Consider the following 279,967-nt stretch of genomic DNA (forward strand, 5'->3'; position numbering starts at 1 on the left):
CTCCCTCTCTCCCTCCCTCACTTGGCCTCAGCCACACTGCCTCTTCCCTGCTCTTTGGACAAGTTCTTGCCTCAGGGCCTTTGCACCTGCTGTTCCTCCTTCCTGGGACACTCTTCCCAGCGTATCCTCTCCCTCTCCTCCTTCAGCTCTCCACTAAGAGGTCACCTTCCCTGACCACACTGTTCGGAATGACACCCTCCCAACTTTGGGGAGTCCCCAGCCATCTCACAGATGAGCCGACCAAGGCTCAGATAGGCTTAGTAACTTGTCCAGTGACCCCCAGCAGCCATTCTGTGGCTCCCAGTGTCTCTCTCCAAGAGTGGTCCTGACTTCCAACTCCCCCGCCCCAAACTTGTGTTGCTGTGGTAACCCAGTAGCCTATAAAACAGGCCTCAGAAAGGAAGGGAGGGGTCCTCAGGGCCGCCTGCTCCCTGACCCCTCTCTTGGCCACCAGCCTCATTTCTCCCATAACATCCATTTCTGTCTGAGAAAGTTCTTCTCAGAGTCTAGCCCACAGCCTGCCCCCAACGCACACTGGTATCCTCACGACTGAGAGCCGGGGGAGGGAGGCAGAATGTTGGCAGAACTTCCCTGAGAAGGAGTGAGTGAGTGAGTGTCTGTGTGTGTGTGTGTGTGTGTGTGTGTGTGTGTAGGCGGGGTAGAGGGGTGATTCTTAAAGGGCCACCGCACAATTACCCCCTCAGCAAGGCCCCTAATGATACGTCTAATTAGCAGCCCCTTAATTAGCAACGACTTAGGCATAATTACAGACCCACCAGGATCCAAAGCAAAGACTCACTCTCTCTCCTCCCTCCCTCCTCATCAGCCCCTAGCTTTCAGGAGAACCCAGGGCCACCTGGGAGTCAAGAATTCATCCATAGCCTCTCACCCCCTCACTCAGGGAAGGGCCTCGGCCTGGGAAGTTCTGCCTCGCATCCAACCACCTGTCCTTTCCGCCTCGGTCCTCAGGGGAAACCAGGGTCAGCCAGTGGGTGTTCTGATACCCGCCCTCCTTGCCCCGAAGCTGGGCAAAGCAGCCTGGTTCAATGGCTTTTTCTCCTGCAACACCTGGTTTCCTCTCCCTGCAGCCTTAGGAGAAGAGCAGTCAGGGAGAGAAAGCACTGGATAAACACTTGTGTGATGAGCCACCAAGAGGTCGGAGCCCTGTCACTGGGGACAGCTGGGCTGCTTCTGCTTGAGACTCCTGCCTCTGCCTTTCTCGTTTCCCCAGCTGCCCTGAAACCTAAGCTGGGTATCCAGGGGCAAAAGGATCAGGTGGAGGCCAGGGTGGGACTCCGGAGGGCAGATGGCGGGCATCATCTGTCCCTGGGGCTGTCTCTCCCCACCCTCCTGGGCCGGTGGCCAGCTGGGTCAGTGGGGAGTGCCCTAGTTCTGCCTCGCCCCCATCTGGGGGCCTCAGACACCTCATCTGCAGGATGGGGACTGCAAGCTTGAGCAGGGTGGGGAGGTCAGGCTGGCAGGCCAGGTAGGACCCCCTCTTGTCGGTAAGCAGCGCTCAGGGCAGGGGCAGGGGGTGCCTGCTGCCTGCCCCTCGGTGGGGACACAGCCTTCTAAACACTCCCGATTCCTGCCCCTGAGCGAGCCAGGTCCCTCCGCCCCCCTAGCCCTGCACATGGTGTCACCCCCGGGGGGATCCCACACAGACACACGCAGTCTTGGTGTTCAGGCTGTGATATATCCATTGGTAAACTGACACCGGGAGGGGCAAAGAGCTTGGTCAAGTCGAGAAGCTTCAAGTCGTGGGCAGGACAGAGGCCCGGGGCTCCTAACCTGTGCTCGATTTAACCCACCCAGAGACCCTCATGGGCACTCACTAGAGGGCCTCACCCCATCAGTGTGGGCTACAGGCTCAGCCCCACACCTCTCATCTCTCCCACCTCCTCTGGGGCCCCCCTTCTCAACAGGAAAGAAGAGGGACCTCAAGACTCAGAAGGGCCCTTTCCAGAGCCCTCAAGGGGCAGTGGAGAAGCTTCTGAGCTCCACTCCCTCTGGAAGACAGGTCTGGGGCTGGCACACTAGGAGAGGGATGGAGGCAAGACTGCAGGAAGGACTGGCCTGGCCCGACCCAGGACCTATCATTGCTCTGCCTGGAGCAGTGAAAGGGGCTCAGTAATTGTCCAAAGAATGAATGAGTCACGAAATGGACAGACGGCAAAAGAGGTACAGGAGTGAGACGGCAAGAGGGACCGGGTCCCGTCAATAGGAAGAGGAATGGGAGGGCAGACTGAAGACAGGACCAGTTCGGTCTTCACTACAGAGGGCACGGTTAGACTGCGAGAATGCCTCGGGATGCCAGAAATCAGGCAGGGGCAAGCAGAGGAGCTCTGAGCTCAGGGGAGGGATGGGCGGGTGCCAACTGGGAGGATGGGGTGGGGGAGCTCGGCGGAGGAAGGGAGCGGAGTTTGGGGGACTCCGTGCCTCCCGGGCGAGCCCACTCTGAGGCGGTGGGGGGGGGGAGGTGGGGGATCTTCTTCCTCCAGGTCTCCTCTGGCCAGGGGCGGAGACAAAGGTGTGTAGGAGGCAGAGTTAACCAGGGAGAGGAAGAGGGGAGGAAAGAGAGAGGAACAGGGAGCAGGTGCCTGGAGACAGAGATGGAGATGAGAGAGGAAGGGGAGCGACAGGAAGACCCATGCGGAGATGGAGAGAGACAGAGAGGAAGGCTGAGAGCGTAGAGACCAGAGACCCAGGGAAACACACAGAGATGGCGAAAGAGGAAGGCAGGGAGAGAGACCCAGGACTGACACAGAAAGCTGGACCAGACCCAGGCATGGAGAGAGTGAGACGGAGGGAGTCAGGGACTCAGAGACAGGCAGACTCGGCAGGACCGAGAACCCTGAGAGGTGTGGAGGCACAGAAAGGCGAGACCCAGACACAGGAGGGCGGGGGCGGAGGCGGAGAACGCGAGGAGGGGGGCTGCCCCAGACGGGGCGGGGGTGTTCGCACCCCCTCAGTGCCCAGGAGGCACCCCCCCCCCGGCCCGCCACGCTCCCCGAAGCGCAGGAGGGGCTGAGGATGTTGGCTGCTGGTGGTGGCCCCTGACTCCGCGTTCGGGCCCTGGTACCCGCAATCCAGGATATGCAGCCCCCTACTCTCCATAACGGAGCCCAGGGAAAAGCGGCTCCTCGAACGCCCCCCTCCACCCACCTGGGGTAGCTCATCCTTCCCCCCAGCCCTCCCTCCTCTCACTGGGGGTCTCTTACCTGCGGCTACAGCCTAGAGCAGGTTCCCCCAGCACTGGATTGGCAGTGGTGGGCGACTCCGCCCGATAGAGAGAGACAGAGGGAGAGAGAGTGAGAGGAAGAGGGAGAAGAGCTGGAGACTGAGAGGGAGAGCTAGGGAGGAGGGGAGGGAGAGGGGATAGAAGGAGGAGAGGCGAGGAGGAGGGGGGAGGGACACGGGGGAGGGGGAGTCGGCTGAAGAGGGAGGAGGGGGGCCGGGGGAGAGCCGAGAGGGCGGAGGCGGAGCCGGGGAAAGAGGGGAGGAGGAGGAGGCGGGGAGAGGGAGGCCGGCGCGGGAGGCAGGGGAGGGGCCTACAGAGAGGAGGGGTGGGGAAGGGGGGGGATGAGGCAGCCCAAGCCTCCCACCCACCCTCTGCGTTCAGCACCACAGGCAATGGACAGCGGCGGAGGGCGTGTGTGTGTGTGTGTGTGTGTGTGTGTGTGTGTGTGTGTCTGGGGGGGCGGGGTTCTGGGGGTCATTCAGCAGCATCGTCCACGATGCCCCCGCCCCCCACCAACACAGTCTCTGATCCATACAAGGACCAAAGAGGCGAAAGAGCTACAAATAGTTCCAGGCTCCCAGAACTGGAGGGGGAGGGCAAAAATGTTTTTAGCCAGAGTCAAGATCCAAATTCACATGCCGGGCCTGCAGACAGAGCCTCACAGAGCCAGCCAGAAACAACCACAAAGGCAGCCATTAATAATAATAACAGTGCAGCCCTTATCGCGTGCCAGACGTTGTTACAACATGTTTAGTAAGTGCTTGACACGTGTTGACATAACGGACCCGCCTGAAGACCCTGTGAAGGAAATGCTACTCGTCCCATTCTACAGATAGGGAAACTGAGGCACAAAATGGTAAAGTGCTCCTTCAGTTTCTACCCTTCACTGCTACACCACACGCAGTCCCAGACTCAGGGGCTGGCAAGAAGTCAGGAAGTGAGTTGCAAAGGATCGGGAACACAGTTGCAGCACCGGGAACCCAAACTCACAAATCCTGAAATGGAGAACAGACACACACACATGCACACGTGCACACCCATGCACAGGCTTCACGAAGCCACAACATCACTAGTTAAAAGCCCCCAATCCCACCTTAGGGTCCACTCCCACCCAGGACAGGAGGTGATAGAGGATTTCTCCTCTGCAGACAGGCAGCAGAAGGAAGACCCTGCTCTGGCCAGTGGCCCATGCCCACCGCCACCCGTCCTGGCTGGACACCCTCAGGCTCACTGCCAGGAGGGAGAGAGACGACCCAGCTCCAGCTGCGTGCAATTTCCCACGCTTGGGCTTGGGCTCCGGGAGGTGTGGAGGTCTGGGGCAGCCAAGAATTGGTGGGCTCCAGCCTCCTGAAGACCCACTGCAGGGCACTGGTAGACAGCCTGGTCTTCACTGGTGGTGCAGATGGTCAGACTGACGTGTGGACTTCCACGGCAGGAGGTGGACAGATGGCCAGAATGACCGTAGTGCCTGCCCCTCCCCACCAGGAAGCAAGAGTCTCCCCTCCCCTCCCCAACTGCCAGGGAGGAAGCAGCGCCCCATCCCCAACCAACCTGGACCCCCCTCTCCCCTCCCCTGCTCGGGAATGGGTCCCCAACCCTCTGGACAGGGTTCTACTCCTGGCAGTATTTCTCCTGTCACCCCTGCCCTCCTCTGGTCCCTGTGATGGAGGCCTGGATTCCTTCTCTGGTGCCATGGAAGTGGCCACAGGAAGGACAATTCCTACAGCCATGGGGTCCCCTAATCCCCTGGGCTTTTCTTTGTTATATGTTTTTGGCTATGCTGAGTCTTCATTGCGGTGCACAAACTCTCGTTGCCAAGCATGGGCTCTGGAGTGCATAAGCTCAGTAGTCGTGGCTTGTGGCACGTGGGCATAGTTGTGGCATCTTAGTCCCTGGACCAAGGATCGAACCCATGTCCCCTGGCAGGCAGATTCTTAACCACTGGGCCACCAGGCGAGGTGCCCCCTCCTATTCTCGGGCTTTTCAATTAGGACTACCTTTAGTCCTTTCCAGCACAGTATAGCCCGAGTCCTGTCTTCCTGGGGCTCGTCTCAGCACTCCCCTGTGGGGACCTAAATTCAATCACTTTCTGTAGGGTGTTAACTTTGACCCCTGGTGTAAGGTACGAAAGTAGTGAAAGTGTTAGTCACTCAGTCGTGTCTAACTCTCGTGACCCTATGGACTGTAACCCACCAGGCTTCTCTGCCCATGGGATTCTCCAGGCAAGAATACTAGAGTGGGCAACCATTCCCTTCTCCAGGGGAATCTTCCTGACCCAGGGATCAAACCTGTATCTCCTGCATTGCAGGCAGATTCCTACTGTCTGAGCCACCAGGGAAGGTGTGAGGTCTAACCATAGTAAATTGCTAGTGTCCAACTCAGCATTATTCACAGGGTGTCTGACCGCAGGCCCTCTGTTACAACTTGTGGCTTCCCCATGAGTCTTTTCTTTTTTAAAATATTTATTCATTTGGCTGGGCTGTCTTAGGGGCAGCATACGAGATCTTTTTAGTTACAGAATGCCAGATCTAGTTCCCTGACCAGGGATTGAACATGGGTTCCCTGGTGGCTCAGACAGTAAAACGTCTGCCTACAATGCGGGAGACCCAGTTTCAATCCCTGGGTGGGGAAGATCCCCTGGAGAAGGAACTGGCATCCCACTCCAGTATTCTTGCCCGGGAAATCCCATGGACGGAGGAGCCTGGTAGGCTACAGTCCACGGGGTCGCAAAGAGTCGGACACGACTGAGCGACTTCACTTTCACTTTCCCCCTGCATCAGAAGCATGGAGTCTTAGCCACTGGACCACCAGGGAAGTCTCCCACGACAGTCCTTTCCAGCCACCTCCTTTCCTCTGAGGCTCAATTTCCTTATCATCCCACTGAGCCCTCACCCAAGATCCAGAGTTTCCCACTGGGGTCTACCCTGAGCTTACGTGCAAACATCTAACCCCGAAGTCTTCCTTTGGAGGATGAACTTCCATCTTCCTCGGAGGGCCTAACTTCCTTTCTTTTCTCTGAAATCTACACTGCGATTCCACTTCAGTCCCACTCCTGGGTCTGACTTTGGATCCCCAGTCCCCAGAGTCCCCTCCCTCAGTTCTTCCGGGGAAATCCGGCTCCCGACATTCAGCCTGGCACATCGTGAGCCCTTGCCAAACGCTTGCCGAACAAAACGATGGAGACGAGTGTGAGTTTGGTTCCTTTGGATATAGAAATCATCGCCACTGACCAATTCTCATGGAGGGTGAGATCATCCCATTTTCAGATGGGAACACTGAGGCACAGAGAGGGGAGTGCGGGTTACGGGCACGCGGGGGCAGGGTCAGAGCAGGATCCACGGCTCCATCACTCCGAGGGTGGGTCTCGGCGGACCAGCCCCTCCTTCAGGATGTTTCCCCCACCATGAAGGTGAGCGCCCCAAGGCACTACCGCAGACCTGGGGTGGGCAACGAGTGGGTGCTCAGGAAGCCAGGGTCTCAGCAGGCCCAGAACCCACCCTGTCCCCCAGCTTCTGTAGCTGACGTCTCCTCTGCTCCACTTGACGCCGAAGCCGGGTCAGCACTAGCTCCGAGGCCTGGATCAGGCTGTGCTGTGGGGAACAAGAGGAGGAGGAAGGAGGCGGGCAGAGCTGGGATGGAGCTGGAGGGGTGAGGGTTACACCGCGCCCCTCAAAGCTGGAAGCTTAGCCACAACCGGAGGTTGGAGAGAGGACCACCACGTGGGCGGAGGGAACGGGTCTCTGTGATGCGGTGAAGCACAGACTCAGGGCCATGGCCTTCTGTGAATTTCTAGCGGGAGGAACAAAGCCCAGCCCCAGATGTGCGGGTCTGAGGTTAGAACTTGGGACGGAGGGGAAGAATCAAGACGAAGGGGAGCTCGAGGTGCACGGGAGCAAGGACTGACCACTGAACAGAGGCTGAGGTTAGAGCACGGCAGACGGGGACAGAGGTGAGACCCTGGCAGAAAAGGTTAGGCCCACAGGCCCGAGAAGGAGCAGACCACAGTGGCCAAGAGAGGAATATGTCACCACACAAGGGACGGAGCCAGACCCGGGCTGGAGGGTCAGAGTGGGGAGGTCACTGCGCAACAGCTTGACAGAGCACGGCAAGAGATGCTAGTGCGTGAGAGCGAGGTGGAGGGGAAGCCCCTCCCACTCTGGCCCAGCCTCAGACCCCTCCTCATCCTGGTCTACCGGGGGCCCACCCTTCATCCCATGCACCTCACGCCTTTTCCCTGGGGCCCGGCCTCTATCTCTATGTGATCTAATCTGGACCATTCCCCTGATGGCTAGGCTGAAGGAAGAGGCCCCAGCAGAACCTTCAGAGGAGGCAGTTCAAGCACTCAGGTGAGACCACGTGGGGAAGGAGCCTGGAGTCAGGCCAGAGGCAGGGGGAAGGCAAACAGCAGATAAGGAGACAGAGATACCTCATAGCTGAAGGGTGGGTGTCAGGCCACAGGGAGAAGGTCAGAGGTTATACTACACTGTGCTTAGTAGCTCAGTTGTGTCCAACTCTTTGCAACCCCCTGGACTGTAGCCTGCCAGGCTCCTCTGTCGATGGGATTTTTAGGCAAGGATACTGGAGTGGGTAGCCATTTCCTCCTCCAGGGGATCTTCCCAGGCCAGGGATCAAGCCTGGGTCTCCTGAGCTGCAGACGAATTCTTTACCTGCTGAGCCACTGGGGAAATCTTGTCTACGTTTGTTGGAGGTTAAGTAGAAAGGGATGGTTGTAGGCTGGACCTTGGACCTCGGGAATGGGTTGGATGTTAAACCATAAGGGCAGTGAAGCTGATGTGGGAGGGTGAGAGGTCAAAGTTCAGGAGAAGGCTGGCCGTTTGGCAGCAGGTCAAGGGCATGACCCCAGTGGAAAGTTCAGAGGTTAGACCAGAGTGGAAGGGCTCGAGGTTAGACTGTGGCAGAAAGCCGGAGACAGGCTGGAAGTGAGATTCCCGGGCAGGGTGAAGCGGGTCACACATGAGGAGAAGGGTGTGGCTGCAGGGGGAGGGCCGAGGTCAGTCAAGGGGCAGTGGGAGGGTGCAAATAGCTCACAGACGGATCCAGGCTGGGGAAGGGGCAGAGTCAGACAGAGTGGGGGGACGGAAGGACAGAAGTGCGGGGGGCTGAGGGAGGCCAGGGGGACGGGGGTGACAGATGGCGCAGCCAAGCCCCCTTCGCCCCTCGCTATGAGGCCGCAGCCCCCTTCTCCTGGGCCAACAGGAGTCACATCCCGCCCTCCACACCCAGGAGGAGGCCTGCAGCCAAGACTGCCCCCCTTGCCTGAAGGTGGGCTCAGGCCCCAGAGCTCCCTCTCCCGAGGACACGCCCTCACTGAGGCGGGTGAGAAGTCCCGCCTCAGGGCCCCTGGCTACCTGCAGGATGTGCACGCCCTTCAGGGAGACCACGGCCAGCTCGCGCAGCCCGTCCCCGGTCAGGTCCACATGCGCCATGGCCAGCAGGGGGCTGGAGAAGCCCCGCCGCCACAGCAAGCGGAAGCCACACGGGGCCCCGGGGAGCCCACGCCCGGGGCCGCAGTACTTGTAACAGAGCAGCTCCTGCAGGGGTGGGGGGTCAGGGTCACACGGTGGGCGTGGGGTCATGGGGGTGGGAAAGGGTCACACAGGGGGACTGGAGTCACATGGGGGGATCAGAGTCACATGGGGGATCAGAGTCACAAGGGGGATCAGAGTCACACGGGGGATCAGAGTCACACGGGGTTGAGGTCACATGGGGTGGTCAGGGTCACACGGTGGGCATCGGGGTCACAAGGGGATCAGGGTCACACAGGGGGATGGGGTCACACGGGGTCAAGGTCACACAGGGGTCAGGGTCACATAGGGCTCAAGGTCACATGGAGGGGTTGGGGTCACATGGCAGGGTTGGGGTCCCACGGGAGAAGGCAAGCGGCACAGGGCACGGGCTGTGACAGTCCCACCTCTTGGCCCCACCTGTCCATAGGTGGCCACCAGTACTTCCGGCCGCCCGTCCAGATCGATGTCGGTGACCAGGCCACAGAGGACACTGTCAAACTGGTCACTGCCCGGCAGGAGAAGCTGGTCTTCGAGCCCCTGGCTCAGCAGGTCGCTGGGGGTCAGAACACGGCGGGAAGACTGGGGTCAGGTGCAGTGCCCACCACCCCGAGCACCAGATCCTCACGTGTCAGGTCTGGAGGCTCTGTTCCTGCTGAAGCCTGGACACCCTCGTCTCCAAGCCGGCCATCCTCCTATCCACCCAGAGGTGCTCAAGGCATCTCCGATCCGGACACTCACACGGTCCCCTGAAGGTGGGATCATCTCAGTCCCATGTAGAAACCCACACCATTCCTTCTGGGGACCCTGCCGCCTCCAGTCTGGACACATGCGTAGTCCTCTGGAGCCTGGACCCAATACTGGACACCTTCACGGCCCACCAGGTGTGCACAGCTGGCTTGTACTGGCTCACAGGAGCTGACTAGGACATTTTCAGAAACCCTGAGAGCGTGCTGGCATTGTGTCAGTGACTCGAAATCCCACCGTGGTGAGAGCACTGACGTGGGCAGACGTTACAAACCAGGGCTTTCTCCCACACAGAGCCAGTGGTTAAATACCTGCGACATGTTCTGCACCCCAAGGAGCTTTCCAGGTGGTGGCAGAGGCAAAAGAACCCACCTGCCGATGCAGGTTCGACCCCTGGGGTGGGAAGATCCCCTGAAGGAGGGCATGGCAACCCATTCCAATTCTGTTGCCTGGAGAATCCCATGGACAGAGGAGCCTGGCAGGCTGCAGTCCATGGGGATCACAAGGAGTCGGACCGAATAACCTAGCACACACCCATCCCAGTGGGGCTGGACATCTCAGTTCCCACCCCGAGGTCTCAGCACATCTCCTACAAGTTCTAGATTAAAACACTCAGTGCTTCTCTCCCTGGGACATGGACACCTTTACCCACCCAGCCCTGAACCACCACACCCAAAGCTTTACTTTCTGTGGAGAATGAACAGGTTAGGCCGTGGTGCAAAGGCACAGGGCCTGCCCGCCTCCACGTGCCCCTCACCGGTACACCACCGCCGGCTCCAACATGCTGGCCACTAGCACGCTGTACTCCTCCCGCTGTGGCCTGTCCTCCATCTCTGGAGAAGGAACAGAGGTGGGGGAGGTGTGAGCAGACAGGTCCCAGGTCCCTCCTCCCCACCCCTCCATACCTGAGAGGAACACAGGTTAGACTCCTAGAGTCGGACACGACTGAAGCGACTTAGCAGCAGCAGCAGAAAGGCTTGACGATGGGTTGGTTACAGGTGGAGGGTTAGAGGTTAGACCACAAGAGGAGGATGGAGGTCAGAGGTCAGGAGGAGGAATAGGTGTTGGATAACAGTTTAAAAAGCCCAAGGTTAGGGGACTTCCCTGGTGGCCCAGGAATTAAGACTGTGCTTCCAGTACAGCGGATGCAGGTTTGATCCCTGGTTGGGGAACTAAGAACTAAGATCCCACATGCCCTGAGGTGCAAAGTCAAGACAAAATTCAAGGTTAGACCACCAGGTTAGATGAGAACATGGTTAGATGAGAATATGAAAGTCCTCAGATCACTGTAGGGGTATCAGGGGTAAACCACAGGAGGAGGGATGGAAGACAGACCACAGAGGTCAGACCAAGAGAAACACCAAGGACTTCTCTGGTGGCCCTGTGGTTAAGGATCTGACTTGCAATAAAAGAGACGCAAGTTGGGGAACTGAGATCCCACACGCCACAGAGCAGTCAAGTCCGAGCGCCGCAACTAGAGGGTTTGTGCGTAGCAAGGAAAGATCCCGCATGCCACAACTAAGACCCAACGCAGCCAAATAAAGAAAGAAAAAGAAATACACGAGAGAAGGACAGACCAGAATAAGAGGAACAGATCAACACGTGGGGGGAAAGGAGAGACCTCGAATCCGGGGCCAGTGCTGAGTCCATGAGAAGAATTTGGGTCTGAATGGCAGCAAGACACAGAATGACAAGTCCTGAGGCCCGAGATGGGGGTCAGGGGAAGTGGCACAGTGAGGGGTGAAGGTTAGAGACACCAAGGGGAAGGCGGAAGTTCAACTCCAGGGTAAAAGGTCAGGTTAAAGGTTAGACCACCACCGGGCCAAGTAGCTGGGAGTGAAATTCAGGAGCGTGGGGGGAGAGATGGGGCAGGGTAAGTCCTGGGCCGGAGTGGGGCACCCAGGAGGACGGAAGGAACGATGGGAGCAGGACGTTTAGGGAGAGGGGTACAAACGCGGGTGGGGGGAGCCGAGCCCACGCCCGGAACTCACCCTCGGGGGCCGAAAGGCTGAACACGATCACTCGGGAAATGGGGCCGTCCTGAAGGATGGTCCACGTCTGCAGGACCTCTGTGTGGAGGGCGAGGACTCAGGGCCCCGCCTTCAGCACTGAGTGCGAGCCCCAGTCCCGGGACCCACCCCCAGCCCTGAGCGCCCCGGGCCCCGCCCAAGCCTCGCCCAAACCCCGCCCAAACCCGCCCCCAGCCTGCACTGCCAGCCCCGCCCCAAGCCCGGAGTGCCCGCCCCACCCCCAAGGCCCCGCCCCTAACCATGTCCGAGCCCCGCCCCGTCATCACCTCGACTCTGCTGGTCCACGTGGGCGACGCGAACGTAACCGCTCTGACAGCCCAGAGCTGAGAGTCGCCGGGATGTGCCGGGCAGGTTGTGCACGTCAAGCCACAGGACGCTGGGGGTGGACAGGTGGACAGAGGGGCCCCCGGGCCGTCACCAGGTCCCAGCCCCCACCCTCTATCTCCGCCTCCCTACAAGCATCCACCCCACCCCTCCCCCTAGAAGAGCCTTGGGCCTCCTCTGGGCTTGATTTCCCTAGGGCTCAATTCCCACCACCCAGATTTCTCGGAGCCCGCCTGCCCCGGTCCCCGCTGGCCTGTCGGGGGCTCGCCTACCTACTGGTCAGGTTTGTGAGCTCTGGGAAGAGGTTTTCCACAGGCTGTTCTTCAAACTGATGCAGTCCCTCGTTCTGGGGGAACCGAGACCCGCCACCCGCTTGGAGTCAGTGGCTGGTTTCACACACTGCCCTGCACCCCCGACCCCCCGACCCCAGTCCACGGTGGCCCCAGCAGGGCTCTGCTCACCACGCCTCCTCCGCCTCACCTCCTTGTACAGATGAATGGCTGGGTCATTCCCACTCAGGAGAAACACGGTCTCCAGTTGATCCCCGACCTGGACCCTGAAAGCAAAAAACTCTAGAACACCAGTATGGTGGACCTTGAGTGTAGTAGAGTTCGTCAGTTTTAAAACCCTCCTCTTGAAAAACTCTTGCTTGTGAGAACCCTGTCCTTCTAGGCTTCAGACACTGGATCCACAGTGAAGATGCAGGACTGTAGAAACTGACCCTTGAAGAATCACAGGATTGTACAGCTTTCCAATCTCAGAAACAGCATGTTAGAACCTTCTGTTTCTAGAGCCCTCGCCTGCTAGAATCTTCATTCTGGATGTGGGTTCAGGAATGAACATGGAGCTCTGAGAATGGGCTGCAGAACCTCAGAACACTAGTATCTCTTTACCCTAGAACCCCAGTGTTCTAGAAGTTCTGTTTTCTGTCTCCTTCAAGACACTAGAACTTTTGGAAATTGCCATCATGGTATTCAGACTGAGAATCGGTAGACTATCCAGATCATAGAACCCAGAATATTAGTGGGTTAGAAACTTCAGTTTCTCAAACTCTCATCTGATAGACCTGAGGTTGGCCAATTATGACCTGCAGGCTAAATCTCACTCACTGTTTTGTTTGGCCATGCCACATGGCTTGCACCGTCTTAGCTCCCTGACCAGGGATCGAACCCATGCCCCCGGCTGTGGGAGTGCAATCTTTTTTTTTTAATTTTAAAATCTTTAATTCTTACATGCGTTCCCAAACATGAACCACCCTCCCACCTCCCTCCCCATAACATCTCTCTGGGTCATTCCTATGCACCAGCCCCAAGCATGATGTATCCTGCGTCAGACATAGACTGGCGATTCAATTCTTACATGATAGTATACATGTTAGAATGCCATTCTCCCAAATCATCCCACCCTCTCCCTGGGAGTGCAATCTTAACCAAGGGACCACCAGGGGAGTCCCTCCCCTGTTTTTGTAAATAAAGTTTTATTGGAACACAGCCACACATATTCATTCATACAGTGTCCATGGCTGCCTTCTTGTTACAGTGGCCAACCTGAGCGGCTGTGAGACAGACTAAATAGAAAATGTTTGGCAACTCCTGTGCTAGAACACTGGTGTTCCAGAATGGAATTCTTATACTTTGGGATCCTAGCACATCAGTACTCTTCATGGTCTGTATTCTGTCTCCTTGAGATATGATAATGTTCAGTTCAGTTCAGTTGCTCAGTTGTGTCCGACTCTTTGGGACCCCATGAATCGCAGCACGCCAGGCCTCCCTGTCCATCACCATCTCCCGGAGTTCACTCAGACTCATGTCCATCGAGTCCGTGATGCCATCCAGCCATCTGATCCTCGGTCGTCCCCTTCTCCTCCTGCCCCCAATCCAGGACCTTATTATTACAGTATCTCAGAATCATCAAACTGTAGATCTTTCAGATCTTGGAATCTCAGAGCTAATAACTCAAAGAAAAAAAAAAGCATTTCTGGATCTTGGAATGCCCTAATCTAGAATATCAAAACTTGAGAGTTCTACAGGTCTGGAAATGAAGCACTCAATTAACTCTCAAATTATCTAGTTCAGGGGGTTCCCTGGTGGCTCAGATAGTAAAGAATCTGCTTGCAATGCAGGAGATGCAGGTTCGATCCCTGAGTCAGGAAGGTGCCCTGGAGAAGAGAATGGCTACCTACTCCAGTATTCTTGTCTGGAGAATTCCACGAACAGAGGAGCCCGGAGGGCTACAGTCCATGGGGTCGCAAAGAGTTGGACACGACTTAGTGACTAACACCATCTAGTTCAGGGATTGCAAAATGGTAGCCCATTAGCTGAGTATGGTCCATGGCTACCTTAAATGCACTATGCTCTAAAAAACAAAACGAGTCTGATTGTTTATAGGTGGGTCTGTGGTCTTCAGTATGCTACAGCCTCTGCTCTCTCAACATACACACACACACACACACACACATGTGCACACATACACTCCCTAATGTATCAAGCCTGTGATTTACTTACTCTGCGTGGCATAGTTGGAAAGGAGTGAACTGGAGCTCCAGGTTCAGGCAGCTCTCTGCAGGGGGAGCGGAGGCAGTTAGGTACCGGGGATGGGACTGCATCCCCCACCCTTTCCTCATCCCTCTTTCCCTCCAGGCCACACTTACGAGCAATGGAGTCGAGGTTGTACTCAGAGCCAGGCTCGTAGTCACAGTAAATGTTAAGGAAGGGGCTGCCCTTGTCCCCAGAATCCTGGGAGAGGAGACTGGCCTCAGGGGAAGGCAGAAGCAGCAAGAGGGATTTGGGGAAGACTCAGTAAGGAGGAGAAAATGGATAGATGGATGGGCTCTGGGTACCTTAATGAACGTGATCCCCACAACCAGACCCCGCTTTGGGGGTGACTTGTTGAAGGTGTCAATGGAGACAATCTCTGCATCCACTGGGAGAGGAGAGTTCAAAGTTCACATTTCAGGCAGGCCCGTGACCCCAATATTTCCAACCACGGTGACCCTTGACCTCTACAGCTCAGTCATCTCTCGCCACTACAAATTATGACTGTTGGGTCCCAGTGGGTCCTGTTCACCATCACCAGGGTAGGAGTAATCCTGGTTTCTGAGTCATCCTGAACCCGAACTACTTCAGGCCCCTATTTATCCCTGTCTTCTGACCCCAGTGCCTCCAGATTACCAGCTTTGACCCCCTTCAATCACCATCACCCTGATCCCGTTCGCCCATCATGGTGACCTGGCCCAAGACAGAGCCTCAGAAACCTTCTCAACACTACATTCCGAGCCCCCAGCCCGACGGCGCCACGCACCGGGAATGTAATTGAACTGCAGCTCCTTGGCCACGGGCCGGATTTTCTGTCGGAGGTCTTGGTAGCGGAAGCCTAGCACCTTGCCTTTAAGGGTGGCGGCCAGCAGCTCCCCGCGCCCGCCCGCGCCGCCTGCTAGCCCGTACACATTGCTCTGCGACGAGAAGCGTGTGAAGCTGTCCTCGCGCAGCGGACAAGGCCCTGCGGCCATGGCCGCCTCCCCCATCATGTCCCTCAACCACTCATTCCCAGAGCCCCCACAGCGGCCCGCTCTACCCGTGGATCGCCGGGCGTCCGCGGGGCGCGCAGACCGATTACGTGAAGAAGCTGCGGTCGCTGCCCTTTACAAAGATGGCCGCCAGCCGGGCTGCCCTCCAGACTTTGCTTCAACGCGCTTGCGCGCTCCTGCTTGGTCCTTTTCAGGGCCGAGGCGACTGCGATTTGCAAATTAGGCGGTCCATGGGGTCGCGAAGAGTCGGACACGACTGAGCGACTTCCCTTTCACTTTTCACTTTCATGCATTGGAGAAGGAAATGGCAACCCACTCCAGTGTTCTTGCCTGGAGAATCCCAGGGACGGGGGAGCCTGGTGGGCTGCCGTCTATGGGGTCACACAGAGTCGGACACGACTGAAGTGATTTAGCAGCAACAGCAGCAGACAGAGGTACATAGTATGTTTGACCAGTCAAGAAATTGAGGCACAAAGTAATTTGTCTAAGATCAGTTAGAAGCCGCAGTGTTGGAACCCAAACAAGATAGCGCCATAGTTTATTATTTTAATCACATCACTTAAAACTTTTTTTTTTTTTTTTTTGCCTCATAGTGCTGCTTATGGGATCTTAGTTCCCCCATCAGGCATTGAACCAGACCCTAGGCAGTGAAAGTGCTAGTCCTAACCACTGGACCACCAGGGGATTCTCTCCCATCACCTTTAAAGTGGTGAAATGCATTCTGCTTACCCCAAGGAAACAGTTCTAGCTATCTGTCCTGGCAAATAACCTTCACCTTATCTACTGAAAAAGGCTTGGTGGCTCAGATGGTAAAGAATTTGTCTACAATGCCAGAGACCCGGGTTTGACCTCTTGGTCAAGAAGATCCCCTGGAGAAAGGAATGGCTACCCACTCCAGTATTTTTGCCTGGAGAATTCCATGGACAGAGGAACCTGGCAGGCTACAGTCCATTGGGTCCCAGAGAATCAGACAGGACTGAGTGACTAACATTTCACTTTTTCTTTCTTTACTGAAAGCTGACTTTATGCCAGTCATGTTGGCTGATGATCTCATTGAATCCTCACAGCTACCCTATTCTTGTTTCCCTACCTTCATTTATTCAACATGTATTGAGCACTTACTCTGTGCCAAGATATCCTTTATGAATTTATCTCAATAAACTCTTGCAACAACCCTGGAAAGAAGTTTATTACCCCAATTTATAGAAAACGAAACGGAGGCTGGGGGAGAATAAATTCCTTGACTGATGTGATAGTAAGTGCTGGAGAAAGGATGATGTCTTCTGGGATTCATGTATATACATATTTGTCCTTAGAAGAGCATGAAGGGTGTGGGGGCTCTGTATGGTATTTCCAGAAGACATGAATTGGCCAGCTGTCCTGGCCACCTTGAATAATATTCTGTCACCTGCTTCCAGGCAGAAAGAGGACATACACACGTGCACGTGCAGACTGCAAAACTCATGAAGGCAGTGACTGGATCTCCTTTGTTCACAGTCAAATCGCCAATACCTGGACCACAAGGTTTTTCATCAAGTGAGCATTTAGTAAATATGTTGAGATCCCGAAACTATGTACCAGACCCTTTGCCAAGCACCTGGGACACTGCTGCCTAAGAAGCATGAGAAGAGTTCTCCAAGGCAGATTCGATCTGGAAGGTGATGAAAAGAAAGGAGTTTGTGCCAAACACAGCTCTAGCTATGTTGGTTGATGCTGTAACCCCGGGGACTGCACCAGGGCATGGCACACAGTAGGTGCTTAACAGATACCCGGGGATTAGACGGAAGGAGGGGTATCTTCTTCCACTTCTAAAGAATGTGTTCTTCAGGCTTTAAAAAATTAATTTATTTGGCTGTGCCAGGTCTTAATTGCAGCATGTGGGATCTAGTTCCCCCACCAGGGTTCTAAGCTGTGTCTCCTGCTTTGGAAGGCAGACTGTTAACCACTGCACCAAGGAAGTCCCTCGAGCACTTTTAATATGATTTTAAAGCACACCCAGGGTTGAAAATCACTCCACTACTTAGCCTTCTGCAAGTGCCATGGCAGACATTGGTAATCAATCTGAGGTCTCAGGAGTCTTAACTGAGCTTGAGGCAGCCATCATCAATTGATTAGAGCTGTGGGAGAAGCCGGAGAAGGCAATGGCACCCCACTCCAGTACTCTTGCCTGGAAAATCCCATGGACGGAGGAGCCTGCTAGGCTGCAGTCCATGGGGTTGCTAAGAGTTGGACACGACTGGGCGACTTCATTTTCACACTTCCCTTTCATGCATTGGAGAAGGAAATGGCAACACACTCCAGCGTTCTTGCCTGGAGAATCCCAGGGACGGGGGAGCCTGGTGGGCTGCCGTCTAGGGGGTCACACAGTCGGACACGACTGAAGTGACTTAGCAGCAGCAGCAGTGGGAGAAGCGGAGGGTACAGAGGAGCAGGGCAGAGTGTCACATAGAGGCCACTCTCGACACAGGGTGAGCCTGAACCTTTCCCGAGCTCCTTCCAGGCTCGAAGCTGGAGCAGCTCTCCAGGGAGCCTGCCCTGGTTTCCCAGGCAGCCCCGGTTCACATCCTGATGTCATGCCAGTGACACTGAGTCCGCCTTCTGGCACTGGCCCTCCTCCGGCTGTCCCCCCACCCCCAGTGGGGACTGGCCTGGCCCAGGGCCGGCTGGAAGCACACGCACACCAGACTGCCCACTGACAGAGGTCCACGTGCTGGATCAGGAGGAGGAGGAGGCTGGGCCCTGCCCTCCTTTCCTGGGCAAAGGGTTCCCACTGCTTGCGCTCCCCTCCCCACACCCCCCTGTCCTTGTGCTGCCAAGGCCACTCCCTCCCCTGCCTCTGACAGATGGAGCAGTGCCTCTGGGGCTTCTGGCCTTCCCTCCAGGGAAGCGTGGACGTGGGCCGTGAGGCTGGGAGACTTGGTGTGCCTCCTCCACCATTTATGTTTTGGCCTTGGCTTCCCTGGTTGCTCAGGTGGTAAAGAATCTGTCTGCAATACGGGAGACTGGGGTTCAATCCCTGGGTTGGGAAGATCCCCTGAAGAAGGAAATGGCAGCCCACTCCAGTATTTTTGCCTGGGAAATCCCACGGACAGAGGAGCCTGGGGGGCTACAGCCCATGGGGTCGCAGAGAGGCCCTGGTAGCGACTGAGTGACTCACATACACACCTACATGCCTCATAGACTACAGGATCTTAGTTCCCCAACCAGGGACTGAATCCATGTTCTCTGCAATGAAAGCATGAATTCTTAACCAATGGACCACCTGGGAAGACTCCTTGTTTTCACAGAACACATGGCTGCATCAGGTCTTAGTCATGCCACGCGTGATCTTTGTTACAGCTCCTGGGCTTAGCTGCCCCACAGCCTGTGTGATCTCTGTTCGCCGATCAGGGATTGAACCAGCGGCCCCTGCGTTGAAAAGTGGATTCTAACCACTGGATCACGATGGGTGGAAGTCCCTCCACCCCTCTGTATGTTGCACACATCCTCCTGCCAGCTCTGGGTTGGAGGGGGGCACTGCCATCCATCACCCCAGCTGAAGAAGCCAGGGTCCAGAGGGACCGGGCCTCAAGACCACAAGCCCGTGGCCCCTCCCCAGACCCACCATGCTGGGCCTCCCCTCTGGGAGGCTCTGACCCAGTGCATCCTGCCAGGCAAGCCTGCCCTCTTGTTGCCTGCAAAGGGTGCCCAGAGCCCAAGAGGGCTGACGAGGGGGTGGTCAGGAGGGCCAGGAAGACGGGACACAGGACTGAGGGCGAGGAGGAGAAAGGTGAGGAGGAGGAAACTTGAGCACAAGTGTTGTCTTTTATTTCCTTCCTCGGGCAGCTGCGGCTTCCCACCAACACCTGGAAGCGTGGGGAGGAAACGGAGGGGTGGGCGTGGGGACGACCCTCGCAGCTCCAGGGCTGGGTCCATCCTGAGAGGCCGGGGCTGCAGGAGGCAGGGGGCTCCCGGTGCAGGGCCGGGGAAAGGAGCCACCCCCTCCCCAGCGGTGAGAGCGAATCACGGTGGCTAAGTGGGCCCAGAGCTCAGCCAGGGAAGAAGGTGGAGACGAGACACGAGACACTGGCTCCACGATTCAGCTGGCTGGGAGAGGAGGGGCCGGATGCCGACTCCAACCCCTGGCAGCACCCACAGCGAACAGGCCTGCGCCAGAGAGCCTGTGTGTCGGGTGGAGAAGGGCAGCTCTGGGGGCTTAAATAAAGGGCAGGGGGCGAGGGATGCAGCGAGAACAGAGGGTGACCGTCTGGCCAGCGGGCCCCCGAAGCAGTGCTGCGCCCGCGGGGATGCTGCAGAGTCCTCGGTGGGAGGAGGGAAGGTCTCGCAGCCCGGGTCTCGGGACCCCCGGCTCTGGGCTCACACAGCGATCACGCTGGAGGGCCTGGCCGGGGGAGAGCGGGCGGGGCGGGGAGACGGGCGCCGGGGCCCGCGGGGCTTAGCGCAGGTCCTCCTCGTCACCCTGGATGGTCTTCTTGATGCGCAGCAGCATGGTGGTGAGCCACTGGTCCAGCCGGGAGATGGAGTCGTACTCCTTCACCTGCACGCCGGGCGACGGGCTGGGGGTGAGCGGCCGCCCTGAGCCCCGCCTCGCCTCCCACCCTGTCCCCGCTCCCAGCCCAACAGGCTCTGCTCAGGATCCTCTAGATGGCCCTGTCAGCACCCCCTCCCTGAACAGGGGCGAGGGGATGCGTAGCCCTGACCCTGGCCAGAGCCTCTCCCTTCCATCTTTACTGGCTCACACATGAGTGCTCCCGCGGTGGGGGGAAAAGATTTTACAGCTGGAAAAACAGAAGGTCCAGTTTTCTTGTTTTAAGGATGGGAAACTGAGGCCTGGAAACGTGGCACAGGCCTGTTCTGAGCGCTGCGGGCAGGTGGGAGCGGGGGTGGGCAGAGAGAACCCCCGCCTCTCCCATCTTCTGTGCTCTGCTGCGGAGCTTCCTGCCATCCGCCCCTGGCCAGCTGTCTGGGGAGAGATGGACCGGCCGAGCTTGGTCCCTGGCATCATTCAGGGGTCCATGATTCGTGAGGGGCGCCCAGGGAGAGTCACACTGGACAGATCCAGATCCACCCGGGCTGCATTACCAATTCCAGAATGCCTCACAACAAGGTAAGGACAGGGAGAGCATCTCTGTGGGGAGATTGTTATCAGAGAAGCCGCTGGAAGGGGGCCTCTCATGGCCCCCTCTCCCGCACCCCAGGGCCACCTGCCTCCAGCTTTCCGGGAGGCGAGGGAAGGGGCGTGACATGACTCCCTCCCTGCACTCCCAGGGTCACCCAGCGTGCCCGCTGTGAGACTCCCTGCAATGCTCATCCAGGGGACTCTGAGGGGTGCAGAGACCTTGGCCTTCAGGAGCAGACAGACACGGGTTTGAATCCCAGCTCATCTCTAAGATGGGGAGACCACTCCCTGCACCTCTTGGGGCTACTTGGGAGGATTCTGGGGTGACGGGAGGAAAGAATCCACAGCCAGGGGCTAGGGCCAGAGACAAAAAGGAGGAAATTCACAGGACCACGTCTGACGAGGGCTGCCAGCGCCACGGCCACTCACCGCCTCGGTGTAGCTGTCCACGTTCTGCTCCTCGTGGGCTTCTAACAGCTTCTGCGAAACAACAGGGGGTTGGGCTCAGGAGCCAGGCAGGCCTCGGCCTGACCCAGAGGAGCTCCATACACAGTATCTGCGTGGGTGAGAGGCAGGGGTACCCAGGCTGAGTGGGAGGAAGGGGCTGTGCTCCAACCTGCCCTCAGCTTGTAAAGTCACTGACATGGAGCGGCACCCACGCATGGGTGCCCGTGTGCACGTGAGAACCCACAGCCTTCCCACTCTGCCCTGGCTCCATCAACGCTTGAGTCTTGTCTCATCCAGAAAATGGGGACCCAGATGGCAGATGAGATTGGGGGGGATAAGCCCCCTGAGAAACACTGTACAGATCTATGACTGTGCTAACTGGAGCCAAAGGCCCCGACATGGGAGAGGAGTGGCTCAAGGCCACCGCAACACACACTCACTTTCATCAGCTTGCACTCCCGAGAGTCAGAGAACGCGGGGAACAGCTCCTCGTACTTCTGAACGGCGAGCTGAGGGTCAGCGAGGACGGAGGGAAGGGAAAAGGGAACAAGCTGATGAAGATCCCCCGGCAGCGGCAGGGACCTGGGGCTGCTCCAGCCCTACGTCAGCTGTCTGCATGCCCACCCCGCCTCCAGAGACACGGGGCTCTGTGCCTGGTGGAGAGGCTCCCCAGAGCTGAGATCAGCGCCAGGCTGGCTGCAGACAGCTGTGGTGGAGGGTGGCAGGCAGTGGACAGGGGCCCGGGGAGGGAGGCGGCTTCCCCAGGCCGGCGCTCAGGGCCTCCCCCTGCACCCAGCCCCCCCCGGGGCAGGTACACACACTTCGTGCCATGCCTGACGCCTCATGTCTAACCCTCATGAGGACCCAAGGAGGGTCAAACGATGGTGACTCCATTCTGCAAGTGGGAAACAGACCCAGAGATGGCAGTGACCTACACAGGGCTCAGGACACGTGTTGGGGATCTGAACCGGCCTGACCCCAAAGCCCAAGCTATCACCTGCCCCAGCAGGGGCCCGCAGAGTGAGTGAGGGTGGGGCTCAGGCACACCATGTAGGTGAGGGCAGGCAGCTGGAGACCCCAAGGAACCCTGACCTGGCTCGTGCTGAGAGGCCCTGAGGACGGGTGGGGCAGGGAGGCAGGCTCTGGTTCAAACATCAGCAGTCAGAAAGGTCTGGACTCTTGGGGCAATTTCCTAGCCACGTGGCCTTGAACGAGAGACTCCGTGTCTCAGCCTCAGTGTCTTCCTCTGTGAAGTGGGATGGCCATGGTACCAGCCTCGTGGGTCACAGTAAGGACTCCAAGAACGCGCCCACAAAAGAAAACGCCTGGCACCAAGCAAGCCGGGAGTTGGAAACGCAAAGGACAGAAACGCGGTGAGAACAAGCATTTCCTGCCCGAAGGCGCTGCCAGGGCCCGAGGGGAGCGAGGGACCTGCCCCGAGAGGCAGAGAGGTGACTTGGCGTAGTGACAGACACAATGCTCCAGGGGTGGTCATCCCGTGTGGGCAACTCTGGGGGGCCCGGGGCCTGCTGTTCACCCTGTGTGTATGTAACTCTGTGTGTATGTAACTCTGGGGGCCTGGGCTCACCTTGGCGTTCAGCATGTCGATGCAGAAGTGGCAGAGGGCAGCCTTGAAAAAGTAGTCCTTGGCGCTATACTTGAGGAGCGGGCTGTCCATGGCGTTGGTCCCCACCTGCAGGCACAAGGCAGTGGGCAGCCAGAGGGCTGGATCACTGCCAGGCACTTGGGGGACAGCTGGGAACTAGGTCCATGCCCAGTGACGCCCTGTGAACCCAGGACCTTGAGGGCAAGGAAGCCAGAGACCAGCCCCGGGAAAGTCTGCGTCTGGTCTGAGAGACCCAGGACCGGGGCGTGCCGGGAGTGGGCGTGTGGCCCCAGGGCCGAGGCCAGCTGTCCGTGGGCTCCCAGAGGCACCCAAGCGGGTGATGGGGGCGGTGGCCCGGCTGTCGGGCTGACAGGAGGCTGGCACGCCGGTGGGCAGAGGGGCGGCAGGCTGCGGAACATGAGAGGCGGCGCCCGCCCCGCACTCCTCCGAGGCCACCTGCCTGCCTGTCTCCCGGCCAGACTGAGCCCACCAGGGGGCCGGGCCCCGCCCAGGAGGGAGCATGCGTACCCAGGGGACGCCCCCTCCTGCCCTCTCTGCAGGCTCCTCAGCTGCTACCAGTCACCCCAGGCCTCGGGATTCTTTCCGCTCTCTCCCCATTTGGGAGTCGGCCTCGCTCTGCCCAGGAGGCCCTGGTGAGCAGTGTGGGAAGGACTCGTCTAGGGAGAGCGCGATGACACCACACGGGGTCATGCGTGGAGGGTGCTCAGCCAGGCCGAGTCCAAGCTGAGGGTGTGGGGATGACCGAGGGTGCTGCAGAGAAGTCGGGGGAGGGTGGGAGGTGGGGAGAACGGGCGCCGGCCAGCAGGGTGGGGTGCAGTGCCCGACCCAGAGAGTGGGGCTCAGGCCCTGCTGTCCCCACCTGCTCGTAGATGTCGATGGCCTTCTGGTACTGCTCCAGCTGCGCCGCATAGCCGGCTACCTTCAGCAGACACTTGTTGGCTGAGCTGAGAGGGGCAAAGAGGGTCGGGGGGTCAGTGGTGGCGGGGCCCGGGGCCCTCGCCAGGGACGGGAGCGGGCAGGGGGCACCCGGGTACCTGTTGGACTCCTCGCCTTTGTAGTAGTCTGCAGACTGCTCGTAGTGGGCGATGGCCTGGGGCACATGGGGTGGGGGAGAGGGCGAGGGGCTCAGGCGGCCTTCGTCGCCTGAGGGCCCGGCGGCTCTGCCACGCCCCAGGCCCCCAGACTGGTCCCAGAGACTGGCAGCAGCAGCCCTCCCCGCCACTGGCCAGGCTGGGCCCCCTGCCGCCCACCTTCTCAATGTCCACCAGCTCCGTCTCGTAGATCTCGGCGATGGAGATGTGGTGCTTAGCCGCGATGGTGAAGCGGCCCTGGGGGAGACATGAGGAGGGGCCGTCAGCGATGAGGGGGTCCCGAGTGCTCTGCCCAGCTCAACCACATGCCCCCCGCCTCGGCCCCCGACCCCCTGAAACTGCATTCTCAGCCCTCAGCTACTCATGGGAGGGGGGTCTGCCAAGGAGGGTCCCAAGAGGCACGAGGCTTGCGAGGGAGGCTCTTGCCTGACAGGCCTGGGTCTGAGTGCTGCCCTGACTGGGTGGCCGTGGGCATGCCCCCCCATACCCAGCCTCCATGGGGGCACAGCAGATGGGGCGACATGGGAAATACGGGCACCGGGACTGGCCAGAGGCCCTGGCCCGGCGGCACATGTGACTGGTCCAGAGAGGCGGGAGGAACAGCCCTGGACTCTGGACCGAACATCAAGAGTCCCCGCTGCCCCAGAGACAGCCTGCCTCCCGACCTCCCCTCCCGTGTGGTCAGATGGCCCTTCTCCCCACCCACACTACAGCTTCCCCCGCAGGCGCCCAGGGCCTTCCCCAAGGCGGCCGGCTCCCAGGGTGGCTGAGCACCTCCTGCCCGCCTCCACCCAGCGGCGGTCAGCGTGCCTGCCGCTCCGGAGACCGAACCGCCCAGCACAGTGTCTCCTGCAGCACTCGGCGGGGATGGCAACACGCTCACAGCATCGCAGGACCCGCCAGGGCAGGATGGGCGATCGGCCCTCCTGGACGTGACGTGGATGGGGCCTGGCTTGGCGCCTCAGGCTAGCTCTCCGGGCTCGGACCAGCAGCCAGGCCTCATCTGTCGAAGAGGACGCCCCCCGGGGCAGGCGGGGGCCGAGCTTACTCTAGGCCGGGGGAGGCTGGGGAAGGGGAAACTCCATGGACACGTGAGGGCCCCAAGAGCGGTAATGCCTTCAAGTGAGAACAATGATGGCCTATGGGAGGCTGGAGACAAGACCTCCGCCCCTCTCATGTGCTGGGAGCTGCCACTAGGAGCCAGGATGGCACGGAGCTGTGTGAGGACCCAGCCAGCCCAGCCCAGCAGGGCCCCTCTCATGTGCTGGGAGCTGCCACCAGGAGCCAGGCTGGCACGGAGCTGTGTGAGGACACAGCCAGCCCAGCCCGGCGCCAGTGACAGTCCCCTGCCCCCCTCTGCCTCCCCTCCCGTCTCTTGTCTCTCGCCTGCTCTGGGGCCAGGGGATGGGAGGGAAGTGGGGCAGGCAATAGGCAGGCTTCAAGTGGGGTAAGGGGAGGGAGCCAGGACACGCGGCGGCCCTTACCATGTCTGTATAGATCTCAATCGCTCGCATCAAGCAGTTGATGGCCTCTGGAGAGAGAACAAGGGCGGTGAGGAGGAGGAACGAGAAGGTGAAGTCGTTTCAGCAGAGGCCGAGGAGAGAAGCGAGGCGCGGGGCCGCCGTGGAGGGCTCAGTGCGCACGGCGGGCAGGGGGCCCCCGAGCCCTGGGAAACTTGGCCTGACTCATTCATGCTGCTGGTTGTGACCTGCTGGGCACGTGCTTTCAGGGGAGCCCTGTCCATACGGCTGCCCTCTGCCCCAGGGTCACCACAATGTCACCACCTTCCCAGTGACCGTGGGACAGAGGGTAGCCGCAGCCAAGCCTGACACTGGAGGGACAACCAGGTCCTTCCGTCACCCTTCCATGGTGGGACCCTGAAGCAGCCGTGTGCCCTGTCCCTGCCTGGCCTCCACCGTGGCAGGAGGCGGCGGGGTGCTGTGACCTGAGGGCCCCGCCGTGGGGTCTCCGCCGTATCCCCGGCACCGCTGCCTGCCAGCTCCTCAGACCACAGGTGTCGCCGACAACACACATAGTGGGTGGCGCTCGGGAGGAAGCGCCGGGGCGCCTCTGTCGTACCCTCTCAAGCGGTGTTAATTTGGAACTTTGAGAAAGGTGCTCTTTTTTTTGACAAGTTATTTGGAGGAGAGAGAAGCATGAGTGGGAGGCATCTTCTAGCAGAGTGAGATGAGCTCTCGGTGGATGTTTTTTAAACGTCATTTTAATGCATCTCGGGAGGACAGGGCGTTGGGGGAGGTGGGAGGAGGACAGAGAGCCTAGACAGACCATGGTGGGTGGGCTCTGAGCTGGGGCATGGCTGAGCGTTCATGCAGCCCGGGGCATCGAGAAAGCTCCTGGCCTGCCGCTAGGGCTTCAACGTCAGCAGGGCCCACCGGGCTGAGATGGCACCAGGAAGGCCCAGGCCCGGTGCCTGGTTTCAGGGGGGGGCTCAAGGTCTCACTGCCAGGGAGACGCATCAGCAGGGGCTCTTAGCCTCAGACCTGTGGCTGGTCTTTCAGGGAGTCCGCAAGTCCCACCCCCCAACCCACAGGCCAAAAGAGGGTGTCTGAGAGCTATGCTGGGGAACTATCTGGGGGATGGAGGCTTGGGAGGTTGGGTGCAAGGCCTCGGGGGACCCCCAAAAGATTCAGAGAATGTACACCACAGGGTGAAGGTCGTGAGGCTGACAGGTGGAAGCCTGGGGCAGTAGGGAAGAGGAAAAAGAGGCAGGAGAGAAGGAGAAAAAGGAGAGAACGCCGCAGACAAATACAGCCGGAGGAAGCAGTGTTACTGTCTCACACACACACACTCTCACACGCTCTGTGACAGAGCATTTCCCGAAACTACTGATGAGCTAACAGCGCAGTGGTGAGGATGCTAAAAGCCAGGCGGCAGGGCTGCAGCGCACCAGGTCTGCACACCGTGCCCTGCCCCGCCCCCCACCCCGGGGGGCTGGATGTGACTGGGGGCTCCCGCTCCCAGAATGCTGGGGTGCACAGCTTGGTCTCCGCAGGCCAAGGGGGCAAAGGCTGCCCCTGGCGAGGTCAGAGCCCTGGACGCAGAGAGGCTGGAAGCTCCCATGCAAGACAGGAACCCCCGCCCCACCGCTACCACCACAGCGGCCGCCCAGGGCCCGCTGGCGCTGGCCTGAGTGCTGTCGGCCAAAAGGCCCCTGCCGTGGGGGAGGATGGCTTAGGCACAGCCAACACCGTGGCTTCACACAGGGTTGAGGCCCCTTGCTCTAGGACAGCTGTCTCTGGAAGTGCAGGCAGCCAGCTGACACCCCAGCTGGCGTGCTAGCGGACAAGCTGCTGACACACGGCTACAACCAGCTTATCTCCAGTCTCTGGGACCCCAGCTGTGGACAGCCCCACACAGCCCTGGACAAGCAGGGCAAACCTCAGCAACCTGACCCCCACCATCCACCTGCGGAGACCCGGAGCCCGGGAGGCAGGTGGGGTGAGGGCGGTGCTCAGGCCCAGACGGGGGAAGGCACTGGCCTCAGGGAGATGGGACTTCTTAGTAAAAGAGGGGCAAATCGCAGAACCCCATGAAGCAGTGGAATGGGTGAAAGAAGATGCCACCTGCCTGCTATACAGCAGACACCAAGGAGCGGCAGAGAGCTGAGGGGAGCAGATAGGAGAGGGCGAGTGGCGTGCACACCCCTGCGCCTGGCCACCAGCGGGCGGCCAAGGGGCCTCCCCGGCCCGAGTCTACTCACAGCGGCCGCCGGAACCGGCTGGGCAACTCGGGGACCAGTGACAGCTACGGCGGCACCTCCCCACCCCAGCCACCACGGGGGTGGGAGGCCACCCCGGCCCACGCTCAGGGCGGACTCCAGAGGGAGAGCGAAGGCAGGCGCCGAATCCCGCTGTCGGGCCTGAGGCACAGGCTCAGCTGCCTGTCCGGGGGCGGGTGGGGGGCTTCCAGGACCCCTGCAGAAGCACTGACACAGGTGGAGGTGTCCGAGGCAGGTGAGGCCAGCGAGGCCCCAGCGAGCCGGCTGCCTGAGTGAGGAAGCCCGGCAGGGATCCACATGGGCCCTCTGGCTCTGATTCCCAAGGCAAGCGGCCAGGCCAGACCCCCACCTGGCCAGGGCCAGGGCCACCCCTTCCAGACATTTATCTCACGCTGGTGTAGGGCTCGGCCCATCTGTGCTTTAGCTCACACGTGGTCTCTACTTTCCCTGACCAGGGAGTGGAGACCCAAAAGACGTTGCTGATGGCCCCAGGTCACAGGGGAACAGGCTCCCATGGGCCTCGGAGACCAGTGAGTCCCACCCTCCTTGAGTGGGGGGGGTGGTCAGTTATGACGCAGAGGTGCTGGGAGCCCCTTCAACATCGCCCCCTGCTCAGCGAAAAGAACCTCCGACCCCGGCCCTGCCCATGAGGCTCTCCCCTGAGCCATGGAGAGAACTGCCATGGCGGTTCCCTGAGAGCCGCCCCTAGTGCCAAACCTGGCCCCTCCCGGCCTCAGCAGCCAGGGCAGAGAAGCAGGCTGGCTGACGCTGAGACAAACCAAGTCGCCCTCTGTGCCCCACGACAGGCATGTCACACGCAACCACTGCCGCCTGCCTACTAGACACCTCAGGCATCCTCCGTGCTTCTGGAGGCCAGGCACGAGTCACACCCCAACCTGGGCCCTAGGGCCCCCCACACACGCTGCAGAGCCTGCTGTTAGCTGAAAAGCCTCAGCTCAAAAGCTGGGAAAGGATGCCACATGCTAGTACCTGCTGGGGCCTGTCCACCAGAAGCACTGGGGCTTGTTTAAACAGCAAATCTGCCCTATGCACTTGCTGAAAGCCCGGGCTCAGCTTCCACCCCAGGAACCGGTCCTTCCAGTCACTCGGGTGCGGTGGCCCAACGTCTGTCACGGGTGCCTGGGCAGCATTTCCAGGTCGACCAGTTCCCCAGAAAGGCGGCAGACTGGGGCAAGGGCGGGACCCTCTGAGAGGGATGCACAGACTTTCTGGGGTGATTCAAGCTGAAAACCAACCTACGGTCATCACCGTGTGACCTGAACCCTGGCTCATCGCCACATCACCACGTGGCCTGCTGCAGCTCAACCCTAACCAGCCAGGTGCGCTGAGCTTTGGGCAGAGAAAGCAGGACACACCTGGTCATGAGGTTTCCCCTCGGTTCAAGCCGGGCTGAGCGCACCATGTGACCACCGAGGCCAACATCTGAGAGACACCCGGCTACCGAGGAGTGGCCCAGCAAGACTGGGGACAGAGAACAGGTACTTGGCCCTCACAGACACCAAACCCTCGACTGGGAACCAAAACGTCGCGGTGGCGATGACGAATTCGCCACCAATGTCCCCCGAGCTGGCATGCGAACTGGGGCTCACAGATCCTTGGAGAGACCCCGGGCACTGGTGCAAACTGCCCTCTCTTGGGAAGGACAAGCCTTTATTCCAAGATGATGCATCTCCCTATTTTTTTTTTTTAATATAACATTCGCCTAGTTCCCATTCTCTTGTGAGTGGACAGTGACAATAGATGGTCATTTTAAAAAAAAAAAGCCTTTTGCTTGTTAAAATTAAAAGTTGGCAACCCATGTCTGGCCCCAAAATTAAAAACAAAAAACTAAAATTCCAGCCCCCCAGATCCAACAGTCTGGTACCCGCTGGGCCGTGCATCTACTTTAAATGAGCCCAGCGGGGGCAAACATGGTTTCCTCACAGTGAGTCAGCCCCAAACTGGGCTTCGGTCCCCAACACGCTCTCATCTGAAGGAACTTACTCTCTGGCAACCGCATCTCCGCTTGGTTCTCTCCGATCCCCCCACCATGGGGGTAAAGGAAGCCAGGTCAGAATAATTTCCGCTCCTTTTTTGGCAGAGACTCCTACCTGGCTGGTCTCAGAACCCCCTCCCGCCCCCTCCGCGTGTTAATTCTGACAGCAGAACAGATTTTCCTCTCTCCTGGGCAAGCGGTGGGCCTGAGATCTAACTCCCACTCCCACATGCTCCCGGGCTCCGGGAGGGGCGCCACCAGCTGCAGGCAGAGAGCGGGAGGGGGAGGCGGAGGCTGGGAGCCAGAGAGAGGCCGACGGACGCCAGGCGGGAGGCAGCCAGCGATCGAGTTACAGTGCGAGTGCCGCCCGGCGTGGTGCAGCGGAAACCTGAGGCCTTCTCTGGAGGGGCTCAGCTGGTGCTCGGGGTCCACAGGGGCCCTCACCTTGGGGGTCGGCCTTCTTGAACGCGTTGCCGGCGTCCACGAAGCAGGTGGCCGCATCGTGCTTGCTCTGCAGTTGCAGGTGCAGCTGGGCCGCCTGGCAGAAGGCGCTTCCGGCAGCTGGAACAGAAGAGGGTGGGCCCTGCCTCAGAGCGGGGCTCCAGGCTCTGGAAGCCACTCAGATGACGTCTGTGGAGGGGGCTGAGCTCTCGTGAGCCCGAGAGAGGAGACTGACCTGGGGGAACCGAGGCGCAGGCCTGGACCTCAGGCCACCTGATCCCAGCGGTGCCCCCCACCTCCACCCGGAAGCTGTCCCCCAGCCCCGGGAGCTTGGAACCAGCATTCCAGACTGCATCATGGGCTGGGGCCAGGTGGGGGTGCTGGGGAAGCGAGCAGCAATCAAGACCCAGCTGCACCACACCCCCACCACCTCCCCTTTCCAAGTCTGACTTCACCTCCCATCACGGCTCCCAGCCCTTCTGGTCTAACTCCCTAGCTCCTCTGTCCACATTCCAGTCTTCCCTGGGGAGAACTCACAGAGTCCCAGCCCCCAGGAGGTTCACATCTAGAAAGGGAAAGGAAATGTGGACGCCGTGAGCTTGAGTGTGTACATGGGTTCTCAGCTCCTCAGTCTGACTCTTTGCCACCCCATGGACGGTCGCCCACTGGGTTTCTCTGTCCATGGGATTCTCCAGGCAAGAATGCTGGAGTGGGTTGCCACGTCCTTCTCCAGGAGGATCTTCCCGACCTAGAGATCGAACCCATGTGTCCTGCGTCTCCTGCACTGGCAGGTGGATTCTTAACCCCTGAGCCGGCTGGGAAGCCCCTGTGAACTTGAGTGCGTGGGGACAATGCCCACGGGTGGAGGGCAGCTGCGGCAACCACACCTGAAGCCCGGGCTGTCCTGTACTCAGCCACCCTGTCACCTTCCACAGGTCTGTTCCCGCGTCTCCATCTCCTAATGTGACTCGAGGGAGGCAGAGGGAGCCCTCCTCTTCCAGGGGTGGGACCTGTGCTAACTGGGAGCTCCAATGGCCACGTCCAGCTCCGTCCTGAAGCCCCTGCCCTTCCTCTTCCTCCAGCTGAGCCCGAATCATGGAATTCCTGACTTGGAGGAGGACAAGAGGGCCCGGCCCTATACTCTACCTTTAGAGCAGGAAACTAAACTCAGCCACCCAGGTTTTCACTCTCTGATTTCTTTCCTATTTTTAAGTGCTCCAAACTTGAGTGCAGAATTTCCAGGAAGGTAGTATCATTAGGGGGAAGAAATGGCTTAAGATTTTTGTTCGACTATTTGGGGGAGGGAGAGAGGTGACAAATTTTAGAAGTAAAGCAACATCCACGTGATTGAAAAAGAAATCTTTTAACGGTATTTTGTTTTTGGGGTGAGCATAAAAATACACACAGAATCTGGCTCCAGGCGCAGTGTATGCTCTGAAAGCTCAGGAGAAACTCTTCTGATTTTCAGAAAACCAAAAATACTCTCAGAGGAGGAGAGCCCATTTTGCCCACTGCCTCCACACCCGCCTCTGTAGCCCCGTCCCAGGTTTCCTTTGTAGTCTGAAGTCAGAAGTTCCTCCCTGGGTTTCAGCACTGTCTTTGCTTGATTTTCTTGATCCAATCTTGCAGTTTCTTTTTAAATTGGAGTATAGTTGATTAACGATGCTGTGATGTTATGTTTGTTTCAGGTATACAACAAAGTGGATCAGTGATACATATTATTTTTTCAGGCGCTCAGTTGCGTCCGACTCTTTGCCACCCCGTGGACTTCAGCACGCAAAGCTTCCCTGTCCTTCACTATCTCCCGAAGTCTGTTCAAATTCACATCCATTGAATTGATGATGCTACCTAACCATCTCATTCTCTGTCGCCCCCTTCTCCTCCTGCCCACAATCTTTCCCAGCATCAGGGTCTTTTCCAATGAGTTGGCTCCTCACATCAGGTGGCCAAAGTATCGGAGCTTCAGTGCGCACACACACCACACACACGCACACACGCTTTTCTTGGATCCTTTTCCCATACAGACCATTAGAGTGCTGTGTAGAGTTCCCTGTGCTGCACGGCAGGTCCTTACCGGTTACGATCTTGCCGACGTCTGAAGCCTTGTTATGACACTAGCCCGGAAGGGCTCAAGTACTGGCTTTCCGAACCTCTCCTCCAGACCCTCAGGTAGTTCCCAAACAGATCTCTGGCCCCTTAGACCTCAAGGAGCCCCTCCCCGCCTCTCCTCGGGGGACACGGCTCATGCTGCAGCCTTGCCAGGGTCTGACCACAATCTTCCTGGCCGAATCAGAAGGGCTACTCCGCCCACCAACGGGCCTGAGAGTCTCTGGAGCCGTGGGGGCCTGGGATGCCCTCTTCCGGGCAGAGGCCCTTATGACGCTGTCCGAGTGTGCGGGCGTCCTGCTCCAGCTGGAGTGAGCGCACAGATGGCCGGGGACCGGTCAGCGCTCCTGCAGTTTGCCAATCTGCTGACCGGAGTCCTCAAAGGGCTTTCCCTCCCCCTCCAGAGGGAGGGGTGCTGCTGCCACGAGTGAGGAGTGGAGCTGCCGCCGTGCTGGGCTGGCCGCCCTGCGTGGGGACTGAGCCCACACCACGGCCCCGTGGGGTCAGGACTGTTACCTTCCCTGCTGCCCTCTGAGGAGAGTCCAGTAACTTCCCCAGGGTCACATGGCCCCAGTCTGAGTTGGGACACAAATGCCAGTCACTCGGGACTCCAAAGGTCAGGAAGCCACAGGGAGCTGTTCAGGCTCTAGAGCCAGAGTTCTGGCTTCTGAATTACTTCGGCCACTCACTCGTATTGGTGTGCTGGGCAAAGGGCTGGGCCAAGCCTCAGTTTTCAAGTCTGTGAAATGGGGATGGTACTGACCCTCATGGTGCTCCTGTGACGGTTGAATTAACGCCTGCTTGGTGCTCAGGGGAGTGCTCAGTAAATGAAGCCGTGGTTAATGTTATTGCTGGACCACCTGAATGTCCCTCAGCCCAGAATTCAGACTCTGATGGAAGAATTAGAGAACTGCTTCTGGGGAAACCTGGAATTCTTTTCTATTTTTTAAGTAGATGTGTGTGTGATTTGTAGTACTGTCTTAGTTTCAGATGTACAGCAAAGTGGCTCACTTATATATGTATGCCTTTTCTGATTCTTTTCCATTATATGCTATTATGAAATCGTGAGTATAGATCCCTGTGCTGCCCAGTCAATCCTTGTTGGAAAACTGACATTCTGAATTTAAGGAGAAACCTCTTAAAGAGTTCACCAATCCACATAGGTCTATCTGAATTCAATAATCTATTATTGATCCTTATCATCTAAGTCCGCTCTCCCGGGCCCTGGGACCCAAGCTATAAAATAACCCAGCTCAGAACAACCAGACGGCAGGCCAGCGGGTCTGTAGAGCCAGTGATGGTGTTAGAAAACAGGACCTGCAAGGCTGACCCCTCAGACAGGCCTTTGGGATGGGGAGCCGAGAGAAAGGAGGAGACAGAGCCACGCAGGGGTTGTAGCAGGGATCACGTACCACTCCAGTTTTTGGCCATTTTGAACATGTTTGCTGCTCTGGCGTAGATTTCGCATGCTTCCTCTATTTTGGATGAGCCTCTGGGAGAAAGGAAAGGAAAAAAAGATAAGAAAAAGATCTTATCTGGAAGGTGGCCCCCACGTCCCTGTGAAGCCAGCTTTGCGAGTCCAGCTGCAGGTCGGGCCTCTGCGTGGGCTCAAGGGAGACAGAGCTGACAGCCCCCACCCCATCTCAGTTTGTCCAGGCCCTCCATGGGCCAGGCCGGGCTGCACCCTCATGGCGGGGACCCTTCCTGACCGCCTCCCGAAGCCCCTCCTCCGACAGTCTCCTCCACTTTCTGCTCAGAGGCTCGGGGGCTCCCGCGCTTTCTGCAAATCCCTTTCCCCATGAGACTGCAAAGCATTCTGGGAGAGGAGTCCAGCCGTGGATGCTGGGTCCCTTCCTCAGTCTTAACCCTGTGCCTTGCACCCTGCAGCTTTTCAGTGAAGGCCTCTCAACCTTAAAAGCACGTCACCGCCCATTCATTACTTGGCAGGTATGTAATAATACACACACAGAAAGAAACATTGTTTTTAAGTAAGTACACTGAAAATTCCCACTTGTGTTAAAACAAAAAAGTGAGACCAGAAATATACATGTAAACAGCATGTTACTGGAAAAACACACATAGAACACATTAACCATATTTTTCCCTAAGGTCGGGTCTGTAGAACTGGGTACCAGGTGTAGGGGACAAACATATTCCTTTTTAGTATTGTCTGAATTTTGAAACCATCTACATATTTTACCTATTTGAGAAAAAAAAGTGCATGTATTTAAATATTAAGGTTTGCACTGGGTCCCGTGGTCCGGGAGTGAATTACACTCCTAGCAATTTATCCCAAGAAACTAAGGTACAAGGATGCTCAAAACAAGACTGTTGAAAGTGGCAAAACCATGGGGATTCCCTGGCAGCCCAGTGGCCAGGACTCGGTGCTCCGCTGCCGTGGCTGGGATTCAGTTTCTGGTTGGGGAGCTAAGATCCTGCATGCCGTGTGGCGAGGTCGTAAGTAAATAAATAAAATGGGAAAGTAATAACCTTCAAACAACTTACTGTGAAACAGTAGTAACCTGGAAGGTTCAGGGGAGGTACATTTTTGAAAAAAAATAAAGCTCCCTGTATGGGCAGCTCTTACCCAGCTTTCCGACCTCCAAGCAGCACAGACGAACCTCTTCCTGAACTGGGAGGCCCTTTGTTAGCACCTCACCCGCAAGGCCCCGCCCTGCCCTTCTGTTGTTTCAGCTTCCATAATCCAGCCAGGCTGAGCCCACGAGCTGTGAGTGTCCGTGTCCCAACGCCCACCGCCCATGTAACTCAGGAGTCCCAACAAATGGATTTTACATTCCCTCCTCCTTGACATCAAGCAGTGTTGCGTTTTGAAGAGAACAGGTGGGTATTTTCTGATGAGACGACACAAAATCGTCTTCACTCTCCCACCCCTCATCTGCTGTCAGCTGGCCCTGGAACCTTGCTGACTCCAGCCACAGACGGCGAGGGTGTCTGGGGTGATCTGGGGTGATCCTGGGTGCTGTGCGGGGAGCATCTTTGCGAGTGCAGGGGGGCCAGCCCGCCCATACTCTGGACTCATGTCAGATGTCTGCTGCAGTAATCAAGCCGGAGCCACCCTACCTGGAGGCTCCACTCAGGAGGCCTGGGCTGGGGCCTGGACTCAGGATTTGCAGGGATGACCCCAGATGACTCAGCCGATCAGGCGAGTGTGGGAAGAAAGAAGCTGACCCAGACTGACCACTTGGGAAGCAGTCACCAGTGACCTGTCCCGTCAGGTGATGTCAGAAGGCGACAGCTCCAGGGCAGGCTGGCTGGGACCGGTATCCTGGCCTCCTGGATCCAAGTCGCACCAGCTAAGGGTCTTCTTTAGCTGAAATGTCTCCCCTCTGCCCTCTGGGGCTGGACAGACACTACATCCACCCTATGCGGTCCCCAGGACGTGCTCCCCAACAGTCGCCCTGCTGGGTCCCACTGTCTTCCCCCCTCAGCTGCACAACACACTGGGGGCCTGGGGCCTGTGTGGAGTGACTTCCTCAGAACCCACTTCTGGCCTTGGAAAGGCGATGAACTTTGACCAGCTTCGGGCAGAAGAGATTTGAGAAAGGTCTCCTGGGGGACCGTCCCTGGAAGGTTCTCTTGGAAGAACCAGGTGCATTCCCTGACCGTGCTCTCAGGCCTGCCCCCTCCCACGGATCCCTGAGGGCATCCTTCCTTTCTCAGTGGGTGCAGTGAAGTCCCGTCCAGACCCCACCGTCCTCGGAGAAACCTCAGGCTCCCGGATGAGTAAGAATGGCCCGTCCTACCCCAGCGAGGCTCGAAGCCGGATGATCAGCCACGAGCAGAGTCAGCCCCGGGCAGCTCCCCGCGGCGCAGCGGGACGGAGCAGACTCAGACAGAGAGTCTGTTGGCTGCTGGGCTGAAATTCTATGATCCCAGGATGAGCTGGGCCGACTCCATGCTGGGTCAGTCATTCTAACCGTGGGGTGGGAGAGCCAGAGGGATTAACATCTGCTCAGGCCTCCGGGCCGGCCTCCTCTGGGCTTGGGCCCTGGCCAGGTCCCTGGCTAGGCAATGACAGGAGGCTCTCTGGAGCGCCAGCCTCGTGGAAGTGGAGACACAGAAGGCGAAGGTCGTTTTGCCTCGGGTCCCTGGCAGACTCCGGAGGAGAGGCCGTTCGTTCACCGGGGGGACACACATCTCTGCACTGAGGATGTGCCAGGCACTGTGGGGACAGCAGCACACGAAGGGGAAGGCCCTGACCTTGGTATACAGAACAGCAGCAAGACCCTGCCAGAGGGGACGGGGTGAGGGCTTCTTGAATGGGCAGGTCAGAGAAAGGCTCTGTGACCGTTGAGATTTTCAGCTTAGTCCTCAAAGATGACTCAGGAGCACCCATGTGAAGAGGGAAGGGCATGGCAGGCAGAAGTCACGGCATGTGCAAAGGCCCTGAGACACGAACCACCCCAGCCAGGTCAAGGAAGAGAAGGGGGCCGGGATGCCTAGGCTGCAGGCAGTGGCGGGCCACAAGGCTGAAGAGGCAGGCGGGGGACCCCAGGCTGGCAGCCAGGAGAAGGGTCCGGGCCCTGTAACAAGGAGGGTTCTGGAAAGGAAAGGAGGGGCAGAAGACCCCAGCTCCTCTGCTTTTCCAAGCTGCCTTCCCTCGTGACAAATCTGTGTGGCTCACTATAGGACTCCTCTCCTGAGGAGCCAGGCTGTCAAGAGTCAGGTCAGGCCACTTCATGTCACTTATCCAAGGGCGGCCTCCCCGACAAAACCCGCCAATTCCCTGAGGGAAGGAAAGCAGGCCTCCTTCGGACCCCTGCCCACCTGCCAGAGCAGCTGGCCGGTCCTGCGTCACTGACAAGCCAGGGGGCGGGGCCTGTGGCAGCTGGCTCGCTTTCCCCCTACAAACCCCCAAGCTGCCTGTGCTCCGTGCCTCCCATCCCACGGCTCCTCTGAGCCACTCCGGGAATAGACAGAACCGGTTTGGGCTGGCTGGAGCAGGGCGGTCTATAATTACCCCCACTCAGCTTTGCCTTCTCCCCCCTCCCAAGGCGGAGGAAGCGGTCTCAGGTCTCCCAGGCACGGCCACCAGCCTCCGCGACCGCCATATGGAGGGAGGGAACCATGCCAGGAATGCACAGACGGCCCGGTGGGACCCGGGCCAGGGGGTCCGCAGGGCAACATCTCAGCCTCCCTCCTTCCTTCCTCGGTCCCCTGGGCACTTCCTGGAGCCCAGAAACATGTCACACGTCACAACCCACCCACCCGCAGTCTCGGGGGGTCCTCAGAAGGCAATGCAGATGGAGTCACTCCCACTTGAAGTCCTCGCTCAGTCATGTCCGACTCTGTGATTCCATGGACTGATTATACAGTCCGTGGAATTCTCCAGGGCAGAATACTGCAGTGGGTAGCCGTTCCCTTCTCCAGGGGATCTTCCTAACCTAGGGATCAAACCCAGGTCTCCCGCATTGCAGAAGGACTCTTTACCAGCTGAGCCACCAAGGAAGACCTGTCCTTTTGTGGTGCCCAAGCCACCTTCCCTGGGTCCTTTCCTCAGCCTGGAGGTCCCCACCTTGATTCTCAGCCGCTGCCCGGGGGGTCAGGCCAGCCCTCCCCTCCTTCTCCACTGTCCATCCTCATAACTCCGTACAGCGGCCAGCTGGGCACTGCCTGAAACAGCACAGTGACCCCCACAGTCACCCCCCCCCCAGGTCTGGGCCTGGAGATAGAGGCGGCGGGGGCTCACAGAAGCTCGGGGGCTGGCCCAAGGCCCGAGCCTCTCGCTCACTCGGCGATCCAGGGGCCTCCTTTCCATGACTGAGAGTCTTTCGAAAGAGCAGGGGGCAAGGCCCCTACCTGCTCTGGCCTCGCCTCTTGATTAAACAGCCAGCACTGCTCAGGTCCCCCTCACCTGAGTGGATGCTGCTGTTGGCTGGGGTTGCTCAGTCATATTCAACTCTTTGCAACCCCACAGACGGCAGCACGCCAGGCTTTCCTGTCTACCACCAACTCCTAGAGCTTGCTCAAACTCATGTCCATTGAATCGGTGATGCCATCCAGCCAGCTCATCCTGCTGCCCCCTTCTCCTCCCACCTTCAGTCTTTCCCAGCATCAGGGGCTTTTCCAGGGAGCCAGCTCTTCACATCAGGTGGCCAAAGTATTGGGGCTTCAGCATCAGTTCTTCCAATGAATATTCAGGGTTAATTTCCTTTATGATTGACTGGTTTGATCTCTCTGCTGTCCAAGGGACTCTCAAGAGTCTTCTCCAACACCACAGTTCAAAAGCATCAATTCTTCGGCCTTCTTGTGGTCCAACTCTCACATCCATACATGACTACTAGGAAAACAGTTTTGACTATATGGACCTTTGTCAGCAAAGTGGTATCTCTGCTTTTTAATGGGAAGAGATTCACTAAGTCAATCCCCTCCCCACGCCCCAGAGCCCGAGCCCTCCTTGCAGTGCAGCAGGTGAAGAAACATCAGACAACAGAGAAGGCACCCCCCGGCCAAGGAGCAGCAGGCGGTCCCAGCCTTGCCCCACTGCTGACTGCACAGGGCTGTCCAGAGCCTGAGCCACGGAGTCTCCGGTCATCCCTCAGCATCTCCGCCCATGCGCCCTAAGCCCCTCGCTGGCTCTGCAGTGTGCCAAGATCCCGCAGAGCAGGGTCTGGCCCCACCGTGACTACACAGGCCCCAGGGGGAGGGAAAAAGCCAGTGTCTCCCGCTAACTACCCAGCTCTGAAATGCCTGGCTGGGCAAGGGGGAGAGAGAGAATGGACTTGGGGGCCCAGGGACCTGGGCTGAAATCAGCCCCGGGCACTCTGCAAGCTGCGTGACTTGGGCGAGCGAGCCCTGTGCCTCAGTTTCTTTATCTGTAAAATGAAGACAATGAGCCCGACCTGGGAGGTGTCTCTGTGAGGCTCAGAGACGACAGAGACGCAATACCTGGTGCACAGCACAGAGCGGGGCTCGGAGCATGTGCACGACTGGACGCTGTTATAGGAAGGAGAGAGACGCTCCAAGGGCTGCCGGCGGCAGCAGGAAGTCTAGAGTAGCTTGGGGTTGGTAGAAAATCTGGGGAGCGCAGTCAGGCAGGCCTGGATTCCAGGGCCAGCTTGTGGTGCCCCAGCCCCTGCTTCCTTCTGCTTCCTCATCGGGAAGCGGGGAGAAGACTCCACCCCTGCAGGCCTGCTGGAGGCACGAGGAACCCCACAGGAGGCACCCAGGAGAGTGCCCACGACACAGCAGGTGCTGAGCCAACGAGAGCGCCACCCTCACCAGGCTGGGGGAGAGAGCAGATTCCTACTGTTCACTTCCTACTGCATCTTGGCATGGGTTTCATCTCCCCACCCCCAGCTTAGCCAAGGGGCACCCCTCCCCCACTTTCCAGAGAGCCCGGGGCCTCCCACCTACCCTACCCCCAGCACATCCCAGCGCCCTCCTGACCATGAGCTCAAAGGCAGGGGCCAGGTGCCTTCCTGCGGTTCTTACGCTGATCCCCTCTGTACCCCAACAGGTTTCCTTCATCCCAGCCAGAGAGCCCAATGGTTCTCGTTCTTAAAAGATGTTTCTGGGGCTTCCCTGGGGCCTCAGTGGTAAAGAGTCCACCTGCCAATGCAGGAGATTCGGATTTGACCCCGGTCCAGGAAGATCCCACATGCCGCAGAGCAACTCGGCCATGGGTCAGGCCAAGACAATTAAGCCTGTGCTCTAGAGCCCAGGAGCCACACCCACTGAGAGCTCGCACCCTACAACAGGCGAGTAGTCCCTGCTCGCTGCAACTAGAGAAAACCCCACACAGCAAGGAAGAAACCAGAACTAATATTTACTTAAAAAAAACAACAAACTGTTTATGAAAGAGCCTTGCCGCTTAGTGAAGTGAAAGTCACTCAGTCATGTCCAGCTCTTCGCGACCCCATGGACTATACAGTCCATGGAATTCTCCAGGCAAGACTACTGGAGTGGGTAGCCTTTGCCTTCTCCAGGGGATCTTCCCAACCGAGGGATCGAACCCAGGTCTCCTGCACTGCAGGTGGATTCTTTACCAGCTGAGCCACAAGGGAAGCCCTTGCCTCTTAGTAGCCCCAGCCTAAACAAGAGCATCCATACCTCTGTGTGACCACCTCCAACAAGAGAGACAGAACCCCCAGACTGCAAAGACATAAGGGCCGGGTTCCTCGGAAACCTTGGGTCCCTTCAGGAAAGCCTCCACTCTGAACCTGGGCAAGAGCCGCCGAATGCTGAGTCGGGGATCCTGGCAGTTGGCAGGGATCGGTGAGTCAGTGCCCAATTCACCAGCATCAGAGGTTCTGTGTGCTCTACAGGTGGGGAACGGTCTGGAAGCCATCATTCCCAACCCAGGCGCACCAAGGGCCTGGGGGACACCCACCCAGACCTTGGCCCGTCTCTGGTCAGGCAGGTCTCAGGGAAGCCAGCCTCCAGGGCTCCTGAGGGTTGCTGGTGCCCAAGGACAGTTCAAGCAGGAGCCGTGCCACCATGATCTCCTGGCCGCTGTCCGGACACACAACATGGCACCCTGTTATCTCTCGCTCTCCAAGACTTCAGGCTAAACTTCTAAACACAATACCTAATGTTAATATTAATAACAGCAGCAAGCACTTAATAAGCACCCATCAGGATCGCAGCACTTTACATGCATAACCTCAGTCTCTCCTTACAACAACCCGAGAGAATATGTATCTCTCCGACTTTCATTTCACACATGAAGAAACTTGCTAAACACACGGGTATCTGAGTGGAAGGAAGTTTTTATTTTGGATGTGGGAGCGGGAGTCAGGGGGAGATGTCAGGGAGGGGAAAGCCCCGGGGAACAGAAGCACTGTCTGAAATCTCCAAGGGGCAGAGCAAGGAAGTCTGGGTGCACCGGGAGCTGGAAGGAAGGAAAAGCGCGTCTTGCTTTTTCCCCTGTCCTCTCTCCTTTTCCACACTTACACTGTGTTTGGGAAATCACCACCTTTCTGCTTCCAGGGCAGAAGTTGGGGCTGCTCTCCCATCTCCTGAGCCCTGTCTGGGAGCTAAGGGCGGGGAAGGCAGCAGGAAGGAAGGAACAGAAGCAGCTTGGATCTGAGAGCCGGCTGGTACCGCCTCCCCTCCAGGCTGCTGGTGCGCCAAAGCCCGCTAGTGTCTGGCAGCCCTGAAACAACAAAGGGCAAAGGGCTTAACATCCCAGGCAACCAGGCTGCCCTGGATCCCAGGCAGACGCGACCCTGCCTGGCCCTTTTGATCTGAGCAGAGACCTTTCAAACTGGAATGCTGCCATCACTGAGGTTCCTGAAAGGGGAAGTGGGTGCTGGAGGGATGAGCTGAGCCCTGACACTCCCTCCTGCATTCCCGGAAAGGGGGCTTGTCAAACATGGAAGCCAAGCAACCCCAGCTCCAGAGGCCAAGTGTCAGAAGCGGTTTCTGCCCGCAAGGCACGTCCTCCTGGGCTGGCCTTTCGGGCAGACAGGCTCCGGCATGCTGGTCTCAGTCTCCGTCTGCAACCCTGCACCACTGTAAGTGCTCTTGGAGCTGAAGGCTCTGGGGTGAACACTCCTGCTCTTCTTTCTTTCAGACATTTGGGGAAAACTGCCATGTGGGTGGGAAGACGGGGAAATCAGGGGAAAGAAACTCCCTGAGACGCCTAGTTTGCCAGCATCCTCCTAAACGGAGTGCCCAAAAATGGGCCTGAGCCTCAAAGAAAAACTCTGGATGGCAGCAAGAGGGCTTTGGGATGAGACAGGCCTGGGTATGAACACCAATGCCCACTCAGTGGAAGACTGGGCACAAGGATCCACAACTCTGACCCCTACACATCCACCTCCAGAAGGGCGTTGTGAGGACCACACGAGAGGATGCACAGCAAGTGCCGGGCCCAGGCCTGAGTCAGAGTTAGAGTGAGCCCTTAATAAATGTTGTCAGATACTATTTCCGTCACTGCCTTCACTCTCCCCCACTCTAGCTGCTGGAGTCCTTTCTACACAGGAGGTCTTCAGCACTGGCCCTCCAGTGAACTGAATTCTTGTGTCCCCTGCCAAAACTTGTGTGTGGAAATCCTAAGCTCCAGGGTGATGATATGAGGAGGTGGCTGGGGCCTTTGGGAGGTGACTAGGTCATGAGGGTGGGGCCCTCGTGACTGGGATTAGTGCCCTTACAAAAGACACCAGGACACAGTGAAACAACAGCCGTCTGGGAGGCAGTAGGCCCTCGCCAGGAACCAGACCTGTCAGCACCACAACCTTGAACTTCTTGCATCCAAAAATGTGAGAAATACGTTTCTGATGGTTATAAGGTGCCGAGCTGATGGTATTTTGTTACAGCAGTCTGAACAGCCTAAAAAGGCCACGAAAATCCTCAGTGCTCTCCAGCACCTCCGCAAATCCAAGCCTTTTCTCAAAAAGCCCTCCGGGATGGGGCCTGGTTCTTTAGTCTCATCCCCTTCTGCCTGTTCTACCTTTACGGGCTGACGCAGAACCCCCTGCAGTAAACCTTCAGACGCTGGCCTTCACACATCTGGGCCTTGCTCAAGCTGCCTCCTCTGTTGGGAGCTGTGCTCTCCCACCAGAGAGCACCCCCAGAACTCCTGCTCATCCTCCCAGGTGGAGGCTTCTCCCCACAGGGAGCCAGCCCTGGTCTCTCTGGATCTCAGTTCCCCATCATTTCTGGACAAACCTCCCCTCACCCTAGACCTCTGTTCAGACAATTCCCACTGCCTGGAACACCCTCTCCAGTCCCCACTCCTGTGGCATGTCCCAGGGTTCCCAGGGGCCCAGCTCATTCCTCACCAAGGAGTTCCTTAAGCTCATGCAGCTTCCTCTCAGGTCAGGAACCTCCCACCAATGATAAAATGCAGCCCTTAATCACATGTGACAATTCTGCTTTACTAGTGTGTTAGCAAGTCTTCATCTTGCCTTCCCAGCCAGGTGACAAAGTGTTTCAGGCCCTGACTTGGCTGCTCCTTCCAAGCATGGCCCAACAGTACACTAATCCCCAGGGACCAGACACCAAAAGCCACCCAGTAAAACCATGACCTGACTGAAAACTAAGCTCTTGGCCCCACCACAAAGCACTGCACTTGAGTTTCTCCCCTTGTGAAGGAAGCAGAAACACAGACACGCTCTCCCTACTCTCAGCCTCTGAAAGAAAACATTCCTCACCTAATCAATACAGTCCATCAGCCCCGGATGTTTTTCCACACTAGCGAGGTCTCAGCCAGGTTACTCAAGTTCTTGCGGTGGATAAGTAAACATTATCCACCACTTGTAACAATGAGCGGTTCCCATCTCCTCTCCGGGGAAGAACCCTCCTCCTCATTTCTTACCAACCTCCTAACACCGTCTCTCCTAAAGCCCCAGTCTTCCCCCGCAAACCCCGTCCCCAGCCTTGGCCTCTCTGCTGCCAGGTTCCATGGCCCCTCCTCACAGTTCCTCCTAACTCTCTACACACCCGCCTGTTCCCCTGCAGCTCTCCTCCCAGTTTCAAGAGCAACACAACGTTCCTCAGTCCTCCCTGGCTCTCTCTCCACCGGAGGTCTCAAGCCCCTTCCCCTAACCCTATCAAGTCCCCATGGCCCGAATTCCTTCCCCAACCCCTTTCAACTCCTTACTCATCACACTGCCTCTCCCTGCTCTGACAGCCCCCCCCCCTACTTCTCCCATCAAACCCCCACCTTGATCCCCATCAGTCCCGCCCATCACACCCCCACCTTGATCCCCATCAGTCCCGAACAGGCTCCATACCTGTTTCTTTCCCGGAAATGACACTGATGGTAGCTAACACTTTCAGAGTGATAACCACGTCCCAGGCTCAATTCTACACCCTTTACGCGTGCCCTACTTCAATACTAGTGGCAAATGCCCGAGACAGGTTTCTCTGAGACACCACTTCCCCATAATAAGGGAAGTTAAACAGCTTGCCCAAGGTCAAGAAATGGCAGAGCCTAGGCTTCTGACCTGAGCTTTTGATCCTCCTCAGCCACTAAAATTCCTCAAACGACAGTCATCAGAACAACTCTTATGAGCCAACATGAACTCATGTGAAATGTCTGCCACAAGCATTAGGTGTTGATTCTGTTTCCCAGCCCCCTTCAGCCCTAACCTGGGCATGCCAGTCTCATTCTGCTCACACTGCATGCCCCATCTTTACTCAAAGATCACACAGCAGGCCTCCGGCCCCTTAGGTTTTCTTATCTCCCTCATCTCTCATTTTTATCCCACCAGTTCCTAAACCAAGCTTCACTCCCACTTAGTCTCCAGCCTCCCAGCCCTCTTCGGCCTTCACCGAAGGCCGAACTCCATCACCCCAGAGCTTCCTCTGTTCAGATCTCACTTGGCAGTCAAGTCTCTTTACACTAGTCACCTGTGACCTGGGCCATATTCACCTGAGACACTTCACGCAATTCAGACTGGGTTCATCAATCGTAGGATCATCTTAGCCCTGACGCCCGGGCCAGAGTTCACGTAAGTCCATCACCCCAGGTCTCGGAAAAGGGACGCCCTCAGGCATAAGTCCTCAGTCTCAGGCCCCAAGACTCCCGTCTGGGATCTTTCAAACAGGCTCTCCTTGAGCTCCAAAAGGCTTCCTAGCCTGGCTTCCCTCCGGGCTCCCTCGGTCCCCGCAGGCCACATTCCCTTCAAGGCCTGAGGCCGTATTCCCCTGGCCCTTTGACCCGTCTCCAGCCTGGGGCCCCTTCCTGCCTCCAGATGGTTTCGCCTCGGCCCGGGTGTCCTCAGCCCACGGCCCTGCCACAGTCTCGGACAGTCTTTCCTCGAATCACGCTGTCAGTGCCACAGTCCGGCGTCCCGGCCATGGCTTGTACCCTCTGCTGCCTCAGACCATGCCCGTAAGCCCGCAAACCCCCGCGTCCTCTAGGCTCGAGCCCTTCGCCTCTACCGCCGCCCCAGAGCATGACTCCTCCGTCCTCTCAGCCGAGGTCCCGGCCGACCCCTGCGCGCGGTTCTTACCCAAAGAGGCCCGAGAAGAAAGACTGCGAGTTCTTCACTTTGCGCTCCGCCTCGGCCAGCAGCGCCATCGCCTCCGCCTCCTTCCCGGAGTTGTCCATAGCGGCCGCAAAAGTACTCAGCAAACCGCCGGAGCCCTGCCCTCGGAGAACTCAGATACGACCGGGTCGCAGGAGACAGGTCGGGGGAGCTTAGTGGGCTGCGTTGACGTCGCACCGGCGCGCGCCTCCTGCGGCCAGGAACCACGTGATTCGAGCTGGCCAACCAACGGCCTCGTAGCGCGGCGTGCGCACCGCAGACCACGCCCTCTCCAGCCGAGGCAGGCCGCCCCGTGATTCACGGCCTCCAATCAGCGATCCAATTTTTAACGCATGCGCATGTATCTGTCTTAGGGTACCTGGTGCACTGGTTGATAACCCACGTGATTCCGCACAAGCCAATCGTAGCCCTCAGCTCCAAGGACCCGCCTCCTGGGCTTGTTCCTGCTCCACCAATCAACTTCAGCCTTTGGCTCCGTCTGACTTCCCTGCGGAATTTAGACCCTAGTCAGCTGATCCCTAATCGTCACGTGATAGCTCCATGCCGGAAGACTGGGTTTGACAGCTCTTTTGCGCAGAGCTTAGTCCCCGCCTCCTCTCATTACCTCCTGAAGGTCTCTTTCACTTGGAAAGGCGTCCGTGGGTAAGAAGGAAAGCGGTCTCCGTTTTGTTGCGCCCTCTGTCGACCTATGCTGAAATTGGTTTGGGAAGACCAGAGAAGGCTGCATATCTCATTTTATTGTGCTTTGCTTTCTTGCTCTTCCAAGATACACTTTAAAAAAAAACAAATTGAAGGTTTGTGGCAATCCTGCATTAAGCAGTTCTCTAAGAGCTGTGCGGTTTCCCAAACAGCATTGGCTCATTTAGTGTCTCAATGCCACGTTTAATAATTCCCACAATTTTTAAAGTTTTTTGTTACTCTTGTTAGGATGACCTGTGATTGGTGACCTTTGATGTTATTATTAAGACTGGCTCAGATAATGATTAGCATTTTTTTGCAATAAAATATTTTTAACTTATACATTTCTAAAATAATGCTGCTGCACCCTTAATAGAGGTAGTCTTTCCTGGCGAGTTACATGGACAGAGGAGCCTGGCCGGCTAAAGTTCATGGGGGTTTCAAAGAGTCGGATGCAACTGAGCGACTGACACACATACACACATAGTGTAAACATAACTTACATGCACTGGGAAACAAAGGGAAAGTCATGTGTCTGGCTTTATTTATGAACTGAACCTGCAATGTCTTAGAGGTATGCAGAGGGGAGCAGAGGTTGTCTAATGCTGGTTTCATTAAAAAAAAAAAAAGCTAGTGAAACTGTTAAAAATTTAGGTTCAATTATATCTAGCGCCCAGATCTTAGTTTTTAATACTCTTTGTTCTCCAACAAAAGGAACGAGAGCTCCTTGGATAAAAGGCTGGTTCTAGGACACTGCACAGGATGAGCCTGGAAGGTCTTGTAGTTCCAGAAGGGAAGTCTCCTGGCCTCCATCTCTTTGTTTCTCTGCCTCCACCCTCCCACACACACCCCCACACCCCCACACACACCATGAATCTCCTTCTCCCTCCCTCCCTCCCTCCCTCTCTCTCTTTCTCTCTCTCTCTCTCTCTCTCTCACACACACGATGAGGTATATCAAAGAGACAAGAGCCAACCGAAAGAGCTCCCAATGTCAAAGATGGAACAATCTGAGCAACAAGCAGCCCTGGATTATAACCCAGTCTATAAAATCTCCATGAGCTCATGCTGATATAAATGACTGAAAAATAAATGGTGGAGAATAAACAAATATTCTGTGCATAATTCCAAATAATTTATGTGGATATTCCATTCTCAAGATGGAACATGACTCCACTCCTTCATGTAGACTGTGCACAGACTTTCATCTGCAGAGGACGGTGTTGGGGGCGGAGGCGCTACATTTACAGTGTAGAAGCCTGACAAACGTTGTCAACCAGGTGACGGAGGTTAACAGTGACAACTCACACTGATGCTATGTACTCTTAATAACGTGTGATGACAGTGGCGCTTCACCTCTGCTGTCTCCCTCACTCTCTGATCAGGAGAAAAGCATCAGACTAACTCTAGTTGAGGCACACTCTCCAAAATACCTGACTACAACTCCTCATAACTGTCATCAAAAACAAAGCAAGTCTGAGAAGCTGTCACAACCGAGAGGAACCTAAATGTGGTGTCCTGTCTAGGGAGCATCCTTGCACAGAAGAGGGACCTTGGGTAAAAACTAATGAAATCTGAATAAAGAATAGACTTTAGTTAATAAAAATATAGCAATACTGGCTCATTAACTGTAACAAACATGCCATACACTAATGTCAGATAAATGTAAGGGAGGACTCCTCTGCTGGTCCAGTGGTTAAGAACCTGCCTGCCAGTGAAGGGACCCGAGTTCAATCCCTGGTCTGGGAAAATTCCACATGCTGAGAGGCAACAAAGCCCTTGTACTGCAACTAAAGAAAGCCGTTGCAGCAATGAAGACCCAGCACAGCCAAAGGTAAATTAATAAATAAAAAATTTAAATAAGAGGGGAAATTGGGTGTGGGGTATATGATAATTCTCTGCAGCATTTTCCCAATGTTCATGTAAATCTAAAAACTGCTCTACTAAGAAAGCATCTTTAAAAAATTTTTGAGTCCCAGGGCCCTACTGCCAATGATTCAGATTATGAAAGTCTGTTGAAGGGCATTTTTTCCAGGACCCCCAAATGATCAGGATGGAGATAATTCAGGGTTGAGAAGACCCTCTTTTCTGAGGGTGGAGTTTGGCTGAGGGGAGGTAACACACAGGAAACCTTGCCCAGCTCTCTCCTGAAGTTCAGAGTCTCTTTGGGACCACCACTTGCAGTTGCCACTGCATTCTGACCACAGATAAGATTTCGGGGGGCGGGGGGGTGCCGAATCTGGATAACCACAAGCAGTTTGGGTTACCTGCCCCTCTAAGCAGCGAAACTATAAAAGTTTCCATTTGTTTTAAGCCATTAAGTTTCAGCTTAATTTGTTACGCAGCAATAGATACCTAACATACCACCAGACCACAAAGCCAGCCACTTTCATTTCCAGTCAGTGGGCCGCACTTGAGAAGGTGGGACCCACACAAGGACAGTGACAGCACCTGCGCTCGATGGGTGGCAGCTGCTCAGGTCACACCAGGCACCTGCCAATACCTGCTTTCCAATTTCTCATCCGCAGATACTTGTGGGTGGGCATTTCCCAGTTACGGAAGGAGATGACAGACCCAAACAGGGGAGGTGAAATTTGCCCAAGGTGGCAAAGAGGCACAGAGAGCCAGGCTGTCAATCCCAGATCACCTGATGCCGGGGTCCTTTCCCTTTAACTGCAGTATCCACGCTGCTTCAAACTCAGCTTCCTCCTCTGCTCTCCCTCCCCTCCTTTGCAGATTTACTGAGCTGTGAAGTCTCCTTGTGTGTGTGTTCGTCAGTCATGTCCGACTCTTTGTGATCCCACGGACTGTAGCCCGCCAGACTCTGTCCGTGAAACTCTCCAGGCAAGAATACTGGAATGGGTTGTCATTTCCTACTCCAGAGGATCTTCCCTATCCAGGGACTGAACCTGGGTGTCCTGAACTGGGGGCAGATTCTTTACCATCTGAGCCACCATCTGACACTACCCTTTACCCTGTTCCCCCAGCTAGTCCCTCAGAAGGCAGCAGACACAGTCATGCCTGAAGCCGTCAATCCTCTGAAGGGTCCCTCTTCCCCATCTCAGTTGACAGCGTCTACTCAGCTGCTCAACCCCCAAACCTGTCGTGCAAGCCTTGGTCCGTCCTTTTCCTTACCAGCTGTCCATGTGATGTGTCACCCGTCACCAAGTCTGAGTCTGCTTCTAACCCGATCCTTAATGCCTGTGTTCCTGGCTCTCTTCACTGCTACCCCAGCCCAGGCCATCATCTCACCCTAGAGCCTTCTGGCTTCCCGACTTGCCCACCACAACCTCCACATGGCAGCTGGAGCTCTGAACCACGTCCCCCGCTTCCTGGGGCAGTCTGTGCTTCACGCTCTGGCCCAGAAGCCAGGTCTCAGCCTCCATGGTGTCCTCTGCGCACCCCACCTCCCCATCCACTCACCAGCGCCCGCCACACCCTGCCACTCCCTCGGACTCGGCCCCTTTCTTTGTGTCACTTTGGGGTGGACACAAGGTCTGACTCCACAGGAGCCATTCCTGCTTCCTCTTCTTTTCTTGGCAAACAGGATTCCAGTTTTGATTGGGTGACAACGAACTTGAGGCAAACTGTTTTTTCTGCAGGCCTGGAGACAGATCCCGTGTCCAGGATAACTGGCCATTTCCTTTCCTGCTGCCAGGGATCAGTTTAGAAAGAACATGGGCTACAGTCCTGGCCAAGGGGGAATGAGGCGAGTTCTGCTGGGCGCTGCTACAAGGGGTTTCTGTGTGTGTGTGTGTTTTCAGTCATGTCTGACTCTTTGTGACCCCATGGACTGTACCCCATGGACCCGCCAGGCTCCTCTGTCCATGGGATTTTCCAGGTAAGAATACTGGAATGGGTTGCCATTTCCTTCTCCAGGGATCTTCCCAACTCAAGGATCAAAGTCGCCTCTCCTGCGTCTTCTGCACTGGCAGGTGGGTTCTTTACCACTAGCGCCACCTGAGAATGTCCTAATGTCCCTGGGAAGCCCCACCACAAGCTTTCCTCCCTCTAAAGAAGGGAAGCAAGGCAGGGAGGTCCTCTGAAGGTTGGGGTGCTGGTGGAGGAGGAGGGGGTCCTTGCTCTTGCCAACGCTGGTCACTGCTGGCAGGCCTGAACTTCACAAGAGAGCTGCTCACACCACTACCACGTGTCCTGAGAGCTTAAACCTAGGCCGACTCTGTTACTATGGCCAAAGCCACATCCGCGATCGATATCTAAACTGGCCTCTTTGCTGACTTATCACTGCTACCTTCCGCTCCTAAACTGTGAGCTCTGTGAGGAGAGGGGCCCTGTCCCTCCGTGTCATCATGTCCCCATTGTATGGCCTGGGCACTGTCTGGCCTAACAACAGCAGGTGCTTAATAAATGCTGGCAGGGACTCAGCTTACTCATCCCTGTGGTTCCTGGAGGGGCAGGGACTCAAGCCTTCACGGGATCAATAGGCGAGGAAGCCAGAAGAGAGCTGCTTAAGAACCCAATTTAATAAGACTTACAAGTCGACACGTACAAAAAAAGAAAAACCAAACCTAACAATGTACAAGTCACGTCAAGACTAGGGGCAGAATCTAGAATGCAGAGAGACCCTCCGCGAGGGGCCTTGGTGCGGTGGAGATCTGATGGTAATTCCCACTGATTCTCTACCTCTTGGCCTGCTGAATAAACGTAACCAAAGCCTGAAATGGAGGCTAAGACTGAAGAGTTACCCAGACCTAACCTGTTCCCTCCCCAAGCCTCACTGCTCCAGGAAGAGGCGAACTGACAGAAGGGGAGAGACTATGAACCTAAGAGAATGGAGCCTCCGATACAGCGGCAGGGCCTTCACGGTGTTCAGATGACCGTGTGTCCCCAGCTCGTGACCCAGTGCCCGCCATGTCTGCAAGCTGGGCTGGCTCCTGGCAACAGGGACGGGTTGGGGAGGCAGAGGGGCACCTTGGGGAGACTTGCTGCTTTGCCCCCGCTGCCACCCCGCCCTGAATCACCACTGCAGGGGCCCGATGTCAGCCCCCAGCTCCTCCTCCTCCTCCTCTTCCTCCTTCAGCTGGAAGGGCTTCACCGGCCACTTGACCCTGACGATGGGCTCCACGTGGTCCTGCAGCCGGTGCCGCTTCATGTGGGCATTTCGACTCTTGATCTTATCGAACACCCTGCAGAGGCACCAGAGAACATGGGGATCAGAGCAGGGGGAGGCGGGCGGGGGGACCCTGAGAGGATGGAGAGGGGCTGAGGGCAGGCGGTGCAGGCGCCTCCAGGGAGCCCAGTACCTCTCACACTCCCGGCAGGGAAAGGCGCCCTGGCCCTCCACGCTCCCGGGTGCCTCGGGGCTCCGCTTGGTGCCAGAGCTCGGGCTGGAGTTGAGGATGGACTCCCTCCTGTAACTCTTGGTCTTTATCTTTAGTTCGGGGGTTGGACGGTGGCTGGGTCTCTCCCGAGGACTGCAAGTGACCTGCAGGGGTGGGCAGAGATGACAAAAGGGTGCTGAGCCACCCCTTCACCCTGCTAAGGGACCAGCACGGACCCAGAGCCCATGGGAACATCGCCCATGGAAAGCCCCTCCTGCTGGGAGTACCCCCACCCCTGCCCAGCATGGATAGGCACCAGGCCTCCGGATCGGGCTGAACTCCAGACCCCCTTCCCCGAGACCCCCTACCTTGGCTTCCACCCTGTCTACTTCATCTGGCTCCCTCCTGACTCTCTTTTCTGGCCCTGGGGCTCGGCCACAGTCAAACTTGATCATTTTTTTCCAGATGTAGTAATACTCGACACACTGGGCTACGGTCTTTGTCTGGATCTGATCGGGGAAGACAGAAGGTGACTGTGGACAGCGCCTCAGGAGCAGTAGTGAGTGGGGCCTCGATGCCCTAGAGCCCCTCCCCCTCAGGGGGCCAGCTGCCACTTTTTGAAAGCCCTCCTGAACTCTCTCCTGCTATGGCCTGGCGGGCCCCTTTGCTAAAGGGGCAGAGAATCACAGACTCCTTCCAAGGGGTGAGGGGCTCAGAGAGGAAACCACCAGAGCCCCCACCAGCTAAGCTCTGCACACTCTGAGCAACACGGCTGGCCCAGGAACCCTTCCCTCCAGGGATATGCACACGGAGGTATGCATTCGCTGTGACACCATGTGGAGCCGTGTGTCTATGTATCAGGACTAATTAAAGCAGAGCACCCTCATGCAGTGGGTACCTCATGGCCTCTGCGACAGCTGGGGGGCCCTACAGTAAGTACTGAGGGAAGAGGCCCACAAGAGGACACACGATGGGACCTCCTTAGTGATCCAGTAGTTAAGAATCTGCCTGCCAATGCAGGGGATACAGGTTTGATCCCTGGTCTGGGAAGATTTCACATGCTGGGGAGCAGCTAAGCCCTCGCACCCTAGAGCCCTAGCTCTACAACGAGAGAAACCCCTCTGAGAAGCCCACAGACTGCACCTGGAGAAAGCCCCCACACAAGGAAGACCCCGTGCAGCCCGGAATGAAGGTTTTGAAAAAGAGAAGGGGACACGCAATGGAATACTCCTCAGCAAACTGATGAATTACTGGCACACACGACAGCGTGGATGAAGCGCAAAACTGTCATGCAGACTGGAAGGAGCCAAAGCAGAGCACATGCTGCGTGATTACTCCATTTCTATAAAGCTCTAGAAAATGCAAACTAACTCACAGTGGCAGGAAGCAGACAGGAGTTGATGACAGGAAGGAGAGGTTACAAAGGCGCAGGAGGGAGCTTTTGACCCCATGGACTGTAGCCCGCCAGGCTTCTCTGTCCATGGGATTTTTCAGGTGAGTATACTGGAGTGGCTGCCATTCCCTTCTCCACGGGATTTTCCCGACCCAGGAATCGAACCTGCATTTCCTGTGTCTCCTGCACTGGCAGACAGGTTCTTTACCTGCTGAGCCACCGGGGATAGGTACGTCAAAACATCGAATCTTACACTTCGATTATGTGCAGTTTTGTGGACCAGTTTTTTAAAAAAGCAAGATAATCAGCAGGATATCACATATACACTCTCATCATTTTTTGAGAAAGTGTACATATGTATGTAAACTGTACGGACAGTAAATGCCTGTCAGGTTACAGTCAGTGGACAGTGGGCTGGGGCCTGGAGGGCTCTGTTTTGAACACAGGCTTCTTCTCTGTACTGTTTGGGGCTGTTCTCAGCGATGGCTTTTTAAAGTTGTCAGTCGTTCACAGCAGGAGCGGAGAGTCACTCCCGACAGGCCCTGCGGCTCTAGCCCCTCGGCTCGGTGAGGGAACCTCCTCTATGCCAGCCTGCCGCGTGCACTTACCGTCTTGTGTATCAAGTTAAAGTCCTTCTTGTGGGCACAGAATGCCTTCTTAAAGAGCCTCTTCTCCATGGGGGTCCAGATGTCTGAACCTAGTAAGAAACAGCCGGGGCGCATTTCTTCCCCTGGGACCACAGTCACGGCCCCTCCTCCTTCAGGCTGCCGTGACCCGGTACCTATCAGATGCCAGGGTCTCTGCTAAGCCCCTTTCTTGCTTGGTCTCCTACAATCCTCATGAAACCTTAGCAGGTAGGGGCTACTACCATCCCCACTTGACAGATGCCACAACTGAGGCATCCACTGGTTAAGTGACTCGCCCAAGGGCAGACGGACTCCGGGGCTGAAGTGCCTGCCCCCAGCCCTCCCTGGCACCCCCTTCCCGGCCAGGCAGAGCCCAGGAGGAAATGAGTGGACAGCAGGTAGGAACCAGCTAGAGAACGGCGCCCATGGAGTCCCCCGGAGAGAGGACAGGCCCTCCTGGGAAGGCAGGTGAGACCCTGAGACAACGCCGCTCTGCCGTGGACACTGACTGGCCCTCGGGGGCTCAGCCAGGCCCCACCACGCCAGCAGTCGTGCTCCACTCACCTGTGTAGCGGTAGCTGGCGAGAGGGTGAGTTCGTGGCTTCTGGGGTCCTCTGAGTAAGAGGGTCTCCAGGGCAACCTGGAACAGGGGGCACGGGAGGTGGAGGCCCGCCTTCATCCCTTCATTCATTTGGAAACCCCGGGCAGCCTGCCCTAAAGCCACGCCCATCCCAGGGCCACGCCGAGCCAGCCCACCTGCGCACCGCCCCGCGCCTGCGCCTCACCTGGACATCGCCCTGGGCTTCGTGCAGGCAGTGCAGCGCCAGCTCCAGGTTAGTGCCCCCGCCGGGCATAACGCTGGAGCAGGCCACGTTGCAAAGCTCTGTTACTGTTTCCAGGAGGGGAGGGGGCGGAGACATAGAGGGTCAGGGCGAGCCAGGGAAGAGGCCTCCCTGAGGGCACCATTAGGGTGGGAGAGGCTCCTTGACATCCCCTCCCTCTAGTAAAGGCAGGCTGAGGGAAGGGAGGGACCTGGAGGAAGGGCTCAACTCTGCTCCTGGCACCTGCTCTGTGCAGCCTGCCGGCTACCAGGAGAGAGGGGACGTGGGCCAGGGACCGCAGGCGGGAGCAGTACTGTGCTGAAGGCCGCCTCTGTCCACCCTCCATCCCCCCACCCCCGCACACTGCTTCTTGGTCAGGGTGTGAACTGGGAGGAGAAATCTTTGGAGATAGAGGAGGGCCCTCGGGACCCTGGCCCCAAGGTCTCGGCCACCTCTGTCCTGCGTTTCCGGGTTGCTCATCACATCTCCCCATGGCTTCCAGACCAGAGAAGCAACATGCTCATCAATCCCAGCCAAAGAGCTGTCCTGGAGCTCTGGAATTTCAGCCTGAAACCGGCTTCCTATGTTGATGTGTCTGAAACGAGGACACGCCCACAGGTGTACAAAACTTACACACAAGACGTACGTACAGTGCGTGACCAAGGTGGGAAGTCAGGCAGAGACGCTCCGTGAGCCCTGCTCTCGGGCCACGGCCCTGCTCTGTGGATGCCCTCTGCCGTCTTTCAGACACACAGTGTCCATTACCCCGACAGACACACACAGGCGTTCCAGAAGCCTCCTGAGGGAGGCTCAATTCCTTCCTCCGATTTCATCGCCAGGTTTCCAGCCTCAGCCGTCTGGGGTCTAGGACAGGGGAGGTGTGTGCTGATACCTGGCCTGCTCCTACACCCAAGGCCCCCTTCATCTAGCCGCAGTCCACGGCCCTGCACACGCGTCTCACTGTGCCACTGGCAGTTCTACCCAGAACCCCGTGCTCTGGGCCTTCTGTCCTCAGGGAGCCGACTATGGTATGTCTGGACAGACAGAATGCTGCGGGGACAGCCGGAGAAGCCCAGCACTTCTCTCCTAGTCCTGGTTTCCCCGGGATGAAGGTGCTGACAGAGCCACACAGGAATGCGCAGAGGGTAAGAGCGTCCCCATTTTGGAAGGACCCTCAGGTTCTAAGTCTGTCCCAACTCACGGTTCAATGCTGATCCTGGTGTCGTCCTTTACCACACAGATGCCGAAAGAGCCATCCAGGGGATCTGGAAAACACGTAAAGAAGAGCCTCAAAAAGGCTGGCTACAACTGACCCGTGAGGCCCTTTCTGACTGCCTTTCTGGAGCAGCTAAAAGCAGGTTCTTTAAGATTTCATGGTATAGACGCACTACTGTATAAAAAATAGACAATCAACAAGGACCTACTGGACTTCCCTGGTGGCCCAGTGGTTAAGAATCCACCTTGCAATGCAGCAGACACGGGTTCAACCCCTGATCTGGGAAGATCCCACGTGCCACGTGTGCCACAGCTACTGAGCCAGCGTGTTGCAACTTCTGAAGTGCATGCGCCCCAGGGCCGCGCTCCGCAATGAGAGAAGCCACCGCAGTGAGAAGCCTGCACACCACCACGACAGAGCAGACCCCGCGCGCCTCTAGAGAAAGCCCGCACGCGGCAAGGAAGGCCCAGGGCAGCCCAACAAACAGAACAGAACCAGAGAAAGCCAAGGACCAACTGGACAGCACAGAGAACCATACTCAATGAGCTTCTCTATGGGAGAAGAATCTGAAAAAGAATAGATAAGTGGATAACCAAACCACTTTTGCTGAACACCTGAAACTAAAACAACATGGTAAATAATTATGCTCCAATATATCAATCACCTCAGATATGAAGATGACACCACCCTGATGGCAGAAAGTGAAGAGGAGCTCAAAAGCCTCTTGATGAAAGTGAAAGAGGAGAGTGAAAAAGTTGGCTTAAAGCTCAACATTCAGAAAACGAAGATCATGGCATCCGGTCCCATCACTTCATGGGAAATAGATGGGGAAACAGTGGAAACAGTGTCAGACTTTATTTTTTTAGGCACCAAAATCACTGCAGATGGTGATTGCAGCCATGAAATTAAAAGACACTTACTCCTTGGAAGGAAAGTTATGACCAACCTAGATGGCATATTCAAAAGCAGAGACATTATTTTGCCAACAAAGGTCCGTCTAGTCAAGGCTATGGTTTTTCCAGTAGTCATGTGTGGATGTGAGAGTTGGGCTATAAAGAACACTGAGTGCCAAAGAATTGATGCTTTTGAACTGTGGTGTTGGAGAAGACTCTTGAGAGTCCCTTGGACTGCAAGGAGATCCAACCAGTCCATTCTAAAGGAGATCAGCCCTGGGATTTCTTTGGAAGGAATGATGCTGAAGCTGAAACTCTAATACTTTGGCCACCTCATGCGAAGAGTTGACTCATTGGAAAAGACTCTGATGCTGGGAGGGATTGGGGGCAGGAGAAGAAGGGGACGACAGAGGATGAGATGGCTGGATGGCATCACTGCCTCGATGGACGTGAGTCTGAGTGAACTCCAGGAGTTGGTGATGGACAGGGAAGGCTGGCGTGCTGCAATTCATGGGGTGGCAAAGAGTCGGACATGACTGAGCGACTGAATTGAACTGAACTGAATATATACTCCAATTAAAAAAAACAATACTCCAATATAAAATAAAAAATTAGAAAAAAAAAAACTACACAGTATGGAATTATCTCAAAAAGCAGAACTACCATGTGGCCCAGCAATCCCACTTCTGGGTATTCATCCCAAAGAATTGCAGTCAAGATCTCAAAAAGACACCTGAACTCCCATGTCCACTCCAGCCCTATGCACAGTAGCCACAGACAACCACAGTGCCCGACGGGCACCTACACGCATGCAGGAAGCGGGTGTGTGCCTGCAATGGGCCACTGTTCAGCCTTCACGAAGGAAATTCTGCGGTACGCAACAGCACAAGAAACTCTCATATAGAGCTCGTGGAAGTGTCAAATGAGTTTGGGAAACAGTCTGGCGGTTCCTTAAACAGTTACCCTATGGACCAGCAACTCCACTCTGAGGCATACACCCAAGAGAAATCAGAACTTAGGTACAACAAAAACTGATGCCTAAGGGTTCTTAACCAGCGCTCTTTGCAAAAGCCAAGGGACAAAAACAGCCCAAATGCTCATCAACTGACGAGTGGATAAATAAAAGGTCACCTGTCCAAACAATGGAGTATCATTCATCCACAAAAAGAATGGAGCCCTGATGCATACTACAACAGGGGTGAACCCTGCAGACATTACTCCAAGTGAATAAACCAGACACAGACGGTCACGCGTCACACGACACCAATTCTACGAAACGTCTAGAGAAGGCAGACCCACAGAGAGAGAAAGTAGCCCGGTAGGTGAGCCGTGCCCAGGGCTGAGGAGCTGGGGGGCGGTGGGGCCTGTGTGTAACTGCTCATGGATATAGCCCATCTCCTGGGGAGATGAACGTGCTTAGGATCAGACTGTGTGATGGGTGCACAACCCGACGCGTATTCTCACAAACACTGTGCACTTTAAACGGGTGGCTCCTGTGATCTGGGAATTACATCTCAGTAAAGAGGCGGACATGACTGAGCAGCTTCCCTTTCACTTTTCACTTCCATGCCTTGGAGAAGGAAATGGCAACCCACTCCAGTGTTCTTGCCTGGAGAATCCCAGGGACTGGGGAGCCTGGTGGGCTTGCATCTATGGGGTCACACAGAGTTGGACACGACTGGTGACTTAGCAGCAGCAGCAAAGCTGTTTAAAAATTACTCAAAAGACCAGGCAGAAGAAGGGTGGCTAGGTTAAATGGCCTCTGTTTTCTTTCTGCCTACAAAATTATAAGCACCTAGAAGGCTGCTGGACCCAGATGGTCCTGGGATAGTTCTGAACAGCAACGGGACCACCAGACCGATGCGGCCATAGGCCTGGACCGCATGCTACCGGAGGGGTGGGTCTGGCCTGCCGCGACCGCTGGAGGGGGTGGGGATCAGCCTCACTCACTGAGCGCGGTGCTGATGAGCCTGTCCGGGCTGGCCTGAGCGGATGTGGAACAGAGCGTGTTGAAATAGAGCCCCGAGTCCTCCCGGATGGGGCTGAGCATGGGCGGCGGCGTGTAGGGTGAGCACTGGAACAGCCCCTTCAGGAGGCGGTCCACCAGGAACACGGGGGAGCGCAGGCGGCTCTGGTGACACCCCCCCGGGCCTGGCTGCCCGAACGTGGGGGGCGGAGGATGGACAAACAGCGCCTTGGGCTGGGGGCGCTTCTTCCGCTTTCGGTGCTGGCTGTTCTCCTTGCTGTTTCTCTCGTCCCCGCCCTTCTCCTGTCCCTGGACAAGAAGAGGCTTCAGAACCCCGAGGGGTCACCTGAGGCCACCTGCCCCAAGCTCAGTCCTCAAGAGCGCCAGGAGAGCGGGACAGGTAGTGACCACAGAGACGCATGCCCGGCCTGACCATGCCCCCAGCCCTCAGCAGAGGAGGCTGGGCAGGGCCACCACACCTGCGCCAGACCCCAGACCCTGAGCTGGGCAGTGTGCGAAGCTGGAGCCTTCTCATGCATCCACACCCCCAAGGAAAGGCCCTCCCTCAGACCATTTTGGAAACTCACTGATCGCGCAACTCAGTATGCTCTCTCACCTCCATGTAATCTGCCCCTCCACCCCTATCTTACTCCTTCTCGTCTTCCAGATCTCAGCTCTAACAACCCCTCCTCCAGGAAGTCCTCCCTGGCCTGCTCAAGCTGGTCTCTGGTGCCCTCTTGGAGCTCCCACAGCTCCCTCGGCTGCCCTCCCAGCCCAGCCCAGCCCAGCCCAGCCCACTCTGGGTGTCACTGTCTGGGGATGGGGGCTCTCCACTCCACTGGGCCGGGAGCCCCAGGAGACAGGCTGCTGTGGTTGCTGCAGTGTCCCCAGCGCAGGGTCAGACACAGAGACAGTCCAGCGGAGGGTGAGTGAATGAATGGATTTGAAACTAAGCTCTTCCAGAGTCAGGAGTTTGGGGCTTTTCCCACAGCTCCCACTGGCAGGTGGAAAGTGGCGGGATGGAGGTGGACTGATCAGCACCCACCTTGCTCCCTGGGGGACGGTTTGATGGGGCCACAGGCACCGACACAGGGACCCCCAAAGAGGCTGTGGTTGGGTTGTCCAGGCACTTTCTGGCTCCCAGGGGACTCTGCCCATCCCCTTCTGGCCTCAGCACCTGTCTTGAGGGCTTGCAAAACTCCATGCCAAACACCTGCACACAGAAAAGAGACAGCCCTTTAAGGGAAAGAGCAGGGTGGGAGCAAGGGCCCCTCCAAAGGAGCACCGCCCTGGCTCCCAGCCCCCAGCCAGGCCCCCACCTCCGCCCAACTCCGGCGAGCTGAAGGCAGCCTCACGCCCCTTCACCTGTGGATCCTGCTTCCCTCGAGGTGACGGCCACTGGTCGCTGTGAAAACACATGTGGCTGTTCAGCCCCTTCTCTGTATAGAACATCTGGCTGCAGTTCTTGCAAACGTACGTGCTCCTTGGCTCTGCCCAGTCTGTGGGGCCCCTGTTGTGCTGGTGACTGTGGGGAGATGTGTCAGGAGGCAGGAGAGGGAGAACGGGGCTCCATCCCCAAGCCCGGATACCCTGACAGCTCCAGGCGAACTGAAGGAATGGAAATGATGCCCCGATCCCCCACGGCCTGGTGCTCGCCCCTTCAGGAGGGCAGCACCCACAGCTCACCCCCTGGGCGGTAGGTCAAAGCCAGCAGGGGACTCCCGGGGGTGCTGAGCTCCCCAGGCCGGGCAGGGAGGGGCTCCAGCACTTACCAGCCAGCGGCCACGTTCTCCTCCTTCACCCGGTGGGGGAGCCGGTAGATATTTCCACCCTGGAGATGAAAGCGCGCCTGAGCCAGCAGCTCAGAAATGAGGTGCAGGAGTGAAAGCTGTGAGGCGCTTGGTGGAAACACAGGTGTGGTTCTTAGCGACACTGAAGCAGGCCGCAGTCTCTTGGTGACTCAAAACCAAAGACAGAACAAATCAGCAAAATGTAAACCTTCTTTAAAAAAAAACACTTAAACCTTCTGTGCTTCACAGGATAGCATCAAGAAGTGAAAAGTCACAGGCTTCAAGAACAAACTTATGGTTACCAAAGGGGAAAGGTGGGGAGAGGGCGTTTGGGAATAACAGAAACACACGACTATATACAAGACAGGTAACCAACAAGGACCTGCTGTACAGCACAGAGAACTCTACTCAGCATCCTGCAATAACCTACACGGGAAAGAATCTGAAAAGTAATGGATATATGTACATGTGTGACTGAATCACTTTGCTCTACACTTGAAACCAACACTGTGTTGTATATCAACCATAATATAAACTAAAAAAATTTTTTTAAGTGAAAAGACAGAACGGGAGAAAAAGAGTTGCAAATCATGTATCTGGTAAGGGTCTTGTATCTGTAATACATAAGGAATTCTCACAGCTCAAGAGTCATAACACAAACCAACTTAAAAATGGGCAAAGTAGACACTTAACCAAAGAGGATGTATCAATAGCCAATAAGCACATAAAAAGGTGCTCAAGACTGTTAGCCATCAGGGAAATGCAAATCACACCATCATCAGGTTATCGCTTCCCACCCACTACGTTGGCTGCATTAGAAGGAAACAGCTGGACAATAACAAGTGTTGGTGAGAAGCTGGGGGCCTCAGACTCTGAGTGGGAAGGTAAGACGGCTTTTGGAAAAGTCTGGCAGTTTCTGAAACAGAGAGGATTACCCTATAATCCAGCAATTCTGGTGTTACCTCCCAAGAGAAATGAAAACATGTCTAAACAATAACAAATGTTAACGGCAGCACTATCACAATGGCCAAGAAGTGAACACAACCCAGATGCCCATCAGCTGATAAACGGACAAACACCACATGGTGTATGCGTACAACGGACGAGCAATACAAAGGAAAAGCTCTGATCCACGCTACAATACGGATGGACTCTGAAAACATCGTACTAAGTGGAAGAAGCAAACGACACAAAAGGCCACACAGTGTATGATTCCAACCACAGGAAGTGTCCAAGACAGGCAAATCCATGGCAACAGAAGGTGGACTCCTGGTCGCCAGGGGCTGGGAGGGACGGAGAGACTGCAGCAGACAGCTAAGGGTATGGGGTGTCTTTCGGGGGTGAGCAAAGTATTTAGGCAAAGAGCAGTGAAATACAGGGTGCACAGCCTTGTAAACATGCTCAAAAGCCAATAGATGGCACATTTTTAAATGGTGAGTCAGGGACTTGCTAGTGGTCCAGAGGTTAACACTGCATACTTCCAATGCAGGGGGCATGGATGCAACCCCTGGTCGGGAGCTAACATCCCACATGCCTCGTGGCCAAAATAAAATAACCAAATATACAACTGAAAACTTAATCTCAAAAAATAAACAAAATGGTGAGACAGCATGTAAATATTAAAGCTGTCAAGAATAATAAAAAAAGAAGAGGATGAGATAGCTGTGGCCTGACAGGAAGGATGCTGGACCTCAGAACGCCGCCAGGAGGTGAGGCCGAGCCCTCTCCTCTGGGACCTCGTGGGCGCCACGCGGGAGGACCTGAGCGCTCCACGAGGGCGGACCGGCACACCGCCAGCAGCGGGGGGCCAAGTCAGACCCGTGACCCGTGACCCACGACCAGACAGGGCATTCCACACAGCAACATCAAGGGCTGAAGAGCTCTACCTTTACATCCTCTGAAGACGCGAAGGAGGCAAATCCAAAAGGAAGCGAGAGGGAGGGAGAAAGCAAACAGAAAACGGACAGTGAAGCAACGAAGCACCGAGCGTCTCTCCCAGCTCGAAAGCCCTGCTTCACGCGTGTCAGGTGGGGTCGGGTGGGGGATGACGGGAGGGGCCACCTCTTCTCGGAACCCTCCCTCCCCCTCTCTGCACAACTGCATCTGAGGAATCGCTGAGGTTAAACAAGGTGCCTGGACAAGCCAGAAATCCAGAAATGGGGAAGGACCAGACTCTGCCTCCGGTATGGTTAGGTCCGTGAGGTGGCCCTGGTACCTGGATCCTGTTGAATGTCGTCAGTTTGGACTTGGAGTCCCTGGCGGGGTCTGCTGGAGGCCCGGCCGACGAGAAGGAGGCCATGGCCACCTGGCTCGGGGAAGCCGCACAGCACATATCCATTTTCACCTTCTCCTTCCGGAAGCCTGAAAAGCGCTGCGCTCTGGAGTTGCCGGAGAAGAGCCTGTAGCCTCCACCCCGGGAGCAGGCCGGGCCCTTTTCGGCTTTCGTGGCCCCGGAGGCCATGCCATTCTCGGCCTGGGCCTGCTTCCCTGGGAGGTGGGTTCCGGATGGCTCGTCCCCTCCTAACTGGGTCTGACGCAGGCCCCCGGGAGAGAAGATATCATCCAGGTCCAAGGTCCCTTTTGAGGATCTCAACTGCTTGGCCAGAGATGAGATGTCTGGGTTCCCGGGAGGGTCCAGGGACGATGCTGTGAGGGCTGGTGGAGCGGCAGCCACTTTTGGCCCGCCCTTTGCATCCCGGCTTATGCTGCCAGGTGAGGCCTCCCTAGGGAAAGTGGATGTGGATTTTCTCCAGCGGGCTGGGGAGCCCTCTGGCTCAGGGTTCACGGGGCCAGCGTGGAGAGAGTCAACAGCGGGCGTCAGAGACGGGGGCTGCTGTGGCCACGGCCCCTGCAGCGGCTTCAGGGGGCCCTGCTTGCCATCGGGAGTGGGGAGCTGGGAGGAAGCGGAGGCCACCTGGGCATGGGAGAAGATCCGCTGGGACTTGGTGATCATCTGGAACACCTGCATCTGCTCGTGGCTCACCAGGGACTCCTGTGACTTCAGAAAGAGCTGCCGGAAAAGCGGCGTGGTGTCCGACGAGAGGCTGCTGGGCTTCGAGCCAGGGTCCTGCGAGCCCGGGTCCCCGGGCCACCGGAAGGAGTCGCAGTCAAACTTGCCCTTCTTGGGAGCCCAGCAGTCATCATCCCCGCTGGCACTGGCAAATCTGGGGTCCCCTGAGGCCTCCCCAGGAGCCTTCAGGAGCACGGGAGGGAAGGGCGGCACGTCCTCTGGGCCAGGCCCCAGGCCAGCCGAGGGCTCCCCGACTGGGGAGGCGCTGCTGAGCCCAGGGCCAGGCTCAGAGCCCTCCCGGGATGGCGGCTTATGGACGACAAACATACTGTTCCCTTTGCTCTTGGGGCAGCCTGACAGGTTCTGGAGCCACTGAAAACTGTGGCCTGATGGCTGGGAACCAGTGGTGGGGACTGTCTGGCCACAGAACAGAGGCAGGCAGGAGGGCAGAGGGGCGCCCTCGGGCCAGCCCTCCAGGGAGGACGAGAGCTGGAGTGGCTCGAGCTCAGCCGGGTCGGGGCTGCTGCTCTCCGCCGCCCTTGAGTGGATGGCCGTGAACACGTCAGCGGCGGGCTCCTTCCGTGGGGGCCTCGGCTCCTCGAGAACATCAGGGCCCAGGGTCCCTAGGGCACCAGCTGGGCCGCAGCAGGAGGACCCGGACGAGGACGGGCAGGAGCAGGCCACGTTCCTCCCCTCGCCGCTGTCCGCAGGCCCAGCCGGCCCCGGGGAAGGGATCTTGTGGTGGACGATGCTGTTCACGAGGCAGCGCAGAAGGTCTCGGTTGGGCAGGAGGGGACCAGGGGACCTCAGGCCGGATGGCGCGGGCTGGCCTGCCACCTCGTGCATGTGGGGCGAGTCCCCACAGGCCTCCTCCTCCGGGGGCACCTCCTTGAGGATGCACAGGCCGTGCTGGACCTCGTAGTGCCGGCGCAGCGAGCGGTAGTCGCAGTAGCTCTTGCTGCAGCCCTGCTCGATGCACACGAAGGGCTTGGTCTTCTGGTGGGTGAGCATGTGTCCGGTCCTGGAAGCACACGAGGACAGGGTCATGGGGGGTCTTGGTGCAGGTTGCCCGTCACAGGAACCCAAGCACGTCCCCAGGGGCCAGCAGGGCAGAAAATGGGCTCAGACCCCACGAGGAAAGACTCCCCCTGACTCAAAGTCATCTGGAACGGGGGCTCTTTCCCTCACCCTTAAGCAAACCCCTAATCAGAGAAAAAATCGTGGGAGCCAAGTCAGAGTTCCCCAAAGCAACACCAGTCTCCAGGGTTGCTCCCTGAGGACTTGGGCTCAGCTGGCAAGTGAGTTTTGAAAAATCACTGTTTACTTCTTGGATGTTCATAGTAGCAAAGTGAAAAGCCATAGAGTAGATAAAGCGAACCTGTTTAACTTTCCATGTCTCTCCAAGTTATTTGCCCACAGAATCACTTTTTTTCAAAGAGCCCCTTTTAGCATCCCTGAGAACTAGAGTTCGGAGAATGCACGCGAGGAAGTGTTAACTTGGGCGTGCTCCTTCTTTGAACAAAGGAATTTCTGCCTTCCCATAGGATGCCTCTAGAGAGCCACCTGTGACCCCCATTGCAAAACAGAAAGAAAAAAATTACAGATGCCCAGTCAGCAAAGACTCTCTAGAAAACAGCCAAATTTGCCTATAATTTCTGCAAATATGAATGAATACAAATGTCTTATGTCACACTTGTATCTACATTAATTTATTATAGAAATCAGCAAATGGGTAAATCAACCTCTGGGTTCCCAGCAGCCCTACTCTGGATGGTTCTAATAAATGTGGCACAATAAATAAAAAAATTCTCCCAAAGGTGGACCCTTAGCTTTCATCTGACGGAAGCAGCAGAGAAGGGGTCAAGAGGCCCACTTCCTAGCCCTAACTGTTACCTTCCTGTGACATGAGCAAATTGCTTCCCATCCCTGGCGGGGCGCAGGGGGTTAGGCAGTGAGGACAGAATGAAAGTGGGATTCACTGATACTCTGTGCAGGCTGTGCTCCTCAGCCACTCAGTCGCGTCCGACCATTTGTGACCCCATGGACTGCAGCCCGCCAGGCTCCTCTGTCCATAGGCTCTTCCCAGCAAGAATGCTGGAGTGGGTAGCCATTCCCTCCTCCAGGGGATCTTCCTGACCCAGGGACTGAACCTATGTCTCTTGCATTGGCAGGTGGATTCTTTACCACTGTCTCTCCTGGTAAGCCTGGGCGTGCTACCAAAGGTGACGGATCATCCTTCTCACTTACAAGTCTTTCTGTTTCAAAGTCTGTCTTTCCTTCCTCAGTAGCAAGAAAACCTTATCATTTCAAAGGTATGAAGAACAAAGGTAATTCTGCTCTTACACTGGGCTTGCTTTTTAAAATCAAGAATTTTTTTTTAAAAAAGGGGGAGAGTGAACATTCCAAGCATTTCATAGCCTCTCACAGCCTCTTATCCCGATGCATATCCCTCACAGAGCACAGATCTGTTCTCTTCAGGCACCTGCTCCAAATCTTTCTGCACAGAGTTAGCCCAATTCCCTCCAGGACAAAACTGCCCCTGGGGTGTGTCTTTAAACCACAAGGGTCCTGTCTGCCAAGCGCAGCAGCACTCTCCTCTCTGGAGTGGATTTGGGGGCTGGGGCCGTGTGGGTCTGGCCCCAGGAACCCTGGCAGCTCAAGACCAGTCTGCGTCTGAGCACAGGCTGCACACCCCTGGGGGCCTCGACAGGGCGGGGTGTGGGCTGACAGGAGGGGCGCTGAGGCCCAGGCGCGCCCCCAGCCCCCAGCAGACGCCCCGGCCCGGCCCCCACGCACAGGTGGTCCTGCCGCTTGAAGGCCTTGCTGCAGATCTTGCACACGTGCTTCCTCTCCTGGCTGTGCGTCAGGTAGTGCTTGCTCAGGGAGCTGGCGCTGCTGAACACCTTCCCGCAGAGGCTGCAGTCCAGGAGCGTGTTCTGCGGGGAGCTGTGCTGCCGCTTGCCTTTCCGCGCGCTCCCCGACGTGGCCCGGCCTCCTTCCTCCGCCTCTTTGGGCACCTTGAGGGCGCCCAGCCCCAGGTCTAGATGGAGGGAGAAGGCACCGGCTCTAGACCTCCAGGGACCTCCACAGCCCACCAGGCCCGGGCCCCGGGGGCACGACCTCACCTTGTAAGGAAGTCTGAGACTCGGGATCTACATACTCCTCCAGCAGCTTCGTGGAGTCACTGTCCTTCCCTGAGTACAGGGACAGGGTGTCCAGGTTGTCCTCCAGCGGCTCGCTGGACGCATCGGGTGCCGGGAAGCTGGGGTCCAGCTCCAGACCTCTCAGGCCACCGTAGAGCAGGTCCCGTGTGCCAGGCCCCAGGTCCCGGTTGACAGCGTCGCTGCAGGTGAGCGCCTGGTTCTCAGGATACGAAGAGAGGTGCCTCTCGGAGGGAAGGGCACCCTCGTCCTCCAGGCTGTACTGGTCCATGGCTCTCCACCACCAGGGCTCAGCCAAGAGCTACTCTCCAGACAAGCAGGGCTGTGTGCAGAGTCAGGGAGGAGACAGCAGGCCTTGATGGTATCTAATTCCTGAGAACGAACGAGGAAGAATCACAGTTACGAGGAGCCAACGTGCATGGTGGACAGAGTGTGGACTTGGAATTCACACAGATGCGTACTGGAGTCTGTTCTCTGCCACTCAGCAGCCATGTGACCTTGGGCAGTCACTCAAGCACCATGAGCCCTAGCCGCCTCATCTCTAAATTCAGCATAAGCATATCTCCATCATGAGACCGTTGTAAGGAATAAATTAAAAAGGTTTTGGCGACATGGTGGACTGAACTGATCTCTTTCTCCAACCATTAACTCATGAGATACAAGACAATTTTTAGTAGGGAGCCAGGCTCAAGAGACAGGTAAGACCCCAGGTGCCAGCAACAATGAAGAAACCCAAAGCCACGAGTGGGTCCAAGGTCCACGAGTGGGTCAGTCTCCTATATGGGGCCTGGAGCTATCCTCCAATATGACGTCCACCAGTGAGTGACAGGTGGTGATGAAGCACTTGAAAATGTGGCCGCAAACTGAGACCTGTGGTGAGTGTAATTTACATACTGGATTTGGAAGACTCAGTACCAAAAATAACTCATTTTCATATTGATTACACATTGAGATGAAAGCATTTTGGATCTACTGGCTTAAATATGATATTAAAACTAATTTCACCTACCTATTTTTATTTCCTAACATGGTTATGAGATTGCTTTGAATTACATTATCTGGCTCATATTATATTTCTATTAGAGAGCACTGTCCTGGAGGCTGTAACAGACAGATGGAAGGGGAAACAGGTCCTTGAGTTCACAGGGAAGAGCTGAGGCCCTGGAAGAGTCAAGCCACTCGCGGGAAAAATAAATAAATTAAAAGAAAAAAACCCGACGCACAAGTCTAGAGAGGCATTCCAAGAACTAGTTAACAACAGGATGAGAGACAACAAAACCCAGTAGAGAAAAGAAAAAGACACAAGGGGCAGGGGTGCTTTTAAAAAGGAAGAAATGAAACTTCTAGAAATGCAAGGTTCTAACTCAGAACTCGCTCAGAGAAGAGTGGAAACGGAGAAGGCGTCTGTCAACAACGCTCAAGGCAAGGAACCAGACACTGCAGCCGGGGGCACAGGATATTCAACCGAGACTGACCGCAGACACTACTGAGACCGGGAGGAAAGGAGAGTAAGATGCTTTGGGGGAAAAGGGCTTCGAAAGACTCCTGCACTGGCGTGTGTGCTAAGTTACCGCAGTCACGTCTGACTCTTTGTGACCCCATGGACTGTAGCCCACCAGGCTCCTCTGTCCATGGGATTCTCCAGGCAAGAACACCGGAGAGGGTTGCCATGCTCTTCTCCAGGGGATCCTCCCGAGCCCGGGATCGAGCCCATGGCTCCTGCGGCTCCTGTGCTGCAGGCGGACTCTACCGCTGAGCCACAGGAAAGCCCTTCTGCACCGGCAGTTTCTTAGAAAGCTAAACATACAACATGGTCTCACCATACGATCCAGCCATCCCACTCCTAGATACCCATTCCAATGGGCCAAAAACTTAGAGCATCTTTATTCATGACTGCCCCAAACAGGAAGTAACCAAGGTGTCTCTCAACAGGGGAGTGGATACACTGTGGTTAGTCATATAATGGGATGTCATCCACCAATAACAAGCCAGGAGCGAGTAAGCTACAAAAAGCCATGGAAGAAAGCAGCTTAAATGCGTATCGCTAAGTGAAGGAAGCCAGTCTGAAAAGACAGTACATTCTATGATTCCAACAACATGATATTCTGGAAAAGGCAAAACTATAAAGAGACGTTACAATGATCTGTGGTGGCCAGGGTTCGGGGGCAGAAGAGAGGGAAGAAGAGATGAGGCAGGGGAGGGATTTTCAGAGTGAAAATGACAGTGAAGTTGCTCAGTCAAGTCTGACTCTTTGGGACCCGTGGGCTGTAGCCCACCAGGCTCCTCCGTCCATGGGATTCTCCAGGCAAGAACACTGGAGTGGGGTGCCATTTCCTTCTCCGGGGGACTGTAACAGGAGATACACGACATCACATGTCAGTCAGAACCTACAGAGCCACACAACACAAGGAGTGGGCAAACCGGGCACCTCTGCTGATTTAAGAAAACAAAACAAAACCATTCACACATTCCACGTTCCAGGGAATCTCGAAGGCTGCATGCCCAGGGCGGGCCAGCGCTCAGCAAAGGCCTGAGAAGGCTCTAGCTGTCACTGCCGGCTGACCCGGGTTCTGTGCAAGCAGGAAGTTAACGTGGGGAGCAGAGTTGTGAACTGCCTGCGGAACGTCAAAGGCCCGTCTCAACTCTCACCCAGAGCCCAGCTGCAAAGGCTACGAGCTGCCTGAGGTGGGGTTTGTTTGGTTGTATTCCCTTTGGACAACTGAAGGGAATCTCTGTCAAATCTCTCAACTAACAGAAGAGAGACTTCACTGACCACACACAAGCAAAAGTACAGTCCTTATAAAAATAGCCCAGAAAAGCCATGAAACAATTATAACACACAGTGGGCATCAGCAAAGCCTGGAATGGGGGGATCTGATTACCAGAGTCACCACATACATTATAATGATCAAAATGTCCAGTTTTCAACAAAAAAATTAGGACACATGCCAACAAAGCATGGAGAAGGGCATCTATTGCCTATAAATGGCATCAAATAATATGCAGCCTTTTCTTCCTGGCTTCTTTCACTAAGCAGAGCATTTTTTAATTTGATCCCCCCTGGGGCATGAATCATCACTTTATTCCCATTTATGGATGAACACTATTCCACTGTCTGGATTTTCTCCATCCGTTCATCTGTGGGTGGGTATTTGGGTTTTTCTGAGCTATCAAGAGTAATTCTGTCCATAGTGAGACATTTAATAAACACTTGATGACTCACTGATGACAAATGGACCGGATCCTAGAAAAGCTGGAGTTTGGGTCTAGTTTCCTAGGCCGTGTCTGTTTTTAAACTTTTCATGATGCAATGTAACAGAACGGTTGCACCCTCAGCGTCTGAGTGTCACACTACGTGTCCACCTGTGTGTCTGTGTAAGTAGCCTACTGAGGGCCCTCGAATTAAGGCTCAGTGCAGGTCAGAAATCCTGCACCAGAACTCAGGGGCCCAAGCGAGTCTCAGAATTCAGAATCTGGGGTGGGGGAGGTTAGAAAGGTAAAGCAATGCATACGCCACAGGGTGAGCAACCCCCGGGGGCCCCGGGGAGCACCTGGTGACCACGTCACTCTTTCCTCATCGATGCCTTGACCATCGGGCTTCCCTTGTAGCTCAGTTGGTAAAGAAACTGCCTGCAATGCAGGAGACCCGGGTTCAATCCCTGGGTCGGGAAGATCCCCTGGAGAAGGAAATGACAACGCACTCCAGTATTCTTGCCTGGAGAATCCCAGGGACAGAGGAGCCTGGCGGGCTACAGTCCAGGGGGTCGCAAGAGTCAGATCTGACTTAGTGACTAAACTACCACCCCTACTCCCTGACCACTCAGAGTAAATGAAATAAAGACAGCGAAGAGCAACGTGTGAGCTCAGGTACGGCCACCAAATGAGGCTGCAGCCACCTCAGCGTTCTCAGAGCTTTTGGGGATTCTAAATTGCAGACAAGAGAATGTGGATTACAGAGGTTTATATTCCAGGACAAAGGGGATTTCTCTGCCAGTTCCAAAGTTGCTTCTGCAGGGCTGCTATAAAGTATTCTCAGCACAACAAGGAGGAAAAAAAACCATTGCTTTCACCTCCCATTAATAAAAAATGAGCAAATAATACAAAACATAAACCAGTATTTCAAAGAAACAGAAAGCAATATCTTACAAAGTCAAATCGTAAGTGTTTTCTCCTTGTTAGACATCACACTAAGTGTTCTACGTTTACGAATTCACTCTCCACAACATCCCGGAGGTTGGTTCTATTATTACTCCCCCGACTCCTTTTTTTTCCACCTCCATTTAACAGAGGGGAAAAGGGACTCTGAGCAAGTAACTCATTTGTCAAAAGTCACACACCTAACTGGGAGTTGAACCAGATCTTAAACCCAGATGTTTGGACTTTAGAGCTTGTGTTCTTACCTGCTACACAATACTGATTTCCTGTAAGCTAAACTCTAGATGGCACTGCACCAATTATACTAGAAAACACGAAAGGCGCTGGGTGTGGGCGGGGCGGGAGACAGGCTGCATCTGACTTCCCCAGTGCCCAGTCACCTGCCTTCTAACATACTGGTACACTCCATGCAACAAACTGGTCTAGCTGCAACCTTGGGCAGGCATGCCAGAAGTCCAAAGGCCATGCTTTGATATCTATATCCTTTTCCAGAGAGTGAAGCAAACCCCCACTCAACCAATATTGAACTTGCTCTTGTTCTGTCAACAGATAATTCAATTCAACAAGTTTTAGCACCTGCTAGGCAGAGAGCTCCCTCCTAGGCCCTGTAGGGCAGTGTGTCTTGTCCCTTGGAGACATTCCCAAATGTCCAACTACTCTTTCCAAGAGTTCTGATATTTTGTGCTTTCGTTTTGAGAACAACCTAAAAGAAGAGTATCTTTATACATGGATTACTGGATTACTACTTTATCACCTAGGGTGTGTGTAAGAGTGTGCTCAGTCATGTCCAACTCTTTGCAACCCCATGGACTGAAGCCTGCCAGGCTCCTCTGTCCATGGGATTTTCCAGGCAAGAATACTGGAGTGGGTTGCCATTTCTTCCTCCAGGGGATCTTCCCAACCCAGGGATGGAACCTGCATCTCCTGCACTGACAGATGGCTTCTTTATCACTGTGCCACTGCGGAAGCCCCTCATCACCTGTACTACTACCATTTGGTTTCAATGCCCCAGGGTAGGTTTATAATTGCACCAACACCAGCAATGCCCAATGGGACAACTTTAATTGCTGCAGGCTAATGAGAAGAGGACAGAGGTGGATTTGGCTCATGATAACGCTTGTGGGCTCCACTAAAGCCAATAGACATCATGGTACAAGTGGAGGTTTTGCTGCTGTTGAAACTGAGAAAAGGGATAGGGGATCTGAGACACCACAGGGTGTGCTAAACCCCAAAGGGCCCAGTGTGGTAGTCTGCAAAAGTCTTTGTCTCAAGGAAGCAGTTAAGTTTTGGCAAAATAGCATCCCTCTCATTAAATTAACATTTGTAATACGAGTTACCCTAGTTTGGTTGCTTTGTTTGTATTTAATTTGCAAGCTGACTTTGGCTCTACAGGGGCATTAAGAGCTGCAAGCGTCAGGAACTTGTACACTTTATCATCACTTAAGCTTTGCTCATTAGTTAAAAAAAAAAAACAACAACAATTTAAAACAACACTGGGGATCCAAGGCAATTTTAAGTTTTGCCTTTTAAAAAGACCCATCATTCCACGACTGGTGGGGGTAAAAAGACAAAGGGAGTCTCCTGTGAAATACGACCACCTCTGGGGAAAGTAACCCACTATCAGACTGCAGACAGCAGCCATAAACCCACAGCTAACTAGGTAAATAAAATCCACAGCAGCTCTGTTTGGCAGGGAGGCAGGGAACAATCTGAATATCTACTTGTCTACAAAGATGTTTTATTTAGTCCACAGTCAATTTCATTATTTTCCAATTAGTTATCAGGTTGAAAAATCTGTCGGCGTTCTTTCAGACAGAGTGGAAATGAAACGTGAAATGTGCTGGTGCTCAGTCCTGTCTGACTCCGCGACCCCGTGGACTGTAGCCTGACCAGGCTCCTCTGTGCATGGGATTCTCCAGGCAAGAATACTGGAGTGGGGTGCCATTGCCTTCTCCAGGGGATCTTCCTGACCCAGGGATCGAACCTGTGTCACTTGCGTCTCCTGCATTGACAGGCGGGTTCTTTACCTCTGCGTCACCTAGGTTTCTCTTTGGGGCAGATAATCATGGTCTGAAAGAACTGTCTGCGCTGGTAGCGACGTTCTAAATCTGCACTGTCCAGTGACAAGCCCTGGGTACATGTAGCTCACAAGCAGCTAGAAATGTAGCTGGTGCAACTGACAGATTTACCTAATTTTAATTAAGTTAGCTGCAAGTGACTGGAGAAGGCGATGGCACCCCACTCCAGTACTCTTGCCTGGAAAATCCCATGGACAGAGGAGCCTGGTGGGCTGCAGTCCATGGGGTCACGAAGAGTTGGACACGACTGAGCGACTTCCCTTTCACTTTTCACTTTCATGCATTGGAGAAGGAAATGGCAACCCACTCCAGTGTTCTTGCCTAGAGAATCCCAGGGACGGGGGAACCTGGTGGGCTGCCGTCTAGGGGGTCACACAGAGTCGGACACAACTGAAGCGACTTAGCAGCAGCAGCAGCAAGTGGCTAGTGGCTGTCACATGGGACACTGCATTAAGAGAATGTTTCCAACTTCTACCTAAAAACCTGGGGGAAAAAACCTGATGCTCTGTCAACGCTGAGTCTACAAAGCAACAACTGGCTGGAGCTGCGTTTCTTTATCTATTTATTTTCTATTTTTTTTCGCTGTGCCGTGCAGCATATGAGATTTTAGTTTCCCCGACCAGGGGTCGAACCCACGCCCCCTGCAGGGGGAGTGTGGTCTTAACCACTGCACCACCAGGGAAGTCCTCACAGCTGCCTTTAGACACAGTACACTCACCAGTCTGCCAGTCCCCTCCACTCCCTGGTCGCTCACAGCCTCCCACCCCACTCATTTACCTGCCTGCCAGGCTCCTCTAAAGAGGGCCTGGCAAGACATCTGCATTTTAAAAAATATTTATGTTTGGCTGTGCTGAGTATTAGTTGCAGCAGGCAGGATCTTTTGAACTCCTAGTTACGGCATGTGGAATCTAGTTCCCTGACCAGGGGCTGAACCTGGGCCCCCTGCACTGGGAACACAGAGTCTTAGCCACTGGACCACCAGGCAGCGGACCAGTCAGGTGTCCCAAGACACTTGAGTTTATAATGGTTGACTTGTGCAGTTTCCCTTGACCACTTTCTCTCCACTCGGCTTTACCAAATGAAACCCTTCAAAATCAGACTGAAACGGCCCCTCCACTTTGAAGAATACTCCCAACATAAGTCAGTCAGAGATTACTTCTCCCTCATCAGAACTCTGATAAGCAATTGTCTGACAATCCAGTTAACATTTAACTCAAAAGACCTTAGAGTTTAATTCTCTCTCAGTTTCTCCAGCATGACTTCCAACTCTGCCTCATGTATCAATACTTCTCACAGCATCTTGCCGGGCACAGAACGCTGATCAAAGGAGCTCTCAGCATCCCTTTCCTTGATGAGTGACAGGATTCCATTGTGCCACCTCTTGCCTCCTTTGAAAAGTCCTAACCTGCTAGTGTGTCGGCTTTCCCTCTCTCCCCCTGCCCCACCCAAGCGGCACTTCCTCTTTCTCTCTGCGTCAGGGTCACCAGGGAGAGAGTGAGCATGTCTGGGTAACATCAGGTTGTTGGGAGCTGGAAGACAGGAGAAACTTCCAGCTTTTACCCTACCTATACCAATTCTTTTTTATTTTTCCACACCAAACACTGCTGTAAACTCTAGGCCTATTCTATTCGACCTACACAGTGTTTTTAAAAATTAGATTAGCAACATTTTTTTTGATGTTTCATCTGGAATATCTCAACTAGATATGTGAATTTCTGGCTTCTCTTAAAGATGGTTAGATTTGATATTCCCTGCTAGTTAACAATAGGATAGAGTGAGGGACAAGAGGCTTCCCAGGTGACTGAGTGGTAAAGAATCCACCTGCCCATGCAGGAGACACAAGAGACATGGGTTAGATCCCTGGGTCAGGAAGATCCCCTGGACTAGGAAATGGCAACCCACTCCACTATTCTTGCCTGGAGAATCCCATGCACAGAGGAGCCTGGCGGGCTACAGTCCATGGGGTGGCAAGAGCTGGACACGACTGAATGACTCTGCGTGCACACACGAGGGGCAATGGCCATCTCTGGACTGGGTGATGGCCTCCAGTTCCCGTGGTCCTCACTTATCTTCCTGCCTGGCCCCCATAATCATCTGCGTTATAATAATAATAACAGTAGCACACATTTACTGAAGATTTATCATGTTCCAGGCTCTACTGCAATCACGTATATATCACTTAATTCCCACAGTGACCCTAGAGGCATAAACTATATTATTAGCCCTATTTTATGGATGAGGTAAATAAAAGTGCGGAGAAGTTAAGTAACTTGTACCAAATCAAAGTTAGGATTCAACCCCGGGATGTCTGACTCCAAAGCCCTTCAAAGCCCACTTCACCATTCCACTGTGCTGTGATTCCACACTCAATGCTGGGACTCCTGCCCTATATTTTGCACTTACATTCTTAAGGTGAACAATCAAGGAAAAATCTTCCTCTAGCCATGTAACCAATATAATTTTAACTATAAAGTTAACTCATTTTCACTGATCACTTGTTGGAAAAGAGAAAGACACTGAGGAATCAGAAGGCTATGACTGCACTTGCCAGAGTGAATTCTCACACAGAATTAACTAAATGAAGAAAAGAGATGTCAAAGTTTCTCACTCCACAAGCTGATCCTAGCAGAAAATGCAGATAATCATTAAAATCTAGAACATTTTCACAGTGAGGACAATGAGAGGACCCCTGGGGTCCTCAAGCGTCTTTCAGGGAGTCTGTGAGGTCAAAACTATTTTCATAATAATATTTACATGTTATCTGCTTTTCTTACACTCAGTGAAACTTTAGAGGATTTATCTCAAGAGGCTGCATGCAGAAGCAGATATAAGACACCAGATGACTCTAAAAATGGAAAACAATGCCACTTTTCTCACTAAATGTTGTTTTTTGAAATAAAAGTGCCAATTAGGTTAACATATACTGGGTTTACTATTGCTATTTTTAAATGAATTCATATTTTAAAAATTTATTAAACTCCTAATACAGCAAATATCAGCAGATATAAATTCTTCAGCCACCTGCCGCAAAGAGCCGACTCATTGGAAAAGACTGTGATGCTGGAAAAATTGAAGGCAAAGAAAGGGGTGGCAGAGATGAGATGGTTGGATGGCATCAATGACTCAATGGACATGCATTTGAGCAAACTCCGGGAGATAGTGTAGGACACAAAAGCCCGGTGTGCTGCAGTCCATAGGGTCAAAAAACGCTGGACACAATTTAGCAATAAACCAACCACAGTGCACATGTACAAAAACACCCTGGGTGGGGTCTTCAATAATTTTTAAGTCTAAAGGGCTCTGAAGACAAAAAATTTTGAGAACTGCTGCTCTGAAGGGAAAAAGTCCAGCATATATGCATGACCCAAACAGATATATATCTGTGTATCTAACCTAAACCCCAAATTCCAAACTGGTGGCCAGCAAACACGTTTCGCAAGGGCCCCACACTGAATTTAAAAACTTGTTAAATTGGTTCTCAACATTTATCGATCAAAAGATTTCACATAAAGACAGCGTTATGGTTTCTTCTCAAAAACAAAAACTTCTGGCAACACTGTTGTGACATTTCTACTTGGCCATTTCCACCGGCTGGCATCACTAGACGGGGAACACAATCTTTATTTCACCACACTCTGGACCTTTACCTGCCCATCCCTGGTAGGCATCTACATTGCTGAGCTAAAGAAGAAAAAGATTCCTTTGCAGTAAATAATGAAACCTACATCAATCTAATAAATGTCTGCAATCCTCCAGATCAGTCAAAATGTACAGTAAGTGATCCCTTTCCTTATCTGATCTCCTAAAGCAGCAACTTCCTTAATGATTTCACCAGTGATACAGAGACCCTTGGACCGATCAGAAACCCTTCTGAGAAAAAGGAGTCCATCTGAAAACGGAGACATTCTCCAACAAGTGCAAAGGAACGAAACTCACCTGGAGAAGAAGGAGTGAGTGAATCAATCCCCAGGGAACAGGGGGCCCAGTTTAGGCCCCACAGAGAAAGGGGTTCCGGTGACAGTCAGATCATTGGCTATTTCTTCCTGGAACGCTGGATAGTAAATTCAGGACCCTTATTCAACTTCTTCTGCCCTGAAAGCAGGTTGTGGAAAGGAAGGGGCTGTCAGAAGCTGGGTCCCCAATGAAGCAAGGGCACAGGTGTGAAACTGGGGGCAACTGGTAATTTTTGGAAAAAAGAAGAAAGCAATACTAAACTGGGGAGATCTAGGTAAGACAACGGATTTTGATGTTCAAGGAGTTATTTTTTCTTTCTTTCCTTATTTTCCTCCCCTGGGAAAGGAACCTGGAGAGCTTTGCTGGGAGAAGCCTAACTGAGGTGGGACAGGTGATGAAAAGGGGTTTGTGTTGGGATGGCTGGGGAAGAGTTGGGAAGAAAAATATTAGACGAGAGAAAACGGAAGGACTGAGTTGGTTTATCAGTGGAAAGATATTCCAAACAGGGGGACTCATGGAGGGAAGAAAGAATTTTTGCTGGAAAGTGATCCTCAATGGAGAAAAAAAAATTTTTTTTTTGCTAGAGGAAGTTCCTAAGAGGAGGGGGAGGGGCGAATTCAAGGCGTCTAGGCGGGCTTCTTGGTTTTGCTGGAAGATCCTAAATAGAAACAAATCTGGGTCCTCTAAAGTGGGGATTTTGGGGAGGAAAGTGGATTTTTAGCACCAGGGCCTGGAAAAGCGGAGGGCAAATGCAAGGCCGAGATGCAGAAAGTGCGGAGGTCGGGTAGGGCCCGCGGCGCGAGCTGGGGAGCTGCGAGGGGGCAGTTGGGGCCTGGGGGGCGGGGTAGGAAAGAAAAGGGGGTGCAGCGAGCCAGGGGCCTCTGAGGAGAGTCTTCTCCAAGGGGGAAGGGGCTGCGGGGATGCAGCGGGGCCCGGAGCTGTTGGGGTGCAGAAGGTGCGTGCGTGACGCGGGGTAGGGGGCGCTCGCCGCGCCTGCTGCGCCTCTCGAAAGGGAGCTGGGCCCCCCTAAAAAAGAAACATAAAAACGAATTAGATTTTAAAAGGGGGAGGGGTTGATGAATGAGGAAGGGGCGGGAAAGGGCGGGGTAGGAAGGAAGGGGAGGGGGCAGGGGCAGCAGCAACCGGGTTTTACCCGCCCCCGGGGGCTCGCGCGCCGGGCCTCGCGCCTCTCGGGCATCCCAGCGGCCCCCTGTCTGCCCCCGCGCCGCCCGCAAGCCGGGCGCGCACGCGCAGCCGGGCCCGCCCCTGGAGAGCCCCGTGTACGTGGCCGCGGGCCGCCTCGCGCCGCCCAGAGCGGCCTCGCGCGCGCCTCGCGCCGCCCGGGCTCCCAGCGCGTGCCGCCGGCCGCGCAGTCTCGGCGGCTATTCGGCCGTCGCCAAGGGGGCGGGGCCACGCGGGGGCGTGGCCAGCGCGGTCAGGTGACCTGCGGCAGGCGGGAAAGGAGGCAGTTGGTCGCCATTTTGGGGGGAGGGCGGTTGAAGGCGGGAGAGTGTGAAGGCGCTCAGGGAAGGAGACCGCGGGGGGAGGGGCCGGCACCCCAAGACCCACACACAGAGGCGGAGAGTCGGGCGTCGCCTGCCATTGTTCCTGGAGAGCGGCGTTAGAACGCAGTATGGGGAACTCTGGCTCCCCGCGGGCCGCTCTAAGCTGCAGCCTCAGAGGGTGTGTGTTTGAGGGGCGTCGGTGTGAGAGTAAGGGCCCCTCGCAGCGTCGTGGGGTCCTCGAGGCAGCCCCTGTGCTCCCTTGGGGCCACCGAGCTCTTCCTGCCAGGGGGTTGGGAAGACGTGGGGCTGGAGAAGCAAGAAGCGGGACACGATCTCTTCTGCCTTTTTAAAGCCAAGTCCTGAGCCGTCTGTAGCTCAGGCTCTGAGCTGAGCTGTGTTTCCGGACCGGTAAAGAGGAGGAAACCGGCAGCAGCAGTGGCTTGGGAGTTGGGGTGGTTGATGATCGGTCAAGAATTTTGAACCCTGGAACGACTTAGACAGGGATTTAATTCCTTAGAAATTGTGCTCTGAAAACCTAGAGAGACATCAGATTCGTGGTTGCCGGGGGTGGGGTGGGGTGGGGTGGGGTGGGGTGGGGTGGGATGGGGATGGGGATGGAGACTTAAGTTTCGAAACTCTAAGAGGATCTGCTTGGGATGATGGAAGTATTTTGAAAGTAGGTTGTAGGGGGTGACTGCACAACGTGATGACTTTATTAAAAATCCTTGTGTTGTACACTTTACATGGGTGACTTTCATGTAAATTATAGTAAAGTTTTGATGTTTTAAAAATTCCCTGGGGTAGGTAGAACAGAGAGGAGAGGAAAAGGACTAACATTCCACCTTTGGATTCCTTCATTCAGCAAATATTTATTGAGCTTCTGTTCTGATATACTGCAGTGTATGAGTCAAACAGCCCTGCTCTGGCTTATGTTCCTGAGAAGCACCGTCTGATGGAAATATAATACAAGCACTAAGTGCCAGCCACATAACTTTCTGTTTTCTAGTGGCCATAGTTTTCAAAGTTAGAAAAAAGTGGGAAATTAATAATACAATTTAACCCTAAATGTTATTTCAACATGTAATTAGTACAAAAAGTTTTAAAAGATAATTTACCTTGGGGGTGACTTTAAAATCTGGCGTATATTTTACATTGACGGGACATCTCAATTAAGACTAGCCACGTTTCAAGGGTTCCATATAGCCAAACGTGTGGCTTAGGTACCGAACAGCAGGCGTATCTTTAGTGGGGGCAGGCAGAGACATTTAGAATACAATGTAGTTAAAGGTTTTTTTTTTTTTTTTTAATGTAAGGAAGGACACTACAGTGTGTCAGAAGATGCTATTTTATACAGGTCAGTAAAAGCCTCTCTGGCAAAGTTACGCTGAGCAGAAACTGGAAGGCTCTAAGGAAGGGAGCTATAAAAATATGGACAAGAGCGGGCGGGGGGAGGGGGGGGAGGGGGGGGAGGGCGGGGGAAGCGGGGGCGGGGTGGGCGTGGCGCGGGCTGGAGTACACACCTTCCCTGGTGGTCCAGCGGTTAAGATTCTGAGCTTCCCTGGCAGGGGGCCCAGGTTCAATCACTGGTCGGGAACCAAAATCCAGGATGCTGCGTGGTGCAGACAAACTAGCTGTGGGGGAGGAGCAAGTGCAAAGGCCCTGAGGTAGGAAGATGTGGGATCCATCTTCAGAGACCACTGTGGTTTGAACCATGTACGCAAAGAGTAAACTCGGGGCAGGTCATGTAGAACCGTGTAGGTTATGCAAAGACAGGCATTAAGCATCTGCCTTTAATTTAGGAGGGTTTCTTTGTTTACTTAGCAAACATTAAAAGATACTGAGTTTCAGCAGTATGATCTCTCCTCCTGATGGAAGAAAACGAGTACCCTGGTCGATGAGTAGATGAGAGTTTTAAGAACAAGCCTTAAGGTCCTGAATGAAAGTGATATTTTTTCTGTCCTTTGACAAATACCAAGCAATTTATGGCCAGAGAAGATCCTTGCAACACACAACACCAAAAAGAGCATTCAGAAATTATATTAAAAGACTGCAAATTAATGTGACAACCCAATAAATAAAGGTATGTGGAGGCATTTCATACAAGAGAAAAAAAAGGAAAAATGACCTAACAATAGCAAGATTTTAATGCAAATTAAAGCCACAGATATTAGGTCACACCCACCAGTTCGGCAAAATTAAACATTTTTTTCTGTCAGGCAGAGCAAGGGGAACTTGCACAGTACTGGTCATGGGTAAAATTGGTAGTCACATTGGATAACAAGTTGGAGATACTGAATAAAATTTAAAACATAGGGCTTCCCTTGTGCTCCAGTGGTTAAGAATCTCTCCTTGCAATGCAGAGGACACAGGTGTGATTCTTGGTCCAGGAAGCTCCCATGTGCTGCAGGGCAACTGAGCCTATGCATTGCAACTACTGAAGCCCTTCTACCGGGAGCTGGTGCTCCGCAATGAGATGTCCACTCACTGCAGCTAGAGAGTAGCCCCCACTCACCCCAACTACAGAAAACCCGCATGCAGTAACGGAGACCCAACACAGCCAAAAAAATGTTAAAGATGTGCTGTGTCCCATGCCCCAGCAACTCAGGGATTGACGGTAGAGAAACTCTTGTTCATACGCATTCAAGATGGACATAAGAATAGTCATAAGCAATAATGTCTGTAATAACCAAAAAACAAAAAATCAAGTTGGATTGGATGATTTCTGGAACAGAAAAAGGACATTAATAGAAAAGCTAGTGAAATCTCAGAAACTGAAATTCAGTTAATAGTAGTGGATTAGGGTTGATTTCATGTTTCTGACAAATGTACTCTGGTAACGTCAGAGCTGACAGAGAAATCTGGGTGAGGGGTCTATGGAGGTGTATGTCTTTCCAACATTTTGTAAATCTAAAAATCTTTTCAATCTAAAATTACTCCAAAATCAAAAGTTTGGGAAAAAGAAAAAATGTTCTTCTGAATAACTTGTGGTATAGAATAGTGATTCAATGGAATATTTTATAGCAGTGACCGTTTCAATTACTACAATACAGATGTGCTTCCATTTACTTATGAAGTTTCAAAACAGAGGCCAAAATACACAATATACAGTTTAGGGACACAAATTAAGTGAATTGGGCTTTTTAAAAGCAAAGGAAAGAGAAACACCAAATTTAACAAAGTAGTTACTCTTGAGAGGTGAGGGAAATGAATTGAGATGGAGAAGGGCCCGTGAGGGAAGCGCAGAGGAAATGGATTTTTTTCCCTTATGGTGGGCCCACTCATTTTATTCTTTATAATATAGATGTATTTGATTTTTAAACTATATTAAAATGTTTAAGCATTTGTAGCTCAACATTTTTTTTAGATTTGGGGGTGCAGCTGTGGAAGCAAGATTTTGGGCTCTGGAACAATTCAAGTAATTCCTTTTATTTCCTCTCAATCCTTGACAGTCTTTTGGGTGCTGTGCTTTGAAAGAGGTACCAAAATAAGGGAAGAGATGGATTAAGAAATAAATAACAAGTGAATTCCAAAGGGAGATGAGAGCTGTGAAAGAAATGAACACAATGATGTGATGGAGAGAATCTGGATGCTTGAGAAGCTGGATTTTCAAAGCACGGTCCCCAGACCAGCAGCACCACCAGTTTGTTAGAAATGCAGAAGACGAGGCCCTATCCCAGTCCTCCTAAGGCAGGAGGTCTTGAATTTAATAGCAAAGTTCCCATGGGATTCATGTACACCTTGAATTTTGAGAAGCACTGCCTTAGCATGATCCAGGAAGACTTCTAGGAGGAGGTGGCATTTGAATTGAGACATCAAAGTTAAGAGTCAGATGGTCAAGGAGAGGTCTAGAGCAAAACTTCCAGGCAAAGGGAGTGTCAGGTACAAAGGTCATGATACCAAGTAGAGGTCTGAGGAGCTCAAAAAGGACTAGAGGACTTCCCTGGCAGTCCAGTGGTTACAACTTGGTGCTTCCACTGCAGAGGGCACTGGTTCCATCCCCAGTCTGGGAACCAAGATCCCATATGCTGAAAAATGCAGTCAAAAAAGAAACTGTCAGAGAGGACTAGTGTGGCCATAGTAAGCAACTCAGGGGTACTGATGAGGTTAAAGAAGCAGATGAGGTCCACCCAGAGCCTGATGGACTCTGGGAAGAAGTTTGGGTATTCTGTGAAATCATTAGAATCCACTGCAGTGTTATTTGCAGGGAGAGGCACAGTCGGATGGACATTTACAAAAATGTCACTCTGGACCTGCAGTGGCTCCATATTGTGACACTTTAGCTAACCTGGAGCCACATTTCTCAGAATTCCCTTGCATATATGGTTCTGGGTTAGGCTTGGCTAGAAGAGAAATCCACAAAACATTGATTTGTTTAGCAATTTTAATCTAATATATAGTCCATATTCAGATTTCCCAATCATCCTTCAAATTCTCACCTTAGCAATATTATTATGAATAATATTCCAAGTAACAATTAGAGCTGTCCTAAGGTTGTCCTAAGGGCTTCCCTGGTGGCTCAGATGATAAAGAACCTTCCTGAAATGCAGCAGACCCAGGTTCAATCCCTGGGTCAGGAAGATTCCCTGGAGAGGGAATGGCTACCCACTCTAGTATTCTTGCCTGGAAAATTCCATGGACAGAGGAGCCTGGTGGGCTCCAGTCCATGAGTTGCAAAGAGTCAGACAACTGAGTGACTAACAAGGTTGATCACACATAATTGCAAAGAATAAACCTTTTAGGGGTGGCAAACAGCGTCTTCCAATAATTTCTCCCCTTGGTGTGACCCAATTTTACACAGCCAGTTCCAAACATGATGGTAAGTGCAGTATCTCATGCCTGGAGATTATGAATTAATTGACAAGCCCATTATCCAGTCTTTGTTCGGTTTTAAAACTTCCCTAGGTGATCACAGTATGCAGCCAAGTGTGGGAATCACTACTGTGACTGTAGGAAAACCTGCTCATCTCAGAAGTCAAATCCTGGGACGTCCCTGGTGGTCCAGTGGCTGAGACTCTGTGTTCCCAATGCAGGGGGCCCAGGTTTGGTCGCCGGTCAGGGAGCTAGATCCCACATGCAGAAGCTAAAAGTTGACATGCCATAACTACAGATTCTGCGTGCTACAACTAAGACCCAGGGCAGCCAAATATATTCAGTAAATAAATATGTTTTTAAAAAGTCAAGTCCTCATCACGTTCTTCCTTGGCCATTGATAGATAAAGCTGCCTCCATGGTCCTCTCCACCTCCCACCACTGCCTGACTTACATGAAGACCACCGACCTGATCCTTTCAACAGTTCTCAACAGTGCTTCTGATACTGGGATCAGAAATGTTAGCTGGTCACTGAACCTCTGGAAGGTGTGAAGATGCTTAGGAAGCCTGGGCAGAAAAGGAGGGTCAAGGTGGGGAAGGGGTGCCTAGATTTGCACTCAGAAAAGTACAGGCATTTGAGGAGAAGTTGATCAGTGAAGTTGCTGAAAAAAAGAGGAAGCAGAGAAGTGGAAGGAAAACCATGAAAAATCAAGCCCCAGTGAAGTGAAGGGAAAAGACGCTTTCCGAGGACTGCCCTGGTGGTCCAGTGACTAAGATTCCTTGCTCCCAATACGGGGTGGGTGGAGGGGGGCGGCGGGCTTGATCCCTAGTCAGGGAACTGGATACTGCAACTAAAGATCCCACATGTTGCAAGGAAGATGGAAGATCCCACATGCCGAAACGAAGACCTGGCACACCCAAACAAATAAATATTAAAAAACAAAAACAAGATGCTCTGCAGAAGGTGTGAGAGGTCCACCCTGGCCTCACATCTCTCCTTCCTGCCTTCCTCACTTTCCTGTCCTCACATTCATCCCTTGAATTCACTTCCTTTGAGCATTCTCGAAGCCCTTGCCCCTCTCATCCTCTGAAGTACGCACCTGGCCAAACTCCAGGCATCTGCCTTCTCCAAGCCAGCTGAACAACGTAGCAGGAGGAAAATGCCCAGCCAGCCCAGCAGGGTTAACCTGAACCAGAGAAATCACAGACCTCAAGGGGGCGCAGGATGTTCTCTCTGTGTCTCTGGCAAGCTGGCTTTCTGTCCCATTGCAATTCGACCTGTTCCCTTTCAGGCCTCCCACCCACCTAGCCCTCTCATCCAGCTGGTGGCCGCGTCCCTCACTTCCCTGTGCAGACTGAAGCCATCATTTGGGAACCTCTTCATTGCCCAGTACCAGAGCACAAGCCCCTGCAACTTCCCATTCATTACCAGTCCCCCAACCCCTGGGTTCCATCCTGTTCTTTTTTCTTTTTTATCTTCTTTTCTTCCTTCATCATTCCGCTTCTGTTACTTCTACTGCTCCTCCTTCTAATTCTTCTCCCCCTCCTTCTCCCTCTTCCTGCACAATCTCATCCCACACCAGCTGCTGCAATCCTTTCTAAAAGGAAAATGGGACCCCTCCACTCTTCGTGGGAAGAAGGGTGCGGACAGATTTAGCTACTACTCTCTTGCCTGAGGGTGTTTAGCTGGTGACTGTTAGTAAACTGAAGAATCTGTAGTAAAGGCAACTTCTTTGCAGCCAGCGGCCTGAGAGGTGATGCTTTGAGACCCTGTGAGCATCCTGCTTCCTACCAGCCTTCCCCCAGGGATGCTGGTGTCTGATTCTGCCCTTCTCCTGGAAAAATGTTTCCCAGCAGCTGACCATGTCACAGATGACCGCAGCCTGGACTCAAGTGGTCGGTATGGAGACGGTGAAAAATGACAACTCTGACTTTAATTGTAGTAAAATCCCTCACTGTGTAACTAATGACTAAGTATGTGTCTCCTCTGCTCATTCTGTGAGGATGGGGGCCATGCTGATTTTGGTCGCTGGGTCTTCAGTACCTAACAGAACCTTCTAGTAATAATGTAAAGGCACCCGGGCTTCCCTGGTGGCTCAGTGGTAAAGCATCCACCTGCCAAGCAGGAGACACCAGTTCTATCCCTGAGTCGGGAAGATTCTGGAGAAGGAAATAGCAACCCACTCCAGTATTCTGGCCTGGCAAATTCCATCGACAGAGGAGCCTGGCGGGCTACAGTCCATGGGGTAGCAAACAGTCGGATACGACTTAAACAGACTTTCATTTTCCTTTTTTTCCACCAGTGTACTGGGCCCTTCACATTTACTCCCCAGGTGAGCGAGGGTTTGCTGCTGTGCCCACGGTACCCACGAGGAGCCTGAGGGACAGAGAGGAGACTAACTAACTTGCTCAAGACGCAGAGCCAGTAGGTGGCAGAGCTGGGGTATGAACCTGGAGGCCTCATTCCAGAGCCTGCTCTCCTCAATGTCATGTTCTCTGACTTCAGAAAGAAGCTGCAGTGCCACTATGGTGGAAGACAGTATGGAGGGTCCTCAAAACACTGAAGCTAGAATTGCCGTATGACCTCTCCTGGGCATATATTTGGAGAAAGCCACAATTTAAAAAAGGGCACCCTAATGCTCATAGCAGCACTACTTACAATAGCTGAGATGAGTAAGCAATCTAAATATCCACTGACGAATGAATGGATAAAGGAGATGGGGTAAATACACACAAAGAGCTCGGCCATAAAAAAAAAGAACAAAATAATGCCATTTGCAGCACCATGGATGGATCTAGAGAGCATCATATAAAAAAGCGAAGTAAGTCAAACAAAGACGAATACCACGTGATATCACTTTCATGTGGAATCTAAAATAGGGCACAATGAACTTGTGAACCTGTCCATGAAACAGAAAAAGACTCGTGGACATGGAGAAAGACTTGTGGTTGCCAAGGGGAGGGAAGTGGGAAAGGGAAGGCTTGGGAGTTTGGGGTTAGCAGATGCAAACTATGGTATATAGACTGGATAAACAGCAGGTCCTACGGGATAGCATAGGGAACGGTATTCAATATCTTGAGATAACTCATAATGAAAAAGCAGTATAAAAAGAATGTATGAATGATGGAACCATTTTGCTGTATAGCAGAAACTAACATTGTGAATCAACTTACTCTTCAGTAAAAAAGAAGAAATCCTTTAAGACTGTAATGACATTCTCCTTAAAAAAAAGAAGCTGCCGTTAAAATCTACTGAATGAGTTAAGACTGTGGGGTGGGGAGTTGAGGTGAGCAGGAAAGAGGGTGGGGGATCCCTCTACTTAAACTTCTTTAGGGGTGGATTTTTGTCTTTTTTTTTTTTTCTTTCAAACAGAAGTGTCCAGCCTTCACAAGATGGGTTTTCTGAGCACAAGTAGCGCCAGCCCAGCCTGGCAGATGGGTCCATGCTCTGTCTCCCCACATCCGTTTGAGACACAAGGCTCCAGGATTCCAGAGTGTAGCTTTTTCCATGAAGGAACTAAAATCCAAATGTGTTCTATGTCTGAAGCCACCCAGGCACCCATTTTTCCTAACAGGAAAATCCAGGCTCACAAATACCATCCCTTCCTTACCTAAGTCCTTGCAGTTTCTCTGAGTGGAGTCCAGAAAGGAAGAAACGATGTAAAAAAAAATAATTTGCCATCTTTGCACAGGTGATATGGGTGGCTTCTTCTCTCATTTCCACTAGAACTTCTCACCTCATTTCTCGAGATTCAACCAGATCATAGTCCCTCTGAAATCCACGCCATTGTTCTTAACTTCAGTGATAAAAGTAGTTCTCAGCTAATACACGGCCTCAGTTCCAAAGCTGTTACTCTTTAGCCATGTCATTCTTTCCTTCTTAAAATGTTGACATCGTATCCCTGGAAAAGGCATGTTTTGTTATTATTAGTAGCAAGCTGTGAGCTGGATTTGGAATAAGTTTCAAGGGGAATTGTTGAAGGAAAGATAAGAGAGAATTTTGGATTTCCTTTGTCTTTCGATGAATACTAGAATATTCATTGAGAATGCCCACGTGTTTGTCCTAGTGTTCAGCCTCTCCTCTGTATCAGCTAGCTACAGCTGTGTAAGAAATCATCTTGAAATTCAGTGGCTTAAAAGAACAACTTTTTTTGTTTTCTTATATGTTATCTGGGTCATCTGGACCCAGTTCTGCTAATCTGGGCCAGGCTCCACTGACCTTGGCTGAGCTCATTCATGAATCCACCATCATCCTCTGGCAGGTTAACCGGAGGCTGGCTGGTTTCAAATGACTTCAGCTAGGATGACTCACTTCTTCTTTACCTTTCCCTCACATCCCTCCAGCTAGCTAGCCTAGGCATGTTCTCACAGCAAGGAGAGAGAAGAGAAATACTCAGAGCTTCTTAAGGCTTAATCTGCAATCTACTGATGAAAACAAGTTGTATGTTTCAGTTCAGGGGATAGGGAAAAAAACTCTGTCTCTTGATGGGAGGAGCTGCAAAAGCACACGACAAAGGGCCTGGATACAGGAGGGATGAAGAAGGGTAGCCTCAAAGTAGAGAAGAGTTAGCTGTTTTTGTTCAATTACTCAGTCATATCTGACTGTTTGTGACCCCATGGACTGCAGCATGCCAGGCTTTCCCATCCTTCACTATACTTTGCTCAAACTCATGTCCGTTGAGTCAGTGAGGCCATCCAATCATCTCATCCTCTGTCACCTTCTCCTGCCCTCAATCTTTCCCAGCATCGTGGTCTTTTCCAGTGAGTCAGTTCTATGCATCAAGTGGCCAAAGTATCGGAGTTTCAGCATCAGTCCTTCCAGTGAATATTCAGGGTTGATTTCCTTGAGGATTGACTAGTTTGATCCCCTTGCTGTCCAAGGGTCTCTCAAGAGTCTTCTCCAGCACCACAGTTCGAAAGCACCAATTCTTCGGTGCTCAGCCTTCTTTATGGTTCAACTCTCACATCTCCTTGTGACCCCATGGATGGCAGCACACCAGGCTTCCCTGTCTTTCACTATCTCCTGGAATTTGCTCAAATTCATGTTCATTGAGTCAGTGATGCCACCTCATCATCTCATCTCAGGATGCCATCTCATCCTCTGCCATCCACTTCTTTTGCCTTCAGTCTTTCCCAGCATCAGAGAAGAGTGGTCCCTTCCTATTTTTGCTTCTTTTCCCATTGGTCAGGGAAAGTTTGATTCCCGTTGTCCAGTTGCTTCATATGCCCCACGCTCCTGTTTGCTGATTTCAATCTTCACTTCTTTCTGTGGGTCCCTTTGATTTCTTTCAGGGCTGCTTTATCTCAAGTCCCCAACCCCACCTCCACCCATTATCACTGATGACGCCCCTCTTATTTTAGGATCAAGCTGATTCCTGCTTCCCTGCTTCTTGTTTATTTCTTCCATCTCCTGTGAGGAAGTGTTTCTTCTCCAGCAGTCCACCCCTCCCACTTTGTAGCCCACCCCCCCAGGCGGTCACCCTTCTGCCTCCCTATGGGTCAGTCCTCCTGTCTCTAGAAGCCTCCACCCTGGTCCAGGTGTCACCATTATCTCTTGTCTTAGACTCACAGCAACCATATGTATGGGGGTGGTGAGTGGTTGGGTGTCCCCCGTGGCTCAGTGGTAAAGAATCCACCTGCAAAGTAAGGGTCACGGCAGATGCAGGTTCGATCCCTGGGTTGGGAAGATCCCCTGGAGGAGGGCATGGCAAACCACTGTAGTCTTCTTGCCTAGAGAATCCCATGGACAGAGGAGCTTGGTGGACTATAGTCCACGGGGTCACAAAGGGTCGGACATGACTAAAGAGACTTAGCAGGCAGCACGGTGAGCAGCAGTGTCTGGGTATTCATCTTGGTTCTGCTGTGAACTAGCTGGGTGACTGGAGGGGACTGACTTTACCTCTCTGTGCCTCAGTTTCCTTCTGCTGTAGACTGAATGTTTATGTTCCCCCTTCGTCCCACAGATCTATATCTTGAAACCTAATCTTCAGTGTGATGATGTACAGAGACAGGGCCTTTGGGAAGTGATTAAGTCATGACAGTGGGGGTTCTCATGAATAAAATAAATTCCCTTAGAAAAGAGACCCCAGAGGCTGCTCTTACTCCTTTTGCCCCGTGGGCATGAGGCAGGAAGGTGGCTGTTTGTGAGCCAGGGAGCAGGACTTCACCAGCCACTGAGTCAGCCAGAACCTTGATCTTGGATTTCCCAGCCTCCAAAACTATAAGAAAAAAAAAACAAAATCTGTTGTTATGAGCTACCTGGTCTATGGTCTTCTGTTACATCAACCTAGACAGACCTAAGACACGTCTTCTATGACACCTTGCTCACTTCTGTGACTTTCCTGGTGGTCCAGTGGTTAAAAAACTCCTTGCTGCCACTGCAGGGGGCGCAGGTTTGATCCCTGATCTGGGAAATAAGATCTTGCATACAGCGTGACCACAAAAAAAAAAAAGAATGACTCACTTCTATAGATTAGTGATAAAGTTATCTGCTTAGATGGGTGTTTGTTGTGAGGATCTGAAAAGCAACCTCGTCTGAAGAGCTGCAGCATTTGCGCTGCCCTGGTCCTGGAGATGACAGGGCTGAATGGCCGCGACAGGAGGGGGGTGGGGGACTGACTCCACCTGATGTGCTGGGTCTGTGCGTGGTACATCACCGGTCCTCCCAGGGAGCCTAGGGCTTAGTTCCATTTTCCCCACGAGACAACTGAGGCTCAGACTGCCTCAGGGTCACAGTTGCCCAAGGTCACAGTTACCGAATGACTGACAAAGATTTGAACTGAGATCCATCTGTTGCCTGAATTTCTGTCTCTGACTGTGAGCGCCAGCTTCTCCCTGGTCTTCAAGATTCCCTGCTGACCCCTCCATCTCTGCTCCCCAGTCAGCCAACGGGAGGCAAAGAAGGGGTAAAGCAGATCAGATGCCTTCCTTCCTAAGATTTTTCGGTGACATGACTCAGTCCATTGCACAATCCAGGATGGGACCCTGAACTGGGGGAAAAGATGGCTCTAAAGGGCGTTATTGAAGTGAGGAGAGAGATCTGAATTTGTGGATTAAACAATCGTACTGTTGTATCAGTGTTACATTTCCTGATGTTGATGACTGTCCTGGGGCTTCTGAAGAGAATGTCTTTGTTCTGTAGCTCCATGCTGAAGTATTTATAGGGACCAAGGGACAGGATGTTTGCCACTCGAATACTCAAAAAAGAGATTAAACACATGTGGCAAAATATTATTGACAGACCTAGGAAAGAGGAGTTCTTTTCACTCTTCTTGCTTGTCTTCCGTTGTTTGATCTTATATCTGGTGAAAAACTATCAGCAAAACAAACCATTCATCGCGCTCCCAGTAGATACCCAAGAGACAGGAAAATCTATGTCCACACAAACCCTTATACACCAAGGTTCAAAGCAGAACTATTCACAGCAGCCGAAAAGCAGAAACAACCTAAATATCTGTCCATTGATGAATGGATAAGCCAAAGGTGAAGTGAAAGTTGCTCAGTCGTGTCCGACTCTTTCTGACTCCATGGACTATACAGTCCATGGAATTCTCCAGGCCAGAATACTGGAGTAAATAGTCTTTCCCTTCTCCAGCAGATCTTCCCGACCCAGGGATCAAACCCAAGTCCTCCCACATTGCAGGCGGCTTCTTTACCGGCTGAGCCACCAGGGAAGCCCAAGAATACTGGAGTGGGTAGCCTATCCCTTCTCCAGCGGATCTTTCTGACCCAGAAATCAAACCGGGGTCTTCTGTATTACAGGTGGATTCTTTACTGGCTGAGCTACCAGGGAAGTCCTAAACCAAAGGTGGTATATGCCAATAGTGGAATTTTTTTTTTGATTGAAATAAAGTTGATTTACAATGTTGTGTTAGTTTCATATATACAGCAGGGATTTAGTTATATATGTGTGTGTGTGTATATATATATATATATGTATATATATATATATAGGCTTCCCAAGTGATGCTAGTGGTAAAGAACTTGCCTGCCAATGCAGGAGACATAAGAGACACAGATTCGATCCCTGGGTCAGGAAGATCCCCTGGAAGAGGGCATGGCAACCCACTCTAGTACTCTCGCAGGGAGAATCACATGGACAGAGGAGCCTGGTGGGCTACAGTCCATAGGGTGGCAAAGAGTCACCCTATGACTGAAGCGACTTAGCACGCATGCACATATATATATGTGTGTATATATATATATATGTATTGTTTCCATTATAGTTTATTATACGATATTTAATATAGTTCTCTGGGCCACACAGTAGGCCCTTGTTGTTTATCTATTTTATATATAGTAGTTTGTATCTGCTAATCCCAAACTCTTAATTTATCCCTCCCTGTCTTTTCCCTTTTGGGAAGGATGAGTTTGTTTTCTATGTCTGTGAATCTGTTTTGTAAATAAGGTCCTTTGTATCATATACTTTACACTCCACATATAAGTGATGTCATTTACCGTTTGTCTCTGACTTACTCCACTTAGTATAATAATCTGTAAGTCCAACTATCTTGCTGCAAATGTCATTATTTAATTCTTTTTATAGCTAAGTACTATTCCACTGTGGGTTTCCCAGGTGGCTCAGCAGTAAAGATTCCGCCTGCTGATGCAGGAGAGGCAGAAGACATGGGTTCAATTCCTGGGTCAGGAAGATCCTCTGGAGGAGGAAATGGCAACCCACTCCAGTATTCTTGCCTGGGAAATCCCATGGACAGAGGAGCCTGGCGGGCTACAGTCCATGGGGTTGCAGAGTCGGACACAACTGAGCAACCGAGGATGCACACACTATTTCACTGTATATATGTACCACACCTTCTTTATCCATTCATCTCTGGATGGACACTTAGGTTGCTTGTCAATAGTGATGCTATGAACATGGAGGTACACGTATCTTTTCAAAGTAGAGTTTTTTCCAGATATAGGCCCAGGAGTAGGATTGCTGGATCATAAGGGAACTCTATTTTTAGTTTCTCTGTGTGTGTGGGTTTTTTTTTAGTTTTTTGAAGAACCTCCATGCTGTTCTCCATAGTGGCTGCACCAGTTTATATTCCCACCAACAGTGTGTATGTGAGGGGGTTTCTTTTTCTCCACACCCTTTCGAGCATTTATTATTTGTAGACTTTTAATGATGGCCATTCTAACCGGCGTGAGATGATACCTCAATGTAGGTTTGATTTGCATTTCTCTGATAATTTTTAGCGATGTTGAACATCTTTTCATGTGCTTATTGGCCATCCGTATCTTCTTTGAAGAAATGCTATGTAGGTCTTCTGTCTATTTTTTGATAGGTTTGATTTTTTTTGTTTTCAAGTTGTATGAGCTGTTCGTATATTTTGGAAATTAAGCCCTTGTCAGTTGCATCATTTACAAATATTTTCTCCCAATCCATGTTGTTGTTGTTTAGTTGCTAAGTCATGTCCAGCTCTTTTTCGACCCCATGGACCGTAATAGCGCACCAGGCTTCTCTGTCCATGGGATTTTCCAGGCAAGAATACTGAAGTAGGTTGCAGTTTCCTTCTCCACCCAGTCCATAGGTTGTCTTTTTATTTTGCTTATGGTTTCCCTTGTTGTGCAAAAGCTTGTGAGTTTGATTAGGTCCCATTTGTTTATTTTGCTTTTATTTCTATTACCTTGGGAGACCCTGCAGTGGAATATTATTCAGCCATAGAAAGGAATGAAATTCTGACTCACGCTATAGCACACATGAACTTTGAAAACGTTATGCTGGGAATCCCCTGGTGGTCCAGTGGTTAGGAGTCTGCACTCTGACTGCCAGGGTTCCAGGTTCAATCCCTGGTCAGGGAACTAAGTTCCCATAAACCATGAGGCGGAGCTAAAAAATAAAAAGAGACATTATGCAAAGTGAAAGAAGCCAGACACAGAGGCCACATGTGGCAGGATTTCATTTATACGAGAGGTCCAGAATGGACAAATTGGTAGAGACAGAAAACAGATTAGTGGTTGCTTAGGGTTGGTGGGGAGGGTAGGGGATAGGAAGGAACTGCTAATGATACAGGGTTTCTTGTTGGAATGATGGAAATGTTCTGGAACTAGATAGTGGTGATGGGCAAGCCTGTGAATGAATATACAATAAGCCATGGAGCGGCTTCCCTGGTGGTCCAGTGGTTAAGAATCTGCCTTGCAAAGCAGGAGACATTGGTTCCATCCCTTGTCGGGGAAGATCCCACATACCTCGGGGCAGCAAAACCCTTGGGCCACAGTTACTAAGCCTGCACCCCGGAGCCCATGTGCTTCGACTACTGAAGCCCGGTGCCCTAGAGTCGGTGCTCGGGAAATAAAGAAGCTACTGCAGTGATAAGCCTGAGCACTGCAACCAGAGGGTAACCCCTGCTGGCTGCAACAGAACAACCCTTGAAGTAGCGAAGACCTGGTGCAGCCAAACACAAATAAATAATTTTTTAAAGTTCTTATAAAAAAAAAAAACACCTTGGAATGGATCACTTTAAACAAGTGAGTTTTATGGTATGTGAATTGCCTGGCAATTACAAGTAATAATGACAGTGACAACAAACCCATCAATGACTGTGTATGACCTTTGAGATCAAACTCGAAACCTCCGGTGTAAGGTCACTCAGTCCCTCAGCCTCATGCAGCTGAGCTCTCAAGACGCCAGCAGCCTGACCAGCCTTCTTTCCCTGTTTCTGCCACCTCTGGGCCTTTGCACCTGTTGCTCCCCTCCACCTTTGTCTAACTCCATTTATCTTACAAGTCTTAGCTTACAATGGGCTCCCTTCAGGAAGGTGTCCCTTAATCTTCAGAGTGCAGGTCACCAGGTTCCCAGAGTAGCATTAAGGATGATTTCCAGGTGATTTATTGTAATGCATGTTGGGGAAAAAGTAACTGGACTTCATGAATTTTGTAGCTTGGTGTCAGCCTAAGGTAGCCCCAGGGAAACCCATCAAAGGAAGAAAAAAGACTTGAATGAAAGGACAAATTTTTAACAATTTATTTTACTGAAGTAGAGTTGGTTTAGCAATACTGATTTCTACTGTACAGCAAAGTGATTCAGTGATACGTATATAGACATTCTTTTTGTAAGAGTTTTAAAAAATAATTTTATTTCTTAATTTTTGGCTGTGCTGGGTCGTGGTTGCTGCCGGGGCTTCTCTCTGGTTATGGGCTTCAGTAATTGTGGTTCCCTGGCTCTGGAACACAGGCTCAACAGTCGTGGCACATGCGCCCAGCCGCCCGAGGTAGGCGGAATCCTCCCAGATCAGGGATGAAACCCGCGTCTTCTGGATCGGCAGGTGGACTCTTCACACCCCCAGGGACGCTCCTAGACATTCGTTTTCAAGTTCTTTTCCACATTCATTTCCATTATGCTTTGTCATAGGATATTGCACATACTTTCCCGTGCTATACAGGAGAACCTTGTTTATAAGAGAACAGATCTTTAAGATACAAACAACAGAGGCAATACTCTGTAAAAACTGTGAAATAGCCCCTCGGGAATAATAGAAGTGGGGAACCCCCTGGGGGCTGGGTTCACTCCCACGGCAGCCATCAGACTAACACCTGTCAGGCTGGGAAATGGTTTGTTTCACACCTGTCTCCCCCGCGGCGGTTTGAGTCCCATGAAGGCAGGCAGGGCCTGTCTCTTCCCCACTGTATCCCCGCATTACTGCTGCAGGGCGGGGCTCACAGTAGCTGCTCAGAGAGGGTGTGCTGAATGAACGCAGGCCAGGTAATTCTGGAGTGTGGACTTTCACCCAAGGGCCCTGAGGATCCCTGGGAGGGTTTCCATCAGGGGAGTGTCAAGGTTGATCTGTGCTTTAGGAATTCCAGGCTCCTGGGACTTCCCTGGTGGTCCAGTGGCTAAGACTCCCAGCTCCCAATGCAGGGACCTGGGTTTGATCCCTGGTTAGGGAACTAGATCCCATGTGTCCCAACTAAGACCTGGTGCAACCAAATAAATAAATATTAAAAAAAAAGAAGAAGAAATTCTAGGCTCCTTTTCTACTCTAGACCCACACTCCTCCCCATCCAGTCTCTTCTGTCAGACCCCTCTTTATCCTTCTCCTCCTCCAGGAAGCCTTCCTGAACTGTAGGCTGCGTGGTGGAGTGCCTGCTCTGGGCTTCCCCCATACCAGCCCTGTCTACCCTGGGGGTGGGTCTGTATCCTCCAGAGACCTGTGAGATCTCCACGAGGTCCACCCTAGGCTCTCAGGAACCTTAGAGCAGGGACCTTGACTGGGTCTCACTCCACTGCCATCTCCCCAGATCTCCCTCCAGCCTTTCTCTCCACCAGTCCCTCCCTAACTGTTTTTGGACATTGCCATGTGTATTTTTTAATTTAGTTTTTACTTTATATTGGGATGTAGCTGATTTACAATGTTGCGTTCATTTCAGGTGTACAGCAAAGTGGTTCAGTTATACATATACATATATCCCTCCATTTTTCAGATTCTTTAGGTTGGGTTTCCCAGGTGGTGCAAGTGGTAAACAAGCTGCCTGCCCATCAGGAGACATAAGAGATGGGGGTCCAGATCCCTGGGTTGGGAAGATGCCCTGGAGAAGGAAATGGTATCCCACCCCAGTACTCTTGCCTGGGAAATCCAATGGACAGAGGAGCCTGGTGGGGTCCACGGGGTCACAAAGAGCTGGACACGACTGGAGCCACTGAGCATGCATATGTTATTACAGAATATTTTTATGTTTTTTTAAAAAATTATTTATCTTTGGCTGTGCTGAGTCTTCATTGCTGCGAGAGTTCTCTCTAGTTGAGGAGAGCAGACGTTACTCTCTAGTTGTGCACGGGTTTCTCATTGGGGTGGCTTCTCTTGCTGCTGAGCATGGGCTCTAGGCTCGAGAGCTCAGTGGTTGTGGCTCCCGGGTTCCAGAGCACAGGCTCAATAGTTTCGGCTCAGGGGCTTAGCTGCTCCAGGGCATGCAGGATCTTCCCGGATCAGGGATCGAACCCATGTCTCCTGCGTTGGCAGGTAGATTTCTTACCACTGAGCAACTAGGGAACCCCTCATGTGTATTATTTTTTAAATCACGTGTGCTTAACACCTCTGCTTTCTCATCATCTAAAGAAAATTTTAAATTTGTGTATTATGAAATTGATTGCTGTCACCATTTAAAATGTATAATTCTGTGGCATTACGTACATTCACAATGTTGTACCATCACCACTATCTTTTTTTTTTGACTCTGTTGGGTCTTAAGTTGCCACACGTGGGATCTAGTTCCTGGATCAAACCCAGATCCCCTGCATTGGAAGCATGGAGTCTTAACAATTGGACTACCGGGGAAGTCCCCCCTCACCCCAAAAGGAAACTCTGTGCCCATGTAGCCGTCACTCACCATTCCCCCCTCCCCACATCCCCTGACCTCTGCTCATCTGTTTTCTGTCTCTGTGGATTTGCCTCTTCTGGACAGTTCATAAAACTGGGCTCATCCAATATGTGATCTTTCAGATCTAGCTTCTTCCACTCAGCCTTGTTTCCAAGGTTCCATGTTGCAGCATGGACCCATTCTCTTTTATGGGGCTGAATAATTTCCCATCGGGTTGATTCCTTCATCCGTTGATGGACATTTGGGTTGTTTTCACCTCTGTGAAAACAGCAGTGACTACAGCTGCTGGGAACATTCATGTACAAATAATGGTTTGAACGCCAGTTTTCAACTATTCTGGGTATATGCATAGGCATGACCCTGTAGTAATTCCAGGTGCGGCTGATGGAGGAAACAGCAAACTGTCATCCATACTGGTGGCCCCATTTTAGCCACTTCTCATTCCCCTACATCCTTCCTATCATTTGGTATTATCCATTTTTTTGATTATAGCCCTTCTGATGACAGTGAAGGGGCACCTCATTGTGGTTTTGACTTACATTTCTCTAATGACTAATACCTTCCCAGATGACACAGCGGTAAAGAACCCGCCTGCCAATGCAGGAGATATGGGTTCCATTCCTAAGTTGGAAAGATCCCCTGGAGTAGGAAATGGCAACCCATTCCAGTATTCTTGCCTAGAAAATTCCACGGACAGAGGAGCCTGTCGGGCTACAGCCCGTGGGGCCACAAAGAGTCGGACATGACTGAGCATATACACAATGACTAATAACTTTGAGTATCTTTTCGTGTGCTTCTTGGTCATTATCTTTTGCAAACTGACCTTAGCTCCTGCTGCTACTGCTAAGTCACTTCAGTCGTGTCCGACTCTGTGCGATCCCATAGATGGCAGCCTACCAGGCTCCCCCGTCCCTGGGATTCTCCAGGCAAGAACACTGGAGTGGGTTGCCATTTCCTTCTCCAATGCATGAAAGTGAAAAGTGAAAGTGAAGTTGCTCAGTCGCGTCTGACCCTCAGCGACCCCATGGACTGCAGCCTTCCAGGCTCCTCCATCCACGGGATTTTCCAGGCAAGAGTACTGGAGTGGAGAGGCATTGCCTTCTCTGGACCTTAGCTCCTACCACCTCTCTAAAGCTATTCACTGGCTTATCTCTCTCTCTCTCTCTGTTAAAGGGCCCCACCTCCCCCCGCCCCTTTATTTCTTCATTTTTTGGCTGCACCACCCATGGCATATGGGATCTTAGTTCCCCAACCAGGGAATCGAACCTGTGCCTCCCGCATTGAGAATGTAGAGTTTTAACCACTGGACTGCCAGGGAAGTCCCTTGGTTTTAACTTTTTAAAAAATTTTTTTATGGTTTATTACATGATATTGAACATAACTAGGCTTCCCTTGTGGCTGGGCTGGTAAAGAATCCGCCTGCAATGCGGGAGATCTGGGTTCGATCCCTGGATTGGGAAGATCCCCTGGAGAAGGGAAAGACTACCCACTCCAGCATTCTGGCCTGGAGAATTCCTTGGACTATATAGTCCATGGGGTCACAAAGAGTCGGACACGACTGAAAGACTTTCACTTCACTTCACTTCATTGAAAATAATTTCCTCTGCTATACAGTGGGAACTTGCTGCTTAGCCACAGGCTTAATTCCCATTTTTTCTGTCTCTTAGCAACTTTGCATACCTTCTTCTGTCTCCTGCCATGATCTACCCATTCCTGGTCTTCCTCTTCTTTTTCTGGAGATAGAGGTGTGACCTCAGGCGAGTTATGTAACTTCTCTGTGCCTCGGTTCCTTCGTCTGTGAAGTGAGGCCGCTAACCATTTTGACCTCAGGGTTGTTGTAACAATTCAGTGAGTTAGAAGTGTGCCTTGCACACGGTAATCATTAGGGAAGCATTTAATGGTGAGAGAGGAGTAGGGCAGCCGAGGGCAAAATGTTTCCTCGTGAAAGGTACTTTAAAAAATAAAAAAGATTGAGGAAGAAAACATTAGATTAAATTAAAAAGCTTGCCCTGATATAGAATTTTAGGGGGAAAAAAAACATCAGAAATTATTTTATTTCAAAAAAATCCGCAATATTACTCAACCATAAAAAATAATAAAATAACGCTATTTGCAGCAATATGGATGGACCTAGAGAGGATCATACTAAGTGAAGTAAGCCAAAGACAACGTCATATGATATCACTTATACTCGGAATAAAAAAGGAAACAAACAAATGAACGTATTGACAAAACAGAAAGAGACAAAACAAACTTGTGGTTACCAAAGGGAAGGGGGGGGTGAGGATAAACTAGGAGTTTGGGATTAACATATACACAATACAATATATAAAATAGATAATCAACAGGGACCTACTGCATTGTACAGGGAACTATACTCAGTATTTTATAACAATCTTTAAGGGGACAGAATCTGAAAAAGAAGAAAAATATATATCAAGTCACTTTGCTGTACACAGGAAACTTACATGCATTGTAAATCAGCTATACTTCAATAATAAAAAAAAAATCACAAAACTCCTTTACAACAGAAAGCATAGAAAATGGTTCACCGTCATTAAGAATCTGCATTAAGCTTTTTATGGCTTTTAAAACAATGCATCAAAAGACAAAGCAGTTTTTAGGGTCAAGTGTAAAATATTCGTTCAAAGTATGAACTGTGGAGCAGAGCTGCCAGGGTCCAAATAGCTGTGAGGCCAGACGTGGGCAGTTATATAACCTCTCTGTGACTCAGTTTCCACACTCGTAAAACGGGTTGCTGTTAGAAGGTGCGATGATCTTTGGGGCATTCACCGAGTTTATCTGTGTATCTGGGCCGGCAGTGCCAGCTCCGATAGGCGCGTTCCTTAGAACTACAAGCTCGGCATGTTTTCACTACGGGCCTGGGTGACTTTCCCAGACATGTAAACAATGTTTTACAAATCCTTTAGCGAACTTATACAGAGGAAGTCTTTACAAGTAAGATCCATAACAGGTCAAAACTCAGCTGCAGGAAATCGTTCTCATCCTCGCCTCCAGATCGCCAAGAACAGAGAGTAATAACAAACGTCAAAATCCGGACAACTCTCCCTTCTGCGGGTCAGTTCCGTCAGCCTCGCGTCGTTTACCAGAGGAGGCTGGCTTTCTTTCTTAAAGGGGCCTCTCCTAGTTTTGACTTCTCTTTCCTAAGAGGGCCTCCCCCACATCCTCCACTTAGCGTCTCTCAGGAAGGTGTCCCTCTCTCCCAGTCGGGATGTTAAATCCTGCAGTGATTACTAATAAATTTAAAAAAACCCCTTCATTGGATCCGGGTATCTCTTGGTCATTGAGTAGGTGAAGCAGCTCTTTCCTAATGCGTTCCCACTCCCCAATACCATTGTGGGATGCAAGGAGCGCAGATTGGGGGTCCATGGCCTCTGTAGTCTAGTCAAGAGTTTTCCTAGGGGCAGTTGCTTCGAGATATGAGATACGTGGGGAGAGTTCTCAGAATTTAATATTTTTGTTTACCCTGTATGTCTTTGAATAGGTGCTACAAGTTGCTAATTTTACAAAGGTCCAAAGTGATCTGCCTTCCACGCACCTCCTTCTCTCCACAGACATCTGCAGTTAGGAGTTTGTTTTTGCTTCCGAAGATATTCTGCGTGTTTAACAAACAGGTTATATTTTCTCACGCACCTTAAATTATACACTCGGCTTCCGTTATTGCCTTTTTCCCTTAACTGAATTCATAGCTCAGTTCGTGTCAGTTCATGTATTACTTCCTCATTTTATGTTTATGTCCCACTATGGGCCACTCCGTGAGTGCTAAGTCGCTTCGGTAGTGTCCGACTCTTTGCAACCCCATGGACTGTAGCCCACCAGGCTCCTCTGTCCATGGGATTCTCCAGCCGACAACACTTGGGTGGGTTGCCATTTCCTTCTCCAGGGGATCTTCCCCACCTAGGGATCGAACCCGAGCCTCTTAGGTGTCTGGCATTGGGGGGCGGGTTCTTCACCACTAGCGCCACCTGGGAAGCCCACTACGGGCCAGATCACAACTTATTTGAGTCCCCTAGCTTATTTGAGTCCCCTATCCATGGGCAGCTAGGTTGTTTCCGGGTTTGTTTTTCCTTATGCATTTTTATGGAAACAAAAACAATGCTCCCTACGCCCTTGGTTAGCATTTATCAAGAAGCCAGCGGAAGGCTCAAACTTGCCGGCCCCCGCTGCCCGCACCCGCCCAGGGCACTCCCATCTCCAGTGTCCCGAAGCTTCAGCGGCGCGTCCGGCGCAGCTTCTGCCTGGCTGAAGCTGTCAGGCACCCGCAGGGGCCCTCTGGAGCCCCGCCCCGCAGCCGGCAGTCTGGCCGATTCAAATCCAGCCAATAGCAGTGTGTAAACAAACCCCGACCCCGCCCCACGGTGAATAACTCCCTCGGCCGGCGCGAAACCTATTTAGCTTGGCGGAGAATAGGGGCGGGACGAATACGTGACCCCACCCCCAGCGCGAGCCAATGGGCGGCTGGGCCCCGCCCCTCGCACTTGCCGCTCTGAGGACCCGAAGTCGGGCTGGGCTTGTATCTGCCTGATTCGCGGCCCCGCGAGGTCTTGGCGCTGCCGGCTAGGCAGCGTCTCTGGGAGCTAGGGCAGCGCTTTCCCGCTGTACGCGGCACGCTTAAAGGGCGCGGTCAGAGGGCGAAGGTCGCTCCGGAGTCAGTGCCCTCCGAGCCCTCCTATTTTTCCCCACCTGGCGGCTAGTATTCGGATCCCTGACGTTGGATTGACCGAGACGTGAAGGGTCCGCAGGGGTGTTCGGGGCAAGGTTTTTTGTTTTGTTTCTTCTTGTTATGGAATCGTTTATACGCCTCCAGAAAAGTGCACAAATCTTAAGCGTGCTGCTCAGCTGAGAACGAAAAACACCAGTGGAAACATCCTCCCAGATCAAAAAGCTACTTAAGTTGACCAAGTTTTAAACTTCGCAGCTGCGGGTGCGAGGGAGGAGCCGCGATGGGCGTTGTTTTGGTTTTCAGAGGCACAAACCGCTTGTTTTTAAAAAAAAAAAAAGAAAGAAAGAAAGAAAAAGGAAAACCACGCCTCTCTGCAGAGAGATGGTAATCAGGCCAGACTCCGGTCAAGCTCCCGCTGAGTAGGAGCTGGGCTGTGGGACGGGTAGGAGGTATAGGCAGTTAGAGATAAAGGGGATTAGGGTCTGGTTGAGAGGGTGGGGTGGAGAACTTGAAACGTGAGGGGGTGGGACAGAAATTCGCTGGTACTGAGGGTGGGAGAGGGGAGCCTTCTGGGCTGGAGTGTTGGGAGAGCCTGCGGGACTTGAAGCCGGTGGACTAAAAGTGGACCTAGGCATCCTGGCCACTTGGAGAGGGCAAATTAGTTCTCCAATGTCCTGGACTTTCCGTGCAAATGAGCGTGTGTGGGGTGGAATGGGCGAGGCGGTTTCCAGCTGTTGTTTTCTGCTACCAGAGTATAATTAAAACAGCCCTTAAACGAGATGAGGGGCCCGGAAACCCAAGCTCACGTTGGCTACAGGGATGTAGCATATTTGCTCACTGAGAAAAGTTGGGTGCATCTTCTCCAGTACGAATTTCTTACATCTGAATGCTGTTTTGTCCCTGTCCCTAAGAGCTTCTGCATGCCTTGTATCCATTTCATCCTCCCGGTGGTCTTCATAGTCTGGACTCTGGGAACAGACAGAGCTAGGTATGAATCCCCAGCTGTGTGACCTTGGTCCGGTGTCTTACCTCTCTGGTTTCTCATTCACACACAAAAAATGAGAACTGAGGTTTAATTATCTGGCTCAGGGGCTTGTCATTACAGTTGTGTTAACCGTGTGTTTGGGAGAGATACACAGATGTGTGTAATGCATCAAAAAACTGAGATGGATTTGAGGAATGGATAGAGGCACAGATGTGAGACACAGCAAGGAGAGGAACGTGCTGATTGTTGAATGTGCTCATGGGGGGTATTTTGGTGTTGCTGTTCTATTTCCTCAGCTTTTCCATGTTTGAAAATGTTCATTAGAAAATGTTGGGGGAGGTGAATTCTGGTGTCTGACTCTACAGTCCCATTGTACAGATGAGAACATGGAGGAGCTGCAAAAGTAGCCTGCCCCAGGTCCATCTGGTGACTCGGAGACAAACAGAACACCCAGGTGCACTGAATAAGTCCTTCCCCTGGATGGGCATCCCTGGGCCAAGTTGCTGAACCTCTCTGGGTCTCATCGCCAACTCCATTCTGAATCTGGAACTCCCAACTTGCACCTGAGCTGCAAAGTGAAGGTATGTGTCACTCCCCCCCAAAGGATAGCAGGTCTCTTTCCATTGGGGCCCATGTTGACCCCTCCTCTGGCCTTGGATGTTTGACCTCCTAGGGCTTTGCCAGCCATGGCTAGACTGGGGGCTTCTTTCATACTCATGCCTATTCCTGGGGACCTGGTCCAAAGAGAATGTCTGTAAAAGGGTGGGCATTATCTCATGGTTTCGTAGATCTTTCTGGAGCACTTACTAAGTGCCAGGTACTGTACAGGGGTGTGTGTGTTGGGGGTGGGGAGTGGTTACCACAGTGCACCAAATCAGCCTGCAACTGAGGGCAGGGGAAACTGAGGGTAAGCAACTTATTTGTTCAACAGACTGCGTACTGGGGCAGGAACCAGGGTGCTATTGGTCACAACTATATTCTTGGCAGACTGGATACTCATAAACAATACTTCCTGTATGAATGAATAAACTTGGATAGTCACCCCTGCAATGCCTCCTGTCTGCTAACTTTGAACCCCAGTCAATTCCCAAGTTCCGAGTCCCCCAGGATTGGCATCTCTGAGACATCAGTGCCACCCAGCTCAGATCAGGTCCTGCTTGCTGGCTGTGTGACCCTGGGCAAAACACTTCCCCTCTCTGAGCCAATTTAGTTTTCTACACTGCAAGGGGGGAGGCCTGGTGTGCTGCACTTCATGGGGTCACAGAGAGTCAGACACAGCTTCCAGACTGAACACCAAGGTGGGAATCACTAAAGACCTCCAGGTGGGGGTCCCTGGAGGTCTCTTCTGGTGAAGACTGGAAAAACAGCACATACATGAATACTCAAGGCATAGCCCCCTAGGCTCAATCTTGGCAGATGAAAGGCAAACTGCACAAAAATAATGTCTGTGTATACTGCTGTTCCTGGAAGGGTCACATACCTCCAAGGACTGTGGATGACCACTGTATAACTTATAGATTGACTACTGTCTTATGTTTGGGGCAATACATGTGCTCACATCTGGAACGGATAAAATTTCATTTTTGCTATAATAACAGCACTTATCTGCACTTCCTGTCAGGTGCTGCTCTCCATGAGAACATTCTCTCCCAATGACCCTATGAAATGAGGCCTGTTATTGATTTCCCCTTAGAAATGGAGGCACGGAGAGGTGAAGTAGTTTGCCCAAGGTCACACAGCAAAGGAAGTGGGAGGATGTGAACCAAGGGCTCACTGGTTGGCGTCAGGGCCCTGGACCTCCGTGGTCTCTTCAATAATATGCATAGTACCACCAAGATCCCAGGATCAATTCTAAAGCTTAAAACACAAAGCTTAAAACAATCACTCGTTTATTCAACACACATTATTATTGAGTCGCTTCGGTATGCACGTGGCTTTTCCAGGGCACCGGGGAAGCGGAAGATAACAGACCAGAGTGTAGGTGCCGTTGGCCTGTGCGCCCCGGAAGGGTAGCTCCGAGCTGTCTGGGTGCTCAATGGGCCCTGGGCACGGCGCAGGCCACACTGCAGGCGCTCTGCAAGCGTTCCCTGAAGGAATGCGCGAATCGAACTGTCACGCCCGCAAGGCGTACACAGCCCGGCGAGGCGGAAACAGACCCAACACCACCGAGGCGTCCCGGGGCTTCTGGGAATCCCATCTGCGAGGCCCGAGGTGGTAAGACAGGTCGGACCCGCGTCCCCGGCGCCCTCCCCGGGCCGTAGCAGCTCAAAAGGCCGACTGAGGTGAGTGAGCAAGCAGCGTTCGGGGTCCCGGCGAGGAGCCCCAGAACAGCCTCCGCCCGCCCCCCGCGCCTTCCACGCTTTTAACTCCGACTCCCGGCTCCTTCGCGATTCCACCTACGGGGCCTCCCGTATCCTCCATCCTCAACTCCCGCTACCTTTTCGAACCATCGGCGTTGCCCCTGCTCGCGTCCTCCCGCCTGGCGATCGTCCCCCGAGTCGGGGCGCCCAGGGTGAACGGCGCCCCCTCCCCAGCCGGCCCAGTCGAGCCCGAGGTCCGGGAGCGCCAATCCCTTTAGCCTCTCTCTCTAATCCGGAGCACCGCTCGAAGCTGTCGGTCGACTCCACCGGAGCCTGGGAAAGCGCGCCCCCGAACCCCCGGGACTCCGGCTGGGGAGGGGGCGGTGCCGGCGCGGAGGTCACCCTCCCGGGGCGTCCGCAGCTTCCCATTCGCTTGCGGGCCCGCCGCTCCGCGCCCAGAGCCGGAGCTGGTTCGCCGAGTCGCGGGGCGGGGCCTCTTCCAAGCCCGTCCCCCGGTGAGGGCGGAGGGAGGAGGAGGAAAGGGGGGGGCGGAACACAAAACCTGCAAGGTTTTTTTTTTCCTTTTGCATTTAATTAAAAAAAAATTTTTTTTTTTTTTTTTTGGTAAACCCGAGGGGTCCCGCCCGGAGCGGGCGCGAGTCCAGGGCGCCCGGGCCGCGGCGCGCGGCGGCGGCAGGGGCCTGGCGGAGGCCGCCGGGCGGCCGCCATGCAATCAGGCAGTGCGCTGACCGGCCCGGCCGGTCGGCCCCTTCTGGGTCCTCCCTTTGCAGCCCGTGCGGGGCCGTCTCGGAGACCCCGCGCCGACGGCTGCTCAAACATCAGGGTGAGTTTCTCACAATGTAGCAATTTCTCTTTAAATCTCTTAACTCTCTCTACCTGCGAGTCGGGGCTGTGACAGGGCGCAAAAGCGAGGGGGGGAGTGGGGGTTGGCGGCGAGGGTGTGTGTTGGGGGAGCCGAAGCCGGGGCCGAGCCCACCCCCCCGACACTCAACACTCAGCCCCCCAACCGGGGCGCAGCGCCCGCTGCCTCTTTTTCTGCTCCGCGCCCACCACCCCCGGCAGCTTCCCCCCACCCCCCGCTTCTCTCCCACCATCGCCGCCGCCCTTATCCTGCGGGGACCCCCCCGCCCACCCACCCCGGGCTCGCCTGCCCGCGCCCGGTGCCTCCCCGGCCCTCCCGCCGGCTGCCGGGGATACAATGGAGCGGCGGAAAAACGAGAGCTAACGTTCCACGGGGGGAGGGGCGGGGAGACCCCCTCCCCCGGCCCGGGGGCCCCCTCCCCTCGCTCCGCTCCCCGCCTTTCGGAGAAGAAGAGGGCCATGGGGGAGCGGATGGTGGTTTCCCGGCCGGAGCCGGCGAGCCTTCATCTTCCCCCTCTTCGCCCCGTGCCCTGCGCCCCCTCCTCAAATCACTCCTGGGGGTCCGGGGAGAAACAGGGCCTCTGGCAAGCTGGGGGGGGGGAATGGATGCGGAAGGCGGCCACTGGGTCTCCCCCTCCCCACCGCCCCTAAACAATGAAAGGAGTTGACTTGGTCCCCCCACCCCCCAGCAGTGAAAGGAGTTGACCCCCTCCCCCGCTAGCTGGCGGGTCCCGGAGGGGGCCGTTACGGGGAGGGGGGTGGGGGGGAGGAGGGAAGTGAGCCTTACCCCTGTCACCTCCCGAGATTTGGGGCGGCCCCCCATCTCCACCCCCTCGGCCGGGGAATGGGAGGCACCAGGCCCAGCCCGGGCACCGCGCTCGGGTGGTGACCTTTAGACAAAGGCAACCTTTTCCCTGGGGTGAGCCCGGCCGAGCCGGGCCCGAGGCCTCCCCGGGCCCCTGCGGAGGGCGGCCAGGCCGCGGGCACCCGGAGGGAGGGATGGAGGAGGCGGGAGGAGGGCCGGAGCCATCTGGTTTTCCCATCCCTGGTTGCCCCTCGGCGGCTTCTCCGGCTCCTGTCACGGGCGGCCCGCGGGGAGACAAGGGACCGGGGAGCTGCCCAGGCCTTGGTCCGCGGCCAGCGGCGAGCGGGGCGAGGAGCCGCGGGCGGGCTGGGGAGGCAGCGGTGATTGGAGCCTCGGCGGCTCCTTCCTCTCCGCACCCCTTTGTTTTGCTTTGTGGTTCTGAGCAGCTGAACTTCCCGGGAGGTGGGGTCAGAGGCCGCTGTGTCAGCGCTCCCCGGGAGGCCGGGGTGACAGGTCCCAGGGCTCCGGTGTGCCCGGGCCGGGGCTGCTGCTGCCCGTGCCCGGACTGATGCCGGCCAGGCGGCCCCTTTTGTCACAGCCCGCCTATAGTGTAACCGTCTAGGGGGATGTGTCTGCTTTCCCCTCACACCTCCTTTCGCCGGCTGCTCCTCAAGGAAACAGTTTTTCGGAACACCCCAGACTTCACGGCCTGAGATTTCGGATAAGCGCTCTGTGCTTTCAACCTCAACCCCCACTTGGGATGGGAGTTGGGCGGGGGGGCTCTGTCATCTCTGACCTGCTGGGGTGATGGGAGAACCAGGGAGGTGGGCAGATGAGGACCCCCGTGCCAGTGTCTAGCGGGCCTTAAGGGGTATGCTTACCTACACCCTCTGCCCCTCCCTCGGAGCTCCCCCACTCCTAGAAGCCGGAAATAACATCTCCCTACCCAGAGAGCACTTAGGGATTAGCCGCTGTTAGGTGAGCTACACACTGGCCACAACCCAAGGAGGAAGTTGGGGGGGGGCAGTTATGTGAGTCCCATTTTGCAGACAGGCTAATGGAGGCTCACCGCAGTTGAGTGACTCGCCCAGGGTCACACGGCCCCAGTCTGTAACCATCTCAAGTTTTCCCAGCTCAGCTCAAAACTGTTAGGTCTGCCTGTACCTGCTTTTGTCATTTTCATCCCTTTGACTTCAGCTGGGTCTCAAATGTAGAGGAGACGGGGAAGGAGTTGCCAAATTTTTTCTTTCCCCCCACAGAGTACGCGTAAGGGGTCAGCTGGGCTGAGGGCAGGGTGCTTTCACCTGCGGCCCAAGCAAAGCGTTCACCTGCAGGAGCAGAGGGTTGAAGACGTGGGGGTCGGGAGAAGGGGGGCCCCAGGCCTTGCTGCGTGGGGCTTGAGGGGGGTGGGCACTTGGTGGTTGGCCCCTCTGTCATCCTCTTCCTGCACCTGAGCTGGCTCTTGGCCCAGCTTGCTGCTCCTCAGCTTTGCTGGTAGGGACGCTGAACTACTTGGGAACTTCGCTGTGGCTCTGCCTGGCGACCCTGTGTGGTGCCGTGACACAGCTGGCAGAGAAGTCCCTGCCTATCCTCCCCGTGGCCCGGGTGGCAGGCTCCTTGTCCCACCCTGCGACCTCAGGCACCAGATTCAACTCACTTGTCCTCAGTTTCCTCATCGGCAGGGGGTGGGGGGACCATTAGAGCCTCTTTAACTGATCTCCCCGTGGCTGAAAGTTTTATCCACGCGTGTTATTTTTGTTTTCCCCTCACTCTGCGGGAATATGGCTGGCCTGTAGGGATGGGGAGGAATGTTGGGGGGCTGGGTTTTTGAGGGTGACCAGCAAAAGACCCTGGAGGAATTCCCTGTGGTGGATGAGCACCACAAAATAGTTTCACTTTGGTGACCCCCTTCCTCCAGCTTTCTGGGACCCTTTCCCTTCAGCACTTACTGGTGCCAAATAAACCCTTGGGTGGGTGGGTGGGTGTCTGGCATGAGGGAGAAGGGCTGTGGAGGGCCCAGCCTACCCTGGGAGGGAGGCTGTAGGGGTGACCTCCCCATTTTCAGATAAGGAAACTGCGGTCTGTGGCTGAGAGGGGATTCCAACCCAGACTGCAGGGATGAAGGGCTGGGGGTACCGTTGGAGAAGGGCGAACACTTTCAGGGACCCCTTGCGGATACTTTCCTGAGGTGACAGGCGTAAGAAGTCATAATAATCCCTGTGGGGTGGGGGCAGGAGGGGCGGGGCTGTGGGCCTCTCTGGAGTGAGTGCTTCCTGATTTTGGGGGGGTTGGGAGGGAAGTGGGGGAAGCATGAGTAAGGCCCAGGAGTGACAGGCCTATGCCCCGCCCCCTTATTTGCCAACTTCCTTCCCAGAGGCCTCCGGGGCCTTCCCCAACTTTCCCTGGGGATGTGGGGGGGGGGTCTCCCTCCTCTCCCCTTTGAAAGGGCCCAGGGGTCAGCGCCAAGCCCTGAGAGCCTGGCTGGAGAGGTCCTGGGGTGTGTGTGAGGGTCCTGGGGTAGGGGGTCACCTTTCCACCCCAGGCCCAGCCACAACCAGAGTCACCCTCCCCAGCTCTCCCCGTGGCTGTCTTGACTCCTGGTCTCAAGAATGCAGAGGGCTGCTGGTGGGGGGAAGTTAATTGGAAACAGGAAAACATGGCATTCCTTTCTAGACGGCCTGGGCTTGGAAAGCAGTGAAGGGTTGCCTTTCTGCCTCTCCTGCCCTGCAGGGGAGAGGGGTGGGGGGCATGGTTATCTTGCCTTGATCTCTTTGGGGTCTCTCCCTCACCGGGCTCCCTGACTTTTACTGGAAACAGCAAGTTGCCTGTTTTACATCCGTGGTATGAAACACTTTTCCCCGCCAAGCACAATCACTTGGGCGGCGCCCCCCCCCGCCCCCCCTCACTGGTTCATACCCATGTTTGTCCCGGGCACTCTGAGGGCGGAGGGCCTGAGTTGGCTCTCCAGTTAGGATGTGTCACTCTCGAGACACGTGGGAAATGTTTGGTTAACTGGTCCCCGAGGATTCCCTCCTCCTTCCTTCCCTAGACATCTCCCCTGCCCGGGGTCCCACCATTAGAGTTCTGTCCCCATCCACTGAAGCCTTTGTGTCTCAGCGGCACGCAGGATCCCCCCAGCGGGAAAGAGAGAGGGTTTTCTAAGACATCTCTGGCTTGGCAACAATGAGTATTGTGTCCTGAGTTTATGGATATTCGCTGATGCTGGGGATCTGCTGGCAGGAGAAGCTGGAGAGAAGGCCTTTGTGTCTCTAATTGTTCCTAATCAAACTTCCTGAGGTCTTCTGTATGCCTGGGCTCCAGGGCCCAGTTATGATATGGGGACCCAGTTCAGGAGGAGGGCAGAGAGAAGAGTTGTCTTCAAGGCTGCTGGAGGACTTGATCCATTCTGTCTGGGTGGTTTGCAAAGGCTCCAGGGACGAAACACCTTCTTTCTCCCTCTCTCTCTTTTTTTCCTCCTGAGTGATACCCAGGACAAATTCAAAATGCCAAACATAGCTCCCCTTTCCTCCTCTGGGACCTCCCTGGTCTCCCAGCTCCCCAGAGGCGACTCCTCAATCCTGATGTTCTGTGCACATACATTTGTGTACATGTGTATGTCTTTAAAAATATGTATTTTACACACGCTAGAACCCTCTGCCCATTGTCCTGCATGTTGCTTGTTTTGCTTCGTCTCCCTGGGAGACCTACACAGTACCCAGAGGGTTTCTCTGGATTTTTCTTGACTGTCTTGTATTCCTTGGTGTGGGCACGTCCTCCATGACTCAGCATGGACATGGAGGTGTTTCCTGATGTTTCTACCTGCCGAACAGGAGGACAGACAGCTGCTTGGTGTTTTAGGAAACGGGTATGCCGCCAGGATATACTGGAGGCAGGGATTGATGGGTCAAGAGCCTGCTATTTGTCATTGGGTCACACGAAGGAGGCACCTGTGCAGCTGAATCTTGAAGGAAGTCATTCCCCCTCCTGTTCAAGTCATCCCGCCAGTCCGCCCCATTGTCTTTGCTTCTCATGACCTCCTTGCCCCCTCCTTCCTGCCCGTAACTTGCACCCACCCCAGGTGGAGATCAAGGGCGTGGGTGCTGTTGGTTCAAATCCAGGTTCTGCCACTTGCTGGTTGAATGGCTGCAGGCTGAGGGCCTGCTGACTCTGGGACTCAGTTTTCCCTTCTGTTAAATGGGCCAGTCTCAGTACTTATCTTTGGAAACTTTGTTACGAGGATTAAATAGTATCTAACAAACTCATAGGTAGCCTAGTCTAGGCTGTTCGTGGCAGTGTCATCTGTCATTCAGTGGCAGCCCTATCACCTTAATCCTGGGCTGTGAACTCCCTTACTGACAGGCAGGGGAGGTGACTTTTGCACTTACTTGCAGTGTGACCTTGGGCGAGTGATCCTTCCTCAGGTCTTGGTTTCCTTGTCTGTGAAATGGGCCCGTGGCGTCTCCCTGGCAGGGCTGTAAGGGCAGGAGGAGGCAGTGGGCCGGCGGGCAGTTGGTGTTTGGGAATCAGCATCTGATGTTGCCGTTGTTTTCTCTATGATTACTTTTCTCCCATGGGCCCCATGCTGATTTCCCTGCTCTGAAAGCTTTCCATTGTCTTCCCAAAAGGCACCTAGGGAACGTTGGCATTCTGTACTGCTTGGCTGCGGAGGGCACAGGGCAGGCTGCTCTGGCATGCGGCAAGGCCGTGCGGCCCTGGGGTTGGACGGGGCCGCCCCGCTCTGGGCCTCACTCTCCTTACCTGGAGGAGTGGCTGTGACGGGAGACGCACCTTTGTGCTCACGGTTGTTGAGCGCTTCACATGGTGCCTGGCACATCGCCAGTGCTCAGCAAACGTTCCTGGTTGTTATGGTGATGATGATGGTAACGGTGCTGATCATGGTGGTGATGGCGGTGATGATGCTGACAGTGATGGAGAGGAGTACCAAAGTCTCCCGTGGAATTAGATACCAAGTCTTTGCCTCCTTCCCCTAAAACCCTGGGCAGACAATGTTGGTTATTTTAATTGAAAAGAAGAATCCAAGGGAATCAAGTGCCCCTTTGGGCCTCAGTTTCCTCATCTCTGACAAAACTCATGGGGTCACTGTGAGGCTTAAATGAGTGAAGATGTAGGAGAGCTTTTAAGACAGACCCTGGCTTGCAGGAGTGCACAGGGAAGGTTTGCTTTGCTTGTTGTTATTTTAACTTTTTATCATGGAAATTTTAAAGCACCCACCAAGAGTTGAGAGAATAGAATAATCAACCCCTGTGTATCCATCTCCAGCTTTGCCAGTTTTTCCTGATCCCCCTTCCTCATTTCTGCCCTTCCTTTCCCTTTTGTGCTAAAGTATGTTTAAGCAAATTCCAAACACTGTATCAGTTCAACTGTAACATTAACGTTTTTAATGGTATTATTATTTTTGGCATCCATAATCTACCATCATGTCTGGGATCTGCCCATTTCACAGGTGGGGGCAATCAAGGCTGCAGGCGGTAAGCTGTGGTCAGATTGTTCCATCCTGTCTTGGCCACCCCAGGCTTTGCACGCTGGTAGCTGTTTCACATCACGCATGCTTGGGGATTTATGCCTGGATGTGTATTGTGTGGGTTGGGGGTTCTGATATTCCGTGCAGAAATCACAGAGAAGGTGGGCTGTTGACAGAGGGATGGATAGATGACAGTGAGGGCTTCGGGTCCTCTCTCTGCCTCTCCTGACTTTGTGACTTGGAGGCAAGTTACTATCCTCCTCTCATTCCAGATTAGAGAAGCAGAAGTACAGGGATAATAACTGATGCTTCTTTTGAGAGCTTTTGCATTTGTTAAATAAGGTCCCGCGTGGAAAAGTGTTTTGCAAGTGCCTGGTTCTGAGTAAGCGCTTGGCAGGTCACCGCTGTCACTGTCGTGATTACTTCCAGGTGTGCCCCAAGGGGACTGTAACCAAAGGCTCCTTCCAGGGTTCAGAGGTCAGAGAAAGGGTCCATGTCTCTGGAGTCCCCCTGCCAGGCCCAGTTGCCTTTCTCCCCTCCTCTTGCTCACTCCGTCTCTCTGTAATTCTCCTTCGAAGTGTTTCTTGTCCTTGCCGGGGCGAAAGGGTTGCTGACTTCTCGATGACCCCCCCACCCCACCCCTTGTGTCCCGTAGATCCCAGCCTGGCAGCCTTGGGAGCGGAGTGAAGGAGTAATGTCTGGCTATGGCTGTGGGACCCTCGTTAATGACCCCTGGGGCCCTGGAGGGAGCCCCAGTGGCCTCCGCAACCTGTTCCCCCAGGACACCTGCAGATTGAGGGTCCCTGGGTCCCCTTTTTCCAGAGGAGGCATGCTGTCCTGCCTCTCCTTCACCGCATGGTGCTGGGCAGGCTGATGCCCACAGTACTGACCTCCTGGGACACTTGTGACAGTTGGCTGGGCTGTATAACCTCCCTCCTGTCCTTCAAGGAGGCACCTCATCCATCCTCAGACACTCAGCCCCCCAGGCGAGGTGGGGGGACCCCTGGAAGAATTCTCAGCTCTTTACCCAGTCAGGCCGGGTTCCCCTCGTCCTGGCAAGCTCTTGCCACACTGGCTTCATTCCTCTCCCCAGAACCTGCACAGTCACCTCCGAGTTCTGTGGATGTGTGTATTCTTTCACAGAGGTATATTTCCCTCTTATCCTTTCACCGGATGTAATTGACATACACAACAGAACGCACTGAGATGATCGATGCTTCTCCCTGAGTCTTGCCAAATGGTAGCCGCCTGTGTAATCCACACCCCGTCAAGACCCAGAGCGTTTGCATCGCAGCCAGAAAGTTCCCTTGTGCCCCCTCCTAGTCAACAGCCCCTCGCAGAGCATCAGAGCCCCTGGCCTGCTGCTCCCTCATGTCGGGGCTTGCAGGTCTGCCTTGCCTCTTCTCGAATCCCTTAGACTCTCGCAGACCTGCCTGGTCCTTTGGGTTGAACATCTCAGCATCACTGTCTTGAGACTTGGCCGTGTAGTCGTGGTCTCAGGATGGCCTGCCTGGTTTTCACCGAGCAGGAGTCCTTGGGAAGGTTTTCCCTCCTTTCTCTCCAGAGAGAGAGATCTTCCCGCTCCCCACCCCCCTGGAATCTCATCATTCAGGAGCCCCTCGCCTGGGTGCCTTCCTCAGCCCCTAGTCTGGGGATGCTGTCTCTGCTCACTACACCACCCCTCGTAGCTCTGTAGGGATGTAGATGTCCTGTGAGCGTCCCTCCAGGCCTGGCTTTCTCACTCGATTCTAAACTATGGAAGGAAAGAAACAGCGTGCCCGTGTTCCCAGCTCCTGGCGTGCAGTAGGAATTTTGGAGATGTTTGTTGACTGACCAACTGACTGACTGAAGGATGGAATATGTCACAGGGGTGAAGAAAGCCGAGCAGAGAGCTTGTGTTTGGAGTCACCATTCTATTTCTTAAAAAGTGTGACCCATTTGCTTCCAAAGCACCAGTGGTGTTTGCTAACAGTGCCAATCCCAGGCTCCCACTTGGAACGTATCTCCTGAGAGTCCTGGTGGGTGCGGCCCGGGCCAACTCAGCCACCTTCATCACTGCCCTGGACCTATCCCCTTAGCACTTTTATCACGCCCTACCCCTGAGTGCCCCTTCCTTGGCTCCGGATGCCCAGCCCTCAAAGCTGCAGGGCTCCGGACAGGAAGGCACTGGTGTCCCAGCTGCTCATGACCCTTGCTCCATAGGTGCTGTTACGTCCTGCCCTGGCTGCCTTCCCGGTGCCCAGTAGGCGCTCCCTAACTATCTACAGAGAGGGAGTGAATCAGGGCCCGTGGGGCAGGTCAGGACGGGAGCCTGGCCCTTGCTCAATGGAAAGACCGAGATGCGGGGCGGTGGGGGGGGTGCTCAAGTGCTGTCCCTCTGAGTTTAGTCACAGACTGGAAACCAGCCATTCTGTGTTCTGTCAAATCTTAGCTGTCGCTTGTAAGCTGCATCTCCTTTCATAGACGGATACAGACTCAGGTCTCGGTTGGTAACAGTTTTGGGAAAATCTCTCCATTCTGGCCTTCAGGTTTGTGCAACCCTTCGGGCTGCCCTGGTGGCTCAGATGGTCTCCTGCCTGCAATGCAGGAGACCCCGGTGCCGTCTCTGGGTCAGCAGGATGCCCTGGAGAAGGGAGTGTCTCCTCACTCCAGGGTTCTTCCCTGGAGAATTCCGCAGACAGAGGAGCCTGGTGGGCTGCAGTCCATGGGGTGGCAGAGGGTCAGACACGTCTGAGTGACTCACACTTTCGCTTTTCTGAATGCCTACGGTTTGCCCCCTACCTCTCAAAACTGCTTCATGAAGTGTTGCTTCTCTTTGTCAGATTTCTGTCTAGCTGGACAAGCAGAATTCCTGACGCCCACCCAGCTCTTCTCCCCCTCCCACAGTCCTGCTTTTTTTTGAGATCATTAAGGGGCAGGGCACCGCGCCTCCATTTGTCACGGGGACACCGAGCCCATTTCTGGGCCAAACTCTGTAGCAGGAGTTGTTGTTTATGAAATCGTGCCCGACTCTTTGCAACCCCATGGACTGTAGCCCACCAGGCTGCTCTGTCCATGGGATTTCCCCAGCAAGAATAATGGAGTGGGTTACCATTTTCTTCTCCAGGGGATCTTCCCAACCCAGGGATCAAACCTGAGTCTCCTGCATTAGCAGGTGAGTTCTTTACCACTGAGCCACCTGGGAAGGCCCTGTAGAAGAAGAGGGAGTTTTATCTAAGGGAGTTCCTAACATAAGCCTGCTTTAAGCAAACAGACAGTAAAAAAAAAAAAAAAAAAAAGGAAAAAAAAATGTATACACGTACATTTCCACATGTTCCATATCATTGTAGTTTGTATAATAGTTTAATAGTAAATGTAAATTTAGCACTATGATGAGCATGTAATAAATGTATATGTCATATACAAATATCTGCAAGTATAGATTTATAAGTGTATACAATCCCCTTTTATTCCGATCCCCTTCCCTGGCCCTCTGCCCTGGCAGATCGTTCAGTGCCCTGGCAAACTGTTCGCTCTGTTTGGTGGATTGTTGCTTTCTCCAGAGGCTCCTGCTGTATTTCTTCCTCTGTGTCTTTTTTGCCCAGCACCCCCACTCTCAGGCCCCGCCCCGTGTTGCCCCGTGTTGCCACTAGTCCATCTCGCCTGCTGCTTCTTCCTGCTGTGGGACTCCTTCGGTTGTGGTTATCAGCGGTGAAGTGTCTCTTCCAAGGTCAACACTGCTAGCTGCTAGTGGAGCAAGGATTTGAATCCAGGTGCTTCCTGCTAGTTAATTCAGACCCGCACAGCAGGCCTCTCCTGTCCCTGGTCTCAGAGCTCTACCCTCAGGGACTGGGAGGGGAGTAAGCCCCAAACACACCCATCCTCCCAGCTAGGTGAGATCTGTATCTCGGGAGTGTCTCCTGGGCTGGCCTGGAGGAGGCATGGCTGCTGGGCTATATTGATGCATCAGGGCAGGCTTCCTGGAGGAGGGGGGCTTCAGGGATGGAGGGTTGGGAGGGGGCTTTGGGCTGCAGCCCATTTCTAGCAGAGGATCCTGGGACGCTTTGCATAAAACTTCCAGGGAAAGAGGGACTAGGACACTCGGGTGCCCAGATTTTGTTGATGGGCCATAAGAGAAAGAGGGTTTCCAGGATGATCCAAGGTCACTGGCTTGAGCGACTGAGTGGATGCAGGTACCCTTTCATGGGACGCTGTAGTGGTGTCTGTGGTTTGGGGAGCACAAATCCCAGAGAAGAAAACTCCAGCACCCTCTTCACTGGTGGAAAGATGCAGACGGGAGGAATGAATGAACTGGAGGCGTCGCGAGTGAGAGACGCCAACCCAGAGTGATTACTCGAGCCCCAGGGATGGGGACAGGAGAGGTGGGAGCTTCTTTGGCCAAAACAGAGAGGGAGGAGCCTGGGTTTGATGGCCGGGGAGGGGCCCGAGGCAGACTGGAATATGGTGAGGAGGCAAGAAAGATGGATTGCTTCAGGGATAGAGGGGTGGATGAATGGAAGATGGCTGAATGGATAGTGGATAAATGGAAGGAAGGCAGGCAGATGGAGCTCTTGGCAGCCTGAGATTGAAAATCTGTATCTATTATCTGCTATCCTCTATGGCTCCCTAGTGTTCTCAGGTGAAAATCTAGCCCTCCCCTCCTCTCACGAAGCCCAGTAGTCTGGCCTGGGCTTATCTCCTTGACCTCATCTCCTGCCTTTTCACCTTGCTTTCTTCGGGCACCCAGCTGGTTCCTGCCCCCTCCCACCTTTGCTCTTGCCCCTCCTTGCCCTCATCTTTACCCACTCCTTCCTGTCTCTGGGCTCCTCGTCCCTTCCTGCAGGCCTCAGTTTAAATACCCTCTCCTCCAGGAAACCTTCCTTGATGACCCTGTCCAACTTCATCTACGTCACTTGGTTTATTTCCTTGTCAGGATTCGTCCCTCGGACCTGACTGGGAAGAAGTCCAGACTCAGTATTCACTGCATGAAAGAGGGGACAGGCTTAGAGACAAAGATTCCTAGGATTGGCACAGGCTTAGAGAAAAAGAGAGAAGGAAGATTCTAGAAGAGGCAGGAGGGGGTGGTGCTGGTTGGGCTCAAGAGTGAGGTTTCATAGGTCAGGAGATGAGGAGGAGAGGGGAGTGAAGGCAGAAGAAGGGTGTTTGTGTAGTTGGGAAGGAGTTCAGGAGGCCAGTGCAGACCTGCTTGGAGACGGGAGGAGAAGGTTGAGGGGAAGCTGGTGGTATTGCCAGCTGCTAGGAGGGAGGGAGCTTTGGCAGTCCTGCCGCGGCTGGGAGAAGGCAGCTGCCTCTTATCTTTAGAGGTCTTAAGAGCACGTGCTGAAGCTAAGTCACTTCAGTTGTGTCTTACTGTGATCCCATGGACTGTAGCGCGACAGGCTTCTCTGTCTGTGGGATTCTCCAGGCAAGAAGATTGGAGTGGGTTGCCATGCCCTCCTCCAGGGGATCTTCCCGACCTAGGGAGCGAAGCTGTGTCTATTAGTCTCCTGCATTGGCAGGCGGTTCTTTTCAATAGCGCCACCTGGGAAGCCCTAAAGTGAAGCTGTTTCTGCCCGATTAAGAGCAGGCGGTGGTCCTTAGTTTGAGGATTCTTTGGCGAACCTGTTTGGAGGCCACTGACCTTACCCCCAGAGAAATGCATGCTTGACTCTACATCCCAACCTTTGGTGGAGGATTTCGGGGCCGGGAGGGTGGATCCAGTTACCATAGCAACACTAATAATAACAGCTCACTTGATGCTGCGCACTGCTGTAGCGCCTTCCCAAGACCTGACTCCGTTACACACGTGGAAACTTAGGAGGTAGGTGCAGTGGGCAACCCCCATTGTACAGAAAGGCTGAGGGTGGGCGAAGATGGGGGCAACTGGATGAAATGGTTGGATGGCATCGCTGGCAATGGACATGAGTTTGAGCAAGCTTCAGGAGATAGTGATGGATGGGGAAACCTGGTGTGCTGCAGTCCATGGGGTCCCAAAGAGCAACTGAACAACAGTTACAAGTTGTACAGATGAGGAGACTGAGGCCCAGGGAGGTTAAGTGACTTACCCGGAGTCACACAGCTGCTGAAGGCTAGAGGGGATTCCCGCCCATCCCTCCCCTCAACTGCCTCCCAGACTGCCCAGTTTAGCCTCAGAGCCCAGGCTTTTAGCCATAAAGCCTCACTGCCTGCTTGTTGCAGGGGCCAGGACCAAAGCCCATAGTGCAGAAGCTGCCCTTCCCCCTTCCTACTATTGCCCTGGGATCTGGCCTGGTTTGTGGGGGGGGGGGGGGGGCGGGGGTGGGTGGGTGGGGGTGGGGATGGGGTGGTCTCGGCTCAGCAGGAGGCCTCCCTCCCTCCTCTTTCTCTCCACTCCTTGGTGTCGTTATTAACATAACCTTGTGCTTCCTCTAGGCAACAGATATGTTTGTGAGTTTGTGGGATGTGTTTGTGAGTTTGTGATGGAGCCGGGTGGGTGACTGAGTGTAAGTCAGTGAGGCCTGCCCGAAGGGGTCAGGACTCCAGAAGGCAGATTTGGCTGGGCGCAGGACCTTCTCCACCCCGCTCAGCCTCAGTTTCCCCATCAGCAAGAAGGGCCTGATGCCTGCCTCGCAGAGGTTTCATAGATGACGTCACATGTCAGCAGAAGTGTTGTAAATTTATGGCAGTAACTGGCTTCAGTGGTGTTTCAACATTCAGAATATTTCAGAGCCGAGAGCAGGCTAGATGAGGTAGAACAGCTCCCATCCGGGCAGGGCAGCTCTCCTTCCCCAAAGAGGCTAAAGATTTTTGCAGCAAATACTATTTCTGCTGCTAATATTGGGTGGGCCAAAAGAGTTCGTTTGGGTTTTTCCAGAACAGCTTACGGAAAAACCTAAAGGAACTTCACCCAGTGTATCTGTGACCGTTTATACTAAGCGGGATATGGAAGGATGGTCACGGCAGGTCAACTTTTGCCTTCCCCCCACCCCTCAATTCGAGTAAAGTGGGGGGTGGGGGAAAGGAGTTGGTTTTTAGAGATTTTTGAGGTCGGAATTGCAGAAATAGGGTTGTAGACAGAAACGATCTACCTCTTGGGGTGTCTGTGGAGTTTCATTGAGATAAGGTACCATCCAGGGCCTGACACTCAGTAAGCCCGTTGTAGAGGTTGGTTGCTGTTATTATCACTAACCAGCCTTTAGTCTGTACCTGCTGGTGCGGACAGGTTGGGCTGTGTTGCAGATCAACATCCACCTTGAGCATGAATCCCTTGGGGAGCCTGTTCAAGTGCAGGGTCTGTGGCAGCCCTCAGACTCTGCATTTCCGGCTGGCTCCCAGAGGACACGGAGGCTGCCCTTGGTCTGGGGCCATACATTTGAGTAGCAAGGGATAGAGTGGTTTCTGGATGATTTCTGAGTTGCTCCAAGGGTTCTGCCCTGGATGCTAAAGTGAAAGTGTGAATTAGTCGCTCAGTCGTGTTCAGCTCTTTGTGACCCCACAGACTGTAGCCCACCAGGCTCCTGTGTCCATGGGATTCTCCAGGCAGGAATACTGGAGTGGGTAGCCATTCCCTTCTCCAGGGGATCTTCTCCATCCAGGGATGGAACTGGTCTCCTGCCCTGCAGGCAGATTCTTTACTGTCTGAGCCGCCAGGGAAGCTAAGGTAAGGTGAAGTCGCTCAGTCGTGTCCGACTGTTTGCGACCCCGTGGACTGTAGCCCACCAGGCTCCTGTGTCCTTGGGATTCTCCAGGCAGGAATACTGTAGTGGGTAGCCATTCCCTTCTCCAGGGGATCTTCCCCATCCAGTTATCAACCCGGTCTCCTGCCCTGCAGGCAGATTCTTTACCGCCTGAGCCACCAGGGAAGCTAAAGTCAGATTTAACTCTTTGGTGGTGGTTCAGCCTTTGCGACCCCCGGAACTGCAGCGCACCAGGCCTCCCTGTTCCTCACCACCTCCCGGAGTTTACTCAAACTCATATCCATTGAGTTGGTGATGCCATCCAACCATCTCATCCTCTATCGACCCCTTCTCCTCCTGCCTTCAGTCTTTCCCTGCATCATGATCTTTTCCGGTAAGTCGACTTCGCATCAGGTGGCCAAAGTATTGGAGCTTCAGCTTCAGCATCAGTCCTTCCAATGAGTAGTCAGGGTTGGTTTCCTTTAGGATTGACTGGTTTGATTTCCTTTAGGATTTAACTCTTTGAAATTAAAAGTGAAGATGTCAGTCACCCAGTCATGTCCGACTCTCTGCGACCCTGTGGACTGTATAGCCTGCCAGGCTCCCCCGCCCATGGGATTTTTCCAGGCAAGAATACTGGAGTGGGTTGCCATTTTCTTCTCCAGGGCATCTTCCAGACCCAGGGATTGAACCTGGATCTCCGGCATACATGCGGATTCTTTACCATTTGAGCCGCCACTCTAGGGCTTACCAACTTGAAGGCAGATCCGTATGAATTATTATATAGGGGGAAGAAAGTCATATATAGCACCGTGAAAGTCTTTTCACCGTCCCCTCATCCTGCCCCCTCCAGCGGGCCTTCTGTGAGGAGTTTGGGGTGCATTCATTCTGCCCCTCTATTCTATGAGCACATTTTTCTCCCCTCTTGATCGCATGTTTCATATGAATTATTTTACACCAGGCTCTTTTAGCTCGAATAAACGTCTTAGAATTATTTCCGTGACAGCAATCTCGGACTCCGTTCTTTTTTTGTTTTTTTTTTTTCTATTTATTTATTCATTTTAATATTTATGTTCTTGGCTGCACCTGGTCTTAGTTGCACCATGTGGGATCTAGTTCCCTAACTAGGGGTCAAATGAGGGCCCCCTGCACTGGGAACTCAGAGTCTTAGTCACTGGACCACCAGGAAAGTCCCTCTTTTTTTTTTTCTTTTTTAATTGAAGTATAGTTGATTTATAATGTGTTAGCTTCTGGTGTATAATAAAGTGATTGAGTTTATATATATATTTATTCGTGCACACATTCTTTTTCATATTCTTTCCCATTATGGTTTATACAGACTGTTTAGTACAGTTCCCTGTTCTATACGGTAAGACCTTGGCATTTGTCCACTCTGAATATAATAGTTTGTATCTCTAATCCCAACCTCTCAATCCTTCCCTCTCCCCTGCCCCCCTAGAACTCTTTCTTTTAGCAAACTAAAAGAGTATTCCATAATTTATTTAACCTCTACTTAGTGGACTCTTGGTTTTGTTTTCTTTTGGCTACCAGGTTTTACTGTGAGCCTGTATGTATCTTTGAGCTTCCTGGTGGTTCAGTGGTACAGAGTCTGCCTGCCGAGGCAGGAGACAACGGGTTCCATCCCTGGGTCAGGAAGATCCCCTAGAGGAGGAAATAGCAACCCACTCCAGTAATCTTGCCTGGGGAATCCCACGGACTGGCAGCTACAGCCCATGGGGTTGCAAAGAGTCAGACACGACTGAGTGACTGAACAGAAAGGGTGTGAGGTGGCACGGTCTCCTAACCCTGTTGCGCCTCCTCACCAGTATCTGAGTGTCGCCTTTAGTGTTTTCGGATATATTCCTGGGCACGGAATCGCTGGGTCATCTGGTAATTCTCTCTCTAGCTTTCAGAGGAACCACTGTTGCCCACGGTGGCTGCGCCCTTTCACATTCCCACCGACAGCACACAAGCGTCCCAGCTTCTTCACATCCTTGCCCACAGGGGTTGTATGGTCTTTCCCCCACCCCGCCCCGCACTTGAGTGTTTGAAGTCCAGTGTGTATTTTCCACTCAGAACATCTTGTTGGACCAGCTCTGTTTCCGGGGCTAGGAAGTCATGTGAGACTGCTGCGAGTGGATGGTGCAGGCTTAGACCGTTTGTGTTTGCCCTCGTTACTGATGCGGCTGTGTTGAGATCTCCCATCTTGCTGTTAGTTTTCAGTTTATCTCCAGTGTCCCGTGTTCCTTTTTCCCTTGTTTGCAGACTCCTTTAGTTTGAGCAGTTTGGCATTCCATCTTATCTCCACTAGGAGCTGATTCACGCTGTCTCTCTGCTACGCTAGCGTTTCCATTCTGCATCTTTGACCAGGACTTGGGCTGCCATTCGGAGGGAGATGGGAGCCACAGCAGGCTTTTCAGCTGGGGAGTGACCCGACCTGACATTTTTGTATCTGCACCTGCAGTGGCTTGTGCAAGAGGGTTTCTACCGGCCAGATTCCTGGAAGGGGACTTGCCAAGGCAAAGGGAAGTGTCCACTGAGGATTAGGGAGGCAGTGCCAAGTGGCATTCCAGAAAGGCCTCACCGTTCTCAGCCTGGCAGATAGCAGCCAGAATTTACTGAGTGACTGCTCAGTGCCAGGCATGTGCCAGACCCTGGAGTTGCTGCTGAGAATCAAGCCAGGTCCCGCTGCTTAGATAACTCTCGTCCTGGAGATTTGGGGCAGCCTCTGGAGCGGCCTCTGAGCTCAGAGGAAGGCAGAGCTTTCAGAGGAACCAAAAAAGGAGAGGCCAGAGGCCGTTCTAGGTGCTGGAAGGAGGCTTGGCCCAGCCTGGGTGGTGTGAGTGTTGGCTGGATCCGGAGGCCGACTCTGTTCGTCTGGAGACTGTGTGTGGGGGTTCCCCCTCCATGTGGGCCATGTCGGGGTACAGCTGAGAAGTAAAATAATAGTACCTCACTCTCGGGGCTTGTTTGGGAGGGTTCAGTGGGAGGCAGACAGCACATGGGTGGGTGGTTGACTAATTAATCCCCACTGGGAGGGGATCAGCATCAGGAACCGGGCGGCCTGACCTAGGGTCTGGTATGACTGTGTTCTGGACGTGCTTAGGGCCTATTGCAGATACACTTGGACTTGGAGCCCCAAGCTGTCTCCTTCCTTGGGCCAACTGCACCAGGCCTCTGTTCAAAGAGGATAAAAAAAACAGAGGCTGCTTCCCTGGAGGGTGATAAGGATCCAGTCAATGAGGTGATAGCTACGTGGCACTCGGGGCCCCCTGTACCAGTCAGGCTCCATAAAGGTTGTTGCTGTCTAGGCACTCGGTCATGTCTGACTCTTTGCGACCCCACGGACTGTAGTCCGCCAGGCTCTTCTGTCCATGGGGATCCTCCAGGCAAGAATACTGGAGTGGGTTGTCATTTCCTCCTCCAGGGGATCTTCTCGACCCAGGGATCGAACCTGCAACTCTTTCATTAGCAGGCGGATTCTTTACCACTGAGCCACCAGGGAAGCCCTTCCGTAAAGGTTAGCTATCATCATTATTAATTTAAGGCTTATAGGCAACAGCCAGCTCCTTCCAGACCCCTCAGGACTGAGACCCCAGAGATACAAGGTCAGTGGCTTGGGGTCAGAAAAACTGTGGAGCAGGGATCTGAAGCCAGGTTTGTCGGACCTGGGCTCAGGGGCTCCCCACTTCCGGACTTTGGGAAAGCCTCATGCTTAACATAGAGACCCTTCCCTTCTCACAGCAGCACGCAGAGCAAGACACACTCAGGGTAACAGCACCTCCATCAGTGGTGGTAACAGGAGCTCACCTGCGGTGCCTCGTCAGGCACCTGACCTGAAGCGAGGCTATTTATAGTCTGTCTTTGTGCTCTGTGTGAATATTCATATATTTGGCTGCAGAAATATTAGCGTCTGATTCCCGGTGGTGTCCCACAGCCGGTTGTGGGTGGTCCATCATAGACACGTGCTCATCGCAGCACCTGGCCAAGTCTGTAGAAGAATCTGCTGCTCAAGAAGCATCTCCCCTCCAGGGTTTTGAACAAAGCCTCGGGGACCTCTCAGCACGTGGATTCTGTCGCCCGCTGGCCCACCCTGCAGGGTGCAAGTTGTCCATGCAGTGATACTGGGTGGTGCTTACTATTCAGGTTCTGCGCTTCTTGGTAGACTGTGCAGAATGAGCAGCCGCGTCAAGCCTTGGTGGGTTCCAAGGGCAAGGACGCTGGGTGGGCAGCAGGAGTGGGTAGAGAGGCTTCTGGAAGCCTGTACCCTGCACCTGGGAGTCTGGAGTCTGTGTTGGGCCTTGACTGGTGGTGAGGAGGAAGGGGGAGCGTGAAGGGCCAGCCCTTGTGATGCAGTGCTCCTTGTGCCGACAGACGTGGTGTCCAGGGAGGCCACGCGGTGGAAATGGGCGTGAGAGGACTTAAGGGCGAGTGGGCAAGGGAGCAGGTTTTTCACTTTTGCCTCCAGCCCTTCCCCCTCTTGGGCTTCCCAGGCGGCACTAGTGGTAAAGAACCGGCTTGCCAATGCAGGAGATGCCAGAAACCTGGGTTGGATCCCTGGGTCGGGAAGATCCCGTGGAGAAAGGACTGGCAGCCCGCTCCAGTACTCTCGCCTGGAGAATCCTCATGGACAGAGGAGCCTGGCGGGTTACAGTCTATGGGGTCGCAAAGAGTTGGGCGTGACTGAGCGATTTAGCACACGTACACATCCTGCTCTGCTGAACACTGCCCTGGATTGTTTCACAGGCACCTCAACCCAAACCCATCTGACACCTAGCTCCCCTGCCTCCCCCCAGCGACGCACAGATAAACAGCGGCCAAGAAAGCAAAGCCTGCCTCTCTCTAGTTTGTCACCGTCTCGGTCCATCCATCCTCCCACTGGCCTGGGTCAGGTACTTTGGCGTCATCCTTGACTCTTTCTCTCTAATTTTTCTTTCTTTTTTTTTTTTTGGCCATGCTGCGCAGCTTGTGGGGGTCTCAGTTCCCTGACTGGGAATTTGGACTTGGCCCTGGCAGTGAAGGCGCCGAGTCCTAACCACTGGACTGCCAGGGAACTCCCAGTTTGAATTTTTCTTATTGTGGTATAAGCAACACACGACGTGAAACTGGCCGCCTCACGCCTCTGTTATTCACACGTTGTGTCGATGCCTGTCTTCTCTCCCCTGTTGGTCTACCAGCGTAGCCTGGGAGCTCAGCTTGCAGGAGACCTCCACGATCTGGCCCCTCTCCCCACCTCCTCCGCAGCCCCCAGCCCCATCCAGCCACCCAAAGGAACCCTGTTACAACCTGAGTCTGCTCAGAGCCCTCGTGGCTCCTGCCAATCAGTAAATACCCAAGAACTCTGCTCACCGGTGCACTACCCACTGGACGAGCCGTGCGTGTTCCAGAAGAGAAACACGCTAGATTTCAAAGCCTTGAGAGGAGGAAAGAGTCAATCTCCCATTAACACCGTTTTTTATATTGATGACACGTTGAAATGATCATATTTGTTTATATCACATGGTGGTGGTTCAGTCCCTAAGTCATGCCTGACTCTTGTGACCCCATGGGCAGGTAGCCTGGCAGGCTCCTCTTCCCTGGGATTTAGCTGGCAAGAATACTGCAGTGGGTTGCCATTTCCTTCTCCAGGGATCAAACCCATGTCTCTGAAATCTCCTGCTTTGGCAGGCAGATTCTCTATTGATAAGTAACTCTATGTATAACATAAATTAAAATATCTATTAATGTTTATTCAATAAATAAGAACTAAATATATATAAATTAAATATTTATAAATACTTAGTTGAATATGTTATATTGTTCTTTTTTTGTCTCCATCCTACCCTCCTCCAGAACGTAAGCCCCAAGTGAACAGGGATCTTTGTCTTGTTCACAGCCGTCCCTCCAGCTTCTAGAACAGAGCCTGGCACGCAGCACATGTCCCAAGCTTTAATTGCTGAATGGGTGAATATTTAGTGAATGAGGAACTCGGGAGGATGTGAATTAGCCATAAGAAAGTGTGTTGAGCAGGGAGAGAAGAGGAAGTTGGGAAGAGCAGAAAAAAGGCCCCGAGTGGGTGTCAGGGACGCTAGGGAACAGGCTGGCAGAGGAGACAGGGAGAATGCCGGGGAGGGGGTATCTGAACTTTTATCTGAACTGTGGTTCCCTCATTTACTGGGTAACCGTGAGTCAGTGACTTGCCTCTCTGGGCCTTGTGGCCTCATCTGTAAACAGGGGGAAGAGTAGCTGTTTGTTCACGTATTCAACAGATATTTCCTGCTCTGCTGCCACGTGCCAGGCACTGTAGTAGATAAAGTAGGCGGCGTCTGTTGTTGCTGCTTGGTCACTAAGCCGCGTCTGACTCTTGAGAACCCACGAACTGTAGCCCACCAGGCTCCTCTGTCCATGGGATTTCCCAGGCAGGAGTACCGGAGTGGGCTGCCATTTTCTTCTCCAGGGGATCTTCCCGACCCCGGGGTCGAACCCGCGTCTCTTGTGTCTCTGGCATTGACAGGGGGGTTCTGTGCCACTGAGCCACGAGGAAAGCCTCGCAGGCAGCGTCTTCCCCCTCGTTTGCCCTAGCCTGGGCTCCCACTTCCGGGGTCACGTGGAGTTAAGTCGAGCACTGTAGTGGCCTGTGGTAAACCTCAGCTCCTGTTACGGGGTGGGCTGTTGGCTTCAGCTCTCCTCACTGGTAAAGTAGGGATGCAGGGCTGTCATGGAAGCCTGAGTCACGGTGCTGTATACCTGAGGTGACGGGAGGTTGTACATCAGCTCTAGATCATTTCCGGTGATGGTGGCTTCTGAGTGGGCGCGCTCAGTTTTGATGTGGTTTCGGGCTGGAGGTGCAACTTGTGTCTTCATCATGGAGTTTGTGTTTCTTTTTAAACTAAGAACCTGTTGTGGCTTAGAACGCATTTTGTGGATGTGACATCTCTGTCCTTGAACGAGACCCTGATCGTGACCCTGATGCTTCGCAATAGGCTCCTCTGAGCCGGACACACCTGGTTTACTCTGGGACGTGCAGAGACTCAGTTTCCTTTCATTCCCTCTCTGGAACTTCAGCAAAAATGTTCTTCATCTGGCAGGCTGCTGAGTCAACCAGCCTTCATTTGGGGGTGGGGGGGCGGTGTTTATAAGTTAGCACAAGTCGTGCTAGCCTCTGTTAACAAATAAGCCCTTTATTCTCCAGTGGCTTAAGTATATTAAGCAGCTTAAAAGTATTTTTCTCCCACATGTTATAGACCAAGGAGGGTGTTTCTGTTGGGGCGGCTTCACATGCCTCCATCCAGAGAACCGGGCTCCTTTCCTCGTGTGGCTCTGCCCTCCCCTTAGTCTGTGGGGTCCACTGTAGATGAAGAAGCGTGGAGGGATGTCTTTTGTGCCAGGCCTGGAAAACACGAGTGTCACTTCTGCCCACATGCTGATGGCCAGAATCCAGTCACGTGACCACACCCAGCTACAAGGGGTGCTGGGAGATGTAGTCCAGGAAAAGAAAATGGCTGGGGGGGGGGCGCCGACACAGTCCTCGCCACATTGGGTGTGTGTTTGTAGTTGCCCGCATGGCCAGTCGAGTGAGTGGGAAGGCCTCAGATCTGTGGGAGGGGATATCTGGATTAGCTGTTCTCCTCACTTTTGAACCTGTAGTCTCTGATGAGACGTATTTCACACTGTGACCCACAGAGGTACACACTTGTGCCTCTGAAACAAAGTTCTGTGGAGCACTTTGCCTAACCACTTTCGAGTCCTTCAGCAATCCGTTTTTCTGAGTTTAATTCAGTTATTTTCCCTTCGTTGTTTCAGTGATGGTTGAGACCCACTACACTGATTGCATCACTGCTCAAATTTTGCAACCCACAATTTGAAAAAACAGTGAAAAAAATGAAAGTAGAAATGTGAGAAAATTTGGACTGTTGGCAACCTCTAGACTCCTGAGAGTAACGCCTCGGTCCCCTTATATAGCCCAGGCTCAGACCCAGAAGCAGACCCAGAGGCATTGAGGCGCTTCTGGAAGGTTAGAACACTTAGAACCAAATCCCCTCACTTCCCCTGCTTCCCCATCCACCCCCCTCCCCCATCCTTTCTAATACCTCCACCCGCTTCACGATGATCTAATCGTTCTTGGTGCCAGTCAGGCTCATTCCTCCCCCAGGGCCTTTGCACTCTCTGTTCCCTCTGTCTGGGATGCTCCCCCCCCCCCCACCTATTTGCCAGGATCCCGCCTCACTTCAGGCTTCCCAGGTGGCTCAGTGAGTGGTTAAGAATCCACCAGCAATGCAGGTGACCTGGGTTTGATCCCTGGGTCAGGAAGATCCCCTGGAGGAGGAAATGGCAACCCACTCCAGTGTTCTTGCCTGGGAAATCTCATGGACAGAGGAGCCTGGTGGGCTACAGTCCATGGAGTTGTAAAGAGTTGGACAAATTGAACAATGACTATTGGCCAGTATCGCCTTGTAGGTGACTTTGTTTACCAACTTAGGATTTGTTTCTTCCCTGAGGGGTCTGCCAGCACCTGGGGCATAGTTGGTGCTCACTCCTTGAGTGAGTGAATGTAATGTTTTTGGTTTTGTTTTTTTCTCTGCCTGGTGGGAAAGCAGCTTCTCTGATCAGCATTTTGGAAAGGTAGATTGTCCTCTATGGAAAGGGATTCCCAGGAATGCTGTGGAATCAATAGCTTGAAGCAAGAACTTAGTCTGTAGATGATTATTTCATCAAAGGATCATTGAAGGAACCGTGCAGGTTTTCCTGTCTTCTGCGGAAGTAACAGTTCTAAATCTCACCTCTTAACCAGCTTCACCTTCCGAGGCACCGCAAAGCCGGGGTGGAGGGTGGGAGCCAGGGGTTGGGGAGGGGTGGAGTGAGGTGGGGATTCCCTCAGGTCCTTTCCCTCCCGCCCCCTGGGCCTGAGTTGCTCTGTGTGGATGTGTTTTTAGTTTTTGTTGAAGCAGGAAGGTTCCTCTGTGTGCTGGGTTTTGTGTTTTTGAAGTCTAAAGGCATCTATGCCTCTGAGATCAACGCTTTACACACTTAAGAAATTCTACAAACCCAGCACATTTCACAGGCCTTTGTGGTTTCTGTGTTTTCTTGCCCGTTTTTGGCTTTGGTGGGGTTGGGGCAGGGTGGGTAGAATGAGAGGTTAAAGCTTCGTATTCAGCCCTTGTAGGGGCCCTCCGGCGTCAACCAGAGGGAGGCGACCCAGGGATTCGCCTTGGTGATGAGGTTCCCACCCGGATCCTATAGAGAACCCAGGAAGTACAGCCAGGACTGGAAGCCTGGGGTCCAGGTGCTCCCTGTGTATTTGATGGGGTGGAGGGTGTCACATTGAGGGGATATGCCCTGGGAGGATGTGTGGCCTGGGAAGTGTGGGTTGGGAGTCAGGGTCCGAGTGGGGGTGGCGGTGGGCTGCGTGACCAGTTTCTTCTTTTTTTTTAAAACTTGCTTAAAATTTCTGTTTTTTTCTTTTTGCCTTTCTTCTTTCCCTTGCTTATTTATTTCTGAATTATTTCTCCCGTATCTCGCAGCATGTGGGATCTTGGTTTCCCTGCCCCCTGCATTGGAAGGCAGAGTCTTAACCACTGGACTGCCAGGGAAGTTCCCCCACCTTGCTTCAAATTGTGAACAGCTGAATCGAGATAGAGTTCACACACCACAGAGTTCATGTACTCCATTTAAGGAGTACAATTCATTGGTGTTTCGTACGTTCCCAGAGTTGTACAGCCATCCCCGATCTAGTTCCAGGACGTTTTCATCCTCCCTGATAGAAACCCCAGTTCCCTTAGTTGCTCCCCATTTCCCCTGCCCTCCAGCCCCTGGGAACCCGTAGTCTGCTCTCTGCCTCTTACGGGCTTGCCTCTTCTGGACATTTTATATAAACAGAACCCGCCACTATGTGGCCTTTTGGTCTGACTTCCACAGAGTGTGTTTCCAAGGATCACCCCTGTTGAAGCATGTCTCAGAGCTTCGCTCCTTCTTTTTCAACACTGAGATGCTTGCATGCCATTCATTTCTCCCCTTTAGAGCATGTCATTCAGTGGGTTTTAGCACATTCACAGAATTGTGCAACCGTCACCACACTCGAGTTCTAGAACAATTTCATCACCCAAAAAGAAAGCCTGTACCTATCGTCCCCTGGCCCCTGGCACGAAGCCCCACTTTCTGCCTGTGGGGCTTTGCCTTTTCTAAACATTCGAACAAACAGAAGCCTGCAAGATGTGGTCGTTTGTGCCTGGCTGCTCCCTCTTTGTCTGCTGTTCTCAAGGCTCATCCACACCGTGGCGTGGCTCAGTGCTCCCCCCCTTTTCCTGGCTGAGTAGTATTCCATTGTGCGCGCGTACTGCATCTGCTTTACCCATCCGTCCACTGAGGGACATTTGTGTTGTTTCTGCTTTTTGTCAGCTGTGAATGAAGCTACTTGGGGGCTGTTTTCTTCAGCCAAGGTGGGAGATGGCGTTTCCAGCCACCCCCTGCCCAGGCGCCTGCTCTTCCTGTGTGTTCTTATAGGTACACAGGCCTCCCCCTCCTCCCCTTCCTCCTCCAGTGCTTACTGAGTTGTACTTCCCCCTCCCCCAGCCTCAGCCAGTTCAGTTCAGTTCAGTCGCTCACTTGTGTCTGACTCTTTGCGACCCCATGAATCGCAGCATGCCAGGCCTCCCTGTCCGTCACCAACTCCTGGAGTTCACCCAAACCCACGTCCATCGAGTCGGTGATGCCATCCAACCATCTCATCCGCTGTCTTCCCCTTCTCCTGCCCTCAATCTTTCCCAGCATCGGGGTCTTTTCAAATGAGTCAGCTCTTCGCGTCAGGTGGCCAAAGTATTGGAGTTTCAGCTTCAACATCAGTCCTTCCAATGAACACCCAGGACTGATCTCCTTTAGGATGGGCTGGTTAGATCTTGCAGTCCAAGGGACTCACAAGAGTCTTCTCCAACACCACAGTTCAAAAGCATCAATTCTTCGGTGCTCAGCCTTCTTCACAGTCCAACTCTCACATCCATACATGACCACTGGAAAAACCACAGCCTTGACTAGACGGACCTTTGTTGGCAAAGTAATGTCTCTGCTTTTTAATATGCTGTCTAGGTTGGTCATAACTTTCCTTCCAAGGAGTAAGCGTCTTTTAGTTTCATGGCTAGAATCACCATCTGCAGTGATTTTGGAGCCCAGAAAAATAAAGTCAGCCACTGTTTCCACTGTTTCCCCATCTATTTCCCATGAAGTGATGGGACCGGATGTTATGATCTTAGTTTTCCGAATGTTGAGCTTTAAGCCAACTTTTTCACTCTCCTCTCTCACTTTCATCAAGCGGCTCTTTAGGAAATCATTTCCAGGGAGCCCCGGGCAGCCCTACAGGGCGGCTCTGCTCTCCTTGCTAAGTCTCAGCCATGCCTGCCCCATCCCCAGAGGGGACAACCTGATCCTTCTATTCCAGCCTCAGAGCAGATGTGTGGGGACAGGGCCACGCTTGGGAAACCGATTTTCTTTGGGGCTTAAAAACATTTTAAAAAATAAATAAAAAATAGGAAACAACGTGTCCAAGTGTAAAACTCAAATAACATCAAAGATTTTTAGTGAAAAGCCTTTCTCCCCCCCCACCCCTCACTGTCTCCCAGCCACCTGTACCTACGTAAATGGTTATGGTTTGGGAGCCTCTTTCTAAACAGACATTCTGCTTGTGTTAACATCTCTCTCTCTCCACACCCCCGACTTTCTCTTCACACCCCCCTATTTTTTAAGGTACTAATGGCAAGTTATTCTAACACTGTTCTGCCCTTTGCTTTTAACTTTTAATAATATATCCTGGAGTTAATATATTATTAATTTTTAATAATATATTCTATATATAGGATATATAATAATATAGCCTAACTTGTCAAATTCTGTGTTTCTCGTAGTTCCATAGTATTTATTCCACTGGAGGACCCTAACTTACTGGAACTAGTCCCCCTCTGCTGGACACTTTGATTAGTTCCAGGCTATGGTAAACAAGACTCCGGAGAGGCAGTGTGTGTGCAACTGTTGGTTTGCGTCAATGTGAATGTGTGTGTGTGTGTGCACTTAGTCACTCAGTTGTGTCCAACTCTGCAACCCCATGGACTGCTGTGTCCGTGGATTCTCCAAGCAAAAGACCGGAATGGGTTTCCCTGCCTCCTCCAGGGGATCTTCCCAACCCAGGGATCGAAGCCAGGTCTCCAGCATTGCAGGCGGATTCTTCACCAGCTGAGCCATGAATGTGAGTAGAGTGTAAGTTAAAATCCCGTAGGTGGAATTGCTGGACAAAGGATGTGTGCAGTAAAAAGAAAAAAGAATGTTATTAATGAAAATTTCCAAATGTACACAGAATTAGAAAGAACAGCATAACACTAATCCTCTGTTACTTATTCCCAGGTTCCATAGATAAGATCTGTCCACACTTTTCTTTGGGGGGTGGGGGGGCATTCCATGCAGCATATGAGATCTTAGTTCCCTGACCAGGGATCAAACCCATATTCCCTGCGTTGGAAGTGCAGTCTTAACCACTGGGGAAGTCCGAACCTGTTCTCTTGGCCAGTTGGATTTCTTCCTTCAGAGGAGCTCTCTGCTGGACTGGTCGTCTTGTTCTGCTTCCAGCGGCTGGCGTGTTCATTTTTTGACAATCCATTACGGTTCCAGTATGAGCATCTGGGGAGATGTGTGATGTCAATAAAAAGTTAAAGGAAAACACAGTCTCTTAACATGCAGCAAGTAATGAAAGATCATTAGAAGAACTAAAAGAGGGAGGCCAGGGAGGGGGAAGAAATTGGAATATACAGAGTTCCAGAAACGCTGAGAACATGAAATGGACTTGTTCTGTCTCCCGGGGCAGAAAAGCCTTATTAACGTTTTGGCACCTTTCCTCTCCATCAGTCTGCTTTTCCTCTTGCCCTTGGGACAGTCATTCTTGCCCAGTTGACAGGAGTGACATACTTTGAGAGCTGAGGCCAAGAGCAAATTTCAGGAGGTCACTCAGTGCAGGGGTGTTCGGGGAGCTGGCCAAGTGGGTGTCTCACGAGTGGGGTGTGCGCACTGGGAGTTAGTGCCCCCTGAGGTGTTCCCAGGGGAGAGGCCCAGAGGCTGTGTCCTTGAGGTGAGCAGGCAGCGCTGTGTCCCTGCTGGAACTGCCCTTAGCTCTCCAGTGCTCCTCAAGAATGCTCTAAACCCAAAGCGGAACATGTATGAGGCTGGTAGCATCACACTTAACAGTTTTTAAGTTTTTTCATTTTTTTAATCTTATGACTCTAAGAACAACCTGGGAAGACATTATCATTCCCATTTTTTTTTTTTAAATGCATTTTGTGTTTGGCTGTGCTGGGCCTTCCTTGCTGTGTGCAGGCTTTCTCTAGTTGTGGGGGGTGTGGGGGGGCTAATCTCTAGTTGCGATATCATTGCAGTGGCTTCTCTTGGTGTGGAGCATGGGCTCTGGAGCACGCAGGCTTCAGTATTCGCTGCTCACAGGCTTAGTTGCTGCTCAGTATGAAGAACCTTGGTTCCTAGACCAGGGATCGAACCTGCGCCCTCTGCAGTGGAAGCAGGGATTCTCAACCACTGGCCTGCCGGGGAAGCCCCTGTGTTTTATTTTTTGAAACCTGAGCCTGGGGGTTTGGGAATAGTAGTTACTCCTGATGATAATGCATGTTCCTCTAGGACAGCCTCGGCGCCCCAGGCTTGTACTCTACACTTGTTCATTCATTTAATCCTCATACAACACCGTGGAGGTGTTACGGTTCCCTTCAGAAGTGGAAACGCGGGCGCAGAAAGAAATGACTTGGCCAGGGTCACACCGGTGCTTAGAATCAGAGTGGGATCTGAACCTGGGCAGTCTGGGCGCGTCTGAAGAAACAGCTCACCTGTGTCTTTAACTGTGGCCGCCACAAGCCTGTGTGTGTGCTTAGTCACTCAGCCCTGTCTGACTCTTTGCAACCCCAAGGACTGTAGCCCGCCAGCCTATGTGGAACTAAAAACAGACACCCTTTCTTATGACTCTTTACTGCCATCTCTCAGAAAATTGTCCTTATGTATATATACATGAATCTACAGTGTCCTAGAATAGGAATGCCCCACCCTCCCTGGGCAGGGTTGTGCAGTGTATGACCTACACCGCTGTACATGGTTAGCCAAGGTTTAGCCAGTATTTCCCAAGTGTTTACTTCAGAGACAGACGACAAACAAGTAAGTCAGTAAAAGATTTACTATGTCAGGTGTCAGTAAGTTTCCTAACAAAGATAAAGCAGGAGAAGGAGGGATCAGGGTGCAGAAGGCTGGGGCTGCACTTCCAAGGCAGGGGTCAGAGCTGGTGAGGTCACCGCAGAGACGACATTTGAATGGAGAGACCTGAGGTTGAGGAGGCCCGTGTTGCCGGAGCTGAGTGGACACAGGAGAGAGGGCAGGGGATGTGGGCAGAGGGAGCAGGGGAAGGTCCTGAGGGGCTTGGTGGGTCACAGAGAGGACTTTACTTTGCATGAGACCAGAACTCTGCTTGGATTCTGAGGAGAGCGGGTACGGGAGGTGATTTGGGTTCAAACCAGGTCCCTGAACTGGGGTTGAGGGCAGGGAGACTGATGAGGAGGCTACTGAAGAAATTCAGGCATAATGTGGGTTTGGGGAATATTCACTGACTTTGAATTGAATGAAGGAATGCTTTTGGCAAAGAAGCAGGCGGTCTTTGCTGGCGCAGAGGCGCAGGGGAGAGGGCTGGAGGTCTGTCCCAGCCATCCCTCCCCCACTAGTCTGGTCTCACCTCTTTTCTGCCTCCCCGAACAAGCAGGGACTCCTGAGGACCCAGCCCTCGAACAACCCAAAGCCCGGCTTCCAGGCAGACCTGCTCTGTGACCTGGGGCATGTTCTGGGGGAGGCGTTGCCTCAGTGTTCATTCTGTAAAATGGGGAAAATCAAGTGACTGGGTGTGGTCACCTGTGGGATCTTACTTGGTTCCCGACCTGGGACAGAACCCGCGGCCGCTGCAGTGGAAGTGCCGAGTCTTAACCGCTGGACTCCCAGGGAAGTCCCTACTTTTCTCTTTAAATTGCGAAATAGAGGGTTCATACATAAAAGTGGAAAACGTGTTCCATCCAGCAATGAGACGACAGCAAGCTCTATAAAGTTATATATTTTTTAAAAATAACTTTACAGAGCTTCAATTCACACACCATACAGTTTACCCATTTAAAATGTCCAACTCTTTGGTTTATAGCTCATTCGCAGAGATGTGTAACCCTCACCATAATCCACTTGGAGCATTTTCATCACCCCCAAAATAAACCCTGTGCCCCTGGGCCATCACCCTTCCCCCCACTGCCATCCACCCCCACCCTGCTCTACTTTCTGCCTCTATGGATTTGTTTGCTCTGGACATCTCATGTAAGGAGAATCGTGCGGTATATGGCCTTTTGTGCCTGGCTGCTTTCGCTTGGCATGATGGCTCCTTGGCTCGTCCATGTCATAACACATGTCAGTGCCTCGTTCCTTTTCGTGACTGAGTCATGTTCCGTCGCTTGGCTGGACCACATTGTGCTTCTCGATCCACCGGGCGACGGGTATTTGGATTGTTTTCACTGTTTGGCTGTTACGAATAATGCTCCTGTGAACATCTGTACACCTGTTCGTATGTGGCCTTGTTTTCAGGTTTTCTGGGTAATGTACTCAGGAGTGGAATTGCTGGCTTATAAAGTAACTGTTCAACCCTTTGAGGAGTTGCCAGACTGTTTCCCATACCACCACAGCGTTGTTACATCATACCAGGAGTAGATGAGGGGGACAGTTATTCTTTTGTATCGTTTTCTTCCCCTTTACCGGAACTTTTTGTTGCATTACAACATGTGGAAAAGTGCACACATTTTAAATGCGCATTTGGGTGAGTTTTTGCACACTGGACACACCCATATAACCAGCTCCCAGATAAAAAACAAACAGCAGAACGTGGTGGTGTGGTGGTGGTGTAGTCACTAAATCGTGTCCGACTCTGCAGCCCCACAGACTCTAGCCCGCAGGCTCCTCTGTCCATGGATTTCCTAGAGTGGGTTGCCAGTTCTTTCTCCAGGGGATCTTCCTGACTCAGGTATCGAACCCCCTTCTCCCGCATTGGCAGGCAGATTCTTTACCACTGAGCCACCTGGGAAGCCTCCCCAAAGATGCCCCAGCCCTTTCTGGTCCCTCCATTCACCACCACCCCCCCCCCCCAGCCCCCGGGGAACCACCATCCTGATTCCAACTCCATAGTTAGAATGGGTGTGTACTTTGTATACGAAGCCATACAGTGGTGTTTTCTTTCCACATAATGTTTGTGAGATGCTTCTATGGTCTCTGTACCAGTAGTTTGATCCTCTTTTCTTGCTGTGTAGTATTCCATTGTGTGGACGAACCACAGCATATTCATGCATTCTTCCATTGATGGGCATCTGCGTTGTTTCCAGTTAGAGGGTGGTGTGAAGATTCTAGAATGTTCTATATCTGCCCCATTATTCACAAGGGTGGAATTAAGACTAGCCCCTGGCTTCATATGATGATAGGTAGAAAATTGTCTGTAGGCTCTCCTCCCTTGACAGAGTATACTCCACATCATATGTTCTAGCATCCTCCTTGGAGAAGGCAATGGCACCCCACTCCAGTACTCTCGCCTGGAAAATCCCATGGATGGAGGAGCCTGGTGGGCTGCAGTCCATGGGGTCGCTAAGAGTCGGACACGACTGAGCAACTTCACTTTCACTTTTCACTTTCATGCATTGGAGAAGGAAATGGCAATCCACTCCAGTATTCTTGCCTGGAGAATCCCAGGGACTGGGGAGCCTGGTGGGCTGCCGTCTATGGGGTCGCACAGAGTCGGACACTGAAGCGACTTAGCAGCAGCAGCAGCAGCATCCTCCTTCCTAGGTGAGGACTGAAACCCATCATGGCAGACCTCCCTGCTGCTGTGGCTCTTCAGCCTTTGCTCTGCGGACTGGAGGAATGTCCTCTTCCACAGTGCCCGTGAGCAAGCCGTCCACGACGTCCGTGGAGATGCCTGAGGGTCTGGCCCTAGGGGACGGCATCCTGGCCAGCTTGACGGGGTTCGTCCTGAACAGAGGCAATGCGTGACCAGGTTTGGGGGAGGGCGTGGTGGCGGAGGCAGCATACAGCCACAGGCAGGCCAGGGACCCGTGGGGCTGGGCTCGGAGTGAGGGACTGGCCACGGGGATGAGAGCAGGGACCCAGAGGGAACCTATCAGTGGCAGATGGGAGGGGTGAAAGGTCACGGGTCAGGGAGGGTGTCTGCACACATTCTGCACACTTGTCTGGAGTTTTTTGTTGTCTTCTGTGTTGGGTTGGCTCCTGGCGTTTGGGGCAGAAGCCGCTGGTGTAGACTGACTGGATTATTTTGCCTCCTGGGTTGCTGTGCTGGGCAGGGGCAGGTGGAGAAGTCCTGTGGAGCATTCCCCCCCGCCCCCGCGATCCTGTCCTGGAGAGAGGCGCCCAGCTCCCCTCTCTCTCCCTCTCATTTTCTTTCTCTCTGAGCTGCTCTCTGTAGCTCTGGCCCCATCATACCCTCTGCTCAATTCCCCCTTCTCAGATCAGCTTTCTGTGCTGAGGCTCAATTTCCCCTCTCCCTGACCTGCGACCTTTCACCCCTCCCATCTGCCACTGACAGGTTCCCCCGGGTCCCTGCTCTCATCCCCGTGGCCAGTCCCCCATTCCGAGCCCAGCCCCATGGGTCCCTGGTCTGCCTGTGGCTGTATGCTGCCCCCGCCACCACGCCCTCCCCCAAACCCGGTCACGCATCACCTCTGTTCAGCATCAGCTGTGACCCCCGAGAACGTCCCCCTCTGTCCTTCAGCCCCTGTTTACACGGAAGGAACAAAACAGCTGGCGCTCATCCCTCCCAGCCGAGTCAGGCCGTAGATAAGGTCAATCACAGTCACACGTGAGATGGTGATCAGAGCTTTGAAGACCGAGCACAGCGGGGCAGAGGGAGGTGGAAGTGCTGGGTGAGGGGGTGGGGCCCACAGCTGTCCACAGACTGCGGAGCATCTCTGATCTGGTACAGAGGTCCAGAGGCAGGCGTGTGCCTGATGCCTTGGAGGGATGTGGGGCAGACTGATGTGGCTGGAGGGGACTGAAGGTGGGAGAGAGAGGGTGCGCGGCGAGGCCAGAGGCAGGATGGAGGCAGAAGGTCACAGGAAGAACTTAGACTTTGAGTGAGGCAGCCGTCACAGGAGGGCTCTAGGCAGAGGACGGCGTGAGTGGACAGGGTCCCTTTGGCCGCCATGTGGGGGTGAGATTGTAGGAGAACCAGGGCACAGTCGGGGGTCAGAGGGCACGGGACCTGGTCAGAGTTTGTCACGGCCAAGAGAGCAGCATTCCTATCAACCCAGCTTCAGAACTGGTTCCAGTTTCCTCAGTTTTCCCCTGATGCCCTTCTTCCGTCCCAGGCCTCCACCCAGGACACCCCGTTACACTGATGACATTACGTGCCCTTCATGTCTCCTTAGGCCTCCCTCTCCTGGCTGTGCCGGTTTCACACTTTCCTTCCTTTTGGTGACCTTGACATTTGGGGGGACTGCTGGTCAGGAGTTTTGGAGAATGTGCCTCTCTAGGGATTTGTCTGACGTTTTTTTCCTCGAGATTGAGCTTCCCTGTTGGCTCAGCTGGTAAAGAATCTGCCTGCAATGCAGGAAGACCCAGGTTTGATCCCTCGGTTGGGAACAGCAGCCTACTCCAGTATTCTTGCCTGGAGCCTGACTGGCTGCAGTCCATGGGGTCACAAAGAGTCAGACACACCTGAGCAACATTCTTGTGATTACACAAGGGCCTAGGGGTTTAGGAAGAAGCCTGCAGAGAGGAAGTGCCCTTGCCCTTCCCATCTTATCTCATCAAAGGTACACACAATCAACTTGACTTACTAGGTTGATGCTGACCTTGATTGCCTGGCCAGGCCACAACAACTTTTGAGTCTACACTCTTGGCAGTGAAAATGGTAAGCGTGTGCCTTATGCATATCTATTTACATGTGTCCATTCGTTTTAGGGCTCACAACTCTCTGATGTGGGCACTACTTTTAATCTCATTTTACAGGGAAAGAAACTGTAGGGAAAGAAAACAGGGAGGCTGAAGTAACTTGCCTGAGGTCACAGGTCAGTTAAGTGGCAGAGGTGGCATTTGAACCCAGAGGGTCTGGTTCCAAAGTCCAGGCTCTTAAGCGTCGCCTGCTTATCATAAGACAGGTAAGGAAGATTTTTAAAAAAATCAAACATGTTAAATAATGTTATATTTATCAGTTCAGTTCAGTTCATTCGCTCAGTCGTGTCCGACTCTTTGCGACCCCATGAATTGAAGCACGCCAGGCCTCCCTGTCCATCACCAGCTCCCAAATTTCACTCAGACTCACGTCCATCGAGTCGGTGATGCCATCCAGCCATCTCATCCTCTGTCGTCCCCTTCTCCTCCTGCCCCCAATCCCTCCCAGCATCAGAGTCTTTTCCAATGAGTCAACTCTTCTTCGCATGAGGTGGCCAAAGTAGTGGAGTTCCAGCTTTAGCATCATTCCTTCCAAAGAAATCCCAGGGCTGATCTCCTTCAGAATGGACGGGTTGAATCTCCTTGCAGTCCAAGGGACTCGCAAGAGTCTTCAACACCACAGTTCAAAAGCATCAATTCTTCGGCGCTCAGCCTTCTTCACAGTCCAACTCTCACATCCATACATGACCACAGGAAAAACCACAGCCTTGACTAGACGGACCTTTGTTGGCAAAGTAATGTCTCTGCTTTTCAATATGCTCTCTAGGTTGGTCATAACTTTCCTTCCAAGGAGTAAGCGTCTTTTAATTTCATGGCTGCAGTCACCATCTGCAGTGATTTTGGAGCCCCCAAAAATAAAGTCTGACACTGTTTCCACTGTTTCCCCATCTATTTCCCATGAAGTGATGGGACTGGATGCCATGATCTTTGTTTTCTGAATGTTGAGCTTTAAGCTAACTTTTTACTCTCCTCTTTCACTTTCAAGAGGCTTTTGAGTTCCTCTTCACTTTCTGCCATAAGGGTGGTGTCATCTGCGTATCTGAGGTGATTGATATTTCTCCCGGCAATCTTGATTCCAGCTATTATTTATCAGTAGTCATCACTAATGATAAAAACTAATGATAAAAACTGAAGTCTGAAAACAAAATAACCTAAAGTCTGTATTTTGAATAATGTTCTTGATAACTAAAGTTTCGGTCAACTTTTTGTTAGTTCTGCTTAAGACATCACTGATTTTATTATTAATGTGGTTTAGAAAAAGCTTACAGGGCTTCCCTGGTGGCTCAGACATTGAAGAATCTGCCTGCAATGCAGGAGATTTGGGTTTAATCCCTGGGTTGGGAAGATTTCTCTGGAGAAGGGAATGGCAACCTGGAGAACGTCCTGGAGAATTCCATGGACAGAGGAGCCTGGCGGGCTACATACAGTTCATATGGTCGCAGAGTCAGATACAACTGAGACACACACACACACATGCACACACAAACAGGCAGAAAGAGCTTATAGTAGGAACAGAACTGTCCACTTACTGCTTACATTAACTTTGTTTGCCTTTTTTGAGTTAATATTCACGTGTCATGAAGTTAGCAATTTGGGGACAAAGAGATAAATTAGGAGTGTGGGATTAACATATACACACTACTATATATAAAAGAGTAACAAGGACCTCCTGTACAGCACAGGGAACGATAGTCAGTATTTTGAAATAACCTATAAGGGAAGAAAAATAATCTATGAAAATATAAAAACCTGAATCACTTTGCTGTATACCTGAAACTAACAAGATTGTAAATCAGCTATATGTCAATTACAAAAGAATTTTTTAAACTGTAAAGTCAGTGGCTTTTAGTTACACTAGTAATGTTAAACAGTCTTTGTCACTGTCTAGTTTCTGCCTACCCATCTACCTAGGATAATTTCCCTTGCCCAAAAGGAAGCCCTACGCCCATTAAGCAGTTTATCCTCATTTCTCAGTTCAGTTCAGTTGCTCAGTCGTGTCTGACTCTTTGCGACCCCATGGACTGCAGCACGCCGGGCTTCCCTGTCCATCACCAACTCCTGGAGTTTACTCAAACTCATGTCCATTGCATCGGCGATACCATGCAACCATCTCATCCTCTGTTGTCCCCGTCTCCTCCCGCCTTCAATCTTTCCCAGCATCAGGGTCTTTTTCAGTGAGTCGATTCTTCACATCAGGTGTCCAAAGTATTGGAGTTTCAGCTTCAGCCTCAGTCCTTCCAGTGAATATTCAGGACTGATTTCCTTTAGGATGGACTGGTTGGAATTTGCTTTCTGTCTTTATGGGTTTACCTGGACATTTAATATCAGTGGAATCATACGATATGTGACCTGTGTCCACAGATTATTATTTTCAATCTCCTGGTTTCTTTGTGAGTACTTTTTCATGCCTTCTGTCTCTTTGTGAGGATAGTTTTGTTAAAGGTTGGCAGTGTGGTATACGTCAGCTTACTGAAGGATGTGTCGTCCAGCAGAGGGACATCACAATCTCTGCTTTGGGCACCTTGTGCTCTTCCGAGGCGTCTTGCTATCTGGACTGTCCCTTACATCCTACACAGTGTCAATCCGTGTATTGATTACCTGTCCAGCTGAATACGTTTTATCTCGGAGATTAGGAAATAAATTGAAATTGACATTCTACTGATGAAATAGAACGGAGCCCAGGTCAAGAGCCAGACCACGTATGGACCTCTGGTGTGAGGCCAGAGTAGCCACTGGTCTCATCGATGGGAAAGGAGAGACTTAATAAGCCAAGCTGGGGACCAAAAGCTCATTTGGAAAGAGACGAAATGGGGTGGGTCCATTTGGAGAAAGAAATGGCAACCCACTCCGGTATTCTTGCCTGGAGAATCCTACGGACAGAGGAGCCTGGTGGGCTACTGTCCAAGGGGTCGCAAAGAGTTGGATACGAGCAACTGAGCACCCTAACTCACACCATATACCCCCAGGTGGTTTAAGGATTCAGAGTTGGATCTAAACTGTGAATCTCAGTTTAGACTTTGGGGAAAGGCCAGACTCTGAAACAAGATACACAGAGAGCTGTTGGGTGAGGAAGATTTGGAGGTCTTGCTTGTCTCAGCTATTCCTCTCTGTCTAGACACTGAGCAGCCCCGCCTGCTCTTGCCCCAGGTGGGAGGTCAATCCCTCTGCTAATAAGATAATTAATAGCTTTGGGACCATCAGAATCCCTTAAGGAGAAATGGCCTTAACTGGAAGGTGCTAGGTCAACCAAGAGAGCTGATACAAGAGGGTGTATGAGGGCTTCTCGTCCTGGCTGGCTGCCCACTTTCAGCTGCTCTACCCTCCCATCCATCTCAGATAACAGTGGGCCCTCGACTCTGCTCGCCCCTTATACCTCCTGGCCAGTCCATCTGCAGACCCTGTTGCCTTGCCTTCATTCCAGAATTCAACCACTTTTTACCTCCTCCCCTGTCACCATTCTCTTCCCTGGTGTCTCAGTGGTAAAGAAACTGCTGCAATGCAGGAGGCCCCGGGTTCAATCCCTGGGTCGGGAAGATCCCCTGGAGAAGGGCATGGCAGTGCACCCCAGTATTCTTGCCTGGAGAATTCCATGGACAGAGGAGCCTGGCGGGCTACAGTCCATGGGGTTGCAGAGAGTCAGACATGTCTGAGTGACTGACACTTCCACCTGTCACCATTCTCTCCTCTCTGGGCTCCCTGCTCCCATCCTCCCCTCTTGCAATCTGCTCTCCACTCAGCAGCCAGAAGGATCCTGTGAAAGCCCAAGTCCAGTCCCCTCCCTGGACCTACTCAGAATAAAAACCCAAGGGCCTCCATGGCTTGTCCTCATCACCTGTCTGACCCTACCTCCTTGACCTCGCTTCAGCTCCTTGCGGTTGCTTGAGCGTCCCCAGCACATTTCTGCCAGAGGACCTTTGCATCTGCTCTGCCTTCTGCCCAGAACGCCCTTCCCCATTTGCCTCACTCGATCCTTATCTTCTGCGCATCAGCTCAGACTCGCTCCCTCGTGTGGACCCCCTGACCACTAAAAATGCACCCCCACCCCCACCCCCTCCCCAGTCACCTTCTCCTGCGCCCTTGCTTTTCTCCATTCAGCGCAGTATCGCTGTTTCGTGGTCTGGCTCCTGCCCTGGACCACGCCGGGAGAGCAGGGATGTCTGTTGTCCCTGCTGCTGTCTCCCCAGCACCGCTTTGTTAGGGGTGGCAGAGCGTCCTGAGAGGGGGAAACCACGTGACCTCTCAGGGCATGCATCTTGTTGGCCCTGGAGTGGGGAGCTGAGTTGAGAGGGGACTCTAGAAGCAGCAGGAGACTGAGTTCAGCTGGTTCAGCCTTCCAGCCGGTGAGCACAGACAGGGCCAGAGGGACCATGCTGCCTGAGTGGGCTTCCCAGGCGGCGCTGGTGGTAAGGAACCCGCCTGCCAATGCAGGAGACAGAAGAGATGGGAGTTTGATCCCTGGGTCGGGAAGATCTCCTGGAAGAGGGCGTGGCGCCCCACTCCAGTGTTCTTGCCTGGAGGGACGCTACTTTTGAGTAAGCCCTGGAGGAGGGTGGGATCTTCCCTGGTGACTCAGCTGTAAGGAATCAGCCTACCAGTAAAGGAGACACAGGAGACTCATGTTTGATGCCTGGGTTGGGACGATCCCTTGGGGGAGGAAATGGCAACCCACTCCAGAATTCTTGTCTAGGAAATCCCATGGGCAGAGGAGCCTGCTGGGCTACAGTCCATAGGGTCGGAAGAGAGTCGGACACAACTTAGCAACTAAACAACAACAACAGAGGAAGGTGCAGACATTTGTTAAGAAACAGGATGAAGTGTGGCTTCTTGAAGCCAGGACTGTAAACTCGTGGCTGGCTCAGGATCTGCCCACCCGGCTCCCCACCCCTTCCTGGCGTGGGCCTCTGGCTCGCCCTTCTCAGGACTCTCCTGAATTTCTGCCTCAGTCATCATGTGGGAGAAATCAGGCCATGATTTGGAAGGCTCCCTCCAAGTTCGGGGAGAAAAGAGTTTCTGCTGGGGAAAGGAAGGGAGGTCATGCCAGCAGATGGCCAGATTCCCAGCATTTTCATGGGCACCGGAAATGGGGCAGGGCCATGTCCTGGAAGGCAGTCCAAGGCTTCCACAGAATCTGGGTTCAAACCCCAGCGCTTGCTGTTACCACTGGATAGCTTTTAGTTTGTGTGCATTCGGCTGCAAGTAACAGTTGATCTGATGAGCGATGGTGGGAATATTCCTCTCGTTTTCTTTTACCCATTTTTAATTTATTTTTGTAACATTCTTTTTGTTTATTTACTGTCGCCGGGTCTCAGTTGAGGCACGTGGGATCTTGGTTGCATCATGCAGGACTTTTTATCCGGGCTCTCTAGCAGTGGCTCTCGAGCTTCTGTAGTTGTGTGCGGGCTTAGCTGCTCTGCAGCGTTTGGGATCTTAGTTCCCTGACCAGGGATTGAATCCACGTCCCAATGCAAGGCAGATTTTTAACCACTGGACCATCAGGGAAGTCCCTAACCCAGTTTTTAATATTTGCCTTTTTGAAATGATTAGGACATTGGCTGAAAAACCAAATATTATTTCTGAAAAACTTGCAGCGGAATGTCTCCTCCCATTTGTCCCCATCTGCAGGTCCCCCATCCTAGTTTTTTGCTAGAGGATCAGGTTTTACTAGAGGATCAGGCCCATGAGGGACATCTCCGGGTAAAGAGTAAATGTGTTATAACCTTGATAATTATTTCCCTATATGGTCGATTCTTGTTCCCTCGTGCTGTTTTTGCAAATTCATCTACCTGCTGACATTTCTCTGTAAGCCCCAAATCAGCACTCATAATGCTTTCCTGATCGCTTGCAGACATGTGCAGAGCAGATGAAAGTCTTGAGTTGTCCCGTATGCCTGTTCCTAGCTGAGATAGACCGTGGCGACACTGTCTTCTTGTTTCAGCTCTTCCGTCGCAGACAAGTGGCTTTTTCTTGATCTGTTTAGGGCCACATTTTTCACATTTGGGGGGCTCTTCGTTGGTGATTCATTTCATTGAAATGCCCCAAGCATCGTGCTGAAGTGTTGGCTCGTGGCCCTAAGCTCCAGAAGTCTGTGGTGTGTCTCAGATGAGCTTCATTCCGGTGCGAGTTACAGTGCTGCTGGTTATGAGTTCAATGTGAATGAATCAGCAGTATATATTAAATCAGGTGTCTTTAAACAGAAGCACTCGTAAAAACAAGGTTATGTATTGATCGGTCGATGAAAATGTTCGGACCAGAGGCTCTTAAAAACCTGTATTTCTCTCCGGAGCAATAGTTCCTTGTTCTCCAATTCAGTACTTGTGGCAACTCTGTAGAACGTAACTACCACAAATAACAAGAATTGATTGTGTGGGCTTTATTATTTTAACACACTAGTTGTGCTTTACTGGGATACAAATTAGATATAATAAAATGTACAAATCTTACGTGCACTGCTTGATGAATTTTGGCAAACATTACCTAGGAAACCATAACCCAGATCTAGCTGTAGACCATTTGCGTCATCCCAGAATATTTCCTTGCGGATCTTCCTGGTCAGTACTTAGCCCGCTCCCCTTCACCCCGCCCCCTTGAGGCAACTGCACCCCGATCTTTTTCCTGACAGTTTCACTAGAACTAGACTTAAAGAGGATCACACAGTGCCTTTTGTGCTTGGTTTCCTCTGCTTAGCATGGTGGATTTGAGATTCATCTATGACCTTGCCTGTATCAGTAGTTTATTCTCTTTCGTTAATAAGCTATATTCCGTTGCAGGGTTATAACACAGTTTGTTTATCCAGCTACCAGTCAACAGGCATCTGTGCTGTTTCCAATTTGGGGCTTTTGTTAATAAGGCAGCTAGGAAAATTTTTGTACAAATGTTTTTGTAGACATACTTTTTACATCCGCTTAGTCAATGCCTTGGACTGGAATTGCTGGGTTATAGAATAAGTGTTTAACCTTAGTTAATCAATGCTTTTAATTCTTTTCTGGAGCAAGACATGTAGTGGAAGGCCTTTCTAGGGATATTTGGCAGCTCAGTACTGCCTGGCCACTGGATCTGTCTCCGATTTGCTTGACCTTTCCCCCTCAGGAGTGCAAAATGGCTGCGCTAGCACCGGCCATTATCACCATGCTTCACATCAGCCTTTCAAGCAGGAAGGAGTAGGGGCAAATAATCTTCCCAATATAAGACTTTTTAAAAATCCAAATGTAAAACTCTTTCCCATGTCCATACTTAGCTGCAAACGAGGCTGTGAAAGGACGTTTCTGGCAAAGGGACAAAAGACCTGCACTCATTGTGAGCCATTCTCTTGGGCAGGTACATTGCTGAATGGAACCAAGTTCAAGTTCTGTTCACCAAGCTGTCAGACTGAGACTGGCTGTTGCATCCTCCTGAGCCTCGGAGAGGACCCTGTGAGGCCACTTTGTCAGGGGCCTGGACACTGGCCCAAAACTGGTGGCCTGTGTTCTGTATGAGAGCAAGAGCCCCAGAAGGAGAACTAAAGACACCCAAGCTTCTAGAGCAGTGATTACCCTGGGACCAGCAGCATCAGCATCACGAGGGAGCTTGTTAGAAATGCAAATTTTCAGTCCTCCGCCCCTAACCTTCAGGTTCTGAAATCCATTAAAAAAATAATAGTTCTGTTCATTTGTTTGGCCATGCTGGGTCCTCACTGCTGCGTGGGTTTTCCTCTGGCTGCGGAGAGCAGGGGCTCCTCGCTAGTTGTGCACAAGCTTCTCACTGTGGTGGCTTCTCTTGTTGCAGAGCTCAGGCTTAATTGCTCCGAGACACCTGGGGCCTTCCTGGGCCTTTCTGGGCCTTCCTGGATCAGGGATCGAACCTGTGTCTCCTGCATTGTCAGGCGGATTCTTTACCACTGAGCCACCAGGGAAGCCCCTCTGAAATGCATTCTTTATTTTAAAAGCCTTCCAGGTGGTTCTGGTGCCTGCCCACACGTTTAGGACCAAGTGGTCTAAAGCATGTGTGGATGCTGCAGGGGCTCTTGTTTCCCCTTCACTTCTCTTAGCTCCATTTTGGCCTGAGCTTGAAGCCTTCTCTCGTTGCCTGATGCCCTGGGTGACCCTGGTCCTGTCAAGGTAATCGCTGCTGGTGTTGCCTTCACACCCCACCCTGCCCCATTGCCCGTTCCATTCCTTCTCAGAGTTTCCTCTTGTTTTTTTATACACTAGTATTAAGAAGAAAAAAAAGCAAAAACCTTTTCGGATGCCTGATTTTCTTGGCAGGCCTGCAGCTGTATAGCTGCATTTAGAACAGCGGTGAATAGCAAAATGAAAAAGGAAGAACGTACAAAACATTTCTAGTGTGTAACTACCTGTGTAAACGAGGCTTTTAGGAGCTAGACACCAGTCGCTTTATGAGCAATCCAAGTTTTATAGGGCGCGCTTTTATGTTGTTAAACTCATTCAGTGATTTGAGAACTCTAAAGGTCACTGAAAATAAAGCTGGTGTCGACTTTAATTGCTCTCCAAATAGCTTTCTTTCTCTCCCCCCAAAAGGGTGGGAGTAGGTGAGGAATCAACATTTCCCCTCCCTGTTTTTCTTTTCTGGCTTTGAAATTGACACAGCATGCCGGTGGCTACATATCTGGGGCCCAGTTTTCTCTTACTAGGTCTTTGCAGGGAATTGCAAAAGGTCTCTTCTGGGAGGGCACAGTCCCAAGAGTCTCCCTTGAGTGAATTAGGAAAAGTGAGTCCAAGTGTGGATGTAGCTCTTCTCTGAGTCTCACTGCTGTGAGCAGAGCCTCTGCTGGATTTCAGGCCCAACTTGTACCCTACTGGACTCCTTTGTGCAGTGAACAGCCTGCGCAACTGTACGTGGTGGTTGGTGCATACATATCCTGTGCCTACAGATGACAAGCATCTATCTTATAACAAGTTAGAATAACAGAAATTTATTCTCACAGTTCTGGAGGGCAGATGTTCAAAATCAAGGTATTGGCATGCTCTCTCTGAAGGCCCTGGGGAAGAATCCTTTGTCTTTTCCTGTTTCTGGTGGCTCTGGGTGGTCTGGGGCTTGAGGCGGCATCACTCTGTTCTCTACGTCCACATTCATGGGAAATTCTCTTTCTGTATCTTCCGTCTGTTAAAAGGTCACTGGTCGGGAAGTCCCTGATGCGTCAGTGCTTAGGACTCTGTGCTCCCACAGCAGGGGCACAGGTTCAGTCCCTGGTCGGGGACCTAAGATCCCGAGTGCCGCGTGACGCGGCCAAAAACAGTCTTCGGTTGGTGGATTCGGGGCTCACAGATAATTTAGGATGATCTCGTCTTGAGATCCTTCACCTAATCACAGAGCCTTTTCTTCCCAAATCAGGAAGGCCAGCTTCACAGATTTGGGGTCATGGATATCTTTTTAGGGGGACTACCATTCAGTGCACTACAGATGCCTTAGAAATGCATCCTGAGGGAATTCTCTGGTGGTTCAGTGGTTAGGACTCTTGCACTCTTGCTGCTGAGGGCCTGGGTTCCATCCCTGGTTGGGGAGCTAAAACATTTTACGAGCTGTGTGGCATGGTCAAAAAAAAAAAAAAAATGCATCCTAGGAGCATGACCTCTCGGCATTGTGGTATGTTGAGTCCAGCGTGGAATGCCCGTCGGGGAATCACCCAGTCTGTGTGTGACCCAGGTGTGGGGAAAGTGCTATGACTTCTGTGTGGCGTTTCAGGAAAGTGTCGGGGAAGAGCACCCCAGTGGGTGCCTGGAGGAAGGTGGGGGACCTATGAAGACATTGCAGGAAGTACACCCATGGCAGGGTGGACAGGGGATAGCCAGCCAGGCAGCCACCGCTCTGTAGTTCCCACGATCTCGGGAGCCTGCCATCCTGGTACCTGGGCGTTCTTGGGCAAGTCACCTAGTCCTTTGTGCAGCCTCAGTTTCCTCAGCTGTGGAATGGGTACAAGGACACTGGCACCTGCCGTGTAGGATTGTTGTTTAGGCTGCAGTGAGGTGAGATGAAGCACTGAGAACAGCACCTGGCCCGTGGTGAACCCTGGGCAAACCTTGGTCATGGTGACGAAGAGGACGACAAAGCAGGAAGTGGTGGTGACCAAGGGCAGAGGGCACAGACCTGCACCACCTCAAACGCCTGAACTTCCAGACTCCAGCCAGCTGAGCAAGTTTCCTTAGCAGGGGGTTGGTCTTGTGGTTGGGCAGGTTGGGGCTGGTGGCTGGTGAGATGGGGGCTGGCACGCGTGAGCAGAGGCCAGTGAGACCCTAGCTAGTGGAGGAGGCGGCACTATATGGTCGTCTGTGTGTAGTTTCATTGGCATCTTTACCTGTGGCCTTGCCTCTGTGAAGGTGTATCTCTGTCTGTCCACAGCTGTATCTCAGCACCCAGCCTGGACCAGGAATACAGGACACTTGCCCATCAGTGGGTGAATGGCTGGATGCGGCAGGCAGTGGTGATATTTAGAGTTCACAACAAGCAGCATGGATGCCAGGCAGGCAGTGTCCAGGATGGTGCCAGGGGAGGGGCCTGCAGGCTCCCTGCTGTGCTGGGCCATGGGGGTATCTCAGGTGGTTCTGAGCAGGCAGGTGAGGTTCTGGGGGTCGGGGCAGCATTTAGTTACCAACCAGTAAGGAAGTGCTTGAATATTTTAGAAACAGAGCAGCCAGCTGTTACCCTGCATGTCAAAGCAGGCTGGTGGGATGGACAGATGGAAAGAGAGACAATGAGACTTAGATCTGGGCAGGAATAGTGGCCTTGGAAAGGAGGAGATAGAGTGGAGAGATTCGGGAGGCAGAATGGATAAGACTTGGGTGAGTCGGAGGTGTGAGGTCATGGCTGTTCCTTTGTCCCTAGAGAGGGCTGTATCAGTTAGCTGCTGCCATGTAACAAACAACCCCCAACCTTTAGAGGTTGTTAGTGCTGTTTAACAAATTATCCCAAAGCTTAAGGGGAAAAATTGTACTGTGCTCATGAGTTTTATGGGCCAGGAATAGTGAGTCTCTGCTCCAAGACGTCTAAGTTCTTAGCTGAGAAGACCTAAAGGCTAGGGGCTGAAGGCTCCTTCACACACATGCTTAGCGCCTGGGCTGGGATGACTGGAAAATACGACTGTCAACCAGAGCACCTACTTGTGGTCTCTCCGTGCGCCTAGCTTAGGCCTCCCCATAGCGTGGCCTCCCCAGAGCAGCCAGAATTCCATTAAAGTAGCTTAGGGCTTCTAGGGTAAATGTCCTGATGGACACAGCAGAAACTGTGAATTGGCTTTAAGAAGTCACACAGTGGCACTTCTGTTTCACTGTCCTGGTTGAAGTAGTCACAAACTTTGCTTAATTCAGGGGGACTAACAAGGTGGAATATCATGAGGGATTGGAGACATTACTGCAGCCATCTTTGAAAAACACGATGTGCCACAGTAGGTCAAAACAAAACCGTGATCCCAATGGTTGGAACTTGGCCTGGGCACCTCTAGTTATTTCTCTCTTATTTCTCTGTGGTCAGCTGTAGGTCAGCTATGTGGTTCTGCTTCGACAGCTTGGCTGCCTGTGAACTGGAATCATGGTGGTGAAGGCATTTGTCTCTTGTCCTCCAGAAGGCTAACCTGGATTTCTTTACATGTCAGCTGGGCAAAGAATAGGCTCAGAAATACACACCGTCACTTCCGCTACATCCTGTTGGCCAAGGCAAGCCAAAAGGCCAGCCCAAGGTCAAGGGTTGGTTAATAGACTCCATCTCTTGATAGGAGGCCCTGATAAGACCAGGGGGAGAAAAGTTTCTGGCTGCTTTTGCAGTCAACCACAGTAGTCTTTATTTTTTTCAGATCCCCTTACCATCAGCCCTCTCCCATTTTGCTGGGCCTCTCTTCTCAGTGGATTCAGAGTACAGTCCTTGACTCATGGAAGGCTGCGAGAGTCCTTGTGATGGGTTGCAAAGATACCTAGAAGTACTAACTCATTTGTGTTAGGTTGTGTTTGACTGCAAACAATGGAAACTTAATAGTGGCTTAAACTGTTAGGATTAAGCAGTCTAGAGGCAGGCAAGCCATGAGGAGTTTTTAAAAACCTAGTCTTTTTCTCTCCTCTCATCCGTTATTCTCTACAGGTAGGCTTATTAGCCTCAGGTTTATTGCCTCGTGGCAGCAAAATGGCTGCCACAGCGCCAGTCTTCTCAACTATATTCAAAATGAGAAATGACTTTCTCCCTAGAGAAGCTCTATCTTGATATTCTGGAAGAAAAACTTTCTCAAATTCTGTCTTCGCCGAAAGACTCATTGAGCAGAACCCAATTCTATACACTTTGCTTTTTACTTATTTGCAAAACTGTGACTACTCTGGCTGCAAGGAAGCCTTGGAAAGTGAATGTCTCATAAAGGGATAGCAGCTGTTTTGGCCACAACCTACAGTAGGGAATATGTACACACACACACACACACACACACACAGACACACATAATTGAAACCAGTGTCCACTGAAACCCTGTGTGATGCCTCTTAATATTTTCTATTCTATCCCAAGCCATTTGATTCTATACTCTAACTTAAAAGCGATCCCTGGTCACAACCTGCTAATTGGATTTCACAACCCTCAAAGGCGTGACCCATAGTTTGAAAAAGACTGACTCAGAACAGCCTTTGTTTACATCTTGGAGCTGGCAAGTGTTACCCCGAGATTGGGCTTCCGTGAGCAGGACAAGGAGGGCTAGGGAAATGGTGTTTGGAAAACCAACAGCTAGACTTTGCCATATCCTCTTCTCTGCCTATCACTTCCCATCAGCAAATGATAGGGTTCCATTGACTTTCTTTTTTATGACTTGCAAATAACCCGAGGGTTAGTAGCATTCCTATCGGGAAATTAAAATAAGCCTGTTTATGGAGCTTCACGGGGACTTTGAATTCTGTGTCCTGCTCAGCACCCTGGCTTCAGCACAGCTCCTGATGACAACGCAAAACTCCGAAGGCATTCCAAGTGCCGGAGGAATTCACGCGATTTTCTGGAAGGACACTTTGTCATTGTTGCGTCATGGCTGTTCTCTTGAGCTGGTTGTGGTTTTGCAGGCCTGGCTTCTCATGCTTTTTATAGCCCGATGCTGGAGAATGAGGTTCTTCGGAATCACAGGGCCTGGGTTCAGAGTCTGGTCCCACGGTGTGATTTGGGGCAAATGTCCTGACCCCTGTGAGCCTCAGTTTCCTGCGCTGTGAAATGGGAAACATTCCTCCTGTCTCCCTGGAGACTGGGAGGAGTCTATATGGAGTTAGCACAAGGCCTGATACCGAGGAAGCACTGGGGTTGGGGAGGTGCTCTTCCAAGATGTATCAGTCAGCTTTGACTGAGTGATGTGCAGTAACAAGTGAGCCCCGGATTTCAGTGGCTGACAGCAGCGAATGCTCCTCTCTTGCTCATGTGTCCAAGCTTTGAGGGTTGGCTGTGGCCCTATCCATGTGTCCACATCGTGCTGGGACTCAAGTGGAACCATACAGTGGCTTTTCAAGCTTCTGCTCTGCAGGAGTGGAAGACGTCCTCTTGCTGTGGATATTTTGGGTTTGCAGCTTTGCATGCTAATTGTGTGTCCCCTGCCCCAGTCTCCCGATCTTTTTTTTTAAAAAGCTTTTTGAGTATCTGTGTGACATTGGGCATCCATTGTCATCCCTGGTTAAGAACCACTAAGCATCATCTTCCCCAAGGTCAAGGGCTGGAGGATCTCATTGCTCATTACAGGATCCTCAGTTCTCCCCGACACAGAACGGACAACGAATAAATGCCCTTTTCACCAGGCTGCTCTTTAAACGAATGAATGGGTTTGTTTTAACTGTCCCTGCAAATTCATTCATTCATCCCACAAATATTTAGAGAGTTCCTTCCATGTGCCGTGTCCTGTGTGGACTCTGAGCATTCCACAAGGAACAAAAGAGACAAAAATCCCTGTAGTCAGAGGGTTGACGTTTTTGTAGGGGAGACAGACAGTAAACAGTCAGAGAGTCACATGATTTTTGATGCTCAAGTATTTTCAAAGTAAAAAATTTTCGTTGCGGACAATTGCAAATGTGCACAAAGCAGAGAGAATAGTAAAACTTGAACTGCATCAACCAGCGCTTTACCGATCTTCCACCACTCTGACAGACCAGCCCTGTCCAAGGGGGCTTCCTGCCACCACAGGAATGTTCTAGATCTGTGCTGTTTCACGTGGTAGCCACCAGCCACGTGTGGCAGATGAGCCCATGAAATGTGGTGGGGGTGACCGTGGACTCAGTGTTTTCATTTCCTTTGCGCTTTTAATGTGAATCTGTTTTATTGGAAACTTGCATATTCCTGATTGTCCTCTCTTTTTTCCATCCTTTTATTGTGGTTAAAACACATGTAACAAAAGTGACCGTGGCAGCCATATCTAAGTGTACAAGTCAGCGGCATCAAGTGTGTGTGCACGGTGGTGCCACCATCACCCCCGTCCTTCTCTCACACTCGCTGCATCTTCCAGAACTGAGATGATACCCACTAAGCAACCAGTCCTCGCTTCTCTCCACCCCACCCCCCAGTCCCTGGCAGACTGCACTCTCCTTCCTGTCTCTCCATCATGAGTGGAATAAGATGGTATCCTTGACTTTTTGTCACTGGCTGACTTCACTTGGCACAAAGTCATCTATGCCGTCCCTTCAGCCTTTCCTCCCTGAATGATAATTCTGTTTTAAACAGATGCCACGATTGGCTTATCCATTCATCTGTTGACGGATACCTGGGTGGTTGTACCTCTCGGCTCTTGGGAATCATGAACAGGGCTGCATAAATATGTCCTTCCAGACCCCACTTTCAATTCTTTTCTGTTATATATATCCAGAAGTGGGCTTGCTGGGTCATATGCTAATTCTATTTTTGATCTTTTGAGGAACCACCAAAGTGTTTTCCACAGCAGCTGCATCATTTTACGTTCCCACCAGCAGGGCGCAAGGGTTCCAGTTTCTCCAGGTCCTCAGCGACACTTGTTAATTTTTGAATTTTTGCTCGTCACCTTTTAATAGGAGTGAGGCAGCATCTGTGATTTCGATAGCATTGCCCTAATGTTTGGTGGTGGTGATCATCTTTTTGTGTGCTTATGACCGTTTGTATGTCGTCTTGGGACAAATACCTACCCCAGTCCTTTGCCATAATTTCATTTCAGCAGCTTGAACTTAAATGTATGTAGTCACGCGTGGCTAATTGGGTACTGTTTTGAACCGCATAGGGACAATATGCCTCTGAATTCACACAACTGGGTTATTCTGAACTTAAGTCACAGTCGTTTTTTCATGTCACCTCTACGTATTTTAGGATGTATTTCTGAAAGGTAAAGACTCTCAGTGAAAAGAAAGAGAATACGACGCCATTGTTACACACCTAGAATCCACCCCTTCTTTCTTTTCCTTCCTTCCTTCGCTGGTCTTTGTTGCTGCCAAGGGCCTACTCCAGTTGGGGTGTGTGGGTTTCTCATTGCAGAGCACGGGCTCTAGCAAAGGCTGCAGTGCTGAGTTGCAGCTTGCGGTCTCTAGAGCCCAGGCTCAGTGGTTGCAGGGGTATGCTGGGTTTTCCTGGATCGGGGATCGAACCCGCGTCTCCTGCACTGGCCGGCGGGTTCTTTACCACTGAGCCACCAGGGAAGCCCTGAGCTATAGATTTTTAACCCCCGTATAACTGATGCCCCATCGCAGTGCAGGATCTGTCCTCTCCCCGGAAAGCCCCCCTCACCCATTGCGCAGCTGTCACCATCAAAATGAAAACGCGGAGATGACAGATTCTCACAGCCTGGCGCCTCCTGCTGGACATTCACCCGCAGGTCCCACTTGGAGAGCTCCGTTCAGGAAATACCCGCCTCCTGGCTCTCCTTCTGGTCCGAGGTTTGCAGAACTTGGGCCACACCCGAAGCTCGGGGCAGGGAGGAGGGGTGGGGGGGGACCCACGTGGAGCAGGCGGCTCTCACGAAGCCGCTGCGGGCGCTTGGGATCACTTCCGGGCCAGGGCAGTGCCCCTGCAGCCTAGATGGGCCAGAACTCCATGTTCCAGGGTCCTGTGACAGAGGCTTTCTAGACCTTTCCGGGGGTCTGGGACTCTCCATCAAAAGGAGCAGCAGTTCCCATCCCTCCTGTCTGTTCCATCCACTCGCCCTTATCGCGTCTTTGGATCTGAACTATCCCAGGCATTCACAAAATGCTAACAAAGGCTTGTCACCCAGCTTTGTCTTATCTTGACACTGTGGCCATGTTTGCTTCACATTTTGAAGAGAAACAGCATGATGAGAGGGCTGTCTGTGGGATTGTGGTTAAGGGCGGGGACTCTGCAGTCAGCCTGCCTTGGCTCAGATCCCAGCCTGGCCGCTGACCACTGCAGGCATCTGGGGGTGGCGTATGGCTCACCATTCGGAGCCTCGCTGTCCTCATCTGCAGAATGGGGCTAAGCAGAGCACCCGCCTCGTAGGGAGTCCAAGATGGTGACACGGAGGAAACACGCAGAGTACTTAAAATCAGCAGCTGTCATCACCATCATCATGTCAGGTCAACCCTCAGTGTTCGTGGATTCCATATTTTGCTAATCCACCCACCCGCTGACGTCAATAAGCCCCAAATCAGTATGGGGCTTTCCCAGTCACGTGCAGAGTCGTGAAGTGTTTGAGTCTCTCGGTGCACATCCCCCCAGCGGAGGTGGAACATGGTGACCCTCTGCCTCCTCAGTTCAGCTGTCAAGAAGCATCCTCCTTAGGGCCCTGCTGTTTTGCGCTTCTGTGCTTTTTGTAAGTGGTTTTGCTGTTACACATGGCCCCTCCTGCACAGAGGTGAAAAGCCACCCAGTGCTCGTAAGCGCAGGAAGGCTGCAGTGAGCTCTATGGAGAAAGCACGTGGGAGATGAACAGTTATACCTGAGTTACAGCGCTGTTGGCCACAAGCCCAGTGTGAGCAATTCACCGATTTATATTCAACAAGGTGTCTTTAAACAGAAACACACATAGCCAAGGTGGTGTGTTGTTGGGTTGATGAGAATGGGGCCAGAGGCTGGCAGGAAGCTAACCCTGTATTTCCTCAGGGCCGATGGCTCAGAAGTGCCGGTGGATTAAGCCGTACGGTGTTGCGTGCTGTTGCGTGAGTGTGTATATGTACATATGCAGTGCGGGTAGATACAGGGCGGTCTTGTCTGCACTTACCACGCGTGTGATCATGTGCGGCGTTGTTTCCTGTGGTTTGTACACTTGGGTTTGACCTCTCCTCTCTCTGGCTGCATCTTTCTCCTTTTCACTGACGGTCCCACTCACAGCCTCTCTCTCCCTCTCTCTCCACAGCTGGCCCCCGAAAGGACACTCCCCAAGTCCCCAGCTGGGGGCCCCGCGTAGACCTGGAGTGGACACCCCCTCCTTCCCTTCATGATTCGTTTGTAGCGCAGGTAACCAGCCAAGCGTGAGCTCATTCCCAGAGGGGCTGTGGTCCCCCACCTCCTCCACGGAAGGGACGGTCCTCCTTGACTTAGCCGCAACCTTCAGCTCCACCCTTCCCAACCTGGGGCCCCGGGGTCATTCGGGCCAGCCCCCTGCCTCCTCGCCATCTACAGGAGAAGCAGGATCTCCCTCCCACATCCCCCTCTTCTCCAGGTGCTCTGCAGGTCTTGCCAGCTTGCTCCCTGGCCAGGCCTTGCCCACTGTGGGCTGGTTAGGAAGGGCAGGGGCTCGTTGGCAGCAGAGCTGGTGGCGTGGGAAGAAGGAAGCGTGGGTGGGGGCGGGGATGTGAAGCCAGAGAGAGTATGTTGTACCAACGCCTGGTGCAGCCAGAGCCTTGGAAGGGAAAGGCCCCTCTGCGGTCCGTGCCCAGGGCCAGCTCTAGAGGGGAGGGTGATTGGCATGTGAGGCCCTGAAGATGGATGTTTCTGTTCTAGACTGGCCTTGTAACCCGGGGCCCGTGAAATGTGTACGTGTGTGCATATGTGTGTGCATGTCCCATGCAGAAGTACGCGTAACGTATCTGGCCCACATGCGTGTTTCTGGCCAGAGGGTCTTTTTGCTTTCATCAGACCCTCCAAGGCACAGTTCAGAGAAGACCCTAAACTGGTGATGCGGGCTTCCTCCCGAGGCTGTCACAGAGCCGTTGAGGTTACTGGGGGTTGGAGTGGCGATTGCGAAGTTCAGAGGATCTGTCAAGAGTGAGGAATCATGACCCAGCTGAGGGCACAAGTGAGATTTTGTGTGTTTTGAGGTGTAGGGAGGGGTAGATCCTCCTCAGTGAGTTCAGGACCACTCCTGCTCTCCCTACCAAAACAAAAAAAAGAGAGGGTGAGAAGTCCACGGCTCTGGGCTGGGGTTGTGTGTGATTTCTCGGGTCCTGTCTGCATCGTTGGGAGGGAAGGATGTGTGGGCAGATGGATGGATCAGTTGGATGTGTTTGGAAGACAGGAGAGATGGACCGTGAGGCGGAAGTTTGGCAAGATGGGTACTTGGAAGCCTGGTGGGATGTTTGGAGCAATGGGAGGTTAGGTGAGGGTTGGGGGGATGGCAAACACAGAGAACTTCAGTTTTTTCGCTATAAAATGGGACACACAGTACCCTTCCCCATGGGGATTGAACAAGCTAACATTAGTGAAATGCTTGGGACAGTGCCTGGCGGGCACGTGATAAGCCCGGGCCAAATGTTAGCCGTCCTCATCCTCATCGCTCTGACGGGCTCAGCCGGGCTCCGGCGGCTGCTCTGACGCCAAGCGCCCACCCTCTGGGTCCCTGTCCCTCTCTTTCCCTCCGTGAGAACTGCACTGCATGTGTCTTCCACGGGGACCCAGAACCTGAGCCCCTTCATGCCTTCCCCCCGACCCAGTCGCGTGTAGGACAAGCCCCCCAACGCCCGCACTGGGCCAGCCCTGCCCTCAGGAGGCAGACACAAGCTCGGGGGCCAGATCTCTGTGAGCCAGGAGACGGAGAACCACAGCCTCTGCTCTTGCATTAACTCCTCTGCGAAGCTGGGGGGCGGCAAGACCCACTTCGAGGGGTTCCCTGGGGATTAACTGCGTTAGCGTGTGTGAAGCACTTGGCACGGGGCCCACACGTGATCAGGGCTCACTTAGTCAGGACTGACGTCATCGTTGTCATCACCGGATGCTGGGGGGACAGAGGGAGGAGGAAAAGGCAGCCGTGTCTCTCTGGTCAGAGCTGCTGGTGGGGAGGGTCCTGCCTCGCCCCCCCACCGTCCATGCCCACAGACTCCAGGGGTCTGGGCCCCCAAGAAATGGTCCTTGTGGGGAGGGTCCTGGCCCGCTGCCACCATCTAACCTGTCGCCCTCTTCCTGCCCTGCCCCATCCAGTGGCGATGGATGATGAGGATGGGAGATGCTTACTAGACGTGATTTGGTGAGTAGTGGGATTCCCGTCCCCCCTTCCCCCCCTCACTCTCCCTCCTCTCCCCTGTCCCTCATCTCCTCAAGTGTCTCTCCCCTTCTCTCTTTCAGTGACCCTCAGGCCCTCAATGACTTCTTACATGGATCCGAGAAGGTGAGTGCTGGGCAGGGCGAGGCATCCCCCAGGGCAGCAGGGTGCTGTGAGTCAAGCCCCCCACCACCACACTGAGTAGACATCTGCCTTCCAGGAGCCAGGCCCCAAGCTCACGGCGAAGAGGGAAAGAGACGGCAAATCCCTGCCCTCACGCCATACACATTTCCTGGGTAAACAAGCAACCAGTGACTAATAAAGGCAGTGGTGGAAAGCACCACGCCGGGCAGCAGAAGAAATAGCAACATCACTTTTGCACCACAAAGGAGGATCCGAAGAAAATGAATGGGAGGTGGGGGGCAAGGGCAGGGGCTTCGTTAGCTGCAGTGGGCAGAGAGGTGACATTGAGGGTGAAGCTGAAGGACCAAAGGGAGGCACCCACTGTGCTCTGACCAGGGGGAGAGCAGGTGGGAAGGCGGGAAAGTCCGACCCGTTCCAGGAACAGAAAGAAGGCCAGTGGGGCCAGGATGAAAGGTAAACTAGTAGGTGGGGAGACTGGAGTGGACAAAAATCCCCAGGTCATGCAGAGCCTAGAGGAGCTTGACTGGGGAGTTTGGACTTTATTCTGAATGTGACAGGCAGCTCCGACAGTTTATTAAGCAGCCACATGGCATATTCTATTTGCACTCCGGAGAATGGAACACAGCGGGGACGAGGGGACATCTGTTGAGCCACAAGGGGTTGTATCCGTTACCTAGGGCTGCATAACAAGTTATCCCAATGCGTTGTGGCTTCTACTGACTTCTAATAACATTTGTTAGAGCTCTCAGTTTCTGGGGATTGGGAATGGAGGAGCAGCCGGGGTGTCTATCTTGCAGTCTCCCCTGAGTAGCATTCAGGATGTTGGTTGGAGTCATTGTCATCTGGGGGCTTGCCTGGGGCTGGGGGGCCTGCTTCCGCTCCTGTGCCTGTTAGATGGAGGCCTCAGCTTCTCGCCACGTGGGCCTCTCCAGAGGATTGCTTGAGCATCCTCATGACGTGGCAGCTGGTTTGCCCAAGCAAGTGACCCAGGGGAGAGAGCCAGGAGGAAGCTGAGCGCCTCTTATGACCTAGTCTCCGAAGTCACACTGCATTCACTGGAAGCGAGTCACCATGCCCACCCACACTCTCAGAGAGGGAAAAGAGCTCCACTCCTCAAGGGGATGTATCGAATAATTTGTGGAGCAAAGGCAAGTGCAATGGGAGGATGGCGGCCTGGGCCCCAAGGCAGGCGGTGGAGGAGGTGCCTGGAAGGCAGCGTCACTCAACTTGACAGTGGATTAGATGGTGAAGAAGTGTCCAGACTGCCTCCTGGACTTGACCTGAGCAACCAAAAGGGTTGTACCATTCCCTGAGACTGGGAGTTTGGAGCAGACCCCAGAAGTCCGAGGGCAGCAGTTAGATATGTTGAATTGGCCAAAAAAATAGTTGGTTTGGATGTTTCTGTAAGATGTAATGAGAAAACCCAAATGAAGTTTTTGGCCAACCCCATACCAGTCTAGGGTTCTAGAAGGGGATCAGCTAGAAACTGGGGAGCTCGACTGTGGACAGTGGGCGCTTAAGGCCTGTTCTCGGCATTGAGGATAACTCCTGGAATGAGACCGGTCCCTGCCCTCCCAGACATGGGAGCAGCTCACACATCCGGCGCCCAGGGAACGCGGCTGTGCAGAGGAAGGACTGATTTCATAGGAAGGGACAGACGGGCACGTGTCGGGAGGAGGAGGCACGTGTGACAGGCCCTGCAGGATGTGTTACCAAAGAGGCAGAGGGTGAAGGCCCGGGGTGCTGCTTGGGTGAAGGTGCGGAGGCAGGATTCTAGAGTTCCAGGCAGGCATGTCGGGGAGCCTCGGACGTGGTGCTGGGGGCTCCTTAGGATTTAAACTTGCAGCCAAGCCCCTTCCTTTGGGGCCTCTTTTCTGGAGGTGGGGTTTCCCGTACCCCTCGAACCTCCCCCACCCCCTGCATCCCCCCCACCCCCACCTCGTCTTTGTCTTTGTGTCCGTGTAACACGAAATTGGTTTTTGTTCTAGCGTGTGGGCCGGCCCACTGCCCAGCTGACCTTTGACCTTGGGTGGGGGCGGGTCTTGTTGCAGCTCGACAGTGATGACCTCCTGGATAATCCCGGGGAGGCCCAAAGTGCCTTCTATGAAGGTCCTGGGGTAAGTGGCCACGGGGGCTCGAGGAGGGTGGTGGGCAGGACGCCCGTGGTAGCAGCCAGTGGGAGAGGGTTGGAGGGCGTCTCACTTATTCCCTGAGGCACTTTTTGCCCCTCCAGTGAGGGGCTGGGGCGTAGTCACTGAGAGCAGAGTGGGGTGCAGGTGAGGCTGAGGCTGCCAGATACCTTCCCTACCTCCAGGCTGTGCCTCAGAGAAGGAGGTGCGGTTCCTGGGTCCCTGGCCTTAGGGATCAGCTGCTATAGCGCTGGCATGGAGGCTGAGGCTGGCCCCTGAGGATGGGGACAGGGGCATCTTGGGGGTCTTGTCCTGGCTCAGCCGGGGAAGAGGATCCACTGATACAGACCTCCGTCTCTGCCTGAAAGTGAGAGCAGGGATGATGAGCAAAGCCCAAAGCGGGGCACGCAGTGGGCATCTACATTATTGAGCACCTCCTGCGTGCCAGGCCGCTCCGTCCTCTTCCCCTTCTGTGGCCTCTCCCTTCCCCTCTTCTCTCCCTACCCCGCCCCCTCCTTCGTCATCATAACTGTCATTTACAGAACACTTATCATATGCTAGACCCTTTACGGTAATTTTCATTTAATCCTTACAACCACCGTAATAACACATTCCAAACAATTGATCTGGCGTAACATACCTGCCTAAATCCAGAGCCCAGCAAATAATAGTACTCTCATGTTATTACACTTACAGGTCGGTTAGGGTATGCGTTATTCTTATCCACACCGCCCTGTCTTAATTTAACCTATAAGGACCCTGGTCAGGTTCTTAGCACCTCACGTGCATGATGTCAGTAAATGTCACAACCGTCCCAGGAGGCACGTTTGGTTATAGCCATTTAGCAGTTAGGAGCTCAGAACCCCCTGGTCTTTGGTTGGGGGCTGAGCTGGAGCCTGTCTCGCCAGGCAGTGCCCCCTGCTTGGCAGCGGGGTGACCCCCTCCCAGTCTAGGGGGCAAGGAGGGAGCATTGCCCACCTCCCTGGGCTGTTACTAACAGCAGCGACCTAGACAGTAATAGTGATGCCAGCAGCAGTGATGGACGGTGTTTCTCGGGTGCCAGGTACTGCTCTGAGCCGTCCACGTGGCGTGAACTCGGAATCTTTTTAACAGTTTTGACCCATTATCAGTGGGTATTCCATGCTGCTAGCGTACTCATTACTTATGGAATATTTGCTCAAAAACGCATACATGTATTGATCGTACATTCGTGACCTGGATCACCATCCAGAAAGCACTTAAGAAACCTCAGACTCACAGTGCTTGGCACCAGGCAAGGCTGCTGCTGCTCCTGCGTTTAACAGAACCATGATCCTGGATCCAAAACTTTTGGGGCAGGCTTGTGGGATTCGGGGTTTTTCAGATGCTGGAAAGGCAGTGCTGACTACGTGTGTGCTGCGTGTAATGTAACACGCTCACTTTTCTGTGGTCACACCGAGGGCGAGTCCTGTTGCGTGACTGAATGACGCCTTTCCCTCTGAGCATCAGTTGCATTCTGGTCAGGGCTTTCCAGCCTGAAGTTCTCAAAACATTCACGGTTTTCAGAGCCTTTGGGGTTTTGGAATTGCAGAAGAGCATCATGGGCCTGTATGGCTGTTTAGAAAATGGTTTTTGTTACCTTCTGCTGATGTGCACAGATGGGGGAAAAAACAGGCCGGATTAAGCCAGCCCTGGGGTGCCCAGCTCAGCCCTGGCGAAGCTGGGATTTGAACCCAGGTCCAGCCACTTCTTGTAGAAGGTTCTTTCTTTCCCTGCTGCCCTGACATCAGGTACCCTTGGCTTCAGCTGTGTCCTGGGCCTGGCCCCTTGCTAACCTGGGCTCTCTTCTCCCTCACCTTCCCCGTCTCCAGCTCCACGTGCAAGAAGCCTCTGGCAACCATTTGAACCCAGAGCCCAGCCAGCCGGCCCCCAGTGTGGACCTCGACTTCCTGGAAGATGACATCCTGGACTCGCCCGCGGCCGGGGGCGGCGGCGGGGGCGCGGGGGGTGCCGACCAGCCCTGCGACATTCTCCAGCAGAGCCTCCAGGAGGCCAACATCACCGAGCAGACACTTGAGGCGGAGGCCGAGCTGGACCTGGGCCCCTTCCAGCTGCCCACCCTGCAGCCCGCGGACGGTGGGGCCGGTCCGGCGGGGGCCGGAGGGGCTGCTGCCGTGGCCACGGGACCCCAGGCACTCTTCTCGGGGGGTGCCGACCTGCTGGGGCTGCAGGCCCCGCCCACCGTGCTGACCCACCAGGCCCTGGTGCCACCGCAGGACGTGGTCAGCAAAGCCTTGAGCGTCCAGCCCTTCCTGCAGCCTGTGGGCCTGGGCAACGTGACCCTGCAGCCGATCCCGGGCCTCCAGGGCCTGCCCAACGGCAGCCCTGGGGGTGCCGCAGCAGCCACGCTCGGCCTGGCCCCCATCCAGGTGGTCGGCCAACCCGTCATGGCTCTCAACCCACCCACCTCCCAGCTCCTGGCCAAGCAGGTGCCCGTCAGCGGCTACCTGGCCTCAGCGGCTGGCCCTTCGGAGCCAGTGACCCTGGCATCAGCCGGCGTCTCACCCCAGGGGGCCGGCCTGGTCCTCCAGAAGAACCTCCCTGCCGCTGTGGCCACCACGCTCAATGGGAACTCGGTGTTCGGAGGGGCGGGAGCTGCCCCGGCGGCGGCCAGTGGGGCGCCCTCAGGACAGCCGCTGGCAGTGGCCCCCGGCCTGGGCACATCGCCACTGGTTCAAGCGCCCAATGTCATTCTGCACCGCACGCCCACGCCCATCCAGCCCAAGCCTGCTGGCGTGCTGCCCCCCAAGCTCTACCAGCTGACCCCCAAGCCGTTCGCCCCCGCGGGCGCCACGCTCACCATCCAGGGCGAGGCTGGGGCCCTCCCGCAGCCACCCAAGGCTCCCCAGAACCTGACTTTCATGGCGGCGGGCAAGGCTGGCCAGAACGTGGTGCTGTCGGGCTTCCCGGCACCTGCCCTGCAGGCCAACGTCTTCAAGCCGCCTCCGGCCACCACCACGGGGGCGGCCCCCCCGCAGCCCCCCGGGACGCTGAGCAAGCCCATGAGCGTGCACCTCCTGAACCAAGGCAGCAGCATCGTCATCCCCGCCCAGCACATGCTTCCAGGCCAGAACCAGTTCCTGCTGCCCGGCACGTCGGCGGTCCAGCTCCCCCAGCCGCTCTCAGCCCTGCCGGCCAACGTGGGTGGGCAGATCCTGGCAGCCGCGGCCCCCCATGCGGGCGGACAGCTCATCGCCAACCCCATCCTCACCAACCAGAACCTGGCGGGCCCGCTGAGCCTGGGCCCCGTGCTGGCCCCCCACTCGGGGGCCCACAGCGCCGCCCACATTCTCTCGGCCGCCCCCATCCAGGTGGGCCAGCCGGCGCTCTTCCAGATGCCCGTGTCTCTGGCCGCGGGCAGCCTGCCCACGCAGAGTCAGCCGGCCGCCGCCGGGCCGGCCGCCACCACCGTCCTCCAGGGGGTCACCCTGCCCCCCAGCGCCGTGGCCATGCTCAACACCTCCGATGGTCTGGTGCAGCCCGCCACCCCAGCCGCCGGGGAGGCCACACCTGTCCTCACGGTGCAGACAGCGCCCCAGGCGCCCCCCACGGTCAGCACCCCACTGCCTCTGGGCCTCCAGCAGCCGCAGCAACAACAGCAGCCGCCGCCACCACAGGCCCCGACCCCACAGGCCGCCGCCCCAGCTCAGGCCACCACCCCGCAGCCCAGCCCAGGCCTGGCGTCCAGCCCAGAGAAGATTGTCCTGGGGCAGCCTCCCTCTGCTGCCCCCACGGCTGTCCTCACTCAGGACTCCCTGCAGATGTTTCTGCCCCAGGTAACCAGGGCCGCCGGGGCAGGGGAAGGGGCCCGCGTGGAGGGGGGCCTGGAGCTGGAACCGGATGTGGTTGAAGCAGCAAGTGGGGAGGGGCCTGGGGGTCAGGAAGGGTGCCCAGAGCTGCCACCCCTGCCCCAGGTCGCTCAGAGGAGGTCCCAGGGGGACAGGGCCCAGCTGACTGACCAGGACAGAGAGAAAGGCTGCCCTCTTGCTGGAGGGTTGGAGAAGGGTCCAAGAGAGAAAGTGGGCGATACACGGATGGACAGACAGACAGACGGGGCGGGAGAGATGGATGCTGGGGTGGAGCCGGAAGATGACTCACAGAACTGAGGGGACTGAGCTACCCCAGGTCACGCCCTCTGGACCCTGGGGCTCCCAATCCCCTGACTTCGGCGTTTAGCCTCTGGGTGCCCCCCAACTGATTCCCACCACCCTCTTCTCCGGAGCACCTGCGGGGGCTGGGAGTCGGGGTGTGGAGGCCTCGGGTCTGTGGGGGTGGCCTCTGACCCACTGTGGGCTGCCCGTTGCAGGAGAGGAGCCAGCAGCCCCTCTCCACAGAGGGCCCCCACCTCTCCGTGCCCGCCTCGGTCATAGTCAGCGCCCCGCCTCCCGCCCAAGACCCAGCCCCGACCACCCCTGTCGCCAAAGGAACTGGCCTTGGCCCTCAGGCCCCCGACAGCCAGGCCTCCCCGGTGCCGGCCCCCCAGGTAGACGAACCCCAGCAGCCTCTGTCCCAGCGCAGACCAGCCCTGCCCCTCGCCCCGCCTCCCGCCCCCCCTCCACGCGCTCTCTGGCTGTCCTGCCTGCCTCTCTGTTTCGCTGGCTTGGGAAGCGGTGCTCCCCTTGGCTCCCCAGATGTTTCCCAAGGGCCGTGGATGCTTGAGACCACACTCTAGTCAGGGACGCATAGTTAGGTCCTAGAATGATCATTTTTCTGTCTGGATAAGTAGCTCACATTTCGAGGAAGACACTAAGAGGTCTAGATCCAAGCCTGGCTTTCCCTCCCCAAGAGTGTTTTTTTTCACTCCTTTCCCACGAAGAGACAAATAAAAAGACAATGGGGTTCTTTTCCTTACATTTTTACGAAAATGAAAGCAATACTCTACATGCATTCTGCACCTTATATCATTTAGAAGTTCATCTTGGGGACTGTACTTCACTCTTCTACATGATTGCATAGTATTCCATTGTGTGTGGGTGCTCCTTACGTAACCAGATATTGTTGTTGGGAATTTAGGTCACTTTTGGTCTTTAGCTCTCAGATGAGCAAGGCTGCAAAGTACAACTCTGTGCATATGTCTCTTTGTAGGATAGATTCTAAAAGGACATCACTAGGTCTGAGAGCATATGCATTTATAATTGTGACAAATATTGCCAAATTGCTCCCTGTAGAGTATAAGTTGGTTTAATGGATTATCTGTGGTTGATCAGTATATGATCTCTGGTTGTTTGCCCCCACCCTCAAGTGATATTGAACTTGGCCACTTGGGTAAGTAAAAAACAGTATCTTGTTCTAATTTGTATTTCTTTTACTGTAAATGAGGCTGGGCAGGTTTTTATAGATTTAGAGTTTTAGAGTTATTTGTGTTTTCTGTTCATACACGTGGCCATTTTCAAATTTGAGTTGCTGGTCATTTTCTTGTTGGTTTGTAGAAACTCTTTACATATTAGAGAAATAGACTTTGTCTCCTATGAGTCATCAGCACATCAGCATATGAGAGGTTAGGATGGGCCCCTTTTATTCTGGAGGTATAGATGTTGCACTTGTTCAGAAAGGATCCATGGGTAGGTAGATTAGGACAGGCAGAAGAGGAGGAAATAAGATGAACGAGGGCCAGGCAGCAGAAATCCGCTGCGCTTTGGCCGTCAATAGCCGTGATTTCACTCTCAGACTCTGCTACTCACCACGTGACTGGAAGCAGCCAGCTTCTTCATTACGTCAACTGTTGTTTAGGGAAAAGAGAATGCTAAGTATGTGCCAGGCCTTGTGCTAACCCTGGGCAAGTCCCTGTAACTGCTGAACCTCAGTTTCCTCATCTGGAAAATGGGGATAGTAGTTTCTTTATACATCTACTAGGACGAGTAACCGAGTTGCTATGTGCTTTGCACAGAATAAGCAGTCCAAAAATATTTGCTATTGTTATTATTACCTGGGGACTTCCTGGGTGGCTCGGTGGTAAAGAACCTGCCTGCCAGTGCAGGAGAGGCGAGTTCGATCCCTAGGTCAGGAAGAGCCTCTGAAGAAGGAAATGACAACCAACTCCAATATTCTTGTCTGGGAAATCCCGTGGACAGAGAGGAACCTGGCGGGCTTCAGTCCATGGGGATCACAAAAGAGTTGGACGTGGCTCAGCAACTCAACAACAAATGCTTGTTTTAGCTGTTGTATTTGTGGCATCAGGAGCGGGTCAGTCCAGAGGGACAGGGGGCCAAGATTTCCTCAGGTCATCTCTACACAGGGAGGAAAGGCAGGGGCCAGGGGCCGCCTGGACTGTGAGAGACTCAGGTTGAAAGTACTGTTTCTAGGGTGGTCAGACGTGGGCCTGGGTCCCTGGGGCAAGGGCAGTCCCCTCTCCCAGCCTTCCATCCTCAGCTGGAGCTCGGGGCTGGTAGGAGCCCTTCTTCTGAGTGCTGTGGTTGAGAGCCGGGGCAAGGCCCATATGTGATCTACACACACCCTGCAGGTGCTTGTCTGGACTTGCTCCTTGGGTGACCAACAGTACCAAGATGGTACCTCCCCCAAGCCCCTTAACCTCCCTGGGCCTCAACTTCCTGACCTGACAAATGGGTTTGAGGACAGTGGCTGTTGTGAGGAGTAAATGAATCAGTGTATGTAAAGTGCTTCAACAGGACCAACATGTCGGAAGTCCCGGAGCATGAGAGAGAAGCCCGGCGAACTTTCCATGAAGGGCTAGTAGTAAAGGTTTTAGGCTTTGCAGAACTGTCACTATAGCCTAGAAATGGCTCTAGATGAATGAATGAGCGTGGGTGGGCTCCCATAAAGCCTGAAATTTGAATCTCCTATCAGTGTCCCGAGTCAAAGAATATTCTTCTTCTCTGATTTCTTTTCAACCATTTAAAAGCGTAAAACTATTCTTAGCTTGCGGGCCGTCCAAAATGGTTGGGCCAAGCGGGCAGCAGGCCACATTTGGCTTCTGGGCCTTAGTCTGCCAGACCTTTTGAGATCTTTATTTTATTATTATGTAGATGTGCAAGACTTCACTTATTCAGTCCCCTATTGGTGAACACTTAAGGTATCCAGTCCCACAGAATCGCTAACGGACATTCCCGTCCATATTCTCATACCGGGCTTTGCACGTGCGTGAGAATGCTCATAGGGTGAATGTCTAAAAATAGAATTGCTGCATCGGAGGGTATCCAGTTGCCCCTCTGAATCTGCAGATTCTGCTCCGCTGGATTCAACCACCAGTGGATGGAAAATATTCGGGGGAAAATATTCCAGAAAGTTCCAAAAAGCACCATTTGAATATGCAGACAACTACTTCCATAGCATTGGCATTGTGCACGCGTCCGACTCTGTGCGACCCCATAGACTGTAGCTCGCCAGGCTCCTCTGTCCATGGTATTCTTCAGGCAAGAATACTGGAGTGGGTAGCCATGCCCTCCTCCAGGGGATCTTCCCAACCCAGGGACTGAATGCACGTCACTTATGTTTCTGGCATGGGCAGGTCGGTTCTTTACCACTAGCGCCATTTATTAGGTATCGTAGGTAATCTAGAGGTGATTTAAAATATACGAAAGGTTGTGCGTAGGTTATATGCAAATACTGCACCATTGGTATAAAAGACTTGAGCATCCTTGGATTTTAGTATCTGATGGGGTGAGCCCCTGTGGATATGGAGGGTTGACAGTACGCACTGCCCAAGCATGTTATGGACCAATCCAGCTGCTCCTTCATGAGGTTCCTGCTGGTAAAGGCCTCTGTCAGCCTCCTCAACCCTTGATCAGCCACCCACTCATTGCCTGCCACAGGGGAAAATGCATGCCCCCCCATTCCTGTGCTTTCAAATTCTGCTTGATTCGAATGTCTTCCCATCTCCCCACGGGCAGTTGGAATCTCTCAGTAAACAGTCCACTCATGTGGGAGCTTAAAAAAAATGTAATTATAAAAATAATTTCATGCTTCTCTAGAGGATTTAAAAAATACAGAAAAGAACTAAGAAGAAAAACAAATCACCCGAAATACCAGCGTGCAGAAGCTGCTGGCAACATTTTTGGTATGAAGTCTTCTTTTAGCCTTGCTTTTCTTCTTCTCATCCATTTCAAACATTTGTCCCTTTTGACATTAGGTAGTATATTCACATGGTTCAATCATGAAAAAGCTTTTTTTTTTTTTTTATTCTTTTTTTATCTGTGGTGTGTGGGATCTTAGTTCCCTGACCAGGGATTGAACCTGCTGCAGTGGAAGCCCAGCGTCTTAACCACTGGACAGCCAGGGAAGTTCCAAAAAGGATTTTTGAAGTATGAGGGGAAGTACCCCACCCCATCCTTTATTCCCAACCCCTCCCCATAGCCTCAGCACTTACTTTTTTGTATTTTCTTCCAGCTCTGTGCATATACAACCTTGTGCAAGTATAGGTTAGTATTTCTCTCTACCAGCAGGTAGCACATTATCCATGTACTTGGGTAGCATTTCCTTGGTCCTTTGTTACAGTGGAGAAGTATTCCTTTGTGTAGATGGGGCTGGACAGGCTTTCATCCTCGGACATGCTGTCCTGATGCCCTTAGACCACGTCGAGGCTTTGGTCCTTCACACAGAGCTGCAGTAAACATCCGTCATCTCGTGTACATGTATCTCTCTGGTCACTTCCCAGAAGCCTGTTTGCTGGATCAAAGCACAGGAACACTTAGAATTTGCACAGCAGCTGCTGAACTGCATTCCTCTGAGGCTGTAGTAAATGGTGCCAGTTTAGACTTGCATGGGCAACGTGTGAGTGCCTTTATGAGACATATGACTTGTTTGTAATGTGTGCCTGAACTTGGCTCCATGGGGCACCTTCGATCTGCATCTCTCTTATTACAAGGGAGGTTGAGCATCTCTTGACGTATTTAAGCCTTTTGTGTTGTTTTTTCTACACTGTGTCTGATCATATCCTCTGCCCCCATTTTTCTCACTGCTTGTTATTCTTAGTGATTTCCAGAGCCTCTTTTTATATGAGAGAGATGAGCTTTGTCTAGGCTATGTTGTTGTTCAGTCACTAACTCGTGTCTGACTCTTTGCGACCCCATGGACTGCAGCACACCAGACTTCCCTGTCCTTCCCCGTCTCCTAGAGCTTGCTCAAACACATGTCTGTCGAGTCAGTGATCCCATCCACCATCTCATCCTCTGTCGTCCCCTTCTCCTGCCTTTAATCTTTCCCAGCGTCAGGGTCTTTTCTAGTGAATGGGTTCTTCACATCAGGTGTCCTAAGTATTGGAGTTTCAGCTACAGGATCAGTCCTTCCAATGAATATTCAGGGTTGATTTCCTTTAGGATTGACCAGTTTGATCTCCTTGCTGTCCAAGGGACTCTCACTATTTCCCCCAGTATGTCATTTGCTTCTTGACTTGGTTTGGGGGGAGTGTGTGAGTATTTGTCCCTGTATTTTTGTTGAGGATGAGAATTTTTAAAAATAGTTTTCAATTTTGGGGTTATTTTTAAGCTTTTCATTTTTAGGTCGTTTCAAATATATAGCAAAGTTGTAAGACTAGAATGTGGGTATCATGCCCATGTGAATTCTTTACTATAACCAGATGTTTTAGTTACCTGTTGTTAAACTGAGCGGCTTGAAACAACAAACATTAACTTACCTCACATGATTTCTAAGTATCAGGAATCTGGAAGCAGATTAACTGGGAGTTCTGGTTTGTGATCTTTTAGGAGATTATAGTCAAGGTATCGGCCAGGGCTGTCTGTCATCTGAAGGCTTGACCAGGCTGGACAGTCTGCTTCCAAGATGCTGCACTCGTGGGACTTCCCTGGTTGCCCAGTGGTTAAGGCTTTGTGTTTCTGCTGCAGGGGGTGAGGGTTCGATCCCTGGTCAAGGAACTAGGATTCCGCATACCGCACTGCACAGCCAGAATAACAACTACAAAGATGGTGCACTGGTAGGGCTGCTGGTGGGAGAGAGGGCCTACGTAGAGAGAAATTGAGGCCTCCCCGAAGGGCAGCTCACAACATGATCCACAGTCGGCTTCCCCTGAGCGCATAATCGACTAGAAAAAGAGCAAGGGAGCTGCCCAGGAGAGAAGCCAGTCTTTTTTATAACTTAATCTTGGAAGTGGCACGTGATCACTTCTGCTGAGTTCCTATGGCTGCGGAGACCAACCCTGGTACAGTGTGGGAGGAGCCTGAAAACAGGGAGGCGGGGATTGCTGAGGGCCACCCCTGATTGGAGCCTGAGAACAGGGAGGCGGGGATTGCTGGGGGCCACCCCTGATTGGAGCCTGAAAACAGGGGGGCGGGGATTGCTGGGGGCCACCCCTGATTGGAGCCTGAAAACAGGGAGGCAGGGATCGCTGGGGGCCACCCCAGATTTAACCACTGTAAGTATTTGGCCACATTAGCTTTAGCCATGGTCCTCTCAACATGTATCCTTTTTTCTTTTCCTGAATCATTTGAGAGTCAATTGCAGACATCATGCTTCTGCACCCCCTTCATATTTTGATCTGATTATTTCTGTCTTTGAGAATAAGAGCATCCTCTCACTCAACCACCGCAGTCATCAGATCCAGTGCATCTAGCGTTGCGACAATACTGTTATCAAATTCACCGTCCATAATGCGGTGCAGCCAGCTGTCTAGCAATCATGTCGTGGATCGCTGTCCTCTCACTCAGCATCTGGTCTGTGTTGCCACTTCACCGTGCCCTCTGAAGTCTGTGATTAGGAGGGGAGAGTGCCAAGCGGGACAGTTCCCTTGGTCCTCACTGTCAGCTCTTCGCCTGCGGCTCCCACCAGCTTGCTTCTCTGGTTTTCTCTGTTGTAAATAGTCCCACGGTGGCCAGCCCTGTGAGCAAGAGCCTGAATGTTCCTGATCACGAATTCCTGCAGGCGAGATTACCAGGTCCACTCAAGGCTCTTCTGTTTTGTTTGTTTCACTTAATATTTATTTACTTATTTCCAAACTTTAAACTTTTTATTTTGTATTGGAGTATAGCCGATTAACAACTCAGTGAGAGTTTCAGGTGAGCAGCCATACATGTACATGCATCTGTTCTCCCCCAAACTCCCCTCTCATCCAGGCTGCCACATATCACTGAGCAGAGTTCCCTGTGCTCTACAGTAGGTCCTTGTTGATTATCTATTTTGAATATAGCAGTGTGTACATGACTTTCCCAAACTCCTCCCAATCCCCTTCCCCCTGCTCCCCCCCCCCCCCCGCCGAAACAGTAGATTAGGTTTTTAAGTCTATGGGTCTCTTTCTGTGTTGTAAGTTCATTTGTATCATTTGGACTGGTCATTTTGGTTCCCTGGCCTCAATGTCTCATCTGTGAAGTGGGTCGGATATGATCACAGTTCTCAGGACCATGGAGAGAGCCCATGAGTGGGTACACGTTCCCAGCTGCAAGCACTGGGTCAGTGGGTGCTGTCGGTGGGGGGGTAGATTCTGTGACCCAGAGCAGAGAGGTGCCAGTTCAGTATTGGGTGCCCAGCTGTTGCCCATGGTTCAATAGCAGCTGCTGAGGTTTGAGGTTCTTGGAGAGGTCACCTTTAGGTGACCTTCATGGGGAGAAGGACGCCCTGACTGAGGTGTGTTTTAGGTGAGGTCACTGTGTACGTGTTACAGACTAGTGCTTAGATTGCATATGCAAGCCTGATACACACACACACACACGCACAGACGCACACACACGCATGCACGCACGCACACCCGTACCTGTAGGTTCCCACGACCCCCAGGTAGGCATGCAGCCATGACCCCACAGGTACAGGGCATGGACACTTAGAAGGGGACTCGTAACTCATGTGCTGGCATCCAGGGGGACCAGACCCTGACCTTGACCCTTGGTTTCCATCCCCATCCCTGGCTCCCCCGTCCCCAGCGGCTCCCCCATCCCCAGCGTGCCCTCCTCAGCCGTCGGTCCCCACCCCCACCCCCAGTTCGCAGCAGCCTGGTCTCCCTGCTGATGTCTGTTCTCCTGGGTCAGCTGGCCCGTCGGCCCGGCGCCCTCCCCACCCCCCCGCACTTGCTGCTGTGCTCTGCTCCCTGGCCCCCTCTGCCTACCTGCCGCTGGCAGCTGGTGTAGTGCTCCCGCCGCCGCTGCTTCCTCCGCTGCTGCCCCCAAAGCCTGCAGAGCTCGCCTTCCTCTGGGGTGGGGAGGGGGGTCTGGGGGGCAGAGGGGAGATCAGAAGGCAGAGGTACGGAGTTGGGGGGGGCAGATGGGTGGGTCGAGAAGGGATAGGTTGAGGGAACGAGGTAGGTGGACAGGTAGGGGGTGGGGGGCAGGTGCAAGGTTGGGGACGGAGGTGGGGTGATGAGAAGGATGGTGGCGGCGGGGATCAGGACAAGGGGTGGCCAAGGGGGCGGGGCTTCTGGGTGGGAGCGGCAGGGGTCCCCAGCGTCTTGGGGCCAGGAGAGCCAAGGTTGGTTCTGACCCCCGCCCCCTCCCCTCTCCCTCCCTCCCCTGCCCAGATCCCCGCGGCAGCTCCGCTGAAGGGCCCTGGCCCTTCCTCCTCCCCGTCACTACCTCACCAGGCCCCCCTGGGGGACAGCCCCCACCTGCCGTCCCCTCACCCGGCCCGGCCCCCCTCCCGCCCCCCGTCCCGCCCCCACTCCCGCCCTCCCTCCCAGCCGCAGAGCTTGTCCCGCCCCCCCTCAGAGCCCGCCCTGCACCCTTGCCCTCCTCCCCAGGCCCCCCCTACCCTGCCTGGCATCTTTGTCATCCAGAACCAGCTGGGCGGCGCCCCCACTGCAAGCACCCCGGCCCCCACCGCCCCAGGCCCGCCCCAGCCTCCGCTGCGACCCCCATCCCAGCCCCTGGAGGGGCCACTGGCCCCTGCCCCCCACCTCCCTCCAGCCTCCACCTCCACTGTCGGGGCCGCCTCCGCCTCCTCCGAGACGTCTTCCCGGCTGTCAGCCCCCACGCCGCCTGACTTCCAGCTGCAGTACCCGCCCAGCCAGGGGCCCCACAAGTCCCCCACGCCCCCTCCGACCCTCCACCTGGTCCCTGAGCCCGCAGCGCCCCCCCCACCGCCTCCTCGGACCTTCCAGATGGTGACCACCCCATTCCCGGCGCTGCCCCAGCCGAAGGCTCTTCTCGAGAGATTTCACCAGGTAATTGGAGGCAGGGGCCGGCCCACCGCCCACGTCGCAGCCCCGCCCTCCCCGCCGATCCGATTCCCTCCCGCTGCTTTCTGGCTTTCTCTTCACCCCCGGTCCTGGTTCCTGGCTGCCCCTGCTCCTAGCGTGTGTCTCCCCCCAAACCACCTGTCCCCCTCCTCAGGTGCCGTCCGGGATCATTCTCCAGAGCAAGGCCGTGGGGGCCCCCACCGCCCCACAGTCCTCTGCCAGCCTGGGACCCCTCGCCAGCCCCACTGCTTCCGTGCTGGTCAGCGGGCAGGCTCCATCCGGGACCCCTACCACCCCCAGCCATCCCCCCGCCCCAGCGCCCATGGCCACCGCAGGTAAGGGAGAGGGAGCCCGCAACGGAGCCATGGGGGGCCCGAAGCGGGTGGGTGGGAGTGACGAGGAGGACGGGTGGGCCAGAACTGTGGGCACCAGTGCCCAAGGGTCGCCTAGATCTCCAGGGACAGGGACAGTGGAGGGGGGCAGGCTGTACACCCCAGGTCCCCTCCAGGGGCACTCACTCCGGGGCCGCCACGGCCACCGAGGCCCAAGAATCAGAGCAGTATGGGGTGCAGGGTCTCTGGGGGGCCTTTGTGCCCGTGACCCCTGATCCCTGTCTGCCCACACCCCCACCCCAGGCCTGCCTCCTCTGCTTCCTGCCGAGAGCAAAGCCTTTGCCAGCAACCTCCCAACTCTGACCGTGGCGAAGGCCGCCCCTTCCGGGCCAGCGAAGTCCTCCGGGCTGCAGGTAAGGGGCACCCAGAATGGCGGGCTAGGGCCCAGGCCAGGTCGTTGGGGAACTGGGATGGGGCTGGAGGGGTAGGGGAGGCCGGCACGCAGTCAGGAAGGTAGAGATGGGCAGAGACACAGCCAGGTGGAGGCAGGCCACCAGGCCAGTCCAGGCCGGGGCATGTGGGAAACCAAGACGGTTGGACAGAGATCCACCCCCAAACACCAAAACGACAGAATGAGGATGGGAGAGACGGCCTGAGAGAGATCCCAGGCAGTCACTGGGGGCGTGAGCAGATGAGAGATGGAGGCTGTGGGAGGAGGGACTGTGTTGGCTCAGGACAGGCAGTGGGGAGACCCTAAAAGGAAGGACAGGGCAGGGTGGCCAGTGAGACACTGAGTCAGAGATGGCAGAGGGACTGCCTTGGCGGTTAAGACTCCGTACTTCCAGTGCAGGGTCACGGGTTCAATCCCTGGTCGGGGAACTGAGATCCCACATGCCTTGCAGTGCAGCCAGAGAAAAAAGAGAGAAAGTGGCGATTGGGGTGGGGGGGGGGGGTGGTCAGGAGGAGAGCTAGGATGGTGGCACCCAGGCCAGAGGGGTATAGGCCGGGAGGGTGGAGGAGACTGAGGCAGAGACAGGATTCGAGAGAGCCTGGAAGGGAAGAATAGGCAGGACAAGGGAAGTCAAGGTAGAGATTTAGGCAGGCTCGGAGGAAAGAGGCCGTGCCCATCAGGTGCTAGACAACGAGGGGGTGGTTTATGGGCCTTTCGATGGGCAGGGAGGGAGGCACCAGGCGGAAGCTGAGAGACCCAGGCCTGAGAAGGGGCTAGAGGAGGCGGCCCACGCGGATGCCTGGGGCTTGAGCCTGCATATCACCCTCTCCTCGCCATGTCCCCCGCCGGATCCAGCCCCAGTCTCCCCGCAGGTTGAGTGTGCTGGGTGGGGAATCCTGCAGCTAGGACCGGGACCCCATCTCGGGTGACATCAGCCCCTCCCATCTTTATCCCAGGCTGTGGGTAGAGAGGCTCATGTGCCAAGGGAAGCCTCCTCTGTCACGAAATCCCCCTCACTGGCTTCTCTTTCCCCTGCAGTATGAGAGCAAGCTGGGCAGCCTGAAGAAACCGCCTGTGCTTCAGCCCAGCAAAGAAGCCTGGTGAGCTCCGTGGGTGCCTCCCCTCCCGGCGCCGTCCCCGCTGTGGGTGCCGTCCCCCGCTGTGGGTTCGAGAAGTGCCATGGATCTCTCTGCCTCCCCCTCTAGGGAGGGGGGTGTGAATAGTAGTGATTATAGGGTGAATGACGAGAATTCCGTGTGGCTGTGTTAGCAGCATTCATGGGGCAGCTAGGCTGGTGGCTTCAAGTGAGCAGGGGTGGATATTTGGTGTGGCTTGGTCACCGCAGCACCCTGAGCGCCTCAGACCAGGCTGGCAGGCAGTGGCTCCTGTCTGGGGGTGGGGGGTGCGTGTTCAGGTGGACGCAGGGATGCCTGGGGGCCAGGGTGAATGGATGGATGGATGGATGCTACTCAGGCAGGTGCGTGGCTGGACGGATGGCTGTTTGGGCGGGTGGGCGGGTAAGTGTTGGATGCTCGCGTTCTGTCCCTCTCTCCTGCCCTCCGTCCACTGAGAGTGTTGGTCAGATCCTCATCGGGTGCCCAGTCCTGTGCTGGACTCTGGAAACACTGGACAGACCAGGTCCCGCATCCACTGCGTGTGAGGGCTGCTGGCCTTCAGCACTGGGTACAGACAAGCAAGCATGTCTGATAGGAGAGACAGCCATACATAGTAGGCGATAGTCTACTGCCCAGTGAGAAAGCAGATCTTATCAAACCAACCACCCAAGGGCCCAACCTCCCTGCCCACCTCCCCAAGCCTGCTGCTGGGTTCCAGGTAGAGCGGGGACATGCTGACCCCAAGTGGCAGGAGATGGTATTGCATGGAAGGTGAGTTGCTCGGTCTGGCATCTAACTCCCAGTGCTGCCTCTAGCTGCTTTGGATCAGTGACTTCATCTTTGCAGGCCTCAGTTTCCTCATCTGTAAAATGGGCATAAGGACAGCACTTCCTGCCGTTGGTTGTCCCCAGAGAACAGAGAGGCAGGCCAGGCACACGTTCACACATACTTCTGCAGCGTTCCTTCCCTCCCCGTTGTCTGCCTTGTGGCTTGGGGGCTCAGGGTCTGGTTCTGCTGTCTCCTGGCCTCACCATGAGTTATCTGTGTGTGTGGTCCTTCCCCCGACCCCCAGCTTCCTGGAGCATTTGCACAAACATCAGGGCTCTGTCCTGCACCCTGACTGCAAGACGGCCTTCCCCTCCTTCGAGGATGCCCTGCACCGCCTCCTGCCCTATCATGTCTACCAGGGTGCCCTCCCCTCCCCCAACGACTACCACAAAGGTGAGGCCTCCCCTGGGTGTGGAGGCGGGTGGTGAAGACCAGCAAGGTGCAGGCGCCCTTGACTGCGGGTCCTCCCCAACATCTGGGTCTCTGGACCTCTTCCTCCGCAGTGGACGAGGAGTTCGAGACGGTCTCCACGCAGCTGCTGAAACGCACCCAGGCCATGCTCAATAAATACCGCCTCCTGCTGCTGGAGGAGTCCCGGGTAGGGTGGCCTGTCACCTTTCTCCCTGGGGGACCCTGCCCTTCCCCCATCCCCACCCCCACCCCGCCGCCGCAAGGAGGGAGGGTGGGAGGATGGATCAGATCACAAGAAGGACAGTTGGGAATCTGTGCCCATCCATCCCTGGCAATCGCGTCCCTTCCTCCACCTCGCTTCTTCACTGGCTCATCTAATCACGTCTCCCCCTCCCTGCCCCCAGAGGGTGAGCCCCTCCGCGGAGATGGTAATGATCGACCGAATGTTCATTCAAGAGGAGAAGACCACGCTGGCCTTGGACAAGCAGCTGGCCAAGGAGAAGCCAGGTAGATGAGAGCAGAGGGAGCCGGGTCCCCGCCGCCTCCGCCGGCTGCGGCGCTTTCCCTCACTCCGCCACTAGGCGGCGCCCGAGCCCAGCCTGAAAGCCCTAAGAGTGGACCTCTGCGTCCTGCTCGTCCCACCATCCTGTGTCCATTTCGCCCCCTTCAATCCTAGCCCTGGAGGGAGGGAACGTTCTGCCACCCCCGGCGGCACAGAAAAGCGGGAGAGCAGAGCCAGGACTGGGGTGAAGCCAGCAGAAGTTGGTGGGTTGCAGAAGTTAGGTGGTATCCTCTGTCCGGTGCCGAGGGCTGCTGGCATATTATGGGGACTTGGGACTTGGAAAAGGGGTCTTGCCTCGCAGTGTCCTCGTGAGTGAAGGGTTTAGCCCCCGGTCCGGCAGGTGGTCAGTACTCAGTGGACACCGGCTCCTCAGCTCTGCAGGGGCCTCCTGCCTTGGCTAACCCCCAGGGTTTTCTTGGCCCCCTTCTCCTACAGATGAGTACGTGTCTTCCTCCCGCACTCTCGGCCTCCCCGTCGCCACTTCTTCCGAGGGACACCGGCTGCCCGGCCACGGCCCGTCCCCGTCCTCGGCGTCTGGGGCCCCAGCCCAGCCCCCTCTGCACCTACCCACCAAGCTGGTGATCCGACATGGCGGCGTGGGTGGCTCCCCCTCCGTGACCTGGGCACGGGCCTCCTCATCGTCCCTGTCTTCGTCCTCCTCATCTTCCGCCGCCTCCTCCCTGGACGCCGACGAGGACGGTCCCATGCCCTCCCGAAACCGGCCGCCCATCAAGACCTACGAGGCCCGGAGCCGCATCGGGCTCAAGCTCAAGATCAAACAGGAAGCCGGGCTCAGCAAGGTCGTCCACAACACGGCCTTGGACCCGGTGCACCAAACGCCGCCGCCGCCCCCCACCTCCCTCAAGGCGGCCGAGCCCCCGCCCCGGCCCCCACCGCCACCCCCTGCCCCCGGCCAGATGAACGGTACGGTGGACCACCCGCCGCCGCCGCCGGCCGCCGCTGACCGCAAGCCGCCACCGCCGGCCCCGCACTGCCCCCGCCTACCCCTCCGCAAGACCTACCGCGAGAATGTGGAGGCCCCGGGTGTCGGGGCGACCGAGGGGGCGGTGGCGGCGGCCGTGGGCAGAGCCCGGGGCGGCAGCCCGGCCCCGCTGCCCACCAAAGTGGACGAGGCCACCAGCGGGCTCATCCGCGAGCTGGCGGCAGTGGAGGACGAGCTGTACCAGCGGATGCTGAAGGCCGGCCCGGCCGAGCCTGCGGCGGGCACCGGGCAGGGCAGCGGCAGCCGGGAGCCCGGCTGGGAGGCACCCTCGCTGCCCCCCACCAAGCGGCGCAAGTCCGAGTCGCCCGACGTGGACCAGGCCAGCTTTTCCAGCGACAGTCCACAGGACGACACGCTCACGGAACACCTGCAGAGCGCCATCGACAGCATCTTGAACCTCCAACAAGCCCCCGGCCGGACGCCCGCACCCCCGTACCCCCACGCTGCCCCGGCGGCCGTCACGCCCACCTCCCCGACGCCCCTGCACAGGCCGGAGGCTTACCCGCCCTCCAGTCACAACGGTGGCCTCGGTACCAGGACGTTGAACAGATAACACCGGGCTGGACTTCCCTTCCCTGTCCCCTCGCTCCGCAGGGACGCAGCAGGGAGCGGGGAGGGGGACAGCTGGGCGTCTGACCTCAGCCTCCTGGGGGACACGAGCCGGGGACCCCTTGAGTTTTTCTTGCCTAAGTTATTTGAGTCACAAAGGCCTCGTCCCACCCACCTCCTGCTTCAGCCGGGTGGTTGGGTGGGGGTCGTGGATTTCGGGGAGGGGAGGCTCTAATGTACAAGGTCCCCCCTGCCAAAGGAGGGGGTAATCCTGGTGTGTCATTTCCTATTTCTTCCCATTTCCAGCCACGCTCCGCCCCTCCGCCCCGGGGGACACGTGCGCACTGGCCAGGGAGGAGGGCTCCCTGGCACTCCCCAACGCTCACACGCATCCAGGTACCCGGTTTGCCCGCGTGGCTTCAATCTGTCCCTGCGCCCATCGCTGGCAGGGTCCGCGTCTCTCCAATGACCCCCACCGGCCGAGACAGGAAACGCAGGGAAAGGGCGGCGTGAGCCTGCCTCCCGGGACCCCCACCTGGCAGTGCGTGCCTGCGGGCACCCGTGTCGCATCCGTGCGCGCGCGTGCGTGTGTGTGTGTGTGTGTGTATGTGTGTGTGTGTGTGTCCTATGTCCCTCTGTATGTGCTCGAGTGAGAAAGATTTCAAAGCCTCCAGTCCCTCGACTGAAATCCGAGCACCTCCCAAATAAAACCGGGATCTTCCTTCCACCCCCTTCCCCAGCCAGTCTTCCCCTCTGTTCTTCCTGCCGCCAGCCACCCGCGCCAGATTTTGAAATCTTGGAGACAAAACTAGTACTGTAAGATAAATTTTTTTGTACTGTATTTATTGTGTATAACGATTTTTTTAAAAGGAGAATTCTGTACATTTAGAACTCTTGTAAATTAAAAAGCGATCCTTTTTTTAAAACTGTACTGACGCCCCCTCCCCCGGCCCGCATTGCTTTGGGATTTTTCGGGAACTTGTTTGGAGTCTGCGGGTTGGGGCAACAGGTGGGTGGAGAGGGGGATTGTGGGGACTTACTACACATTCATTTGTGAGCCCCTGCTGGGGGCCAGGTCCTATTCTAGGCACAAGGGTGCAGCTGAGTATGATGGAAGTGCCTGCTCTGGGAGGGCTGACTTCTTAGTGGAGGGGGCAGACAGTGAAAAACTCAATCAGCCAGGTGTTTTTGTATCCTTCCTGGTGGGGTTCTGTGGTCTCCCGGAGCTCGGAATTCGTCAGTATGTAACCATCCCTCCTGGGAAAAATACACGGCTAGCTTCCGGCCAGCCTCTGATCACATTTTTGTCAAACCCTCAACTCATCACTTCACATGTGTTTTCTATTTAAAGACCCTTCACTTAATATATAGTGTTGATTCATTAACACTGATCACACAGTCAGCAGCATTAACTCGTGCCTGAATGAAGCTTCTGTAACACGGTGTTTTCTCTGTAAGGCACATCCTAGCCTCCTTGGGCTTAAGAACTCAAGAACCCCGGGGGCCATTCACAACAGTGAAATCTACAAAAGCACCAAAATGTGAATACACTGGCAAAAGGATGCTTCATTTCAAGTAGGAGAGTGTCCTCACCTATTCAGCACTCAGTCGGAAACATGCCTGCTGGGTGGCTCAACGTTTTCGCCACTCTGCGCATGTCCGTGGAAGTAGCACGGGGTTTTGGCAACAGGCAAAAGTTCCAACAAGTAGATGACTTCACAAGCAGGGTACCTGCTGATAGGATTGACTAAATGTGTAGAGTGTCAGAGATGTGGGGGCAATCAAGCAGGATATGTTAGCTTCCCGTGGATAGGAAAAAAAGGTACCTCCGGGAACTTCCCTCATGGTCCAGTGGTTAAAACACGCTGCCAATGTAGGGGGTATGGGTTCCATCCCTGATGGCTGAACTAAGATCCCACATGCCACGTGGTGCAGCCAATAAACAAAATCACTTTATATGAAAAAAAAAAAAAAACCCAATTGGGTGGGTGGCTTAAAAGAAATTTATTCTCTCAGTTCCAGAGGCTCAAAGTTCCAAATCAAAAGTGTGGTCAGGACCACAGTTCCCCTAGAGACAAGGGGAGGGTCCTTCCTTCCATTTTCCAATCTCGTCATCCCGGGTCTCCTCTGGCTTGTAGCCACATCCCTCCCTTCTCTCCTTCTGAGCCATTTTCCCTCTGCATGGGTGTGTCTTCTCTTATGAGGACACCAGCCATATTGGATTTGAGCCTACCCTACTCCAGTATGTGCTGGTCTTAACTAGATGACATCTGCAAAGACCCCATTTCCAAAGAAGATCACAAATTCACAGGTAATTCACTCGGGGTTAGGATACTGGCATATCTCTTGGGGAGACGCAGCTCAATAGGACACAGCAGCTGGGCTCGTTCCTAGAACCCTTTTGTGTGAACTAGAAAACAGCACCCCCCTTCCTCTGGGGATTTGGAGAGCAGCACATGACCCGGATTCCAGCCCCTTTCAGTCAAGCCAGTGCTTTGTGCAGTGAACAACCTGCCCAACCGCACATGAAGGCCCTCAGGATCAAGTGGGAAGGGACGACTTCTTTGAGGAGGTGACATCTGAACAGAGAACTGCATGAAAGAAGGGAGGGGACCACAGGAAGAGAGCACCCAAGGCAGCGAGAACAGCCCATGCAAAGGCCCTGAGGCAGGAGCATGGACAGAATGTAAAACCGCCAAATGGGTCTATGACTGGAACCTGGGGAAGAACGGGGTGCAGACAAGAGGTGAGATCAGTGGGAACAAAGGGGGCCGAGCCTGTAGGATCCTATAGCTCCACGCTGAAAACTTCCCTTTTACTCTAAGAATGAGGCAGGAGCCACCGGCAGGTTCTGCGCAGAGGGCTGTGAGCTGACTTCGTTTTCCTAGGCGCCCTCTGGCGGCCATGTCTGCAAGCTACAGGGCAAGGAGGCAACGGCCACAGTCAGGTGGGTGTGACGGCGGCTGGACTAGGGTGATCCACCCCGTTCCTCGGCAGGCTCCTGGGGGTGTATGGGAGGGGAGAAGCAGATACATGGGATCTCCAAGAGAGAGACCGCCCCCTCCTTCCTAGCTCTAGACCTATTTCCCCCGCGTATGTAATAAATATCTAAAGGAGAACAGCAGTGCTCAACATCCTTGAATCCCCGCGCGCTCCTGGAAGACCTCACGTGGCTGTGGAAAGAAATTTGCCGGTCATTTCCACCGGCTAACATTGGAAGTCCATTCTGAAGGAGATCAACCCTGGGATTTCTTTGGAAGGAGTGATGCTAAAGCTGAAGCTCCAGTACTTTGGCCACCTCATGCGAAGAGTTGACTCACTGGAAAAGACTCTGATGCTGGGAGGGATTGGGGGCAGGAGGAGAAGGGGACGACTGAGGATGAGATGGCTGGATGGCATCATGGACTCGGTGGACATGAGTCTGAGTGAACTCCGGGAGATGGTGATGGACAGGGAGGCCTGGCGTGCTGCGATTCATGGGGTCGCAAAGAGTCGGACACGACTGAGCGGCTGAACTGAACTGAACGTTGGAAGGCTAGCTGAACGCAGCCCGACAGAGGGACATGATGACTAACGTTTCCAGAACACTTATCTTGGGTATTGCTCCCAGCTCTTCACCCGGAATATCTAATTTGATGCTCACAGAAGCTGCCGTGTGGGAATTAATAACCCCATCGTGCAGATGAGGAAACTGAGGCCCCAAGGGATGTAGTAAGTAGCAGACTGGGCTGCAAGCCAGGAGGTCTGGCTAGGAGCTTCCCCTGTGCACACCCAGCCTGGGGGGAGGGGTGTATACAGCAACAAGTGAAGTGAAGTCATTTAGTCGTGTCGGACTCTTTGCGACCCCATGGACTGTAGCCTACCAGGCTCCTCTGTCCATGGGATTTTCCAGGCAGTAGTACTGGAGTGGATTGCCATTTCCTTCTCCAGCGGATCTTCCCAACCCAGGGATCGAACCCGGGTCTCCCTCATTGTAGACAGACGCTTTACCGTCTGAGCCACCAGGGAAGTCCTGTATACAAGGCCTTGGTAAATCTGCTGTGCAAAGGCAGAGACAGCCTCCTCCCCAAGCCCCAGGGTATGAGACCAAAACTGACCTCAGCTTCTACAGTTAGCCTTTGGCATACTCGCTCTTAGATGCTAGGCACAGCAGAGTGGGCATCTGGAGCGTGTTCAGTCGCTCAGTCGTGTCCAGCCCTTTGCGACCCCATGGACTGTAACCTGCCAAGCTCCTTTGTCCTTGGGATTTCCCAGGCAAGAACACTGGAGTGGGTTGCCTTTTCCTCCTCCAGGGGATCTTCTTGACCCAGGGATCGAAACTGAGTCCCTTGCATCTCCTGTATTGGCAGGTGGATTCTTTACCACTGTGCCACCTGGGAAGCCCCTTTCTACAGCTGAGCCATCCAGAAAAAGAAGCCAGAAACGACTACCTCTGGACCCAAATCACCTGGACATGGAGCACGACTGGAATCCAAGACTGACCAGTGTCCCAAGTGAACAAGCTCACTGGCCGCTTTCTCCATTTTTTTTTTTTAATTGTGAAAAAATACCCTTAACGTAAAATTTACCTTCGTAATCACATCAGCATTAAGATATTTACATTGTGCAACCATCAATCTTCAGAACTCATCTCATCATTTCTTTTTAACTTGGCTGGCTCTTAGTTGCAACGTGAAGGATTTTTTTGTTTGTCTGTTTAATTGCAGCATGTGGCTTCATAGTTTCCTGACCAGGGATCCAACCTGGGCTGCCTGCAATGGGATCTCAGAGTCTTAGCTATTGGACCAACGAGCTGGCGGTCAGCCTGGAAGTCAGGAACATTTCATCTTGCAGAATTGAAGCTCTGTGCTCATGAAACCATGATCCTGTCCCCCCTCCCCCTCCACCCAGCTCCCCCACGACCACCATTCTGCTTTCTGTCTCTGAATCAGACTACCCTTGTGGGAGTGGAATCACAATATTTGTTCTTTTGTGAGTGGCTTGTTTCATTCAACCGAACATCTTCATTCGTGTCGTAGAATATGTCAGTTTCTCTTTTCAGTTTTGACAGATGGGGTGGGGGCAGAGAAAAGAACATCCGAGCTTGTGCTTTGCAGTGGGGACTCCAGAGGCTGCAAAGGCATCAGGGAAATTGGATGACACTGGGGACAGATGTCAGAGACTCCCTGATTGGGAGGTCAGCAGGTAGCAAGATGCGATAGCCACCGTGGTTATTAAGGGCTCAAAGGGTATTTAATGGAGCTGAATACGTCAACGTGGAGCTTTTTCACTCCACTGATTCCTTCCTAGAATATTATCTTTAATGCACAAAATGTAACCCTCAGGATCACAAGGGAACCAATTATACTGAAATGCAGTTGTCAGTATTTTTTGAAATCGACAAGGCTGTGACATGGTAATAGGGTCTGGTGTACCAGTGCACGATTAGAAAGCTAGCTCGAAGTGGGTCTAATCAGTGATGAGTAAGCAATCACTGGAAATTCCAAACACAGTGTGAGGACATCGAAGATTCCTCTTGATGACGGTCTGAAATCCTTGCTCTCACAGGACTCATGTTCTCGTGAGGGAGACCCTCCTTGAAACAGAAAAATGTAAAATATGGTGATAAAGGCTGCGGAGAAGAATAAAGCCGCGAGAATGGATGGATGGTGGGTACTGCATTAAACAGGGAGATCAGGGCGGGCTTCTCGGAAGAGGTGACATTTGGGTGGAGACTGGAGGGAGGGAAGGGTGGGAGCCAGGATAGAAGTGGCCGGGTGGGAGGAAGGGCAAGTGCAAAGGGCCCTGAAAAGAGGGTTGTCTGAGGAACAGTGGAGAGGCCAGTGCGGCTGGAGCTGAGTGATCAAGGGGGAGAGAGGGAGGAGACGGCAGAGGGAGCCTGCGGATCTTTCAGGGCCTTGAGGTCCACTGAGGGCTTTGGCTTCTGCTTTGAGTGAAAGAAGAACCATGGAGGACTGTGAACAGAGTTTTCATGCACTCGTTTCCGTTGAAAAAATTACTATGATTACTTATAATTAAAATTAATATTGTTGGTGGTGTTACTGTTTTATTATTGCTGTTCCCATGTCAGGAAGGGAGACAGGGGTGGAGTTTGAAGGCAGGACTGGGAACCCGCGCACGCACCCATTTCGCAAAGGCACTGTGCCTGTCCCCACCAGAGGGCGCCAGAGGCCGGGCGCCCAGTTTGGGGATGGGGGGGCGCCTCGTCCCGCCCCTCCTTCTCTGCCCCTCCGGTCCCTCCTCCCCGTTCTGGGCCCCACCCGGCTCAGACGGCTCCGGACGGGACCGCAAGCACAGGCCGCTCCGCGGGCGCCTCCGATCCCCGCGGGACCCCCGCCCAGTTCTCCCTGCCCGGTCCTGCAGTCTGCGCGCCCCCTTGGTGAGTGACCCCCCAACTGAGGCTGTGGCCTCCCAGCCTCCGCCCGCGGAGCCCTCGAGCCTGTCCTGGCTCTGGATCATTCCCCTGCTCGCCAAAGACCCTCAGTTCCCACCCCAGGCAGTGTGTAGGGGGCCTCTCAGTTCTCCGCAGCCCCTCCGGAAACCTCTCTATCTCCCTCACTGCCCCGACCCCCCAGCGGCCCCTTCACTCTGCAGCAGTGTTCCCCACTCTCCTCCTCCCTTCCCGCGGCCTTCCTTGGAGTCTCCCTCCATCGCATTCATCCACCTCTGCTCCATTCCTCCTCCCACCCTCAAAGCTCCTCTCCTGCCTCACCAACCCCGCTGCCTGTCCAACCACCCAAAGCGTCCTCGCTAAGATGTCCCCCAGGTCCCTTCCCGGGTAGGACACCGCCCAGGGCCCCCTCCCTCTGCCAACTTCCCAGGTCTGGCTCCAGCCTCTCCTTCACCTTTCTGGCACACCCTCCCTGAATTCTCCCCCTCCCACACACGCACACTTTTTTTTTTTTTAAGCGTGGCAATGATTTTATGGATTTTAACGTATTGGATGTGCAGTTAGTTTGGGTGCTCAAAGTGTCCCATCTTTGGCCAGTGGGAGTCCTGTCGAGCCAGGACTCTGTGCCTGTGACATGCCCCATCCCAGTTTGAGCACTTACCCACTATCTGACCCAGACTCACTTGTTCTTTCCCTGCCTCAGCCCCGGAATTAGCCATTTCTCCCAGAAGCCTCAGTTTCTCTTTTAGTGGAAAATGGCATTTAGAGACCCCAATCTGACCAAAAGTCGGTTCTGTGCAGAGATCAGTAAAATTATAAGCATCCACTTAGACTGATCAAGGCGGGGCAGGGGGAGAAAGCAAGCAAAGACATAAATGAGTGATAATTGAGAATGAAAGGGGGAGGGGGGACATCACTACGGATCCTACAGTGAATGAAAGGCTAGTAAGAGGATGTAGTGAAAAAAAAAAAAAAAAAAAAAAAAAAAAAAAAAAAAAAAAAGAGGATGTAGTGAACACAGTCTAGGTGCTGGGGGTGCTGGTTGCTGCTGGGCTGGCAATTCATTCTCTCCCTAACTCCTTAGATCTGGGATAGGAGTGTTGGCTCTGAGGTCAGGTTATCTGGAGTCCCAGCTTGAGCACTTACTAGCAAAGTGATCTCAGGGAAGTTATACTATCTTCCTGAACCTCAATTTCCTTATCAGAAAAGTGGGGGTAATAATAGCCTTACCTTACAAGGTTGTTGTGAAGATTAAATGAATTAGAGCAGTTTCTGGCATGCAGTGATCACAAATGTTATTATTCTTGTGAATGATAACATCATGATCTTGGGGAGGGGGGGAACCCAGGCAGTATTGAGACTCATTTCTCATCTTTGTGCCCACATGTTCAGCCACTCTGTCCATCCATTTTACAGTTCCAGGTCATGAAACCCACCATCCTCTCTGCCTAAATGCCCTTGTCACTCTTCAGGGAGCAGCTCAGAAGTCAGCCCAGGGGGCTTCCCCTGTGGCTCAGCTGGTAAAGAATCTGCCTACAATGCAGGAGACCTGAGTTCGATCCCTGGGATGGGAAGATCTCCTGGAGAAGGGAACAGCTACCCACTCCAGTATTCTGGCCTGGAGAGTATGTGTGGGAAAAGATTCTACAGGACACAACTAAGATCTGGTACAGCCAAATAAATAATAAACGTGAAAAGAAAAGTCAGCCCAGCCAGAGCTTTCCTAATCCTGTGATTGGTTCACCCTGTCCCCCTCTGGTGCCTACAAGTCCACCACCCAACTTTGCCCAGGCCTTGCTGACTGCTCCGTGCCCCGGTTCTCTCCACACTGGAGGCTCTGGGAGTGTGGGGACTGGTCTCTGGTCTATTTTTGGATCCATACCTCTTGACACAGTGAAAATTGCCGAATAATGGAAGGGGTGGGCACAGAGAAAGAAAAAGACGGAGGAATCCTTTTCTTCGGATCAGTTTCTGCCTCTTTCCCCTTGTTTATCTCTTGGGCTTCCACCACCAATCTCGCTTCTTCCAGCATGCCATTGTTTCTCTCTCTCTCTTCCTCCAGCTGGAATAATCACCTTCTTCCTCCTTCAGCTGTCAGCTCCTGCCATCCACCCTCAGTGCTCTCAGAAGCTCTCCCCACCAACCCATCCCACCAGCCTTCTCCATCGATTCTACCTTCTGGCTCCCTTTCTTCTCCACCTCCTCCTCCAGGCAGTCCCCCATCAACATCCTCTCCTCCCACAGGTAGCCCTCGCGCTGTGCATCTCCGTCAGAGCTCAGTGGGCAGTGTGGAGCCACCATGTTCAGCTGGCTGAAGCGGGGCGGGGCTCGGGGCCAGCAGCCGGAGGCCATCCGCACGGTGACCTCGGCCCTCAAGGAGCTGTACCGCGAAAAGCTGCTGCCTTTGGAGGAGCACTACCGCTTCGGGACCTTCCATTCTCCAGCCCTGGAGGATGCTGACTTCGACGGCAAGCCCATGGTGCTGGTGGCCGGCCAGTACAGCACGGGCAAGACCAGCTTCATTCAGTACCTGCTGGAGCAGGAGGTGCCCGGCTCCCGGGTGGGGCCTGAGCCCACCACCGACTGCTTCGTGGCTGTCATGCACGGTGACACCGAGGGCACCGTGCCTGGCAATGCCCTCGTCGTTGACCCGGACAAGCCCTTCCGTAAACTCAACCCCTTCGGGAATACCTTCCTCAACAGGTGCGCAGCCAGCAGCCCGGAGGGTCCTCCTGTTCCTGGCCCCCGTCTTTGTCCCATCCCCTCCTGTGTCTCTCTCCTTTTCAGTCCTAATCCCCTTCTCTCTACTAGAGCCTTCCTCTTCTTGCCTTCTCTCGGGGAGCAGTTAAGCCAGTGACACCTGAGTTCTACTCCTGTCTAGCTGGGTGACTTTGGGCAAGCAACGTAACCTCTCTGTTTCTTATCCTCATCTGGAAAATGGGGATAACCACAGTCCTTCCTCCATAGGGCTGTTGTGGGCACTAAATGAATGAAAACATACAAAGTGCTTAGAACAGCACCCCCCACAAAGTAAGTGCTCAGTTAACATCAGCTCTGATTTTTTTTAATAGTTCTTATGCTTTGTCCTAATCTTCCTTTTCTCTTCCAAGATTCTTTCCCTCTCCGAACCTGATTCTCCTCCATGCAAGTCCTGGGTTCCCTTCTCATGTGTCCCCTCGCCTACTTGTCCCTGCATTGACCCCTGACCTTCCCTCTGCCCCAGGTTCATGTGCGCCCAGCTCCCCAATCAGGTCCTGGAGAGCATTAGCATCATCGACACCCCGGGCATCCTGTCGGGGGCCAAGCAGAGAGTGAGCCGTGGTGAGTGAGGCTGGGCTCCTGGGCCTGAGGGAGGAAGGCCCAGGGTCGCTGCTGGGGCTGTGTGAGGCCGGCCCTGAGCTGGCTGCTAGCTGAGGGGAGCTGGTGGAAGGCTGTGACTCCTCCGAGCTGGCGCGCGCTGAAGGGTGGGGGAGGCGTGTGGATGAACACGTGTGAACCCGCTGCGGCTGCATGTCTGGGCGGGTCCAAAGGATGGAGGGTGAGAGACCAGGAGAGAGGGAGACTCCAAGGTGGACAGAGATTCAGAGGGCGAGGCCGGGATCCAGAGAGAGGATCCGGAGAGGCGGAGACCCAGCGAGAAGGCAGAGCCGGGCGGGGAGGCCCTGCGCCGCTGTCAGCGCCTGGCTGCAGCTCTGGGCCACGGATGCGGCTGAGGAGGGCCCGGGACGGGGAGTCTGGGCAGGGGCCAAGGGCGGCCAGGAATTTATAAACAGCTGTGCAGGGAGAGCGGCGGGGGGAGGGGGTGAATTCCAGCGGGGCCTCTGGGTGAGCCCGGCCCCCACCCCTGCCCTGCCTGGCTGTCTCCGCGCCGCCCCCCCCCATCCCCACCTCCCCGCATTTCTGTCCCTTCCACCCCTGCCCCGTGAGGCCTCGGAGGCCAGAAACTGGGGCAAAGGGGGTTGCAGTGTGGGTCAGAGGGGACCCGGAGGCGATGGCGAGGAGGCAGGGAGGCTGGGCCTCGTTCGGGCGAGGGCGCGGAGGGTTACCGGTGTCCCTGGCCACTGCCCAGCTGGAACCCGTCCCCTGGGAGAGAGGCAGGAGACAGCTGCAGAGGAGATCGGGGAGGGGGGAGGTGAGCTGCCAGCCCCATGGGGGAGGCAGGGGGCTGGGGGGGGGTCCCTCGGGAGAGAGGGAGGGGGGCGACTCCAAGCCATGGCGGGGGTGCCATGGGGGAGAGAACGGGGGTCTCTTTCTGTGGCCTCGGGAGTGGAGGAAGAGGAGAGTTGTGTCTGTCTGTCTGTCTTGAGGGTGAGTGTGTGTATGAGCGTCTATGCCCATGTGGGTGGCTAGGTGTGACTTTGGGCAGCTCCAAGAGCCTGGGGGCGGGGCGCTTGTGTGATTGTGTGTGACTGTGACTCACCGTGTCTTTGTAGGTAGTTGTATTGTGAAAGGTGTGGTTGGTGTGTTGTGCAGGGGAACTTTTATGTGACTGTGTGGATCATTTAGTGTGTGTCTCAGAAGGTGTGTGGGATTCCCAGGCGGCTCAGTGGTACAGAGCCTGCCTGCCAATGCAGGAGATGCGGGTTCGACCCTGGGTCGGGAAGGTCCCCTGGAGGAGGAATCGGCAGCCCACTCCAGTATCCTTGCCTGGAGGATCCCATGGACAGAGGAGCCTGGCGGATCGCATCCGTGTAACTGTGGGTGTGACTCTGAGGTGTCAGCGCTGTGCTCATGGTTGTACCTGTGTGTGGCCCTGTAGGACTGAGGTGATTTTGTTAGATAGGGTATAACCGCATGTCTGTATACAACTGTGCTCTTGGGCTGTACAAGTGAGGGGGTGTGTATGTGCGCATGGGTGTATCTTTTGTGTAACTATATGATTGCATCTCTTGTGTGGTGGGTGTGCTGGTGCGCACAGGCTCCTTGTGTGCCTGCTGTTTGTTACTTTGTGTGGCTCTCAAACATCTTTGCCATTGTGTGACCCTGGTTGTCTGTGTAGGTTCCAGATTGCTGGCGAGGGTGTGTGCGAGGGTCTGCACCTTGTAGTGTGACTCAGTTGGTGTCCAGGCGTCTGCTTGCTCTAGGCTGCACAAGTTTGTATGAGCACGTGTGTGTGCATTGATGAAGCATGTGGCCTCTGTGTAGAATATCTGAATGTGCACGCATGTGATTGTGGCAGAGTGGAGCCTTCTGGCGGGGTTCCAATCTGGCCTCTGCTCCTTCTACACTGAGACGTTGCCCGAACCACTTAACTTCTCCGTGCCTTAGTTTTCTCACCTGTAAAATGGGAACATGATAGTCTCACACCATACCTTGCTGATTTCCCCGGTGGTCCAGTGGTTAGGACTCCATGCTTCCATCGCAGGGGTGCGGGTTCAACCCCAACGGGGGGCCAAGATCCTGTAGCCTGCATGCCACGTGGCGAGGCCAAAAAAAAAAGGAGTCAAAGTGTATGAGGCACTTAGGGCAGTGTGCGGCCCCCAGGAGGAGCTAGGGAAGGTCCCGTGATGACTGCTTTTCCTCTGTGAGGCTGTCATTCTGCACCTGGGGTGTCTGCCTGCCACGTCTCCCATTCCCATGCTGACTCAACCTCCCTCCCTCTCTCCCTGCGTGAGACACACTTTCCAAATCTGGACGTGCGTGTGTGTGTGTGTGTGCATGTGTGTGTAAACATTGGGGACAGGAGGGGCCCTAGCTTTGGTCCCTCTGTTGACCTGGCCCTCCCTCCCCCCAAAACAGCGTCCGCCACCCCATCCCGTCCCGTCCAGTTCCCTGTGGCTACAGGAACCTACTTCTGCTCAGGCAGGATGGGCCCAGCACCAGCTCCCCAGCAGAGCGTGGAGACCCCCAGGGCCGCGGCTCTGTGCTTCTGTGTCTGGAGCAAATGAACCAGTGGATTCCTTAGCCACTCTGTTCCTCAGTTTCCCCTTTTGGAAAATAGGGGTCCTAAGAGTGCCTGTCTCCTGGAGTCATTTTGAAGATTCGATGAGTTGAATCGGGGAGGGCATGAGGTGACTTCTGGTGAATCAGCGATGGCTCTCTGTCCCTCCAGTTAACTCCTCACCCCCCAGATCACCCCTCAGAGTTTCCTCCTCCGGGAAGCCCTCCCTGACCACCCAGCCTGGGTGGTCAGGCGCCCCCCGCCCCCGAGCTCCTGCGGCTCCCCGCGTTTTCCCATCCCAGCCTGACCACTCTGAATGGTAAGCCCAGTAAGGACAGAACTGGGGCTGTCTGAGCCACCCTGTGTGCCCAGCACAGAGCAGGCTGTTCTGAGGGCGGCTCCTGGACGCTCCACCGCAGTGTCTCGCGGGCGTCATGAGGAACTCTTGTGGATTGCTCGCCGTGTGCCTAGCTTCGTGGGTTTTTTTGGTTTAATGTTTCTTTGTTCGTTTGGTGGCATCGGGTCTTCGCTGCAGCAGGTGGGCTCCAGAGCATGCAGCTCAGTGGCTGCAGTGCGTGGGCATTTAGTTCCACAGCGTGTGGGATCTTAGTTCCCCCACTAGGGATCGAACCTGGGTCCCCTGCTTTGCATGGTAAATTCTTAACCCCTGGACCACCAGGGAAGTCCTTGTTTTTTTTTTTTTTTTAAAGTTTTATTGTATAATTTACATGCCTAAAGCGCACGCCTTTTAAGTGTGTAGTTCAGAGCCAGGCACTGTTTAAGCTCTTCATACAGCTTAGCTCATGTGTATTCTTTCCATCTTCACATAGTCCCAGGAGGTAGGTTCTATGACTTTACCAAAGAGGAAACAGGTTCAGAGAGATTACTTGCTTCCTTAAGGTCACCTAGCTGATGGAAGCAGAGTCGGCATTCAAACCCAGGCCGTCCCGACTGCCGAGTCAGGGGGTCTCAACGGCTCCTCTCTGCTCCCCCAGGCATTGCTTGCTGCTGAATGAATGAGTGAGCGAAGAAATGCACAGTGAAAGGAATGAATGAATGGGGCCCAGAAGCCAGCTGTTGGTGGGATAGGTGCCCTACGAAGGCAAGGACTTTGTATGTTCTGTGTGGGATCCCCAGTGTCCAGGACAGGGCCCAGCACACAGGAGACTCTCGGTAATTTATTGTTAATAAATTTAGAATATTTAACATCTGCTATGGCAAGACTCTAACAAAGGCCCAAGTAAAATTTTCAGTTGCTGGATCGTAGGGTGATCAAACACTTCTGGGGAGGAGTTGGGGTTGATGGTGGCATCTGGGGGACTCGGAGGTCCATAGAAGCATAAGGAGTCTATTAGTAAACATTTCAGTGTTTTAATAAGGGGACCGATGCAAGCTGCTAATATTTGCCCAAAGAATGAATGGAAAGGTGAGGGGAGTGATTGTCCTCCGTAGTCGGATGGCTAGAGGGCCAGAGTGATGGGGAAACTCTGGAGGCTGGGGGCCTGGACCTATTTCCCACAGATAAAATTTTCAGTGGTTAACAACCTGAACATCTGTACAGTCCAGTTTGAGCCCAAAGCAATGAATGTGTCCCAGTGGCTGAAGGCTGGGGGCTGACCTCTTCTTTGGGGGACTGGAGCTCCTGTGACTCAGCGGTAAAGAATCCGCCAGCAGTGCAGGAGACGCAAGGGACGGTTGGATCCCTGGGTGGGGAAGATCCCCTGGAGGAGGAGGGCATGGCAACCCACTCTAGTATTCTTGCCTGGAGAATCCCATAGACAGAGGAGCCTAGGGGGCTACAGAGTCTGGGTCGCAGAGTCGGACATGACTGAAGTGAGCACGCAGGCACACGCCCCTGTACCACCCTTCCCCTGCAGGCTACGACTTCCCGGCTGTGCTGCGCTGGTTCGCGGAGCGCGTGGACCTCATCATACTGCTCTTTGATGCTCACAAGCTGGAGATCTCTGACGAGTTCTCGGAGGCCATCGGCGCCCTGCGAGGCCATGAAGACAAGATCCGCGTGGTGCTCAACAAGGCCGACATGGTGGAGACGCAGCAGCTGATGCGTGTCTACGGGGCGCTCATGTGGGCGCTGGGCAAGGTGGTGGGCACGCCCGAGGTGCTGCGCGTCTATATCGGCTCCTTCTGGTCCCAGCCCCTGCTGGTACCTGACAACCGGCGCCTCTTCGAGCTGGAGGAACAAGACCTTTTCCGCGACATCCAGGGCCTGCCGCGCCACGCGGCGCTGCGCAAGCTCAATGATCTGGTGAAGAGAGCCCGGCTAGTGCGGGTGAGCACTGATGGGGGATGGGGAGGCAGCAGCCGCTCTTGCCTTTCCTCTGAGCCTCCTCTACTTGGCTGCTGGTCCCTGATCTGGCATCAGCTATCTGATGAATTAGTTCACTAATCTGAGAAAGTTCTACTGTTGTGCCTGGCCCTCTGCCAGGTGGTACTGGGAAGGGAGCTCTGACCACGGCAGTCCAGGGGAGAAGACCATTTCATCCCCAGAGTTACCATCCAGCATGGTCAAGGCTGAGAACTTGGGGGCCCGGGAGAAATCCTGGAGAACTTCTTGGAGGAAAGGGCATCTGAGCTGCAAACTGGAGGATTATGAGGATGAGGAGGGGAAAGGATTCTAGAAAATGGGGCCAGCAAGTGCATGGACTGGCGATGAGAACATGGCCAGTTCAAGGAAGAGGGGAAATGCCAGTGTTGAAGCCAGTGTAGGTGGTGGGAGTAACTGCATCTGAGGGGTGGGGGTGGACTGGGGCGGGCTGGGTAAGAGTCAGATCACCCGGGACTGTGGTCTGGAACCTGTGCTTTGTCCCAAGGGCACTGGGGAGCCATGGAAGGACTCAGGGTAGGGGAGGGACAGAGTCAGACCCTCCCTGCCTTCTGGAGGGTGGATTCAAGGGCAGTAAGACTGGGTTCCCAGACTAGGGAGGAGGCTGGGGGACCGAGGAACAAGGAGGAGCCTGGATCATCAGGACATAGCCTTGGGGAAGGGGAGGGGAGCGCTGATTTAAGAGCGTTTCTGGAGGCCGAATGGTCTCACAGGGGAGGCTGCCAGCCAGGCTGGAGGTGGGGCAGGAAGCTGAGCAGGCAAGGAGGCCTGGAAGGTTATGGGGGGTGGAGGAGCCTGAGGTGTTGATTTAAGGAGCAGCAGAGGGGGTGAGTCAGAGCCCCCACCCCCCACCCCAGGAATCCTCCTTAGGAGGGAGCGGCCCACTGCGGTCAGCTCCTGAAGCCTCCAGAAAACACCTTTCGCTCCTCTGCCCATGCCCTGGACTGTCTCTGTCTCTCTGTCTGCTGCTAAGTCGCTTCAGTCGTGTCCGACTCCGTGCGACCCCATAGACGGCAGCCTACCAGGCTCCCCCGTCCCTGGGATTCTCCAGGCAAGTTCTCTCTCTAGATCTCCTCATTTCTACCTCTTTCTGTTTTTTTCTCTTATTCTTTTTTCCCTCGTCATTCTCTTTTCTCTTTTTCTCCTCTCTCCATCCTCTCCCTCCCTCGGTCTCTGCCTGGTTCACCCGCTTCCCGCACGGACCCGGTCCCACAGGCCCCTCGGGGAAGCTGCTCCCGCAGCAGCAGGAGCTGGAACCCCAGGGTCCGTGGGACCGAGGGGCAGGGTGGAGCCGGACACCTGGTGCCCCCACCACGCAGGAGGCGGCTCCGGAAACTCAGACAAACCCCGGAGTCCCGGACCCGCGCCCAGGCTCAGCCCGCCCACCCACGTTATCTCTTCCGGGCACCTTCCCCCGCTTCCTCTCTGGAAAAGCCATTAGCGCCCCCCCTCCTCGTGTCTTCTGGGCTCCAGAAGAGCGGCCATTAGGCCCCGCCCCCTCTCCCCATTGGCCCGCTCTCGCAGGCCCCACCCACCCGCCTGGCCACACCCCTGCCCCGATTGGTCCCCTCAGACCTACCCCCTTGCCACCCACGCCTCCCCCCTTGCTCTTGCAGCTCCTCTGTGGCCCCCCAGTGTCCCTCAAGATACGGGGTCTACTTGTGACCAAGCCTCGGTGCCCTTCCCCTGCCGTGTGTTACCCGCTCATCCCCCACGTGGGATTCTGCCACACCTGGCCCAGCCATCAAACAACAGCCCACACGATTCACCTCCCCACATGCTTTCCCCCGACAGTACAAAGCCTCTCCTCACTCTTGGTAACTACCCCTCTATGCCTCAGTTTCCCTGTCTGTAACGACTTAGGATGTGGGTGAGCCCTCTGGCTCTGCCCTTTGCTTGAAGCGACAGCTGCTGTTAGAAGGGGCGATTTCCATAGGCTGTGTGATGCTTGAGCACAGGTCAAGACCCTTGATGGGCAGGGTCTTGGGAGGTTCTAATTCTAAAGAGGCCAGGGTGCCCTGAGCCTTCCTACAGAGCTCTCTGAGGCAGCTCAGTAGCTTTCATTCCACAGTGACTGAGGGCCGACACTGGGCTCCTGTACTGTTCTAAACCCTGGGGATGCCACAGGAAACAAAAGCAGATAGTTTCTTTTCTTGTAGAACTGCTTTTTAATGGGGAAGTGAGTATTAAACAAATTCAGCCCTGATACACTGAATGTGAAGAAACATGAAGCAGAGGAGAGACTGGTGGCTATTTAAGGGACTAGGGTCATCAAGGAGGGTCTCCTGGAGGAGGTGATTCTCGAGCAGAGAACTAAAGGAGGGGAAGGGGTGAGCAGAGTGGAGAGATGAGGGAAACTGTACCCAGGCAGAGGGGACAGCAAGTGCAAAGGCCCTGAAACCAGGACATGCTTGAATATGGAGCCCAGGAGGAGACAGGATGGTGAAAGGATATGAGGATTCAAAGCCAGTCAAGATGTCACCAGAATGTTTAGCATTCTAAACCTATGACTCACTAAAAGGAATTTTTAATGAATGTTTTTAACTGAACATTTAAGACCATCTCATGGGAAGGCACTCATGTACTGTCAAAGGTGCCCCCTCCCACCCCTGACTCCGACAGCCCTCAGGTTCTCTTTCCCGCAGACAACCCGCAGGAATAGTTTCTTCTATCTTTTTCCAGATACATTCTATTTTTACTTAAGCATATCCATTTAATTATTGAGCTTCCTGTTTAAAAATAGGGCTTCCCTGGTGGCTCAGATGCCAAAGAATCTGCCTGCAATGCGGGAGACCTGGGTTCCATCCCTGGGTCAGGAAGATCCCCTGGAGGAGGGCATGGCAACCCACTCCAGTATTCTTGCCTGGAGAATCCCATGGACAGAGGAGCCCAGCGGGCTACAGTTCATGGGGTCGCAGAGTCGGACACAACTGAGCAACTAAGCACAGCACATTTAAAAACAGGACATATGAATGCTGGTTTTCTCTCCTCGTTTACTTTTTGATAACATATGAGATTGTGGCTCAGAGGTTCTCAAGTTCACTGGTTTACTTCCCAAATATTTCTTGAGTCTTTTCTCTGCACACTGTGCCAGCGCTGGGGACAGAGGAGACAGAAAAGGTCCCAGCCCTCCTGGAGCGCACATTAGGATGAAAGAACACAGAATAAGAATGACAGATTGCGATAAGTGCTGTGAATGAAACAATGAAAGTAAAGATAGAGAGAAATTGGATGGTGGTGCTTGGGGCATCTGCTTCCCACAGGATGGTCTCTGTGAGGAGGTGACATCAGAAGGAAGCTGAAGGGTGGGATTTCCCTGGTGGCCCGGCTGTTAAGCCTCTGCCTTCCAGTGCAGGGGGCATGAGCTCAACCCCTGGTTGGGGAACTAAGAACTAAGATCCACATGTAGCCTGGTACAGCCAAAAAAGAAGAGGGAAGCTGAAGGACTCAGTTGTTGGAAGACCAGGGCGGAATTCCAGGCAGAGGGTAGCATGTGCAAAGGCCTTGATGTAGGAGAGTTTTGCAGGCTGATTTAATAAAAAAAAAAAAAAAAAAAGGAAGGCTGTTGAGGAAGCTTGAGCAGATAGGGGCAGGGGGCAAGGCATGTCGGGCAGGGGGCAAGGCATGTCGAGCCGTGTTTCTCAAACCTTTCCATCTCAGGACCTCATTACACTCTTAAACATTATTGAAGACCCCAAAGAGTTTGTATGTACACAGATTAGATCTTTCTATATTAACCGTATTAGGAAACTGAGGGAATTCCCTGGTGGTCCAGAGGTTAACACTTGAGGCTTTCACTGCCATGACCTGAGTTCAGTCCCTGGTTAAGATCCCACAAGCCTCGTGGCGCAGCCCCAAAAGGAAAAAGTTAAAACTAAGAAACGTTGCACTTTCTCTCATAATATTAATTAACCAGCAATACTTATATCAGCCTCACCATGAGGCTTGTAGGATCTTACTTCCCCGACCAGGGATTGAACCTGAGCCCTTGGCAGTGAAAGTGTAGAGTCCTAACCACTGGATCACTGGGGGTTCCCAAACAATACTTACATACTTAATAGTAGATAACAATTGATTATAAATGTTATCAATACATTGTTGATCATGCCAATATATATTAACAGATATTGATAGTCTTATCAAATCATTTAAAATAGCAAGAAAAACCTATTGCCTGTTAACCTAAGTAACAGATGTTTTGGGCTTCCCTGGTGGCTGAGATGATAAAGAATCTGCCTGCAATGCAGGAGACCTGGGTTTGATCTCTGGGTCGGGAAGATCCCCTGTAGAAGGAAATGGCAACCCACTCCAGTATTCTTGCCTGGAGAATCCCATGGACAGAGGAGCCTGGTGGGCTACAGCCCATAGGAGTCCACAGAGTCGGACACGACTGAGCGACTAAGCACAGAAACACACAACAGATGTTTTATGAAAATTAACTGTTTTCCAAAACCCTCCAAAAAACAATGTAGAGAGGACAGTGGCCCTGTTTTGCATGTTTGCAAATCTCTTTAATGTCTGGCTTCAAAGGTGACATCTGGATTCGAACATCTGTTTCTACATTCAGGTAGTTGCAGTATCTTTTAGCCTTTAAAAATTCCACAAATCACTCAGGAGGGAATGAAGGTAAAAAAGACAAATAGCTCCTCAGCATTCTTGTGAAAGCAGTTTTGAGTGTGCAACCCCCTTAAAGAGTCTTGGGGACCCCCTGGGGATTCCCTGGACCACACTTGGAGAATTGCTGCCATAAGGCCTTGGCGGCTGTGGGAGGAATTTTGCATTTGGATAAGAAGCAAATTGAAACTTGGGAGCAGTGTCTCATGGTCTGGCACTGTTCCTTAAAAAAAAAAAACAAAAAAACAAAAAAAAACTCCAGCTGCTGCTTCATGGGGAAAGGATGGAAGGGGCCAGAGGGTGAGCCAGGAGTCCAGTGGGGTGACAGGTGTGTTCCCCACCAGGCAAGAGATGGTGAGGTGGAGAGAAATGGAAAAGTGGGAGAGAGTTCAAAGGAATGGCTGATGAAGTGGATGTGACCAATGAGAAGGGAGGATCAAATCAGGAGTAATTTCCAGATCTCTGGGCTCCACTGGGCAGGCAGAGGTGGGGGGCGGGTGCCATTTGCCTCCAGAGATGGGCACAGCTGAGGGTGACCCGGCCGGGCGGGGCCTGAATTCCACCGCGGGTGTCCCCGAGATGGAGCTGTCCAGGAATGTTGACAAGGCAATCGGCTCTGAGTCGAGCTCCAGGGAGAGGCCGAGGCTGGTATGTCGACTTGGCAGTGGACGTGGAGGGATGTTGAAGCCACGGGAGGGGCCGAGATGACCTAGAGGAGAGGGGAGAGCCCCTGTACCCGCAGCAGCAGCAGCTCACCTGTAACTGTTAGAAATTCACACTCTCAGGCCCCATGCCGGACCTGGTGACTCGGAAACTCCAGCCAGCCCATGTTTTAAGGAGCCTGCCAGGTGACAGAGGCAGGCTCAGGCAAGAACTCACCTCCCTACAGGTTCATGCCTACATCATCAGCTACCTGAAGAAGGAGATGCCCTCCGTGTTTGGGAAGGAGAACAAGAAGAAGCAGCTGATCCTCAAGCTGCCTGTCATCTTCGCCAAGATTCAGTTGGAGCATCACATATCTCCCGGCGACTTCCCAGACTGCCAGAAGATGCAGGTGGGTGGACGCCCAGGAGGGATGGGCAAGGGGTGATGGGAAGGCCAACTTCTGTAGGCTGAGGATGGGGCCTCGAAAACTAGAGGGATGGATGGCAGGTTCCTGAAAGCACCTCCCACAAATGGTTCTGTGAGAGTATGGTTGTGTGAGTTAGGATAAGGGAGTGAAGAGAAATCCCAAAGTAATGGTGGCCTAATTAGGATAGAAGTTTATTTCTCTCCTTCATAAGTATCCTGGAAGATGGTCCAGGGCTGGTTTTGTGCTTTACAGAACTAGTTCTCTTCTGTCCATGCCTGGCCTATTCTCCTCCATGCCTAGCCTCCAGGCCCAAGAACTCCTCATGGTACAAAATGGCTGTGGAAACTCCAGCCATTGTGTCTGCATTCCAGCCAGCAAGAAGTGGGGGAGGGGGGAGTTAATGGTACAGGCTCTCTAAGAACACTTTTTAGAGGCGTGCCGTCCAATACTGCTATGATGATGGAAATGTTCTATGCTGTGCTGTCCAATGTAGTAGGCACCTGCCACATTAAACCTGAAATTTTAGGTTTTAACTAATTTAAATAACCATATGTGGCTACTATATTGAACAGGGTAATTCTATAGTTGCAAGCGCAACTTGTGCTGACTTCCGGTTGGCCAGAATGTAGTCACATGGCCACAGTGCTGCAAGGGAAGCTAGAAGTGTAGTTTTTCCTCTAGGTGCCTAGGTAACATTTGGGGATTCTATACTGAGGAGGAAGGGAGGATGGATATTGGGGGATCACTGAAGGCTCCTCCCATTTTCAGGCCTAGGATTAACCAGTGACATGGAAAGCACTGGGTCTGAGGGTGGCAGCCTGGGGTACATGAAGAGCCACTGGAGGTGGGCTGGGGTAGGAGCAACCAGTGGGCATGGGGACAGAGGTCCGAGCTCAGGAATGGAGGTGAGGACTAGCCCCTTCCCCAGGCTCTGCTTTGAGGCTGTGTTGGGGTGATACTCAAAGCCTGTGACCTTTGGGTCTCCGATGTTTCTACTCCAAGACTGAGGAATTATAGTACAGTGAAATTCCTCTTGGCCACTGACTAGCTCTGTGAACCTGTGCAAGGCACTCACCTTTCCTGAGCCTCAGTTTCTTCACCTGGAAAATGGGCATCATCCTGATTGTATCTACCCTGAATGCTGAATTGACTGGTGTTAGTGGTGGCTCAGACGGTAAAGCGTGTCTACAATGTGGGAGACCCGGGTTCAGTCCCTGGGTTGGGAAGATCCCCTGGAGAAGGAAACGGCAATCCACTCCAGTACTATTGCCAGTACTAATCCCATGGACAGAAGAGCCTGGTAGGCTACAGTCCATGGGGTCGCAAAGAGTCTGACACGACTGAGCGACTTCACTTTTACTTTCAGTGACTTCCTTAGGACAGGCTAAGGCTAAGGACAGGCTTCCTTAGGCTGTCTTGTGCATTGCAGCCCCCTGTGCTTAGCAGCATCCCTGGGCTCTACTCACTAGATGTTAGTAGCACTCCCAAATTACGGCAATCAAAAACATCTCCAGATATTGCCCACTGTCCCCTGGGGGATACCAGCATCCCTGGCTGAGAGCCACTAGACTTGATAAAGAGGAGCTGTGAAGATTACACTGACGTTTACTGAGCACTTGATCCAGATAAATTCATTTAGACTTTGCCACCTCCCAATGAGGGGAGTGCTAGTTCTCAACCTGTTTTACAAATCTGAAAACTGACAGGGAAACCAGAGAGGTGAAGTCACTTTCCTGAGGGTGCACAGCTCCCAGGTGACAGCTGGGTTGGAACCTGGGCAGTCTGGCCTTGGAGTCCTCCTCCCTCACAACCATCACACCCCTGTCACCTTTCTGTTATGATTTTTTTTCGGGCTGGGCTGGGCCTTCGTTGCCGCTCAGGCTTTTCTCTGGTTGTGGCGAGTGGGCTTCTCCCTGCGGTGGCTTCTCTCGTTTCGGAGCACAGGCTCTGGGGCGTGTTGGCATCAGCAGTTGCGGCACCTGGGCTCAGTAGTTGCGGTTCTCAGTCTCTAGAGCACAGGCCCAGCAGCGTGGCACTCGGGCTTAGGTGCTCCGAGGCACGTGGGATCATCTCAGATCAGGGATCAAACCCGTGACTCCGGCATTGGCAGACAGATTCTTTACCACTGAGCCCACCGGGGAAGCCCCCACACCCTTGTCTCTTTATGGTCTCACGATTTTGATGCCTTGGCTGTGGGAATTTAATGTGGCGCCAGAACGTGGATTAGTCTTTGCAGCAACTGTCCTGGTGCAGCTGGCTTAGCAATGGCGCATGTGAGAAGCAGGGTGATCACAGACTCCGCCCAGCAGCGGCTCAGCTCTTGCACCAGATGACTTCTTGCCTGGGGCCAGGATTGGGGGTGGGGTGGGGTGGTGGGGCCCGTCCCAGGATCTCCTGATGACTTGTCCATCCCAAACCTAACCACCAAATAGGGAGCAAGCCGCTTAGCCCTTTCTGTGTGGTGGGGTAACAGAGCCAGCAGGGTGGCAGGAATTGCATTTTCTTAACTTGCATGATGGTCGGGGGTGCTGTAGCGGGTGGGCAGGGCTGAGGGCTGCGCTCTGGTAAAGTTCACGTCACCATGTTGAAATCCTCCTCCCCTGGCTGACGGACGGCTGCTGCTCTGACTCAGAGGTCCCTGTTCTCCCTCCCGTCCAGTGAGTCACGGGGCAGTGGGAGCTTGCTGCCAAGTCTGTACCGAGTGGTGGGTACCCAGGTGAATTGGGGTGTTCCCCCATAATCAGATACTTCTGCCCATCTCCATCAAGAGCTGGCCAAGTGTCCTGGAGCCAGCATGGGCCTGGGGGGCCTGGGGATGGTGCCTCCTGACTTCTCTGTGTCCCCCCCCCACCCAAACTCCCTGTAACCAGGAGCTGCTGATGGCTCACGACTTCACCAAGTTCCACTCGTTGAAGCCGAAGCTGCTGGAGGCCCTGGATGAGATGCTGACCCACGACATTGCCAAGCTCATGCCCCTGCTCCGGCAGGAGGAGCTGGAGAGCACGGATGTGGGTGTGCAGGGGGGCGCTTTCGAGGGCACCCACATGGGTCCCTTTGTGGAGCGGGGGCCCGACGAGGCCCTGGAGGACGGCGAGGAGGGCTCGGATGACGACGCCGAGTGGGTGGTGACCAAGGACAAGTCCAAGTACGACGAGATCTTCTACAACCTGGCGCCGGCCGACGGCAAGCTGAGCGGCACCAAGGTCAAGACCTGGATGGTGGGCACCAAGCTCCCCAACTCCGTGCTGGGTCGCATCTGGAAGCTGAGCGATGTCGACCGCGACGGCATGCTGGACGACGAGGAGTTCGCCCTGGCCAGCCACCTCATCGAGGCCAAGCTCGAGGGCCACGGGCTGCCCACCAACCTGCCCCGCCGCCTGGTGCCACCCTCCAAGCGGCGCCACAAGGGCTCGGCCGAGTGAGCCAGCCCCCCTGCCCCTCCCTCGCCTGCCCGTTCTCCCTCCCTCTTGCCCTGCTGTGGCTCCCCAGCTCCGGATGGCTGCACACACATCTCCACCCCCAGCCCACAACCGCGCTCCCTGCCCACTCTCCCAGCTGTAAGGATGGGGGTCCCTCTGCCCCCACTCCCCACCGTCAAACAGTGGGGACCAGGGGAGGGGCAAGGCTGCTCTGCCCACCCTCCACACCTCTACGCTCACGTTACACTTAGCACATCATTCCGACACTAACACACAGAAGCACCCATGCGTGCCTCATTCATTCACGTATTTATTGAGCACCTTCTATGTTCAGGGCTCCTTCTAGACACTGGGGAGTAAAACAGACACATTTGTCTGCGGCTCTCATGGAGCTGACATTCTCAGGAGAGAGCACGCCCAAGGGTCACTCACACTCAGACATACACCCAGCCCCAACCAGTCTGATCCCTGGTTCTGAGCGAGACCCCTCGCCTATCCCCGTAAGTGAGCCGCCGCTTGGTTGAAATGACTAACACAGGGGCCCCCACCGCCCCACTTCCTCTTGCCATGAGGGCAAGGCCCCTCCACCCCATCGGGTCCTCAGGCCTAGGGACCACCAGGGGCTCAGAGCTGGGAGATGCAACCTCCTACTCCCTCCGCGGGGTCCCTCTTAGCCCCGCCCCCCAGTTCCGGCCACACCCCTTTCTTGACTAAGGATCCTCGGTGGACGAAAAACCCCCTCCACGCCTGCTCCTCCCAGACCGGCGCACACTCTGAGGCCTGTCCTCCACGGCTCACCTGCTCTGGACTGAAAGCCTGGCCTGCTACCCGCCCCACCCTCCCGCACCCCAGGCTCCCCACAAGTGATGATCTGCATTTTAGACGGCGGGGGGCACGGCCTCTCCGCCCACAGTCCATATTTAAGTGGAGCCCCTGCCAGATAGGAAAGCCCCAGGACGTCATTTTAGTCCCCTTTTCAGGGACGTCGTGGGGGGAGGGGTTCTTGGTGCTACAGCCCTCCCTCCCCTCCCCTAAAAGGAACTCTCACCCCCCACTACACACCTTTCCCTGCCTTCACCACACATTAGTGCTTGACCCTGGTGGAGGAGCCCACGGAAAAGATGGGGGGGGGGAGAGCGAAATAGATGGGGATGACGCCCCCTCCAGGCAGCTCGCTGGGATTTCCACGCCCATCACCCCTCACCCCGTGCCCCGGAGGGGACTGTGAACGGAATAACGTTCCCAGAGTGCAAATAAAGCCAAGGCTTCTTTCCCAGTGCGAGTCTGGCTGTCTTGGGATGGGATGAGGGCAGGGATCGCTCTCTGCCCAAACCCCCTGGGGAAGGATGACCCTGGGCAGGACTTCACGGCGGGGAGTGGAGGGGGGGTCCCTCCAAGCTCTCAGGGGCGGAGGCCATGACTCAATGCATCGGGAGCCTGATGACTCAGGCCTGGGCTGGGGGCCAGACCGACATATTTTCCGTAGAAAAGTTACTCTGGGGCCCTCCCTCTGGGACATCCCTCCCTCCTACCTCCTGCCGCGGGAGCCTGGGAACCAAGCCCTGGGGCGTAGGGGTGTGTGTGTGTGTGTGTGTGTGTGTGTGTGTGTGTGTGTACACCGCTGCCCTCCTCCCTCTCCTCCAACGTCCACCCACACAACCTGGGTACACAGCTTGACATGTAACACTAGCGGGCTCCCGGAGGAGAGGCGGTGATGCTGCCCATCAGGAACACCAAGTGTGCGCACGCGCTGGCTCACACTCGGGGGCCTCTGGCCTCCGCAACGCAGCGGACCCAGCTCCTGGTTCCGCGAACTCACACCCAGGCCACACCCACGGCGCCGGGGGACACGCTGTCCTCGCGCCTTCCCCGCCCACGCGCGCCCAGTGGTTCGGCTCCTGGCGCCCCCTGGTGGACGCTCGAGAGCTAGGCTGGAGAGTCGGTGACCACACCCCCTACTTCTCACACTGCCCGCCCCGGCCCAGTCCCAGATGATGGGTAAGCGGGTCTCCAGGGCCACAACCCGGGGCCCCATCACCATTCCCATGCCGAATTCTGCGTTGTGAATCCCCGAGTGGCGTTTTCCCTCTCTGTGCGTTTATGAGGCTCTGGATCCCTATGGACGCTTGCCAGGGCCCCAGGGCCTCTGAGCTTCCTTCCTTATTTGTAAACAGACTAGATTTGTTATAAGATGTAATCTCAAGGGGCAAGGCAGTAACAATAGCTAACGTTTAGCTCCATCTTAAGGACTTTGTATATATTACTTTGTTTAATCTCCAGAATAACCTATGAGGCTCAGTATTCTAAGCCTGCGCTTCTAGGGTTCTAATATTTTATGTTGCTAACATTTGGCGTACGGCATGCTTACATAACTTTCTGTGCTCCCAACCTCGACTTCTGAAAGCTCTTTAATTTCCAAGATTCTAGGATTGGAACATTGACAGGTCAAACGTTCTGAGATTGGAATGTGCCTTGTGCCGAATCTGCCCTGACAGTTCTTTTTTTTTTTGGCTGCACAGTAGGGCATGTGGGGTATCTTAAGTTCCCCACTACGTCCCGCAGTGGAAGCGCACAGTCTTAACCACTGGACAGCCAGGGACGTCCCATCTAACTTTACTTTTTTAAGAAAACTAGACTTTAAAAAAAAATTGAGCAAATTAAAAATATTCAGATTAAAAAAGTACTTCTAGACTGTCGGGAAAAGTATTTCGCCTAGGGCTAGAACTCGGAACCTACGAGCCGAGCCAGGCCCGGCCCGAATCTGTAGAAGAGGAAGGAGCCATTTATCCTTTACCAAGACGGCGGCCTTCACGCCTCTTTGCGGCTCCGGCCACCCTACCAAGATGGCGGCCAGAGGAAGTACGTCACGAGAAGGGGAAGGACTTCGGCGCGCGCATGCCCCAAACCGGATTTCCGGGTGCCGGCGGCCTGGTTCTTTCTTTAACAAGATGGCGGCAGGAAGTAATGGTGGTGGTGGCGGGCAGTGCTCGAAAAGCGAGACCGATACCGGCTTCTTGGGGCTGCGGCCCACGTCAGTGGATCCAGCGCTGAGGAGGCGGCGGCGAGGCCCAAGAAATAAGAAGCGAGGCTGGCGGCGGCTCGCTCAAGAGCCTCTGGGACTGGAGGTCGATCAGTTCTTGGAGGACGTGCGGCTGCAGGAGCGCACGAGCGGGTGCGTAGGTCCGGCCTTCGGCAGCAGGACCACGTTCTGTGTAGTGAGGTGGGAGGCCGTGCTGCCTGGGGTTAGTTCCGGCGGGCTGGGAGCGCCTGTTGGGGCACAGCCGAGGAAACCCAGCAGGTGGGCCGGGGACTCTGGGCCAGAGGCTGGGAGACTTGATCAGGTTACCAGATACGAGACTCCCAGGTAAACCGCGACTAGTTTTCCTGATGTCAGTGCGTCCAGTGACCCACTGTAGTTTAGTGCGTTTTACGTATTAAATTCTGCAAATTGGACGGAGGGACCCTGGCCTGGAGGGGACTCCAGGCGGTTAGTGCGTGGTTGAATGACCGTCATAAGAAAACCTGCCCCTGAGAGGTTAAACTCGCTCCTTCCGCAGCCCCCTCCCATCTATGGCTGACATTCTGCATTTCCATCTCCCAGTGGCTTGATATCAGAGGCCCCCGATGAGAAACTTTTCTTCGTGGACACTGGCTTCAAGGATAAAGGTGAGGAAGGGTTTCAGTGGCGGTGTATGGCGATTAGTCCTTACCTGGGCCACCTCGGCCTCCAAAACACGGCGTGGCTTGGGTGGCAGACACCATCAGAAAAGGGTCTCTGCTATAAACAAGAGGACCTGAAAGGAGCAGAAAGCAAGCTAATGACTAACCTAAATAAGTCCTTTTCTTTCTGAAGTTTCAGAGAGATCTCAGTGCCTAGAGAAGAAGCCAGTAGGGGTCTGCCTTTTATGGGTAGATAACGACATAGCTTAGGAGGTCTCCGTTAATTTGCAGAAAAGCAAACTAAGGACTTGTCAGGAAACAGCCCTTTTTTAGTCACTAAGATGTGCTTTAATGAGAACAAAGGGATCAACTCGAATGAGTTGGTAAGAAACTTGTCTTGGCCTGCTTGCTTTAACTTGTCAAAGTACAGGGTTGGGACCTGCCAAAACAAACGGAGAAGCAGGTTAGGGTTTCCTTCAGTGAATAATAGGGTTTACTCTCAATACGTAGAAAGATAAAGAATAAGCGGCCTTCTTTAAGGAGAGGATAGAAAAGCCAAGAGATGCGTTTTAATCGGAAAGCCAGTAGCTTTAATAAGCAAAACACCAGGCTGCTGTTACAGGAGCATACCCTTTATGAACGTTTATGAGATCAGTCAGGGGATCTGGTCTAAGGAAAATGAAGGCTCCTCTTTGGTGGGTGGGTGGAGTCTTTGAGTGGGTAAGACAGGGTTATTAAAGAGATCAGCTTTTACAGAAGTGAGATTTGTTCTGTAGTTATAGAAGAAGTAGTTATAGATTCTGTCTTTTTTTTTTTTTTTTTTTAAACAACGGCAGCGGTTGCATGCTTTCTTGCTGTGGGATCTTGGAAGGCAACGGACCCTCGAACAGTACAGGGGTTCAGGGCACTGACCTTCCCACATGGTCGGAGATCTGCATATAATTTGTGATCAGCTCTCTATCCTTGGTGTTATACCTGTGGAATCTCGTAGTATTTAGTATTGAAGCAAGTCGGGTATGAGTTCTATCTAACCCGTGTTGTTCAGTGGTCAGTTGTAATCATATCTGATCTCTAGGGTAGGCATTAAACATTCTTGTTTTAGCTGCATAGGAGCAAAGTCACTTCCGTCAAGTTTTGTAGCCAATGGAAGGATACAGATTCTGTCTCGGCTTGTTTTGTCCTGGAGTTCTTACTATGCTTTAGAAGTAAAGGCGGGAAATGGCCCGGTGCTGAGAATCAATGGTCTTGGGTCCGTCCTGAGTCCAGCTCCCTGGGCCTCGTGTCACCTCATCACTTTTTTATTTTTAGTGTTGAAGGTTCTGTGGCCACTACTCTGCTGCCTCAGGAAGCCCCTTGTCTGCAGGGCTGTGGGTCTCGGTCCCCAGCGCAGGGCTGCCTCCGGCTGGCCCAGGAAATGGGTGCGGTGGGTGGTCACAGCTTGGGCCCTGCCCTTGGGGGCCTCTTTGCTCAGGTGGGAGCCTGGGGCCTGCAGGTCTGATGGCTCCAGTGGTGGGGGTGGGGGTTGGGAAGGGCAGGAAGTCCCTCTTGGGTAGTGAGGAGGCCTGAAGTATGGACTCTGCTCTCTGCCACCCCCAGAACTGAACAAGAAGAGGACCAAAGGCCAGAAGAGGTCACTGCTTCTCAAGAAGCCCCTCCGGAGCGACCTCATCCTAGAGAACACATCCAAGGTCCCAGCTCCCAAAGAGTGAGTGTCCCCTGACCCCCCCAGACCGTCCTCTCCTCCCCCACTCCCCCCCACCCCAGGTCTGGCCTCGTGCCCTTCTGTGGGGCCCCTACTCACTTCTTGGCCCCAAAGGAATTGTAGGGAAAGAGAGTGACAGGTGAAGGGTGCTGGTGGGGAGACGGGGTCGGATTAGGGGCTTTGGAGGACACATTGGAGGCAGTGAGGCTGTGGCCAGGCTCGGGCAGGCAGAGAAGAGCCTAGACCTGCTTTGGGGCTGGAGGGCAGGGCTGGGCGGGCGCCCCAATCGGGAGCAGGGTCCGGCAGGGCTTGGTGACTGATCCTGAAGTAGTGCGAGGGGGCTGGGTGGGGGGTGGAGGGAGGCCGAGGTTGGTGAGTTCCCTGGAGGCCTCCCAGGCGAGGCCCCCCAAGGCCGTGGTGGTGTCGGGTGTGGAGCTCAGCAGGGAGACAGGTGTGGGAGGCAGGCTCTGAAGCTGCTGAGTGAGGAGTAGCAGGAGCCTGAGGAGGTGCCTCAAGGAGGGAGGAGACGCTGGGAGTGTCTGAGAGGCTGGGACCAACTCACCCACCGCTCCCGGCCGCTTCTCCCCCACCCAGCGTCCTTGCCCACCAGGTTCCCAACGCCAGGAGGCTCAAGCGGAAGGAGCAGCTATGGGAGAGGCTGGCGAAGCAGGGCAAGCTGCCCGGGGAGGTGCGCAGAGCGCAGGCCCGGCTCCTCAACCCCCCAGCGGCCAGAGCCAAGCCTGGGCCCCAGGACACCGTCCAGCGGCCCTTCTACGACCTCTGGGCCAAAGGCAGTGAGTGTCCCTGCTGCCAGGCCCAGGCCTTTGGGTTGTGCAGTGACCTCGGCGAGCACCCTGCGGGTGTCACTGAGGGTCTTCGGCACAGTCAGGTGTCTTGAAGTGGCTCCCTGTCCTCGTTCCTGCTCCGCTTTCCGGAACGGACTGATGCCTGTTCCTTGGCCTTGGGTCTTTTCTGCTTTCTGGACTCTATTCATGTGCTCTCTTCCCTGGCGTTCGAGGCCCTCTGGGGTCTGAGAATCAGTCCTTCCTTGGCTGTCTTTGCATAAGTACTTTGATGCCATCTTTCTGAAGGGAGGAGGGACAGCAGGGAGCCCCTCGGGGCCATGGTGTCCCACAGCCGCCCCTCGCTGCCTCCACAGACCCTCTGGACCAGCCCTTGGAGGGCCAGGATGAGTTTTTCCTGGAGCAGACCAAGAAGAAAGGTGTGAAGGTAAGAGTTCATCAGCAGGGTGTCCTCGGAGCTAGGGGTCAGAGGATGGGGCCATAGAGATGCTGTGTTAGAGCCTGAGCATCCTAGGACTACGAACGCACAGGCTGGAGCCAGGCCGCGAATCTGCTGCCTCTGAGGGAGGAAGCAGAGTGGTGGGACATTTTTTAAGGAGACAAGGGAAACCTTCACAGGGAAATAAGATGCTGCAAATGGGTTGGAGCCCTGGGGTAGTGAGTGAGCCTTTGGAGATGGAAGGCCGGAGCCTCCAGGTGAGGGCAGGCCTGTGGGGCTAGCTGGCGGGGAGAAGGCAGCGGGGACCCCAGCTCAGGCTGTGAGCTTTATCTCAAGTGCTTCTGCACAGGAGGGCGGTGGTATTGGGTGCTCTGCGGAGGTGGGGTTGTGGAGGGGCAGGCACCCCGGCGTGGAGAGGAATGGGGGGTGACCCAGGAGAAGTCCTCAGGCGGAAGCACCCAGCCTGGCGGGCAGTGGGGGCTGGGGAGGGGCAGCCTGGTGACCCCCAGGCTTTCGCTAGGGTGGGAGCCAGCTGAGCAGGGACACGGGGGTCTGGCTGGGGGTTGCTGCTCAGAGCTGAGCCAGTGCTTGGGTCCCCGGGGGGCTGTTAGAAACCCATGGGCGGGTTTCAGCTGAGCCGGGAGCCGTGCCGTCACAAGCTCCCGGGGGCCTGCTCTGAGGGTCTGTCGGCCCTTTGTCGGCTGTGCCCTCTGCCCAACCCGGCTGCCGCTTGCAGTGGTGGCCTGGTGACTGCCGCACGATTTTGCAAGGGTCCCCCACTTGGACGACAGGGACTCTCCTCAGGAAAGGCGAGCAGAGCCCTTGCGTGTCCTGGGGACGCTGTACCCGGGGTGCCGGTCCCTCTCTGCATCGTTCAGATGCACAGGCCCCTCCCAGCTTGAAGGCCATGGACCGTGCTGAGGCCTCTGCCGCCTCCCAGGCCCAGGGTCCTAGCACTGGTGCCGGCGGGAGCTTGAGTCGTGGGACTCCCGGGCATCACCCGGCCTTGGTCTTGTCTTCCTCCAGCGGCCGCAGCATCTGCACACCAAGCCCTCCCAGGCACCTGCTGTGGAGGTGACACCCGCGGGAGCCTCGTACAACCCAACCTTTGAGGACCACCAGGTACGCCGGCCGCCCGCCCCGCCAGGCCTCTCCTTGGTTGGTGCTTGGCCAGTGCGTCAGCATGTTCTCCCAGGGATCATAGTCCTGTCGGGCAGACAGACCTCTTCCTGGACCGTGATGTCCCACAGTGGGCAGGGCTGGGGTGGAGGGGCACGGAGGGAGCGTCAGATCCAGCTTTGGGAGTCGGAAGGCTTCCTGAAGGAGGGGGCATCAACACTGGGACTGGGGGCGGTTTGCTGTGGTAAGAGAGGATGGGGTGTTCCAGAGAAAGGGAGCAGCATCTGCAAAGGCCCAGAGGTGGGGGAGACCGTGGCATGTTTCAGACATAAATGCAAGAGGCCTTCAACTGTGAGCAACAAACCACGTGACCGCGTGAGCCTTGCGGGTTGGCAAAGGTAGTTTAGCAGCCAGAGAAACTGGTGGCGAGGGTCGCTGTTCGTCTCATAGGTGTCTGTTAGGCACCGATGTCGCGAGGAAAGGGGATGAACCCCCGCCGTTGGGGGCACAGATTTCCTAAGAGAAACCCAGATCACTGGTGGACACAGGTGCTCCGTGAATGCCAGCCAGGGTCGTTTACTGGGGGATGGATTCCTAGCCAGTTGGGCGGGGGCCGCGACCCTCACCTGGGGAGTGGTATCTCTGGGGGCAAACCCATGCTGAACTCGGAGAGGACATGGCTGCTCACTAAGGCTGTTACTCATGGAGAGGTCAGATAGTCTTTCTCTTTTTAAAAAATCAGATTGAGATCTGATTCCCAGGCCGCTGCGATTTGCCCACTTGGAGGGCATGGTTCAGTGGCGCAAGGCATATCCAGAGTTGGGCAGCCATCGCGCAGTCAGCTTTATACCATTCTCATTGCCCGTAAAGAAAGCCGGTCAGCGGTCACCCCCACTGCACCGTCTTCCCTGGTCTTGGACAGCCCCCGCTCCGCCCTGTCTGAGGAATTTCCGTGTACTGGGGCAGAGTAGACCGTCTTTGAAGAGAAAGGGCAGAACAGGGGTGAGGTTAAGAATTCGAAGCCCCTTGGCTACTGCAGGGAGGCCAGGGTGGGGGCGCATTTCGGAGGTGGGAGGGCCAGGTCTGTGACTTGAGGAGAGGGCCCCCTGGGTCTGGGTCCTCACCCGCGTCCCCGTCCCCTCCCAGAACCTGCTCTGGGCGGCCCATGAGGTGGAGCTGCAGCGGGAGAAGGCGGCCGAGAAGCTGGAGCGGCAGCTGGCCCTGCCGGCCTCGGAGCAGGCCGCTACCCAGGTGAGCAGGGAGCGCAGACCCACCCTCGCCCCCTGACCCGCCCCCTGCCCGCGCCTGACCCGCCCCCTCTCCCCAGGAGTCTGCCTTCCGGGAGATGTGCCAGGGGCTGCTAGAGGAGTCTGACGGAGAGGGCGAGCCGGGCGAGGGCCAGGACGAGGGGCCCGAGGCGGGAGACCCGGCCGTAAGAGGGGAGGCCTCGCCCGCGCCCGGCCGCCCGGCTGCCCTGGAGAAGAAGACGGAGCAGCAGCGGCGGCGGGAGAAGGCCGCCAGGATGCTGGTGAGCGCCGTGGGCCCTGGCTTGCTTCTCCCAGGCTCAGCCTGTCTTTCGGGGCTGTTTGGGATCCCTGAAGCCACTTGGTCAGCGGAGGACTAGTTCCCGACCTCCTCTCTGAGGACACGGTGGGGAACATTCTAGGTCAAGCCCCTGCCACCGTGGGGCTGATGTTCGGGGTGAGGGCTGGGGAAGGGTGTGTGAACTGTAGAGACAAATGGGTCAGAGTCAGGGTCAGGAAGGTGGGCTCAGCAAACAGTCACCGTGGGGACACGCCTGTGACCTGGCAGCAGGTGGCCAGGGCGGGGGTGGCGTCTGGCCGGGCCGCTGACCCTGCTGTCCCCACAGAGGACGCAGCAAGCCGCGGTGCGGGCCGCCCGCCTCCGGCACCAGGAGCTCTTCAGGCTGCGGGGGATCAAGGCACAGGTGGCGCGGCGCCTGGCAGAGCTGGCCCGGCGGCGGGAGCAGCGGAAGGCAAAGCGGCTGGCGGAGGCGGACAAGCCCCGGCGGCTGGGGCGGCTCAAGTGAGGCCCCGCCTGGGGGCTCCCTGGGAGGCCGGGAGGGGTCCCCACCCCACAGCGGGCACCCTCCTACCTTTGCTCAGCCTGGGCTCCTCCCGGGAGATCCTCTCTCCCCAACACCCCGGTCCTGTGTGCCGGGCTGGGCTGACCCCCGGGACACCCCGCCCCGTGTCCTCTAGGTATCAGGACCCCGACATCGACGTGCAGCTCAGCTCAGAGCTCTCTGACTCACTCAGGACTCTGAAGGTAATTGTCCCACTGGGCGCTAAAGGGGAGGCGCCTGTGCCCAGTGATGACACCCATCCTTGCTCCCCGTGTCCGCCAGGGACTGTGGGCGACACCACGGCTACCCCCAGGCGGGGCCAGTGGGGCTAATGCCTGGGGGCTGAGGGCACGGGGTCCCCCAGGGTGATGGGCCGGGTGATGCGATGGCTGGAGCCTGGGACCCCCAGAAGGTCTTTTCTCCTGTGCTGTCCCTGGTCCCCCAGCCCCACCCTCCATGTCTTTGGTCCCAGAGGGGTCTCCCTAAAGCTCAGAGCAAAGCCTGTTCTTCCCTTGCTCAGAAGCTGCTGTGGTTCCCCGGTGCCCCCAGGAGAAAACCCAGCTCCCCGCACGGCCATGGGCCCTGTGTAGTCCTGCTTGCCTCGGGGGTCCGGGCAGTGGGCCACCGTGCACCCTTCTCCCTCTGACCCTCCAAGCCCCACCGCTGGCCCCGCCCGTTCCCACTTCTCCAGCCGCCATCTCAGGGCTGGTCCACGGGTCAGTAGCTGTCACCCCACGAGCTCAGGACCAGGCCGAGTCCCTGGAGTACACGAGGCCGGACTGGGCGCCTTGGCTCACGGGGGGACTGCAAGGCTGGCCCCCCACTGGCCCCCGTGGAGAAGTCAGGGCCCGAGGGTTTCTGCCAGGCGCCCCTTGAGGCCTCTCCGTGTCCCACAGCCCGAGGGCAACATCCTCCGTGACCGGTTCAAGAGCTTCCAGAGGAGGAACCTGATCGAGCCTCGGGAGCGAGCCAAGTAAGGGCGGGGCCGCGGCGGGGGCGGGCCTCCGGGACCTTCCCGCGGGGGTGGGCTGGTGGTCGGTGACTGCTGTCTCCTCCCTCCTCCAGGTTCAAGCGCAAGTACAAGGTGAAATTGGTGGAGAAGCGTGCGTTCCGGGAGATCCAGTGAGTGGCTACCCTTCTCCCCAGGGGTGTGCAGCAGGTCCCGGGGCCCTTCCCAGACCCAGTCGCGGTGGCCGGGGGCGGAGCGATGCTGCCTTGGCCGAGCCCAGGAGAGGCTCAGCCCACCAGAGCCATCGGTCCCCAGGGTCGGGCCAGGGAGCGCGCCCCAGGGGATGTGGGGGGCCCCCCGCCAGAAGAAGGGCGTCACCTGGACAGGATGTCGGGCCCCCTCCCCTGGTCTTCCCTCAGCCTCCCCTCTGTCCCCAGGTTGTAGCTGCCAAGAGACGCCGGAGCCCCTACCCCCCAATAAAGCAGCTCCTGACCAACACCTCTGGCCTCGCTGAGCGTGACTCGTGCCTCGTCTCCCTCCCGGGGGCAGCTGCTCCCCTGCCGCCCTGCTGAGCACACAGGGATGTGGGTGCCAGGACCTCCTCTCCACCGAAGCCTGGTGGGAAGCCAGGGCGGGCCGGCAGAGGCATGGGCAGAGGAGACAGACCTGCGGTGTGGGCTGTGTGCGCTTGGGTTTCTGATGCGGGGGTGGCTATCCAGCGGTGGGGAGGCAGCCCTTGAGAGCACCCGTCACAGGGCCGGAGCAGCCCCTGACGTCCGCCACCTGCCCGTCCTGCCTTGTCCAGCCATTGGTTCAGGGGGCAGGAATGATCTGTCCCCCTTTTAAAAGTGAGGAAACTGATGCTCATTAGTAGGGATTAATCCTCTCACTCCCCCCACCATAAAGGACTTTTCCAAATCTTTATAAGTAGTAAAGTGCTGTGGTCTCACTGTAAGTCGTCACTGTGGTTCATAAATGTACCAGAGAAAGGGTGAATATCACCCTTGACCTTTGCCCTCCATTCCAAACCTCTTTGCACAGGTGGCTCTCTGCAGTTTCCTGTGAGTGGCTCCATCGTACCCTGTGTGGGTCTATTAAATTATATACACGGGTGTCAGAAAATAGAAGTCTTTTCACTTTTCTGCTTTTTGGATAGGGTCATATTAGTGTGGCTCTATAATTCGCCCTGTCGCGCATGTTGGGGAATTTTCTGCGTCTGTGTAGGCTGCATCTTTATTGTTTTCCACAGCTGCATGGAATTCCACTCACCCAGGCCCATGTTACTCCTGGTGAAGCTGGAAGGGGATGGCTGTGCCATTTCACATGAGTTTGTAGGACAGGTACCTGGAAGGGGATCTCTGGGCTACCGGGAAAGTATCTAAAGGGTCGTTTGGATTCAGCCAAATTGCTCTCTGCGTGGGCTGTGCTGATGTGTGCCCTCCAGCAGCCAAGGCGCCCCCTTGCTTGCTCATAGCTCTCCTACTGTCTGCTGCTGCTGCTAAATATGCTGCTAAGTCGCTTCAGTCGTGTCTGACTCTGCGCGACCCCATAGACGACAGCCCACCAGGCTCCGCCATCCCTGAGATTCTCCAGGCAAGAACACTGCTGCTACTAACTACTGTATGGCCTCGTGAATTTTTGAAGTTTGTTGTGTGACTACCAGTGAGGTTGAGCATCGTTTCAGGTGCTCACTCGCAGTTTCTTCCATGCTTTCAAACCTTTGGACTGTTTTCCTCGTGGACTGTTGTTTATTTGTAGTAGCTGCTCGTTTATTACGGATCTGAAGATATCATACACGCTACAGACGTTTCTCCCAGGCTCTTCGTTTTCACAAGATACATGCACGGTATCTTGCCAGAAGTGTTGAGTCTTCCTCTGGTTTTTGTTTTTTTTTAAAACCATAGCCTTTAGGTGGATTGCTCCAGGACAAGATATTTATAAAAACAGAGCAGGCAATTTATAAAACAAATGGCTGAAGGGAGAGACTAACGTCAGAGCCTCCCCTTCCCCCCACATCATGATTTAAGGGTTTCTGCTGTTCCTCCCCTTCTGCCATCTTAAAAGTAGAGAAGAGTGTTGTACAGACAAGAAAGCAACTCTGCGTGTGTCTACAGGAGGGGTCAGAAGAGGGTGAGTTGAAGTGAAAATGAAAGCCACGTCTGGTAAAGCCTTAAGCCTCAGCCTTTTGACCCAGTAATCCATCCTGGGGAGGGAGTCTGAAGGAAGCTAAACTTCTGGAAGAAGGGAGGAGATGGTTAATGTCCATAGATGGCCAGCAGAGCATCTGCTAGACATGAGGACACCTGGGGGATGGGGTGGTCCCAGCTACCGGAGGGCAAATGCTGAGTCCTCAGGAAGTGGCTGTTTAATGGCCCCCGGGGGGGGGTGTGTGTGTGTGTGTACCTGTGTGGAATAACAAAAACCGGGGGTCAGTCATGAAGACATTCATGGGTCTTCCTGCACGTGAATTACATTTTCACTTCCGGTTTTTGCATTAAAAGAAAATGCTGAACTCGAGTTAAACGATTTGCAAGCTGCAGTGATACCGCGTGTTCTGCAGCTTCTTTTGAAATGAATAAAATAGGGGAACGGGGGACAGATCAGAGAGGGATAGATACCTAGACTCGACTTCAAACAAGCTCGGAACTGTGATGGTAGAATCTAGGTGGCAGTCCCAGGAAAACTCTTGGCTTTACTGTCTGAAAATCTTCCTAATAGTTATTGGGGAAAAGTACATTAGGATTTAGCATGATGCCGGTGAAGCTTAGGTTCGAGGCCAATTGCACTAGTCCCTTCAAGACCCTACACCTCCTTTTGAACTTGTAACTTGGTATTTTTCCTACAGTGAGCCCCCCCAGTTGAAAAAGCTTCCAGCACCACAGAACCTGTATCTGCCTGATTGTGGTATAAAAGTGGAGTTAACCCACCAGCTGGGTGATGACTGAATCAGTGATAGTACGCTGATGCTGCCGAGTGACCGTGAGGTGGCCTTCTAAAGCTTCAGCTACTAGGGGCTTCCCTCCATCCTTTACCACTACCTGGTGGCGGTGGTTCCCTAGGTTAGATGCTGCGCTGCCAACGCAGGGGGCGTGGTTTCGGTTCCGGGTCCAGGAACTAGATCCCACATGCCACAGTTTGCATGCTGCAACTAAGACACAATGCGGCCAAAAAAAAAAAACCCACCTGTAGGTATGAGCCTTAAATTGTGATTAGGAGTGTGGACTTGGGAGCCAGTTTCTGATTTTATATCCCAGCTCCTTACCTACTAGCTGTGTGACCTTGTGAAGGTTACTTCACCTCTGTGCCCCAGAGTCCCTGTCTCCAAGTGTGGGTTATTCCAAGGGTGGAATCTGTAGATAAAAGTGCTTAGAAAAGGGCCTGGGACAGAGTAAGCCCTAGAGGAGTGTTGGCTATTATAATGTTAGGGAAGAAACTAAAATGGTTAGGGAAAAAAAAGGATGGAAACTTGCAATCCGTGCCAAAGACTGCTCATACATGTTCTTACCTTTTGACCCACTGATTGCACTCTTGGGAACATGCCCGAAGGAAACAGCCGGAAATTTGGGGGAAAAACAATGTAGAGACAGGTTGGTCAGAGGGCTGTGCAGAATGGAAGGAAGCGTGGTGATGGCTGTGGGGTGGGTGGGTCACTCGGTGGGGGGGAGGGAGGCCAGCCTCTGCAGCCGTTACCAGCATCGGAAGCGTGTGTAATAACCGGGATGTGTTTGTGTTCTGTTCTTTTGTGGAATAAAGCAAACAGGATCTGCCCACATCCACGCTGCGGTTCACTGAACTAACCGCAGAGTCTCTTGGGTGGGGGATTCCAGGGGATTCTTTTTCCTTCTTAAGACTTTTTCCAGCTTTTCCACATTTTTTTTTTTCCCAAAGGAATTCAGATTGTGGACAAAGATGCCTTGATGAATGCAGAGATGTCAGTCATTGTGCTGTTTGGAAGACTGGGAACAGTTGAAATTAGACTGTCCAAATGTAGGCAATAGAAAAGGTCTTTACAAGTGGGATGTCTACACAATAGAATATTTCATCACCATTTAAGAGAACACCGTCTTTGGGGAGAATTTTTGGGGAAGGGGAAGAATTTTTAATGATCAGGGGAATATACTTAAGGCCTAAGAGAACTGTTAAAATAGGGAGGAACACAGTATGGCTCTGACCAGTTTATTTATTTTCACAGTATTTGTCTTTGGCTGCACAGGGTCTTAGTTGGGGCATGTGGGATCTAGTTCCCTGACTCGGGTTGGAGCCGTGGCCCCCTGCATTGGAGAGCAGAATCTTGGCCACTCGACCACTAGGGAAGTCTTCCTAATTCTAAGGGTGAAGGTTAGATTAGGGTGTGTTTTACCACAGTTCAAACATAAGTCCCATCGCCATTCTTTCGCGTAACAAATGATGACAAGATCATTGTTTCACAAAGAATATCTGGAATGTACCAAATGTCACTGAATCCTACAGCCTAAGATCGTTAGTTTTATGAGATGTGAATTTAACCTCAATTTTTTGAAAAAGGGAAAAACCCCACAACCCCCCCCTCCCCAAAAGAAAACCTCTGAAGAGGCAGTGTGTCGGTCGTGTTCCGGGAAAAGCAAGGAGCGCAGTGTAGTTGGAGCGTCGTGAGGAGGGTGTAAGATCAGAAGGTAAGCGGGAGTCAGAGCATCAGTTACTGTGGTCCACGCCGGTGACTGTGGGTGAGGAAGCCAGGCGTGAGCGGCCGATGGTGCGGACTGGCGCCCCCTGGTGGCCGTGTGGGGAACAGACAGGGAAAGCAAGGCCTCCCTGAGCCCCGCCCGAAGGTCGCTCCATCAGCGCCGGCAGGTCGGGGTGCAGAGGGGTGGGTGCACCCAGGATACATTTTGAGAGTGAATCCACCATCAATGGCTGACCTACAAAGAAAAAAGCCAGTGGACTTTTGCCTGGTCTGGAGTTGTCATTTCAAGATGGGGAAAGACGGGAGAGAGAGGGGCCCAGAGGTGGTGTGGGCGAATCAGGAACTCAGATTGCTGGTGCCCGTTAGACGCTCAATTGGCTGTGTCGAGTAGGCAGTTGGATATAAAAATCTAGCATTCAAGGGCTAGAAATATGCATTTGGAATCTGCATTAATTATATCCCATACCCATAAATGCCCAATCTCTCCCTACTTACTGCTTTGCGAACCCCATGGACTGCAGCCCGCCAGGCTCCTCTGTCCATGGGGATTCTCCAGGCAAGAACACTGGAGTGGGTTGCCCTGCCCTCCTCCAGGGGATCTTCCCAACCTAGGGTTCGAACCCAGGTCTCCCGCACTGCAGGCAGAGTCCTTTACCAACGGAGGCACCAGAGAAGCCCAAGAATATTGGAGTGGTTAGCCTATCCCTCGTCCAGAGGATCTTCCTGACCCAGGAATCCAAGTGGGGTTTCCTGCACTGCAGGCAGATTCTTTACCAGCTAGCTGAGCTACCGGGGAAGCCCAAAAACATTGCAGCTAGCAGAGAATGGTTTCGATCCATCGACCTCTGGGTTATGGGCCCAGCACGCTCCCGCTGCGCCACTCTGCTAACATTTCGTGCAGTAGAATTTAAATTTAATAAAGCAATTCCTGGCAGCCCACACACAATGGAACAGCGAACAGCATGGTGTAGTTTGCATTTTAGACTTTTTTTCAGGCACCGCCCCCTCTCCATCTGGGTCTGACCCAGGCTTATCAGTTGAGTCAGGGTCTCCAAACCACTCCCGTGTTCAGCGACTTGCTAGGAGGTCCTACAGGGGTCAATATAGAGTTGATACAGTACAGTCGATACCGTAGAGATGTAGTAGGACACGCAGCGGATCAAAGGGGAGAATCCCGGGGCATCCACTGACGAGTTTCCTGCCTCTGGCTCCTCCCAGCAGGGCTGCCCCGGCACGTTTCCCTAGCAACGAAAATGCGGCCACTCGTATCCAAAGTTTCCGCGCAGAGAAGCGCGTTAGAGACTCAGGGCCCACCCGAAAATTTGGGGGAGGCTGTTCATGTAGGCACAGTCTACCCAGCATGTACCTAAATTCCAGACTTCCAGAAAGGAAGCAGACACCGGAAGCATAAACCATACTGCTTTGTAAGTCTAGGCAGAGAGAGCAGTTCTTAGCTTCAGGAAAGTTTTGGGTTAGGGGAGGAAAATCAGTCAGTTTCCCTGATCCAAGGGGAGGGCAGATCTTGCCTGCAGTCCTTTCTAACGCTAGTAATTGTTTCTGGCGATCCAGCTGCCCCCACCTCCCACCCTTGTCAGGCTGAATCTGTTCTCTCTCCAACTAGCAGTGATAACGAGACAAGAAACCAGATAAGAAAAAGAAAGCCTAAGTCCCCAAAGCAGAGCTAAAACCATTAATCTTTAAGAAAATATAGGCTCATGGGTTAAGAATCCGCCTGCCAAAGCAGGAGACTCAGAAGACGCCGGTTTGATCCCTCGGTCGGGGAAGATCCCCTGGAGGAGGACAATGGCAATCCACTCCAAAAAGAGTCAACACGACTGAGCACACACACATGGGTTTGATATAAAGACCTTGCTGCTGTTGAGTCGCTTCAGTCGTGTCCTACTCTATGCGACCCCATAGATGGAAGCCCACCGGGCTCCCCTGTCCCTGGGATTCTCCAGGCAAGAACACTGGAGTGGGTTGCCATTTCCTTCTCCAATGCATGAAAGTGAAAAGTGAAAGTGAACTCACTCACTTGTGTCTGACTCTTAGCGACCCCGTGGACTGTAGCCTACCAGACTCCTCCGTCCATGGGATTTTCCAGGCAAGAGTACTGAAGTGGGATGCCATTGCCTTCTCCGATAAACACCTTATATAACCACAAATCATGAAGCATAATGAAAGAAAAACGTACCTGGGACTTCATCAAAATGAAAATCGTTTGCTCTTCAAAAGACACTGCTGCAAAAGTGAATAGGCAAGCCACAGACCGGGAAAATATTTCCAAGACAGATAGCTGACAAAAAACTTGTATCTGGAATCTATGAAGAATCCTTACAATTAATAAGAGAAATAGCTCGATAAAAAATGGGCGAAAGATGTGAGGAAGTAGACACTTCATCAGAAAAGACTGGCAACTAAGGGCATGAAAAGTCTTCATTAATCTTTGGGGAAATGCAATTTTATTTTAATTTTTTAAAGCATTTCTTAAAAAAAAATTCTATTTATTTGACTGCACCGAGTCTTAGTTGCACCTGCAGGGTCTTCGATCTTCACTGTGGCATGGGGCTCTTTAGTCGTGGCAGGTGAGCTGTCACATGTGGCAGATGGAACCTGGTTCCCTGACCAGGGATGGAGCATGAGCCCCTGTATCGGGAGCTCAAAATTATAGCCACTGAACCACCAGAGAAGTCCCGACAAGTGCAAAATTAACACAATGAGATAGTTCCCCAGGCCCATGGGAATGTTGAGATGAAAAAAAAACTGAGTCTTCCAAATGCTGGTGAGGGTGAGGTTGGGGATGAAGCAACCAGAACTCTGGCACCCGGCTTGGGGGAATATGAAATGTTACAACCTCCATGGACAACAGTTTGGCAGCTTCCTTAAAAAATGAACCATATACCCCTCTATGACCCAGGAATTTCACACCTAGGTATTTATACCAGACAGAGGAAAGCCTCAGATCAGTTCAGTTAAGTTCAGTTGCTCAGTCGTGTCCAACTCTTTGCAACCCCATGAACTGCAGCACGCCAGGCCTCCTTGTCCATCACCAATTCCCGGAGTTCACGCAGACTCACATCCATCAAGTCTGTGATGTCATCCAGCCATCTCATCCTCTGTTGTCCCCTTCTCCTCCTGCCCTCAATCCCTCCCAGCATCAGAGTCTTTTCCAATGAGTCAACTCTTCACATGAGGTGGTCAAAGTACTGGAGTTTCAGCTTCAGCATCATTCCTGCCAAAGAAATCCCAGGGCTGATCTCCTTCAGAATGGACTGGTTGGATCTCCTTGCAGTCCAAGGGACTCTCAAGAGTCTTCTCCAACACCACAGTTCAAAAGTATCAATTCTTCAGCACTCAGCCTTCTTCACAGTCCAACTCTCACATCCATTCATGACCACAGGAAAAACCATAGCCTTGACTAGATGGACCTTAGTCGGCAAAGTAATGTCTCTGCTTTTCAACATGCTATCTAGGTTGGTCATAACTTTTCTTCCAAGGAGTAAGCGTCTTTTAATTTCATGGCTACAGTTACCATCTGCAGTGATTTTGAAGCCCCCCAAAATAAAGTCTGACACTGTGTCCACTGTTTCACCATCTATTTCCCATGAAGTGATGGGACCAGATGCCATGATCTTCATTTTCTGAATGTTGAGCTTTCATCAAGAGGCTTTTTAGTTCCTCTTCACTTTCTGCCATAAGGGTGGTGTCATCTGCATATCGAGGTTATTGATATTTCTCCCAGCAATCTTGATTCCAGCTTGTGTTTCTTCCAACCCAGTGTTTCTCATGATGTACTCTGTATGTAAGTTAAATAAGCAGGGTGACAATATACAGCCTTGATGTACTCCTTTTCCTATTTGGAACCAGTCTGTTGTTCCATGTCCAGTTCTAACTGTTGCTTCCCGACCTGCATATAGGTTTCTCAAGAGACAGGTCAGGTGGTCTGGTATTCCCATCTCTTGAAGAATTTTCCACAGTTTATGGTGGTCCACACAGTCAAAAGCTTTGGCATAGTCAACAAAGCAGAAATAGATGTTTTTCTGGAACTCTCTTGCTTTTTCCATGATCCAGCGGATGTTGGCAATTTGATCTCTGGTTCCCCTGCCTTTTCTAAAACCAGCTTGAACATCAGGAAGTTCACGGTTCAAGTATTGCTGAAGCCTGGCTTGGAGAATTTTGAGCATTACTTTACTAGTGTGTGAGATGAGTGCAATTGTGTGGTAGTTTGAGCATTCTTTGGCATTGCCTTTCTTTGGGATCAGAATGAAAACTGACCTTGTCCAGTGCTGCGGCCACTGCTGAGTTTTCCACATTTGCTGGCATACTGAGTGCAGCACTTTCACAGCATCGTCTTCCAGGATTTGAAATAGCTCAACTGGAATGCCATCACCTCCACTAGCTTTGTTCATAGTGGTGCTTTCTAAGGCCCACTTGACTTCACATTCCAGGATGTCTGGCTCTAGGTGAGTGATCACACCATCGTGATTATCTTGGTCCTGAAGATCTTTTTTGTACAGTTCTTCTGTGCATTCTTGCCACCTCTTCTTAATATCTTCTGCTTCTGTTAGGTCCATACCATTTCTGTCCTTTATTGAGCCCTTTTTGGATGAAATGTTCCCTTGGTATCTCTAATTTTCTTGAAGTGCTCTCTAGTCTTTCCCATTCTGTTGTTTTCCTCTATTTCTTTGCATTGATTGCTGAAGAAGGTTTTCTTATCTCTTCTTGCTATTCTTTGGAACTCTGCATTCAGATGCTTATATCTTTCCTTTTCTCCTTTGCTTTTCACTTCTCTTCTTTTCACAGCTATTTGTAAGGCCTCCTCAGACAGCCATTTTGCTTTTTTTGCATTTCTTTGCATGGGGATGGTCTTGATCCCTGTCTCCTGTACAATGTCACGAACCTCCGTCCATAATTCATCAGGCACTCTATCTATCAGATCTAGTCCCTTAAATCTATTTCTCACTTCCACTGTATAATCATAAGGGATTTGATTTAGGTCATACCTGAATGGACTAGCGGTTTTCCCTACTTTCTTCAATTTAAGTCTGAATTTGGCAATAAGGAATTCATGATCTGAGCCACAGTCAGCTCCCAGTCTTGTTTTTGTTGACTGTATAGAGCTTCTCCATCTTTGGCTGCAAAGAATATAATCAATCTGATTTCAATGTTGACCATCTGGTGATGTCCATGTGTAGAGTCTTCTCTTGTGTTGTTGGAAGAGGGTGTTTGCTATGACCAGTGCATTTTCTTGGCAAAACTCTATTAGTCTTTGCCCTGCTTCATTCTGCATTCCAAGGCCAAATTTGCCTGTTACTCCAGGTGTTTCTTGACTTCCTACTTTTGCATTCCAGTCCCCTATAATGAAAAGGATATCTTTTAGGGGTGTTTGTTAGTTCTAAAAAGTCTTGTAGGTCTTCATAGAACCGTTCAACTTCAGCTTCTTCAGCGTTACTGGTTGGGGCATAGACTTGGATTACTGTGATATTGAATGGTTTGCCTTGGAAACGAACAGAGATCATTCTGTCATTTTTGAGATTGCATCCAAGTACTGCATTTCGGATGCTTTTGTTGACCATGATGGCTACTCCATTTCTTCTAAGGGATTCCTGCCCGCAGTAGTAGATATAATGGTCATCTGAGTTAAATCCACTCATTCCAGTCCAGTTTAGTTCTCTGATTCCTAGAATGTTGACGTTCACTCTTGCCATCTCCTGTTTGACCACTTCCAATTTGCCTTGATTCACGGACCTGACATTCCAGGTTCCTATGCAATATTGCTCTTTACAGCATCAGACCTTGCTTCTATCACCAGTCACATCCAGAACTGGGTATTGTTTTTGCTTTGGCTCCATCCCTTCATTCTTTCTGGAGTTATTTCTCCACTGATCTCTAGTAGCATATTGGGCACCTACTGACCTGGGGAGTTCCTCTTTCAGTATCCTATCATTTTGCCTTTTCATACTGTTCATGGGGTTCTCAAGGCAAGAATACTGAAGTGGTTTGCCATTCCCTTCTCCAGTGGACCACATTCTGTCAGACCTCTCCACCATGACCCGCCCGTCTTGGGTTGCCCCGCGGGCATGGCTTGGTTTCATTGAGTTAGACAAGGCTGTGGTCCTAGTGTGATTAGACTGACTAGTTTTCTGTGAGTATGGTTTCAGTGTGTCTGCCCTCTGATGCCCTCTTGCAACACCTACCGTCTTACTTGGGTTTCTCTTACCTTGGGCGTGGGGTATCTCTTCATGCCTGCTCCAGCAAAGCGCAGCCACTGCTCCTTACCTTGGACGAGGGGTATCTCCTCACCACCACCCCTCCTGAGGAAAGCCTATGGCCATGCAAAGACGTGCATACACGAAAGTACAGAGCAGCTTTGTTTGTGAACAGCTAGGGGAGCTTGCTGGGCTTCCAAGTTGGCGCAAGTGGTAAAGAATCCGCCTGCCAATGCAGGAGACGCAAGACACAGATTCAGTCCCTGGGTCTGGAAGATCCCCTGGAGAAGGAAATAGCCACCCACCCTGGTATTCTTGCCTGGAGAATCCCATGAACTGGGATTTTAGAGGAGCCTGGCGGGCTACAGTCCATAAGGGTGGCAAAGAGTCGGACACGACTGAGCAACTAATACTTCAGGCTGTGGGACAGGCTTCAGGCTCCAGGCTCGGGGCAGCCAGCACCATGTGGGGAGGGGGGTGAATCCCCCCAAGGCCACCCAGCCAGGTGTGGCTCCAGTGACCTGCGGGTCCCAGGTCAGCAGCCCCAGGGAAGGTGGAGTGTGGGAGGTGTGAGGGGGTAACCCCCGATGGCGAGCGGCACCCCGAGATCACTGTGCCCCCTCACACCCCTGATGGAGGGCTTCTCCCCACCCCCGCCGAGGCTCCCGGTGCCGGGGCTCCCGGTACCTCGGCTCCCGTCGCCACCACTGGCCGCCTGCTCTGCGTGTGCAGCACCTGGGGGCTGTTGATGAAGACCCAGGTGGGGTGCATGCAGCACGACGCCCTGCTGGGTCTGGGTGTGGGAGATCCTGCTCTTCCTGCTGCTGGGTTCCCTCCTCTATGTCTCAGAAGTCTCCTCCTGCAGGAAGCCCTCCCTGACACAGAGCCTCGGGTAGCATCTTCCCTGCGACAGGGACGAGGCAGAGGCTGGATCTCCTGGCTTTTCAGAAGTCCAGGCCTCCTTCACCCCCTTGGAGCTTTCCATGTCAGTTGCTCAGTCATCTTTGTGATCTCATGGACTGTAACCCGCCAGGCTCCTCTGTCCTTGGGATTCTCTAGGCAAGAATACTGGAGTGGGTAACCATTCCCTTTTCCAGGGGACTTTTGGACTCAGGCATGGAAACCATGTCTGAAGCATTGCAGGCATATTCTTTACCATGTGAGCCAGCAGGGAAGCTTTTGAGGTCCCTGACAAGTCCCCACCCCACCCCACACTCACCTCCCCACCCTGCTTTTATCCATCATGTTGACAGGAAGCTGGTTCAGAGCACAGGCTCCACAGTCAGACAAGGCCTGGTGTGACCTCAGCCAAGTACCTCAGTTTGCCCATCTGTAAAATGGGATGATCACAGTTCCTGCCTTTTAGGGCCCGAAGGAGGCTTTTATGTCACTGTATATTCAAGGGCTGGCTGCTCTTATTAATAACAGAGCTGCCTTCCCTGATCTGTTTACAGAACCCCCCACCATCCTTCCTGGCTTTATTCATCTTCCCAGCACTCGCGACAGCGTCTTGCAGTCTGTTTGTTTCTGTCTTCCCGTGTCTGTCTGCTTGGCCATAATGTGAGTCCCAGAAGGCGGGGACCACGTCTGCTTACTGTGTGACCCCAGGCCTGCGGAGCTTGGGTGCGGGTCACTGCGAGACTGTAGGGGGAGCCTCTGTGTGCGTGTAATTGGGCTGCAGTGTCTCTGCCTGAGTGTGTCCCTGGGCTGGTGTGTGGTTGTGCAATGGTGTTCAAGTCGCGATGCATCCCGGTGAGAGTCTGGCTGGGTTACTGTGTTCATTAATGTTGCGTGTGTGTGGTTGTATTGCTGTGTGCCAGGCTCTGCCTCCCAGGGTAGCACTGTGGTTGTATAGTCTCATTGTGTGTCTTGTCCCTGCCATGGTGATGTGTACCATTGTAGTACTGTGTAATTGTGTGCCTTTGTCTCTTGGGAGCAGGTGGAGTTGTCTGTTGCCGTGTGCCTATGTCGGGGGGCATTAATGATCCTGTGTGTGCAGCTGTGCGGTTGTGTATCAACGTCCGTGACCAAAGCCAGTGGTGTGTGCTCTGCATACAATCGTGGGTCCCAGCGAGCAGGATCTCAGGGTGGGCTGTTGTGTCTCTGGATGGACATGGGTGTGTTGTGTCATTGTGTGTCCAGAGTACAGTTGTATGTTCCGCCATGTGGCCGAGTAGAGGCAGCAGTCACTGTGAGTTGTGCATTTGGAGGTGTTGATGTTGTGATCCCGGCTGGGTATGGGCTGGGCTGTTGTGTATTGAGAGTGAAGGGTGTTTTTGTGTCATTGTGTAGCAGAATAGAGGTACGTGCTGAGTTGTGTTGTGTCTCTGGTTGGGCTGTGGTTTGTCTGGATGTGCAGTGATTTAGCCAGATGAGGGTGAGCGCTGTGTGTTACCGTTTGTGTGCGTGTGTATGTGTGGGTACACGTGTGTGTGAGGGAGAGTGAGCAAGGAAGGAATGGTTTCCCAGCCCCAGAACCATGACTAATGCCTCCAGCATCCCCCACTTCTTGGCGACAGAGACCTTTTTGTTCTCGGTGGCATAAAGAGGGTGCTTCATTCTTCAGGCCCCTGGCAAGTTCTCAGCCTCAAGTCTGGTCGACAAAACAGCCTCTGGGCATTTGCCCTGTGCGCAGCCACTTGCTGCGTGTTTGAGAGCGTCAGACCCGGGACAACCAGAGTGGCTGGGGTAGTGATGGGGAGCCCTACAGGGACCCTGGCCAGCCTGAGGGGTGCGGCTAGGCTTCCTTGAGGACAGCATTGTTAGAAGATAATTTTGTGGAGAGAGACTTTGGGGAAACCAAGACTCAAACAGATCTAAAAGTGAACACGTGTTAAAGATTTCACTTAACCCTGTGAAGTGTTACAGCTGGTTCAGAGGAGACTCAAAGAACAGACACACTGACTTCCCTAGAAGTCCAGTGGTTAAGACTCCGCACCTCCAGTGCAGGGGGCGCAGGTTCGATTCCTGGACGGGGAACTAAGATCCCATGTGCTGCGGGGTGTGGCCAAAAAATAAAAAGATTTAAAAAAAAAAACAGTTGCATTTATAGATCAGAGACAGTGCATCAAAAATGCAAGTAGAGGCAAAACATTTGGGGGGGAGTCTTATGGTCTCAAAATTTGTGTTTCCCCCAAATTCATATGTTGAAATTCTGCTCCCCAAAGATGATGGTATGAGGAGGTGGGGTCTTTGGGAAGGGCTGAAGTCATGAAGGTGGAGCCCTCGTGAGTGGGATTAGTGCTGTTAGAAAACAGGCTCCAGGGACATCCCCAGTCCCTTCCACCTGGTGAGCTCACAGCGCGAAGGGGCCAGCCATGAACACGAGAAGGCCCTCATTCAACCATGCTGGCACCTTGATCTTGGACTCCCAGCCTCCATAACTGGGAGCAATACATATCTGTTGTTTATAAGCATATACGCTGAAGTATTCTGTCATAACAACCAAATGGCCTAAGGGAGGTAGGGTTTTCCTTCCAGATGGAATTTATGTGCATACCTCTACAGAAGATTCATCGTGGAATTTCCTTGGCGATCACGTGGTTGAGACCGTGTATTTCCAATGCAGGAGGCGCGAGTTCCATCCTGGTTGGAAGACTAAGATCTCACATGCTTGCTGCATGGCAAGGCAACTCCCCCCGCCCCCCCCCCCAAAAAAAAACACGAACCAGCAAACAAAAACAGAAGATGTTTCTTGTGTTGCCTTCACTTACCTACAGTTTATAGAGTTGTAAAACAGACTCCATAGAATCAGGTAACTCTGAATGATTGGTTACAGTTCGAATTATCCCCCACCCAGAATTCATCTGTGAAGTCCTAACCCCCAGCAGCTCAGAATGTGACCTTGTTTGGAAACAGGCTTGTTGCAGATGTAATGAGTGAAGAGGAGGTCATTTGGCATAGGGCGGGCCCTAACCTAAAATGACTGGGTCTTGTAAACTGGAGAAACTTGGACCCAGACATGTGCACCGGGAGCATGTCATGTGAACGTGCAGGCAGAAACTGGATGATGTGCTTATAAGCCAAGAAACACCAAAGATTGCCAGTCAGACACCAGAAGCTAGGGGAGAAGCAGGGAGCAGATTCTTTCCCACAGCACTCAGGAGGAAACAACCCTGCTGACACCTTGACTGCTGACTTCAGGCCTCTAGAACCATGAGATAAATGTCTGTGGTTTAAGTCACTTAAGTTTCTGGTGCTTAGCGATGATAGTGATGATTAGCAAACTAAGACCAGTAGTCCTGTAGGGATGTGAGAGTTGGATCATAAAGATGGTCAAAAGAGGGACCATAAAGAGAGCGCCGAAGGATTGAAGCTTTCGAACTGTGGTGCCGGAGAAGACTCTTGAGAGTCCCTTGGAGAACAAGGAAATCAAACCAGTCAGTCCTAAAGGAAATCAACCCTGAATATTCATTGGAAGGACTGATGCTGAAGCTGAAGCTCCAGTACTTTGGCCACCTGATATGATGAGCCGACTCAATGGAAAAGACTCTGATGCTGGGAAAGATTGAAGGCAGGAGGAGAAGGGGGCGACAGATGACCAGATGGTTGGATGGCATCACCGACTCAATGGACATGAGTTTGAGCAAATTCTGGGAGATAGTGAAGGACAGGGAAGCCTTGTGTGCTGCAGTCCATGGGATCACAAACACTGACCACATGACTTAGCGATTGAATGACAGCAACAGATGTATTAATAATGTGGAGAAGCCACAGTTTACCAAGATACAAAAATTCTCCTACAATATGTTGTTGGAACTGATTCCTGGAGGATAAGCAGGATCAGGCAGCAGGGAAGGGTCGAAATAGGTGTGCAAAGGCCCAGAGGCGGGTGAGTGGGTGAGGTCCAAGATTCCATGTGGCTAGCGCACTGAGAGGGACCAGAAGGGAACAATGGGGCCAATCAGGGGCGGAGCATGCTAAGCCTTGGCTTATCTTGTTGCACTTTTTTCTTTTTTCTTTTGGGCCAAGCTTCCCCTTCAGTTCAGTTCTGTTGCTCAGTCATGTCCAACTCTTTTCGACCCCATGGACTGCAGCACGCCAGGCTTCCCTGTCCATCACCAACTCCTGGAGTCTACTCAAACTCATGTCCTTTGAGTCGGTGATGCCATCCAACCATCTCGTCCTCTGTTGCCCCCTTCTCCTCCCACCTTCAATCTTTCCCAGCATCAGGGTCTTTTCCAGTGAGTCAGTTCTTCGCATCAGGTGGCCAGAGTACTGGAGTTTCAGCTTCAGCATCAGTCCTTCCAGTGAACATTCAAGACTGATTTCCCTTAGGGTGAACTAGTTGGATATTCTTGCTGTCCAAGGGACTCTCAAGAATCTTCTCCAGCACCACAGTTCAAAAGCCTCAATTCCTTGGCACTCAGCTTTCTTTATAGTCCAACTGTCACATTCATACATGACTACTGGAAAAACCATAGGTTTTACTAGATGGACCTTTGTTGGCAAAGTAATATCTCTGCTTTTCAACATGCTATCTAGGTTGGTCATAACTTTTCTTCCTAGGAGCAAGCGTCTTAATTTCATGGCTGCACTCACCATCTGCAGTGATTTTGGAGCATGCAAAAAATAAAGTCTGTCACTATTTCCACTGTTTCCCCATCTATTTGCCATGAAGGGATGGGATCAGATGCCACGATCTTAGCTTCCCCTTAGGAGATCCCCGTTTCCCCACCAGGGACTGAACCTTTGCCACCACGGTAAAAGCCTGGAATTCTAATCGCTGGACCACCAGGGACTTCCCAAGGCTTGGGTTTTTGTTCTAAGCGCCCTGGGAGCCTGAAAGACACCTGATTATGGGACACTGATTACGCCCGGCTGCATGTTAACTGCTCTGCATCACAGGCTGGTTATATTGATACTTGCCCAAGACCACCGAGATCACACAGCTGGCAGCAATGGGGGGTGGGAATTGAACCTAGTCTGCCAGGAGCCCCGAGACATCAGGATCAAGGCAGGTGAGGATCAGGGGGTCAGAGACGGAAGCTGGGGCGGGAAGACCTCGGTCAGGGACTTTGGCTATTTTTTCATTGCTGTATCTTCCGATGGCATCACCGACTGGATGGACATGAGTTTGAACAAGCTCTGGGAGATGGTGATGGACAGGGAAGCCTGGCCTGCTGCAGTCCATGGGGTTGCAAAGAGTCGGACATGACTGAGCGACTGAACTTAGCTGTATCTTCAGAACCTATGACTGCAGCAAGGTACCCAATATGTATTTGTTAAATGGGTAATCAATCATTCTCTGGAGGCATTTATGCCCGGAAGAGGAAAACTGAGGCTCAGAGAGATGCATCGGCTTTCTAAAGCCCTTATACCTCAGCTGCCAACTTCTAGCACTTTCCATGACCCCCTTGCCTCAAAAAGGTCTGGAAGGCGCAAAAGGGTGGGTGAGTTGGTCGGGGCGGGGGCGGGGGGAGAGGGCGGGGTGCGGGGGGAACTTCAGTGCCGATCAGGCGGCGCCCAGGTTTGGATGCCGGACTTTATTTAATAAGGCAGCGGGTCCCCCGGACCGCTCATTGAAAAAAACAGCTTCAGGGGCCGCCCATGTGTACCCCGAATCCTTGCGAACTCGGCCCCCTTTCCCCCTCAAGCCGCCCTCAAGGTCCTCCCAGCGAAACGAGCAAGGTCAGTTGCAATTCCGTTTGCAACCAGCAGCTGTTCGCCCTGAACCCCCGCCCCTTGAGACCGTACCATTCTGGCTCGGAGAAGGGGGAGTCCGGGAGCGGGGTGCGCAGAGGACTCTTTTGAGGACCCCCTCTGCCGGGGTTTTCCCTGGCCTCACAGGGAGCTTGGGGTAAGATTTGCGTGGGGGGCTCAGGGCGGTGGGCTTCAGGGTGCCTCTCGCCTCCGCTCTGGAGGCCTGTCCTCATTCCCCCCTCTCCTGGCATGGTCCGCGCTGCGGAACGCCAAGAGCTAGGCCTGTGTGCACACGCCCCGCCCGGGGCGCAGACCTCGCCCTGCTTCGCCTGGGTTCGGATCGAGAGTCCGCGCTGCAGCGGGCACCGCGGTCAGGAGCTATGGCGGTCGTCGTCCGAGTAGTTTACTGGTGAGCACGCGGGCCAGAGGTGCCCTCCTCGAATCCCGCTCGGGCCCCGCCCTGTCCCGGCGGAGCTGGGCTCTGGGGGAGTCGGGGGTGCGCGGGGGAAGGGGCAGGACCCTTGGGGAGCCTTGCACTGGGGAGAGGGTTCCGTGCGGGTGCGGTGGGCGTGGGAGGAGGCGGAAAACGAGGATGTTGATTTCTTGGCCTCTCCCTCCCCAATTTGTGACATTCTAGACGTCTCAGGTCCTAAAAGGTAGAACTGAGACACGTGTGTGTCGTTTCAACCCCCACCCCACCCCGATTCCCGGGCTCAGGGTGGGGAGCAGGTGGGGGTCGGTTTGTAATGCAGAAGGAACCTCTCTGGGCGGTTCGGTCTCCCCTCCCCCAGGACCGGTCGTCGGGTGGGGCCGGCCAGAGTCAGGAGGTTCCAGATCGTCCCGGCCTGTGTTGGGCAAGGACTTAAACCCAGACGGTGGATGCTTTTTTGCTGTTAACCCTCCTCGTTTTCTGACCCCACTTTTCCCATCCGTAGAGGGAGTGATTTTTTTTTTAATTTTATTTTTGATTGTGGCATCATTGCTTTCCCATATTGTGTTGGTTTCTGCCATATGTCAACGTGAATTGTCCGTAGGTGTACCTGTGTCCGCTCCCTCTTGAACCTCCGTTCCACCCCACCCCCCCACCCCCCACCCCCCCCACCCCCCCGCTAGGTTGTAGTCTTAATGGTTATGGCGGAGGGAGTGCGGTGTGTTGGGTGTTACACATTTGGTCTAATTGCCCGCTTTAAGGGTGAAAACGTGTGCTCGGCAGGAAGTGTCTGTCCCGTAGGGGGTGTCACAGCCCTGGCGCCTTGGACTGTACTGGCCTGCACAGGCATGCGGGCCTGTAGGCGCTCAATAAATACGTGTTCCCTGAATTTCCTTCCCCAGAAACTCCCTGGGCAGGGGTTGTAGCTCCATTTTACAAGTGCGGAAACCGAGGCTGGGAGTGGGGCGCGGGCGGATCACAGGGGTACCGCACCTGGGTCTGCTGGCTGTCCGCTTGGGGCGGGGGAGGAGGGTCCCTGCCTGGGGGTTTGAAAGGTTTAGACCTGTCCCTGCGTTAGTTAGTGTCCCTGCCCGCTGAGTCAAGCAGAGGGTAGGGTGACATTTTGAGGCGCCTCCCCTTCCCCTCCCTCGCTTTGCCTGTGCACCAGACTCCGGTCCCGAAATAGTCTGCGGGGCGGGGAGGGGGCGGGGTGGGGAGAGGGCGGGGCGGGGAGGCGGTTATCCTTCACCCTCAGGCATGGGAGGGCCTTGGGAATCCTGCAGTCAGGGTTGCCCTGAGGCCTGGGTACCGGCTGTGGGTGGGGCTGCTGTCGTTGGGCAGCTCTCATCCTGACCTGGCTCTCTCCGTTTTGCCTCCCTCTCCCCTCTGCCTCGCGCTTGTGCTCTCTCCTCGTCGCCCCCGATTCTGTGCACCGCCCCCCACGCTCTGCCTCTTGTCTCCCTTGCTCTGTGTTGCCTGTGTGGCTGGCTCCCTTCCTGTGCCTCCACCTCTGTGCTGCGCCCCGCCCCCGTGTGCCCCGTGTCTTTCCTCTCTTTGGAGAGTGTCTGTCTCCTCCTTCTATCATCCGTGTCCCTCTTCATCTCTTCTGCTTCCTCCCCGCCATTTGCCTCTGTCTCCTTGCCTGCCTTGCCTCTCCCCTCCCATCCCTGGATCCCCACTGTCCCCTTCTCTCTCCCCTCCCCGGATCTCCACTGTCCCCCTCCTCCTCTCCCGGGACCCACTCTTGGACACGCTCCCACCAGTGGCGCTTGAGGCTACAAGCCCAAGGTAAGCCATGTGGTCCCAAGAGGCTGCCCTGGAAAGTGGGGGAGGGGGTTTAGCCCATGGTGGGGGCCCACCTATGTGGCTTCTGTGGACCCTGTGTGACCACCCACCCCTTTCCAGTATCTTCAGCTCAAGAAGAAGTTAGAAGATGAGTTCCCTAGCCGTTTGGACATCGTGAGTCTCCGGGAGGGGGAAGGAGTCAGACGTGGGTCCTGTCTGTCCCTCAGTCCTGGTGGCAGTGGGGGTGGTTTGGATCAGCCCCCTACCCACCCCCCCCTGTGTTCTCCCTTCCCTGGGAAGGGGCAGGTGTCCGCAAGGGGGCATCTCCGCCCCTCCAGCATCTCTCCTTCTCCCCAGTGCGGCGAGGGCACTCCCCAGGTCACCGGCTTCTTTGAAGTGTTCGTAGCGGGAAAGCTGGTTCACTCCAAGAAGGTATGTCTGTCCATCCTGCGTCACTGGGGGCCAGTGGGGAGTTGGGACTGGGGTTGGCGTCTTGGTCCCAGCCCATCCCTCCCCTGGTCCTCCCTCCTCCAGGGAGGCGATGGCTACGTGGACACGGAGAGCAAGTTTCTGAAGCTGGTGGCTGCCATCAAAGCCGCTTTGACTCAGGCCTGATGTGCCCTGAAGGCAGAGGTGAGGGGGGCCCCGCCCCGAGGCCGCAGAACTGACCCCTGGTTCCCAATGGACTCCAACCCTGAGGCCTAGTTTCCAGCCCAGTACATTCCACTGGTTGCAATTTCCACTGTTCTCTGGACCATAGCACTGCTTTTCAGCATCTGCTGAGCCTGATGTTCAATGTTCGAGCTTCTGTGTTCCAGATGAGCCCCAAACCGAGCCTACTCTAGATCTGGGTCCTGGTCACTAACCTAGTCTGTAACCAAGCTCTGGCTCCTGGCTTTTGAGATCCTGGAAGCAGTTTCTACCCTCCATCTAAGCTTGAGTGCCAGTTCCTGCCCCACGTGTGCTAGAACTGAGCGTCTGTCCCGGGAGCCTGTGGACCCAGCCGCCTGCCCCCAGCATGCTTTGCACCAGCAACCTGGTTCTCAAATGCTTTGACCTCGAGTTCTGTTTCATTGGAGCAGAATGAGGCTGCTTTCAGTGGGAATTTGGACCTGCAGTACAATTTGAATCAATGCAGTGCAAAAATACGAATGTCTTGCCTCCTATGCAGGTCTGAAAAGGAGGGAGTCTCCCCAAATTACAAAAAAAAAAAAAAACCACCAAGAATTGCTTAATTCCAAAAAAAAAAAGAAAGATGCACAAAGAAAAAGGAGAAAAAAAGAATTCCATAATTCCCAGGCTGCATGAGCTGGCTATGCATGGGCTGTTGCTGTCAGGAGGGAGGGGGTGCCCCTTTGGGGGGGACTTGAATTCTTAAATGGAGCACATCCCTTGCAGAAACACACCGTTTGCCACCTCCAGACTGTCAGTCACTCAAATGCATTTGCTTAAACCAGCATGAGGTTGGCTTGGATTCTAGAGAAGTCCCCCAATGATGATTTTATCCAAGATAAACCAAGATGGGATTCATACAAGAGAGAGAGGGGAAGGAATGACTCTTGTTCACAAGTTGAGTGCAATTTGAGGAGTCCCGAAACCCCCCGTCAGGCTCAGTGATTCTTGCAGGACTCAGAACACACCAGAGCTGTTCCACTCCTGGTTACAGTTTATTACAAGGAAAGCTTAAGAGATGAAAGGCAGGGAAGCACCTCGCTTTCATCCGGCCTCTGAACCCCCCCTCCCCGCCTCTTCTCCACACAGACCAGTAACCGTGGCCCAGCCCCTCTCGGCAGACGCTTCATGACAGGAAGGACTGAAATGTCTCTTGGACGCCTGGTCCTTCCTTGATGTTCTCACGGCCGCCGGTTGGAGCAGAGATGGACACCCCTGGTCTTTGCCTGTGCGTGTGTGTGTGAGTGCGTGTGTGTCCCTGCACGCTGGTCCTGGTGCCTTCCCCATCCCTCATCTCCCTGCATCTCCACCGCCCCTCCATGTCTCCCTTCTACCCTGTGGTGTCTGGGGTGGTCCTGCTCCAGGCTTCCTTTTCAAGGGGAAGCCGAGAGGAGGATCAGGATGAGTGAGTCTCAGATTTCAACAGTGATGGCAACAGCTCACAACTCAATAAATGGTGATGAGGTTAACAGGCCTGTGTCTGCGTGTGTCCATTTTCCTCTGCAGCGGCCTCCCGCTGGTCTCTGCCCCGGGAAATTAGTGGCTTGGTAGTGCGGAGCTAGGACCAACTCAGGGCTGAACTTTCCAGTGGTCCCTCAAGCCAAGGTGGAGGTGGGCTCTGGGTGCCCCCTGGAGCCGCCATGGGTGTACATCCTGCAGGGTGAAGCGGGTTCCTGGTTCCCGCGTTTGGAGGTAACCTGGCAGCGACTGGGAGGAAAGTGGTGGGTGGCATGTTAGGCTGGCTCACCCCTCCTCTCGCCTGCCTGCCCCCTTTACCGTCCTCGCGCTGGAGACGAGCTGTCCTCACCTCCTAGCTCTGAGTTTGATCCCATGACTTGCTTTGGCCAGTGGAGTGAGGCAGACGTAACCACGCCAGGTCTCAGCCTGGGCCTTCGGAGGCCCGGTGGTCCTGCCAGTGTCAGGACACGGAGGAGGGCCTGGCAGTCTCTCAGGCTCCGTTCTTAAATCATGTGGCAAGATGGTAAAAGTGATGGGGAGTCTGGCCACTGATGGCCTTCTGTACAATCCTCAATTTATTTTGAGGCAGTCCCACCATGGTGAGCTTCGGAACATTTTCACCACCTCAAGGAGAAACCCTTATACTATAGAGCACCCCTCCAGTCCTGAGCATGCACCCCTTTGGTCCCCAGCACTGCCTCCCCCCTCCTCCCCCCGCCCTGCCCTGGAGCAGCCAATAATCCACTTTCTGTAGATTTCCCTATTGGGAGGTTTCACAAAAGTGGAATCATACGGTGTGTGTGGTCTGTGGCTCTTCGCTTGGCATAATGTTCTCCATGATGAGGATTGGCACACAGCAGAACGTCATTCCTTTTTATGGCTGAATAATTTTGCACTCTGTGGGCCACCATTTCATCCGTTGGTGAACATTTAGGTGGTTTGTACTCCTTGGCTACTGTGAGCAGTGCTTCTGTGGACTTCCGTGTCCAAGTTTTTGTTTAAGCATCAGTTCTCAGGTCCTTTGGGCAGATAGCTAGGAGTGGAACAGCTGGGTCAACAGCAATGATTTTTAAAAGAAGAACTTTCCTGGCAGAAGGTCATATGAAGACCATTAGATTCGCTCAGAATTGAGGAACTGTTTTTTTCTTTCATTTGAGGAACTCTTTTTTTTTTTTTTTCAATTGTTTATTTGGCTGCACCGGGTCTTAGCTGCAGCATGTGGGATCTAGTTCCCTCACCAGGCATCAAACCAGGGCCCCCTGCATTCGCAGCGCAAAGTTGTAGCCACTGGGCCACCAGAAAATTCCCTCAAGAAACTGAATGCTTTTGGTGGCCATAAAGTCTGCACTTATTTCAAATATAATTCTAACCCAATGAACTCTCAAACCTTGAGTCACAGAAATGAAGTCATTTGTCCCCTAAGCCAAATGCTGACCCATGAGATCGCGCCTGTGCTCCATGGATCCATACCCAGTGTCGTCTGGGAAAGTCTCCCCTGACAACAATCAGTAGTACCAACGAGAAGGAAAGCCCTCCCTCATCTTCACTGGTAACAACTCTTGACAATTCAGTACATTCTGGCAGTTTAGACCTGAACCAGGTAGGTGGACTGGGACTCCAGGAAGCTTGATCTTAACCCTCCTGGAGCCTGCGTGGTGGTACCCTCAGCTCTCCCGTTGGTTTAGCCACGTCACATCGTGCCACCAGTGGGTAGTTTAAATAACACAAGACTCTCAAGTCCTTTGTTTAAGCAAGAAATCTAGTGGGTCAGGCTAGGCTGGGTTATGCTTCTGTGGAAACACACAAAAACAAACGCAAATCTCAATGGGTTAAACCCGGCACGTGCAAAGCCCTCTTCAGGGCAGGTGTCCTCCCCGCGCCCAGTCAGTGACCTAGAGCAGCATTTGTCCAGTAGGACGTTGTGATGATGGGATTTTTCTGTATCTGTCCAGCACCATGGCCACTGGGCACACGCCACATGGTGCTATGCAGAGCGTGAAAGGAGGTGGATGTGACTGAGGAACTGAATTTTTAATTAATTCATTTGTTTCCTGCTGTGCTGTCTTCATAGCTGTGCTCCAGCTCTCTCTAGTTGTGACGAGTGGGGGCTACTCCCCATTTGTGGGGCACAGGCTTCCCATTGCGCTTACTTCTCTTGTTGCGGCGCACAGGCTTTAGGCATGCAGGCATCAGCAGTCCTGCCGTCTATGGGGTCGCACAGAGTCGGACACGACTGAAGGACTTAGCAGCAGCAGCAGCAGTAGTCATGGCCCACAGACTTAGTTGCCCCGAGGCACGTGAACTCCTCCTGAACCAGGGATCAAACCTGTGTCCCCTGCATTGGCAGGCATATTCTTGGCCACTGGACCACCAGGCAAGTCTGGAACTAGGAATTTTTATTTTACTTTATTTCAACTGACATTGAAATTCGTGGCAGGTGTGGCGCGTGGCTATCTTACTGGACAGTGCAGATCTAGATAGATAGAGATTCTCTTCTGTTGTTGCACCTGGACCCACAGCATCCTCAGTCCGCATGGCTGGGAAAAGAAACACGCACTAGCTCTTCAAGACCTCAGCCGGGAAGTGACACACGTCTCAGTTCTAGTCGCAGCCCATTGGCTAGAATGGTCACAAGGCTCCACCCACCTGTACAACCCACCTGGGAACGGTGGTCAGGAAAGGAAGGGGAGCCCGAAAAAATGGTAAGCGCTAGAAATATCTACCAGGCTCCTTTTGATTTTACCTATGCGTGGAGGAGAAACAGAAAATACCATGACCCTATTGTGTCTTAACCAAGACAATTCACGTCTTCAAGAAAAAGAATTCAGCAGGATCGTCAGTGGAAGCCTGAAGTGGGAGAAACACTGAATTCTTTTCCAACAGCGACACCGTGTGGCCACTTTGGAGAACTTCAGCTTCCCACATCCCCTCGGATCACCAGGAATCAGTACGCACGCTATAGAATCATTTCCTTGAGATTTACTGTAGTGAATCACCATCTTAGGCTTGGTGATATGATGCTTTTTTTTTCTTTTGCCATATGGCATGCAGGATCTTAGTTCCCAGACCAGGGATCGGGCCCACACTCCCTGAATTGAAAACATATAGTCTTTTATTATTATTTAAAAGATGCATTTATTTATTGGTTGTGGTGGGCTTTCCTTGCTTTGGGTGGGCTTTCTCTAGCTGCAGCAGACGGGGGCTTTTCATTGCAGAGGCTTCTCTTGCTGCGGAGCCCCGGGCTCTAGGCGCACAGGCTTCCGTAGTTGTGGCGCTTGGGCTTTGTTGCTCGGTGGCATATGGGATCTTTGCGGAGCAGGGGACAAACCGGTGTCCCTCGCATTGCAAAGCGGAGTCATATCCACTGGACCACGAGGGAAGTCTCCCAGAACTTTTCTGTATTTTCATGTTTTCCTTTCTTTAGCTTGTTGGGTGTTCATGTGCTTGGTTTATGCCTCATGGTGGCAAGATGGCAATGTTTAAATCAGAGCCTCAACCAATCTCTCTCTCTCTCTTTTCTCTATTTTTGAGGACCATTATGAACCTATGGGTTTTTACGTATTTGACATCTTTCACCCTGCTTGCCGACGTTTTTCTTCTGAAGCTTTAATGGTCCCACCTTTGGTTTCTTCAGCGTTTGGACAGAAACCCCATCATCTCTGAGAGCTTTTTTGTGCTTTTGCTGTGACGAGATGGTCTCAGCTCACCTTCATTTTTCTGGCCTCAGACCTGGATCCGGTCTTTATGCCCAAACTCGGGTTACTCCCAGAGGGAAATGACATTTAGAGATGATAATCTGTGCTCCTAGCAATCTAGAGAGGTATCAAAATCTCCAGGCCCTCAGGGGTCAAGACGCTCCACGTCTACGAGTGGGAGAAACTTATTCCGATCAACAGTGCTTCTGCCTCTGGGTCTCGCTCCTCTGCCCCTGTTTCTTCAGTGTCTTTCTGCATCAATCCCTAACAGGGTCTGTTAGATAAGCAGGAGCAGCTTCTGTTACATCTTGGCAGCCCCCAGAGCCGTCCATCCTGTTATGTCTGTCCAACCCCCCTCCCCAACCTCCGTCACCTGTCACATGACTCCCTTCCCTCTCTCTCCAGTTTGATCTAATTTTTCTCTCTGCTCTCCTGAGGCCGGCCCAGCATAAGAGGATTGGAGCATTTGCTAAATGGGACCAGGACAGGGTCAGAGGACCGGCTGTGGGGGAGAGTCAGGGGCCAGGACGGCCTCAGGAGGGCGGTAGGGGGCGGTAGAGGAAGAGGGAGCTGGAAAGAGAGGTGAGTGGTGCTCCCACCTGAGATGGGAAGAAACAGAGGGAGAGGGAACGTTTCAAAAGGGAGGGCATGCTCCCTGGCTGGGACGGTTAGCAGTATTTGCATGGTTGTGCGTGATTGCGTGCTAAGTCATGTCAGACTCTGCGACCCCCCAGGGACGGTAGCCCGCCAGGCTTCTCTGTCCATGCGGATTCTCCAGGCAAGAATACTGGAGTGGGTTGCCACGGCCTCCTCCAGGGGATCTTCCTGACCCAGGAATCGAACCCCAGTCTCCTGCATTGGCAGGCAGGTTCTTTACTACTAGCGCCACCTAGGAAGCCCTTTGCATGGTCACCGGCGGCATATTTAAAGAATAAATAAGATAAGCTATAAATGAAGAGGGTGTGAGCAAGAGCGATATGGAGGGACTGAGAGAGAAAAGAAACACTGTCTGGAGTTTCAAGCAGTATGCGCTAGTCACTGTGCAAAGGACTAGGATTCCATCAGCTCCTCATAAACCTGTTTCAGTTCAGTTCAGTTCAGTCACTCAGTCGTGTCCGACTCTTTGCGACCCCATGAATCGCAGCACGCCAGGCCTCCCTGTCCATCACCATCTCCCGGAGTTCATTCAGACTCATGTCCATCTAGTCCGTGATGCCATCTCATCCTCTGTTGTCCCCTTCTCCTCCCGCCCCCAATCCCTCCCAGCATCAGAGTCTTTTCCAATGAGTCAACTCTTCTCATGAGGTGGCCAAAGTACTGGAGCTTCAGTTTTAGCATCATTCCTTCCAAAGAAATCCCAGGGCTGATCTCCTTCAGAATGGACTGGGTGGATCTCCTTGCAGTCCAAGGGACTCTCAAGAGTCTTCTCTAACACCACAGTTCAAAAGCATCAATTCTTCAGCGCTCAGCCTTCTTCACAGTCCAACTCTCACATCCATACATGACCACAGGAAAAACCATAGCCTTGACTAGACAGACTTTAGTCGGCAAAGTAATGTCTCTGCTTTTGAATATACTATCTAGATTGGTCATAACTTTTCTCCCAAGGAGTAAGCGTCTTTTAATTTCATGGCTGCAGTCACCATCTGCAGTGATTTTGGAGTCCAAAAAAACAAAGCCTGACACTATTTCCACTGTTTCCCCATCTATTTCCCATGAAATGATGGGACCAGATGCCATGATCTTCGTTTTCTGAATGTTGAGCTTTAAGCCAACTTTTTCACTCTCCTCTTTCACTTTCATCAAGAGGCTTTTGAGTTCCTCTTCACTTTCTGCCATAAGGGTGGTGCCATCTGCATATCTGAGGTGATTGATATTTCTCCCAGCAATCTTGATTCCAGCTTGTGTTTCTTCCAACCCAGTGTTTCTCATGATGTACTCTGCATGTAAGTTAAATAAGCAGGGTGACAATATACAGCCTTGATGTACTCCTTTTCCTATTTGGAACCAGTCTGTTGTTCCATGTCCAGTTCTAACTGTTGCTTCCTGACCTGCATACAGATTTCTCAAGAGGCAGGTCAGGTGGTCTGGTATTCTCATCTCTTTCAGAATTTTCCACAGTTTATTGTGATCCACACAGTCAAAGGCTTTGGCATAGTCAACAAAGCAGAAATAGATATTTTTCTGGAACTCTCTTGCTTTTTCCATGATCTAGTGGATGTTGACAATTTGATCTCTGGTTCCTTTGCCTTTTCTAAAACCAGCTTGAACATCAGGGAGTTCGCGGTTCATGTATTGCTGAAGCCCGGGTTGGAGAATTTTGAGCATTACTTTACTAGCGTGTGAGATGAGTGCAATTGTGTGGTAGTTTGAGCATTCTTTTGCATTGCCTTTCTTTAGAATTGGAATGAAAACTGACCTTGTCCAGTCCTGTGGCCACTGCTGAGTTTTCCAAATTTGCTGGCATATTGAGTGCAGCACTTTCACAGCATCATCTTTCAGGATTTGAAACAGCTCAACTGGAATACCATCACCTCCACTAGCTTTGTTCATAGTGATGCTTTCTAAGGCCCACTTGACTTCACATTCCAAGACGTCTGGCTCTAGATTAGTGATCACATCATCATGATTATCTTGGTCATGAAGATTTTTTTTATACAGTTCTTCTGTGTATTCTTGCCACCTCTTCTTAATATCTTCTGCTTCTATTAGGTCCAGACCATTTCTGTCCTTTTTCGAGCCCATCTTTGCATGAAATGTTCCCTTGGTATCTCTAATTTTCTTGAAGCGCTCTCTAGTCTTTCCCATTCTGTTGTTTGCCTCTATTTCTTTGCATTGATCATTGAAGAAGGCTTTCTTATCTCTTCTTGCTATTCTTTGGAACTCTGCATTCAGATGCTTATATCTTTCCTTTTCTCCTTTGCTTTTCGCTTCTCTTCTTTTCACAGCTATTTGTAAGGCCTCCCCTGACAGCCATTTTGCTTTTTTGCATTTCTTTTCCATGGGGATGGTCTCGATCCCTTTCTCCCGTACAATGTCATGAACCTCATTCCAAAAACTGTATATATTTAATGTATTCAGCTGAATGAGTTTGGAGACAAGTGTAGCGAAATTTTGAATAAAAATGCAAGTGCAACCAAGTATGTCTGTGATCTACACTGTGCTCCGTCCACTGCCCGAGTCACGGCAGATAAATCAGGGCTAGAGGAGATTGGGCAGCATCTTTGCTTCCTGAGAGCATCTCCCTGGGACTTACGTTGGGGAGGGGAATGCCGGAGACCCCAACAGCACCAACTGCTGAAACGGAAGTCTCCTGGTCACCAAGGAAACACGGGAAGATGTGAGTCGGGGGTTGCGAAAGTTTTGATCTTCATCTGCCAGTGAGTCCCATGTCCCCTTCAGCTCACCTCTGATTGTGCCTGTGCCCTTATTCTGCAGATGCTGGCCTGACTGGCCTAAGAGGTTGGGGCACGTGGTGAATCAGACTAGGTCAAAGCCAAGGAAAGCTGCTGGGGAGAAGTCCAGGGACCTGAAGGGGCGGGAGAGAGGCCAGAGAGAGGGAGAAGGAAGGGGAGCACACAGGGCAGAGAGTCGGGAGCTGGGTGAGTCAGAGGAGGGACAAGATGGAGATGGGGGCCAGGGGGCTGTCGCAGTGGTAGAATAGTGCCCGCGTGCGTGCTAACTCGCTTCAGTTGTGTCTGACTCCTTTCGACCCTACGGACTGTAGTCCACCAGGCTCCGCTGTCCGTGGGATTCTCCAGGCAAGAATACTGGAGTGGGTTACCATGTCTTCCTCCAAGGGAATCTTCCCCGATCCAAGGATGGAACCCAAATCTCTTAAGTCTCCTGCATTGGCAGGCAGGTTCGTTACCTCTAGAACCACCTGGGAAGCCCGGTAGGATAAGACCACCCATTTACTCAGCACTTCCTGTAAATTAGTGCCCAGTGTGTCAATTGCACACTCCGTGTAATTCACACCCACCCCTAGTGATGACTGTTACCCAAAGTCTCACAGAGGTCCAGCTGTCCACATGGCTTTCTCTGAGTGGTCCAAGAAGCAGATAAACTTGGTAAAACTCGAGAGAGTAAAGGGGTTAAGGACTGAGGTCCTCAGCTGGGCAGCCCGGTTCACGCTCAGCTTAGACGCCCGCCGTCTTCTCAGAAAGGCAGTTGAAGGCTCTGATGTTTGGTGTGACCTCCTGTAGGTAAGGGATTAGGTTGCTGACCTTGAAGAACCTTTTGTAAGGATATTAGCGCATGGAGGACAGCAGCTGTCACATGGAAAGTGACACATGTGGGTGGGACCTTGTCTGTTTTCTTTTAGGGAGTAGGGCTGGGGTGACTCAGTTCCCTTTCCTTTCTGCCCCACCCCCTAACTCCCCCTCTCTGCCTCTCTGTATGTCTCCTCTGGCTCCAATCTCTCTCCTGTGTCCCTCAGTCTCCTTGTGGGGCCTGTGTGTGTGTGTGTTTATCTCCATTCCTACCAGGGCCTCTCTGATGAACACGGTCTCCTTCTATCCTCGCAACTGTCTCTCTACCCCCTCAAACCACAGTCGGTCACGTGGAGCTCTAAATCCCTGCTAATTCTCACTCTATTTTGCTGAGGCTGGCCTGTCCTAAGAGGATTGGAGCATTTGCTAAAGGGGACCAGGATGGGGCCTGAAAATTGGCTGTGGGGAGACCTAGGGGTCAGGATGAGCAGCAGAGAAACTGGAGACAGAGGGAACAGGTAATTGGCGCAAAGTTACAAAGATCGAGGACCCCAAATGAAGCCTTTGTGGACATCGATCCATCTGCGATTGGACCCTTGATTGACGACAAATTAACCAATCTCTCCACAAAACGACCACTGGAAATCCATGTGCGTGCTCAGTCGTGTCCTGCTCTTTGCGACTCCGTGGATGGTAGCCCCTCAGGCTCCTCTGTCCATGGGATTTCCCAGGCAAGAATACTGGAGTGGTTTGCCATTTCCTTCTCCTGGGGATCTTTCTGCCCCAGGGACTGAACCTGCATTTCCTGCATTGGCGGATAGGTTCTTTACCACTGAGCCCCCTGGGATGAAATTCCATGAGGGAAAAAAAAAAAAAAAAGAAACCCCTACCTCACACCATACATCCACAATCAGTTCTAGTTGTTTTAAGACCTAAATATGGGAGTTAAAACTGTTATGATTTTAGGGAAGAAGACATTATCTTTACGTGATAATGAAAGATATCTTAAACAAGAGGAAAGAGAAGAGCAGTAGGGACTTCCCTGGTGGTCCAGTGGCTAAGAATCCTCCTTGACATGCAGGGGACTTGGGTTCCATTCCTGGCTGGGAAATTAAGACCTCACATGTTGCAAAGCAATTAAGTCTGCATGCCATAAATACTGAGCCTTCATGCTACAATGGCTGCAAGGAAGCAGCGACGATCCCCCATGCCCCAACTAAGACCAGATGCAGCCAAATACCCACATGGCCCAACTAAGGCCAGACGCAGCCAAATACTTTTTAAAAAGCAGTAATGCTAGAGAAGAAAAGAGCAACTCCTCCCTCCACACCCCTGTGTTAGTTGTTCGTCTGTATCCCACTCTTTGCAACCCCATGGACTGTAGCCTGCCAGACTCCTCTGTCCATGGGATTCTCCAAGGCAAGAGTACTGGAATGGGTTGCCATTTGAAACCCCTGAGCTATACTGGAAACAGCAGACTGGGAATCTCAGACTGTTCTCTGTAAACTGTTTTCAGCTTGTGGCAAAGCAAGTAGGCCTTGAATGTCAAGGTTTTTAAAAAATTATTTTTGGCTGTGCTGGGTCTTCATTGCTGCATAAGCTTTCTCTAGTTTATTGAGGTGGCTTCTCCTGTTACAGAGACCAAACTCTGGGATGTGCAGGTCTTAGTAGCTGTGGTGTGTGGGATCTTCCCGGACCAGGTATTGAACTGGTGTCCCTGGCATTGCAAGGTGGATTCTTAACCACTGGATCACCAGAGGAACCCCAAACAGTCAGCTTTTATAAACTTTTATGTCAACTTGAAAACGGGGGCCCATCTTGTAAAAAATAATTTTAAATTTATTTAAAATTTTTTTATTCTATTTTTTTTTCAGCGTATCAGTCTGCCACTGATGTAAACAAAACAAAAACATGAATTCATCACAAAAGATAATGAGGGGCACTGAAACACACAACATTAAAATCAAGAAAATTCTACTTATAGAAAATACACATGGGAAAAATGTTTGCAACACTTTAGCCACCAAAAGAGAGATATATAAATTCAAACAAATTGAGAAAAATGGACGGGGCGGGGAGGACAATTTACAAGTATTCCTAATGTCCAATTAACACCTGAGAAGAGCTTACTTAACTTCTGCACCATTGGAGGGATCAGTATTAAAACTACAAAGAAGCCGAAAGAGGGCAGATCAGCAAACATAAAAATGTCTCAAATCCTCAGCATTTGGGGGGCTGGGCGAATGATGTTGGTCTCGCTTGCACAGAAAGTTCTGCAGCATCCACGAAGCCAGAACACACACGAACTGCCAGCAGCGATTCCATTGACAGCAGTTCCCAAATAACCGGGCCGGGATCTTCAGGCCTCACAGTGACGCCGAAACGCCCCCTCCCCAGGCTGGATCAAGGGAGGTGCACACAGTAAGGAGCTGTGAAGACCAAACCATGGCACCTTCCCGGACGCGGGGGCGCCACGTGCAGGCTCACAGCGCCCTTGTCCTCTCTGGCCGCTCGGGGTCTGCGGGACTTTGCGGGTACAGATGACCACGACCCTATAAATCCGTGAACCGTTGGGAGCCTAAATCGTCCTCGTCCTCAGGGGACACAGAATTCAAGGGAGAGGAGGGTTCGGAAAAGTGCTGCTGGGATGAGAACATCAGGGCACAGTCAGAAAGCAGAAGAGGATCTGGGCGGTAGTTCGGGGCGTCGGGGTCCTGAGGCCAGCCCGGGGCCGGGCTTGGAGCAGCCGGGCCGTACACGTGGACGCCCTGTGCCGGGACCCACATGGCCGGCTGGTGGCTGGAGACGCCGGGCTCGGGCGCTGGGAGCACCCCTGCGGGGCTGGGGGGAGCAAGGCAGCTGTAGAGTCCCGGGCTGTCTGGGAAACTGGGGCTCGCAGCTGCGGCAGCAGATTCCGGGGCGGGGGCGGGGGTCCGGGGGGCTCCGGGGTCCGTGGGCGCATGGCCCGCCCTCTGGTATCCGCCCTGGGCCTGTTGTCCTTCCAGACGGGAGCGCTGGGCCCGGCGGTTCTTGAACCACACCTGGAGGGGCAAGACGGGACCAGGAGGAGGGGGTGTGAGAGGCGAGGGACCCCCGGTATGGCCTCTGCTCGGGAGGTGGAGGGGTGAGGCTGTCCAGCTGAGAATCCTGCCTCCCCTCTCCCTCCGCCCCCCAGACCCAATTAGAGGCTCCTGGGGTTCAGGAGGCAGCGGGAAGGGGCGCAGAGGGCAGGGGCAGGGCTTGGGCACCCACGGGGCAGGAAGGGGTCTGCCCGAGAGGCTCCGCGGGCTCAGAGGCCCTGAGGGCTGGGCACCGGGACACCCGGGGCGGTGGGGGGCGTCAGGCAGGCCGGATGCGGCTGGCGCGGTGATACAGCACACGGTTGACCCGGGGTCCAGCCCTGGGTCCGCAGCGGGGAGACCCCTTGCTTGCTGCGGGACCCGGGGCAGCCCGGGCCCCTCTGGCCTCGCGGTCCCCAGCGGTGGCTCCGGGAGGGCGGAGGGGTGGCCCCGGGGCGGGCGGGCTCAGACCTGCACTCTGTGCTCGTCCAGGTGGAGCCTGGCCGCCAGGCGCAGGCGGTCCTGGTAGCTGGGGTACTGGTTCTTCAGGAAGGCTTCTTTGAGCTCCTCCAGCTGCTCTTTTCTGTACACCGTGCGCTCCCGCCGCTTCCTGTTTGGGGGCGCGGACCTCCGCGTGGGGCCTGACCAAGGGGGAAACAGGGTCCCATCAGCCCAGGAACAGCCCCCAGCCTGCCTGGTGCCCTCCCCCTCCCTGGACCAGACCCAGGTGAGCGGGTGGGACTCAGGCCCGAGGGCGGGAGGAGAAGCCTGGGGCATCCGGAGTGAGGTTGTTGGTCAGACCCTGGCTGTCTGCTCTCCAGCCCTAACCCTTGCACCTCTCTGGGGCTCAGTGAGCACAGCTTGGAAATGGGCTTGATCTCAGCCCGTGGAGTATTTATTCCAGGGCCTGCCCTGGGAAGGCAGGCAGGACAGGCTCCTTGGCGACCCTTGGTGCTCTCTCCAACCCTCTACCGACTCCCAACCAAGGGGGAGCCACCCTGACAGGGGACCCCTGAGGACCAGGCTCCCTGCTCCTCTCCCCCAGTGATGTGGTTCCACCCCCAAACTCCACTAAGTCCCAGGAGGCCAGACTCACTCATGACGGACTCGGGTGCTTGCATCCTCCTGCTGTTCTGCGGTTGGAGTCTGAGGCTCTGCTCACAGGCCTGGGACAGACATCCCAGTTTTATGCTGTGCCCACCTTAGGCACACCCTAAGGGTCCTGAAACCCACCCTCTCTTGCCCCACCCTCAGCCTCCCTGCCTTGCAAGAGAGTGATTAATAATTGGTTAATCCTTTTATTTGATGTCGTTCAGTCACTCAATCGTGTCCAACTCTGAGATCCCATGGATGGCAGTTTGCCAGGCTTCCCTGTCCTGCACTATCTCCAGAGTTTGCTCAAAGTCATGTCCATTGAATCTATGCCATTCAGCCATCTCATCCTCTGTCATCCCGGTTCTCCTCTGCCCTCAATCTCTCCCAGCATCTGGGTCTTTTCCAGTGAGTCAGCTCTTCACATCAGGTGGCCAAAGTATTGGAGCTTCAGCTTCAGTATCAGTCCTTCCAATGAATGTTGAGGGTTGATTTCCTTTAGGATGGACTGGTTGGATCTCCTTGCAGTCCAAGGGACTCTCAAGAGTCTTCTCCAACACCACAGAAGTGTGAAATCGGGCTCCTGGGACCCAAGCTCCTGAATGCAACAGGGAAACCAGACCCAGTTCATTCATCCACGAAGAGCAGGCCCCAAGCTGTCTTAATACAGAGGGTTCCTGGTGCCTCCCAGGACAGGACTCACTTGCAGCTGCTCAATAATAAAAGACTATTGAGAGTCCCTTGGACAGCAAGAAGATCAAACCAGTCAATCCTAAAGGAAATCAACTCTGACTATTCATTGGAAGGACTGATGCTGAAGCGGAAGCTCCAATACTTCGGCCACCTGATGCGAAGAGCTGATTCTGGAAAAGACCCTGATGCTGGGAGAGACTGAGGGCAGGAGGAGAACCAAGATGACAGAGCATGAGATGGCTGGATGGCATCACCGACTCAACGGACATGAGTTTGAGTAAACTCTAGGAGTTGGTGATGGACAGGGAGGCCTGGCGTGCTGCAGCCCATGGGGTTGCAATGAGCTGGGGCGAGTGAACGACCAAACTGAACTGAGGCTGCGTAGACCTGGATCTAAGCATCATACTGAGTTCCTGGCTTGTGCCTGGATCTCCGGGGGTCCATCGGCAGGGGAGAACACAGCTCATGATGCTCATCCCCTGGGACTTTTATTGTCATCGTCGGGAGGCAGCAAATAAGTGATCAAGTATGACATGAAACAAAGCAAAGAGATCTTGTTTTTCGATTTATGCCACTCTTTGATGCTCATGGGGGCATTTTGCCATCAGTGGACATTTACTCTGCTCCCTTTCCGCCAGCCTTTTGCCATAATTGGACATCTTTTCTGCTCCTTGGGCAGCTGGGAACACGCTAGTCAGCAAGACTGCTGCTGCTGTCAATGGGGGCAAACGTGGTGATGTCCTTGGTCTATAGGATGGAACCGGAGGCCACCTTCTCTCTACTTTTTCAAGGTAAGAAATGGAACATCGTGATGTTTAGATGAGCAGTGGCTGAGAAGAGACACCGTGCCGGGGACTGGTAGCTTTCTACCAGAATCGGGCTTTCTCACGCTTTGGGAGTGTAGGTTGGCATCTGAGACAGACTCGGTGATCGCTGCCAATACCCTCAGTCAAAGACCATCAGGTGGACAGTGATGGTACATCTGTTCTGTCCAGAGACCTGAGTGGGTGATTCCATCCTCTTTTGGCGGTACCCTCATCAGTTCAGGGGTCAAGGGTCAAGGGAGAACATGACTGACAAGGCTCACAGTCTGGGATGCTAGAAATATATGGGAGCTTACATTCAAAATTAAATATAACAAGGACTTCCCTGGCCGTCTAGGGGTTAAGACTCTGCCCTTCCACTGCATGGGGGCGAGAGTTCGATCCCTGGTTGGGGAACTAAGACTCCTGCAAGCTGTAGTGCCAAAAATATATATATAAAATTAAATAAAACAGAAATGTTATTATAGGTCAAGTTCATTGTTTTGAATTGCTACTTAGTGTTAGATACAGAAAAGTTCCGTCATCTGTCAGCTGTTCCCTGTCAAGCCTAACAAATGTGATGGGAAAGCAAGAGTGATGAGAAGAGTATTTCCCTGCCCTCAGAGATTTTCTAGTGTGGCAGTTTATTTGGCCAATAAAAGTACAACTAGATGGACTAACTCACCGACACAGTTTTAGGAAAATGTATGCACGGAATGTGAAAATGTTCATGGCAAGCACTATTCACAAAAACCAAAAGGCGGAAATGAAACAAACATGTCCATCTATCGGTGGAGGGATACACAAAACGTCATTTATTCATACCATGGAATATTGTTTTAACCACAAAGAGGAATGAGGTACTGATTCATAGTACAGCGTAGATGAACCTTGAAAACATTCGGCTCAGAAAGAAGCCAGACACAAAAGCTCACGTGTTGTATGGTTTCACCTACAGGAAATGCCCAGAAGAGACAAGCCATGGGGCCAGAAGGTGGATTAGCACCTTCCAGGAACTTGGGAGAAGGGGAAATGAGGTCTAACTGGTCTATTTCGGGTGGTGAAAACGTTCTGAAACGGATTATGGTGATGAATGGGCAACTCTGTGACTAAATTAAGAAACCCTGAATTGTATGGGTAAATTTTATGTTGTGTGAATACCTATCAGTAAAAATATAGTCATGAATGCAATGCTAACGTTACTGCCTACCAGACTGATCAAGTTGGGTGGGACATAGGGATGGGGAATGTGGCCTTTTCTCATTGCTGCTGGAATGAAGGTTGGGAAAAGATTTTTGGAGATTTTGGAGACTGAATTGGTGAAACTGAACAGGAGCGAATGAGTATAATACTCTTTTTTTTTTTTTAAATCAAAAAGGATTTATTCCTGGGAGAATTATTTTTTTCTTGGCCACGGGAGGGATGTGGGATCTTAGTTTCCAGACCAGGGGTCAAATGCCCACCCCTTGCAATGGAAGCATGGAATCTTAACCCCTGGACCACCAGGGCAGTCCTAGCCTGGGAGAGTGCTTGACTGTTGTGAACAAGCGTGAAAAAGTTTACTTGAGCTATCAATCAGCTGAACAAATTGGATCAACTTGTGTCCTTGAAAAAGAGAATGAATAAATAATTCTCGGTAGCTTTAGATTGTGGAATGCTAATTAACAGAAGGAATGAGGCTTAGAACCTTTAATAACAATTGATGATTTTCAGTATAGTTTTTGCTTTGTTTGCCTGGTGTATCTCTTTTGTCAAAATAAATGTGTCCAAAACATCCCAAACCTCCTAGTCTAGAATGAGAAAACTCAAAAGTTGATGACTAATAATGTGCTAAGCGATCTGGATGAGTATGCAGCTTTTGACACGGAGTAACGTCTCAGAGGGCCTTCCCAGGTGGTTCAGTGGTAAAGAATCTGCTTGCCAATGTGCAGAAGGCACAGGAGACTCTGGTTCGATACCTAGGTCAGGAAGAGCCCCTGGAGGAGGAAATGGCAACCCCCCCTATTTCTTGCCTGAAAAATCCAATGGACAGAGGAGCCTGGTGGACTACAGTCCATGGGGTTGCAAAGAGTCGGACACGACTGAACTACTGAGCATGCACGCGATGTCTCGGCACACTGTTCACTTCTGAGAATGTATACATTCAATAAGCACATACTATATATATATATATATATCCATAATATATTTGCATTCAGTTCAGTTCAGTTCAGTAGCTCAGTCGTGTCCGACTCTTTGCGACCCCATGAATTGCAGCACGCCAGGCCTCCCTGTCCATCACCAACTCCCAGAGTTCACCCAAACTCATGTCCATCGAGTCGGTGATGCCATCCAGCCATCTCATCCTCTGTCGTCCCTTTCTCCTGCCCCCAATCCCTCCTAGCATCAGTCTTTTCCAATGAGTTAACTTTTTGCATGAGGTGGCCAAAAGCAAAAAAACCCCCAAAACACAGCAAAAAAGTATCCAGAGGCTGTGTTCATTTTTTTCTCTTTTCTACTTCTTAATGGCTCTTATTTTTTAATTGGCAAGCAGGGAAACAAGGCTAGTTTCTGGCTCTGGGTGCTGCCCCAGGCCACGTGGATGCCTTGCCTTCTGTTTCTCTGACCTCATTTATCCCTGGGCTGGATGGAAGCCCAGAGGGCAGAGCCCATCCAGGAACAGCTGGGGGTAGCAAGCGGTCCTGAAGCTTCCTCCTTGGACGGAAGAGACAGAGGCGGGAAAGGAGTCGGTAAACATTGGTGCTAAGAGGCAAAAGTTATTACTTTCATTTTTGGTCCAATCCGAACCGAAACAATGGCTCTCTCCCCATCCATCAGTTTCTTGATCTCTGCAGCCCCCTTTCTGGATGAGCCGTGCTTCTGGCCCTCCCTGTAGGGTTGCTCCGTCTCTGCCTCCTGCCCGAGAGACACCCATCGAGAGACCTCTCCGGCTCTCTGCAACGAGCGCATGCTAAGTCACTTCAGTCGTGTCCGACTCTTTGCGACCCTATGAACTGTAACCCGCCAGGCTCCTGTGTCCATGGGATTCTCTAGGCAAGAATACTGGAGTGGGTTGCCACACCCGCCTCCAGGGCATCTTCCCAACCCAGGGCATCGGCAGGCAGGTTCTTTACTCCTAGAGCCACTTAAGGCAACATTAAAAGAGCAATCTGGGCTTGGAAGACAAGGCTGGGGGGATGGAGAGATGGGGGCCAGGGTTTTGATCTCTACCTTCTAGAACTTCTCTAGACATTGCTCTCTGCCTCGTCTTTCATTTTTGAAATACAGTCCATCCTCACTATTTGCAGATTCCCTATTTGCCAGTTTGCCTACTGGGTAAAATTGCTTCGCAACAGCCAAAGGAGGAGTCCAGCGTGTTTCTAGTTATTTGCAGACAAGCGCAGAGCTGTGAAAAATTCAAGGAGCCACCCTCACGTGCTCGCAGCTGACCAGGAATACAGGGACACTCTGCCTTCTTGTCTCAGCTCTTGTGCTATAAACAAGTGCCCTTTTTGAGGTCTGTTTGGGCTGCGTTGGGGGGAATATTTTTGTGCTTTTAAAAATCATGGTAAGATTTTATAATATAATATTGTTTTAACCATTTGTAAGCATGTAGTCTGGGCTTCCCTGGTAGCTCAGCTGGTAAAGAATCGGCCTGTAATGCAGGAAACCCCAGTTCGACTCCTGGGTCGGGAAGATCCTCTGGCGGAGGGATAGGCTACCCATTCCATTGGGCTTTTCTGGTGGCTCAGATGGTAAAGAACCTGCCTGCAATGCGGGAGACCTGGGTTCAATCCCTGGGTTGGGAAGATCCCCTGGAGGAGGGCATGGCAACCCACTCCAGTATTCTTGCCTGGAGAATCCGCATGGACAGAGAAGCCTGGCAGCTGCAGTCCATGGGACTGCAAAGAGTTGGACATGACTGAGCGACCTAGCACAGCACAGCACAAGTATAGAGTTCAGTAAATAAATTCACAGTGTGTAACCATCACTACTCCCTATACCTATATCATCGTGACAGAGTCTCTGGACCCATTGAACACACACTCTCCCCCTTCCCCCAGCCTCTGGTGACCTTTGCAGTACTTTGCCTCTCCCTGAAAGCTCCAGTTACCTCCTCTAAGTGGAATTGTACACTATTTTTTCCTTCTGTGTCTGGCTCATTTCACTAAGCAGACTGTCTTTGGGGTTCTGTTATGTTGCGGTGTGTATCAGAATTGCATTACTTCTTACGGCTGGATAATATTCCATTATATACATGTATGTGCTGCATCTGTTTCTCCATTCATCTGTTGACGGGCCCTTGGGCTGTTTCCAGCGCTTGGCTCTTGTAAAGAGTGCTTGAACTAAGGACACGATGTTTAAGTCTTTGCTCTCAGTTCTTTTGTATATATACCTAGGAGCGGACTTGCTGAGTCATATGGTACTTTGGTGCTTTTTGTTGGTGATTTCACCATTTATTTTTCCATTTATTTACTTTTTTGCCGTGACACAAAGCATGTGGGATCTTAGTTACCCAACTGGGGATTGAACCCGTACCCCTTGCATTGGAAGCGAGGAGTCTTAACCACTGGACCATCAGGGAAGTCCCCCGATCTTACTGTTTAAAATACTCCCAAGCACAGTGCTGAATTGTTTTCTGTTCCTTTCCAGAAGGCAGTGACGTGCCCCGCTGAGCAAATACGTGTTCGAGATAAGCTTCCTTCCCTTGTAAATTATAGAGCTGCTGGCCGTGTGCTCAGTGTGCAAGAATCAACTGTACATAGTAAAGAGTGTCCTTAAACAGAAACACACGTAAAACATACATGAAACAGGGGGACATACTGACTGATGGAAAGGCAGGCAGAGGCTCTAAGAAACCTAAAAGCAGAATTGAATGGGAGCATTCCCTGTTTGAAGTGGCTTTACAAGGCAGAACTACTCAAAGAATCACAGCCAAAGATGTCACCTGTGAGCTCAGAGCTTGGAAGGGAGGGAGCCCGCAGGCATAACAAGCCTGGGGTCTAATCTGGTGGGGGGAGGGTTGTGACAATTCCCAGCCAAGTGTCAAGCATCTGGGAAGAGTGGAACCTGACATTGGCTCCTTGACCAGGCAGGTTTCTGCCTCCATTGTTTCTGTTCCCCCCAGGAGGTCTCATCCTTGCCCCATTCAGAAGGTTCTGGAAAGAATAGGGGGTGTGGAACCCGTGAGCTCCTGGGGCTGTCTGCAGCTTGGTAGCCTCGGGAAGGAAGCCCAGAGTGTTCATCAGATGCTAAAGGAGAAAGGGCTTGCCCTCAGGGGCTGCCTGCTGCTCTGTTCCTTGTGAGTCTAACCATTGTCCCTGCGGCTGGAACGCGAAGGCGGGCAGTGGGGGTGGGGGTGGAAGGCTGGGGAGGTGGTGGTGGGGAGCGTCTGAGGGCAGCCCACAGGCTGTCAATATCTGTCCCGTAAAAACACACGTGCCAAGAATTAAGGATTCCAGAAGAGACACTAAAATCCTTAAAGAGAGGCGAGATGGCGTGAAGACGCAGACAGAAGCCTCAGGCTCTTCCGGGCGTGGGGAGTAAGATACCTCGGCGCCCAGGTGCCCCTGCCCCGTCCCGCTGTCCCCCCAACCCCCCACTCGCCCACATCCGAGTCTCCTCTTGCGGGGGTTCTCAGTGTGTGAGACGCCTCAGACCTCCTCGTGGAAGCTGAAACAAGCAGGACTGTTCTTTCTATCCCTACGGTCTGTGCACTCCCCTCCCCCCAGCCCATCACATGACGGTCCACTCCCCCCGCAAGTTTGATCTAATTCTCTCTCGGCTCTGCTGAGGCCGGCCTGGCCTTAAGAGGATTGGAGCATTTGCTAATGCTCCAATGGGACCAGGCCAGGGTCAGAGGACCAGCTGTGGGGAGACCTAGGGGCCAGGGCGGCCGCAGGAGGGCGGCAGAGGCGCAGAGGAGCCCCCCGGAGAGAAGGGGTGAGCGGGGCGGCGCGCGCAGGCGCACTCCCTGGCTGTTTGGGCAACAACATCGAAAGGGTTAGGAGGGGGCCAACTTGGTTGATGGAATAAATTTATCTTGAAACTTCTGATTTCCTACCCTCTTTCTCCTCTCTGTCCCCCTGGGAGTCACAGGGAGTTCTAGAGATGGGGAAAGGAAGTGCAAGTGAGGGACTCTGGGTGTGTCTGACCAGGGCTCTCAGAGATGACCCAGGGCTCCTGATCAGACAATGTTCTGGAAGGGTCTGACCTGCCAGCAGTTTTCTGCAGAGCCCTGAGGTTTACCTCAAGACACGAGGTACCTTGTAGTGTTGGGATTTTTCAGGGAAAGCATTCAATTAAAAAAAAAAACAACTGAATTTAAAATACATTAAAAAAAATTAGAAACATTAAAAAAATACCTCCTTTTTAACTTTGAATACAATAAATAGCAACTGATATAACCAAGCTTCCTGAGTCCTCGGTAACTTTGAAAAGCTGGTGAGGTCATGGGTCGTGTCTGTTTCCCCTTGAACATCCCGTTGAGAATGAGTCAAGGGTAGCAATGCACTCAAGGGCATTGGTTTCGATGGGCAAAGAAACCTTGGCCCAAATATTGTTCTGCTTCGCTATTAGCTGTGTGTCTCCGGACAAGTCTCTCCTCTGCATCTCAGGTTTCCTCCTCTGAAGACCTAAGCTGATAATTCTCATCTCTGAAGCTGACAGTCTGTCCAGTGTACACGCCAGTATGGAGAGTCCAGCTCGTCTATCCAGAGAGTTTGGTCGGTGAGGGGAGCAGTCCTTCCCATTTGACTGGGCTCGGGTTCCCAGTATGTGGGGCTTCCCGTGTTAAACTGCATGTGCGCTCAGTCATGTCCAACTCTTTGCGATCCCAAGGACTGTAGCCCACCAGGCTCCTCTGTCCATGGGATTCTCTAGGCAAGGATGCTGGAGCAGGTTGCCATTTCCTTCTCCGGGGGTCTTCCCAACTCAGGGATGGAACCCAGGTCTTCTGCATTGACAGGTGGCTTCTCTACCACTGAGCCTTCTAAACTGGGACAGTCCTGAGAAAACTGGGTTGATTGAGGCCCTTTTCCTATGTTCCTCTGGGGTCCCATCGTTTGGGAGCTGTGGGTGTCCTTATGGTCTACTCATAACAGAGTTAAGGTCCTTAGGACCTAGTCCAGCAGCACAGGCTCTGCCATCACTATTGGGCCCAAATAATATTTTATATACATATATATACACACACACACACACACGTGCATACACACACATGCAAATGTATAAGTGTATTTTTACTATCTCAAGTGATCTATAATGTAGAATTATGATATATGTAATAGTACACTCATATATGTCTTTATCTAACACACATTATTGTCAGCTTTCTCTTTTAGCCACCCTGAGGGGACATAGAGGCATCATGGTGAGGTGTTAATTTCCATTTCCCTGTGTAGTGAGTTCACGAGCCGTTTGCTACTTCATTTCTGAAATGCCTATCTAAGTCTTCTGCAACCTGGGTGAAATTCAAGGCAATGATGTTTCATAGTCCCAAATAGTGGAGACAGGGAGATCACTGTCCTTGCCCTGGGGACCAACCATTTGAGCCTGAGGCTGTTGCTTGGGGCTCCCTGCGGTTCAGCAGCTCTGGGTCCAGGCTCCCACCTGAGCAGGTGCTTGGACAGGTGAGGTCTGGAGGCTCACACCCATCTTGTGGGTTGTCCTGGAGATAATCTACAGCTGGAGAAACCAAGCCTGGTGGCGGGGGGCGGGGGGCAGGGGGCGGGGGAAGGCGCCTGCCCCTGGACAGGCCGGAAGTACTACATCCAAAGGCAGTGATAAGAGTTTCGCAGAAAATAAAATGGTGTGAATGTGTTAGGCAGCTAAAGGGATGCAGGTGTGAGGAGCCCTCAGGCGTGTGGTTGAGCCAAGACTGAAACCCATCAGTGACTTGAAGCAAGGGTCCTGCAGCATCTCACACGACCTGGGGCCACCCCCACGGTCTAACCCTCTTCCCTCCCACTGCAGTCCTGGGCCCTTGACGTTCCTTGACAAACACCAAGATTCTTCCTCTTTCGTGTCTCTCTGTCTTGTTCATTCCATCATTGTGATGAGTGGATATTTATTCCCTCTTTGCAGCTCTCCTCTATCTCACTGTATCTCTCAGTCCTTTGCTCTCCCTCAGTTTCTCTGTGAACTCCGGGAGTTGGTGATGGACAGGGAGGCCTGGTGTGCTGTGGTTCATGGAGTTGCAAAGAGTCAGGCACGACTGAGCGACTGAACTGAACTTGCTTTTCACCGCCAGCTGTCCTGAGACCCTGTCTCTCATGGGTGCCCCTCTCGCCTTCTGGGCTCCTTCCTTGTGCTTGGCTAACTGCAAGGACAGAAAGAATAGCCAGGGGGTGGAGGTGGGGGGGAGTGAGTGGTTAGGAGCCTGTCCACACAGAGATGGGCACAGGGTGGATTGTCTTCTAATTGTGATCCTGAGCAGAGAACTGATGGAGGCTGGGGCTATAGGGCTGCAAAAAGAAGCTTCTGCAATCCTCCTTGTCTAGGCTACAAGTAGTCCACGTAGCGAGAAAAAGTTAGATTGGAGATAATATTTCCCTCCAATATTCTTTTTTTTTTTAAGTCAAGTCACAATTTAAAAAATTATTGGGCTTCCCTGGTGGCTTAGATGGTAAAAAAATCACCTGCAATGCAAAAGGCCTGGGTTCGATCCCTGGGTTGGGAAGATCCCCTGGGGGAGGGCTTGGCAACCCACTCCAGTGTTCTTGCCTGGAGAATCCCATGGGCAGAGGAGCCTGGTGGGCTACAGTCCATGGGGTGGGAAAGAGTCGGACATGGCTGAGCGACTAAACACACACGCACATTTTTGTGGCTGCACTGGGTATTGGTTGTGGCTCAGGGGATCTTCGGTCTTCTTTGCGGCATGCGGGATCTTAGTTCTCTGACCAGGGATTGAACCTGGGTCCCCTGCATTGGGAGAGTGGAGTCTTAGCCACTGGACGCCAGGGAAGTCCCAAGGCACAATGCACGTACAAGAAAATGCATATATTTTAAGTGATTAGCTTGACAGATTTTGACAAAGGCTTACTCTTGGCTTGCTGTCAAGATGTAGAATGTCTGTAGCCTCCCCAAAGTTTCCTCAGGCCAGTTTGCAGTCAGTGCTTCCTCTCCAGGCAACTGCTTTTTCTGCTTTTTTTAAAAAAATTTGAGATCAAATTTACATACCATAAAATTCCCTTGAGAGCATACACATTAGTGGTGTTTCTGTAGAATTTTCTCAAGATTGTGCAACCATCACTAATTTCAGAATATTTTAATCATCCCCCAAAGAAATCCTGTCTGTGTCCACGAATCAGTCACTCTCCATTCTCTATCCACACATGTGCCAGCCCTGGAAGAGATTTTCTGATTAAAAAATTTTTTTTTTGTTTTTTCTCTTTTTGGGAAAGGATTATTGGTCGTTTATTGTGATTTTTGGAGAAGGCAATGGCACCCCACTCCAGTACTCTTGCCTGGAAAATCCCACGGACAGAGGAGCCTGATAGGCTGCAGTCCATGGGGTCGCTGAGGGTTGGACACGACTGAGCGACTTCACTTTGACTTTTCACTTTCATGCATTGGAGAAGGAAATGGCAACCCACTCCAGTGTTCTTGCCTGGAGAGTCCCAGGGACGGGGGAGCCTGGTGGGCTGCCATTTATGGCGTCGCACAGAGTCGGACACGACTGAAGCGACTTAGCAGCAGCAGCAGCAACTGTGATTTTAGGGTTAATTTCCTTAATGACTGAATGACAATGAATTTTTTGTTTCAGTTTTTGCTCTTCATGAGTCTCGTGGCAATTCAATTTTATTCTTCTTTTTAAAAATCAGATATTTTGTTCTTGAACTTTGGAATTATACAGCTCAGAGTGTGTCTTCCAACATTACCAAGCAAGGAACTCAGTTCTGACACTACTTACCTAGAGACAGGGTCAGATGCTGGAGGTTAAGTCTCATCTCACAGGGCTGCCCTCCTCCTCCCCTTCAGACATCAACCTCAAGTCCAGATAGTCACCTGTGCCCCCGACCAACCAGTCATAAATTGGATATTCCCATGATCCCCTCCTTGGATTTCATTAATTTGCTAGAGTGGGCTCACAGAACCCTGGAAAACACTCGCTAAATTATCACTTTATTATAAAAGGATTTTAACGGCCAGATGCGGTAAAGGAAGAGATAGTTAGATAGCATCACCAACTCGATGGATGTGAATTTGAGCAAACTTCGGGAGATGGTGGAAGAGAGAGGAGCCTACAGTCCACGGGGTCACAGAGAGTTGGACGTGACCATGACTGGACAGATGATGAGATCAAAGGCTCCCAAGCGCAGGAGCTTCTGTCCTCTGTATTCTGGGGTTTGGAATCTGCAACCCTGGTGGCTCAAAAGGTAAAGAATCCGCCCGCAATGCAGGAGACCTAGGTTTGATCCCTGGGCTGGGAAGATCCCTTGGAGAAGGGAACGGCAACCCACTCCAGTATTCTTGCCTGGAGAATTCCATGGACAGAGGAACCTGGCAGGCTACAGTCCATGGGGTCTCAGAGAGTCGGACATGACTGAAGGGACTAACACTTTCACTCTCGCAGCACAAAGTTGTATCCTAGTTCACCAACTGTTAAGCTCTTGGAACCCCATCCTGTGGGGCTGTGTGGATGTTTCATTATATAGGCATGATTGATGAAATCCTTGGTCATTGGCAGTTGACCTCAATCTCTAGCTCTTTTGACCTCCCAGGAGGGGGTAGTTGGGTGGAGAGTGGGAGTGAGATGGAAGGGACTGAAATTTTAATCCTTTAATCCCAAGATTGGTTCCCCAGGCAATCAGTCCATCCTTGAGTCACCTAAGACTTTCTGAAGGGTGTCTCATTAACATAACAAAAGACATATTGATTTATCTCCTCACAAGAAATCCTAAAGGTTTTAGGAGCTCCAGGGAATAGGCTTCCCTAGTGACTCAGATGGGAAAAAATCTGCCTGCAATGCAGAGGACCCGGGTTCGATCCCTGGGTTGGGAAGATCCCTTGGAGAAGGGAATGGCAACCCACTCCAATATCCTTGTCTAGAGATTCCCACGGACAGACAAGCCTGGTGGGCTACACTTCATGGGGTCCCAAAGTGTTGGACATGAGCTGGAATCAAATTGCCAGGAGAAATATCAATAATCTCAGATATACAGATGACACCACCCTTATGGCAGAAAATGAAGAGGAACTAAAAAGCCTCTTGCTGAAAGAGAAAGAGGAGAGTGAAAAAGTTGGCTTAAAGCTCAACATATAAGCTCAACATTCAGAAAACTAAGATCATGGCATCTGGTCCTGTCATTTCATAGGGAATAGGTGGGAAAACAGTGGAAACAGTGTCAGACTTTAATTTTGGGGGCTCCAAAATCACTGCAGATTGTGACTGCAGCCATGAAATTAAAAGACGCTTACTCCTTGGAGGGCAAGTTATGACCAACCTAGGTAGCATATTAAAAAGCAGAGATATTACTTTGCCAACAAAGGTCCATCTAGTCAAGGCTATGGTTTTTCCTGTGGTCATGTATGGATGTGAGAGTTGGACTGTGAAGAAAGCTGATTGCTGAAGAATTGATGCTTTTGAACTGTGGTGTTGGAGAAGACTCTTGAGAGTCCCTTGGACTGCAAGAAGATCCAACCAGTCCATCCTAAAGGAGACCAGTCCTGGGTGTTCATTGGAAGAACTGATGCCAAGGCTGAAACTCCAGTACTTTGGCCACCTCATGAGAAGAGTTGACTCATTGGAAAAGACCCTGATGCTGGGAGGGACTGGGGGCAGGAGGAGAAGGGGATGACAGAGGATGAGATGGCTGGATGGCATCACTGACTTGATGCACATGAGTTTGAGTGAACTCCAGGAGTTGGTGATGGACAGGGAGGCCTGGCATGCTGGGATTCATGGGGTCGCAAAGAGTCAGACACAACTGAGCGACTGAACTGAACTGAACTGAACTGAACTGAAGTGACTAACACATGCCAGGAATGACAAAGGTTAAAGATATATTTTGGGGATTTCCCTGGTAGTCCAGTGGCTAAGACTCTCTATACTACCATTCCAGGGGACAGGGGTTTGATCTCTGGTTAGGGAACTAGATCTTGCAACTAAGAGTTTGTATGCAGCCATTAAAGATCCTTTGTGCCATAATAAGATAAGGTGCAGCCGAATAAATACATATATTGTGTTCGGCTTCTTTCACCCAACGTAAGATTTTGTGAATCATCAGTGATGTTGTACATGTAGCAGATTGCTCCTTTTTCATTGCTGAGTAATATTCCACCACAGGGCTGTGTCACACTCTGTTCTTTTACAGCTCAGAGTCCCTTGGACTGCAAGGAGATCCAACCAGTCCATTCTGAAGGAGATCAACCCTGGGATTTCTTTGGAGGGAATGATGCTGAAGCTGAAGCTCCAGTACTTTGGCCACCTCATGAGAAGAGTTGACTCATTGGAAAAGACTCTGATGCTGGGAGGGATTGAGGGCAGGAGGAGAAGGGGGCAGGAGGAGAAGGGGACGACCCAGGATGAGATGGATGGATGGTATCACGGGCTCGATGGACGTGAGTCTGAGTGAACTCCGGGAGCTGATGATGAACAGGGAGGCCCGGCGTGCTGCAATTCATGGGGTCGCAAAGAGTCGGACACGACTGAGCGACTGAGCTGAACTGAACTGAAGACATTTGGCTGTTTTCCATTTGGGACTTGGGACATGAAAAAAGCTTCCATGAACATTTCTGTACAAGTCTTATGGTAGACATATGTTTTCATTCTTTTGGATAAATGCCTCGTAAGAGGTATGAGGTTAAAATAACTTATGAGGTTAAAATAACTCATCTTTATAGCAAACAGCTAAGTCGTACTCCAATGTGGTTATGAGGTTAAAATAACTCATCTTTATAGAAAACAGCTAAGTCGTACTCCAATGTGGGACCATGCCATTCCCACCAGAAAGTACAAGAGTTCCCTGTTGTTCCATAACCTCACCAACATTCGTGGTGTTGATCTTTTTTCTTCGTTACCATTTTGGTGGTTATGTGTAGCATCTCCTTGTGTGTGTGTGTGTTTCTCCAATGACAAAGAATATCTTTGTGCCCTTATTGGCCATTTGTATATATTTTGTGCAGGACCTCTTTCAGCTATTTTATTACTGAGTTGGAGTCTTCCTTATGTATTCTGGATACACGTTCTTTGCCAGCTATAAGGTTTCGCAAATATCTTCTAACAGACTAGTTAGGATTTTCTTTAACTTGAAGTTTTTTGAAGGGTAGAAGTTCCCCATTCTAATTAAGTCTAATTTTTAAAAAGATTTTTTAAATTGGAAGACAACTGCTTTACAATATCGTGCTGGTTTCTGCCATACATCCACCAACCACAGGTGTACATCTTTCCTCCCTCTCGAACCTCCCTCCCTTCTCCCACCCCCGTGGTTACTGCTGTCCGTGTCCCAGTCAAGAAATCTTTGCCTGCTTCTTGAGGTCAAGAAAATATTTCTCCTTTTTTCCTAGGGGGGCAGAGTATATGTCACCATATGTCAACCATATGGCTGACTATAGCCACTGGACCACCAGAGAAGTAAGCCCCAAGAAATATATCTTTGATCTTTGTCATTCCTGGCATATGTGTTAGTCACTTAGTCCTGTCCAACTCTTTGGGACCCCATGGAGGGTAGCCCACCAGGCTTCTCTGTCCGTGAGATTCTCCAGGCAAAAATACTGGAGTGGGTTGCCATTTCCCCTCTCCAAGGGATCTTCCCAACTCAGAGATCGAACCTGGGTCCTCTGCATTGCAGGCAGATTCTTTATCATTTGAGCCACTGCTGCTGCTAAGTCGCTCCAGTCGTGTCCGACTCTGTGCGACGCCATAGATGGCAGCCCACCAGGCTCCCCCATCCCTGGGATTCTCCAGGCAAGAACACTGGAGTGGGTTGCCATTTCCTTCTCCAATGCATGAAAGTGAAAAGTCAAAGTCAAGTCGCTCAGTCGTGTCGGACCCTCAGCGACCTCATGGACCTCAGCCCACCAGGCTCCCCTGCCCGTGGGATTTTCCAGGCAAGAGTACCGGAGTGGGGCGCCACTGCCTTCTCCATCTGAGCCACTAGGGAAGCCCATATGTCACTAGTGACTTGAGTCTTGTTTCCTTTCTCCCAGCAGTGTTTTGTAACTTTTAGCTGGACAGTTAGTTGAAAGAAGAGATGACAGGATTTATGGGTGGATCTGAGCTGTGTGTGAGGAGGAGGGGTATGCTGAGGAAAAAAGGGAGAAGGCAAGGCTGATTGCCAACGTTTTCTTCTGGGTGTAGATGAGAAAAGAAAGCTATTTGCCTCAGGGGAGGAGTAGCCTGGGTTTAGACTCAGCTTAATTGACATCCCGGAACCACCTCCGTGACCTGAAACCCACCTGCCCACACCTACCCAGCCTGGTGGGACTCTGGGTGGGAAAATTTGGGGGAAGTGATAAAAAGGAGCTGACACCTTCTCCTGGGGGCTTTTGAGGACTTGTTCCTTTTTTTTTTCCATATGGGATCTTTAAAGAAAACTAATAATTAATTGAGCTGTGCTGGGTCTCTGTTGCTGCGAGGGCCTGTCTTTAGTTGCCGTGCGTGGACTTCCTTTGCTGTGGAGCGTGAACTCGAGCGCAGGCTCAGTAGTCGTGGCGGATGGGCTTAGTTGCTCCAGGATTTTCCTGGACCAGTGATTGAACTGTGTCTCCTGCATTGACAGGTGGATTCTCCATCACTGAATCACCAGGGAAGCCCCTTGTGTGGGATCTTAGTTTTCAGACCAGGGATCGAACATGTGCCCCCTAGGGTGGAAGCACAGATTCTTGAGCCCTGGAGCTCCAGGGCAGTCCCCGAGGACCTGTTCTTTCTTCCTCTCTCTGATGAGCAGCTTTCTTTCCCCTCTCCGCTGGGCCAGGAGGGTCTGTCACAGGACTGGGTCCTCCCATCAGCAGCCTTTCGGCCGGTCAGTGAGGGTCAGGTGGCCCCTCCCTCTCTCCCTGTCACCCCTGGCTCAAGCTAATGAGACGGGTCCTGATTCCCCAGCCAGGCTGCTGGCCTTAATCTCTCCTGGCAGGGGGTTGGTGGGGGGGGGGGTGAAGGAAGAAAGGGCCCCTTATGGTGAGACACAATGACCCAGCCACAAGGCGGGATTACTGAGATCTCACGCACGCACATAGGTAGGTGTTGGAATACATTGGGATGGAAAACAGACCCGCGTGGGGTCAGGAGCTCAGGGAGATATTTATATCCAGAGAGACAGACACACACACACACACAGACACACACACACACACACCCAGAAAAGGACAGAGAGGAGAAAATTCAGAGGCAGAAACAAGGAGAGTCAGAAGTACAGATCAAGAAAGGTATCAAGATAGGGAGAAAGAAATGGAGGGGGAACTAGAGAGAAAGAAAGCAAGAATCAGAGGAAGAGACAGGGAAGAGAGAGAAACAAGAACAGAAATTGAAGTTTAAGAGGTTGGATAAAGGACAGAGGTACTGGTGGGGTGGGGGAGAGACTGGAGTCAAGAGAGGCAAGCATGTGTGTGTGTGTGTTGCTCAGTCGTGTCTGACTCTTTGCAACCCCATGGACTGTAGCCAGGCTCCTCTGTCCATGGAATTCTCCAGGCAAGAATACTGCAGTGGATTGCCATTCCTTTCTCCAGGGGATCTTCCCCACCCAGGGATTGAACCTGGGTTTCCCACCTTGCAGGTAGACTCTTTCCCATCTGAGCCACTCGGGAAGCCCATATGCTTGTAGACACAGAGAGACAAGGACAGAGACCAAAATCAAAACGGGAACAGGGACTCAGAGAATGAGAGAGACGGCAAGAGGGCCCAAGACAGACAGACGAATCAATGAAGACAGGACCAGAGGGCCCCAGCGCTGAAGACTGAGAGAGCGGGTACTCAAGCAGACTGGCAGGAGTCTTGAGGGTCAGAGCAAAAAGAAATGGAGGCACGGAAATCCCAAGCAAAGACGAAGGGCATGGAGGAAGGGAGGGACAGATCGAGATGGAGATGACACGGGTAGAGAGAGCGGGGGTCGGGGGGAGAGGAAATGGGAGAAGTAGATATCAAAGAGCTGTAGAGATGCTTGGATGGCATCACTGACTCAATGGACATGAGTCTGAGCAAACTCCGGGAGATGGTGAAGGACTGGGAAGCCTGGCCTGCTGCGGTCCACGGGGTCACAGAGTCAGACATGACTGAGCGACTGAACAGCAACAAGTGACGGAAGCCGAGGCAAAGAAGAAAAAGGGAAATTGAGGCAGAGCAGGAAACAATGGGGCCATGCAGAGATGACTTAGTGGACAGATAGACTGCTGGGGAGAGAAAGGACGACCCAGGAGAGGAAGCCGGAAAGCCCCGTGCCCCTTGTTTCTCAAATGATCTCTCAGAACACCCCACCTTGCTCTCCTTCCTCTTTGATGGAACAACAGCCAAAGCTCGAGGGACTCCAGTTAGACCTAAGGAAGGACTTCCCTGAGGAGTACCGGCTCCTGGTCCCAGAGTGCTGGGGCCTCCCATCCCCATCAGCCCTAATTGCCAAGATGTCATGGTTGAGGGGGGCGGGGAGGGGGAGGAGAGGAGGGGATTAGGCAGACGGGCGCCCCTCCCCCTCCCCGCCAATGTCACCTCCTGGCGCCCAGTCGGGTCCCCCCCACCGGGGGCCAGGATTACCCTCCGAGATCCAGGCCACGGCAGATGACATCACTCCCAGCCAGGGCTTAAAATCTCCCCATGTGAGGGGACCCGTTTCCTTCAGCCCCTGCTGTCTGATGACTCTATCCCCGGGCCCCCCAGGAGAGCCCCGTCCCCACTCTCTGAAGGTGAGTGTCCGCAGGAGCAGCTGAGGAAAGGGGATGGAGGAAGTGGGGGTGAGAGAGGGGAGAGGAGGGCTCAGGGCATGGGTTCATTGTATTCACGGCTGTGTTTTCTGGGTCTGGCACGGGGTTGAGGAGCTGGGGTGTATGATGTTGGCTGGATGATCACACAGGGATCACAGTGTCTGTCCTGACATTTGGGGAAATATGGCAGCCGGGGGCAGCAAGGATGGCCAGGAGAAGCTGGCCCACGGCACACAGGCTCCTTCAGGGGCGGCTTGTTGGGGAGGTGACATGACCAAGCCCGCCAGCTCCCAGGGTTGGGTGCTTTTCACAGCCTGAAGGCAACTCCTTGGCACATCCCCTTGTACTTTACAACTTAGCACAGCCTGAAACTCCCTCTTCCTGTGTGCGTTCATCTACTCATTGCCCGTCTCCCCCAGTGAACCCTGATTTCCTCCCAGTGCCTGCCGTGTGGTTGGGATGCCTAAGAATTTGTTGAATAGATGGATGGATGGATGAGTGAAACAGAATCGGAGAGACACGTACACCGAGCGGCGAGGTTTTGTGGCTGCAGCAGGAAGGAGGAAGGGGAGTCTAGGAGACTACCCCAGGGGGCTGGGGATGCGATAGTTTGGGGATGAAATGGGGGCGAATTGATTATTTGGGGACCTCGCTGTCCCCTGAGGCTCTGGCTTTCCCCACGTCCAATCCTGGGTGGTGAGCACAACCCCCCAGATTCTCCTCTCTTTTTTAATGTTTAAACTTTTAATTTTGTATTGGAGTATAGCTGATCAACAATGTTGTGATAGTTTCAGGTGGACAGCAAAGGGACTCAGCCCTGCACACACATGTATCCGTCCTCCGCCAAACTCCCCTCCCATCCAGGCTGCCACAAAACAAGGTCAGCTCCTTGTCTCTTGGGTGACCGAGCCAGTGCGGGCTGCAGAGGTCCAACAAAGCTGGGGGGTAGGTCTTGCTCAGACTGCGGTGGAGCCATGTGGGTCTGTGGTGAGGTCACTCGGAGCCTCAGTTTCCTCATCTGCAAAGTGGGGACAATGACAAGTTATTGTCATGATCCAATCAGATGAACCATGGGAAGCTCATGCTCAGACCTGGGCTTGTTGTGAGTGAAGGGGAGAGGGCTGGCCTCATCCCACTTTGGGGGGTCCTGAGCATTTTTTGGGGGACAAGGCAATGCTCTGAGATCAAAGATACCTGGGTTTTATTCCTGACTGTTCCACTCACCCCTATGTGTCCTCAGAAATGGACAGAACCCCCTTCAGCCTCAGTTTCCTCATCTGAGAAACGGGCATGTGAGCTGTGGGGAGCATCCTGAGGTCGTGTAGCTTGGTGGTCGGGAGGGCGCAGGCTAGGGGGGAGGGTGCTGGCTCTACTGCTGGCGTGTGTGATAGGACCCGGGACTCTGCTTCTCGGAGCCTCGGTGTCCTCCTCTGTGGAATGGAGGTGACAATAAGACCTACCCCTTGGGACAATTTCACTGGGTTATTGTTCCTGGAGATCTTGTTCCAGAGCAGCTGGGGATTCTAACTGGAGGTCCTAATGGATGGAGGACTTTCTGCCTGTCCAGGGGCAGGCACATTCCTTCCCCAAGGCTTGGTTGGTTTCTCCACCCATAGATTATCTTCAGGACAACCCACAAAGTGGGTGTGAGCCTTCAGACCTCACCTGTCTGAGCACCTGCTCAGGTGGGAGTCTGGCCTCAGAGCTGCTGAACCCCAGGAGCCCTGAGCAACAGCCTCAGGCCCCACTGGTTGGTCCCCAGGGCAAGGACAGTGATCTTCCCAGCTCTACCGTTTGGGACTATTGAAACATCACTGCCTTGAAATTCGCCTGGCAGGATGATAAAGGGTCGCTGTCAGGCTCACTGCAAATTCTCAGTGAAAGATGGACACTGTGGTTGTTGTCTGTGCTCTTGGAGGTTGGACACACAAAGCCTGTTTGGAGGAGAGAAGTCCCGGAAGGTCTGATATCATCGACCACCTCATCTAGCTGCCAAACGCAGAGAAGGGCTTCAGTGGGTGTCTGACGTCACTTATGTTCTTACCGTTCTTTGCTGCCGTCTTGTCCACCACACGCTTGCTTATGGGATGATCTGTGGAGTGGGCAAACCCTTGACCTTGGAGGTCATCATTATCAGCTGCTTGACTCAGGTTTCCTGCCTGTAGAATGGGATCCTCCCAGGGAGAGAGATCTAGGCTTTCCTGGAAGACTGACCCCTTAGCCGGGCGACTCGATGCAGATTCCCTGGTGAAGACAGTAGAAATGGATTTTTAAAAACAATTATTTATTTCTTTTTGGTTGCTCTTGGTCTTCTTTGCTGCACAGGCTCTCTTTAGCTTCGGTGAGCAGGGGCTACTCTTTGTTGAGATGCATGAGCTTCTCACTGCAGTGATTTCTCTTGATTTGAAGCACAAGCTCTGGGGCAGGCAGTCTCAGTAGCTGTGACTCACGGGCTTGATTGCTCCAAGGCTTGTAGAATCTTCCCAGATCAGGGATCGAACCTGTGTCTCTTGCACTGGCAGGCAGATTGCTATCCAACTGTACTGCCAGGGAAGCCCTAGAAATGGATGCTTTTGTTCCAAGCTCTGCAAATTGTCCCTACAGGGCGAGTTCAGCAGGCTCCCTGTTTCCCTTTTCTCACGAGGGTCTGATGAAATATCATCAGTCCTTGGAGGAAAGGAAGGTGACAGAGGGGACCCAGGCTGGGAACTGGGAGAACAGGGCCTCCAGGAGGGTGGTCCCCACTCACAGCCTGAGCGAACCAGGCAAGTCCCAGCACCTGAGTCTGCAAATGTTCTCAGTGATAAAATATGAACATAATAGTAATACTGTCTCTACGACCCAGGCTTGGGCTGAGGACTCTGCCATGTTGCATTGGGAAGTGTTGTGTATTAGTTATCTGTGGCTGTGTAATGAGTTAATACATATTTATGATGTTGTGTAGTTTCCTAAAGGAAATAAACCTTGATTATTCATTGGAAGGACTGATGTTGAAGCTGAAGCTCCAGTCCTTTGGCCACCTGATGTGAAGAGCCGACTCATTGGAAAAGACCCTGATGCTGGGAAAGATTGAAGGGAGGAGGAAAAAGGGGGCGACAGAGGACGAGATGGTTGGATGGCGTCACCGACTCAATGGACATGAGTTTGAGCAAGCTTTGGGAGATGGTGAAGGACAGGGAAGCCTGGTGTGCTACAGTCCATGGGGCCACAAAGAGTCAAACACGACTGAGTGACTGAACAACAGACAAAAGTTTCTGAGGTCACAGGAATCCAGGGACAGCATCGCTGGATGATTCCGGCTCAGGGTCTCTCGTTCTGTTGTAGTCGGATGTCAATCAGGGCTGCCGTCACTTGAAGGCTTGACTGAGGCTGGACAGTCAGATTCCTGGGGGTTCATTCCCATGGCCGTCGGCAGGAGGCCTCAGTTCTTGCCGTACAGACCTCGCCACAGGACTGTGCAAGCATGTTCGGCACAACAGCTGCTTTGCTAGAGAGAGAGAGGGCCGGCCTCAGAGGTCACACTGTCATCTCCACAATATCTCATTGGTTGCACACGCAGCCCTGCTCCGTGGGAGGGACACCTCTAGGGTGTAAATACCAGTCATTACCTAGGACTCCTCTTGATTCTCAGGATTTATGTGTTACTTCTACTTTTATGATTAGTATCAACACCGAGCATCCCCGAGACCTTTCTATCAGGTCCCACCCACTCTTAGTCCACTTTCCATCCCAATCACTCTGCCCCAGTAGCGCTGGACACCTTGGTTCTCCTCCCACGAGATGAAACGATTCCAGCCTCCAGCCCTTTGCACCTGCTGCTCCCTCTGCCTAGAGACCTCTGCCCCAAGATCCTCTCACAGCGGGTGCAGAGTCCTTCATTTTGCAGCTCCAAAGTCGCCTCCTTAGAGAGAGGTCTTCCCTGATCATGCTTCCCCAGAGCATGCTTGAGCAGTCCTGTGGTGAGGTCTGTGTGGCAAGAACTGAAGCCTCCTGCTAACACCCATAGGAATGAACCTCAAGGAATCTGACTGAGCAGCCTCAGTCAAGCCTTCAAGTGATGGCAGCCTTGATTGACATCTGACTTCCCTGATCATTCTCCTAAATCAGGCGACTCACCCTCGCCTCAAACCCCATCACTCTCTTATTTTGTTGTTCGTTGTTCAATCACTAAGTCGTGTCTGATTCTTTGTGGCCCCATGGACTGCAGCACGCTAGGCTTCCCTGTCCTTCACCATCTCACGGAGCTTGCTCAAACTCATGACGGTCGGTGATGCCATCCAACCATCTCATCCTCTGTCTTCCCTTTCTCCTCCTGCCTTCAATCTTTCCCAGCATTGGGGTTTTTTCCAATGAGTTGATTCTTCTCACCAGGTGGCCAAAGTATGGGAGGTTCAGCTTCAGCATTAGCTCTTTCAATGAATATTCAGGGTTGATTCCCTTTAGGATTGACTCATTTGATCTCCTTTCTGTCCAAGGGACTCTCAAGAATCTTCTCTAGCAACACAGTTTGAAAGCAAATCAGCCTTCTTTATGGCCCAAACTCTCACATCTGTACATGACTGCCAGAAAAACCGTAGCTTTGATTACGTGGACCTTTGTTGGCAAAGTGATGTCTCTGCTTTTGAATACGCCATCTGGATTTGTCATAGCTTAGCTTTCCTTCCAAGGAGCAAGCGTCTTTTAATTTCTTACTACCCCATTTAATTTTCCTTGGAGTTCTTGAAACTCTCTGGAAGCATTTTGAGTTTCTTAAGAAAAGCCTATTTCCTTGTTCGATGTTTGTTTCCCTGATCAGAACCTCAAATTTCAATTCCGTGAGAGCAGAGATGCTGTGTGTCTTATTTCTTATTGTCTCCCTAGACCTTAGAGCATGATTTATTTTCAGAAAATATTTGCTGAGTGGATAGCAGAGCTTCAATTTATGATAAATGAAACTCTCGCAAATGAGGGTTGAGAAGGACAGGGCAGTGAGAGAAGGATGAGGTGGGCGCTCACATAAACACTATCCAACTGTAAGCGTTTATTTATTTTGCAAATATTTATTGGGGATGCTGGGGACACCCCAGGGACTAAAATGTTCCTAGTCTCCATCCTCAGGTAGCTGGATCAGGGGAGACAGACAGGCAAACATACTTATAAATATGTCGTATTTAGTACGTGTGATTCCTGAAGATCAGGAGAAAGTGTGTGTGTGTGACATCCTGTTTAGGGTGTGGGCTGGCTCTCCTGGGAAATTATGTTTGAGCTGTGTCCTGGAGGAGGAGAAGGGGTTAGTTCGCTGGTGAGAGGGGGTTTTGGGCTGAGAGAGAGGCATTCCTAGCCCAGAACAGTTATTGGAAGTTTCTGGAGAGGCTGAGAGGTCTCCTGAGGTCATCTTAACTAGGGCGATAGGGAGCCCTGGAGAATGTCTCTCTCTGTTTTAAATAGCTGGTATTGTTGGTTTTGTTGTTGAAAGGGCAATTTACACACACGTGGTTAAAAAGTAATCCAAGCTGTGAAACAAGATATGGATACAACACAGCTCCTCGGAGGCAGCCACTGTTTCCGTATATTGTGTCCTTGGGAATGTTCTATGCAATAGGAATGCGTAAATGTATGTACATATGCTGTGCTCAGTTGCTTCAGTCGTGTCCTACTCTCTGCAACCCCATGGACCATAGCCTGCCAGGCTCCTCTGTCCATGGGATTCTCCAGGCAAGATTACTGGAGTGGGCTGCCATTTCCTCCTCCAGGGGATCTTCCCCACCCAGGGGTTGAACCTGTGTCTCCTGCATTAGCCGGCTGATTCTTTTACCGCTGAGTAACCAGGGAAGCCCATAACTTGGTAAAATATGATATCTAACACACAGACACCCCCCCCCCCCCCCCGTATTTCCAAAATGTAATAAAAAAATTAAAAACCTGACTCTTAGGCACATGTAATAAGCCAAAAACAAAGATTTAAGTCTTGAACTGGCTGTTTCCAAGGAGAATTCAAGGAAGAGAGGTTAATACTGTTACTCAGAAAAGGTGTGCTGAAAAGAGCTGGTCAGGTTAGGTACAAAACCAGTCCAAGTTCTACAGGCAGCAAAACTGTAACCCTGCGGTTATCTTTTCTAACCAGAGACAAATCATGGGCAACCAAACATCTGAAAGTTGCCATTGAACTTGTCAGTGTCCAGATCCTAGTCAATAGTGAAGAATCAGTTGAACAAGGGTCCAGTCCCCTAGAAAAGGAATTAATGCTTGGCTTGGTTGTCTAGATAACCAGGAAGTGACTTGCTGTCTACCATTTGTCTCATTGCTAAGTTTAGGGTAATCTTTTTAAAAAATTTATTTATTCGGCTGTGCTTGGTTTTAGTTGCAGCCCACTGGCTCCAGAGCACGTGGGCTCAGTAGCTGACGGGCTCAGGCTGCCTTGCCCCACAGCATGTGGGATCTTAGTTCCCCGACCAGGGATCGAACCCACATCCCCTGCATTGGAAGGTGGATTCTTAACCACTGGACCACCAGGGAAGTCCCAGGATAAGCTTTCCTTAACTATATACTAGAGGTCGCTTTAAGTCCATTCGCAGAGAATTATAGTTTTTAATGACTTTATAGTACTCTCTTGCCCGGATGTGCCATAATCGTAACATAACTTACTTAAATTCCATAACTTACTTACTATGTCTCCTTTGGTGGACGTATAGGGTGCTTCCACATTGCGGCAATTATAAATATGCTGCATTAAAAATCCTAGCTTGGGTGGGGAGGGGTAAATTAGGAGTTTGGGATTGACAGAAACGCACTATGATATATAAAGGAGAGAAACAGCAAAGACCTACTGTATGGCACAGGGAACTCTATTCACGCTCTGGTAATAACCTGTAGTGAAAACTAACGTGAAAGAAATACAGAACTGAATCACTTTGCTGCGTACCAGAAACTAACACGACATTGTAAGTGAACTATACTCCAATAAGAAGTATCCGAGCATAAAGTCTATGCAAACGTCTGCTTGCAGATAATAATAACCGCCACAGGTTTGTAGCATTTGCTGCGCGTCAGGTGCTATTTTAAGTATCAGATGCACAATAATTCATTTGACCCTCACATCGACCTAAAGATGTAAGCTGTATTGTTGGTTCCCATCTTCTGATGAGGTGGCCGAGGCACCTTGAAGGTGAATTGCTGGGACCAAGGAAAGACGGCGTTTTTCTTTGATAAATGTTTGCAGTTTGTTCCATCCACACTGTCGCCCGTCTGACACAAGAAGCCTGTTCTGAGGCCAGCCCTGGAGTTACCAAACCTCTTTGATCTTTGCCAACTTGATGGGGTCAAAAATAGTCATGGGAGATCATTACTTGCTGTCATTTGACTGTGACTCCCTTGGGGTCACTAACCATCCTGATTTGTCTGGGAGTTTTCAGATTTGTCACTGAAATCCCATACCCCTAGAAAGCTCTCCATCCCCGGCAGACTGAGACAACCAGTTTCCCTACTTTGCCATGATTCTGTGTGAGGCTGAACATCTTTTTTGAGGTCCTAGGGGTTGGGAAGATCTCCTGGAGAAGGCCACGGCAACCCGCTCTAGTGTTCTTGCCTGGACAATCCCATGGACAGAGGAGCCTGGAGGGCTACAGTCCACGTGTTGCAAAGAGCCGGACACAACTGAGTGACTGACGCTAACACATGGGGTGGGGGAAAGGTCTTGGACAAGGGAGTTGGTCAGAAGATCTTTCAAAGGATAGAGTAGGAATAGGAGCTTACATTTAGAATGCTCCTTACAGCTTTTGATCTTGGCTTTACAGAGTCCCAGTGATGCTTTGATGACCTTAAGCAGAGGGCTGTTTTATAGGTGAGGAAACCCAGGCACAGACTGGGGGGATAAGTTGCCCAGGGTCACATATCTAGGAAGAGACTGAGGCGGTGATGAACTGGGGAGTTTGTGAGCACCCATCCTTTTCTCGCAGGCCCCCTGACCTGGGCCCCAGCATCCCCGAAGATCATGATGGCGTATATGAACCCGGGGCCCCACTATTCCGTCAACGCCTTGGCCCTGAGTGGCCCCAGTGTGGATCTGATGCACCCAGCTGTGTCCTACCCAAGTGAGTACAGTCATCCTCCCTGCCCCCCCATCCCCAGCTGGCCCCCACCTTCTGGGGTCCCTTGCCCTCAGGAAGCGGATGGGTACTTACAAGGATGACATCAGGGCCATACACCAGCCAAACGGGCTCATCTGTAAATGCAAAGCACACCCCACATCTCTCAGGGATGCAGGAGAGCGTGTGGATCTTCATAGAAATTTAGGACAGTGGTTCCCTTTTGGGTGAGGGAGGGAAACCATCTGGAAGGGGGACCCAGAGGAATTCCCATCTGTCAGCGATGCTTTATTTCTTAGCGAAGGAAGCGTTCTATTTTTGATGGTATTATCCTTTTATTAAGTTGGCCATTACGGTCCTGCCTCTTTTATAGGCTGGATATCCCCAAACGTCATGTTTCAAGTGAATGTCTTAGTGCAGAAGGAATTTTAGAAAGGGGATGAAAACCAAACTCAGATACCTCCTTACACAGGTAAAGCCAGTTCTCCTCGGGGTGAGGCAAGAGTCCCCCCTAAGGATACGCAAAGGGAGAACCCGTTTCCCAGGGGGACAGAGTGAGGTCTAGAAGTTGAGGGAATCAGCACCCCCTTAGTCTGGGCAGATGAATGCCCAGAAGAGGCTTGTTAGCATCCCATGCCTTCTCAGGACCTTGCGTCAGCAGATGCAGAGAATGGGGTCTCAGGTCACCCAGCAGTCCTGTTTTTCTGTCCTCACCCCAGGCGCCCCGAGAAAGCAACGGCGGGAACGGACCACCTTCACGCGAAGCCAGCTGGAAGAGCTGGAAGCCCTGTTTGCCAAGACTCAGTACCCGGATGTGTATGCCCGTGAGGAGGTGGCTCTGAAGATCAACCTGCCTGAGTCCAGGGTTCAGGTGGGGTGTTCTGGTCCCTGGGATCCAGAGTGGAGGAAAGAGGGAGAGGTCACAGAGGAAGGGCTGAAGTGTCCTGTTAATCTCTCATCCCCGTAATTTCGCTGGCTTCCTCTCTGGCATGCCTATCCCCTCTCATTCTACTCCATGAGCACTGCCCCGGTCCTTCCTTCAGCATTCCCACCAAGAACACTCTTTGTTCCCTCTACCCGGAAGATATATTCCCTACACCCTGTTCAAGTCTTTGTTTATCAACCAATCTAGTCACCTTGCCAGTCAATGAGACCTCCACCGCCCTTGGCATTAGAAGCTGCAGCTTTTTCCCGCCATCCCAACTCTGCTACTCCCCCTCACTCTGCTCAATTGGTCCTCCCATAGCATTTATCACTTTCTAAAATTCTATGTGATTTCCTTCCTTACTATTTATTTATATGCTGTCTCTCTCAAGACTTCCCTGGTGGCTCAGATAGTAAAGCGTCTGCCTACAATGCGGGAGACCCAGGTTCAATCCCTGGGTCGGGACGATCCCCTGGAGAAGGAAATGACCACCCACTCCAGTATTCTTGCCTGGAAAATCCCATGGACGAAAGAGCCTGGTAGGCTACAGTCCATGGGGTGGCAAAGAGTCAGACACGACTGAGCAACTTTCTTTCTTTCTCTCAAGTAGAATGTCAGCTTCATTGGTGTGTCCCCAAAGGAGTAGAAGAATACATGTTTATTAAATAACTGAACGGATGGATGGATGGATGGATGCATGGATGGGTAAATGTCTATGTGTGTTTGATTGTATATATGTATGATGCATATATGATTGTATATATGGATGTGTATGTGTTTGTATGATAATATGTGTACGTATGTACATAAGATCGGAAAGATGAAAGTATGTATCATTGTATGTGAGGTGAAAGCGTCAGTCTCTCAATCATGTCGGACTCTGCGATCCCACTGACTGTAGCCCACCAGGCTCCTCTGTCCATGGAATTCTCCAGGCCAGAACACTGGAGTGGGTAGCCATTCCCTTGACCAAGGTCTTCTGCATTGCGGGCAGATTCCTTATCATCCGAGCCCCCAGGGAAGCCCATTATTGTGTGTATATACTTACAACTGTGCTTAGGCATGACTGTTATGTGTGTGCTTATGATTGGCTGGTGAATGTGCATAGGTACGACTGTATGTCTGCATGTATATATGAATGATTCGGTGGACAGATGAATGTATAGGAGTATATTTGTATGTTACATGATAGTAGGTATGTACATATGATTGGCTGGAAGGATGTGGATATATGTGCGTGACCATGTGTGTGCCCACAAATGTATGCATGTACAATCGTGTGCATTGTATATGATGGTATATGTGTGACTGTACAATCGTGTATATAAATAATTGGGTGGGTGGTGGATGAATAGAGTGCCCCATGTTGTTGTGTAGCTGCTCAGTGGTGTCTGACTCTCTGTGACCCCATGGACTGTAGCCCACCAGGCTCCTCTGTCCAAGGGATTTCCCAGGCAAGAATGCTAGAGTGGGTTGCCATTTCCTTCTCTAGGGAATCTTCCCGACCCAGGAATTAAACTCACGTTTCCTGCCTTGGCAGGCAGATTCTTCACCCCTGAGCCCCCTAGGAAGCCCCCAGAGTGCCCCACAGCCGATCGCAAAGTAGAGAGTTATGACTCTGGCATGCTTCACCGATAGGCATCACCACTCCTGGGCATCACGAAGGCTCCCCTGGGCCTCCTGCCCACTCTACCTCCCTCATCTCCCCTCTCGCCCCCCAGGTTTGGTTCAAGAACCGCCGGGCTAAATGTCGGCAGCAGCGGCAGCAGCAGAAACAGCAGCAGCAGCCCCCAGGGGCACAAGCCAAGGCTCGTCCTGCCAAGAGGAAGGCAGGCACATCTCCAAGGTCCTCCACGGATGTCTGTCCAGACCCCCTGGGCATCTCAGATTCCTACAGCCCCCCTCTGCCCGGGCCCTCGGGCTCCCCCACCACGGCAGTGGCCACGGTGTCCATTTGGAGTCCGGCCTCCGAGTCCCCTTTGCCCGAGGCGCAGCGGGCAGGGCTAGTGGCCTCGGGCCCCTCTCTGACCTCAGCGCCCTACGCCATGACCTACGCCCCCGCCTCTGCTTTCTGCTCTTCCCCCTCAGCCTATGGGTCGCCGAGCTCCTATTTCAGTGGCCTGGACCCCTACCTGTCTCCCATGGTGCCCCCATTGGGGGGCCCGGCCCTCAGCCCCCTTTCAGGCCCCTCCGTGGGGCCCTCCCTGACCCAGTCCCCCACCTCCCTGTCAGGCCAGAGCTATGGCACCTACAGCCCTGTGGACAGCTTAGAATTCAAGGACCCCACAGGCACCTGGAAATTCACCTACAACCCCATGGACCCCCTGGACTACAAGGATCAGAGTGCCTGGAAGTTTCAGATCTTGTAGAAGACCCTCCTCTCTCCATCTCTTGTCCCCTCTGCACATTGTCCCGACCTGCCCTGGGACAGCATCCCGGGGGAGGTGGCAGGAGTCCCTCCGAAGGTCGTGGCCTCTTTGGCTCCCGTGACCAACACAGTCCACCCCTTTCCTCCTGGGGAGCTCGATAGGTGTTAGTCATCCTCTCAACCCCAAGGTGGTCTCATACGGAGTCCAACCGGCATTTCAAACCGTGAGCCGCAGACTCCAGAAACTGGTGCTGAGAATCCGCCCTGAGATGAAATTAAACCAACCTTGCAGTTGACCTGGGGTCGTGTTTAGGTCAGAAAATCACAGTGCTGTTGAACAAACAGGTCGGGAGGCTTGATTCCTTAACTTTCCATTTGGGGACACTTCTTTAGCTCATGGGTAGAGATCCTTCTAGAAATCCCAAAGACAGACTTTACGGAGCCCCAGGATGGAACCTTTAGGCCAGCTATACTGTTAAGTTCAGAAATTCATTTGGCAGTTTTCCAGATTTCACAGATGTCAGGTCTGCATGATAGGTTTAGGGGGCTACACACACACACACACACACACACACACACACTTTCTACTTGTTGTTAGTTTCTTCTTAAAGACACTTCATCGTTCATTTATTCATGACACTGGAAATGGGCATATCTGGTGGGAGAATGGAAGGCAAGTTGCCTGTTTCACGTCTCCTTCGTTTTCTTTCGTTTTAGCGTTTTTTAAAAGGTGAACTTCACCCAAACACTGGAAGAATCTCGGTTGCTGCTTGGGGTACACCAGCTATGATTGTGGCTATTTCCAAGAGAAGAAGAGGTTGGACAGGCTTCCCACCTGTAAATATATAAGAGGCAGGGGTGGGGCAAAAGAAATGGATTTGGGGGCAGCCCCACATCCCACACTCACACTCCCGCTTTTAGAGGTTTTGTTTTCAGTTTCGATTGTGGGGTTGGACTATACATAGAGACTGGCCTGGGAAATTTTCCGGGGGCAACGCTGTATTTCTTTGAATACAGTCTGACCCATGGCTGCAGAGACAAGCAGTGTAAGAATCTGAAGAAGGATGCAGGCATTCCAACACTCTTGGAAGTTTGGTACTTTGACACCTACTTTCTCAATCTGAGTTCTTTTATTTTGGGGTGGGGGAGGCAGGAGCCACGAGCCACTCACTGGTGGGCTTCACAAGGCCAGGGGTGAAAGAAAGTAGTGTGGGTGAGAAGTGGTATGCTGGGAGGTGTTTAACAACAGGCTCTGGAAGGAAGAGGAAATCCTGGTTTGTCTTGGTTACCCATTTCTGTGGTGTAAATACTCCCACTGTGGCTGATGTCAAGGCATCAGGCTGAGGTCCCTGAACTTAGGAAGAGACACTCACAGTCTGTGCTCACTAGCCAGGACAAGCTGGCTCCAGCCCCCCAGGGCGGAAAGCAAGGTCAGGAGGAGGGGCACGACGCAAAGTGAGACTGGGTGGCATCAGATGATGCCAGGTCAGGAGGAACCATGAGCGGCACCCTGAGATCACTAGAGCCCCCAAAGGTGTCTCTCCTGGGTCTGAGTCATGCTGGGACATTAGACCCAGCATCCACGGTGGGAAGCAATATCTAAACAGAGAAAGACAACATATATTGACATACGGGATGGATGTCAATCCACCGATCCAGGCAAAAATTTGCCAGGGAGGGGCAGGTAGGAGATGGCATTGTGCTCTGGATCTGTGTAAACACTGGGACCAGGATGCAAGTGCCCGTTAGGCATTTTGCAGAGGCTCCCACACTCTTTGCTGGAGGCTGGGGTCTCAGGTGTGAGTAGAGACTCTCACTGAACTGAACTGAACTGAACTGCCTCACCAAGCTCTCCATTCACAGAGGAGGGAGTGTCTTATGCAAATGATTCAGAGGCAGTAATAGACTCTGGGAGGGGGGGCCAGAGACACAGGCCAAGTAAGACTTTAAGAGTAAGACTTTAAGAGTGTCCCCCCCCCCCCCCGCAACTTCCTGGGGTCTTCTGAGAGTTCTCTAGGAGTTGGACAGAGGAAGGAGTCAGATCTTTCAGGAGATTCCAGGTTCCTTCTCCTGGGTCAGTCTCCTGAAGCCTGGTTCTTCAGCTGTCCCTTAGGGATTCCTAAAGCCAGGAAGAGTGTCAGAGGAAGTGGGGACAGAACAAGAGGTCCCCCTCCTTCTATGTCAAGTCCCCTGTCCTCCCCTTGCCCACTCACTGGAGCTCCAGGTCTCCCTTCGCTGGCCATCTGTGGAGTGAAAATGATTAAAACGTTGGATCCTGCTTAAAGTCTGGGTGATTGTTTGTTTCCGTGGAGGGGCCTGGAGGTAAAAACGTCTGTCTCTGGGGGCATGGGTGTGTCCATGTGGTTTCTCTGCTCACTGTCTTTTCTGTGACATCTCTGTAAAGCCAATTAGGCAGGAATATGGGCTTCATTCGGCCAGCTTCCACCTGCTATGACCCCTCGCTGCAAGGGGCTGGTGACCTTGCTTCCTGCCTCAGTGGTCCACATGAGGATTAAAGTAGCTTGGGAAGGGAGTGGTGTGCTGGGAGGTGCTTAGCAGTTGGCTCTCGAAGGAAGAAGGATTCTTGGAGCCCTCCCCATCAGGCTCCAGCCTCTGCAGCTTCATCTCACGCCTCCCCCTTCCGCCTTCCATCCTCGCCACCTTCCCTTCCATCCCTTCTCCCGTTCTGGTCACTTTCACTTTCCCACCATATCTCTTCTGTCTCTTATCTTTTCTCTCTCTTTTTTCCGCACCCCCCTTTTCCTTCTTGACTGTCAAATCTCAGACTCCAAGGTCCGCATTTCTTTCTGCTGGCTTTTATCTTGTTCTTTCTTTCCTCTTCTTCTCTTATCCTTAGCCTTTGCCTTTGTGTTGCTCCAACTCCAGGTCATCAATCTCTCTAATGCCCCTCTCGTTCGCTGGATCCTGGGTTAAAATGTGTCTGTGTATTTAACACAGAACTAATGAGGTCAGACAGACTTGCTGTTTGAGCCTGGCTCAGCCAAGTCTGGTCCTATGACCTTGGGCAATCCGTTCCTCCCAACTTCAGTTTCTGCCCCCAGTAATGTGAGACGTTGAGAAGACCCACCTCGAGAGAATTAAATGATGTCATTTTGTTACGTATTTGGCCCTGAAGTCTGGTCCATGGTAAGAGCCCAATAAGTGTTTATTTGTATAGTAAAATGCACGTCACGTAAGAGTGACCATTATTATTTTATAGTGTGCAACTCAACGGTATTAAATACATTCACAGAGGAAACAAGACACAAAAGGCTCCATATCGAAGGAATCCCTTTATGTGAAATGTCCAGAAGAGGTAAATCCATGGAGATGGAAAACAGATTCGTGTTTGCTGGGGGGAGGGGACGTTGGGAAGGAACTGCTTAATGGATGAGAGAGTTTCTCTTTGGGTTGATGGAAAAAGTTCTGGAATTGGATAGGATCCAGCAACTCCACTCCTTAGTCTATTGTGAAAGTCGCTCAGTCATGTCCGACTTTTTGTGACCCCATGGACTGTAGCCCGCCAGGCTCCTCTGTCCATGGGATTCTCCAGGCCAGAATCCTGGAGTGGGTAGCAGTTCCCTTCTCCAGGGGATATTCCCGACCCAGGAATCGAACTGGGGTCTCCTGCATGGCAGGTGGATTCTTTATGAGCTGAGCCAAGAATTGAAAACAGGTGTTTAAAAAAGTGTGCTCTTGTGTTCACAGCAGCGCTATTCACAATGACAAAACAGGTGGGAACAGTCTGGATGTCTGCCTTGAAGACATTACAGTAAATGTTATCTTAACCTAGCATTTCCCCTGAAGTTGTCCTTGTGCCCTTCATAGCAGCTTTATTCGTAATGGCCTCCACCTGGAAACGGTCCAAATGTCCGTCAATAGGTGAAAGGCTAAAAAAAGCTGGTGAATCTAGAGAATGTCTTTAGCAGTGGAAGGCCATGAACTCCTGGTGTACAGATCAAACTGGATGAATAACTCAATAATGAGTGGAAGAAACCAGGTTCTGAGCAGTGTATATAGTAGGATTCCACTTTCATGAAATTCTAGAAAAGATAAAACCAGTGGCAGAGGGTGATTAGTGATTAGCAGGAGCTGGGGAATCAATAGATCAGATTCACCACAAAGGGACAGAAGGGCTTCCCCTTTACAAAAATTAAAAAAAATTTTGGCCACACCACTCAGCATGTGGGATCTTAGTTCCCCGACCAGGGATTGAACTGGTATCACCTGCCCCAGAAGCATGGAGTCTTAACCACTGGATCACCAGGGAAGTCCCCCAAAGGGGCTCTTTTTTGAGATGCTGGAAATATCCTCTATCTTGACCACAGGGGTATTTCCATGACTGTATATGATTGCCCAAACTCATCAAACTGCATGGTTAAAATGGGTGGCATTTATAATATATGAATTATACCTCAATAAATTGGAAGGGAAAGAAAAGAAAAATGTACCCAGCAGGTACTATTTGCCAGTACTGGAGAAAGTTAATCCTAACTCTTCACATTCTCAAAGCAATCTACCAGAGAGATGCTATTATTATCAGATAGATGCTATGATCATCTTCACAAAGAGCAAACCGAGGCGGAGGCAGGTCAGGTGACCTGCCCACGGT

The 279,967-nt window shown here is 53.1% G+C and overlaps 8 protein-coding genes, 2 long non-coding RNA genes and 2 other non-coding genes across 15 annotated transcripts; 7 read left to right on the plus strand and 5 right to left on the minus strand.

Annotated features, from left to right (window-relative positions):
- Positions 1–6,430: 6,430 nt before the first annotated feature.
- Positions 6,431–15,557, minus strand: KPTN (kaptin, actin binding protein). Of its 2 annotated transcripts, none has more exons than XM_069551086.1 (12): positions 15,168–15,557; positions 14,707–14,789; positions 14,518–14,602; positions 14,372–14,426; positions 12,348–12,423; positions 12,140–12,213; positions 11,810–11,919; positions 11,505–11,582; positions 10,271–10,346; positions 9,187–9,322; positions 8,611–8,793; positions 6,431–6,831 (listed from the first exon to the last, which is right to left on the minus strand). In XM_069551086.1, exons 1-12 carry the CDS (start codon positions 15,391–15,393, stop codon positions 6,703–6,705), a joined length of 1,311 nt encoding a protein of 436 aa, XP_069407187.1. In that variant the 5' UTR covers positions 15,394–15,557; the 3' UTR covers positions 6,431–6,702. The 2 variants fall into 2 exon arrangements, with proteins under 2 accessions (XP_069407187.1, XP_069407188.1); XM_069551087.1 differs by having other exon boundaries at positions 9,174–9,322; positions 15,168–15,533.
- Positions 15,558–19,178: 3,621 nt separating this feature from the next.
- Positions 19,179–45,430, minus strand: NAPA (NSF attachment protein alpha). Its single transcript, XM_069551088.1, has 11 exons — positions 44,886–45,430; positions 33,372–33,451; positions 29,857–29,973; positions 25,162–25,208; positions 23,837–23,914; positions 23,621–23,676; positions 23,446–23,530; positions 22,548–22,652; positions 21,400–21,468; positions 20,942–20,992; positions 19,179–19,930 (listed from the first exon to the last, which is right to left on the minus strand). Exons 1-11 carry the CDS (start codon positions 44,981–44,983, stop codon positions 19,829–19,831), a joined length of 888 nt encoding a protein of 295 aa, XP_069407189.1. The 5' UTR covers positions 44,984–45,430; the 3' UTR covers positions 19,179–19,828.
- A 4,632-nt stretch (positions 45,431–50,062) lies between these two features.
- Positions 50,063–75,991, minus strand: ZNF541 (zinc finger protein 541). The gene is made up of 16 exons (XM_069551089.1): positions 75,926–75,991; positions 65,721–66,128; positions 65,392–65,635; positions 61,801–63,616; positions 59,568–59,626; positions 59,161–59,320; positions 58,835–59,008; positions 57,780–58,104; positions 54,922–54,985; positions 54,173–54,315; positions 53,685–53,788; positions 53,464–53,539; positions 52,882–52,970; positions 51,249–51,389; positions 50,863–51,044; positions 50,063–50,745 (listed from the first exon to the last, which is right to left on the minus strand). The coding sequence occupies exons 2-16, from the start codon at positions 66,025–66,027 to the stop codon at positions 50,577–50,579; spliced, it is 4,053 nt and encodes a 1,350-aa protein (XP_069407190.1). The 5' UTR covers positions 66,028–66,128; positions 75,926–75,991; the 3' UTR covers positions 50,063–50,576.
- A 25,775-nt stretch (positions 75,992–101,766) lies between these two features.
- Positions 101,767–102,290, plus strand: LOC138419015 (uncharacterized). The gene is made up of 2 exons (XR_011248837.1): positions 101,767–101,825; positions 102,176–102,290. It is a non-coding gene; the product is annotated as an uncharacterized lncRNA (long non-coding RNA).
- An 826-nt stretch (positions 102,291–103,116) lies between these two features.
- On the minus strand, positions 103,117–104,018 carry LOC138419014 (uncharacterized). Its single transcript, XR_011248836.1, has 2 exons — positions 103,682–104,018; positions 103,117–103,331 (listed from the first exon to the last, which is right to left on the minus strand). It is a non-coding gene; the product is annotated as an uncharacterized lncRNA (long non-coding RNA).
- Positions 104,019–104,078: 60 nt separating this feature from the next.
- On the plus strand, positions 104,079–178,201 carry BICRA (BRD4 interacting chromatin remodeling complex associated protein). Its single transcript, XM_069551091.1, has 15 exons — positions 104,079–104,388; positions 154,583–154,683; positions 156,583–156,628; positions 156,727–156,769; positions 158,839–158,904; positions 160,767–162,731; positions 163,262–163,438; positions 171,368–172,009; positions 172,179–172,359; positions 172,660–172,769; positions 173,846–173,907; positions 174,995–175,143; positions 175,254–175,348; positions 175,566–175,668; positions 176,159–178,201. Exons 3-15 carry the CDS (start codon positions 156,588–156,590, stop codon positions 177,277–177,279), a joined length of 4,755 nt encoding a protein of 1,584 aa, XP_069407192.1. The 5' UTR covers positions 104,079–104,388; positions 154,583–154,683; positions 156,583–156,587; the 3' UTR covers positions 177,280–178,201.
- Positions 178,202–183,442: 5,241 nt separating this feature from the next.
- EHD2 (EH domain containing 2) lies at positions 183,443–202,272 on the plus strand. Of its 2 annotated transcripts, XM_069551092.1 has the most exons (7): positions 183,542–183,654; positions 185,911–186,369; positions 186,890–186,987; positions 188,241–188,363; positions 191,425–191,837; positions 197,395–197,559; positions 200,448–202,272. In XM_069551092.1, exons 2-7 carry the CDS (start codon positions 185,966–185,968, stop codon positions 200,997–200,999), a joined length of 1,755 nt encoding a protein of 584 aa, XP_069407193.1. In that variant the 5' UTR covers positions 183,542–183,654; positions 185,911–185,965; the 3' UTR covers positions 201,000–202,272. The 2 variants fall into 2 exon arrangements, with proteins under 2 accessions (XP_069407194.1, XP_069407193.1); XM_069551093.1 differs by lacking the exon at positions 188,241–188,363 and having other exon boundaries at positions 183,443–183,654.
- A 267-nt stretch (positions 202,273–202,539) lies between these two features.
- On the plus strand, positions 202,540–212,252 carry NOP53 (NOP53 ribosome biogenesis factor). Of its 2 annotated transcripts, XM_069551094.1 has the most exons (13): positions 202,540–204,168; positions 204,598–204,662; positions 206,253–206,361; positions 206,953–207,152; positions 207,518–207,588; positions 208,627–208,722; positions 209,866–209,970; positions 210,047–210,247; positions 210,590–210,765; positions 210,942–211,008; positions 211,702–211,778; positions 211,871–211,927; positions 212,192–212,252. In XM_069551094.1, the coding sequence occupies exons 1-13, from the start codon at positions 203,840–203,842 to the stop codon at positions 212,196–212,198; spliced, it is 1,560 nt and encodes a 519-aa protein (XP_069407195.1). In that variant the 5' UTR covers positions 202,540–203,839; the 3' UTR covers positions 212,199–212,252. The 2 variants fall into 2 exon arrangements, with proteins under 2 accessions (XP_069407195.1, XP_069407196.1); XM_069551095.1 differs by lacking the exon at positions 212,192–212,252 and having other exon boundaries at positions 203,909–204,168; positions 211,871–211,931.
- LOC138419849 (small nucleolar RNA SNORD23) lies at positions 211,046–211,156 on the plus strand. The gene has a single exon (XR_011249106.1). It is a non-coding gene; the product is annotated as a small nucleolar RNA SNORD23 (small nucleolar RNA).
- A 4,980-nt stretch (positions 212,253–217,232) lies between the features above and the next one.
- On the minus strand, positions 217,233–217,304 carry TRNAM-CAU (transfer RNA methionine (anticodon CAU)). The gene has a single exon. It is a non-coding gene; the product is annotated as a tRNA-Met (tRNA).
- An 11,918-nt stretch (positions 217,305–229,222) lies between these two features.
- SELENOW (selenoprotein W) lies at positions 229,223–233,624 on the plus strand. The gene is made up of 6 exons (XM_069551102.1): positions 229,223–229,677; positions 231,462–231,486; positions 231,604–231,657; positions 231,841–231,915; positions 232,018–232,116; positions 233,245–233,624. Exons 1-5 carry the CDS (start codon positions 229,649–229,651, stop codon positions 232,096–232,098), a joined length of 264 nt encoding a protein of 87 aa, XP_069407203.1. The 5' UTR covers positions 229,223–229,648; the 3' UTR covers positions 232,099–232,116; positions 233,245–233,624.
- A 13,025-nt stretch (positions 233,625–246,649) lies between these two features.
- CRX (cone-rod homeobox) lies at positions 246,650–277,639 on the plus strand. Its single transcript, XM_069549300.1, has 4 exons — positions 246,650–247,154; positions 271,934–272,068; positions 272,782–272,933; positions 274,709–277,639. Exons 1-4 carry the CDS (start codon positions 247,082–247,084, stop codon positions 275,354–275,356), a joined length of 1,008 nt encoding a protein of 335 aa, XP_069405401.1. The 5' UTR covers positions 246,650–247,081; the 3' UTR covers positions 275,357–277,639.
- The last annotated feature ends 2,328 nt before the right edge of the window (positions 277,640–279,967 follow it).

The sequence above is a fragment of the Ovis canadensis genome, chromosome 14 (genome assembly GCF_042477335.2).
Source record: "Ovis canadensis isolate MfBH-ARS-UI-01 breed Bighorn chromosome 14, ARS-UI_OviCan_v2, whole genome shotgun sequence".
Lineage (NCBI taxonomy): Eukaryota > Metazoa > Chordata > Mammalia > Artiodactyla > Bovidae > Ovis > Ovis canadensis.

Coding starts and splice junctions, on each gene's coding strand:
- ZNF541 (XM_069551089.1), bottom strand. CDS start 66,027: ATGGACCAGTACAGCCTGGAGGACGAGGGTGCCCTTCCCTCCGAGAGG. Junction 63,617..65,391: donor TTCAAGCGGCAGGACCACCT/GTGCGTGGGGGC, acceptor GTGTGCTTCCAG/GACCGGACACATGCTCACCC. Junction 53,789..54,172: donor CCCGGAAACGCAGGACAGAG/GTGGCCGAGACC, acceptor TCCTGGAAACAG/TAACAGAGCTTTGCAACGTG.
- EHD2 (XM_069551092.1), top strand. CDS start 185,966: ATGTTCAGCTGGCTGAAGCGGGGCGGGGCTCGGGGCCAGCAGCCGGAG. Junction 186,370..186,889: donor GGGAATACCTTCCTCAACAG/GTGCGCAGCCAG, acceptor CCTCTGCCCCAG/GTTCATGTGCGCCCAGCTCC. Junction 191,838..197,394: donor AGAGAGCCCGGCTAGTGCGG/GTGAGCACTGAT, acceptor ACCTCCCTACAG/GTTCATGCCTACATCATCAG.
- NAPA (XM_069551088.1), bottom strand. CDS start 44,983: ATGGACAACTCCGGGAAGGAGGCGGAGGCGATGGCGCTGCTGGCCGAG. Junction 33,452..44,885: donor TTCTTCTCGGGCCTCTTTGG/GTAAGAACCGCG, acceptor CCTTTCTCCCAG/AGGCTCATCCAAAATAGAGG. Junction 21,469..22,547: donor TCGACATGCTGAACGCCAAG/GTGAGCCCAGGC, acceptor GCTGACCCTCAG/CTCGCCGTTCAGAAGTACGA.
- KPTN (XM_069551086.1), bottom strand. CDS start 15,393: ATGATGGGGGAGGCGGCCATGGCCGCAGGGCCTTGTCCGCTGCGCGAG. Junction 14,790..15,167: donor GCAGTTCAATTACATTCCCG/GTGCGTGGCGCC, acceptor CTCCTCTCCCAG/TGGATGCAGAGATTGTCTCC. Junction 6,832..8,610: donor AGGGCGTGCACATCCTGCAG/GTAGCCAGGGGC, acceptor TGTTCCCCACAG/CACAGCCTGATCCAGGCCTC.
- BICRA (XM_069551091.1), top strand. CDS start 156,588: ATGGATGATGAGGATGGGAGATGCTTACTAGACGTGATTTG. Junction 172,360..172,659: donor AGCGCCCATGGCCACCGCAG/GTAAGGGAGAGG, acceptor CCCCCACCCCAG/GCCTGCCTCCTCTGCTTCCT. Junction 175,669..176,158: donor GCTGGCCAAGGAGAAGCCAG/GTAGATGAGAGC, acceptor CTTCTCCTACAG/ATGAGTACGTGTCTTCCTCC.
- CRX (XM_069549300.1), top strand. CDS start 247,082: ATGGGGGCAAACGTGGTGATGTCCTTGGTCTATAGGATGGAACCGGAG. Junction 272,069..272,781: donor CCCAGCTGTGTCCTACCCAA/GTGAGTACAGTC, acceptor TCCTCACCCCAG/GCGCCCCGAGAAAGCAACGG. Junction 272,934..274,708: donor TGCCTGAGTCCAGGGTTCAG/GTGGGGTGTTCT, acceptor CTCGCCCCCCAG/GTTTGGTTCAAGAACCGCCG.
- NOP53 (XM_069551094.1), top strand. CDS start 203,840: ATGGCGGCCAGAGGAAGTACGTCACGAGAAGGGGAAGGACTTCGGCGC. Junction 206,362..206,952: donor AAGGTCCCAGCTCCCAAAGA/GTGAGTGTCCCC, acceptor TCCCCCACCCAG/CGTCCTTGCCCACCAGGTTC. Junction 209,971..210,046: donor CGGAGCAGGCCGCTACCCAG/GTGAGCAGGGAG, acceptor CCCTCTCCCCAG/GAGTCTGCCTTCCGGGAGAT.